The sequence below is a fragment of the Schistocerca gregaria genome, chromosome 6 (assembly GCF_023897955.1).
Source record: "Schistocerca gregaria isolate iqSchGreg1 chromosome 6, iqSchGreg1.2, whole genome shotgun sequence".
NCBI lineage: Eukaryota > Metazoa > Arthropoda > Insecta > Orthoptera > Acrididae > Schistocerca > Schistocerca gregaria.
The window spans coordinates 143,933,495-144,221,852 of NC_064925.1; the positions used below are offsets into that span (position 1 = coordinate 143,933,495).

At 42.2% G+C, this 288,358-nt stretch overlaps 1 protein-coding gene and 1 non-coding gene across 2 annotated transcripts; one reads left to right on the plus strand and one right to left on the minus strand.

The window, feature by feature from the left end:
• Positions 1-16,467: 16,467 nt before the first annotated feature.
• LOC126278775 (serine/threonine-protein phosphatase 2A 65 kDa regulatory subunit A alpha isoform-like) lies at positions 16,468-147,182 on the minus strand. Its single transcript, XM_049979052.1, has 9 exons — positions 147,035-147,182; positions 133,275-133,432; positions 133,028-133,186; positions 132,564-132,670; positions 18,522-18,657; positions 17,544-17,679; positions 17,205-17,362; positions 16,958-17,116; positions 16,468-16,575 (listed from the first exon to the last, which is right to left on the minus strand). The coding sequence occupies exons 1-9, from the start codon at positions 147,180-147,182 to the stop codon at positions 16,468-16,470; spliced, it is 1,269 nt and encodes a 422-aa protein (XP_049835009.1).
• A 69,166-nt stretch (positions 147,183-216,348) lies between these two features.
• Positions 216,349-216,425, plus strand: Trnas-cga (transfer RNA serine (anticodon CGA)). The gene has a single exon. It is a non-coding gene; the product is annotated as a tRNA-Ser (tRNA).
• Positions 216,426-288,358: the final 71,933 nt, after the last annotated feature.

The window sequence follows — 288,358 nt, forward strand, 5'->3', positions numbered from 1 at the left end:
CGGGAATGACTGAGTTTCATCAGCTTGTTTCACCGCGTTCAAAACATTAAGCATCATACAATCGTTCCATCTTCTGTGACGTTTATTACCTTATCCAAAATAGCTTCACTAAATCATTGTTAAACTAGCAGCAGTGCGCCGCTGTAGTTCGATATTTTGTCTACATTAATGGTTTGACCGTAATTATTATTTTGTGTACTGTTGCAATGGAGGGTGTTTAAATGACACGGAAGAACGGGTGGGAGCCATACACAGGCAGTCTTATTCAGGCGTGTTCTCTTCTCTTTAACTGCTTTAATGCCGTCTCGTTGTCTCTTTAGAGCTGTACCATGGGAAGCAAGCAGAGGAGGCTGGTTGGTGGCCGTTACCTCGTTCTATAACAAACTCCATGCAATTAATAACTACGTTCTTTATTCATAAAGAAAGAGCTGCTTAACTTAAGTTTCCATGTGCAGTGGTACAAGCTCTCTTCTGTATAGTCCACGTAACCACAATGCTGTTGAAGTCCACTGTGTTCGCAATAAGATTACTATGTGCTGCCTGTCTCTGTGCTAGTGGCTAAGTCTGCGGCTCCATCTGGGTGACACGGCGTACAGACTCGAATTGATTGACGTAACAGGCTCGAACTAACTGGCTAAAGTGGCACTTCGGTCGGCGTAGGCGATCCTAAATACCGGCGGCTGAGAGGGCGTCGGCTGCGCGTTTGCAGCGAGCCATGTCGTTGCCGCAATCGATACTCTTGTGCCTCTATCGCGAATGCTGTGCTGGCACCAGCGTGCTCCAGCTAAAGGCATGACGTAGGTAGCTAAGGCGATGATGCCATCCTCGCGTCCGAAGTAAACTTGTAGCTCAGTATCTGTGTGTATGGCAATGGGGCTGTAAGGGGCACAACAAATGAAGGTCAGTTTCGAACCTTACATAAAAGTTTTATACATTTTAATGGGAAGGTGAGTTACTTCGGTAGTGATAAGCATATCTGCTTATAAGTACATAATGCAAAAGAAATGATACTCAATCGACAATATTAACACACTGCTCCTATATAATGCATGTCAATGAGCAGAAGGTGAAACAAGCAGCGAGAGGAAACGTTTTGTGTGGCAACAGGCGCGGGCAGAAGCAGAGGCAACACCAGAGAAGGCACCATGAGAAGGTCTTAGGGGGCGTGCTGGGGAGCAAGTAACGGGCCACCAGAAGTAGGACAGAAAGAAGCTTTAGAAAAGCGTGTTTCTAAATTCCAAGTGGATGCAGACAAAACCAGTGACGCAGTTGAATATGTCGACAACCAATTGTACATATGTGATGTACCCATGTAACTTTTAGGCGTCTGGAGCAGGCACAAAATGTCCTTTCGCTACAGCTTAATGGTAGAGTCATTGAAATCGGCAGAGAGAGTTTCCACAAAAATAATAGGAGAACTCCTAGTGGTCGGAAAAGCATCGGCATGGAGAACGAAAGAACCCAGGTGGGGAGACAGTTTGGCTACGAGAAAGACAAGAGCGTAATTTTCGAGGACTCTTCTCGGAACTGGCATAAAGTGCAGAACGGGGTGCATAATACTATATACGATGCAGAGGAAAAATTTCTGTGAACGCTGTGTTCACTTGAGCTCCAACTGTGGAGAAATGAACCAGCCAGTTAGTTAATTGTTCTTGTGAGGAGTGAGAGGGCACTTAATGTGCACACTGGTCCAGCCATGCGCTTGCATACCGCCATATGCCAAGACTAGGGATGAGTACATGTTTTCTCTCATCACAAGGAACATAGTGAGGGTTTCTGGTGAAAAGTCATCAGAGGCTTAATTAGGTTTTGTAGGAATTTCAGTGGGCAAGCTCAGCCATGCAAACGACAGTGCATCAAAGCTAATTTAAATACCGCGAACAGAGGCGTAAATTTGTTGGTTCACCAGCTTTTGTCCACTGTAAACTCGAGCAACCTCGGGTAATCTTTTGCTCGACTTGTCACAAAACTAACCATCCTTCATAGACTCGATTGTCATCCTAAAATGTACCGAACTTTGAGCTGGAATCTGATGATTTATCATAGTGCTGGCCAACATCATGATGTAGCCATAAGAATAATTTCGTAAATAAACTCCTAGTTAAAATTTACCATTGTTGGGTTTAGGTTTATTTCACTTTGTGAGGACAAGATGTGTTCGTTTGACAACTGTCGTAACATTGTCACATTGTAAACTGTGTAAATGCATGTTTTTCTGTGATAATATTGCAACATTAAACAAAAAATTATTAATAGCTTACACAGTTAATGTAGTGACCTCTCAAACCTTACACGGTTGTGGAGTGTAAATTGTGTAGTTCTCTGCGGCCCAGGCTTAAAGGTGTTATTTGATGAAAATTTACCACCTTGAAATTTGTGTTCTTAACAGATCTCACTGTATTTGACAGTGTTTCAGTCCAGTAGCCTGTTTCACTGCCTCCTCAGAGCTAGTCATTTAAGACGTGTTTCCAGATTGTCGAGACTACCTTAAATATACTGGAAGTTAGCTTATTATTACTACATAAGCTACTGTTTGTAATTTGTTTCTTAAAGTTTTTACTGCAGCTAACATAAACCTATTGCTTAGTTACGGTGAGTGAAGTTGCATTTGTAATGTTGGCAGCTGTTCTCCAACAATTCCCACAAATAGCATAAACGGAAGTCGTTTTAAGGCGGGTTACACAGTCTCGTTAGGTGCATCTGCTGCTTTGCGTGAGGGAAGTATTTTGTCGAATACAGTGAACTTTTATTGTGAATGCTTTTGAGGGAAAATTAAATTACCATTTTTTTTCTATATTTGTCACAGTGAGCGTCAGTGCCTGTACAAAGCTACCAACAACGCTGTAGTAGAGATGTATGACAGTAGTTTTAGGCCTCCCGCGACAGTACGTTCGAGACGGCACCCTGTCTGACCTTCCGCACAAACACGGTGAAGACGCTTTTCCACATCAGGAGCAACCAGACGATAGCATTTATCATTAGCTTCAGGTGTTTTCTCCAACCTTTAATTTAACAAATCACAATCAAATTAACTTCATTAGAATTAGTGTCCAGCCCTAAACCACAATCATACGACCGTAACCTTGTTCATTACTTCCAAACAAACAAGAAGGCAAATGCTCAAGTGGCTTGGAGGGTCGGGTCGTCGAAGACGGTTGCTTCTGTGGTGATGAGTCTACAATGTATGAATGTATACGGTGCATCATACGTGAATTTACAAAAATGAATGATCGATAAACGTGAATGAGAGCAAAGACGAATCAGTTCTCCCTCTCCCCCACCCCTCTCCCAACCAGGTCTCTCCTTCCCCCTCCCTCTCCCTCATCCTCTCACATACAGAGACGCACGCAGATAGATAGTCTTTTCCGACTTTCCATGACGCCTGGTCCCACTTCGCCCCGTACTTTTTTCAGCATACTTTCCAGGTTGATATCCATCACTTAATCGATTCCTCCTATCTTTTGTCACCCTCTCTTCATAGGTAGGTCCATCGACCTTCCCTAGTGCTGAAGTATTTTCAATCGAATCGTGTTTTCTCAGATTGTATTGAAAGTTTGTCAGTTCTTGTTACAGTATTATAACTTCCAAAGAACAATCTGGATTTGTTATCATCCTGACATACTCGATTTCTCTGCGGTCCATGCAACTTTAAAGAATTTCCAGCAACACAACAATTCAAAGGTACCTAATCCATGCCGCTCGCCTTTTATTATTGTCCAGGTATCACATTACCGCATCAAAAGAGGAAACGCCATAGCCTTTGCTATACTGATCTTTCTGATCTCTCTACCCTGTAAAATATTGTCAGCGTTAGGCATTGTTTTTCTGCCAAGTAAAGAGCGTTCCTGGATTTCGTGGCTGCCGTCCTCATCGTAAAAATCTGAGTGTTTCGTAAGACTGCTTTGCTTCTTTCCGCACGTCTCGAAGATGGTAAGTATAATAAAATGCATAAAAGTAGCGTTTTTAGTAAAGGCGCTGTATCCTGAAGGACAAATTTCGGAGTTAATAATTTATTAACTAGGTTTTAGGACGTTTATAGGAAATAGTAAGGCCTTGTGCGATTAGAAATGGTGGCAATGCTCTGTTTGTGAGGCAAAACAGGACGCTGATGGTGATATTCCGGGATCCTGCACTGACATATCTTATTTAGTCTGCTGGACTAGCATTCTCGTCTTGATTCCTTCAATTCGTATGAGAACAAGCAAGACACGAATATCAGAGGATTAGCTGTGATCTGTAAGTTGAACGCGGCTATTGCATCACGATGAGGTAACTGTCATGGTACTTAAACTGGCAGCACATACTACGCTTTTTTACCGTAGCTCGCTTGAGAAAGACAATTTTCTGCTTCAAGAAATGTCAGCAGCTAAATAAACATAAATATATGCCTGTAATTCTGACATTGCCGTGTTGCAAATTATCTACGTTCACGGATTACGCTTGTTTCGGAGAGCGTTAAAAATCACCATGAATCTCACCATGAACTACAAGGTGACGTGGACAATCGTAGCCAAGTTTCTTGGACGTCCGGAAGATGTTCGATACAGCTCCTTACTCTCGTCTAGTCACAGGAATACGAGATTATAGAGACGAAGACCAAAATTGTGACTGGCCTCAAAACTTCGTAGCTGAAACAATTCAACATGTCCTCCTCGTAACCAAATGGAAAGATGTAAAATTTCTTTTGGATATATCTGAAAAAAGCGTTGTAGGCAGTAGGCACATATGTTTTTGTATTACTTTTAAAAACTCTATTACGGAAGGTTAAAGGTTCACTGACGGTGAAGGACTGGCAGTAGGGCACGAATGTAAATCATTGTGAAATATTACGCACAGACGGACGAAGATATCAAAGACTGTTCGATTGTTTTATGGCTGTGTGTGTCATTGGTTATAGTTATAACGGCAAAACACCTGTAACCAACCGTCCGGAGGGATCTAAAGTGGAACGAAAGAATAAAAATAATCTCTGGAACAAAAAATTCCACGTTGAGATTCAGTGGATGCATTTCAAGGAAAATAAATTCGCCGATGAAATACGAAAATATGTCTGTTTCACTGGGTAACGAAAAGCTTAGTCTTCAGATCGATATACCCCTGCCAGTGTTGCTAAGAAATATAAGAAATGTTTATTGTCTTAAAAAACTGTGGATGAAAGGACCTCTGATCCTTACTAATGTATGCTTTCAATATTCGTTATTCATGACACACATACACACACACACACACACACACACACACACACACACACACACACACACACACAGAGAGAGAGAGAGAGAGAGAGAGAGAGAGAGAGAGAGAGAGAGAGAGAGAGAGACAGCGAGAGAGAGAGAGGCAAGAGAGAGACAGAGGCATAGTGAAAATCTTCTGCTGTAAGACATATTTCGTAGTGTAGTTATTTGTGGGTCAGTGTCCACTCATATGTCTCAAAGAATCAGTAGTCAGTTCTGCATACGCTAGGGTAGTTTATTTTCAAGTAAACACTGTGAGTATATGGAGTATGAAGTAGCCTGAACATTGACGGGAGCTTGCCAGTAGGTGAGATGGGCGGCGGAATCGGTTGAAGTGGAAGTAATGGCAGTGGAGAAATAGATGCTCCCTGCTTCCGCGCGTTTCTGCGATGTTCTGCTTACTTGTTTAGTTCACACTCTCTGTCTTGTGAGATTGAAATGGATAGTTTTAAGCGACTTCGTTATGTATTATGGTGAGGTTGTTGATGGCCTGCTCTCTATTTTCGTCATTGGGTGTTTCGTGTTTTTCAGATTAAGTCACGTTACCTTCGTGTGTGTGTGTGTGTGTGTGTGGAGAGACTGAATATGATGCATTCACCCAATATGAAATTTTTATTTTAAATGCTGTTTTCAGGTATGGAAGTAACTCCGTGATACGTGATTCCAGAGACGGAGCCATTGAGATGAAGTTTTAGTACCAGTCTAGCTCATATCTTTCCCATTTCCTAGTTGTTGTAAGATGCAGACAACAGACAAGTGTACATCACACAAGTTGCCTTTGAGATGAATTTTATACAGAAATATAATGAACAGCTGCTCGTGATTTGTTGTAAGATTAATGTTTTCAGTTTTGTCTTGGTTTAGCTTTTGTTAAAGTCTATTTAACTATACCGCTGCTCTACAGTAATATATAAAATTAAAATCTAGGCGAGTGGTGTTCATCTCATATCGGTCAGTTTAAATATAAATTGGTAATGTTCCTCGGCAGTGAAAACCTCTTTATAGTCGCTTTTGATCTTGTGATGATCACACATTAATCTATTTCCTGTTTAATGACACCACTAATCTAAAAATTCACTTACTTCATTGTGCCTCTACTATTGTCCTACATGACGCAATCTTTCAGTAGTTTTGGTATCTACCTTGGCAAAAGGTTAATGAAAGATCCAGTATAGTGTGACTTCTCCTATTTCTGCCACCTGGCACTTCCATCATCATCGGAAGTGTTAGGTCCTTTTTCTGTGCCCAGCCAGTATTCTTCACCTCGGCGAGATACGTCAAGGCGAGGCGACAAAACACTGTCTGTTATTACGGCCAATATTTGTCGATTATGTCCGCTCTTTGCACTAATTTGAGTCGGAGTCATCCGTCAATAAGCTTAGATTCACATTTTTACTAAGGGGTAGCTGCGGCGTTAAGCGGTTCTCGCCAAAGATGCTCATTCACAGTTACTAGGCGCCCGATTCGCGTGTCAAAATAAATCGATATCTTTAATTTGCGTAGCACATGTACACCTAATTAATTCCTTCAAATGTAACATGGTTCATATAACACAGCACTGTAATTTATTCATTGCAAATTATTCACTTTAATGTTAATGTAGACTAAACTATTAGTGTTATTATTGTCCAGAGATAATACAATACATGATTCACATCTCGTTATACTCTGTTCGAAATCGTAGGACAATACAGTTTTTCCTTAATTCGGTTTTTATTAACTCAGTTTGTCTTATATGATTCACTACTGTGAATGGTCACACTTTAGCCCGATAATAAATGCCCAAACAGGGTCTAAATCGAAGTCGAGTCGCTACGCGATGATGAATAGTAGCTATGGCAACAACTGAACTTCTTAAATTGGAATTAATGACATAGATCTTTTATCGATTGAGATATTCGCTAGATGTTTGCGTTTTCTCAGCTCTATTAGTTCTCCTTTTCGACAATAAACTAAACGAACAAAAAATTACTTTCGTTAGCCCGGCTCCCAAAGAAGTTTGCTATTTCACGCTGTGGCGCATGAACTGAGGAGACGAGAACACTCAGGACTCAAACGTTAAAAGCTCGGACACAAAAATCTCGACCACAAGGACTCCCAGACGCTAAAGACGTTAACAATACATGCGTTGGGTTTATGTAGTAGTTGCGAAACAAAATAAACGTTCGTTAGAAACTCTCTGAGTAAAGCCCCCTTACTACGTTGCATATAATACTGTATTCCATCGTCTCTTATTATCCTTTTATTTAATTTTCTCTACTTTAAAAAGGGAATTCGTTTTTTATATGAAATATAGGAATTATTCATGGCCAGGTGGAATAAATTTTAGTTTCAAAAAGACCAGGTACGTAACGATGGGTTAAATAGCTCCCAAATGATGTCGGCTATATTTTAGTCAAATTGCCAACGTTTCAGATAACCGCGAGAAATGCTGACATTACGCCTATTCGAATTTTCTTTTAGAGGTTGGGGTTCCTCTTTAATTACGTTTTACTTTGACTAGCTTCTTATTTACGGTCCCCTTGCCTGTTGTTTTGCTCGACGAGGCCTGCGACGTCCAGTCACCTTGTAGCCCCTGTGCTACGCGCAGGGTGATCTTTTGGGTACTGTAGGCCATCGGTGCGGTAGCATCAGTGGGACAGAGAATATAAGTATTCTACGTCATCTTTTGTCGTGACGCCTCTTCAGTGGCTAAGCAATAACATTACCTGTCTCATATTGACTCTTCTTACAGTTCGCAAAATGACCATCGTAACAATGGATCTTCCCCCCCCCCCCCCCCCCACCCACCGTCTCCCTCCACCCCACACATCATAGCTTCTTGAATGATTACGAGTAACGACCGGTGATCATAGATTTACCATTTTCTTCAATTTCTATTCACCGATTCTTCATCTGTATTGTTAAGCTTCGTAATGCGTCCTTCGGAATGCCTACAGCTGTACTTCATTTATGCCCATATTTATTGTAGACCTACATGTTGTTCTTGACCAAGTTGACGATCATATTTCCGGTGGACATCAACGGACAGCTCGCTTCGTGTGTAATCACGTCGAGGATGAACTTCAGGCGAAAGATTCTTGTTTGCTCGTTCTCCCTCCGCCACTATTTTGTAAGGCGAGCGAACACCCAACTTCGACGCCCTCCGCCTACATCGTGGAACGTCTCGTAAAACGTAGTTACGGTTTCTGGATTCGTGCGGCCAAAAGGCGACTCGCCCATCATGACAGCAGCAGTCCCTTAAGCTGACTGGGCTGTGGCCTCCGCTACGGGTAGGATGTCTCCATACGTGGTCCAGGTGACGAACATAGAACATAAAGCACACATACAGACAAGACATGTATACAAAATGTCTATTAATGTCAGTCATTTTCTCACCAGTGTCAGACATTAACTGTTTTGCACATGTAGTATTTCATTGTTTCACAATTATTCTTAGTCCTCGAATCACCTTTACTTCCGCAGGTTATGCCGAGATCTGTCTATTTCTGCTCCAGACACTTCACCGCACAACCATCACCGAGACAATTTAATATGCAAATAAATTCGATAACTCATTGCCCTTGTTCTTAATTTAAGTCGTCTTTTCACTGATAGTTATATGTGAAGCACTAACAAAAATTACAGAACTAAGTATTACCAAATTACATTGTCATTAACTATTATACTATTTAATAAAGAATACATTTATATCCACTTAGATCAGAATGATATTACAAAAATAAATTGTAATACTACTAACCTATAAGAATTACTAAGGTAAAGCTTCTCATTCAGTGTTCCATTAATTGTCACTAAAGTTTTCGTCCATAAACTTTCTTAAAGTATTTATGAGGAAACAAACCCTTGGTTTGTTCCCCATTATCTCCATTAGCTAAAAACTAGGTTCACTCCCACGGACCGCGAATAATCCGGTAATGTCCCGCCTAAACATGCTGCCATTTCTTGTTTAACCTCTTAACAGCCGATCGCTTAGGGTGTTTTGTTAATAACACGTTATCAACTATGGTGAATGCCACAACTCAATCGTATAAATATCGCATTTGGCTTTCCTCACGCGTGTAGCATTGTTTAGTGACTCAGGCACGTCGTCCAACGTTCACTTCCTGTCGTTCTTTGGCTAGCCAAGATAGGTACAGGTTTAATCTATGCATTAGATTCTGGCGTGTTGTACATTATCTCCCTGGTGTATACCTGATGGATGAGTGCGGCATGTTATTTTGAATCTCGTAAGTAAGTACGTAAGTACACCTTATTGGGTACATTTTAACGTATTTTAAAAACAAGTCATGAAAGGGAACTACACATTTAATCTACCTCTTGCAGGGAAGTGGGCCATAGCATCACAAGATACTATCGCTGAAATTTCTCACGCAACTGTTGGTTGTAGTACTAACTTAGTGCCATAATTAACAGGTCTTAGCTTTTGACGTAGGGTGCCCACCTTAAGAATGAGGTGTGTGTGTGTGTGTGTATGTGTGTGGAAGGTTGTTTGTTGTTGTGGTCTTCAGTCCTGAGACTGGTTTGATGCAGCTCTCCATGCTACTCTATCCTGTGTAAGCTTCTTCATCTCCCAGTACCTACTGTGTCCTACATCTTTCTGAATCTGCTTGGTGTAGTCATCTCTTGGTCTCCCTCTACGATTTTTACCCTCCACGCTGCCATCCAATACTAAATTGGTGATTCCTGGCCTCAGAACATGTCCTACCAACCGATCCCTTCTTCTAGTCAAGTTGTTCCACAAACTCCTTTTCCCCCAAATTCAATTCAGTACCTCCTCATTAGTTATTTGATCTACCCATCTAATCTTCAGCATTCTTCTGTAACACCACATTTCTAAAGCTTCTATTCTCTTCTTGTCCAAACTATTTATCGTCCACGATTCACTTGCATACATAGCTACACTCCATAAAAATACTTTCAGAAATGACTTCCTTGCACTTAAATCGATACTCAATGTTAACAAATTTCTCTTCTTCATAAACGCTTTCCTTGCCATTGCCAGTCTACATTTTATATCCTCTCTACTTCGACCATCATCAGTTATTTTGCTCCCCAAATAGCAAAACTCCTTTACTACATTAAGTGTCTCACTTCTTAATCTAATATCCTCAGCATCAACCGAATTAATTCGACAACATTCCATTATCCTCGTTTTGCATTTGTTGATGGTCATCTTATATCCTCCTTTCAAGACACTATCCATTCCGTTCAACTGCTCTTCCAAGTCCTTTGCTGTCTCTGTCAGAATTACAATGTTACCGGCGAACCTCAAAGTTTTTTTTTTTTTCTCCATGGACTTTAATACCTACTCCGAATTTTTATTTTGTTTCCTTCACTGCTTGCTCAATATACCGATTGAATAACATCGGGGAGACACTACAGCCCTGTCTCACCCCCTTCCCAAACACTGCTTCCCTTTCATGTCCCTCAACTCTTATAACAGCCACCTGGTTTCTGTACAAATTGTAAATAGCCTTTCGCTCCCTGTATTTTACCCCTGCCACATATAGTATTAGAAAGAGAGTATTCCAGTCAGCATTATCAAAAGCTTTCTCTAAGTCTACAAATGCTAGAAACGTAGGTTTCCCCTTCCGTAATCTAGATTCTAAGATAAGTCGTAGGGTCAGTATTGCCTCACGTGTTCCAACATTTCTACGGAATCCAAACTGATCTTCCCCGAGGTCGGCTTCTACTAGTTTTTCCATTCGTCTGTAAAGAGTTCGCGTTAGTATTTGGCAGCTGTGACTTATTAAACTGATAGTTCGGTAATTTTCACATCTGTCAACACCTGCTTTCTTTGGTATTGGAATTATTATATTCTTCTTGAAGTCTGAGGGTATTTCGCCTGTCTCATACATCTTGCTCACCAGATGGTAGAGTTTTGTCACGACTGGCTCTCCCAAGACCGTCAGTAGTTCCAATGGAATGTTGTCTACTCCGGGGGCCTTGTTTCTACTCAGGTCTTTCAGCGCTCTGTCAAACTCTTCACGCAGTATCGTATCTCCCATTTCATCTTCATCTACATCCTCTTCCATTTCCATAATATTGTCCTCAAGTACATCGCCCTTGTATAGACCCTCTATATACTACTCCCACCTTTCTGCTTTCCCTTCTTTGCTTAGAACTAGGTTTCCATCTGAGCTCTTGATATTCATACAAGTGGCTCTCTTTTCTCCAAAGGTCTCTTTAATTTTCCTGTAGGCATTATCTATCTTACCCCTAGTGAGATAAGCCTCTACATCCTTACATTTGTCTCTAGCCATCCCTGCTTAGTCATTTTGCACTTCCTGTCGATTTCATTTATGAGACGTTTGTATTCCTTTTTGCCTGCTTCATTTACAGCATTGTATATTTTCTCCTTTCATCAATTAAATTCAATATTTCTTCTGTTACCCAAGGACTTTTACTAGCCCTCGTCTTTTTACCTACTTGATCCTCTGCTGCCTTCACTACTTCATTCCTCAAAGCTACCCAATCTTCTTCTATTGTATTTCTTTCCCCATTCCTGTCAATTGTTCCCTTATGCTCTCCCTGAAACTCTGTACAACCTCTGGTACTTTCAGTTTATCCAGGTCCCATCTCCTTAAATTCCCACCTTGCAGTTTCTTCAGTTTTTATCTACAGGTCATAACCAATAGATTGTGGTCAGAGTCCACATCTGCCCCTGGAAATGTCTTACAATTTAAAACCTGGTTCCTAAATCTGTGTCTTACCATTATATAATCTATCTCAAACCTGTCATTATCTCCAGGATTCTTCCATGTATACAACCTTCTTTTATGATTCTTGAACCAAGTGTTAGCTATGATTAATTTATGCTCTGTGGAAAATTCTACCAGACGGCTTTCTCTTTCATTCCTTAGCCCCAATCCATATTCACCTACTATGTTTCCTTCTCTCACTTTCCCTACTGTCGAATTCCAGTCACACATGACTATTAAATTTTCGTCTCCTTTCACTATCTGAATAATTTCTTTTATCTCATCTTACGTTTCTTCAATTTCCTCGTCATCTGCAGAGCTAGTTGTCATATAAACTTGTACTACTGTAGTAGGCATGTGCTTCGTATCTATCTTTGCCACAATAATGCTTTCACTTTGCTGTTTGTAGTAGCTTACCCGCGCTCCTATTTTTTTATTCATTATTAAACCTACTCCTGAATTACCCCTATTTGATTTTGTATTTATAACCCTGTATTCACCTTACCAGAAGTCTTGTTCCTCCTGCCACCGAACTTCACTATTTCTCACTATATCTAACTTTAAAATATTAATTTCCCTTTTTAAATTTTCTAACCTACCTGCCCGATTAATGGATCTGACATTCCACGCTCCGATCCGTAGAATGCCAGTTTTCTTCCTCCTGATAATTACGTCCTCTTGAGTAGTCCCCGCCCGGAGATCCGAATAGGGGACTATTTTACCTCCGGAATATTTTACCCAAGAGGACGCCATCATCATTTAATCATACAGTAAAGCTGTATGTCCTCGGGAAAAATTACGGCTGTAGTTTCCCCTTGCTTTCAGCTGTTCGCAGTACCAGCACAGCAAGGCTGTTTTGGTTATTGTTACAATGCCTCTCAATAGATACCCCTCCGTTGTGGTTGCACCTACGGTACGGCTATCTGTATCGCTGAGGCACGCAATCCTCCCCACCAACGGCAAGGTCCATGGTTCACGGGGGGTTGGGGGGGGGGGGGTGGAAGGTATGTATAAGAAATATAAGAAACCATTACTTATTGCTAACCACTCATATATTTTATTTATGTATAATAACCATCATTCATTCAGGAATGAAACCAGTGAGAAGTAAGAAAAGGCTAAACAACTATTCTTGGAGGACCGATGCAAAGAGGTGATAGAAATGATCAAGACAGGATAGCTGGAGTCTGCCTACAAATCAGTTAACCATTTCTTTCGAAACAGACGGATAAATTGCAGTGTAATATATTATTATATGAGCAGAGAGATATGGTAGAAATATGTAAAAATATCTTGAATAACTGAAAACCTGGAACTGGAGAATTTTGAGGAAATTGATTTGGAAGAAGTGGGAGACTACATCTTGCGCTGTGAGTTCAAACTTGCAATCATGCAGCTAAAACCTGGGAAAGCCATTGGAGTTGGTGATCTACCAGCAGAACTCATGGAGGCTGCTGGAGAACAGCTACTTAAAGGACTGTTCCACGTCAAGCAAGCTGTATACGAAAGCAGGGAGCAACTAACAGACTTAAGAAAATGTATTGCAGTACCAATACAAATGAAAGCAACTGCAAAGATATGGGAGCAATATATGACCCTCAGTTTGCCTCGAAGATCTTCATCTCTATCATTTTCACACAGAGATGACCAATTTGCCTCTAGAAGAAGCAGAATACCCAGCTCATGATGAACTCTTGAGAACAAACTAAAGAAGGGCCGAAACACACAAATTGCCATCATCCAACCGAAAAGGCATTCTACAGAGTAGACTGGCAACAGGTTTTAAGATGCTGAGAGAGACTGGCATAAAGTAGAAGGGCGAAAGAGTAATGCAGCGTGTGTATAGAAAGGAGGTGACTGCGATCAGGTATGGAGAACATCAAGAGGAAACTATTTTTAAGCATGGCGTATGACAAGACTACTCGCACTCTCCTGTCCTCTTCAATGGATACATTCATAGGAGAATGGGTGGTCATGGACTGTGCGGCTGGTCCCGGCGGAGGTTCGAGACCTCCCTCAGCCATGGGTGTGTGCGTTTGCCCTTAGGATAATTGAGGTTAAGTAGTGTCTAAACTTAGCGTTTGAAGACCTTAGCAGTTAAGTCCAATAAGATTTGACACACATTTGAACATTTTGAACCTAACACAGCTGAAGCCAAGATCTTCAGACGTAGAGAATGTAATTCGATAAGACTCATGTAAAACTGTATGACTCATATTCATTTAATAAATGCTGCTTTATAACTATTCTGACCAAACGCTCATCAAGAATTCTCCAAAATTTGAGATATTTTTCTGATTTCCTTTTGTAACTGGTGGTGCAAAATATAGTATTCTTTATCATTTTCTCCCCGCAATAATTACAACAAGAAATCGCCAACACAAATTTGAGAAATGTGCCACAACTTGCACGAACTGCCGACTATTGAGCTGAAGGACACATGCGCGAAGAGCCGTTAGCGTCCACGCTCGAGTAAAATACCTGTATTGAGATGAGACATTCCTTTCAAAATGAAAAAAACAGTTTCGTCATGTTAGCTGCATTTATTACACTGCAACACTTCTCCAAAAATGAACCAAACGTAAAATAGGCAGAGAGCACGTTTTTCACTACAAAAATGTCAATCTTTATGCTGCTGTACCAGAAACCTATGTATCACAGTAGCTAAAATGAATGTGGAAAAACATACCTCATCGTCGAGTTGTGATACGAAACAATAAGATACGAAAGAAATGAATTATGTGTCCCATTTACTTTCTTCAGAATCTAATGTGTGGTCGAATATACAGCTATGAAACAAACGTGCCATTGCGGAACAAGTTGTTTTTATTTATAAAGATTGAACCGGCGAGTAAATATTTGTACTAGGAGAGGAACTGAACCCAGGTCTCCCACGTACGAAGCCACCTTAACACAGCAGTTGGCATAACAACACGGATTACACTGGCATGCCTCCATTCTGGATCCGAATACCTTGCAGCTGTGCGAATCACTGTGCCCAGCGGCTTAGTCGCCTGCGCACGCGCCTGTTAATCAGGAAACCAGAGTTCGAACCGTGACCTTGGTACAAATCGTTTTACTCACCGCTTCAGTCCATATACAGATAACAGTATGTGTATGAGACCAGTAACGACTCTGAAATCATCTCATTTCATTCGAGTATATGGGATACAATTTTTTGAAGCAAAAGGGGATGTGATGTACTCGTAGTTTTGCTTCATTCACATGAAGCGTTTATTACATTTCAGTGGGTTCTGTTATTTACAGCTACAAAATCGTAAAACTCTGTTCACTCATGTACTGTGAGCTGCTTTGTAGGAACCGCTCGTCACCTTGCTGTGTGGTCTTCTTTCTTACTACTACTCGTTAAATATATCTAATTTTTATGGTACATCAAACAACTGTGTTCTTGCTCAATTATAAAAATGGACAGAATGTATCCTTTTGCCTTTGGCTTCAAACACATGTGTTTACTCGGTTTTGCATATATGCACTAAATTTTGGCTCATGGAGTGCAGCCGAATTTCCATTCTCCCCTTTTTGCTGTGTCTTGGCGGCTGCCTGGAAGTTGTTTGATGACAATCTGAAAGAGTATTTTCCACAAAAATGAGTAAAACTATTTTTGCGCACTTGCACTCCATGGCATATTATTTGAAAAGTATATTCCATAATTTGGCCCTCCACAGCTGCAGTATGTTTCACGAAAGATATATTTATATAGTTACATCGTCAGCGGCAGTCAAAAATTTAATTGTATTGGTACTACTTTCGTGCAATATGTGAACACCATCCTGGTATTGCATTTTATAGCATTTAACTCTTTCCTGTCTTCTCATTATGTTTTGTATTAGTAATATGTAATACCAACAATACACAAGCTTTTGTGTATATTCTCTGTCTTGATTCATAATTTAGAAACTCTTCCACAGCAGCTGACGGCGAAGCTGTATTAATATGTATCACATAAATGGAAATGCTGATGCCAGTACTTGCATATTTTTTTCATTTTTTACCTTTTATGTCATGGTAGAAACATCTAATAGTTGCCAGACTTTCCGTGTGTGTGTGTGTGTGTGTGTGTGTGTGTGTGTGTGTGTGTGTGTGTATGTGTGTTTGGTTATTTGGCTGGTTTATGTGTAGCCGTTGTTTTTGAAATGGAAGAAAAAAGTGGATGTAATTCGTATTGGAAATGTATCAGTGCAATTGACCTAAAATAAAATAATTTTTCAAAAGTGCTGATAATTAAATGAACAGGAGAATTTTGTCTAACATGTTATCAATCATAGATTGGCAACTGCTGCTACATTCTAAAATAAAACATTGTTCTGTAGATCTTTAAAATGGATTTTATTGCCGAAAAGGTGCAGAATAATGAATTTGAATTGTTCACTTGTAGTTTAGTAAAATGGGCCCAAAAATAAAGGCTCTGATGTGACATTAACTCGGAAACATCACAGAGTGTGCCAATATGAAGTTTAGGGCATCTACACCTCACTTGATGTCGCCAAAAATTTGAAACATCCTTGATACTAGCGATCTGCTGCAGATCGCACTCGTGTCTCTGGGTCCGTTGAGAACTTCAGCATCAGTGAGAAGCAGCTTGATTTCAAGGTAAGTGAATTCACAGAGTTGTGAATCTATAAAAAAAGAAAAACAATATTATAGTAACCACGTAATTTTTATAAACGGATTATTTACGAGCTAACGAGATAAACTGTGAGAACAAAATTGTAATATGTTCTGTGTATCAGGTATATTGCCAAAATGTCAATTCATATACAAACTACTCCAGATACGCAGATAACCCTGCTCACAAATGGAAAGAAGTACGCTTCCTTCTTTCAACTATCACAACTTCACTCCGTGCACTACGTATCTAAGAAGGTTTACCTGCACTGAATTTGAATATTTGTAACGTAACAATTCGGTTACGAGTGTCTCTTAGTGATACTAAGAAATATTATATAAACGATGAGTACGTATCCAACACTAATAAAATCGCATATTTAACATACTTACATCATTAATGCTGTTGGCAATTAAGAACCGAACGTGCCAATATGGATCCTCTGCGTATTTATACAGAACTGGCAGAAGATGCCTGTGTACATCATCAGATAATTTCTTAGATTTAAACAAAGCGATTAAAGCCTGTGTCGCCTCCAAGTGAAGACCAATCTGTAAAAATAAACGAAAGTTGTAAAAACTGATTTGCTGCGTATATTACATAAAGAGCGTAAGTGGATAAGAAATTGCCTTTATGTACCTTATCTTCCAGGGCCTTCTCGAAAATGGGTACTACATGAGAGGCATAAAACTGGACATCAGCGTCTTCAGCTATAGCAGGCAACATGGACAGTGCCAGTCTTCGCACTAGCATATCTTCATCCTCACACAGACGATGAAACAGTTCACCTAGGTACTCTGCAATCAAACAAAATACGAACATCAACTTCGTTCCTGTATGATAGTTGGCTGCAGATGTTTCTTTTCCAATAAGCATCAAGTATGCAGTTCAGTAGATTGGATTAATTACCTTTTACTGTGGGAGTAACTCGTCCATAAATGGCGCATAGATTCTTGCACGCTAACAGCCGTGACGTACTCTTTTCTTCTGCCATTCGCTTTTCTATATTCGCAATTGTGTCCCGATAGTCCGGATGTGTTACGTCAGCACCGTAACTGGGGGTTGATTTGTGCTCGTATACTTCTCCAAGAGTACACTCATACCAAGTGGGAGCCTGAAAAAGAAACGGGACGTTAAGAAAAAGGAACACTCAAAAACGAACGTTTGGCAACATCTATAAGTAATCCTGGTAAATCCCAGACTCTCGTAAAATGCTGTCATTTACAAAGCAAACCAACGTGGTCTTTAGAACACCAAATTCAGTACCGAGTTTAGTGAGAATTTGTTCTAATGTTAGTTTTGGTAGGCCTCAACGTGTTCCACAACGTGTTTATAGACTGTTTCCGAAGGGTTACGAAAGTATATGTGCTAAGAGCATGTTGACCTAAATCATTGTTGTTAATGGGAATGAGCTGTTTGGCACATTTATGCATTATCATGATCCCAGATGCCTACTGGATTTCAGAATTTCTGTTACTGTATTCAGACAGTCATGATTCTTTGTTACATTTCGTTGTAAATTGCTCCATTATCTTACAAATTTCTAAATATGTGATTCAGGTATTTCTGTAATTCCCATGGACTCTCTCATAAAGTAACGGTGAGAGATCACCTGGTTCTAAGAAATCGAAGTGAAGACATTTAACTATCGTGTGTGATCTTTCTATGACAATTATTCTGGACGTCCGCCCTACCGTTTATTAGGAACTCTAAGATGTGGGGCTGTGTGAGGACTGTACCATGGCCCACATTTTCGGAATATTCAAATATGAGAGTATAATGCGAGATATATTTTTGGCAAATATTTACTTGTGAATTTAATTTTAATTTCTGATTTAAAAATACGATTACGACAGACAATAGACTGCGTCTTACAGCAAACGTGATCTTAATGCAATGTGTGATTGACGACGGTAATCTCAGAATGACCGTGGTTGCGCTAGTGGTGTGACATACCTCTTCAGGGAGCGAGGCACCGCACCAATGCGACATGGCGATGTTCATTCCCGGGTCGCAGACCATCTCGTCATCGTCATCCTCATAGAAGGGCTGCCTACGCCTGAGGAACACCCAGAGGCAGCACCCTCCTTTTCTGCACAGCAAACTCCGGAACAAGCTCCGAAACATCTGTTAAACACAAAGGACGGTGTCACCTAATGTCTAACGGTGCGCGACTCGTAGATATCGGTAGTGAAGCAAGAGTATTTGAGATACTGGAAGAGGACAAATCTCGAAGCTGTTGTGATTAATTTGTGATTATTTTTTGTCATTCATCGTTATTAGTAACTTGGGTAAATAAAGCGATTCAGAATATTTTTTCCAAGTTCTGCCCTTTTCGTCGACTATTTATTTAGTCAGCGTAAACAGAGTGACAACCGTAATGCACAGACTTCAGTGGATTGTGATTCAAGCAAAGCACTGCTCGCCACAGACAGCTTTACTTTTAATTAAGACACTGCAGTGCCTGTGTTATTCCCATTACGAAGCATTACTGCTTCGAGTACGCCCTTTATGAAATAGATTAAATGTATTTGCAATTGCGAATGATAACAACCATCAGCTGTAGAACAAATGACTACAATGAGAATTTGTGCTGGACCGAGACTCGAACCAAGATTTCCCACCTGTCACGAGCGTTCGCCTTACCATTTGGCATTGCAAGATCGTGATACTATGCCGATACGGGTCAAGCGACTTTCAAAGTACAACGTCTGACCAGTGTGGGAATATACAAAATACATGTAGGACTCCAGGTCGTTGACACGTGGTTAATGACATCTGGAAGTTTGGATATGGCCGTGAGTCGTACACGAATAGCCCAATGTAAAGCGACCTCTCGCGATAAACGAGAAATTCGTTTCGAATCCTAGTCCGGCATAGATTTTCGTTGACTTCATATTCTATATTCTATAGCTGAAGGTTGTCATCATCGCAACTGGAAATACGTGTCATATATTACTTTTAATTGTCGGTCTAAGCTTTTAACATTACCAATCATGTCATATATAAGTTCTATTTCAAGTGCCACGGGATACCAAATCTTCTAGACTTCAGAGACGTGAGCCCTGGTATCAGCCAGTTTCGTCGAAGTTGTACAAGACGAATAGGTCTGGTGTCATATACCCGTTGCTTTATTCTATACAGGCATTTGTTATGTCATAGGAACATTCTAGATAATGGAATTTGTATTTTTTTGCTACCGGGTATACAGTAACAACAGTGCCTCGCAGCTCTTTTAGTTCCTTTCAGTATTTTCTCCTGTTACGAAATATTTTTCCCGTGTCATTTAATTCCTTCTTGGATATAAACTGCAATATTTGGGGTGAGGATTTCCCATACTCAAAGTAGTATAGCAGTCTCGTATCGGTACTTTCTCCGTAATTTAGTTGCTGTCATTCCGCTTACAACCAAAAGAGACAACTAGATCACAATTATAATTACTAAATCGAGGTCTAGTAATTAAATTATTTGCCTTGAGTTTCCTCCCGTAAGGAGATGAGAAATCAATGTATTTTTATATAGACACAGCCTTGTGTTTTGACGTTGCTACAAAGCTACTAATTTCTTATTTTTCTGTTTGTTGTAAAACAATTTGCTCTTTCGCTTTTTTATTGCAAGGTTCGACCAAGACTCTGTACGGTTTAAAAAATGATTATTTCGCTTCTAGGTTTCCACCATTCATTTCCACTTCCTCTACGCAGGTAATACACGGGACGATGAACGTAGCCAATGTCTTCAGTACAACTTTTTTGTTAAAATTGAATCCTGGTTTAGTAAAGTATTTCCTTGGAACCTATAAGCCAGTGGATCCAGGTCCAACCTTGGAATACGCGACGTTCACAACGAGTTGCTAACTGGCTTTAGAGCACTTGGGTTTGCTTTGTATGGGACAATATGCTTTTCTTGTAGGCGCACTCGTAAATGTATACTACATTTTTTCATTATTAATGTGGTTGCAAACGAAAGCAAAATTTGGATAATGGTATGCAGTGGAATTAAATCAGGTGATGCTGAGGGAATTAGATTTGGAGATGAAACACTTAAAGTAGTAAATGAGTCTCGCTCTTTGGGAAGCGAAATTAATGATGATCGCCGACGTAGAGATACAATGTAGACTGGCGATTGCAAGGAAAGCGTTTCTGAAGATGAGAAAAAAGTTGTTAAGAATTATGTAGATTGCAGAGATGAATAAGCTTGCACACGACAGAGTAGCATGGAGAGCTTCATCCAACCAGTCTCTGGACTGAAGACCACAACAACACCAAAAATAGCTCTGACTGCGTTAGATTTTGCTCCTCTTCGAAGATACAGTCGTATTATTGTAGCATATCCGTAATCATACAGGTTTTCAGTTCGTTCCTGGAAGTGAGTTCGATTCATCAACAAAACAATTACTTCTTGAACACATCGAATCGAAGTAATATAATGAAATGCTTATAAAATATAAATAATATGCGATTATCCCTGGACAGCTGTTTCAAGTTTTACTTTCACATTTCACTTTTCGCAGGTGCAATAATATTGCAGTAGTGAGGGTTACATTTTTCATCAGTCTCCGTAAAATATTACAGCTACCATAATACTATAAGAGACAGTTAGATATGTTTATTTGTTTTTCTATTTTACATAAAATACTAGTACACTGCACGGGAAGACTCTGAAGCAATGTCTGCGAGAATTTTAGTCCACCGATACAGCTTTGTTGTACTGCGTAACGTTTATTTCAGTCGTAAAATTCAGTTTTCATGTATTCTATTTAGAATTATTATAATTTTAGGACATGATTAGATGCGAATGTTTACATCGAAGCAGACACCTGGTGAGAAAAAAAATTGTGCAAGTACTTACTAACGTGGATAAAATGCAAAGACGTGATAATGAAGAGATACTAAATGGCATACGTGCGTATAGTACATAAAAATTAAGAAAATAAAGAGGGAGATGTAATACACTTAGAAAAACTTTACACAGATATGTATCACAGACTTTATTCTGACGGAAGACAGCTTCCATCGACGACAGTAAAGGAGTCTCTCGTGATCATGAAAACAGAGGAATCGTACTACTTGCTGGGTGCTGCGAAATGAAGATTATCTGTCACTCTGTAATGGAGTTACGGCGTCACGATATTCTTTTAAACATGCGCACATAGAATGGAAGGGAACACTACCTCAACAACTGCCTCCTCAACCACAAAGCACGATGATATTTTCATATCGTGTTTCCAAACAATATCTAGAATGGGACCAATACAGTTCAGTACAAGTTAGTACATCTTACGATAGACGCGTTCGCATCTACGTGAGGGAGGGTGTTTACAAAGGCTTCGTCTTGGCTACCGCATCTCTGTACTCCTTTGCTTAGTGAACGGCTCAAATCATGCTGACTGCCGACACTAAACCTAAAACGTATCGCAAGTCGCAACATACGACGGGAATTATCATTCAGTACTATTTTAAATAGTAGGTACGCAATAGTTAAATTTTCACTGATCCATATACTTCTGCTTTGTACCTGCTTCGTCTGAATTATATCGTAAACTATGTACATGCGATCTGAAAAAGTGTATTCAGAACTACGTGTCTTGCGTTTCCAATTTAGGACTGACGTCATCTGGTCGCCTGCTATCAGACTGTATTATACTTCCCATCTGACAGTTTAAGCAGACAATGAAACGAGGAACGTTGATGTTTACCTCGCACCAGAAGATACTTCACGGGCAAGGCAAGAAGAAATTTGCTACGAGCAAACCGCTTTCTTCTTTATCAAACCTCACTCTATTTCTAGGTACCGACACGTCGTTTCTTACCAGTGCCTATTGCTTGGGTCTTCGATCGTCAACGATGGTTATCAAACGGACAGAGACGGTCGCTTTAAATAAGATATAAAAATTTAGTCGAAATATTCGAACGAAAATTGTAACACTTTTTAGCACTGTGCAGTCAGTAAGTCGCCTCTCCAATTACTCAGTAGCTACGTGCGTAAGGTGCAGACAGTGTAACAAACCATAGTCTGCCACCATCTCTACTAAATGTACAACTCGTCTCACACCAAGACCGTCGGAGTGCAAAAAAATAATTTCTTGCATGAGGTCTCTGGTGACAAGGTGAGAACAAACATCTTTATTTTGCTGATAGATGCTGAGAATTAGAAGCACTCCGGTCCGAACCGAGACAGTTGATGACCGATGGTAAGCACTGTTCAGAAGTGAGGCCGATCGAGTGAGACTCTTGATAGCAGATTTACCATGACTAGTTTTGTGGGAGGCTACTTGGGCAATAACATCGACTTTCAAAACGGTTTAGATTATTCTCCCAATGTGTTTGGGAAAATAAATTTAAAACCACTGGTATCGGAATCACATCGCTAGATTTAAAGGAAATTTTAAGGGAAATATGACATGTAGTCGTATTATCAGAAGCACAGCGGAAACACAAACACCTATCTAAACCCATGTACTGAGATGTGTTTTGGATCATGCAAATAGTGAAATTACGTCGTTTACTTTATTATGAAACCATTGTGAATATTGGATGATTATCAAACAAAACACTGTTCGGTGATAAGGATTCATATTAATATACGACAGTAATCACACTCTGTATAGCAAATGCACATTCTGAAGTCGGTCATAAGTCTTCCGCATGGTTATGTTTATGTCGTCGTAGATGAACATTACGTTTCACTGGGTTCATCGTTAGAAAGTCGACGTTTATGTCCTCTGTACACAAGCTTTATAGTGGGGTCTGTTAGTTAGGGATTCCTCAATTCACTCAAATATCACTATCGCTGTTACGACGGCCATTGATCGGCTCAGTTGTACTTCGAATATTTTCCGGTAGCTGAGATCTAGATGATCAACACGAACTCCTATATTTAAAAGATACAAATAACGGTATCTAACAATGTAGACGCTTTTCACTGGCTTCAAATCCGTCGACACCCTCGAATGACATGTTACAGAATTTGAAGGAAATGTGTAGTGTTGTACTTGCAGAGCCTGGGACCACTATAAAATTTTTCACCTTGGACATTTGTGTTGTCAATTGTACCGAAGAATCTCGTTTCAACGGAGACCCACACGCAAATGAAATACAATTTTTTGTATCCGTCCTGTGAATTGGGTGGCGTCTCATTTCACTTCGATGGTTTCTTCCTTTAAGCTAGTTCACTTCATGACCACAAAACTAGTTTTTGATCTTATCAAATCAGCGTAAAATACGAAAGTTCTTTCTGATTTTGAAAAATAAACAGCTTACTTTTCAAAACTACGAGTAATTTGCTATTACTTTTTTATTGAATGTTCAGAAGCTGCAATAACAATGCAGCACTGTGAGATACATTCTTCTATTCCTGATTGTTAGTTTGCCCAAAATACTAGTACAATACACAGGTAGAAACACTGAGTAACTGTTTTCAAGAAGTAGTGCAAGTATAATATGTCACGACCATAGGTACTGCGTCACTTATATGATTATCCCAAAACGGAATTTCATTTTATTCCTATATTATTCTAATTTTATGTGATAAGAGTAGGAATGTTTACAGTGGTCCAGCTTGTCTGATACAAAAATTGCGAAAGTAGGGTTTCAAGTGAATAAAAAGTTGTGGCGAGATGATTAAGGTAAACTAAATAACATACATACGTACATATAGAAATACTAGGAAAACTAAGGTATCAAATGTAATGTACTTGTGCAAAGTTATATAGTTATACCTCGGAAACGAAACCCCGGTGGAAATAAAACTTCCAAATACGCCCATAAAGGAGGCTCATGTCGTCAAGAGATCCCTGAAATCGCTCTTCTTCATGAGATCTGGTAGTAGCTGTTGAAGCTTATCTACCACACTTCAAAGTAGTAATAACTCAAGATATTCTCTTAAACATGTGCAGTCGGATATAAACAAATCACTCCGTCAACACCTGCCTCTGCTGCCACAAAGCGTGACTACGTCTTTTCACAGCGTACCCGAAAAGAATATAGTGTGTCACTAACGCAGTGCGCTTAACGATTGACGTGATCGCAATGATGCGAGAGGGAACGTCAGGATTAGCTTCGACTCTGCTACCACATCTGTTTACTCCATTTCTTAGTCCAGAGCTAAAGTCTTGCTAACTGATGTCACTATACATCCATTGCGTCGTAAGCCGAGACATGTGACGGGAATGCGTGGTGTGCCCTATGAATCTTACTCCACGCAGAACCATAACATTGCACTGAATTGTCACCGAATACTATTTTAAGAGGTAAGTAAGTAATAGTAAATTTTGCACTGATCTATGTACGCCTGCTTTGCAGCTATTTCCTGAGAATTGCATTAAAATTAACTACATGCGATCTACAGAAGAATATACTGCGTATCGTGCGTAATCGATTTCGGACTGATGACTCTTGTATCTGAGATGCAATAGTGAAAACTGCTATCGACAACTTAGGAAGACAATGAAACTAGAAGTATTTGACGCTTACCGTGCGCAACAAGAGTCTTCACCGGCAAGGCAAGAAGAAAATTTGCTACGAGCAAATCGCTTTCTTCGTTAGCAAGCCTCAGACTGTTTCTAGGCAACGTCGCAGGTCGTTTCCTGTCAATGCATATTGTTGGTGCTTTCGCTTCTCTGATCGGGAATAGAGGGATTGTCTTTTTAGTTCAGATGTTACAGACCATTAACCGTCGTTACTGTTTGGGACAGCAATGTAGATCGCAACAAGAAGTTAGATCGTCAAAGGCAATTTCCAACACATTCGTATTTCCGAAGCAATTTTGCACATATTTGCAGACAAAGTGAATGCACTTAATGCGATCACATTCAGTGACACGTCAGTCTATTAAGTTATCCCCATTGGTAGCCAATACATTGGTTTCAAATTTCAGGCTTAGCGTCCATATCATCTTTTTTCATCTAATGCTGTAGACACAATATTCCTGAAACACACGGGAAAATGGCCCATAAAATAGATGAACGAAATGAATTAGAAAGCTGATTGTCGTATTTCACGAAAGTCAGTAGCTCACGAAACATAGTACTCTACGACGTCAATAGCAGACGCTCCCTACAGAGTTCACTCTGTGTTCTCAGCCATAATAGAAGTACAGTTTACGTGGCTTTGCGGACAATGTTTAAACGAAAATACTAACAATTTTTAGCGGTAAGTACCTCATACTCACCGGATATCTCACAGGTCACCAAGAACATCTACAGTCGCCTCTTACGAATTTGTTTTGTCTTCAAATATAACACCTTTTTTTCGTCTTCGTGACATATGCCTTTATTTTTTTTATGCGCTTCGCTACACTATGTGCTCAAGAGGGCAGTGGAAATAAACGTGCAAACAAGTTTCTCAGCATATTAATTCCTAATGTATAGAAAGCAACTGAGAAAACACGTAAGAAATCTACGTGTCTGACATTGTGAAAGAAATAGATTAATCGGGGAAAGGGGGAGTGATATCCATTTAAACCTCGCGAAACACATACTCACATAATGATTCGTTCTAGGTAACTGATTAGTAAGCCTAGAAATAACTGAAATTATGTACGGTGTAAGTGAGTGGAAGGTTCAGGTTCAAGTTGGTTTAATTCTTTTCTTCAAAATACGACATAGCTCGTTGGTCATTTTCAAAAACTGCCTTTAAAGGAAATGAAGGATATTCGTCTCTTCAGCTTCCTCAATAATTACAAATGCAACTACAGTAGTTTATGGACGCAGCGATAATAATAAAAATTCAATAAAACAAATTTATAATTCCTTCATTACTTATGTTTAAAAAAATACTGCTGTGACATGTATGGAACTAAGCATTGTTACAACTTCTTCCAAAAGTGTGCAACCAGAAAGACTGTAGTCACCGCATTCATCAACCTAAGAGAGCCAGCTTCCCTGTGTCCAACCACATTAACGGTTTCTGAATGACAAATAGGGCAGTTGATCACAAATCACTTTCTCAGCACTTCCATGCACGCATCTGAGTACACCAGGGTTCATAACCCCAAGCAGGCGGTAATTAGCCACATGTGTCACTCTATGTTAGGCACCACTGTGGACAATGCGGGGGCAGCAAAAACAAATATGTCTAAAGAGGACATCTACGGCGTGACGTCCGCAGATTGCCGCTTCTCGTTCTAAGCTGGTGGTGGAAGGGAACTCGTGTTGTCACTCCACAGCAGACAGCAGGCTGCTTCGTGTAGGAGGATGGGGACGTAGCTGGAGTTCCAATACATCGGAACATTGGCGACTTCTGTGTCAGGTCCCCTACATCGCCTAAAGTTTAAGCGGTTATGGTGAGGGTAGAGAGAGATTACCCTACGCAAACTGCTGTCCCCAGAATTCAGAATAATCAGAAAACATTAATCAACATATTTTACTGATTTATTTTTTCGGGTAATGGTTTTGGAGAATACGATAACTTCCGTCTTGCTTATTGGTGTTTATTTTTCATTGCTCCCTAGAGTTCCATTATCCCTCGAAAGTGTCGTTCCTTTTCTTTCTGCATCAACTTTCTTTCTTTTTCAGACATCGGTCTTTCCTGAAATCCTGCGTTTGTGTTGATTCTCTTAAAAGTATTCTGTTATTTATTGTGTCATTTCTAATTTCTGTGTTTTTCATGTCTTTCCCAGTTTACGTGAACCATATGGGATTGTATTCGTTGTTATTTAGTAAGTTGGTAAAGGTATTTAAAACAGATAGTTTTATATATTATGTTGTTAAGGATTATGAGATTTGGACGGACTTCATTGATATTTGTTATGAAATGAATATTTTCAAACGATGTTTTCGACCTATGGTGTCTCCTTGTTTCTGTAGTTTATGTGTTACGTTCTTTGCCACTATCCAGTGAGTCAACAATTAGTGTCATACCATCTGAAAACTGTAGAGTGTCTACGGTGATTATACTTGGTATTCTTCCTAGTTGTACACCCTTAGCAACACGAATGCCTTCATTCTTTCACATCTTCTCTAACGCACAGTTAAAAACTAACGGTGGTAAAAAATCCCCTTGCATTAAACTTCTTTTTATTGCAAAAGGTTTTGAAAGTTCCCCCTCAAATATTACTTGTGTGTTTCTGCTTGTTAAAGTCCTTTAAATATTTCTGTTGTTTTATTGTTGACTCCATTTACCGTTATAAAATTGGGTAGTACATTTGTATCATTTGAGTCACATCCCTTTTTAAAATCTGCAACAATTATCAAGTTTCTCATTTGCCTCATTTCTTTTATCTTCTCTATACATAGTATTTGTAGATAATTCCTGAATCCTGCTCGATGTTCTCCTATCTTTGGGTCGGATATTCTTTCAGCCACCTGTAAAAGTTCCATAGACAAGAGGTTACATGTCAATCACAAGAGGGAGATACCACTATAAGTTCTCTCCATTTGTATGTAGTGGCAGTATTAATGCCGATGTCCATTCTGATGGTAAGCTGTTTATCAAAATTTCATTACTGATTTCTGTTAGGCATAGAATTATGTTGTCACTGGAGTTTAACCATAATTCAGCAACTATACTGATTCCTCCCGATGTTTTGGTATTTTCTAATTGATTTAAAATGATTGTTCAAAGATTTTGATATCAAAACGAAATCTCCTTTCACTGGATCGCGTTTGGGTAATTCTATGAAGTAGTCAGCAAGTATTCTGCCATTCTCAGTGTCATTATATATGCAGTTTCCTGTGTTTTCGTATCTGTGAACTGTAAACGTGGTGGTGTGTACTTCTTTAAATTGCTTTTCAATATTTTATAAAAATTCGTTTTGTTGTTCTGCTTAACCCTGCAGTAGGTGTGTGCTGTACCGTTACGTGGTCAGGCGTGTGGGGGACTCCTGTCGTCATTTGTGTTTCTTAATTACGCACTGAAATGATTATCAAATGTTCTTTAGCTCCTTTTTCTACGTTTGTATATGTAAAGGTATGGAAATAGAACACAAATTTCAAAAGAAAAAAAATACTTCAATAATTTATTTCAGAGAGGTAAACACATCGACCATTTACATTTATGAGACCGTTTTCTAGTTCACCTGTCTTTCTGCCTTCCAAACTTGTAGCAACGTCCTTTGGAGCCTTCTCTGGAATTGTCTTGTGGTGTAACTGTTGAGTTAATGTCCAGTAGAACACGTGCACGCCGACGTAGTTGAATGGGAATTTGAGGGTTAGAAGATCTGTACTGAATATTTGAGGGTTCATTATTTCCCAGACCAACTTCAGCAGAAACTCCGTTCTTTTCAATGACTGATGTGTTGTAGTATTGTCTCGGTATATGCAGAGTGCGTTCATGGCAGAAACACTAAGTAAATTATAGAAAACAAGGATAGGGTACCTACGAGTGTTTCGCGACATCATTTTTTTGAATTAGTTTATCTAGTAAATAAACTCCAATCCTTGCCATACTGTAAAAAGTTACAATTACTGGTTTCAGTGAATCTCTTGTATCTTTATTAATGGTATCATCATGATGTAATGTAGATATCAAGAGAACAGCTTGACTAATTATAGGGCAGTATGAAACTAGCGTACAATTCTCTTGGAAGCGAGGGAAAGAAGAATACTGAGGTCTTTGCTTACTAGGTAAAAATTCCTTGCGGAATTCCTTCTTGTTTTCTGGGAACGTTCCTACATACGTCAGTCCCTAGTCTTCTAGTAGCTTCTTAGCCATTGGTATACTGTCCAAGCAGTTGTCACCAGTAACGTTAGGGTGGGTCGTGCTGACAGGTTCCACTAATCTCATTACTACGTCTGTAGGAGAATTACTGTGTTTGAAAGGACCCTCTGGCTGAGTACCAGCATATATTTCTAAGTTGAAAGTATGGGCAGTTTTAGCATCTACCAAAGCAAATGTCTTAATGCCATATTTTGTGGGCTTTTTGGGAAGATACTGTCGGAATTGGCAGTTTCCTAAAAAAGCAAGTAACTGTTCGTCTACAGTCAAATATTCACTTGAAACAAAGTGTTCTGAAAAATTATGAACGACAGTCTAAAAAATGTCTCTAACTGGGGATAAGTTATCAATTTATTTTCGAATGCTTCTGTCCCTTACGTCATCAAAACGTAAATATCTCAGAAGCTACGCAACAGAATTCTCAGCCGTTTCCTCTAGAGTTGTCCCAGAGCATAGTATTGTTTATTTTCTAGAACTTCTTAGGGTTCCTATATGGTAGAGTATGCTGTAAAGTGTTCTTATTTCGCCAGCCGGAGTGGCCGTGCGGTTCTAGGCGCTACAGTCTTGAACCGAGCGACTGCTACGGTCGCAGGTTCGAATGCTGACTCGGAAATGGACTTGTGTGATGTCCTTATGTTAGTTAGGCTTAATTAGTTCTAAGTTCTAGGAACTGATGACATCAGAAGTTAAGTCGCATAGTGCTCAGAGCCATTTGAACCATTTTACACCTTTTTCAGTCTCATCAGTGAGTCTAGCATATGTATGTCTCTGAAATTTGCTTTTCAAAATTCTTTCATAAATATTTGTACAGTTAACTATAATTTTGTATGCTTTGATGTCTAAGAAAACATTTAATAACTTATCTTCAGAAAGTATTGCTGATGCTTGCATCTAGGGGCCAGGTAGATGAGTTATTATATACTCTGTCCTTGTTCTCACGTTACTTTTAGGAAAATACTTGGACCATTTTGTTTTACTGTTGAGTACTTAGATCCGCCTAGTCAGAGAATACACAACTTTCCCACTAGAGCGCGCCCCGCTAAGCACAACAGCGCAGGCGCAGCGCTCGTCCGTCTCCGCAGTACGAGATGACGCTGCCATAGAGACGGACCAAATTCTGCTTCCGCCGACCCGCGTATTAATATGTAATGCAGCCAATGAGACTGCTGCTAACATACAACCTTTTCTCCTGGCGGATCACAGTCGCGCAGTGATACATGAACGCGCCAGGTATTATAACGAGTGCACAGACCCCGATTAGTCAGTATGCATTAGTCTGTACCAGTCTGCACGAGTTCTACATTTGTCTGTACCAGTCTATAGTCAAGTTTCAGTCTGCGCCTGATTAGATTACCATATTCCTGTACATATCCATGAAGAGAAATGTATAGACACTGCTGTCAAGTAACAGAGATATGTGAGGATAAGATTAATTTACCAAGACCAAAGGAACTTCAGATTGTCAATTGTAAATAGCATCCAGAACCAAGTTAAGTAATGTTTATGCCTGTTATTACTTTAATAAATGTGTGTCAAAATTAATCAAGTTCTGTTTAAAGTTGGTCACCTTCAATCTGCTACTCTAAGCGTGCGAGTGGAATTTCTATCGTCTGAGCTAAAGGTAGAGGATAAATACGCCACGATAAGACCTTCAGACACATAGCTCACACTCGCCTACTTCGTTAGAGCGACAAGTGAAATAATCAGATGGTATGTGTACCAAAGGTCTTACAGTACACACACCACATTTACTGTCCTTCTCAAGATACTAGGAAATATAAGACTCACCGTTCTCATTACTCTATTCACCAGCAGATTGTTCAGTTTCAGTATCATGATCGCTGTCCATTAGTTGATCATCTTCATTTGAATCAGATTCTTCAGAATCAAATTCGTCATTTTCATCACTCTCTGCATCTTCTTCGAGCCACCTCATCCACTCTTCTTTTCTTCGGATCTAACATCACTAAAATAAAAACATGTTTGTGAGTAACAGTTTCTGTACATTATAGTACATGTTGAAGACTGCATAAATGATCACTTCAGTCAACATAGTTATTTTATTCACATTAAGAAAAGATTTAAATACTACACTTACAACAAATTTAGTATGAAAAATGTCTAAAAAAGACAAAAAACCTACCTTAAGAAATTGTTACGTAGATAGGCCCGTGTTGGGCAGTTGTAGCCTAACTCACTTCACCGTCCCGCTGTTCTTCGTTTAGCTGTCCAACTGACGTTAGCTATGCGCCCATAGAAAGGTACTGAGCGTGGAAACGCTGCAACGTTAAGCGTAACGGTAATAATCGCAATGCAAAACCGATGGCTGACAGTTGCACCACACCCTCCCACTCCACAGAAGTGTGACTCTGTTGATGTTAGATGATCTTTTTTATGTTGTGCTGTGATTTTTTTGAGACCTTATAATGCATGTTTCCATGCTTATATGTAATTTTTCCGGTTCCTTTCACTTTTATTTAAGTTCCAGACATTCAAAGCTTGTTGTCTGATTATAGTTAACGTCTCACTATCATCATACCAAGAAGTATGTATCCATTTCGTTAATAAGGGATAACGTCTTATGCAGCCTCAATAATGTCTTTTGTGGAGTTGTTCCAAAAATTTATGTATTCTTTTCCCCAACTGCATTTAGCAATAATCTTCTCAGGTAACTTCTGTATGCACAAACTTAAATATTCAGCTTCCAAAATTTAAAATATAACGCTCTTAGTACTTGGGCTTAACCTTAACACTACGTAGCTACTAAAAGTGTGGGAGGAATTCATATTACCACTGAGTAAATTACGAAGGCATTGGAGTTAGGTTTATAGAGTGACAATACTTATTGAACTGCATTGCATTGAACCTGTGTACTATTTTTGTTTGGGAAATTATCTACAAACAAGGTGAATGGAGTCCTAAGCGTAGAATCTAAGCATGCCCTAAACGTTTGGGCACCTCAACTTACCTCGCCACGCCACAATTGTTTACCCAATGCGAATCCCCTGGTTTCAATGTGATTGGTCTCCTCCCAGCAATACAACGCAGCTCCATCCTTTCACGAGCTACGTGCAAATTATTTTGGATGAGGTTCCAATCAGCACAGTTCCGTGCAGCGTCCCTCTGATCCGCAAGTACGCCAGTTAACGACCATAAATGCCTGATGTTTAAAGGTAATCACAAGACTACCAGGTGTTGTCTCGAGCTCTTCGTGCACCACACTATTAATTGCATACCCCAACCACAAAAAAGGACTGTTCAATATAGTAAAGTCGCTATGATGAAACACAATCAAAACAACTCCAAAGCTGTATTTTCAACACCATCATTTCAAAAGAGAAACTGCAAAATACATTGAATCTAAACTTCTCTGCATTATGGGAAATGAAAGCGCGAAAGGGCTCTAGATCCCAAATATCCCTTACGAGCAAGTGATTCACCCTTGCGAGGTAATATTTCTTGTATGTATCAACCAGCAGAAGCGTGTATAAGCATATACGCAGCGAACTACGTACCAGTTATTATTTTCATCACGGCAACGACAACAGCAACGGTTACGAAATTGTCGTAAAGAGCCATGAAATGCTTTTTTGTTAACGGTGACGTAAGTTAAGACAAATATGTTAATGAGCTTTTTCCATCTTTTACCATGTTATCTACTCATGTACTAGTGTGCTAGTCGTAGAAATAAAGTCAATTATTGTTAGTGTGACTATGTACAACGACTACGGGCGGTTGGTGGAAGTAGCCCTATAAGCTATTAGAGTGTATAACGTAAGCTGAAGTTATATTTGCATATGAAAGTCTCGTTTCTGAATCATTTATCAAATAGCGATACTAAAAACTTTGTTATATAAACTTGTTAGTCTTCTACGACTCTAATGATCGTATGCAACAGTTGGACATTGGAATGAATAGTATATGGTCCGTCATTGGCACATGTAGGATTGTTATTAAATTATTATAGTACATATTGTATGGTTTCCTGATAAACGGTGCGACGTATCTCGCAGTGGTGAGAGCCACTTTTGTTGCGCGGGGTGCAGGAGATTCGACAAACGTGCGCCCAATATAGCAGTGGTAGTGGCAGAGGACATACGGTGCCTTCTGTAATTTTTCTCATTTTCGAAACAGGCTTATGTCTGTTAAAGTTATTTTATTGGTCTTGATCCAGCCGCTAGGCTAAGGCATTTTTCATGTGTTGGTGTGTATGTAAGTAATATGTAATCACTTACATATTTTGAAGTTTATGTGTAGATTGTATCACTGGTCTAGATGTTATGTTGGTCATATTTTAGGACATATGAAGAAGGCTATATTATTATAGGAGAAACTATGTTCAAGTTGTAAAATAAAGATAATTTACTGCAACCGTGGGCTGTTTTTCATTCGAGACGTACCAGTTACCCTCTCTGGAGCGTGGCAATTTCTGCATATGCTCGTTAACCATATCAGACGACACAACTTTTGCAGCGTATTCAGTGCAGGTGTGCTGGTAAAGTAAATTCTACACCACAGTACCAATAACTTAATCTGTGACTCCATCCCGTTTCAAATGAAATTCTCTCCAATCTTAATCCGCGTTTTGAATACGCCCACTGGAGTTTCATTATAATATTTCAATACTAAGGAAACACAGTCAGCCCACAGTACGACCTTATCACCACGGGATCCCGCCACTCACCCGACACAATACGTTTCCCTTCAAGCGATAGGTTTAACTGTCTCCCTATTTGTTACCCTTCCCTTAACCGAAACTTTGTCATTGTTACAAGATGCTGCGCCGCTATATCTTTAAAGAGAAGTAGAAAACCACTAAGAATAACACAGTTTTGATTAAATCATTGTTTTGATGAGTCCTTTCCCTGGAAGATACAATATCGCTCATTGTTTGTCTTCTTTCCCGCGCAGTCAACCACGGCAGGACTGCTCCCTGTCGCTCGTTGTTTGACCAGACATCGCGGTTGGCCGAGTTTCAGTCTCAGTATCTTCGCTCAGAGCCCAACTAGGGTGGCGCGACGTCGAAGGAGTTTTCCGGCGCCACCGAGTGCTCTTGACGTCTTTGGAATGTAGCTCCGCCAACGCAGTTTCGCTAAAGATTATGATTTGTGTGTTGTCGTTCACGGCTGGTGCCCTTTTGCGTGTCACAGGGGCTTAATCAGTATTGAGTAACTGTAGTATGTATTTGATTAGATATAGTTTCTGATGGTATATATTGTTATGGGACACCTATTTTTACACAGAGATTATTGCAGAATGGAGTACTGTGGATGTCTTGTTACTGTGAACATTTCTGGTCGTGTCACTGTGTTTGTGTCTAACATATCTTATTCAGGTCCACGCCTGGACAACCACAGGACCTAGTCTCTGTCCACCCAAAACGTATGGGGCAGTAACTTCACGAAGTTCAGAAATAAATCAGCACCATAGGCTTGTTGCTTACAATTTTATAAATGTCGGTATACATTTTCCATCAAATTTTACAGTATATTCATAAGGGCTTGTTCGTTGTGCCAGTCTTCATTTTTTGTTATTACTTTCATTCGAATGAAAATTTCGAATTTCGAATTTCGAATGAAAATTTCCCTAGGTGCAGCATTCAGCAGAATTCGACGAAAGTATGTTAGTGTATTTGTTGGAAAGAGTGTGCGTAGACCACCGTTACCTAGTTGCTACATGACTTTGCTACAGTGCCTTTTCCTTAACTCGTGAAATTCGACCATTACACTTATAAGGAATGTGTAATACATAGGCAGAGGTGCCCTCTACTGAATATTCGCCAATTAGGGTACCCCAGTTCCCACTGCCCCCGTCAAACCTGCATGTTGGTGGCGTCCCTTTCTGTGCACTCGGGTCCAGACAACGTATACATGACTTTCGGAAATTCCCGTTACAGACTTCTAGGACCTGTCGACAGGAATGAGTACATAATACTTTGAATGTGAACCTATGTCCGGAAACCAGAAAACGTACTGTTTACCTGCAACAGCAATCTGAAGACATGTATGCAAGGTAGGTAGGCAACAGGTTACACATTTTGGGGACTGGTTACGTCTGATCGGAGAGTGTCACTTGTCGTCTATCTTAGCCCTGTGACGTGGTTTTACATCATTCACATTTCTGTGGGTGTTAGAACGACGTGGTGGAGTACATGTTCACAGGATACACCGGCATCATCCTTCTGAACGGCGAAGCTCAGAGTAATGGAAGCGTCGTCTTTTTCGTCTATATAGTTCTTCATAGTACACGAGCCCATCGCATAACACTTTCGCCACAATTAGGCAAGGGCTTCGAAATAGGGTACCTTCACTGTCAGCAGACGTTACTGTCGTGTGCCAAGGAGATGCTGCACGCCCGAATTGGAAGAGGCCGCACTGCATCATATCGAAGATAACCCATCACGAGTATACAAGCAATTTCTTTGCATCAACATCTTCATCTACACCGACAATCTGTAAGTTACACTTTAGTGCCTGGAGAGGTTTCATCTTACCACCTTACAGTGACTTCTTATTATTCTATTCTCAAACAACGAGGTGTTATTTTATATATTTTATTATGATGATCGTTTCGCCCTATACAAGCTGGCGTCAGCAAACTAGTGTCGCATTCTGAGGAGAAAGTTGATAACATATATTTCGTGAGAAGATCCCACCGCATCGAAAAATAGCTAAGCTCTAATGATTACCACGTAAAATCATATACCATGTCCGTGACACTCCCGTCCCAAACTTTAGATAAAACAAAACGCCCTGAACTCGATCGAACTTGTTCTATGCACTCCGTTAATCCTATGTGGAAGGGATCCAAAACGGTGCAGCAGCACTCTCAAAGAGGATGGACAAGCGTAGTATAGGAATCTTCATTAATAGATCGGTAACATCTTCTAAGTGTTTTCCACAATAAATCGCACTCTTTGGATCGTCCTCTCCACAACGTTTCCTACGTACTTTTTCCAATCAAAATTATTATTAAATGTAATTGCATCGTGTTTAGTTGATTTCGCGGTCTTCAATTACGATTGATTTCTCGTGTAACCGTAGTCTAGCAGATTCCTTCGCACTTATCGTTATTTAGGGTCAGCTTTCAATTTTTTCACCATACAGATGCCTTAATTAAATCGATTTGCAACTGGTTTTGATCATCTGATGACTTTAATAGACGGTAAACGACAGCATCACCTTTAAACAACCTAAGACGGTTACTCAGATTGTCTCCTAAACCGTTTACACATATAAGGAACATCAGAGGTCCTGCAACACTACTTTGCGAAACGGCAGAAACTGCTTTCGTTATACTCGATGACTTTCCGTCAGTTACTAATAACTATGACTTCTGTGATAGGAAATCACCAATCAAGTAGCATATCTTGAACGATATTCCATAAGCACGCAATTTGATTACAAGCCCCTTGTGAGATACAGTGTGAAAAACCTTCCGGAAATCTAGTAATACGGAATCAGTACGAAATCCCTTGCCAATAGAACTCAAAACTTTGTATGAGTGAAGAGATCGTTGTGTTTTAAAGGAAGATATTTTCTAAATCAGTGTTGACTGTTTGCCAATAGACCATTACCCTCGTGGCAATTCATAATGGTCGAACGCAATATAAGTTCCAAAATCCTGCTGCATATCGACGTTAATGATATGGGCCTTTAGTCGATTACTCCAAATGCCTTACTCGAATATTCGCGTGAACTGTGAAACTTTCCAGTCTTTACGTACGGATCTTCGTCGAGCGAGCGGTTGTATATGATTGAGCTTCACTTCTCCGAGGACATCTACTTCTCAGTTACTCTTGTTGTCAGATGTCTTGATTCGAATTCTGGAATATTCACTTCTTCATCTTTTGGAAAGAATTTCAGATGGCTGTGTTTAGTAGCTCTACTTTAGCATCTCAGTCATCCATAGTATTTCCATTACTGTCGCGCAGAGAAGAAATTGGTTGTGTATTGCCGCCAGCATACTTTACATGCCACAAGAATATTCTTGGCTATTAGTGAGCAAGTGATGTACCGGGTCACGGATAATCAATAACGTGTAAAAGTGGTCGCGTTACCAACGTGTCTTCAAATGGTTGTAGCACGGAAAAGGGGCAAGCCTAAAGTTTGTAACGGAATTTCCGAGCACCCTATATAAGTGAAACCGGCTAGAAGAGCCACGATTGCTAAATACTCTGGTATATATGTGCTGAAATATTGCTAGAATATGCTCACGACGCCTTAGTGTGTGTCGCCGAGCCGAGCCGAGCCGAGCGGTTCTAGGCAATACAGTGTAGAACCGCGTGACAGCTACGGTTGCAGGTTCGAATCCTGCCTCGGGGGTGGATGTGTGTGATGTCCTTAGGTTAGTTAAGTTTAAGTAGTTCTACGTCTAGGTGATTGACGACCTCAGAAGTTAAGTCCCAAAGAGATCAGAGTCATAAGAACAATTTTGTGTGGCCGATAGCACTGCTGGCGGTTTGTTATACTGATAGTGGTTCCTCTGAAGAGTGAAATTGAGAGTCACATGACGTTTTCTTCGTCTGAAACTGAGGAAGCTTTGATTCTTGATAAATGTTTCCCTTTGAGATATCAGGAGATGAAGATTTGTTTTCATGTTCTCTGACATCATCGACCATAAGAAAGAGACAGACATAACGTATACCAAGAAGACGTGATTGCACCGAACCGAACCGTGTGATAAAAATTCGAGTCACAGCTTTGCAAGCAAACTTATAGTAGACTTAATGAGACACAATTTTAGTTAATTTAGTATAATTTTCGAAAAGTAAAAATTAATCTCCATTTTAGTAAAAAATTTATATATCTTAAGAAAATGGTAGGTTAGTCGTCTCAACGTATAATAGACTTCATGAGAGATAATTTTAGTTAATTTCAGTATAATTTTCATAAAGTAAGAATTAATCTCCATTTCGATAAAAAATGTATATATCTTAAGAAAATAATAGGTTAGTCGTCGTAAACGATGCCTTACCTTGAGTTGCCATGGTCAGAATATAGCCCACGGTTTATGTCATTAAATCCATTCTTCCTATCAGACAAATACAGACGTGTTCCCATACACGTAAATTAAAGTCACTTCTTCGCAAACTTGCGGACGTGCAGGCTTACCTCAGGAACTGATGTAAGGATTAGTATCGGTTGTTAAATAAGAGACATCGATAAAAGCGAAATGTTATTGTAAATAATTGGCTAGATCTTGGGAGGAACTGATCGAATAATGATGAATAAAATTCAACTTGAGAATACGATGCCAGTGCCATCTAACGCACAACTGCCGTAGCTCGAGAGAGCAGCAGTGCACTTGGGTAGCAGAAAGTATGACCACATTCGTATGTGAAGTGATGGCCTAGTGACAGCTCCACATTGCGGGCCAAGCGAGTAGGTAGTTGCTTACATATCTACTCCACTCCAGCTTCCCAACTGTTTCTAGGTTCAGAGGTGTATGTGCCTCTGTGTCTGTGATGTCGCAGTTGTCTCGTCTTGTCCTTAGTTGGGCGTGAGTCTGACAGCGTCCAAATCCACTCCTGTTTGCTTCTCATGGCGTCCAAGAGTATTCCACGTAAAGGTACTGTGAGCCCATCATTTGATCAGTCAACACGTACGGGGCAGCCCGGATCTCTAGAAATCCATGACTGGTCGATAGTTCTTATGTATGTCTGTTCGTTGTGAATTTCGAAGGTTCTTTTGAAGTAGACAAATTCCTACTAAAGCATCGTAATATTTTCTCTTCCGACGTAGAAGTGGTTTGGTACGTATGGTGCTTCTTGCGAATTGGGACACCGAGTATACCTATGTCTGAATATTCCATTTATATATTACTGCTGTGGAAACACATTGTTCCTGCAAGTACTTTTATGCATCCCTTTTCCTCTTCCTTCATTTCGAACAGAGGCACTGAGTTCCGTACACCAACAGCATCGACATCAAGTACGGTGTCGCCGCTCTTGCATTAGTTCTCCTAATGCAGGCGACGGGTGGCAGCTGACAGCGCAAGCTGACGTAGTTGATGCTTTGTATCGGTATTAAGTGTCTCTTTAAGATGTGGATACACCTAGCTACTTTCCTTTCGATCCGCCTTTTGGACCACAGGTACACAACTCACGTTCGGGTAAATCACCGAACCTTTGACCGACACTGGAAGAGTTGGCGTGTTGATGTTTTTGTTACTTCCCCTTTTACGTCAGTTTTTCGCAGCTCTTGCGCGTCACATTTACATATATCTCGAACGACGTGATAAGGGTAGTAGCTGTGCCCGCTAGGTGAGAAAAGTTGTGTTGGTATCTAAAAATCCTGGTCGTAATACGGTTGATAATTTTCGCTCTCCCACTCCACTGCATTAGAATTCTGAGCAGTGGCGAGGGCGGTAAACGGTAAGATAACTGCCTTGTTGACGACTGTTTTCGCCCAGAGGCACACTAGCCTTCTTTATTGCTTTGTTCTTCCCCTGTGGCCGAATACCGTGATGTGGTCCGCCTACATAGCTTGGCGGTAGCTGGGCATAGCTGGGTGTTCGCCTCTCATGCAAGTTTGCCCGGGTTCCATTCCCGGCCGTGTTGGAGATTTCCTCCACTCGGGGACTGGGTGTTGTGTTGTCCTCATCATCACTTCATCTTCATTACCGGTGAGCAAGTCGCCCAATGTCTCGTCGACTAAAATAAGACTTACACTTGGTGGCCGAACTTCCCCGGATAGGGGCCTTCCGGAAACGATGCCATAAGCTCATCGTTTCGTTTACCGTGACGTTCCGTCGACGCAGGTATGTACGTCTGTTGAATGCAATCATTAATGATTAGTGCCGTATCTTCGGCGCGCGGCTTAACGAGGGCGAAAGTAAGCTTCTTTATTTACTGGGTTTCGGTGGAACAGTAATCTTGTGGGCGACTGCTGTGGGTTGACATACTCGTACATCCCTCGAAGTTGTTATTGATCCTTGCCCGCTCAAACCCACGACTATCAATTAAAAGTCGGTTAGTGATAAGATCCAGGGGAAGTTACTGAAACAGGAGTGAAGCGCCCTTACTATAATCAGGATGTGCGATTTATGGATACGTATGTGTCGTGCAACGCATATTAACACAGCACAACTTCTCCCACTGAGAAACTACTGCTGTTGTCCGGTCGTTATTTTGTGGAAACGTCATATCTTCAAGTTGTGACATTAGATGGTGACGAAGCTATGTTCCGTCGATGGATTTGTCTTTTTTGACATTTGGGCGGAAGGCGTCCGTCTCTACATCTACATCTACATCCATACTCCGCAAGCCACCTGACGATCTGTGGCGTAGTACCTCTATCGGTTCTCCCTTCTATTCCAGTCTCGTATTGTTCGTGGAAAGAATGCCTCTGCGTGGGGTCTAATCTCTCTGCCTTTATCCTCACGGTCTGTTCGCGAGATATACTTAGGAAGGAGCAATATACTGCTTCGGTGAAGGTATGTTCTCGAAACTTCAACAAAAGCCCGTCCCCAGCTACTGAGCGTCTTTCTTGCAGAGCCTTCCACTGGAGTTTATCTATCGTCTCCGTAACGCTTTCGCGATTACTTAATGATCCTGTAACGAAGCGCGCTGCTCTCCGTGGGATTTTCTCCATCTCTTCTATCTACTCTATCTGGTACGGATCCCACACCGGGGAGCAGTATTCAAGCAGTGGGCGAACAAGTGTAGTGCGACCTACTTCCTTTGTTTTCGGACTGCATTTCCTTAGGATTCTTCCCATGAATCTCAGTCTGATATCAGCTTTACCGACTTTTAATTTTATATGGTCATTCCGTTCTAGATCCCTCCTAATGCCTACTCCCAGATAATTTATGGGATTGACTGCTTCCAGTTGCTGACCGTCTTATGTGTTCGGCGCAGCATCATGCAGTCACTCGTTACTCACATTCCTTTACGTGTCGAATTTTCACCATAGTGCGTCCAGCGAGCCTTGATCCCCCTCTTGACGCTGGTCGTCTGAAGTTTACACTGAAACACATTCGTAGCGTTCCTGATAGACTTATGGGACTCTTGGGATTAGTCTGGAGCGAGTAATGAGTTAAAGGGCAAATATCTATTAGGAACACTACGAATCCAGGTTGTGGACAGTTGGGAATGTGGGTCTCACGGAAAGCGTGCAAGGGATGAGTCCGTGCAGTCGCACTGTCGTCTGTGCCCTCGGATTCTCAGATGGATAGAGCGTCTGCCATGTGAGCAGGAAATCCCGGGTTCGAGTCCCGGTCGGTCCCCATTGACATATATCAACAACACCTGTCGGCAGCTAAGGGTTTCGATTTAATTATCATTTCATTCTAGAGAAGCTGCACGGTCATCAATGGTATCTGTTCTGTCGGGAACAGATACCATCTCCATACATTGTAGAGATCAGCCTATTCGTGAGCATTTTGGGGGCTGACATATTGCAGCAGACGGTGCACACGACCAAGAATTTGTTTGCCGGCTGGGAAGATATCCCTGTCCCAATCCCGTTGGAAACCACCGCGAATATTCAGAAAAATTATATGGACCAGTTTCGGCCTAACGGTTTTATCAATGGCAGAAGCCTCCTGCTGCTACAGGGTGGTCAACAATTTGATTTCCATCAACAGGCATCTATGTCCTATCGGGATTAGTGAGACCGACAAATGCTGTAGGTGTGCGTCCATAGATACTCTGCTTCACCGGTTTAATAGTCGTCGTCACCTAGCAAATGGCTCCGACTCAAGTAGAAACAGACTTTCTCAATTCGCTCTTTTCAAGCTTCGTACCGCACGGACACATTTCTTTGGCTGTAAACCTTCTTTTTTCCAGGACTTAAAAATCCTCACAATTACAAAGTGCTCCGTACTGTTTGAAGAGAGTGGCAAACATGTCCAGCCATAACTCCATTGGGGTGGACTCCGCCGATGGTCGCTGCCAGTTCCAAGCTGGTCGTCTTGCCACTCCGCATGAAACGGTAGGCAGATTCTTATAGGAGGCACTATAGTCACACTGCCCCGCTACGGTCGTAGGTTCGAATCCTGCCTCAGGCATGGATGAGTGTGAAGTCCTGAGGTTAGTTAAGTTTCAATAGTTCTACGTTCTAGGGGACTGATGACCTCAGATGTTAAGTCTCATGGTGCTCAGAGCCATTTGAACCATAGTCCCACTCACACAGCGCCGCCAGATAGTACTAGCGGAAGGGGCGCACCAAGCAGTTCCAATGCACTGGAACAGTGGCGACTTTCGTGTCGCACAAAACTGACTGTACAAACCCACAATAACATGCACTCACTTTTACCCGAGTGACTTTGTTAGGAGATATTACTTGGACCACATTCCAGACAGAATATTAAAGTAGTAGACAACAAAGTACGAATTCAATACAATGTTTTCCAAAATAGTTTACCAAGTATTTTGAGACACAGCTCAAAACATCTGAGAACATCATAGGCCTTAGCGCAATGTTCGTATTTCGTACTTGACTGTCTGTCAAACTCTCCAATATATCGCACTAATTTGCAATTTAGGATATATCATTTTCATATATATTACTGACCATTCCAAAAAGGGCCAGAGCAGGGACATATTTTAAAATCAAGATAATTCTGTGTGTCTCAGCAACCTTGCACCTCACATACTTTTCCGTCTATCGCGTTCAGAACTTTTACTCTTGCTACATCGCAGTTGGCAACGTCACTCGTTATTCTGTTCTAGTGCGTCATTAAATAAATCAATATTTGATAGATGAAGGAAACTTCCATGACGGGTATTGAATTCAGGTGCTGAGAGTAACAGATGTCTCAGTTTCCACATCTACGTCGGTACATTAAACGTATTTGAAATCCGGTAGTTTGTTTTTATGTCCTTTAAGTTCCTTGAAGCTTCCTACGAAACCTGCATCTGCCACTGACGCAAGTGCCGGAACGTGCAACAGCGAATGCCCTACCTGAGGTCCACTGAGGTGACAAAAGTTAAGGGACACCTCGTAAAGTGGTGTCAGGATTCATTTTGCCTGGCGTACTGCAGCATCTCGACGTGACACGAACTCAGAAAGTCATTCGAAGACCCCTGCAGGATTATCGAGCCATGCTGTCTCTGCATACAGCCATAGTTGCCAAAATGTTTCCAATGGAGGATTTTGATCACGAACTGACATGTCGATTATGTCCCCTAATTGTACGATGGGATTCATGTCGTGAGATCTGTGTGGCCCTATCATTCTCACGACCTGTCCAGAATTTTTTACAAACCAATAGCGAACAGCTGATGCCCGACCACACGACACGTTGTTATCCATAATAATTCCATCGTTGTCTGGGAACGTTAAGTCCATAAATGACTGCAAATTGTTTCCAAGTAGCCAAATACAACGATTTCCAGTCAGTAATCTGTTCACTTGGACCAGAGGACCCAGATCGTTCCTTACAATGTTTTATTTATATGTTAAGTTTCATACATTAATATTTTCAGTGTTCGTAGCTGTTTCACTGACACACTTTTACTGTGTCTCTTGCAGCAGCGAAGAAACAGCAAAGTTCGTAATTCTGAGACACGACGTTGGCAACTGAATCTTTACATTCGAGTAACGTTTGTGACTCCTCAAAAGACGAGGACGGAAAAACCAGCACTAAAACCAAATCCAATCCATACATTCACTTCAACAAGCTGTTAGAACACACAAGGCAATAGTTTGAATGCTCTGTTTTATGGGGAGGTAATTTCGATAACCTGTTCAACGATTTACAATATAAACAGCGTAAATCTGCTGTAATTTGGTCTAAATGACCTACTGGTCTTCCACAAGGTCCAACTCACAGCTAAACAGCAATATCTTTATCACGTCCCTGCTGGTACGTCCCTGATAGTACACAATCAGGACACGAACTAACTTCCCGTGTCTCAGAATTTGACTATTGTAAGAACTCAGGGCCGTTTCGAGACGGCTGTGAACATTTTGGTGCAGTGGTTAGCACTCTTCACGAGTCACTCAAATCCATACAGGCAATCAGTGGCCGACACAAAAAGTGTCTGGTTGTTAAAGGTCTTTCCAATATGTCGATTCCCTGCAATGGTGGTATTGCGATGCTGAAAGAGGAATATTGTGAGTAACGTACTTACCGTTTTCGGTCAATGGTTATTTTTAATCCTGCTTCATAATAGAAGACTTTTTGCTATTTAGGCAACACAATGGCTCTTTAAAAAGATACTGTTTCTACGCTGTTTGTTTAGGAACACATAGTTTACAGCACCGTTATCCGAACGTACATCAGTGAGGAAGATTGTGAAAAGAAAATGCGAAGCAACCAACACCTAACAATACCTGAGACAGGTAAGGTCTTTCAGAGAAATAGACTGTGAAAGAGACGAAGTTCTTTACTTTATTGTAAAGGTGGTAAACTGAAACTCTGTTATGGATGTTGAAGAACCATCAGTCAAAAGAACTGTTCGTTGCAGTATATTGATATCAATTCTTGGCAGTAACCAAATTCTGCAGAGTTGATGCAAGTTACGAAATTTGTTATCTGCCTTCACCATTACTGTGTCCGCCCCCCGCAGCTGAGAGGTCAACGCGACCGAATGTCAATTCTAAGGGCTCAGGTTCGATACCCGGCGGGGTCGGAGATTTTCTCCGCTCAGGGTCTGGGTGTTGTGTTGTCCTAATCACCATCATTTCATCCCCATCGACGCGCAAGTCACTGAAGTGGCGTCAAATCGAAAGACTTGCACACGGCGAACGGTCTACTCGACGGGAGGCCCTAGTCACACGAAATTTTATTTACCATTGCTGAGTTTACGCTGTCATCGCTGCATTTTAAATTTCACTCGACAAATTATTAGAAATAGTTGACGCTTCTGTTTTCTACATAAGGCCACCGAACACGTAGTTGTGTCAGTTCATTGCACTTGATTACATGCATTACTCTAGATGGGTACGCTGTTAGTTATTACACCAACTCCTGTTAGTCAGCAGTCTTTGTGTCACTTTGAATCAATATTTATGTTTACTGACGATTTATCGACATTGCACACAATTTCTATGACATTCTGACAGTCGTGAGTAGCCGAAATAAGTAAACATCATATACTGTCTTTCGTTAGGAAATGTTCGGTTTAATCGCATACCAATACTGGTATTACACTAATGGGCCAAAATATTATGACCACTTGTGTAATAGCTTGTTCGTCAGTATTTGGAACGAAATACAAAACTGATTCTGGGTATCAGGGATCCCACAGTTAGTTGGTAGTTTTGTGGTAATATGTGGCGTTAGGTGTCTAAAAGCGTGTCATGGAATTCTAGTAAATAACGTTCCACTGATTTGTGTATGCGGTGATGCGCCTGATTGTTCCCAGGTGGGTCCACAGTATCTACATCAGGCGAATTTGGTTGTTGAGACAGCAACGTGAGTTCACTATAATTCTCCTCAAACTATCGCTGCACTCCAGAATGAGATTTTCATTCTGCAGCGGAGTGGGGGCTGATATGAAACTTCCTGGCAGATTAAAACTGTGTGCCCGACCGAGACTCGAACACGGGACCTTTGCCTTTCGCGGGCAAATGCTCTACCATCTGAGCTACCGAAGCACGACTCACGCCCGCGAAAGGCGAAGGTCCCGTGTTCGACACTCGGTCGGGCGCACAGTTTTAATCGGCCAGGAAGTATCGCTGCACTGTTCAGGCTTAGAGACACGGACAGTTATAGTGGTAAATGATGACATCGCCGTAAGGGAAGACATCAAGAAGGAAGGAGTCCAAGTGGTTCGCAAATGTCAATGTGTCTTCGATTACTGCCACAGGTCTCTCACAGCATAATACTGCTACCGCCAGCCTGTGTCCGTGGCGCGCCACACATTTCAAGCCACCGTTTACCTCGATGACGGCATTTGTGGAGACGACCATCGACCTAGTGTAGAAAAATGTGATACAGCTGAAGAGCGGACGGTCGAATCCCTATGGTCCCGTGCCCATTGCATTCGTAATTTTCAATGTAGTTTAGTCAACATGTACACACGTATGGGTGGTCTTGCCGCATAACTCCATATTCAACAGTGTACGATATGCGGCGTGCTCCGAAACGACTGTGTGTGCACCAGCATGATATTCTTTCGGTAGATACGCCACAGACAGTGCAGACAAGCCTCCAAACCTCGCGTTTTGCGAAAAGTCGTGGACATCCAACCATTTAGGTACTAGTTGTAGTTTCACTGTCATTCTACCTCTTTCCGTAGATGATCACGACAGTAATACAAACACTTGGCCAGCTTCACAGCTTTCGAGGTACTCATTTACAGGCTCTGCGTAATAATAATTTGGTTAAAACAACAGTCGAGATTGCAATAAAAGTTGTTTCTTATGACCGGTTTCGGCTTATGTTAAAGCCAGCCGCAAATCTTTTTGGGGCCCCAATTGGCGGCTCCCCAGTTTTTCAAGTAATACAATCGTGACATCACATGCAAAAACCGAGGAGCCGCCAGCATAAGCCATAGGGGGCCCGAAAGATCTGGGCATGGCTTTAACATAAGCTGAAACCGGGTCTTAGTAAATAAATATTGTTGTGATCTCGGTTGTTATTGTAACCGAAGTATAGCACCAGATAGCTGCGTTCCTCGGACAACGCTGTCTAAATTTGCGATCTGCGTAATAATAATCTGCCCTTTGCCAGAGCCGCTTATCTTAGTGGATTTCCCCATTTGCAGTCCATGTCTTCACTAGGGTGATTCTCCGTCCGTGTCTGCTCCGCTTACAGAATTTTGTTATCATCTCACGTGGCCGTAACACCAGGAGGCTGCATTCAACGTCCCGGTGGTAATAATGTTTTGGCATACCAGCGAACTACGGTCACTGCTTCTCCCACTCTTCGTTGATTCGGGAGTACACTGGATATTGTGGCGAGAAACTGAATTGCACAGCGCCGTTGTCTTCCTTCCCGTCCAGCCGGCTGTGGCAGCTATTGTCTGTCACTTAGTTTGGAGAGGGGTGACGTTGGCGTCGTCTGGGCTGCAGCAGCGGCGCTCCGAGTTTGGCTAGGACGATTCGAAATGGAAGGAGTTAGCAGGCTACAATGGCAAGGGGAAGGCCTCAGACACGGCCAACCGATTCGACTCAAGTTTGGCAGGTCGCTTGTGTGCAACCTAAAACGAAGGAATCTAAGATATTTTGGGTCAACACTCCCGCAATTTTGAGAAAATCATCCCTAAAGGTTATGACGGGCAATCGACTCAAAATTGGAGAGATCGATAGATAATTGTAAATAGAGCATTTTTCTTCATCAGGTACGTAGTCCGCTAACGCAAACTTTTCCAGGAATCGAGCTGAGAAACTTTTACAACTGCTGTTTCTGTAGCCACATGGTAAACACTTTTCGCCGACAGCACCTATAGCGCAATGGCCAAGGTAACTGGCTGGGAGTCGGAAACCCGGGTTCGAAACTCGAAGAGACCTAGCCGATGTTATTATTTTGGTTTGTATTTTTCCCTATCTCAATTGATAGGAATAGGAGGGTTAATAAGGTAAGTAAATTAGTAAGGAATTATAATAATATGACACGCAGACTAATTCCCCAAACGCCGTGAGTTATTAAAGTATTAAAATTTAAGCCTTGTCACATGAAAGCAACTCAGAGTAAAAGTGCTGCGAATTCCTCACGAGGGATCACAGATAGCCAACCGCACGACGCTTGTTTACAGCGAGGAATAGGACAGAACGCACGCGGGGAGAGTTATGTTGTCCGGGTTGCCACTTCGTCATATCATAGTTTTGAACCTGGTAGAGTGAAGGTGTCCAGCACGAGTCTTATAGAAGTCTACCGGATAGAGTTGTTTTGCGTCATTAGGCTGCCGCGGATCTCGCGGATACATGTAGTGATTTTTCAATCGTTAACGCGCCGAATGAAATACGTATTGTGAATGAATACACTGTTCTTCCGTAAGTAACATGTGACGACTACTGTATGTAGTTTGTAGTAATAATGGAGCATGTGGACCCTTCGACTAACCCTATAATATACAGGGTGTTACGACCAAACTTTCATGAAACATTCCTCACACACAAAGAAAGAAAGTATGTTATGAGGACATGTGTCCGGAAACGCTTACTTTCCATGTTAGAGCTCATTTTATTACTTCTCTTTAAATAACATTAATCATGGAATGGAAACACACAGAAACAGAACGTACCAGTGTGACTTAAAACACTTTGGTGCAGGAAATGTTGAAAATGTCCTCCGTTAGCGATGATACATGCATCCACCCTCCGTCGCATGGAATCCCTGATGCGCTGATGCAGCCCTGGAGAATGGCGTATTCTATCACAGCCGTCCACAATACGAACACGAAGTGTCCTACATTTGGTACGGGGGTTGCGTAGACAAGAGCTTTCAAATGGCCCCATAAATGAAAGTCAAGAGGGTTGAGGTCAGGAGAGCGTGGAGACCATGGAAATGATCCGCCTCTACCAATCCATCGGTCACCGAATCTGTTGTTGAGAAGCGTACGAACACTTCGACTGAAATGTGCAGGAGCTGCATCGTGCATGAACCACATGTTAGAGAACATTTGCACTGAGTTGAGGATTGACACATTATTGGATGAACCATTCGCAGAAGTGTACCCGTGGAGGCCAATCAGCTGCCGATAGTGCCTGCACACGCTGTACATGGTACGGAAACAACTGGTTCTTCAGTAGCACTCTCCATACTGTGACGTCCTCAAAGTAACATTGTACCGCAGTAACTCCTCTGACGCTGACGTTAGGGTTATCGTCAACTGCACGAAGAATTGCCTAGTCTATTTCAGGTGCCCGCGTCGTTCTAGGTCTTCCCCAGTCGCGAGCCATAGGCTGGAAATTTCCGTGCTCCCTAAGACGCCGATCAATTGCTTCGAACGTCTTCCTGTTGGGACACCTTCGTTCTGGAAATCTGTCTCGATACAAACGTACCGCGCCACGGCTATTGCCCCGTGCTAACCCATACATAAAATGGGCATCTGCCAACTCCGCATTTGTAAACATTGCACTGACTCCAAAACCACGTTGGTGATGAACACTAAGCTGTTGATGCTACGTACTATTGTGCTTGATGCTAATACTGTAGAGCAATGAGTCGCATGTCAACACAAGCACCGAAGACAACACTACCTTCCTTCAATTGGGCCAACTGGTGGTGAATCGAGGAAGTACAGTACATACTGACGAAACTATAATGAGCTCTAACATGGAAATTAAGCGTTTCCGGACACATGTCCACATAACATCTTTGCTTTATCTGTGTATGAGGATGTTTCCTGAAAGTTTGGCCGTACCTTTTTGTAACACCCTATATAGTTGGGAGCCTGTCACAGACGATGGCAAGCGGTAAGTTACCCCACGTCACTAAATACGTCTCTCATAAGGCGGTACAAAATATAGAGGGTATACAGAAAGTGACAGCTCTTTTCACCACGCAAACGGCGTCACTGATGACCAGTTTTAAGAATGATTACGTATCAACACCGATCAAACAGGATGCGAGTATCTGGTGAACATTCGATTCACGTTGTCGCATAAGGGAGAAAAACGAACCCTTGTCGCAGTTGGTAGTAAAAACAAACTAACACATTTGTACACGGCGCAAGGTGCCATCACAGCCTCTGGAAAAGTTTTGACTAGGGTTTTCCTGTGTTTACAAGAAACGAATGTTACATTTGCTCCTCGGGTTATAGCAGAGGTCAATCCTTTAACCGACTCGTTGAAAAATGTTTACATTACCTGCTTCAAATCCGGGAACCTGACGAATGCGATTTACAGAACATTTCTTGAGAATGTTTTAATACCATATTCTTCTGATAATACGTTTTGTCTAATATTGGATTTCTGGGGTGGACAAATTAATACTACAATATTTGACACAATGTGTATAGACGGCGAGGGTCAGCCGACGCGCACAGCAAACGTAATACCGCCAAACTGCACACCTGTGTGCCAGCCGTGTGATGTTTATTTCTATCGCCAAGTTAGAAACTCTATTTCTAGGCTTCAGAATTGCAGTGTGCTTCTGGAAATCCGGAGGAATTTGCACAAGTGCAAGGATGCAATAATTATTCAGAGCATAATTCATAACCAACTGCCTGTATCTCGTGGTCGTGCGGTAGCGTTCTCGCTTCCCACGCCCGCGTTCCCAGGTTCGATTCCCGGCGGGGTCAGGGATTTTCTCTACCTCGTGATGGCTGGGTGTTGTGTGATGACCTAAGATGTTAAGTCCAATAATGCTCAGAACCATTTGAATCATAACCAACTTTCAGCATCGATTTTTCAGGCAATGATATCGTATGCGTGGTACGCCTCAAAATTAATTCGCGAAAACGACATATTTTTAAATGTGAACCAAGTTTGTTTTCCTCCCACTCCTCGGAAGGAACAGTGTAGCTGTCGAAAGAATGCAATCATTAGATATTCTTGGTGCCGTGAGTGTATTTGTTTCGAATGTCTATATGACAAGTATCATCCATGTAGTTGTTTGAAGAAAAGAGAGGACACGTAACACTGACTGGAAGAGCCCTTGTAAAGTGACCTGGAGTAACATTTTAGTTGTTTACTAATAGAAAAGATTTGAGAAATTTATTTGACTCCCTTATTATTATCATTCTTATTGATTTACTTACATTACTAACCCTCCTATCCCTATCAATTGAGATAGGGAAAAATACAAACGAAATGAGTAACATCCGCTAGGTTTCTTCTAGATTCGAACCCGGGTTCCTCTATTCCCAGTCAGTTACTTTTTTTTGTTTTGTTTTTGTTTCTTTTCGCTCTATCCATCCTTTTTTACAACATGTTTTTTTTTCATTTTTAACTTAATTTGTACTATTTTTTTACTTATATTTTCTTTTGGAACCGCCACTTTTTATCCTATGACAAAAACAAAGAATCTGGTCCACTTCAGGCGTTGGCTCCTGACTAAACCTACTCCAGAGAGCTGCCTATATACCAGGGGAAAAATGGTAAATCAAGGTTAGGGCTATCCTTACAAACAAAACAAAATTTTACTTTTTCTGAGATTTTGTATTTTTATTTTTTTAAATTTTTTCTTTTCCTTTTTTTTCTTTTTTTTCTTTTTGTTGTCTAATTGATCAGAGGATTACTTTGGCCGTTGCGCTATCGGTGCTGTCGGCGAAAATCGTTTACCATGTAGTTACAGAAGCGGCAGTTGTAAAAGTTTCTTACCTCGATTTCTGGAAAAGTATGCGTTTGCGGACCCCATACCTGATGAGGAAAAATGCTCTATTTACAATTATCTATCGATCCCATAAATTTTCAGTTGATTGCCCGTTATAACCTTTACGGATGATTTTCTCAAAAACGCGAGGGTGTTGACCCAAAATACCTTAGATTCTTTCGTGTTTGGTTGTACACAAGCGACCTGCCCAATTTGAGTCGAATCGGTTGGCCGTGTCTGTGGCCTTCCCCTCGTGAGAGGTAATGACAGCATCGTCTGGAGTTCAGTGCCAGCACTACAGTCGAAACAGCGGACAAGCTTACAGCGTGGTGGGTGTTGTTTGGCGAGATGCAGCGACTACAACTTATGCCACTGCCGGAAATCGCAGCAGCTTGTGGCGGACGAGTAATGAATCTGCGTCGATCCTCTGATGGGGCGCTGCCTGGACTTGTTTTCGGTGCTGTGTTGTGTTCACAAATTGTCACCATGAGCCACAGTTGGAACAAAGCAATGACTTTGTTGGTGGCCAGAAACCTAGGTGGAATTCTCAGATTACTACGTAGTGTACTGTGGAGTCACCAGCAAGCTCAGTGATAACCGTCAGCTGGGGGTGTGGACAAGTTGTTGCGGACCTCTCCTACCTGCAAGGCTGATGACTTCTCTTCGCGGTAGCCAGATGAAACAGCCACATGTGGGAAACAACGGAGATTTATTGTTGCTGTACTGCACGGAGTATTTTGAGGTGCTGTTGTGGTCCACAGCTATTTGTGGCCAGTTGAAAAGTTGTCAGGCTGATGGTACTGAGCGGTATGGCTGAGCAAAATGAAGGCAGCCATTAGTGTGCGTTTGACTACAAAGCATCCACTACAAGTGAGGTATTGTGTGTCGTGGCTATGAGATCGCAAGATTGTGCATAATGTGTTGTGTTTCTCTTTTCTTCCTGAGGGGGTGTTCCGTTTTGAGAATAAGAGATACTTGTATATGCCCTATTGGAGCCACGATCATCTATTATCCATAGCTGTGGGTCACCTGAATTCGATGTTATGTTGTTTCTGTAACCAGTCCTGTTGTCTGTAGCACTAGTGTGCCACAGCTGGAGGCTATTGGTACAAGAGGTAGCCGCTGTTGCGAGTTCATTCATTCATTACACTGTGTTACTATAATTGCCTGTTTATAACGTACTATGGTTCAAATTGCAATGTTTGTAATTTATTCGCTGTTGATCTTGGCAGGTTTTCAGTTAATGAGATTTTAGATGTACATACTTCATATTTGCTTAGGATACGTTAGTGATGGTTATTTATTATTTCACATAGGAAATATTTCTGGGTAAAATTCTGTTGATTTCTTATTGCTGTCGAAGATTTATGTTTATGTCATTGTGTTTGGGTGCCAATATATGTATTCAAATATATGCTGTTGTAAAATAAGCCCTCGTTTACAGAACTTCCAAACCAAGTCTCATTCCACACAAAACAATCGGTGCAGTATCTACAGGAAATAGAGTAGTTCAGCACCTAAAGCTTACAATATTATGAATACGTTTATCTTATATAAAAAAATTTTCATCAACTTTTCGAGTGAATTTATACTGAATTGTTTGTTGTGTCAGCCTACTTTTTTTTATTTTACTTTCACTTCGCAAGTAGTCCTTTCGGAACGACACTCACCAGAATCTGATTAAAATGTAGGATATCTGGTGGACAGAGTGTCCACTGACAGGAGTTGTCTAGATGCTGCACGATTGTGACGCAGTGTCCTTTCCGTCACACTTGATATTTGACCATTACACATGCAAGATCAGTGTACACGCCTAGGCGCTGGGTACCTTCTACTGAATATCCATCCACCAGTGTACTGCAAGTCTCGCTGGACCCGTTAACCATTTACATACTAGTCACGTATGTATCAGTGCACAATCTGAGCGCCATTTGCGCTAATAACGTATATAAGTCAAAGCGATTGAGCAGGGGGGGAGTGCTGAGTACTTGGGTATATTAGAACGCTGGAAAAAATTGAGTCAACTCTAGAGGAATCATGACGTGTGTAATTTAATATCACGTAATTCCGTGATAACCGCCTGGATCGGTTTAGGAAATGAGTCCACAAGATTGCGCAGGTAAGTCGCATCCAGGTTTAGCCAGTGGCTAAGGGCTTTATTGGGCCATTTCAGTAAATTGCTGGGTGCTCGTGTCAGCATTTACCTGGTGTTACAACTAGTGTCACAGATTTTCTGTCGTGTTCAAGTCAGGTGCCTTTTCAGGCTATTTGAGATGTAATAGGACCGGGTAGTGTTGTGAAAAACAGTCGCACATTCTCCCAGCCCCATGAACTGCTGTCATCTCTATGTCCCTGAGCAATAGCCTCTTGACAGCTGTTAATTGCTGGTAGTTGCCATCGCAGTGTTCTCTCGCTAACAGTCTGGGATGGATTTTCATTCACAGCCTGCAGCAAATACTGTCGAATCTGTAAGCGATTCTGATTCAGAAGCCTTGAAAATAGTCGCCGACAATTTTGACGCCGTTTCTCCTGGCCACGTGCGCTACTCCACTGTTTTTAGACGCGTTGAACAGTCCGCTGTAGAACACCAACAGTTCAAACAACTTCACACAGCGTATGGCCATGGGCGCGGAAAAAAAGAAAAAATGCTCCTTTTTGTTACTCTTTCACGGCGTTATATTATCCGTGTTTAGATACAATGTCCGCTTGAATCATAAATATTCTTACTGGAGACAGCGTGAGTGATGTTGAGGAGGTGACTCAATCGTCGTGCCATCTATAAAGGCTTAGCGATTCATCTGTGCGTGCACACTGGAGTGACCAATTTTTTGTCCAGTCTGCTTTTGTATTGTACTATAGTTAGACTATGCTTAGTATGTCTTCATGTCACCAGTGGCACTCCTAGCGTTTTTTACACTAATAATGGTTCCCCTAATCTATTAACGGATAGTCGACACGATATTCCGAAGCGTCACTTGTCAACTGCTTATATTGTCTTCAACTTTGCTCTTTAACTTGGAAGATGCGTAAGGCACGGACATTTCCGAGGGATTAGAAAGCAGTCATCGGAAAAGTGATACTGAAAGTGTGCTGTGTTTTTCTTCATCTGGGCGTGACGACAATTTGCTCCTTTACAGTTCTTTTTCTTCTAGCTTCCAGGAGAAAGAATGTGTTCCTCTCTCTGTCCACCATTGCCTTCTGTAAGGCAGACGATGAACGTGGCGTGCTTCCACTCAGCTGAAGACTGAAAAAAAGCTGTCACATTGCAGACACCAAGCATATAGTGGATGTAATTGTTCTGCCGTACGAATTAACACTCGTCGGGACAGTAGTGGGTTCTTAATTTTAGTCCTGGAGGAGGCCAACGTGATACTGCAACACGTAAAATATTAAATTCTTCATTTAAATTCTTCATTTGTGTGATCATATTGTCTGTAGTCGCTTTACAGTTCCTAAGGGTATTTCCATTCTTTCGTCGAACTACTAGAAAATGTATGTTTTTTTTTCAACTGATGCGTTTCTTTTTATTGAGGTAAGGCGTCATCGCGGTCTGTAATTATATATAATTACTATTTGATTTGTTTTTAGTATCGGAAAACAGTTAGTCAAAGTGGTGTTGCTTTTTACGTGGATTGATTTCCGCTTGGTTTCTCGCCTACATCGGGAAATGCCGTATGGTACCACATATTTGGTGTTCCCCTTCATTATACAATGTTATCAAAGTCTAATTTCTATTGCTCTGCAGAGCTATGCATTTCTTGAGTTTTACGCCGTACTCTTTTGCGCATACCAGTGTTTTATTCTAAGTATATATTGTGGTTAGTGTTTTGCAAAAGATGGCTGCTGTGTGAAACATAAGAAATGCATAGCTCTGCAGAGAAACTGAAAATTACACTTCAAGTATCAGTGTATGATGGAAAAAAAAAACACCAAAGATTTGCTATCAGACGACATCTCTCAACGTCGGCTAGGAAACAAGTGGGAATCACCGAAGGTAAAGCCATCATGAATATTTATTACCGTTACTGAACATTAATCAATTACTTAATACAGAACAAGGTATTGGTCTCTTCTCACAGGGCACACTTGATGATAAATCTAAATGCAGCCTTCTGTCTAGTACAGCTATCGCTCTGTTAGCTCTGTAGAGTGACGATGACTTCGTCTTCGGCCATGATTACCGACTGAAGCTGAGCGGCTGTGCGCTCAGACGTAAGCAAGCGCGCAGATGCAGTGGCATCCGGAAATACGTTCATTCGTGGTTAAGTCTGGAAGCGACTGTGCTTACTTGTGGTTTCGTCGTGAGGTACCAACCTTGCCTTACAAACTTTGCTCTCCAGATGACACCACAGTTTGAGAAGTAATTATAGTTTGTTTCGATATCATTATCTAAAAGGAAGTTTTAATCTTCATTTCATTGAGAAATGTGTGTATCTTAAGAAAATAATAGCTTCCACACAGTAAAGACTGACAAAATCATTTATCAAATTAGTTGTTATATTTTTTTGATGCACTGTAATATTGACCTATTAATGAAGTATATTTCAAGAATTGTTTTAGTGGAATGATGTACCATGCCTGAGTGCAACAAAAGGTCTTCAGAGAAGCCATAGATCACAAAAAGTCATATAGGTTTGTTGGAAATATGTTTGAAACGTCGAGGTGCCAGGTTCTACTTACCTGTCTGGCATACAGTTTTATTTTATCAGGAAGTCTCTAAAAACCTCTACATCTGCAAACATAAAGATTCACTCTTAAATTTCTGCAGTTTTACAAAGGCATTGACTTAGCGGACATATGGTTTACAGTATTTCACCCACAATGAAGAGATGAAATCAAGCGAATATATAGGGTTAGATTAAGGCAAAAAAATGTTCAAATGTGTGTGAAATGTTATGGGACTTAACTGATAAGGTTATCAGTCCCTAAGCTTACACACTACTCAACCTAAATTATCCTAAGGACAGACTCACACACCCATGCCCGAGGGAGGACTCTAACCTCCGCCGGGACCAGCCGCACAGTCCACGCGCAGCACCTGAGACCGCTCGGCTAACAGATTAAGGCGGTAAAAATCTAACAGGTAGCACTGAAATATAAATGTCTCTGTGTTCTTTTACTAAGTTTGATCAACTGAAAGAGTCAGCCACAGCGATGCGGGATACACTGTTCGTGAGCTGGCAGCAAGGATACTAGAATCCATTCGACGCAATGAGAGTGAAAGAGTATACCCGCGTTAAAAAAATAACTGACATTATTGTCTTTTGCTATGAAGTTTGTTTACAAGTCTATATGAATCTTAGACCTCTCAAACTATTCTGAATTACATATTGTAAAAATCATTATTTTTAATCCGAGAAAGTCTTCTGGAACTCAGTGTTTGAGATGGCATTTTCTGCCCTATGCTTACAAAAACGACGGACTTCTAAAGTTTTGCTTTTGTTTTCGGAAACCTGAAAGATCACAGTGCGCCGTGTCTGGAGAATGTAGAGGTTGAGGTGTCTATACAGTATTACTGTTGGCCCCAAAGCAACGCACAAGAAACTAAGTTTGAGCAGGGTCATTCTTGTGTTACAGAAGAATGAATTCTTTCTGTATAAATCCGGGCTATTTTTTCGGATTGCATCACATAAAAATCACTGAAATTGTAATTTGCATTCTGTATCGCACGTTCGACATTCCGTCCAGAACTCATGGACCACTATGGTCTTACATACTACGAACGCAGTATGCATAACCTACACATTGTACCACACCTGCCGAGACTTTTCGTCACGGTGACCCCGTGGGCATTACTGGGACTTTTGAGCCCTGTTTCACACATCGTGTTCATGAACATTCATTTCATCATATGATGTGACACATTTCAGCAGTTTTGCATCATTACTGACTTCCTCTTGTGATTCCTGCGCAACATGAATTCGCCGATCCGATGTTTTTATACAAATTTCTGCAATTTAGGAACAAACTTTCCTTTCATTCAGTTCACTCCTAAAGTATCAAAAATAAATTAAGACGGTGATATGACGAAAATACCAGAAATTTTTTCTTTCGAATTTCGCGATCGTTACGATAATTTCTTTCACTTTTTGTATGATTTCATTTGCTCATTTTCAGTCTTGTTAAAGCCTCCTTCGAAGCTCTTATACCACCTGTAAACCCTTGTTTTACTCAAGGCAGACACATAAAAAATATTCACAACTTGGTTAATCGTTATTCTGTTCTTGTGGCAAAATTTAATTCAAATTCTGTGATGAATTTTTATACAAGAAATAATCGCAGGTAGCACTAAAGCGTGTGTAACTTTTTCAGGAGCTCTTAGCAGACTAAACATCCTATATGGTTCGAACTGAACTGGTACTTTTTAAAGCAAATGAACTAACATCACAACAACGAAATCGGGCAAATCTGGCTAAGACAGCTCGTGACATTCCTAAAACGACATTTCTCTTTAATGTACATCGTATATAATTCGTTAGTCTTCCCATGAAAACTGTCTGTATACACTGGGTATCGCTGGGAATTTTTTCCAAATCAGGGAACACCAAGACAAATATGTGTGCTATAATTCATCATGGAATTCAGAAATGAGTCCCTTTTGTATTAGGTATACGCTTTATATAAATGGATGCACGATTTAGCACCTCGGATCTTCCGTGTGAGCCTCCAACCAGAGCATGCTAACGAAAGGCAGCTCACACAATCGGTCCTCAAACATTGAAAAGTGTTTCATAATGTTCTTAGTAACAGACTCGGTAACGTCTACCGATACGGAATTCTGCAGTCTCACGTCATGCTGGTCCCAGAAATGCAATGATTAGACGAAGATATCATCATTCATTGATACCAGAAAACACGCATACAATGATGTACTTAATGATGTGTCAAGACAAATCATAAGACAGGTTTGTTACACCAGACCGGTAATGAAAATTACTGTCCGGAATGATACCGTAAGATTGTCTTTGAAGGCAATTTTATGAAAACTCTTCTCAATGAACCTCCACACAAATTTCACCCCAGCATTATTTTCAAATATCTATATTAAACCTGACATTAATTATACTCCCGTAATTTTCGTGTCCTTGACTGGATTTATCGCACTGACTGCACTGCACTGATGCCTTCACAGGCTACTGTTATCAGCCAGCGATCAGACAAGTACTAATTTCTGCTTTGCTTCCAACACATATGATGAGTTTCAAATGTCTGAAAATGAGATTTACATAAATATAATCTCACGTGTAACTGAATTATTTATATACAAAAAGGTGACCATTTCACCTGCTGTCGAAGAAAGTGATATTCACAACTTTGCTTAAGTCCAAATTTGTTCTGATCGCTCACCTTGCAATCACTTAGCCTGACGTGAAAACCTTCAATAACGATTAACACTCTTTGACTGTGCAGCCAACATAATGTAAGAAATTGTGGAAGTCAGTGGCAAAATGTCGAACTCACCACTTTGGATCGTTCTTGAATTATTAGCAAAACTGCAAACACATCACGCACAAACCTTAACCTTAAGTACCCTATAAAGCAGATGGTAGCCTCTCCATGCAGTTACACTCTCCTGAAAGCAGGGAGAAAGACCAAATAAAGTAAATTAAGAAAATCAAATAATTCCACTTGCAAGAATACTTAAATATTGCCAATCTTCACTCTATTATAAGTAGAAGAAGAATTCAATGCATCAAATAGCCCTCTCTTCGTTACAATGTCTGTGACCACTTGGATGCCTGTCAGACAATGGTTAACCTTCATATCACAAAGAAGAAAACGTTAAAGAATCTGCAAAAATGAAAATCAATAAACGAAAGCTGACTGTAATAAATACACTCCTGGAAATTGAAATAAGAACACCGTGAATTCATTGTCCCAGGAAGGGGAAACTTTATTGACACATTCCTGGGGTCAGATACATCACATGATCACACTGACAGAACCACAGGCAATTAGACACAGGCAACAGAGCATGCACAATGTCGCCACTAGTACAGTGTATATCCACCTTTCGCAGCAATGCAGGCTGCTATTCTCCCATGGAGACGATCGTAGAGATGCTGGGTGTAGTCCTGTGGAACGGCTTGCCATGCCATTTCCACCTGGCGCCTCAGTTGGACCAGCGTTCGTGCTGGACGTGCAGACCGCGTGAGACGACGCTTCATCCAGTCCCAAACATGCTCAATGGGGGACAGATCCGGAGATCTTGCTGGCCAGGGTAGTTGACTTACACCTTCTAGAGCACGTTGGGTGGCACGGGATACATGCGGACGTGCATTGTCCTGTTGGAATAGCAAGTTCCCTTGCCGGTCTGGGAATGGTAGAACGATGGGTTCGATGACGGTTTGGATGTACCGTGCACTATTCAGTGTCCCCTCGACGATCACCAGAGGTGTACGGCCAGTGTAGGAGATCGCTCCCCACACGATGATGCCGGGTGTTGGCCCTGTGTGCCTCGGTCGTATGCAGTCCTGATTGTGGCGCTCACCTGTACGGCGCCAAACACGCACCAAGGCAGAAGCGACTCTCATCGCTGAAGACGACACGTCTCCATTCGTCCCTCCATTCACGCCTGTCGCGACACCACTGGAGGCGGGCTGCACGATGTTGGGGCGTGAGCGGAAGACGGCCTAACGGTGTGCGGGACCATAGCCCAGCTTCATGGAGACGGTTGAGAATGGTCCTCGCCGATACCCCAGGAGCAACAGTGTCCCTAATTTGCTGGGAAGTGGCGGTGCGGTCCCCTACGGCACTGCGTAGGATCCTATGGTCATGGCGTGCATCCGTGCGTCGCTGCGGTCCGTTCCCAGGTCGACGGGCACGTGCACCTTCCGCCGACCACTGGCGACAACATCGATGTACTGTGGAGATCTCACGCCCCACGTGTTGAGCAATTCGGCGGTACGTCCACCCGGCCTCCCGCATGCCCACTATACGCCCTCGCTCAAAGTCCGTCAACTGCACATACGGTTCACGTCCACGCTGTCGCGGCATGCTACCAGTGTTAAAGACTGCGATGGAGCTCCGTATGCCACGGCAAACTGGCTGACACTGACGGCGGCGGTGCACAAATGCTGCGCAGCTAGCCTCATTCGACGGCCAACACCGCGGTTCCTGGGGTTCCTGGTGTGTCCCCTGTGCCGTGCGTGTGATCATTGCTTGTACAGTCCTCTCGCAGTGTCCGGAGCAAGTATGGTGGGTCTGACACACCGGTGTCAATGTGTTCTTTTTTCCATTTCCAGGACTGTATTCGCCGCACACTGAATGGGTCGAACCCACCATTTGATTATTTTTATTCTGGATTTAAATGGGAGAAATACGTGCTCCCAACAAATGAATAAACTTAAAAATTATAACAAAAGCTGGTCGTTAGGTGATCCCAACTACAAAACGCGTGTAAATCTAGGAATTATTTATTCATTGTATCTACGATATTCCTAATAATCAGAATTTGTTTGTGCTTGCGACACAACAAATTGTAGAGTCCGTCTATTCTCTAAGCCAATCTGAAACCGAGAGCTGAAAATGGCGTACAGTCGCCCAACGGTCACTCTAAGCTTCCTTGAGAAGGATGGTAAATGGCTATACAAACCCTAAAGACATCCCCAACATGTGTATCGTTGAACGTTCACTAGGATATTAAGCCCACAACAAAGCTCAAGTGAGATATATATCTTAGAACTATAGCAGCTCTATTCCTGAAACATAATAACATAAGTGATAGCAACATATTATGGATAGGAAAAATGGATGTGCATCATGAAGCAAATAAACACAGTGATGAGCATCCCTTTGGCAAAGGTTTTCGCTGCACAAACAAAATATGACAATGACCAGTGTGCCACATTGGCAGCATGGTTTGATGCTCCATGTGACGTATTGTGCACCCCCCCCCCCCCCCGGCCTTTCCAAGGTTCGAGTCCTCCGTCGGGCATCGGTGTGTGTGTTGTTTTCAGTATAAGTAAGTTTAAGTAGTTTTTACGTCTACGGACGGATGCCCTCAGTACATTGGTCCCGTAGGCATTCACACACATTTAAACAATTTTTTAACACAGGGTAAGGTACTAACAGCATGCCGCAGTCTACCTCTACGTAACGCAAATGTCGTTTTCTGCCAATACCAATTGTTGGAGTCTCCGCTCGTCGCCGATAGTTAGGTATGCAGGCATATATACAGACCTTAAGACAGTGCTTGATCGTTGCTTTTTGGAACAGTAAGGTAGATAACAAAAACCGTCAGTCCACGAAGCAAATTGTTTTCATGCTTTTGGTATGGTAACTGGTATCAGTCGTACATAGACCATCATCAGACTATTAGTGTCTGTACTGGTGGTGCGTGGAGACGATCGTTGAGAGGGAAAAGGCACGTGGCGACAACTGCTGTACATACACATATAACAAAAGTTTTGCGTCAACCGGATCACTGAATTCCAGAAGACAGACTTTGACTGTGGATATTAATCACAGACACACTCCCTTTGACTGTTCAGATATATCACTAAACCCGCCCGTAGATGTAAAAACCCAGGCATGAGCAGCGCCTATTAGAAGGAGGAGGTCCGACAGCCGATCAGTTCCATTCATTCCACCAGGAAGGAGGTACATGGCTCGTGTTGGCTGTAATTCAACGATGCCCAGACGGTCAATACTGCGGTTCGATTGCGTCCGCATTGTTACTTTATGCCAGGAAGGGCTCTCAATAAGGGAAGTGTCCAGGCGTCCCGGAGTGGACCAAAGCGATGTTGTTCGGAGATGGATGAGATACAGAGAGACAGGAACTGTCAATGACAACCCTTGCTCGGGCCGCTCAAGAGCTACTACTGCAGTGGGTGACCGCTACCTACGGATTATGGCTCGGAGGAACCCTGACAGCAACGCCACCATGTTGAATAATGATCTTCGTGCAGTCATAGGACGTAGTGTTTGGACTCAAACTGTGCACGATAGGCTGCAACTTCACTCCCGACGTCTATGGCGAGGTCCAACTTTGCAGCCAAGACGCCATGCATCGCAGTACAGATGGGCCCAACAACATGCCGAATGGACCGCTCGGGACTGGCATTGCGTTCTCTTCACCGATGAGTGTCGGAGCCTTCAAACAGACAATCGTCGGAGACATGTTTGGAGGCAACCCGGTCAGGCTGAACGCCCTAGACACACTGTCCAGCGAGAGCAGTTTTGGGGGCGATGTACGTTGCTGGTGGGCAGACTCCGTAACGGCTGTACGATACGTGAATGCTATCCTTCGACAGTCAGTGCTACCATATCGGCAGCATATTGGAGAGGCACTCGCCTTCATGGACGAAATTTCGCGTCCCTGTAGTGCACATCTTGTGAATGACTTCCTTCAAAATAACAATATTGCTCGACTAGAGTGAGTAGCATGTTATGCATACATGAACCCTATCTAACATGCCTAGGATAGACTGAAAAGAGCTGTTTATGGGCGACGTGATCCACCAACCACTCTGAGGGATCCATGCCGAATCGCCATTGAGAAATGAGGCACCACGACGAATACAGGCATGCATGAGTGCAAGAGAACGTGCTACAGGGTATTAGAGGTAACGATGTGCGCACCAATCTGGACCTTCAATCCTGAAGGTCTCGCTGTGTGGTTGTACAACATGCAATGTGTTATTTTCATGAGGGATTAAGTTTATGTTGATCTCTATTCCAATTATCAGTACACGCTCCGGGACTCTCGAATTCGAAGTGATGTACTTCAATCGAAATTATGTTTTTTGAGCCATATTCCACCTGCAAGAAGATACCAGGCACAACGGTCAGTACATGACGCCGCTAGAGGAGGAAGAAGGGAGGCTGTGATACCTGGGAAGGACTTGGACAACGTTCAGGAGGAGCAGCACGAATTGATCATCTCTAACCGATTGTGTCTCTCGTAAACTATCAAAATTTATGGCATGAGAAACTGATTAAATAACACATCAAGTCAATGAGATACACACGTTTTTCAAATGCACTCAAAAATGTTATTATATAGCCTGCAAAATTCATCTGCTTTATAAATTGTAATTAAAGCAGGTAGAAGGTATACTGCATTGTGAAAAGAAATCAAAATAGAAACAGTGAGCAGTCCATAATCAACGAGTGCAATATAGAGCTGCCGTAAAGAAAAATGGCGGCGTGATTAAGTGGTTACGATTTGGGCTGCTGAGTGTAAGCCTTTTTCAAACGTCACACTTGCTATTTTTTTTTCTCTGTTCGGTTTATTCATATTTGTGTCTGCGTCGTGATATGATGCACATTTGCAAGAGCGAAGTGTAAGGTGGGGACCTATAACGACAGCTGATGATGCACTGTTGCTGTATAAGCAGCCGAAAGGAAGTGACTTTTTAATGGGAACCGTTAAATTCGATGACGAGGCGACAAGCCAACCGAATGCTCCAACGAAAAACCCCTCTGGTGCGTCTTATACGGCATTAGTGACAGTACATGTGTCATATCACAAGAATTTCTTATCGACGCACCTAATTTGTACGATTGGTAAGTAAGTGAGATATCCGTGCTTGCCCTATGTACATGTTCGTATGAATGTGCTTATGATCGCTCCCAAGGAAATGATGAATACGTAATAGTTTGTCACATAGGGTGCCGCAAATCAAAGCAACAGTTTCATAAACACAAAGTTTCTTTTCGCTCTGTCAAAGATTTGTTTTTAACATTTTTAAAGTTGCGTTCCGTTTTGTAAGTCTTGACCCTTGAATTCTTTTGTTGCAAAATAGTTCACAGCCATTTATTTGTTGTTTTCATTTCTGTGAGACGTCTATGTGGCATCTCACCTGCTCTGGCTATTCATCACATTTACTTGCTGTGGTAACGTATTCTTACCTCATGTCTCATGCTCTATAACCAGTGTATAGTAAGACAAGTTCCAGGACTACAGAAAGACAACAAACATTTCAGTGACCGGACGTACTTTCATAATGTTGTGGAAAAGAAAACGAGGGCTTCAACTTTAATAGTGGCAACTATTTATTTACAGCTCGTACAAAATACACTCCTGGAAATGGAAAAAAGAACACATTGACACCGGTGTGTCAGACCCACCATACTTGCTCCGGACACTGCGAAAGGGCTGTACAAGCAATGATCACAAGCACGGCACAGCGGACACACCAGGAACGGCGGTGTTGGCCGTCGAATGGCGCTAGCTGCACAGCATTTGTGCACCGCCGCCGTCAGTGTCAGCCAGTTTGCCGTGGCATACGGAGCTCCATCGCAGTCTTTAACACTGGTAGCATGCCGCGACAGCGTGGACGTGCACCGTATGTGCAGTTGACGGACTTTGAGCGAGGGCGTATAGTGGGCATGCGGGAGGCCGGGTGGACTACCGCCGAATCGCTCAACACGTGGGGCGTGAGGTCTCCACAGTACATCGATGTTGTCGCCAGTGGTCGGCGGAAGGTGCACATGCCCGTCGACCTGGGACCGGACCGCAGCGACGCACTGATGCACGCCAAGACCGTAGGATCCTACGCAGTGCCGTAGGGGACCGCACCGCCACTTCCCAGCAAATTAGGGACACTGTTGCTCCTGGGGTATCGGCGAGGACCATTCGCAACCGTCTCCATGAAGCTGGGCTACGGTCCCGCACACCGTTAGGCCGTCTTCCGCTCACGCCCCAACATCGTGCAGCCCGCCTCCAGTGGTGTCGCGACAGGCGTGAATGGAGGGACGAATGGAGACGTGTCGTCTTCAGCGATGAGAGTCGCTTCTGCCTTGGTGCCAATGATGGTCGTATGCGTGTTTGGCGCCGTACAGGTGAGCGCCACAATCAGGACTGCATACGACCGAGGCACACAGGGCCAACACCCGGCATCATGGTGTGGGGAGCGATCTCCTCCACTGGCCGTACACCTCTGGTGATCGTCGACTGGACACTGAATAGTGCACGGTACAACCAAACCGTCATCGAACCCATCATTCTACCATTCCAACAGGACAATGCACGTCCGCGTGTATCCCGTTCCACCCAACGTGCTCTATAAGGTGTAAGTCAACTACCCTGGCCAGCAAGATCTCCGGATCTGTCCCCCATTGAGCATGTTTGGGACTGGATGAAGCGTCGTCTCACGCGGTCTACACGCCCAGCACGAACACTGGTCCAACTGAGGCGCCAGGTGGAAATGGCATGGCAAGCCGTTCCACAGGACTACACCCAGCATCTCTACGATCGTCTCCATGGGAGAATAGCAGCCTGCATTGCTGCGAAAGGTGGATATAGACTGTACTAGTGGCGACATTGTGCATGCTCTGTTGCCTGTGTCTATGTGCTTGTGGTTCTGTCAGTGTGATCATGTGATGTATCTGACCCCAGGAATGTGTCAATAAAGTTTCCCCTTCCTGGGACAATGAATTCACGGTGTTCTTATTTCAATTTCCAGGAGTGTATATATGTGTTTCAAAGTTTTACTTACCTTCAAAGTTGTCACCAGCATTGTGTATAACCCGTAACCAGTTCTGTTGACAGTTTGCATTTGTAGCAGTTCTGAAGCGAATGCCGTGAAGTGTTTCCTTCAGTTTAGAAATCGAGTTGAACTTACGAGGGCTAAAGTCAGGGGAATGCAGTAGGTAGTAGGTGGATAGCACATCAGTCAAACAAATCAGAAACATCTTGCATTGTACGTACTTGAGCATTGTCGTGCAAAATGTTGGGCAGGTCCTGCAGAATGTGTCATCACTTCTGTCTCTATGCTATTAATTTTTGGAACACAATGTACAACCATGAGCAGTGCAGCCATCTGTTGGTGGTACTAAGTAGCTCACTGCACTAAGAACAAACTACTGGCGTTTCCATTAGTGCAACAATCTGTAGGTGACAATGAGCCTCTGAGACATAAAGCAGCAATTTATTAAATTTTGTGTTTCATAGTGTTTGAGGAATATCATTTCAAGTAAACTTACGTGTGACCACAAAATGTCCCTAAAAGACTTTTTGGAGATCAGTAATGGAAATGTAGTTCCTTATTTTTTATGCAATTTCGGTATTTTATGAATATGTTTGGGGAGAGGAGAGGTATGTGTGTGATGTATTTTGTTAACCACACTTAAGGTCTGTTGATGGATAAATAAATACTTTGTGATCTGTCTTCTTCCGAATGTACTTGTGATTGGATGCAGGCGCTGGATCCTGTTGATAATGCTTCATAGTAATCCCTTAACCATGACATACAGTCCGCGAAAGAACGGCAGCTGGATGTTGGCCGAGCATTAGAATAATAACAACATTATTTTTATTATTATTATTATTATTATTATTATTATTATTATTATTATTATTAAACTTACTTGCAACTTACTTGCAAATCCATCACGTCGTCTTCTGCTTTTCATTCTAGCAAGAGCTGGTCACCGGTCACTACAGATAGCGCTTCACCGTAAGCCTTTAAATATGCCATACTAACCAGAATGAGTGGCATTTGAGTTTCATTATAAAGCTTGATAAAGGATGGAACTTGTTTCGTATTGGCTGCTTAGATGGTCGATTGGTTGGTAGATTTGGGGGAGGGGACCTTTATTACTGGCAGATTTTCTGAGAGAAAGTAGAGACTCAAAGCTATTGGTCGAGAGCATGATAAAGTTGTCGTAAGACTGGGCAAGAGCTATATAGAGGCAGGAGTGGTGATAGGGAGGTGGGAAGCAAAAGAAAGGGAGGCAAGGGTGAGGGAAGGGGTGCAGAATAAGGGTTTGGACACTGGAGGTGTTGATCTTGCTTTTGTCTGGGCAGAAGCTATCCCGCTACCCTACTTCAGAATACGTAAAATGCTTTGATTACTGCATAGACATCTTCCACCAAAGCGTCGTATCAAATAATTGACACTACAGATGGTACAAACTGCAGGGAATATATGCAACTAAAGAAACGAACAATTTTCGAGTTTAATATATACTTTCTCGAACTCTGATAATAAGAGTCGTATATACACATCAAGACCTACCATGAACATTTAACTACATTAGCAGCAATTCGCAGAAGATAGATGCACAGCTATTGAATATACGATTCTGATACTGGGGAAAGAATCTCAGTACTGTACTGAGAAATATGACAATGTAAATGAGAAACAAAGTGAGCCATCATGTATACCGTGACACCCTCCGCTGTAAAGAATTTTTTCATCCTATACAGTACTTTATACAGTACTTCATCCTAGTGCGACATGCGGAGTTCACGGAGATAAACGTCCAAGCATTGCCGAGGCTCAGGTGCGATCGTCGATAGACAATCGCTGATTTATCGTCTTAAGTATAGTCAAAACTGTTGATCTGACGAACGATCATCAGACCAGATCCACTCCATTCTTCGTTCTCTTTGGTCTTAATTAGACTTCCTCACAATTTTAAAATGCATGTTGTACTTGGTCCTACGTTCTATTTTACATGAACATCGGCTTTAAATTGTACTTTTATACGTATGGCCATTCAAAGTTTATTTCATAAGTCTTTCGATATGTTTCACGAATTTTGGCGACAAATTTTGCGACAGACTGAGATGGCACACTGGTATGACACTGTACTTGTATCACGGAAGGCTGCACATTACGGCGAAGCCCGGTACTTTTGGTGTTAAATGTCAGCCCAGTAACACTGATTTCCATTTACCTAAATCGCTTAAGGCACATGCAGGGACAGATTCACTTCCCCAATTGCAGTTTATGATGTGAGGCGAGACGTAATGTCCTAATCATCGTTCCTTCCTTCTCCTTTCCTATGAACGCCGCTAAGTTGTTTACAACTTTCGCGTGAGGTTCACGAAACTCTTGGAGCGTGAGAGGCAGCGTGGAAATAACATTTCTAATTCCCTCCTTCAAATTGAGACAAACTTTGTTGGTGGGAAGTTCCACGCAAAATGCGTCACTCCGAACGCTATTGCAAACTCCAGACAAGTATCTGCGATCCTCTGTTTTATTGTAAGTTGGGAATACATTCCGTTTCACCACAACATATCGCTGTAAAATCATTATATATTTATTTGACTGCATTTTATTGGCTGAAAGATCTAATCGTAACATTAGTCTTTGATGCTTCAGAATGAGAGGGACATTCCTGTTTAAAAAACACTACTGGCCATTAAAATTACTACACCATGAAGATGACGTGCTACAGACACGAAATTTAACCGACAGGAAGAAGATGCTGTGATATGCAAATGATTAGCTTTTCAGAACATTCAAACAAGTTTGGCACGGTGGCGACACCTACAACGTGCTGACATGAGGAAGGATTCCGAACGATTTCTCATACACAAACAGCAGTTGACCGATGTTGCCTTGTGAAACGTTGTTGAGATGCCTCGTGTAAGGAGGAGAAATGCGTACCATCACGATTCCGACTTTGATAAAGATCGGATTGTAGCCTATCGCGACTGCGGTTTATCCTATCCCGACATTGCTGCTCGCGTTGGTCGAGATCCAATGACTGCTAGCAGAATATGGAATCGGTGGCTTTAGGGAGGTAATACGGAACGCCGTGCTGGATCCCAACGGCCTCGTATCACTAGCAGTCGAGATCACAGGCATCTTATCTGCATGGCTGTAACGGAACGTCCAGCCACGTCTCGATTCCTGAGTCAACAGATGGGGACGTTTGCAAGACAACAAACATCTGCACGAACAGTTCGACGACGTTTGCAGCAGCATGAACTATCAGCTCGGAGACCATGGCTGCGGTTACCTTTGACGCTGCATCACCGACAAGAGTGCCTGCGATGGTGTATTCAACGATGAACCTGGGTGCACGAATGGCAAAACGTTATTTTTTCGGATGAATGCAGGTTCTGTTTACAGCATCAAGATGGTCGCATCCGTGTTTGGCGACATCGGGGTGAACACACATTAGAAGTGTGTATTCGTCGTCGCCATACTGTCGTATCACCCGGCGTGATGGTATGGGGTGCTATTGGTTACACGTCTCCGTGACCTCTTGTTCGCTCTGAACAGTGGACGTTACATTTCAGATGTGTTACGACCCGCGGCTCTACCCTTCATTCGATCCCTGTGAAACCCTACGTTTCAGCAGGATAATGCACGACCGCATGTTGCAGGTCCAGTACGGGCCTTTCTGGATACAAAAAATGTTCGACTGCTGCCCTGGCCAGCACATTCTCGAGATCTCTCACCAACTGAAAACGTCTGGTCAATGGTGGCCTGGCAACTGTCTCTTCACAATACGCCAGTCACCACTCTTGATGAACTGTGGTATCGTGTTGAAGCTGCATGGGCAACTGTACCTGTACACGCCATCCAAGCTCTGTTTGACTCAATTCCCAGGCGTATCAAGGAAGTGATTACGGCCAGAGGTGGTTGTTCTGGCTACTGGTTTCTCAGGATGTATGCACCCAAATTGCGTGAAAATGTAATCACATGTCAGTTCTAGTATAACACATTTTTCCAATGAATACCCGTTTATCATCTGCATTTCTTCTTGTGTGTAGCAATTTCAATGGCTAGTAGTGTACTTACGGCCTTTGAACTACTTTGCCATAGACTCAGACAAAGTAGTTGCATTTTATAGTCGAGGCCTCAGCAGTTGTCTGATCTTCTGACAGCTCCGAAATATGGTTTATATTATTCGTCGTCGTTGCACCTTGCCCACGCGGTCGCAGACGCTTCTCATTTAAGGTAAGCGAGTCACATCGAGCTGTTCTCCTGTACCTTTATTTCATATGTCGTCGCTACAGCTCAGATATCATTGATTGTGTTCTGGAGTAACCGCAAGCCCCACAACGAAGATGCGAAAGAAAACACCAGAGAATGCACTGAAGAAACGGCGGCTAATGGTGCGAGGAGACAGACCGCGCCGCTCTAGGCACGCCCCCTGCAACAGCTGCATTTAAACGCAGCTCCTGCCTGCCTTGGCCGAACAATATAGGCCCGAGTCTGCAAAGTGATTAGGGCTACGCTGTCGGTATCAAGTGTTTCCTTGGACTATGTGTGTAACAAGAACTGTACTGTTTTAAAGTCGCCTCTTGGTAGCGACATTTGCTATAGTCAAGATAAGTATTGGCAGTTTGCTTTCTGGAAATAAAGTTATTAATGTTGTTTGTTTGAAACTGTTGTATGTCATTCAGAGAACTTGGCATCCCTTAGGCAACCTATTAGCGACGAGTGGGCAAGACCACACAGCGTGTTTTAAATCTCTCTCTATTCTTGCGTAACTCGTTTACTTCTTATTCGAGTTTGTCAGCAACGCTTATTATCCGACCAGCTCGGGATGTCGGTGTAAGTAACGAAGAGTTACCTTATTCTGGAAGATTGTGAGACTCTGTACGCCAGTATCTATTCTTGGCTGAAGGTTCGCCTTACAACGTTCAGGCTACGCCACGTTCCATCACATCCCAGATGTGTCCCATCGGAGTTCACGTCCGGCACGTTGGGGTTCCAGAACATCGCCACAGTGTTCCTCCACCACACTCCTGGTCATGTAATGTAGCGCTTTATTTTGTTGAAAAATGCCTCTGCCGTCAGGAACATGATCGTCATGGAGGGTTGTCTGCAACCAATGTATGATACTTCTTGGACGTCGTAGTACCTTTCACGAGCTCCACTGGACCTATGGAACCCCATGTAAATTGTGAATTCGTCAGTCATACGGCCACTGACAGATCGATCCTCCTGATGCGATTCTCTCGATAAACGGAACAGAAGAACGTCTGTGTTAGACAAAGAGTACACAGCCAGTAGCAGTACTTATGCGAGTAAGGCAGTTGTGCCAGTCTACAGTTCGTAGCCGCGCTCAGAGGTCAGCCAGCGCCGATGTTAGTCATCGTTTGCAACTCCGTCATTGCTGACATCAAGTCTCTGTAGCTCAGTTGTAAAGTTCCGCAATAGTTCTACAGTAAAGTCAATAGTACTGAGTTGTCATGTCGGCAAACAAGTTAGTCTTCATAATCACCGGATTCGACATTCAAGATAACGAGAGATTAATTCGTCACTGCAAGATTTGTGATTTGTAAATTACGTCATTGTACTGACGCTTAGTCTAGTTGCAGCTTCTATAATTATCAACCAACAGATCACGGACTACAACAAAGTTAAGTAATAAATACTTTCTTGTTTTTTACTCCTGCTAATTAATTGTGTTTTCCTGTTGTAGCTACCAAGCAGTCTTGGCGTAGTAGACCCCACGTTTCCACCTCCTTGGTTGTCATATTTGCAAGCTCATGTTGATGGACTCGGTTATGGAGGAAGATGGAGAGCCATCATAAATGTTCCCCAGAACGTAATAGAACCGCTCCAGTTTATCTCCGTTCGCATTACATGTTTCAAGGAGCTGTTGCCCTGGAAGATGACAGATTCGAGCCTTCTCATCTCCATAATGAAGAAGGTATCGGGAATCATCTGACAATGCAATACTCTGCCACTGCGCCAACGTCCAATGCCCATCGTCACTTGCCCATTTCAAACGTTGTTGCCGAATGTCGTGGTGTTAAGATTCGCAAATGCATAGGTCGTCGCATACGGAAGCCCATATTTAGAAGTGTTCGGTGCATTGTGTGATCAGACACACATGTACTTTGTCCTGTATAAAAGTCTGACGTTAGCCCCGACACCGTTCGTCACCTGTCCTGTTTCACCAGTCTGCCCAGCACACGACGTACGACATCTGTAATGAGGAGTCGCCAGCCAACCCCACCACTCGACGAGGTTTATTCTGGTTTCGCCTCGTGTTGAAGACACTCACCGCAGTACTCCTTGAACACTCGACTTGTCGTGCAGTTTTCGAAACGCTCGTACCGAGCCTGCGGACCCTCACAGCCTGCCCCCGGTGAAACTCAGACAGATCGCACGTCTTTTCCGTTCCACGCATGGACAGCACGCTGACTGATACGGCATGTGTCGTGCGTGTGTCGGACCAGGAGTCATTCCCCACCAGGTGACGCTGCTGCCGCCCGTACGGGTTTATATCGATAGTACGTCGGTGGTCATAATGTTATGGCTGATCAGCGTACGTGTTCACATTGAGGTAACGATTTACTAATTTGTTTACCAGAGTCGTATCTGCGCTGGCTTGTTGCAAAGCAAAGCACAACATAAATCTACCGTATTGCGTGAGAAGTAAATGAGTATAAGCTTCCGAATTGTATCATTACTGGTAAACAGCACATCAATATACTTAACATCTATTTGCCGCAGAATCCTCGAACATATTCTCAGTTAGAATATAATAAAGTTTCTTGACACTGGGAAGCTAAAGTCCAAGATTCAAGATGATTTTAGAAAGCACCGCTGTTGCGAAATTCAGCTTGCCATTTTCTCACATTTTATACAGAGAAATATGGATGAAGTTCAACGGGCTGAATCCGTGTTTTTAGATTTCCAGAAAGCAATTGACACGGTGACCCATTGCACGCTGTTAACGAAGGTACGAGCATATTGAATAAATTCACAGATATGTGTGTGTCTCGAGGACTTCTTAGATAATAGATCACAGTATGTTGTCCTCGACGGCGAGTCTTCATCATAGACAAAGGTATCGTCATTAGTGCCCCAGGGAAGTGCGATAGATACATAAATGATTTGGCAGCCAGGGTGGGCAGCTACCTGCGGTTGTTCGCTAATGATGCCGAAGTGTACGATAAGGTATTGAAGTCGAGTGACTGTGGAAAGATAAAAGACGATTTAAACAAGATTATTCAGTGTTATGAATGACAGCTAGCCCGAAATGTAGAAAAATGTCAGTTATTACGGATGATTAGGAAGATCGAGTATGTGTTAACTGTTGTAGGAAAGGCGAATTGCGGCGAGGGATTAGCCAAGCGGTCTACGCCGGCACGGTAACTCAGCGTGTTCGGTCAGAGGGTTGCGCGCCCTCTGTAATAAAAAAAAATTGAGTTAATCGATCATCAACGGACTTAAACGGATGTCTTACGACGTCCGCCCCGAGCAGACCCAACGATCAAAAGCGAACAAAATGAATTAAAAAAAAAAAAAAGACGCTGCAGTCACGGACTATGCGGCTGGTCCCGGCGGAGGTTCGATTCTTACCTCGGGCATGGGTGTGTGTGTGTTTGTCCTTAGGATAATTTAGGTTAAGTAGTGTGTAAGCATAGGGACTGATGACCTTAGCAGTTAAGTCCCATAACGTTTCACACACATTTGAACTTTTTTTTTTTTTGAAGGCCAATGATCGACTTCTGTTAACTGAGAAAATTTTAGGAAACCATGATTCACCTGTGATGGAGACTGCATATAGGAGACTGATGCAACCTGTCCTTGAGTACAGCTCGAGAGTTTGGGATCCGGACCACGTTGGATTGAAGGAAAACATCGAAGCAGTTCAAAGGCGGGCTTCTAGATTTGTTACCAGTAGGTTCGAACAAAACGTAAGTGTTACGAAGATGGTTCAGGAACTCAAATGGTGATGCCTGGAGGGAAGACGACATTCTTTCTAAAAACGCTATTCAAAAAATCAAGGAAACTGGCATCTGAAAGTTTGTGCCGAACGATTATACTGCCGCCACATACCTTGCGTATAAGAATCACGAAAATGAGATAAGAAAAATTAGTGCTCATATGGAAGCATATAGACAGTAGTTTTTCCCTCGCAGTATTTGCAAGTGGAATAGGAAAGCAAATGACTAGTTGCGTTACAGGATAACCCTCCGCCACGCACCGTACGTTGGCTTGCGGAGTATCTTTGTAGATGTAGATGTAGAATGACGTATGTTTCCTTAACTAAAAAATGTTTGTAAACAATAGACGAAGAAACAAAGGCAATGTGTAAGTAGGCTGTTTAAGTTTTTTTATTGGTAACGCCGCCGCCACGTAGCGCTCTGTATGAAAATCACTGGCTGTGCCGTGTGCAGTCTGTGGCTGGTTGGCATTGTTGTAATACTCGCCATTGTAGTGTTGGGCAGCGGCAGCTGGATGCTAACAGCGCGTAGCGGTATGCAGTTGGAGGTGAGCCGCCAGCAGTGGTGGACATGGGGAGAGAGATGGCGGAGTTTTGAAATTTGTAAGAATTGGTGTCACGAACTGATATATATATATTATGACTATTAAGGTAAATACATTGTTTCTTCTGTATTAAAATCTTTCATTTGCTAACCATGCCTATCAGTAGTTAGTGCCTTCAGTAGTTTGAATCTTTTATTTAGCTGGCAGTAGTGGCGCTCGCTGTATTGCAGTAGCTTGAGTAACGAAGATTTTTGTGAGGTAAGTGATTTGTGAAACGTATAGGTTATTGTTAGTCAGGGCCATTCTTTCGTAGGGATTTTTGAAAGTCAGATTGCGTTGCGCTAAAAAATATTGTGTGTCGGTTTAAGCACAGTCTTGTAAAAATTTTTCTAAGGGGACGTTTCAAATGAAACACAACATAAGAACAGCTTCGCTTGATTATAGCGAGGACAATAATTTTGTAACTTCTGCGTCTGCAACCTATCACATTTACAAAAGGTGTTCGAAGTTTGTACCGGCTGAGTGAATGCAAGTACTGCGTCGCTCAACCACTGCTTAAACACGCGCTGCAAAATAACTTCCGTGTTTTGCATGTGAGGTCACATGTTCAGCGTTTCTCATCCACTATTGGGATATATCTCAATATTCGCGACCACTTCTGCCTTATATTACTTGTCTCAGCATCATTTAAGTCACTTCAGGGATTCTGAAACGTTAATACGAATTGCCCTTTATAGCACTCTAGCCGCCTATTGAATATGTTTAAAACAAAGTATATTGCCTCAGTAAAAACTGCGTACTAGCTTCAAATCTCGGCTTACAGACGGGTGGGATCATTAAACACGGAACAAATTATATGCCCCTCTGTGCACAAAAATTTGCAAAAAATGGCTCTGAGCGCTATGGGACTATCTTTGGCATCAGTCCCCTAGAACTTAGAACTACGTAAACCTAACTAACCTAAGGACATCACACAACACCCAGGCATTACGAGGCAGAGAACAAAACTTTGCAGAAAATTTCGTTTCGATATCTTGAACCGTCCACGAAATAAATGCGGTGTTAACTTCTCTGGACTTGCGTTGTACAACGTAAACGGTTCACTAAATGTATAGTATATTAAATCTTACGTGTCTCCTGCTGTAGAAAAATGTTAGAAAATCAAGTAAGGATTCATCATGATTGGAACAGACACTAATCCTGGCAACTATACAAGAATACTGCTAGTACTGTGGCGATTGCTTTTCTCTCCGGCATTTTTAAATCGCGCCGTAGCCCCCGATTGAATACTTACAAGTCGTTCAAATGGCTCTGAACACTATGGGACTTAACATCAGTCCCCTAGAACTTAGAACTACATGAACCTAACTAACCTAAGGGAATCACCCACATCCATGCCCAAGGCAGGATTCGAACCTAAGGCCGTAGCAGTCGCGCCGTTCTGAACTGAAGCTCCTAGAATCGCTCGGCAGGCGAATACTTCCTGTGTGTACTTCGCGTACGTTCGTCAGCGTTGTTCCTCGCTGCTGCCGGGTGCGCAGACGACGTCCGGAATGGTCACGAAGCATGTAGTACCGCCTTGGCGGTTCTCAGTAGTCTGCTGTCGACCACTGCAGTAACAGCCTTCTCTAGGGGCTCTGCTGTGGCGATGCTGAGTTTGGATGGTTCTCTGGATCCCCAATAGATGGTCACATTTCTGTAGCCTGGACTTCGGTAAACGGTTTTATTGCGTGTATTGCTTAACCACCCGTCTTTACAGGTTAGTCACCAGGGCACAGTAAAGCTACAGGCCAATGCAATCCGTCCTTGAATGGTGCTGCGTTGCGAGCGGTCGCTGGTGTGTTTGTAGCTTGTCACACTGTCAGTGGTGTTTTTAATTTACTGTTCCGATTCAGACAACGTTTACTTTCATTTACAAGAAGGGAATCGCCGGCAGGCACACCTCCGTGAAGTATTACTTTGCTTTTGAGGTCTGATTGTAATGACGAGGCTAATTGGCTTTAAATGGATTCGCTTCTTACGTGGTGTTGAATAACGCTTAGTTAACGTAGCTGAGCACTCGAACCGAGTGTACTGTCGTGGTAACACCTTGAGGATGAAAAGGCATTGTGCTCTTTCCGCCATCAATCCGGAAGTACTCCGTAATTGTTTGTTTAACTAAGTCTGGTAAATTGTAATTACTTGATCTCGGGTTAGTTACTATCCAGCGGACCTTGTAGCGTGGAAGGGTTGATGTGAATCTGACTTATATGTCGAATGCTGAGACGGTTTCGGGAATGATTAAGCTTCACTAACTTGTTTCACCGACTTCAAAGCATTAACATCGTACAACCGTTCCATCGTCTATGGCATTTATTCCATTATAAAAACTAGCTGTGCTAAACCATGGCTAATATTGTAGGGGTGCGCCGCTGTACTTAGATATTTTGTCTACATTAATGGTTTGACCGTAATTATTGTTCTGTGTACTATCGCAATGGAGGGTGTTTAACGGCAAGGAAGAACGGATGGTAGCCATACACAGGCAATCTTATTCAGGCGTGTTCTACTCTCTTTAGCTGCTTTAATGCCTTCTGGTTGTCTCTTTAGAGCTGTACCAAGGGATGCAAGGAGAGTAGGCTGGTTGGTTGCCATTACCCTCGTTCTATAACAAACTCCACGCTATTAATAACTATGTTCTTTATTCATAAAGAAAAAGCTGCTTAACTGAAGTTTCCATGTGCAGTGGTACAAGCTCTCTTCTCTATAGTCCAAGTAGCCTCAATACTGTTGAAGTAGAAGTCCGCTGTGTTCACAATAATATTACTACGTACTGCCTGTCCCTGTGCTAGTGGCTACGTCTGCGGCTCCACCTCGGTGACAGGGCGTACAGACTCGAACTAACTGACGTAACAGGCTCGAACTAACTGGCTAAACAGGCACTTCGGTCTGCTGAGGCGATCCTAAATACTGGCGTCTGAGAGAGCGTAGGCGGCGCGTTGCCAGCGAGCCTTGTCGTTGCCACAATCGATACTCTGTATTGCAGTGGGGTTGTAAGGTGGCAGAATAAATGAAGGTCAATTTCGAACCTTACATAAGAGTTTTATAACATTTCAGTGGGAAGGTGAGTAGGACACCTAATTTACATCTGCAGTGATGAGCAGATCTGCTTACAAGTATATAATGCAAAAGGGATGGTACTCAATCGATGGTATTAGCAGACCGCTCCTATATAATGGATGCCAATGAGCAGAAGGTGGAACAAGCAGTGAGAGAAAACATTTTGCGTGGAAACAGGCGCGGGAAGAAGCAGAGGCTGCACCATGGGAAGCACCACGAAAAGCTCTTAGGGAGCGTCCCGCGGCAGGGGTCAGTGACCGGACAGCTGACGCCTACTGCAGAGCAAGTAATGGGCCACCAGAAGTAGGACAGAAAGAAGCTTTAGAAAACTGTGTTTCGGAATTCCAAGTGGTTGCGACAAAACCAGTGACGCAGTTGAACACGTCAACAAAGAATTGTACGCAAGTGGTGTATGCATGTAGCTTTTAGGCGTCTGGATCAGGCACAAAATTTCCAACGGGCGGAATCGAACTAGGAAGGAGTAAAGTGCCAAGATTTCGACTCAGTTTAATGGTAGAGCCCTTGCGATTCTTAGAGAGAGTTGCCACAAAAGTAAGAGAAACACTAATGTTAGTTGGAAAAAGCCGCGACATGGAGAACGAACGAAACCAGGTGGGGAGACAGTTCGGCTACGAGAAAGACAAGAGCGAAATGTTCGAGGACTCTTCTTTGAACTGGCGTCTGGTGCAGAACGGGGTGCATAACACTTTGTATGATGCAGAGGAAAAATTTGTGTGAACACTGCATTCACTAAGGCAGACATTCTTCTAGACATTAGCTGAAGTGTCGTTGAACTCCAACTGTGGAGAAACGAACCAGCCAGTTAGTTAATTGTTCTTGTGAGACCTGAGAGGGCATTTAATATGCATGCTGCTCCAGCCATGCGCGTGGATATCGCCATAGTCCAAGACTAGGGATGAGTACATGTTTTCTCGCATCCCGAGAAACATAGGGAGAGTTTCCGATGAAAAAATCAGCCAAGGCCTTAATTAGGCTTTATAGGAACTTGAGAGGGCAAGCGCAGCCATGCACACGACAGCTCATGACAGCTAACGTAAACACCACGAGCAGAGGCGTAAACTTGTTAGTTCAACAGCTTTTGTCCACTGTAAACTCGAGCGACCTTGGGTAATCTTTTGCTCAACTTGTCACAAAACTAACCATATTCCATAGACATGATTGTCATCCTAAAAAGTACCGAACTTTGAACTGGAATCTGATGATTTAATGTGGTACTGGCCAACATCATGATGTAGTCAAAAGAATAATTTTGTAAAGAAACTTCTAGTTAAGATTTACCATTGTAGTTTTAGGATTATTTCACTTTCTGAGGACGAGATGCGTTCGTTTGACAACTGTCGTAACATTGTCCCATTATTGTGTAAATGTACGTATTTCCATGACAAGATTGTAACATTAAACCAAAAATTAGTTACAGCTTACTCAGTTAATGTACTGACCTCTCAAAACCTTATAGGGCTGTGGAGTATAAGTTGTGTATTTCTTTGCGGCTCAGACTTAAAGGTGTTACTTGACGAAAATTTATCACCTTGAGATTTATGTTCTTAATAGAACTCACTGTATTTGAATATTGTTTCAGTGCAGTAGCCTGTTTCACTGCCTCCTCAGAGCTGGTCATTTGAGACGTGTTGCCAGGTTGTCTAGACGAGATATTATGGAAGTTTGATTATTATTACCAGCTAAGCTACTCTTTGTAATTTGTTTGTTAACGTTATTATTGCAGCTAAGTTAAACTTATTGCTGAATTATGGTGGGTGAAGTTGCATTTGTAATTTTGGAAGATGTTCTTCAGCAAGACTCACAAATATAGTAATTAGTAGTTGTAAGGCGATTTACAATCTCGTTAGGTGTATGTGCTGTTTTGTGTGAGGGAAGTATTTTGTTGAATACAGTGAACTTTTATTGTGAGTGCGTTTGATGGCAAATTAGATTACCATTTTTCGTTTTATATATTTGTCACTGTTAGCGTCCGGGCCTGTACAAAGCTACCGACAACGCTGCAGATTTGATTTGTGATAGTAGTTTAGTAGTTTCAGGCCTCCCGCGACAGTACGTTGGATATCGCACCCTGTCTGACCTTCCGCATAAACACGATGAAGAGGCTTTTCCACATCAGGAGCAACAAGAGGACAGCATGTCCCATTAGTCTTCCAGAGCTTCACTATTTTGTCCAACCTTTAATTTAACAATTCATAATCAAATTTACTTCATTAGAATTAATATCCAGCCCTAAACCACAATGTATGATCGTAACCTCGTTCACTACTCTCAGACAAAGAAAAAGGTCCAATACTCAAGTGACTTGTAGAGAGTCGGCTCGTCGAAGACGGTTGCTTCAGTGGTGATGAGTCTTCAATGCATAAGGTGCATCATAAGTTAATTTACAAACATGAATCATGGGTAAACGTGAATTAGATCAAAGACTAATCAATTTTTCCTCGCCGTCTGCCACCTCCCCCTCTCACCATTCTCTGTCTCCCCTTCCCTCTCCCACTTTCTTCCACACACTGAGACGCGTTCAACATATATAGATATATTGTCGGTTTCGACTTTCCGAGGGCCCTCTGAGATAAGGCAGGCAAATTTTCTTCTGCCCTGTACTTTCTTTAGCAGATTTTCCAGGTTGACAGCCATTACTTCATCGATTCGTCTTGCCCATTGCCGTCATCTCCTTCATTGGTCCTTCGATCTTCCCTAGTGCTAACATATTTTCAAGCGAATCTGGTTTTCTCAGATGGTACTGAAAGTGGGTCAGTTCTTAGAGTTCCTAGATAACAGAAAGTAGCACGTCATTCTCAATGGAGAGAAGTCTTCCGAAGTAAGGGTGATTTCAGGTGTGACGCAGGGGAATGTCGTAGGACTGTTGCTATTCACAATATACACTCCTGGAAATGGAAAAAAGAACACATTGACACCGGTGTGTCAGACCCACCATACTTGCTCCGGACACTGCGAGAGGGCCGTACAAGCAATGATCACACGCACGGCACAGCGGACACACCAGGAACCGCGGTGTTGGCCGTCGAATGGCGCTAGCTGCGCAGCACTTGTGCACAGCAGCCGTCAGTGTCAGCCAGTTTGCCGTGGCATACGGAGCTCCATCGCAGACTTTAACACTGGTAGCATGCCGCGACAGCGTGGACGTGAACAGTATGTGCAGTTGACGGACTTTGAGCGAGGGCGTATAGTGGGCATGCGGGAGGCCGGGTGGACGTACCGCCGAATTGCTCAACACGTGGGGCGTGAGGTCTCCACAGTACATCGATGTTGTCGCCAGTGGTCGGCGGAAGGTGCACGTGCCCGTCGACCTGGGACCGGACCGCAGCGACGCACGGATGCACGCCAAGACCGTAGGATCCTACGCAGTGCCGTAGGGGACCGCACCGCCACTTCCCAGCAAATTAGGGACACTGTTGCTCCTGGGGTATCGGTGAGGACCATTCGCAACCGTCTCCATGAAGCTGGGCTACGGTCCCGCACACCGTTAGGCCGTCTTCCGCTCACGCCCCAACATCGTGCAGCCCGCCTCCAGTGGTGTCGCGACAGGTGTGAATGGAGGGACGAATGGAGACGTGTCGTCTTCAGCAATGAGAGTCGCTTCTGCCTTGGTGCCAATGATGGTCGTATGCGTGTTTGGCGCAGTGCAGGTGAGTGCCACAATCAGGACTGCATACGACCGAGGCACACAGGGCCAACACCCGGCATCATGGTGTGGGGAGCGATCTCCTACACTGGCCGTACACCTCTGGTGATCGTCGAGGGGACACTGAATAGTGCACGGTACATCCAAACCGTCATCGAACCCATCGTTCTACCATTCCTAGACCGGCAAGGGAACTTGCTGTTCCAACAGGCAATGCAAGTCCGCATGTATCCCGTGCCACCCAACGTGCTCTAGAAGGTGTAAGTCAACTATCCTGGCCAGCAAGATCTCCGGATCTGTCCCCCATTGAGCATGTTTGGGACTGGATGAAGCGTCGTCTCACACGGTCTGCACGTCCAGCACGAACGCTGGTCCAACTGAGGCGCCAGGTGGAAATGGCATGGCAAGCCGTTCCACAGGACTACATCCAGCATCTGTACGATCGTCTCCATGGGAGAATAGCAGCCTGCATTGCTGCGAAAGGTGGATATACACTGTACTAGTGTCGACATTGTGCATGCAATGTTGCCTGTGTCTACGTGCCTGTGGTTCTGTCAGTGTGATCATGTGATGTAACTGACCCCAGGAATGTGTCAATAAAGTTTCCCCTTCCTGAGACAATGAATTCACGGTGTTCTTATTTCAATTTCCAGGAGTGTATATAAGTGACCTTGTGGTTCAAGTCCCATAGAACTTAGAACCACTTAAACCTAACTAACCTAAGGGCATCACACACATCCATGCCCGAGGCAGGATTTGAACCTGCGACCATAGCGGGCGCGCGGTTCCAGATTGTAGCGTCTAGAACCGCTCGGCCACCCCGGCCGGCAAGTGACCTTGTGGATAACATCTGAAGTTCACTGAGGTTTTTTGCGGATGATGCTGTAGTATATCGAGAGGTTGTAACAATGGAAAATTGTACTGAAACGCAGGAGGATCTGGAACGAACTGAAGCATGGTGCAGTCAATAGCAATTGAATCTCAATGTAGACAAGTGTAATGTGCTGCGGATACATGGAAAAAAAGATCCTTTATCATTTAGCTACAATATAGCAGGTCAGAAACTGGAAACAGTTAATTCCATATATTATTTGGGAGTAGGTATTAGGCTTGATTTAAAATGGAATGAACATGTAAAATTAATCGTCAGTAACGCAGGTGCGAGATTGAGATACATTGGAAGAATCCTAAGGAAATGCAGTCCGAAAACAAAGGTAGTAGGTAACAGTACAGTTGTTCGTCCACTGCTTGAATACTGCTCACCTGTGTGGGATCCGTGCCATATAGGCTTGGAAAGATCATTCTCTGTTTCGAGAAATAGCGGAAGCTAAATAAACATAGACATACAACTGTAATGTTGACGTTACTGTGTTTCAAAATTATCTACGTTCACGGATTACACTTGCCTTGGCGAATGGTAAAAATTACAATGAATCTCACAATGAGCTACAAGGTGACATGGATAGTCGTGACCCGGTTTCTTGGACTTACGGAAATGCTCGATGCAGCTCCTCACTCTCGTCTAGTCACAGGAACACGAGCTTATAGAGAATCAGACTAAAATATTGACTGACCTAAAAACTTCGTATCCGAAACAACTCAGCATTTCCTCCTCTTAAGCAAATGGAAAGATGGAAAATTTCTTTCGAGTGTACCTGAAATAAGCGTTGTAGGCATATATTTTTTATAATACTTTTAAAAATTCTATTGCGGAAGATTAAAGGTTCACTCGCCGTGAAGGACATGAAGTATGGCACGAATGTAAATCAGTGTGAAATATTGCGCACAGACGGACGAAGATATCAAAGACTCTTCGATTGTTTTATGGCTGTGTGTGTCATCGGTTATAGTTATAAGGGCAAAACACCTGTAACGAACTGTCTGTAGGGCACTAAAGTGAAAAGGAAGCATAAAAAAAATCTCTGGAACAAAACATTCCACAGTGAGATTCAGTGGATGCATTTCAAGGAAAAGACATTCGCCAATGAAATAAGAAAATATGCCTCTCTTTCACTGGGTAACGAAAAGCTTAGTCTTCAAAACGCATGCAACAATGTCAGTGTTGCTAAGAAATAAAAGAAATGACTATTATCTTAAAAAAAAGTATATGTAAGCATCTCTGATCCTTACTAATCTATACTATAAATATTCGTGACACAAACACACACACACACACACACACACACACACACACACACACACAGAAAGAGAGAGAGAGAGAGAGAGAGAGAGAGAGAGAGAGAGAGAGAGAGAGAGAGAGAGAGGGGGGGGGCGGGCGGGGGGGAGGGAGAGGCATAGTGGAAATCTTCTGCTGTTAGACATATTTCCTAGTGTGTAGTTAAATGTGAGTGTCAGTGTCCACTCATATGTCTCAAAAAATCAGTAGTCAGTTCTGCATATTGCTAGGGTAGTTTATTTTCAGGTAAACACTGTGAGTATATGGAGTATGAAGTAGCCTGAACATTGACGGGAGCTTGCCAATAGGTGAGATGTGCGACAGATTCGGTTAAAATAGATGCAAGGGCAGCGGACAAATAGACGCTACCTGCTTCCGCGCGCTGCTGCCAGGTTCTGCTTACTTGTGTGGTTCAGACGCTCTGTCTTGTGAGATTGAAATGGATAGTTTTACCCGACTTCGTTATGTATTATGGTGAGGTCGTTGCTGGCCTGCTCTCTATTTTCGTAATTGGGAATTTCGTGTTTTTCAGATTAAGTCACGTTACCTTCGTGTATGTGTGTGCGTGTGTGTGTGTGTGTGTGTGTGTGTGTGTGTGTGTGTGTGTGTGGAGAGAGACTGAATGTGATGCATTTATCCATGATGAAATTTTTATTTTAAATGCTGCTCTCACGTACGGAGGTAACTCCATTATACGTGATGCCACAGACGGAACCATCGAGATGAAGTGTTACTATCGATCTAGCTCATATCTTTCCCATTTCCTAGTTGTTGTAAGATGCAGGCAACACACAAGTGTGCATCACACAAGTTGCCTTTGAGATGAGCTTTATACAGAAATATAATGAACAGCTGCTAGTGATTTGTTGTAAGACTGATGTTTTCAGTTTTGTCTTGGTTTAGCTTTTGTTAAAGTCTATTTAACTATACCGCTGCGCTACAGTAATATATAAAATTAAAATCTAGGCGAGTTGTGTTCATCTCATATCAGACAGGTTAAATATAAATTGGTAATGTTTCTCGGCAGTGAAAACCTCTTTATAGTCGCTTTTGATTTGGTGATGATCACACATGAATCTATTTCCTGTTTCATGACACTACTAATCAAAAATTCACTTACTTCACAGTGCCTCTAGTATTGTCCTACATTACGCAATCTTTCGGTAATTTTGGTATCTACCTTGGCAAAAGGTTAATGAAAGATCCAGTATAGTGTGACTTCTCCTATTTCTGCCATCGGGCACTTCCATCACCATCGAAAGTGTTAGGTCCTTTTTCAGTGCCCAGCCAGTATTCTTCACCTCGGCGGGATACGTCAAGGCGAGCCGACAAAACACTGTCTGTTATTACGGCTAATATTTGTCGATTATGTCCGCTCTTTGCACTAATTGGAGTCAGAGTCATTCATTAATAAGCTTAGATTCACATTTTACTAAGCTGCCGTGTTAAGCGGTTCCCGCCAAAGATGCTGATTCACAGTTACTAGGCGGCCGATTCGCGTATCAAAATAAATAGATATCTTTAATTTGCGTAGCACATGAACACCGTATTAATTCCTTCAAAAGTAACATGGTTCATATAACACAGCACCGTGATTTATTCATTGAAAATTATTCACTTTAATATTAATGTGGAATAAACTATTACAATTATTATTGTCCAGAGATTATACAATACACGATTCACATCTCGTTACACTCTGTTCGAAATCGTAGGACAATACAGTTTTTCCTTAATTCGGTTTTTATTAACTCAGATTGTCTTATATGATTCACTACTGTGAATGGTCACACTTTAGCCCGATAATAAATGCCCAAACAGGGTCTAAATCGAAGTCGAGTCGCTACGCGATGATGAATAGTAGCTATGGCAACAACTAAACTTCTTAAATTGGAATTAATGATATAGATCTTTTATCGATTGAGATATTCGCTAGATGTTTGCGTTTTCTCAGCTCTATTAGTTATACTTTTCGACAATAAACTAAACGAACAGAAAATTACTTTCGTTAGCCCGGCTCCCAGAGAAGTAAGCTGTTTCACGCTGTGGCGCATGAACTGAGGAGACGAGAACACTCAGGACTCAAACGTTAAAAGCTCGGACACAAAAATCTCGACCACTAGGACTCCCAGACGCTAAAGACGTTAACAGTACATGCATTGGGTTTATGTAGTAGTTGCGAAACAAAATAAACGTTCGTTAGAAACTCTCTGAGTAAAGCCCCCTTACTACGTTGCATATAATACTGTATTCCATCTTCTCCTTTTATTCTTTTATTTAATTTTCTCTACTTTAAAAAGGGAATTTGTTTTTTATATGAAATATAGGAATTATTCATGGCCAGGTGGAATAAATTTTAGTTTCAAAAAGACCAGGTATGTAACGATGGGTTAAATAGCTCCCCAATGATGTCGGCTTTATTTTAGTCAAGTTGCCAACGTTTCAGATAACCGCGTGATATGCTGACATTACGCCTATTCGAATTTTCTTTTAGAGGTTGGGGTTCCTCTTTAATTACGTTTTACTTTGACTAGCTTCTTTTTTACGGTCCCCTTGCCTGTTGTTTTGCTCGACGAGGCCTGCGACGTCCAGTCACCTTGTAGCCCCTGTGCTACCGCGCAGGGTGATCTTTTGGGTACTGTAGGCCATCGGTGCGGTAGCATCAGTGGGACAGAGAATATGAGTATTCTACGTCATCTTTTGTCGTGACGCCTCTTCAGTGGCTAAGCAATAACATTACCTGTCTCATATTGACTCTTCTTACAGTTCGCAAAATGACCATCGTAACAATGGATCTTCCCCCCCCCACCCCCTCCCTCCACACCACACATCATAGCTTCTTGAATGATTACGACTAACGACGGGTGACTATAGATTTACCATTTTCTTCAATTTCTATTCACCGATTCTTCGTCTGTATTGTTAAGCTTCGTAATGAGTCCTTCGGAATGCCTACAGCTGCCGATCTTTTCGGAAACGGCTTCTTTTTCTTCAAAGTCTTTATTTGATTTGTGCCCATATTTATTGTAGACCTACATGTTGTTCTTGACTAAGCTGACGATCATATTTCCGGTTGACATCAACGGACAGCTCGCTTCGTGTTTAATGTCTTCGAGGATGAACTTCAGGCGAAAGATTCTTGTTTGCTCGTTCTCCCTCCGCCAGTATTTTGCAAGGCGAGCGAACACCCAACTTCGACGCCCTCCGCCTACATCGTGGAACGTCTCGTAAAACATAGTTACGGTTTCTGGATTCGTGCGGCCAAAAGGCGACTCGCCCATCATGACAGCAGCAGTCCCTTAAGCTGACTGGGCTGTGGCCTCCGCTACGGGTAGGATGTCTCCATACGTGGTCCAGGTGATGATCATAGAACATAAAGCACACATACAGACAAGACATGTATACAAAATGTCTATTAATGTCAGTCATTTTCTCACCAGTGTCAGACATGAACTGTTTTGCACATGTAGTATTTCATTGTTTCACAATTATTCTTAGTCCTCGAATTACCTTTACTTCCGCAGGTTATGCCGAGATCTGTCTATTTCTGCTCCAGATACTTCACCGCGCAACAATCAGCGAGACTATTTAATATGCAAATAAATTCGATAACTCATTGCCCTTGTTCTTAAATTAAGTCGTCTCTTCACTGATAGTTATATGTGAAGCACTCACAAAAATTACAGAACTAAGTATTACCAAATTACATTGTCATTAACTATTATACTATTTAATAAAGAATACATTTATATCCACTTAGATCAGAATGATATTACAAAAATAAATTGTAATACTACTAACCTATAAGAATTACTAAGGTAAAGCTTCTCATTCAGTGTTCCATTAATTGTCACTAAAGTTTCCGTCCATAAACTTTCTTAAAGTATTTATGAGGAAACAAACCCTTGGTTTGCTCCCCATTATCTCCATTAGCTAAAAACTAGGTTCACTCCTACGGACCGCGAATAATCCGGTAACGTCCCGTTTAAACATGTTGCCATTTCTTGTTTAACCTCTTAACAGCCGATCGCTTAGGGTGTTTTGTTAATAACACGTTATCAACTATGGTGAATGCCACAACTCAATCGTATAAATATCGAATTTGGCTTTCCTCACGCGTGTAGCATTGTTTAGTGACTCACGCACGTCGTCCAACGTTCACTTCCTGTCCTTCTTTGGCTAGCCAAGATAGGTAAAGGTTTAATCTATGCATTAGATTCTGGCGTGTTGTACATTATCTCCCTGGTGTATACCCGATGGATGAGTGCGGCATGTTATTTTGAATCTCTTCAAAGACCGACAAGTACTCTACCCACTTATGTTGTTGCCATGCAGCATACGTCTGAATAAATCTGTTAATACCTATATGTTCAACTCTCTACGCTTTTGCATGATATCGTGATATCAAGATATTCTTTACGTCTGATTTCAACATACACACTTTCCAAGCCTTGCTGGTATAATGTGATTCATTATCTAGTAGAATAGCACTCTCCTTACCAACGTTCTGTATGCAGTCTCTAATTAATTGGTTCATCACAGTCTTAACGTAAGTACACCTTATTGGGTACATTTAACGTATTTTAAAAGCAAGTCATGAAAGGGAACAACACATTTAATCTACCTCTTGCATGGAAGTGGGCCATAACATCACAAGATACTGTCGCTGAAATTTCTCACGCAACTGTTGGTTGTAGTACTAACTTAGTGCCATAATTAACAGGTCTTAGCTTTTGACGTAGGGTGCCCACCTGAAGAATGAGGTGTGTGTGTATGTGTGTGTGTATGTGTGTGGAAGGTTGTTTGTTGTTGTGGTCTTCAGTCCTGAGACTGGTTTGATGCAGCTCTCCATGCTACTCTATCCTGTGTAAGCTTCTTCATCTCCCAGTACCTACTGTATCCTACATCCTTCTGAATCTGCTTAGTGTAGTCATCTCTTGGTCTCCCTCTACGACTTTTACCATCCACGCTGCCCTCCAATACTAAATTGATGATTCCTAGAAGCCTCAGAACATGTCCTACCAACCGATCCCTTCTTCTAGTCAAGTTGTTCCACAAACTCCTTTTCCCTCCAATTCAATTCAGTACCTCCTCATTAGTTATTTGATCTACCCATCTAATCTTCAGCATTCTTCTGTAACACCACACTTCTAAAGCTTCTATTCTCTTCTTGTCCAAACTATTTATCGTCTATGATTCACTTCCATACATAGCTACACTCCATAAAAATACTTTCAGAAATGATTTCCTTACACTTAAATCAATACTCAATGTTAACAAATTTCTCTTCTTTAGAAACGCTTTCCTTGCCATTGCCAGTCTACATTTTGTATCCTCTCTACTTCGACCATCATCAGTTATTTTGCTCCCCAAATAGCAAAACTCCTTTACTACATTAAGTGTCTCACTTCTTAATCTAAAATCCTCAGCATCAACCGAATTAATTTGACAACATTCCATTATCCTCGTTTTGCTTTTGTTGATGATCATCTTATATCCTCCTTTCAAGACACTATCCATTCCGTTCAACTGCTCTTCCAAGTCCTTTGCTGTCTCTGACAGAATTACAATGTTACCGGCGAACCTCAAAGTTTTTTTTTTTTCTCCATGGACTTTAATACCTACTCCGAATTTTTCTTTTGTTTCCTTCACTGCTTGCTCAATATACCGATTGAATAACATCGGGGAGAGACTACAGCCCTGTCTCACTCCCTTCCCAACCACTGCTTCCCTTTCATGTCCCTCAACTCTTATAACAGCCATCTGGTTTCTGTACAAATTGTAAATAGCCTTTCGCTCCCTGTATTTTACCCCTGCCACATATAGTATTAGAAAGAGAGTATTCCAGTCAGCATTATCAAAAGCTTTCTCTAAGTCTACAAATGCTAGAAACGTAGTTTTGCCTTTCCTTTATCTTTCTTCTAAGATAAGTCGTGAAGTCAGTATTGCCCCACTTGTTCCAATATTTCTACAGAATCCAAACTGAACTTCCCTGATGTCGGTTTCTATCAGTTTTTCCATTCGTTTGTAAAGAATTCGTGTTAGTATTTTGCAGATGTGACTTATTAAACTTATAGTTCGGTAATTTTCACATCTGTCAACACCTGCTTTCTTTGGTATTGGAATTATTATATTCTTCTTGAAGTCTGAGGGTATTTCGCCTGTCTCATACATCTTGCTCACCAGATGGTAGAGTTTTGTCAAGACTGGCTCTCCCAAGGCCGTCAGTAGTTCCAATGGAATGTTGTCTACTCCGCGGGCCTTGTTTTTACTCAGGTCTTTCAGCGCTCTGTCAAACTTTTCACGCAGTATCGTATCTCCCATTTCATCTTCATCTACATCCTCTTCCATTTCCATAATATTGTCCTCAAGTACATCGCCCTTGTATAGACCCTCTATATACTCCTTCCACCTTTCTGCTTTCCCTTGTTTGCTTAGAACTGGGTTTCCATCTGAACTCTTGATATTCATACAAGTGGCTATCTTTTCTCCAAAGGTCTCTTTAATTTTCCTGTAGGCAGTATCTATCTTACCCCTAGTGAGATAAGCCTCTACTTCCTTACATTTGTCCTCTAGCCATCCCTGCTTAGTCATTTTGTACTTCCTGTCGATCTCATTTTTGAGACGTTTGTATTCCTTTTTGCCTGCTTCATTTACAGCATTTGTATATTTTCTCCTTTCATGAATTAAATTCAATATTTCTTCTGTTACCCAAGCATTTCTACTAGCCCTCGTCATTTTACCTACTAGATCCTCTGCTGCCTTCACTACTTCATTCCTCAAAGCTACCCGTTCTTCTTCTATTGTATTTCTTTTCCCCAGTCCTGTCAATTGCTCCCTTATGCTCTCCTTGAAACTCTGTACAACCTCTGGTTCTTTCAGTTTATCCAGGTCCCATGTCCTTAAATTCCCACCTTGCAGTTTCTTCAGTTTTAATCTACAGGTCATAACCAATAGATTGTGGTCAGAGCCCACATCTGCCCCTGGAAATGTCTTACAATTTAAAACCTGGTTCCTAAATCTCTGTCTTACCATTATATAACCTATCTCAAACCTGTCATTATCTCCAGGATTCTTCCATGTATACAACCTTCTTTTATGATTCTTGAACCAAGTGTTAGCTATGATTAATTTATGCTGTGTGGAAAATTCTACCAGACGGCTTTCTCTTTCATTCCTTAGCCCCAATCCATATTCACCTACTATGTTTCCTTCTCTCACTTTCCCTACTGTCGAATTCCAGTCACACATGACTATTACATTTTCGTCTCCTTTCACTATCTGAATAATTTCTTTTATCTCATCATACGTTTCTTCAATTTCCTCGTCATCTGCATAGCTAGTTGGCATATAAACTTGTACTACTGTAGTAGGCATGTGCTTCGTATCTATCTTTGCCACAATAATGCTTTCACTTTGCTGTTTGTAGTAGCTTACCCGCACTCCTATTTTTTTATTCATTATTAAACCTACTCCTGAATTACCCCTATTTGATTTTGTATTTATAACCCTGTATTCACCTTACCAGAAGTCTTGTTCCTCCTGCCACCGAACTTCACTAATTCTCACTATATCAAACTTTAAAATATTCATTTCCCTTTTTAAATTTTCTAACCTACCTGCCCGATTAAGGGATCTGACATTCCACGCTCCGATCCGTAGAATGCCAGTTTTCTTCCTCCTGATAATTACGTCCTCTTGAGTAGTCCCCGCCCGGAGATCCGAATAGGGGACTATTTTACCTCCGGAATATTTTACCCAAGAGGACGCCATCATCATTTAATCATACAGTAAAGCTGTATGTCCTCGGGAAAAATTACGGCTGTAGTTTCCCCTTGCTTTCAGCCGTTCGCAGTACCAGCACAGCAAGGCTGTTTTGGTTATTGTTACAATGCCTCTCAATAGATACCCCTCCGTTGTGGTTGCACCTACGGTACGGCTATCTGTATCGCTGAGGCACGCAATCCTCCCCAACAACGGCAAGGTCCATGGTTCACGGGGGGTTGGGGGGGGGGGGGGTGGAAGGTATGTATAAGAAATATAAGAAACCATTACTTATTGCTAACCACTCATATATTTTATTTATGTATAATAACCATCATTCATTCAGGAATGAAACCAGTGAGAAGTAAGAAAAGGCTAAACAACTATTCTTGGAGGACCGATGCAAAGAGGTGATAGAAATGATCAAGACAGGATAGCTGGAGTCTGCCTACAAATCGGTTAACCATTTCTTTGGAAACAGACGGATAAATTGCAGTGGAGTATATTATTATATGAGCAGAGAGATATGGTAGAAATATGTAAAAATATCTTGAATAACTGAAAACCTGGAACTGGAGAATTTTGAGGAAATTGATTTGGAAGAAGTGGGAGACTACATCTTGCGCTGTGAGTTCAAACTTGCAATCATGCAGCTAAAAACTGGGAAAGCCATTGGAGTTAGTGATCTACCAGCAGAACTCATGGAGGCTGCTGGAGAACAGCTACTTAAAGGACTGTTCCATCTCAAGCAAGCTTTATACGAAAGCAGGGAGCAACTAACAGACTTAAGAAAATGTATTGCAGTACCAATACAAATGAAAGCAACTGCAAAGACATGGGAGCAATATATGACCCTCAGTTTGCCTCGAAGATCTTCATCTCTATCATTTTCACACAGAGATGACCAATTTGCCTTTAGAAGAAGCAGAATACCCAGCTCATGATGAACTCTTGAGAACAAACTAAAGAAGGGCCGAAACACACAAATTGCCATCATCCAACCGAAAAGGCATTCTACAGAGTAGACTGGCAACAGGTTTTAAGATGCTGAGAGAGACTGGCATAAAGTAGAAGGGCGAAAGAGTAATGCAGCGTGTGTATAGAAAGGAGGTGACTGCGATCAGGTATGGAGAACATCAAGAAGAAACTATTTTTAAGCATGGCGTATGACAATACTACTCGCACTCTCCTGTCCTCTTCAATGGATACATTCATAGGAGAATGGGTGGTCATGGACTGTGCGGCTGGTCCCGGCGGAGGTTCGAGACCTCCCTCGGCCATGGGTGTGTGCGTTTCCCCTTATGATAATTTAGGTTAAGTAGTGTCTAAACTTAGCGTTTGAAGACCTTAGCAGTTATATCCAATAAGATTTGACACACATTTGAACATTTTGAACCTAACACAGCTGAAGCCAAGATCTTCAGGCGTAGAGAATGTAATTCGATAAGACTCATGTAAAACTGTATGACTCATATTCATTTAATAAATGCTGCTTTATAACTATTCTGACCAAACGCTCATCATGAATTCTCCCAAATTTGAGATATTTTTCTGATTTCCTTTTGTAACTGGTGGTGCAAAATATAGTATTCTTTATCATATTTTCTCCCCGCAATAATTACAACAATCAATCGCCAACACAAATTTGAGAAATGTGCCACAACTGGCACGAACTGCCGACTATTGAGCTGAAGGATACATGCGCGAAGAGCCGTTAGCGTCCACGCTCGAGTAAAATACCTGTATTGAGATGAGACTTTCCTTTCAAATTGAAAAAACAGTTTCGTCGTGTTAGCTGCATTTATTACACTGCAACACTTCTCCAAAAATGAACCAAACGTAAAAGAGGCAGAGAGCACGTTTTTCACTACAAAAATGTCTATCTTTATGCTGCTGTACCAGAAAGCTATGTATCACAGTAGCTAAAACCAATGTGGAAAAACATATTTCATCGTCGAGTTGTGATACGAAACAATAAGATACGAAAGAAATGAATTATGTGTCCCATTTACTTTCTTCAGAATCGAATGTGTGGTCGTATATACAGCTATGAAACAAACGTGCAATTGCGGAACAAGTTGTTTTTATTTATAAAGATTGAACCGGCGAGTAAATATTTGTACTAGGAGAGGAACTGAACCCAGGTCTCCCACGTACGAAGCCACCTTGACACAGCAGTTGGCATAACAGCACGGATTACACTGGCATGCCTCCATTCTGGATCCGAATACCTTGCAGCTGTGCGAATCACTGTGCCCAGCGGCTTAGTCGCCTGCGCACGCGCCTGTTAATCAGGAAACCAGAGTTCGAACCGTGACCTTGGTACAAATCTTTTTACTCACCGCTTCAGTCCATATACAGATAACAGTATGTGTATGAGACCAGTAACGACTCTGAAATCATCTCATTTCATTCGAGTATATGGGATACAATTTTTTGAAGCAAAAGGGGATGTGATGTACTCGTAGCTTTGCTTCATTCACATGAAGCGTTTATTACATTTCAGTGGGTTCAGTTATTTACAGCTACAAAATCGTAAAACTCTGTTCACTCATGTACTGTGAGCTGCTTTGTAGGAACCGCTCGTCACCTTGCTGTGTGGTCTTCTTTCTTACTACTACTCGTTAAATATATCTAATTTTTATGGTACATCAAACAACTGTGTTCTTGCTCAATTATAAAAATGGACAGAACGTATCCTTTTGCCTTTGGCTTCAAACACGTGTTTACTCGGTTTTGCATATATGCACTAAATTTTGGCTCATGGAGTGCAGCCGAATTTCCATTCTTCCCCTTTTGCTATGTCTAGGCGGCTGCCTGGAAGTTGTTTGATGACAATCTGAAAGAGGATTTTCCACAAAAATGAGTAAAAGTATTTTTGCGCACTTGCGCTCCATGGCATATTATTTGAAAAGTATGCTCGTTTTGCTTTGTAACGAAGACAAGGCACTGTTTGTCTTTTACACTTATGATGTGTCTCCGGTCACAAGAACTCTGAATTTGGAACCTCTTGATGTATAAACCTAAGAATATTTTCATAATTTGGCCCTCCACAGCTGCAGTATGTTTCACGAAAGATATATTTATATAGTTACATCGTCAGCGGCTGTCAAAAATTTAATTGTATTGGTACTACTTTCGTGCAATATGTGAACACCATCCTGGTATTGCATTTTATAGCATTTAAATCTTTCCTGTCTTCTCATTATATTTTGTATTAGTAATATGTAATAACAACAATACACAAGCTTTTGTGTATATTCTCTGTCTTGATTCATAATTTAGAAACTCTTCCATAGCAGCTGACGGCGAAGCTGTATTAATATGTATCACATAAATGAAAATGCTGATGCCAGTACTTGCATATTTTTCCATTTTTTACCTTTTATGTCATGGTAGAAACATCTAATAGTTGCCAGACTTTCCGTGTGTGTGTGTGTGTGTGTGTGTGTGTGTGTGTGTGTGTGTGTGTTTGGTTATTTGGCTAGTTTATGTGTAGCCGTTGTTTTTGAAATGGAAGAAAAATGTGGATGTAATTCGTATTGGAAATGTATCAGTGCAATTGACCTAAAATAAAATAATTTTTCAAAAGTGCTGATAATTAAATGAACAGGAGAATTTTGTCTAACATGTTATCAATCATAGATTGGCAACTGCTGCTACATTCTAAAATAAAACATTGTTCTGAAGATCTTTAAAATGGATTTTATTGCCGAAAAGGTGCAGAATAATGAATTTGAATTGTTCACTTGTAGTTTAGTAAAATGGGCCCAGAAATAAAGGCTCTGATGTGACATTAACTCGGAAACATCACAGAGTGTGCCAATATGAAGTTTAGGGCATCTACACCTCACTTGATGTCGCCAAAAAGTTGAAACATCCTTGATACTAGCGATCTGCTGCAGATTGTGCTCGTGTCTCTGCGTCCGTTGAGAACTTCAGCATCAGTGAGAAGCAGCTTGATTTCAAGATAAGTGAATTCACAGAGTTGCGAATCTATAAAAAAAGAAAAACAATATTGTAGTAAACAAGTAATTCGATAAACGGATCATTTACGAGCTAACGAGATAAACTGTGAGAACAAAATTGTAATATGTTCTGTGAATCAGGTATATTGCCAAAATGTCAGTTCATATACAAACTACTCCAGATACGCAGATATCCCTGCTCACAAATGGAAAGAAATACGCTTCCTTCTTTCAACTATCACAACTTCACTCCGTGCACTACGTATCTAAGACGGTTTACCTGCACTGAATTTGAATATTTGTAACGTAACAATTCGGTTGCGAGTGTCTCTTAGTAATACTAAGAAATATTATATAAACGATGAGTACGTATCCAACACTAATAAAATCGCATATTTAACATACTTACATCATTAATGCTGTTGGCAATTAAGAACCGAACTTGCCAATATGGATCCTCTGCGTATTTATACAGAACTGGCAGAAGATGCCTGTGTACATCATCAGATAATTTCTTAGATTTAAACAAAGCGATTAAAGCCTGTGTCGCCTCCAAGTGAAGACCAATCTGTAAAAATAAACGAAAGTTGTAAAAACTGATTTGCTGCGTATATTACATAAAGAGCGTAAGTGGATAAGAAATTCTCTCTATGTACCTTATCTTCCAGGGCCTTCTCGAAAATGGGTACTACATGAGAGGCATAAAATGGACATCAGCGTCTTCAGCTATAGCAGGCAACATGGACAGTGCCAGTCTTCGCACTAGCATATCTTCATCCTCACACAGACGATGAAACAGTTCACCTAGATACTCTGCAATCAAACAAAATACGAACATCAACTTCGTTCCTGTATGATAGTTGGCTGCAGATGTTTCTTTTCCAATAAGCATCAAGTATGCAGTTCAGTAGATTGGATTAATTACCTTTTACTGTGGGAGTAACTCGTCCATAAATGTCGCATAGATTTTGCACGCCAACAGCCGTGACGTACTCCTTTCTTCTGCCATTAGCTTTTCTATATTCGCAACTGTGTCCCGATAGTCCGGATGTGTTGCGTCAGCACCGTAACTGGTGGTTGATTTGTGCTCGTATACTTCTCCAAGAGCACACTCATACCAAGTGGGAGCCTGAAAAGAAACGGGACGTTAAGAAAAAGGAACACTGAAAAACAGAACGTTTGGCAACTTCTATAAGTAATCCTGATAAATCCCAGACTCTCGTAAAATGCTGTCATTTACAAAGCAAACCAACGTGGTCTTTAGAACACCAAATTCAGTACCGAGTTTAGTGAGAATTTGTTCTAATGTTAGTTTTGGTAGTCCTTAACGTGTTCCATAACGTGTTTATAGACTGTTTCCGAAGGGTTACGAAAGTATATGTGCTAAGAGCATGTTGACCTAAATCATTGTTGTTAATGGGAATGAGCTGTTTGGCACATTTATGCATTATCATGATCCCAGATGCCTACTGGATTTCCGAATTTCTGTTACTGTATTCAGACACTCATGATTCTTTGTTACATTTCGTTGTAAATTGCTCCATTATCTTACAAATTTCTAAATATGTGATTCAGGGAGCTCTGTAATTCCCATGGACTCTCTCATAAAGTAACGGTGAGAGATCACCTGGTTCTAAGAAATCGTAGTGAAGACATTTAATTATCGTGTGTGATCTTTCTATGACAATTATTCTGGACGTCCGCCCTACCGTTTATTAGGAACTCTAAGATGTGGGGCTGTGTGAGGACTGTACCATGGCCCACATTTTCGGAATATTCAAATATGAGACTATAATGCGAGATATATTTTTAGCAAATATTTACTTCTGAAATTAATTTTAATTTCTGATTTAAAAATACGAATACGACAGACAATAGACTGCGTCTTACAGCAAACGTGATCTTAATGCAATGTGTGATTGACGGCGGTAATCTCAGAATGACCGTGGTTGCGCTAGTGGTGTGTCATACCTCTTCAGGGAGCGAGGCACCGTACCAATGCGACATGGCGATGTTCATTCCCGGGTCGCAGACCATCTCGTCATCGTCATCCTCATAGAAGGGCTGCCTACGCCTGAGGAACACCCAGAGGCAGCACCCTCCTTTTCTGCACAGCAAACTCCGGAACAAGCTCCGAAACATCTGTTAAACACAAAGGACTGTGTCACCTAATGTCTAACGGTGCGCGACTCGTAGATATCGGTAGTGAAGCAAGAGTATTTGAGGTACTGGAAGAGGACAAATTCCGAAGCTGTTGTGATTAATTTGTGATTATTTTTTGTCATTCGGCGTTATTAGTAACTTGGGTAAAAAAAAGCGATTCAGAATATTTTTTCGAAGTTCAGCCCTTTTCGTCGACTATTTATTTAGTCAGCGTAAACAGAGTGACAACCGTAATGCACAGACTTCAGTGGATTGTGTTTCAAGGAAAGCACTGCTCGCCACAGACAGCTTTACTTTTAATTAAGATACTGCAGTGCCTGTGTTATTCCGATTACGAAACATTACTGCTTCGACTACGCCCTTTATGAAATATATTAAATGTATTTCCAATTTCGAATGTTAACAACCATCAGCTGTAGAACAAATGACTACAATAAGAATTTGTGCTGGACCGAGACTCGAACCGAGATTTCCCGCCTGTCACGAGCAGTCGCCTTACCATTTGGCTATCCGTGAACGACACAGGCATTGCAAGATCGTGTTACTATGCCGATACGGGGCAAGCGACTTTCAAAGTACAACGTCTGACCAGTGTGGGAATATACAAAATACATGTAGGACTCCAGGTCGTTGACACGTGGTTGATGACATCTGGAAGTTTGGATATGGCCGTGAGTCGTACACGGATAGCCCAATGTAAAGCGACCTCTCGCGATAAACGAGAAATTCGGTTCGAATCCTGGTCCGGCATAGATTTTCGTTGACTTCATATTCTATATTCTATAGCTGAAGGTTGTCATCATCGCAACTGGAAATAGGTGTCATATATTACTTTTAATTGTCGGTCTAGGCTTTTAACATTACCAATCATGACATATATAGCTTCTATTTCAAGTGCCACTGGATACCAAATCTTCTAGACTTCAGAGACGAGAGCCCTGGTATCAGCCAGTTTCGTCGAAGTTGTACAAGACGAATAGGTCTGGTGTCATATACCCGTTGCTTCAATCTATACAGGGATTTGTTATGTCATAGGAACATTCTAGATAATGGAATTTGTATTTTTTTGCTACCAGGTATACAGTAACAACAGTGCCTCGCAGCTCTTTTAGTTCCTTTCAGTATTTTCTCCTGTTACGAAATATTTTTCCCGTGTCATTTAATTCCAGCTTGGATATAAACTGCAATATTTGGGGTGAGGATTTCCCATACTTAAAGTAGTATAGCAGTCTCGTATCGGTACTTTCTCCGTAATTTAGTTGCTGTCATTCCGCTTACAACCAAAAGAGACAACTAGCTCACAATTATAATTATTAAATCGAGGTCTAGTAATTAAATTTTTTTGCTTGACTTTCCTCCCATAAGGAGATGAGAAATCAATGTATTTTTATATAGACCCAGCTTTGTGTTTTGACGTTGCTACAAAGCTACTAATTTCTTATTTTTCTGTTTGTTGTAAAACAATGTGCTTTTTCGCTTTTTTAGTGCAAGGTTTGTCCAACAATCTGTACGGTTTCAAAAATGATTATTTTGCGTCTGGCTTTCCTCCATTCATTTCCACTTCCTCTACGCAGGTAATACACTGGACGATGAACGTAGCCAATGAGATAAATATCTTCAGTACAACGTTTTTTGCTGAAATTAAAGTTGAATTTAGTATAGTAGTTCCTTGTACCTATAAGCCAGTGAATCCAAGTTGTAATGGTACTGGAATTACCTCACCTGAACCTCTCGATACCAGCTATATTCTACTGTGTTTCTGCAGAGTAGTTGACATATTTCTGAGACAACATTCCAATTTGATTTCATCTGCGATACATCGATATGTTTATATTGCGATGATAGTATAACAGGTGTAGGATTCGTTATGAATAGGAAGGTAGGGCAGAGGGTGTGTTACTGTGAACATATCATTGACGGGTTGTTCTAATCAGAATCGACAGCAGACCAACACCGACAACAATAGTTCAGGTATACATGCCGACGTCGCAAGCTGAGGATGAACAGATAGAGGAAGTGTATGAGGATAATGAAAGGGTAATGCAGTATGATGTAAAGGGGGACGAAAATCTAATAGTCATGGGCGACTGGAATGCAGTTGTAGGGGAAGGAGTAGAAGAAAAGGTTACAGGAGAATATGGGCTTGGGACAAGAAATGAAAGAGGAGAAAGACTAATTGAGTTCTGTAACAAGTTTCAGCTAGTAATAGCGAATACCCTGTTCAAGAATCACAAGAGGAAGAGGTATACTTGGAAAAAGCCGGGAGATACGGAAAGATTTCAATTAGATTAGATCATGGTCAGACAGAGATTCCGAAATCAGATACTGGATTATAAGGCGTACCCAGGAGCAGATATAGACTCAGATCACAATATAGTAGTGACGAAGAGTAGGCTGAAGTTCAAGGCATTGGGCAGGAAGAATCAATACGCAAAGAAGTGTGATACGGAAGTTCTAAGGAATGACGAGATACGTTTGCAGTTCTCTAACGCTGTAGATACAGCAATAAGGAATAGCGCAGAGGGCAACACAGTTGAAGAGGAATGGACGTCTCTAAAAAGGGCCATCACAGAAGTTGGGAAGGAAAACATAGGTACAAAGAAGGTAGCTGCGAAGAAACCGTGGGTAACAGAAGAAATACTTCAGTTGATTGAAGATAGGAGGAAGTACAAACATGTTCCGGCAAAATCAGGAATACAGAAATACAAGTCGCTGAGGAATGAAATAAATAGGAAGTGCAGGGAAGCTAAGACGAAATAGCTGTAGCTGCAGGAAAAATGTGAAGACATCGAAAAAGATATAATTGTCGGAAGGGCAGACTCAGCATACAGGAAAGTCAAAACAACCTTTGGTGACATTAAAAGCAACGGTGGTAACATTAAGAGTGCAACTGGAATTCCACTGTTAAATGCAGAGGAGAGAGCACATAGGTGGGAAGAATACATTGAAAGCCTCTATGAGGGTGAAGATTTGTCTGAAGAAACAGGAGTCGATTTAGAAGAGATAAGGGAACCAGTATTAGAATCGGAATTTGAAAGAGCTTTGGAGGACTTACGGTCAAAAAAGGCAGAAGGGATAGATAACATTCCATCAGAATTTCTTAAATCATTAGGGGAAGCGGCAACAAAACGACTATTCACGTTGGTGTGTAGAATATATGAGTCTGGCGACATACCATCTGACATTCGGAAAGCATCATCCTCACAATTCCGAAGACGGCAAGAGCTGACAAGTGCGAGAATTATCGCACAATCAGCGTTACAGCTCATGCATCGATGCTGCTTACAAGAATAATATACAGAAGAATGGAAAAGAAAATTGAGAATGCGCAAGGTGACGATCAGTTTGGATTTAGGAAAAGTAAAGGCACGAGAGAGGCAATTCTGACGTCACGGCTAATAATGGAAGCAAGGCTAAAGAAAAATCAAGACACGTTCATAGGATTTGTCGACCTGGAAAAAGCGTTCGACAATATAAAATGGTGCAAACTGTTCAAGATTCTGAACAAAGTAGGGGTAAGATATAGGGAGAGACGGGTCATATACCATATGTACAACAACCAAGAGGGCATAATAAGAGTGGGCGATCAAGAACGAAGTGCTCGTATTTAGAACGGTGTAAGACAAGGTTGTAGCCTTTTCCCCCTACTCTTCAATCTGTACATAGAGTAAACTATGATGGAAATAAAAGAAAGGTTCAGGAGTGGAATTAAAATACAAGGTGAAAGGATATTAATGATACGATTTGCTGATGACATTGCTATCTTGAGTGAATGTGAAGAAGAATTAAATGATCTGCTGAACGGAATGAACAGTCTAATGAGTACACTGTATGGTTCGAGAGTAAATCGGAGAAAGACGAAGGTACTGAGAAGTAGTAGAAATGAGAACAGCGAGAAACTTAACATCAGGATTGATGGTCACGAAGTCAATGAAGTTAATGAATTCTGCTACCTAGGCAGTAAAATATCCAATGAAGGATGGAGTAAGGAGGACATCAAAAGCAGACTCGCTATGGCAAAAAATGCGTTTCTGACCAAGAGAAGTCTACAAATATCAAATACCGGTCTTAATTTGAGGAAGAAATTTCTGAGGATATACACTCCTGGAAATGGAAAAAAGAACACATTGACATCGGTGTGTCAGACCCACCATACTTGCTCCGGACACTGCGAGAGGGCTGTACAAGCAATGATCACACGCACGGCACAGCGGACACACCAGGAACCGCGGTGTTGGCCGTCGAATGGCGCTAGCTGCGCAGCATTTGTGCACCTCCGCCGTCAGTGTCAGCCAGTTTGCCGTGGCATACGGAGCTCCATCGCAGTCTTTAACACTGGTAGCATGCCGCGACAGCGTGGACATGAACCGTATGTGCAGTTGACGGACTTTGAGCGAGGACGTATAGTGGGCATGCGGGAGGTCGGGTGGACGTACCGCCGAATTGCTCAACATGTGGGGCGTGAGGTCTCCACATTACATCGATGTTGTCGCCAGTGGTCGGCGGAAAGTGCACGTGCCCGTCGACTTGGGACCGGACCGCAGCGACGCACAGATGCACGTCAAGACCGTAGGATCCTACGCAGTGCCGTAGGGGACCGCACCGCCACTTCCCAGCAAATTAGGGACACTGTTGCTCCTGGGGTATCGGTGAGGACCATTCGCAACCGTCTCCATGAAGCTGGGCTACGGTCCCGCACAACGTTAGGCCGTCTTCCGCTCACGCCCCAACATCGTGCAGCCCGCCTCCAGTGGTGTCGCGACAGGCGTGAATGGAGGGACGAATGGAGACGTTCCAACAGGACAATGCACGTCCGCATGTATCCCGTGCCACCCAACGTGCTCTAGAAGGTGTAAGTCAACTACCCTGTCCCCCATTAAGCATGGTTGGGACTGGATGAAGCGTCGTCTCACGCGGTCTGCACGTCCAGCACGAACGCTGGTCCAAAGGCGCCAGGTGGAAATGGCATGGCAAGCCGTTCCACAGGACTACATCCAGCATCTCTACGATCGTCTACATGGGACAATAGCAGCCTGCATTGCTGCGAAAGGTGGATATACACTGTACTAGTGCCAACATTGTGCATGCTCTGTTGCCTCTGTCTATGTGCCTGTGGTTCTGTCAGTGTGATCATGTGATGTACCTGACCCCAGGAATGTGTCAATAAAGTTTCCCCTTCCTGGGACAATGGATTCACGGTGTTCTTATTTCAATTTCCAGGAGTGTACGTCTGGAGTACAGCATTGTATGGTAGTGAAACATGGACTGTGGGAAAACCGGAACAGAAGAGAATCGAAGCATTTGAAATGTGGTGCTATAGACGAATGTTGAAAATTAGGTGGACTGATAAGGTAAGAAATGAGGTGGTTCTACGCAGAATCGGAGTGGAAAGGAATATGTGGAAAACAGTGATAAGGAGAAGGGACATGATGATAGGACATCTGCTAAGACATGAGGGAATGACTTCCATGGTACTAGAGGGAGCTGTAGAGGCAAAAACTGTAGTGGAAGTCAGAGATTGGGATACGTCATGCAAGATACTTCACATCTGGAAATGAATACAATGTCGACAGTTTAAGTAGACATACGAGAAATGTTGATGTTTACCTCGCACCAGAAGGGACTTCACTGGCAATACAAGGAGAAATTTGCTAAGAGCAAACGGGTTTCTTCTTTATCAAGCCTCACACTATTTCTAGGCAACGACTCACATCGTTTCCTACCAGTGCCTGCTCCTAGGGTCTTCGATCGTCAATGATTTTTATCAATGGAGAGACACTGTCCCTTAAAATAAATTTAAAAGTTTATGGGAACCCTTCGAACGAGCGTCAGGTGCAGACAGTCTACCACCATCTCTCCTAAATGTACAACTCGTCTCACACCAAGACCGTCTGAGTGCAAACAAATAATTTCTTGCATCAGATCTCTGGTGACAAGGAATGAACAAACACCCTTATTTTGCTGATAGATGCTGAGAATTAGAAGCACTACGGCTCAGACTGAGACAGCGCTGATCATTGGTGACCGATGGTAAGCAGTGTTGAAAAGTGAGACCGATCGAGTGAGACTCTTGATAGCAGATTTACCAGGACTAGTTTTGTGGGAGTCTACTTTTCATCTAATGCTGTAGACACAATGTTCCTGAAACACGCGAGAAAATGGCCCAGAAAATAGATGAACTAAATTTATTAGAAAGCTGATTGTTGTATTTCACGAACGTCAGTATCTCACGTAACATAGTCAAAAAATGGTTCAAATGGCTCTGAGCACTATGGGACTTAAGATCGGTGGTCATCAGTCCCCTAAAACTTAGAACTACTTAATCCTAACTGACCTAAGGACATCACACAAATGCATGCCCGAGGCAGGAGTCGAACCTACGCCCGTAGCGGTCGTGCGGTTCCAGACTGAGGCGACCAGTACCGCACGGCTACACCAGCCCGCGTAACAAGGTCCTCCACGACTTCAATAGCAGACGCTCCCAACAGAGACTACTCGGTGATCTCATAAGCCATGATAGAAGTATAGTGTACGTGGCTTTACGGTCAATCGCTAAACGAAAATACTAACAATTTTTAGCGGTAAGTACCTCATACTAACCAGATATCGCACAGGTCACCAAGAACATCTACAGTCGCCTCTTTTGAACTTGTTGTTTTCTCTTCGAATATAACACCTTCTTTCGTCTTCGTAAAATATGCCTTTATTTTGTTTATGAGCTTCGCTATACTATGTGCTCAACAGGGTAGTGGAAATAAACGTGCAAACCAGTTTCGGAGCATATCAATGCCTAATGTATAGAAAGCAACTGCGAAACTCGTAAGAATGTACTTGTCTGACATTGTGAAAAAAAAGATGAATCGGGGAAGGTGGAGGTAATATCCATCTACCCTTCGCGAAACACATACTCACATAATGACCCTTTCTAAGGAACTGATCAGTAAGCTTGGCAATAATTGTAAATGTGATACGGTGTAAGTGAGTAGAAGATTCAGGTTCAAGGGGGTTAAATTCCTTTCTTCAAAATACTACATAACTCCTTTACTTCAAAAACTGCCTTTAAAGGAAATGAAGGATATTCGTCTTTTCAGTTTCCTCAGTAATTAAACATGCAACTACAGTAATTTAAGGAAGACACTATAATAATACAATTTCAATAAAAGAAATTTATATGTCCTAATTACTGATGTTTCAAAAACTACTGCTGTGACATGTATGGAATTAAGCCTTGTTACAACTCTTTCCAAAAGTGTGCAACAACATAAACTGAAGTCAACGCAGTCGTCAACCTAAGAGAGCCAGCCTCCTTTTGGCCAGCCACATCAGCGGTTTCTGAATGACAAATAGGGCAGTTGATCACAAATCATTTTCTCAGCACTTCCGTGCACTGATGGAATTACACCAAGGTTCACAACCCCAAGCAGGCGACCATTAACAAGTTGGGTAACTCGATGTTAGGCACCGCTGTTGCCAATGAGGAGGTAGCAAAAACAAATATGTCTAAAGAGGACATCTACAGCGTGACGTCCGCAGATGGGCGCTGTTGGTTCCAAGCTGGTGGTGGAAGAGAACTCGTGTTGTCGCTCCACAGCAGACGGCAGGAAATTTCATCTAGGAGGATGGGGACGTAGCTGGAGTTCCAATGAATCGGAACATTGGCGACTTCTGTGTATGGATCCCCTACATCGACTAATCTGTAAGCGGTGGTGGTGAGGGTAGAGAGGAAGTACTCTATGCAAGTTGCTGTCCCCACTGTTCAGGACGAACAAAAAACATTAATCAACAGATTATATTGATTTATTTTTTCGGGTAACGTTTTTGGAATATATGATAAATCAACTTCGGTCTTGCTTATTTGTGTTTATTGGTAATTGCTCTCCAGAGTTCCATTATCTCTCGAAAGTGTCGTTCCTTTTCTTTCTTGGTCTACTTTCTTTCATTGTTGGACCTCATTCTTTCCTGAAATCCGCATTTGTGTAGCTTCTCTTAAGGTTATTCTGTTATTTACTGTATCATTTATAATTTTTGTGTTTTTCATGTCTATCACAGTTTCGGGGAAACATATGGGTTTGGATTTGCAGTTATTTAGTAAGTTGAAACTCTGCTTTGTTAATTTGTTACTATACATTCGGTACATATGTTCATATGTGCATCTGTACATGAAAGGTCTCAGTAGTTCCCTTATAATATTTCTTCCAACTTGCTCCAGTTATTCGAGAGCCCCAAATCTTATTAGTTCAAGGGCTTTTGTTCCATGCAGTGCTTCACGCTTTACCACTGTTTCGTAGTGACTTAGTTTGCGCTTTCAGGAACAATTATTTGTTTTGTATTTTTTCTTTTATGTCGTTTGCAATGCCTTTCCCGTTTTATGTACTCTGTTTTCTATGACTACCTTGTCCTTTGCGTTGCTTGTTATACATTCTCCAAGGTATTTAAAACAGTTAGTTTTAGATATTTTGTTGTTAAGGATTTTAAGATTTGGAGGGACTTCATTGATATTTGTTATGAAATGAGTGTTTTCAAACGATGTTTTCGACATATTGTGTCTCCTTGTTTCTGTAGTTTTCTGTAGTTCTCTGCCACTATCCAATGAGTCAGCAATTAGTGTCATATCATCTGCAAAATATAAATACGATGATTACACTTGGGGTTCTTCCTAGTTGAACACGCTTAGTAAGATGAATGCCTTCATTCTATTACAGCTCCTCTAAGGCGCAACCGGCCTCTGTGGCCGAGCGGTTCTATGCCTGCTACGGTCGCAAGTTCAAATCCTGTCTCGGGGATGGATGTGTCCTTACGTTAGTTTGGTTTAAGTAGTTCTACGTTCTAGGGGACTGATGACCTGAGATGTTAAGTCCCATAGCGCTGAGAGCCATTTGAACTATTTTTTCTAACGCGAAGTTAAAAGGGAACAATGGTAAACCATCCCAATGTCCTAATCTTGATTTTGTTTGAAAAGGTTTTTAAAGTTCCCCCATAAACTTTACTTGTGTGATTTTGTATGTTAAAGTTCTTTAAACATTCTTGTTGTTTTATTGTTGAATTCATATTGCATTATAACTTTTGGTAGTACATTTCTATCATTTAAGTCACATCCCTTTATAAACTCTGCAAGAATTATCAAGTATTTCAGGTTTCTCATTTGCCTCATTCCTTTTATCTTTTCGAGACATAGTATTTGTAGATAATTCCTGAATCCTGCTCGATGTTCTCCAAGCTTTGTGTTGGTTTTTCTTTCAGTACCCTTCAAAAGTTCCATAGCCAAGATATTATACGTCACTGTCAAGGCAGAGATACCTCTATAAAAGTTACGAATAGTTTTCTTTCCATTAATATGGAGTGGCAGTATTAATATCTATGTCCAGTCTCATGGTAAGATGTTTATCAAAATTTCATTATTGATTTCTGTTAGGCATAGAATAATGCTGTCACTGGAGCTTAACCATAATTCAACAACTATACTGCTTCCTCTCGGTGTTTTGTTAATTTTAAATTGCTTTTATGATTTCTCCGATCTCCTCTAATGTAGCATCGAGTATGATTGCTCTACGATTATATTATCAAAACGAAATTGTTCTTTCATTGAATCGTAGTTCTTTGAAGTAGTCTGCAAGTATTCTGCCTTTCTCAGTGTCATTATACAGGCAGTTCTGTGTGTTGTTGTACCTGTAAACTGTAAACGTGGTGGTGTGTACATATTTAAATAGCTTTTCAATGTTTTATAAAAATTCGTTTTGTTGTTCTGCTTAACCCTACAGTAGGAGCGTGCTGTACCGTTACTGGGTCAGGCATTTTTGGAACAACTGTCGCCATTTGTGTTTCTTTATTACTGCTCTAAATGATTATCAAATGTCCATTAGTTGTTTTTTCTACGTTTATGTATGCATAGGGATGGAAATAAAACACAAATATCAAAAAAAGTATTTCAATAACTTATTTCAGAGAAAGTTAACACATACGGTCTAATAGTGAGGCAAACACATCCATCTTTTACATTTATGTCACCATTTTCCAGTTGACTTGCTTTTCTGCGTTCCACACTCGTAGCAACGTCCTTTGGAGCCTTCTCTGTAACTGTCTTCTGGCGTAACTGTTGAATTCATGCCCAGTAGAAGACGTGCACGCCGACGTAATTCAACGGGAATATGAGGGACAAAAGATCTATATTAAATTTGAGGTTTCATTATTTCTCAGGCCAACTTTCAGAGGGAGCTCCTTTCTTTTCACTGATTGAGGTGTTGTAGTAATTGCTCGGTACATGCACAATGCGTTCATGAAGAAAGATTAAGTATATTATAAAAAACAAACATAGGACAACTACGAGTGTTTCGTGACACATCAGTGTTTTGAATTAGTTGATCGAGTAAATCAAGTCCAATCTTCGTCATATTGTAAAACGTTACGATTACTGGTATCGGTGAATCTCTTGTACCTTTATTAATGGTATCATCATGATATAATATAGATATTAAGGGAACAGCTTGATTAACGTTAGGGCAGTATGAAACTAGCGTACAGTTCTCTTAAAAGGCAAACAAAGAAGAATATTGAGGTCTTTGCTTATTACGTAAAAACGCCTTGGCAATTTCCTTCTTGTTTTCCCATAGTGACCCAACATGTGTCAGTCCCCAGTCTTTTGGTAGCTTCTTAGCTACCAGTCGTCACCAGTAACGTTATGGTGAGTCGCGCGGACTGGTTCCACTAATCTCATTACTTCACCTGAAGAGAAATTACTGTGCTTGAAAGGACCCTCTGGCTGAGTGCCAGCATAAGTCTCTAATTTGGAAGTATGGGCAGTTTTAGCATCTACCAAAGCAAATATCTTAATGCCGTATTTGGCGGGCCTTTTAGGAGGATACTGTCTGCATTGGCATTTCCTCGAAAAGAAAGTTTGTGTACGTCGACAGTCAAATATTCACTTGGAACAAAGTGTTATGAAAAATTATGAACGACCGTCTAAAAAATGTCTCTAATTGAGGCTAATTTATCAATTTCTTTTCGAGCGCTTCTGTCCCTTACGTCATCAAAACGTAAACATCTCAGAAGAAATTTAAATCTTTTTTTCAGACATGGATAGGCAACAGGATTTTAAGCCGTTACCTCTAGAGTTATCCCAGAGCATATGCGTGTATTTTCAAGAAATTCTTAGTGTTCCTATTAGGTTGAGCATGCCGAAAAGTGCTCTTATTTCAGTCTCATCAGTGAGTCTAGCATTTGTATGTCTGTGAAATTTGCTTTTCAAACTTCTTACATAAATATTTGTACAGTTAACTACAAATTTGTAAACATTACTGTCTAAGGAAAGATCTAACAAATAATCTTCAGATAGTATTGCTGACGCTTGCATCTTGGTGCCAGGTAGATGAGTTATTATATTCTCTGACCTTGTCCTCATTTGTCTTTCAGGAAAAGACTTATACCATTTTCTCTTACTGTCCTTCTAAAGATACTAGGAAATACTAGACTCACCGCTGTCATTACCATATTCACCAGCAGATTGTTCAGTTACAGTGTCATGATCGCTTTCCATTAGTTGATCATCTTCATTTGTATCAGATTCTTCAGGATCAAATTCGTCATTTTCATCATTCCCTGTATCTTCTTCGAGCCAACTCATCCACACTTCAGGGTCGGAAGACACGTCCACTCTTCTTTTCTTCGGATCTTACATCACTAAAATAAAAACATGTTTATGAGTAACAGTTTCTGTAAATTATAGCACATGCTGAAGACTGCATAAATCATCACTTTAGTTAACATAGTTATTTTATTCAGATTAATAAAAGATTTAAATATTGTACTTACAACGAATTTAGTATGAAAAATGTCTAAAAAAAGAAAAAAAACCTACCTTAAGAAATTGTTACGTAGATAGGCGCGTGTTGGGCAGTGGCACCCTAACTCACTTCACCGTCCTGCTGTTCTTCGTTTAGCTGTCCAACTGACGTTAGCTGCAAACGAATGTTGAACAATTCGCCCATAGAAAGGTGCTGATAGGGAAACGCTGCAACTTTAAGCGTAACGGAAATAATCGCAATGTAAAAGCGATGGCTGACAGTTGCACCCCAACTTCCCTCTCCACAGAAGTACGACTCTGTTGATTTTAAATAACCTGTGTACTATTTTTGTTTGGGGAATTATCTACAAACTAGGTGAATGGAGTCCTAAGCGTAGAATCTAAGCATGCCCTAAAAGCCTGGGCACCTCAACTTCGCACGCCACACCACAATTGTTTACCCAATGCTAATCCCCTGGTTTCAATGTGAGTGGTCTTCTCCCAGCAATGCAACGCAGTTCCATCCTTTCACGAATTACTAGTAAATTAGTTTGGATGAGTCTAACTCGCGAGTAAACCAAGTAACGACCGTAAACGCCTGATGGGGAAGTTGGGTTTAAAGGTAATCACAATAATAATAGGTGTTTTCTTGTGCTCTTCGTGCACCACACTATTAATGGCATACTCCAACCACAAAAAAAGACTATCCAATATAGCAAAGTAGCTATGATGGAACACAATCAGAACAACTCCCAAGTTGTATTTCTAACACCAACACTTCAAAACAGAAACTGCGAAATGCATTGGATACAAACGCCTCTTCACAATGGGAAATGAAAGCGCACAAGTGCTATAGATCCCAAACATCCCTTACGAGCAGGTGGTTCACCCTTGCGAGGCAATATTGCTGGTACATATCAACCAGCAGAAGCGCGTGTACGTATATGCGCACCGAAAGACGGACCAGTTATTATTTTTATAATGGCAACGATAACGGCAACCGATAAGAAATTGTCGTAAAGACACATGAGCTCCTTTTATATGAACAGTGGTTTATGTTGACTGAGATGTGTTAATGTGTCTTTTGACATCTTGTACCATGTTACCGCACTCATGCACTAGGGTTGCTAGTCGTAGAAATAATGTCAACCATTGAAAGTGTGGCTATGTCCAACGACTACGGTTGGATGGTAGAATTAGTCCTGTAAGATGTTAGAGCGTATAATGTAAGCTGAAGTTATATTTGCATATGAGAGTCTTGTTACATGCATCAAATAGTGATATGACAGAATTTTGTTATATGAAATTTTTAAGGTTTTCGCACTCTAATGATCGTATGCAACAGTATTTCATCTGTTGGACGTTCATATTAATGGTATACGGTCCGTCATTTGAAAATGTAGGCTTATTATTATTTTATTGTCGTACATATTGACTGGTTGAGTGATAAACGGTGCGAAGTATATCACTGTGGTGAGCGCCACCTACGGTGCGCGGGGTACAGCAAATTTGACAACCGTTTGCCCGATGCTAGTGGCGGAGTATATACGGTGCCATATATAATTTTACTGATGTTAGAAACAGGCTTATGTCTGTTGAAGATATTTTATTGGTCTTGACGCCGCCGCTGGGCTAAGATATTTTTCAATTATTTGTGTGTAGGTATGTAGTATGTTGTCAGTTACATAATTTTGAACTTTATGTGTAGATTGTATTACTGGTCTAGATGTCATTGTGGTCATTCTAGGACTTCTGGATAAGGCTATATTAATATAGAGGAAACCTTGGTCAAAGTTTAAAATATATGTATTTTAGTGCAACTGTGGACTGTTTTTCATTCGAGACGTAACAGTTACCCTCTCTGGAGCGTGGCAATTTCTGCAAATGCTCGTTAACCGTATCAGACGACACATCGTTTGCAGCGTATTCAATGCAGGTGTGCTAATAAAGTAAATTCTATACCACAGTACCAATGACTTAATCTGTGACTCCATACCATTTGAAATGAAATGCTCTCCAATCTTAATCCGCGTTTTGAATACACCTATTGGATTTTCATGATAATATTTCAATACTATGGAAACACAATTAGCCCTCAGTATGTTCTTATCACCTCGGATCCCGCCACTCACCCGACACAATACGTTTCCCTTCAAACAATAGGCTTAACTGTCTCCACATTCGTTACCCTTTCCTTAACGGAAGTTTACTCACGGTCTACAGGATGCTGCTCCGCAACATCTTTAAAGAGAAGTAAAAAACCACTAAGAATAACACAGCTTTGATTAAATGATTGCTCTGGTGATCCCTTTCCCTGGAAGATATAATATCGCTCACTGTTTGTCTTCTTTCTCACGCAGCCATCCATGCAGGACTGCTCTCTGTTTCTCGTAGTTTGGCCAGAGATCGTGGTTGGACGAGTTTTAGTCTCAGCAGCGCCGCTCAGAACCCAGCTAGGGTGGAGCGACGTCGAAGGAGCTTGTCGGCTGCACCGAGTGCTCCTGCCGTCTTTGGAGTGGAGCACCGCCACCGCAGTTTTGGTAAACATTATGATTTGTATGTTGCTGTTCGCGGTTGGTGCCCTTTTGTGTGTCACAGGGGCTTAATCAGTGTTGAGTGATTCTAGTATGTATTTGATTAGGTACAGTTTCTGCTGGTATTTATTGTTACTGGACACCAATTTTTGAACAGAGATTATTGCTGAACAAAATACTGTCGATTTCTTATTACTGTGAACGTTTGTGGTCATGTCATTGTGTCCGTGTCTAATATACCTTACTCAAATAAATATTTTATTAAAGTAAGTCCACGCCTGCACAACCACAGTACCTAGTCTCACTCCATCCAAAACATGCGACGAGGTACAGAAATAAATCAGCACCATAGTGCTTACAATATTCTGAATACCGGTATAGATTCCCCATCAAATTTTACAATATATTCATAAGATCTTGTCTTCAGTTTTTGTTATTACTGTCATTTCAGCCGGCCGCGGTGGTCTCGCGGTTCTAGGCGCGCAGTCCGGAACCGTGCGACTGCTACGGTCGCAGGTTCGAATCCTGCCTCGGGCATGGATGTGTGTGATGTCCTTAGGTTAGTTAGGTTTAAGTAGTTCTAAGTTCTAGGGGACTAATGACCACAGCAGTTGAGTCCCATAGTGCTCAGAGCCATTTGAACCATTTTTGAACTGTCATTTCGAATACAGCTCTCTAGAACCCGCACTGAGCAGAATTGCACTGCTCGTCACCGATGGTTAGCCGATCAGTTCCAGTCATTCCACCAGCAAGGAGGTACACGGCTCGTGTTGTCTGTAGTTCAACCATGCATAGACGGTCAATACAACAGTTCGATCGAGTCCGCAATGTTACTTTGTGGCAGGAAGGGCTCTCGACGAGGGTAGTGTCCAGGTGTCTCGGAGTGAACCAAAGCGATGTTGTTCAGACATGGAGGAGATACAGAGAGACAGGAACTGTCGATGAAAGCCTTGCTCAGGCCGCTCAAGGGATGCTGCTGCAGAGGGTGACAACTACGTACGGGTTATGGCTCGGAGGAACACTGACAGAAACGCCAACATGTTGCATAATGCTTTTCGTGCCGCCACAGGACGTCGTGGTATGACTCAAACTGTGCACAATAGGCTGTTTGATGTGCAACATCACTCCCGACGTCTATGGCGAGGTCCATCTTTGCAACCAAGACGCCATGCAGCTCGGTACAGATGGGCCCAACAAAATGCCGAATGGACCACCCGGGATTGGCATAACATTCTCTTCACCGATGAGTGTCGCATATGTCTTCAATCAGACAACCATCGGACTCATGTTTAGGGCTAACCATGGCAGGCTGAACGCCTTAGACAGACTCTCCAGGGAGTGCAGCAAGGTGGAGATTCCCTGCTTTTTTGCGGTAACATTCTGTGGGGGCGACGTCCGTCGCTGGTGATCGCGGAAGACTCCATTACAGCTGTACGATACGTGACTGCCATCCTCCGACCGTTAGTGCAACCATATCGTCTTCATGGACGACAATTCGCCTGCCTATAATGCACATCTTGTAAATGACTTCCTTCAGGATAACGACATGGCTCGATTACAGTGGGCATCATGTACTCAATACATGAATCCTATCGAACATGCCTGGGGTGGATTGGAAAGAGCTGTTTATGGACGACGTGGCCCACCAATGACTCTGAGGGATCCACGCCGAATCGCCGTTGAGAAATTGGACAGTATGTACCAATAGTGCCTAGTGAGCTTGTGGATAGTATGCCATGACGAATACAGGCATGCATCAATGTAAGAGGACGTGCTACTGGGTATTAGAGGTACGGGTGTGTGTACAGAAATCTAGACCACCAATCCTTAGGGTCTCGCTGTATCGTGGTACAGCATGCAATGTGTTATTTTCATGAGCAATAAAAAGGGCGCAAATAATGTTTACGTTGATCTCTATTCCTATTTTCTGCACAGGTTCCGGATCTCTCGAAACCATGGTGATAGAAAACATTTTTGATTTGTGTAGTACAAGTGTATATCTGGTAAGGAATTATGACTGCGGAACATGAATTAGGATTATATTTTTAAGATATATTCCAGCTGTAAGAAGATACCAGGCCCCACGGTCAGTACATGACGCCCATAGAATAGGAAGAATGAAGGCTATGATACTTGGAAAGGACTTGGACAGCGTCCAGGAGGAGCACCAAGAATAACTAATCTCTAACCGAAGGTGTCACTCGTAAACCCCAAAATTTATGGCATGAGAAACAGATTAAATAACACCTCACGTAAATGCGATAAACACGTTTTTCAACTGCATCCAAGAATGTTATTGTATTGCCCGTAAAATTCCTCTACTTTGTAAAGTAAACTCCCATAGCGCAACCCCCTCCCCCCCCCCCCCCCCCAGATTTACTGGTAATACGCCCGAGCAGATATCCGTAAAAACTGAAAACAGATCAAGCATGAAAGCACGAAGGTGTACTGGACTTTGAACATAAAGCAAAATAGAAACAGTGAATTTTCCAAAATCAACGAGTGCTGTATAGAGATGCCGTAAAGAAAAACGGCATAGTGATTAAGTGGTTACGGTGTTGGACTGCCGAGTGCGAGCCGTGTTCAAACGTCACACTTGCTAAGTTTTCTTCTCTGTTTGCTTTATTCGTATTTGTGTCTGTGTCGTGATGTAACGCTCATTTGCGAGAGCGATGTGTAAGGTGGGGACCTATAATAATTGCTGATACTGCTCAGTTACTGTATAAGCAGCCGAAAGGAAGTGGCTGTCTAATAGGAACCGTAAAGTTCGATGACAAGGTGACAAGCCAACCGAATGCTCCACGGGAAAACACATCTGATGTGACATATACGGCATTAGTGGCAGTGCATGTGTCATATCACAGGAATTTGTTATCGACGCACCTACTTGGTACGACTGGTAAATGAGTGAAGTATCCGTACTTGTCCCATATACACTACTGGCCATTAAAATTGCTACACCAAGAAGAAATGCAGATGATAAATGGGTGTTCATTAGACAAGTATATTATACTAGAACTAACGCGTGATTTCATTATCACGCAATTTCAGTGCATATACCAGAACAATCATCTCTGGAAGCTGTTTGTGTATGGGAAATCGGTTGGAAACTTTCCTTATGTCAGCGCGTTGGAGGTATCGCCACCGGCGCCAACCTTGTGTGAATGCTCTGAAAAGCTAATCATTTGCATATCACAGCATCTTCCTCCTGTCGGTTAAATGTCGCGTCTGTAGCACGTCATCTTCGTGATGTAGCAATTGTCTTGTCCAGTAGTGTAGATGATCGGTTGAATGTGAATATGTTTGCTCCCAGAAAAATGATGAAAACACAATAGTTGTCATGTGAGGTTCAATAAATCAATGCAACAGTTTCATAATCATAACGTTCCTCTGCGCTCTGTGAAAACATATGTTTTTAACATATCTGAAGTTGCGTTCCGTTTTGTAAGTCGTGACCCTTGAATTCTTTTGTTGCAAAATAGTTCACAGCCATTTATTTGTTGTTTTCAGTTCTGTGAGAGGTCTATGTAGCATCTCACCTGTTCTGACTATTTATCACATTTAACTGCTGTGTTAACGTATTCTTACCTCATGTCTCATATTCTATAATCAGATTATAGTACGACAAGTGTTAGGACTACAGAAAGACAACAAACATTTCAGTGACTGGGCGGACATTCATAATGTTGTGGAAAAAAATACGGGGGCTAGAACTTTAATAGTGGCAACTATTTATTTACAGCTCGTACAAAATATATACGTGTTTCAAAGTTTTACTGACCTTCAGAGTAGTCACCAGCATTGTGTATAACCCGTTGCCATAGATGTGGAAGTCGTAGGATTCTCTTGACAGTGCCAGTTTTGTTGACGGTTCAAGAGGCGCTGCCTACTGCCCGACGAATTTGTAGCAGTCCTGAAGCGAATGTCGAGGAGTGTTTCCTTCTGTTTAAAATCGAGTTGAATTTACAAGGGCTTAAGTCAGGAGAGTGCAATAGGTGGTACAGCATTTAGCAGCAACATCAGTCAAACAAATCAGAAACAGCTTGCACTATAAGTGCTTGAGCATTGTCCTGAAAAATGATGGTCAGGTCCTGCAGAAAGTGTCATCACTTCTGTCTCATGGTGTTAATTTTTGGAACACAATCTACGACCAGGAACAGTGCAACCATCTGTTGGTGACACTAAGGAGCTCATAGTACAAAGAACAAACTACAAATGTTTCCATTAGTGGTTCAAATGGTTCTGAGCACTATGAGACTTAACTTCTAAGGTCATCAGTCCCCTAGAACTTAGAACTACCTAAACCTAACTAACATAAGGACATCACACACATCCATACCTGAGGCAGGATTCGAGCCTGCGACCGTAGCGGTCTAGCGGTTCCTGACTGCAGCGCCTAGAACCGCTCGGCCACACCGGCTGGCTTCCATTAGTGCATCAATCTGTATGTGACAATGAGCATCTGAGACATTAAGCAACAATTTATTACATTTTGTGTTTCATTGTGTTTGAGGAACATCATTTCAAGTAAACTTACGTCTGACCACAGAATGTACCAATGAGACTGTTGAAACAGTCCCTAAAAGACTTCTTGGAGGTCAGTAACGCAAATGTAGTTCCTTACTTCTTATGGAATTTCGATATTTTATGAATATGTTTGGGGAGAGGATAGGCATGTGTGTGATGTATTTTGTTACTTATATTTAAGGTCGTTGATAGATAAATAAATACTTTCTGATCTAACTGTCTTCTTCCAAATGTCTTTCTGATTGGAAGGAAACGGCGGATCCTGTTGATAATGTTTCATGGTGACCCCTAACTATGACACACAGTCCCCGAATTAACAACATCTGGGACAAAAACGTACTTGCAAATCCATCAAGTCGACTTCTGCTCTTCCTTCTAGTAAGAGGGGGTCACTGGTTAATGCAGATAGCATTTCACGGTAAGTCTTTAAATATGCCATACTGAGCAGAGTGAGTAGCAATTGACTTTTATCATAAAGAATGGCAAGGGATGGAACTTGTTTCCTATTGGTTGGTTGGTAGATTTGGGGGAGGGTACCTTTACTGCTGGCAGATTGGCTGAGAGAAAGTACGGACTCAAAGCTATTGGCCGAGAGCATGATAAAGTTGTAAGGATGGGCAAGAGCTATGTAGTGGCCGGAGTACTTACAGGCAGGTGGGATGCAAGAGAGAGAGAGGCAAGGGTGAGGGAAGGGGTGCAGAATGTCGGATTGGACACTGGAGGTGCGGATCTTGCGTTTTTCTGGGCGGAACCTATCTTGCTACACTACCACAGAATACGTAAAACGCTTTCATTACTTCATAGACATCTTTCACCAAAGTGTTGCATCAAACAATTGACACTACGGATTGTTCAAACTGTAGGACATATATGAAACTAAAGAACAGAACAATGCTCAAGTTTAATATATACTTTTTCGAACTCTGATAATATACAATCAAGACCTACAATGAACATTTAACCACAATAGCAGCAATTCGCTGAAGATAGATGCACAGATATTGAATATACGACCCTTATGCTGGGGAAAGAATCTCAGTACTGCACTGATATATATGAAAATGTAAATGAGTAACAAAATGAGCCACCACATTATAAGCTGATACGCTCCACTGCATAGCATTTTTTCATCCTACTGCGACGTGCAGATTTCACGGAGATAAGCATCCCTGCATTGACGAGGCTCAGGTGCAATCGTCGATAAACAGTCGCCGATTTACCGTCGTAAGTGTCTGTAGACAAAACTGTTCATCTGACCAACGAACATTAGACCAGATCTTCTCCATTCTTCGTTCTCTTTGGTCTTAGTTAGACATACTCACAATTTTAATTTTAATATTGTTGTAGTTGGTACTACATTCCATTCCACATGAACAGCAGCTTTAAATCACACTTGTATTCGTATGGTCAATCAAAGTTTATTTGAAGAGCCTTAGATGCGTTTAACGAATTATTGCCACAAACCTTACGACAGAGTGAGATGGCACACTGGTAAGACAAAGAAGAGACAAAGGGAAAGAAACGCAAAATAAGAAAACCTTCCGCTTGATTACAGCGAGGACAATAATTCTGTAACTTCTGCGTATGCAACCGATCGCACTTCAAAAAGGTGTTCGAAATTTGTACCGACTGCTTGAATGCAAGTATTGCGTCGCTCATTCACTGCTTAAACACACTTGCAAAATACCCTCCATGTTTTGCATGTGACGTCACATGTTCAGCGTTTCTCATCCACTTTTGGGATATATCCCAACATTTGCGACCTCTTGTGTCTTATATTACTTGTTTCAGCGTCATTTAAGTCACTTCAGCTATTTTTAAACATTAATGAGAATCGTTCTGTATAGCAGTCTAGTCCTGTAGAATATTTTTAAAACAAAGTACAGTTCCTCAATAAAAACTGCCTACTAGCTTCAAATCTCGGCTTACAGACGGAATGGGGTGATTAAACATTGAAAAATTATATGCTGCTTTGCGCACATAAATTTGTAGAAATCCTCGCTTCGATATCTTGAACCGTTCACGAAATAAATGCGGTGTTAGCGTCTCTGGACTTACCTTGTACAACGTAAGCGGTTCACTAAATGTATCGTATGTTAAAGCTTACGTGACTCATGCTGTAGCAAAAGAGTTAGAAGCGCAAATAAGGATTCATCATGATTGGAACAAACACTAATCCTGGCAGCTATACGAGAATACTGCTAGTATTGTGGCGATTGCTTTTCTCTCCGGCACTTTTGAAATTGCGCGTAGCCGCGTATGGAATACTCCCTCTGTCTGCGTCGTGTCCGTTCGTCAGCTTTCTTCTGCGCTGCTGCCGGGTGGCGCAGTCGACGTCCTGAGTGGTCATGAAGAATGAGGTACCGCCTTGGCGGTTCTCAGTAGTCTGCTGTCGACGACTGCAAGGACAGCGTTGTCTGGGAGCTCTGCTGTAGCGATGCTGATTTTGGCTGGTTTTCTGGGTCCCGAAGGAGTGGTCACAGTTCGGTAGCTTGGAATTCGGTAAACGGTTTTATTGCGTGTATTGCTTAACCGCCGCGTCTTGACGGGTTAGTCACCAGGTCACAGTAAAGCTACAGGCCAGTGCAATCCGTCCTTGAATGGTGCTGGCGATGCCTGTGGTCGCTGGTGTGTCTGTAGCTTGTCACACTGTGTTTTCAATTTACTATTCCGACTCAGACAACGTTTACATTCAAGAAGACAAGCGCCGGCAGGCACACCGCAGTGAAGTAAAGCTTTGCATATAAAGTCTGATTGTAATAACAAGGCTAGGTGGTGATTAAATGGTTTCGCTTGTGACAGTGTGTTGATTAACGCTTAGCTGACGTACCTGAGCTCTGGAGCCGAGTGTACTGGCGTGGTAACACTTTGGGGATGAAACGGCATTGTGCTCTTTCCGCCGTCAATCCGATCGTATTCCGTAATTCTTTATTGAACTAAGTCTGGTAAAGTGTAATAACTTGATTTCGGGTTAGTTACGATCCAGCGGACCTTGTAGTGTGGAAGGGTTGATGTGAATCTGACTTATGATTCGAATGCTGAGACGGTTTCGGGAATGACTGAGTTTCATCAGCTTGTTTCACCGCGTTCAAAACATTAAGCATCATACAATCGTTCCATCTTCTGTGACGTTTATTACCTTATCCAAAATAGCTTCACTAAATCATTGTTAAACTAGCAGCAGTGCGCCGCTGTAGTTCGATATTTTGTCTACATTAATGGTTTGACCGTAATTATTATTTTGTGTACTGTTGCAATGGAGGGTGTTGAAATGACACGGAAGAACGGGTGGGAGCCATACACAGGCAGTCTTATTCAGGCGTGTTCTCTTCTCTTTAACTGCTTTAATGCCGTCTCGTTGTCTCTTTAGAGCTGTACCATGGGAAGCAAGGAGAGGAGGCTGGTTGGTGGCCGTTACCTCGTTCTATAAGAAACTCCATGCAATTAATAACTACGTTCTTTATTCATAAAGAAAGAGCGGCTTAACAGAAGTTTCCATGTGCAGTGGTACAAGCTCTCTTCTGTATAGTCCACGTAGCCTCAATACTGTTGAAGTCCGCTGTGTTCGCAATAAGATTACTATGTGCTGCCTGTCTCTGTACTAGTGGCTAAGTCCGCGGCTCCATCTGGGTGACACGGCGTACAGACTCGAATTGACTGACGTAACAGGCTCGAACTAACTGGCTAAAGTGGCACTTCGGTCGGCGTAGGCGATCCTCAATACCAGCGGCTGAGAGGGCGTCGGCGGCCCATTTCCAGCTAGCCATGTCGTTGCCGCAATCGATACTCTTGTGCCTCTATCGCGAATGCTGTGCTGGCACCAGCGTACTCCAGCAAAAGGCATGACGTAGGTAGCTAAGGCGATGATGCCATCCTCGCGTCCGAAGTAAACTTGTAGCTCAGTATCTGTGTGTATGGCAATGGGGCTGTAAGGGGCACAACAAATGAAGGTCAGTTTCGAACCTTACATAAAAGTTTTATACATTTTAATGGGAAGGTGAGTTACTTCGGTAGTGATGAGCATATCTGCTTATAAGTACATAATGCAAAAGGGATGATACTCAGTCGACAATATTAACACACTGCTCCTATATAATGCATGTCAATGAGCAGAAGGTGAAACAAGCAGCGAGAGGAAACGTTTTGTGTGGCAACAGGCGCGGGCAGAAGCAGAGGCAACACCACGGAAGGCACCATAAAAAGGTCTTAGGGGGCGTACTGGGGAGCAAGTAACGGGCCACCAGAAATAGGACAGAAAGAAGCTTTAGAAAAGCGTGTTTCTAAATTCCAAGTGGTTGCACACGAAACCAGTGACGCAGTTAATATGTCAACAACCAATTGTACGCATGTGATGTACGCATGTAACTTTTAGGCGTCTGGAGCAGGCACAAAACGTCCTATCGCTACAGGTTAATGGTAGAGCCATTGAAATCGGCAGAGAGAGTTTTCACAAAAATAAGAGGAACACTCCTAGTGGTCGGAAAAGCATCGGCATGGAGAACGAAAGAACCCAGGTGGGGAGACAGTTTGGCTACGAGAAAGACAAGAGCGTAATTTTCGACCACTCTTCTCTGAACTGGCATAAAGTGCAGAACGGGGTGCATAATACTATATACGATACAGAGGAAAAATTTCTGTGCACGCTGTGTTCACTTGAGCTCCAACTGTGGAGAAATGAACCAGCCAGTTAGTTAATTGTTCTTGTGAAGAGTGAGAGGGCACTTAATGTGCACACTGGTCCAGCCATGCGCTTGCATACCGCCATATGCCAAGACTAGGGATGAGTACATGTTTTCTCTCATCACAAGAAACACAGTGAGGGTTTCTGGTGAAAAAGTCATCAGCGGCTTAATTAGGTTTTGTAGGAATTTCAGTGGGAAAGCGCAGCCATGCAGACGACCGCTCATCAAAGCTAAGCTAAATACCGCGAACAGAGGCGTAAATTTGTTGATTCACCAGCTTTTGTCCATTGTAAACTCGAGCAACCTCGTGGTAATCTTTTGCTCGACTTGTCACAAAACTAACCATCCTTCATAGACTCGATTGTCATCCTAAAAGGCCAACATCATGATGTAGTCATAAGAATAATTTCGTAAACAAACTCCTAGTTAAAATTTACCATTGTTGTGTTTAGGTTTATTTCATTTTCTGATGACAAGATGTGTTCGTCACATTGTCACATTGTAAACTGTGTAAATGCATGTTTTTCTGTGATAAGATTGCAACATTAAACAAAAAATTATTAACAGCTTACACAGTTAATGTACTGACCTCTCAAACCTTACACGGTTGTGGAGTGTAAATTGTGTAGTTCTCTGCAGCCCAGGCTTAAAGGTGTTATTTGATGAAAATTAATTGAGATTTATGTTCTTAACAGATCTCACTGTATTTAACAGTGTTTCAGTCCAGTAGCTTGTTTCACTGCCTCCTCAGAGCTAGTCATTTAAGACGTGTTGCCAGATTGTCGAGACTACCCTAGATATACTGGAAGTTAGCTTATTATTACTAGCTAAGCTACTGTTTATAATTTGTTTGTTAAAGTTTTTACTGCAGCTAACATAAACCTATTGCTTAGTTAGGGTTGCATTTGTAATTTTGGAAGCTGTTCTCCAACAATTCCCACAAATAGCATAAACGGAAGTCGTTTTAAGGCGGGTTACACAGTCTCGTTAGGTGCATCTGCTGCTTTGCGTGAGGGAAGTATTTTGTCGAATACAGTGAACTTTTATTGTGAATGCGTTTGAGGGAAAATTAAATTACCATTTTTCCTTTTCTATATTTGTCACAGTGAGCGTCAGGGCCTGTACAAAGCTACCAACAACGCTGTAGTAGAGATGTATGACAGTAGTTTTAGGCCTCCCGCGACAGTACGTTCGAGACGGCACCCTGTCTGACCTCCCGCACAAACAAGGTGAAGACGCTTTTCCACATCAGGAGCAACAAGAAGATAGCATTTATAATTAGCTTCAGCTATTTTCTCCAACCTTTAATTTAACAAATCACAATCAAATTAACTTCATTACAATTAATGTCCAGCCCTAAACCACAATCATATGACCGTAACCTTGTTCATTACTTCCAAACAAACAAAAAGTCAAATGCTCAAGTGGCTTGGAGGGTCGGGTCGTCGAAGACGGTTGCTTCTGTGGTGATGAGACTACAATGTATGAATGTATACGATGCATCATACGTGAATTTACAAAAATGAATGATCGATAAACGTGAACGAGATCAAAGACGAATCAGTTCTCCCTCTCCCCCCCACCCCTCTCCCAACCAGGTCTCTCCTTCCCCCTCCCTCTCCCTCATTCTCTCACATACAGAGACGCACGCAGATAGATAGTCTTTTCCGACTTTCCATGACGCCCGGTCCCACTTCTGCCCCGTACTTTTTTCAGCATACTTTCCAGGTTGATATCCATCACTTAATCGATTCCTCTTATCTTTTGTCGCCCTCTCTTCATAGGTAGGTCCATCGACCTTCCCTAGTGCTGAAGTATTTTCAATCGAATCGTGTTTCTCAGATTGTATTGAAAGTGTGTCAGTTCTTGTTACAGTATTATAACTTCCAAAGAACAATCTGGATTTGTTATCATCCTGACATACTCGATTTCTCTGCGGTCCATGGAACTTTAAAGAATTTCCAGCAACACAACAATTCAAAGGTACCTAATGTATGCCGCTCGCCTTTTATTATTGTCCAGGTATCACATCCCCGCATCAAAAGAGGAAACGCCATAGCCTTTGCTATACTGATCTTTCTGATCTCTCTACCCTGTAAAATATTGTCAGCGTTAGGCATTGTTTTTATGCCAAGTAACAAGCGTTCCTGGATTTCGTGGCTGCCGTCCTCATCTTAAAAATCTGAGTGTTTCGTAAGACTGCTTTGCTTCTTTCCGCATGTCTCGAAGATGGTAAGTATAATAAACTGCATAAAAGTAGCGTTTTTAGTAAAGGCGCTGTATCCTGAAGGACAAATTTCGGAGTTAATAATTTATTAACTAGGTTTTAGGACGTTTATGGGAAATAGTAAGGCCTTGTGCGATTAGAAATGGTGGCAATGCTCTGTTTGTGAGGCAAAACAGGACGCTGATGGTGATATTCCGGGATCCTGCACTGACATATCTTATTTAGTCAGCTGGAGTAGCATTCTCGTCTTGATTCCTTCAATTCGTATGAGAACAAGCAAGACACGAATATCAGAGGATTAGCTGTGATCTGTAAGTTGAACGCGGCTATTGCATAACGATGAGGTAACTGTTATGGTACTTAAACTGGCAGCACATACTACGCTTTTTTACCGTAGCTCGCTTGAGAAAGACAAATTTCTGCTTCAAGAAATGTCAGCAGCTAAATAAACATAAATATATGCCTGTAATTCAGACATAGCCGTGTTGCATATTATCTACGTTCACGGATTACGCTTGTTTCGGAGAGCGTTAAAAAATCACCATGAATCTCACCATGAACTACAAGGTGACGTGGACAGTCGTAGCCAAGTTTCTTGGACGTCCGGAAGATGTTCGATACAGCTCCTTACTCTCGTCTAGTCACAGGAATACGAGATTATAGAGAGGAAGACCAAAATTGTGACTGGCCTCAAAACTTCGTAGCTGAAACAATTCAACATGTCCTCCTCGTAACCAAATGGAAAGATGTAAAATTTCTTTCGGATATATCTGAAAAAAGCGTTGTAGTCACATATGTTTTTGTATTACTTTTAAAAACTCTATTACGGAAGGTTAAAAGTTCACTGACGGTGAAGGACTGGCAGTAGGGCACGAATGTAAATCATTGTGAAATATTACGCACAGACGGACGAAGATATCAAAGACTGTTCGATTGTTTTATGGTTGTGTGTGTCATTGGATATAGCTATAACGGCAAAACACCTGTAACCAACCGTCTGGAGGGCACTAAAGTGGAACGAAAGAATAAAAATAATCTCTGGAACAAAAAATTCCACGTTGAGATTCAGTGGATGCATTTCAAGGAAAAGAAATTCGCCGATGAAATACGAAAATATGTCTGTTTCACTGGGTAACGAAAAGCTTAGTCTTCAGATCGATATACCCCTGCCAGTGTTGCTAAGAAATATAAGAAATGTTTATTGTCTTAAAAAACTGTGGATGAAAGGACCTCTGATCCTTACTAATGTATGCTTTCAAATATTCGTTATTCATCACACACACACACACACACACACACACACACACACACAAACACATACACAAACACACACACACACAGAGAGAGAGAGAGAGAGAGAGAGAGAGAGAGAGAGAGAGAGAGAGAGAGAGAGAGAGAGAGACAGGGAGAGTGAGAGAGAGAGAGGCAAGAGAGAGACAGAGGCATAGTGAAAATCTTCTGCTGTAAGACATATTTCGTAGTGTAGTTATTTGTGGGTCAGTGTCCACTCATATGTCTCAAAGAATCAGTAGTCAGTTCTGCATACGCTAGGGTAGTTTATTTTCAAGTAAACACTGTGAGTATATGGAGTATGAAGTAGCCTGAACATTGACGGGAGCTTGCCAATAGGTGAGATGGGCGGCGGAATCGGTTGAAGTGGAAGTAAGGGCAGTGGAGAAATAGATGCTCCCTGCTTCCGCGCGTTTCTGCGATGTTCTGCTTACTTGTTTAGTTCACACTCTCTGTCTTGTGAGATTGAAATGGATAGTTTTAAGCGACTTCGTTATGTATTATGGTGAGGTTGTTGATGGCCTGCTCTCTATTTTCGTCATTGGGTGTTTCGTGTTTTTCAGATTAAGTCACGTTACCTTCGTGTGTGTGTGTGTGTGTGTGTGTGTGTGTGTGTGTGTGTGTGTGGAGAGACTGAATATGATGCATTCACCCAATATGAAATTTTTATTTTAAATGCTGTTTTCAGGTACGGAAGTAACTCCGTGATACGTGATTCCAGAGACGGAGCCATTGAGATGAAGTTTTAGTACCAGGCTAGCTCATATCTTTCCAATTTCCTAGTTGTTGTAAGATGCAGACAATACACAAGTGTGCATCACACAAGTTGCCTTTGAGATGAATTTTATACAGAAATATAATGAACAGCTGCTCGTGATTTGTTGTAAGATTAATGTTTTCAGTTTTGGCTTGGTTTAGCTTTTGTTAAAGTCTATTTAACTATACCGCTGCTCTACAGTAATATATAAAATTAAAATCTAGGCGAGTGGTGTTCATCTCATATCGGTCAGTTTAAATATAAATTGGTAATGTTCCTCGGCAGTGAAAACCTCTTTATAGTCGCTTTTGATCTTGTGATGACCACACATGAATCTATTTCCTGTTTAATGACACCACTAATCTAAAAATTCATTTACTTCACAGTGCCTCTACTATTGTCCTACATGACGCAATCTTTCGGTAGTTTTGGTATCTACCTTGGCAAAAGGTTAATGAAAGATCCAGTATAGTGTGACTTCTCCTATTTCTGCCACCTGGCACTTCCATCATCATCGGAAGTGTTAGGTCCTTTTTCTGTGCCCAGCCAGTATTCTTCACCTCGTTGGGATACGTGAAGGCGAGGCGACAAAATACTGTCTGTTATTACGGCCAATACATGTCGATTATGTCCGCTCTTTGCACTAATTTGAGTCAGAGTCATTCATTGGTTGTAGTACTAACTTAGTGCCATAATTAACAGGACTTAGCATTTGACGTAGGGTGCCCACCTGAAGAATGAGGGGTGTGTGTGTGTGTGTGTGTGTGTGTGTGTGTGTGTGTGTGTGTGTGTGTGTGTGTGGAAGGTTGTTTGTTGTTGTGGTCTTCAGTCCTGAGACTGGTTTGATGCAGCTCTCCATGCTACTCTATCCTGTGTAAGCTTCTTCATCTCCCAGTACCTACTGTATCCTACTTCCTTCTGAATCTGCTTAGTGTAGTCATCTCTTGGTCTCCCTCTACGATTTTTACCCTCCACGCTGCCCTCCAATACTAAATTGGTGATTCCTAGATGCCTCAGAACATGTCCTACCAACCGATCCCTTCTTCTAGTCAAGTTGTTCCACAAACTCCTTTCCCCCCATTTAATTCAGTACCTCCTCATTAGTTATTTGATCTACCCGTCTAATCTTCAGCATTCTTCTGTAACACCACATTTCTGAAGCTTCTATTCTCTTCTTGTCCAAATTATTTATCGTCCACGATTCACTTGCGTACATAGCTACACTCCATAAAAATACTTTCAGAAATGACTTCCTTACACTTAAAAAGATACTCAATGTTAACAAATTTCTCTTCTTCAGAAACGCTTTCCTTGCCATTGCCAGTCTACATTTTATATCCTCTCTACTTTGACCATCATCAGTTAATTTGCTCCCCAAATGGCAAAACTCCTTTACTACATTAAGTGTCTCACTTCTTAATTTAATATCCTCAGCATCAACCGAATTAATTCGACAACATTCCATTATCCTCGTTTTGCTTTTGTTGATGATCATCTTATATCCTCCTTTCAAGACACTATCCATTCCGTTCAACTGCTCTTCCAAGTCCTTTGCTGTCTCTGTCAGAATTACAATGTTACCGGCGAACCTCAAAGTTTTTATTTCTTCTCCATGGGCTTTAATACCTACTACGAATATTTCTTTTGTTTCCTTCACTGCTTGCTCAATATACCGATTGAATAACATAGGGGAGAGACTACAGCCCTGTCTCACTCCCTTCCCAAACACTGCTTCCCTTTCATGTCCCTCAACTCTTATAACAGCCATCTGGTTTCTGTAGAAATTGTAAATAGCCTTTCGCTCCCTGTATTTTACCCCTGCCACATATAGTATTAGAAAGAGAGTATTCCAGTCAGCATTATCAAAAGCTTTCTCTAAGTCTACAAATGCTAGAAACGTAGGTTTGCCCTTCCGTAATCTAGCTTCTAAGATACGTCGTAGGGTCAGTATTGCCTCACGTGTTCCAACATTTCTATGGAATCCAAACTGATCTTCCCCGAGGTCGGCTTCTACTAGTTTTTCCATTCGTCTGTATAGAGTTCGCGTTAGTATTTGGCAGCTGTGACTTATTAAACTGATAGTTCGGTAATTTTCACATCTGTCAACACCTGCTTTCTTTGGTATTGGAATTATTATATTATTCTTGAAGTCTGAGGGTATTTCGCCTGTCTCATACATCTTGCTCACCAGCTGGTAGAGTTTTGTCAAGACTGGCTCTCCCAAGGCCGTCAGTAGTTCCAATGGAATGTTGTCTACTCCGGGGGCCTTGTTTCTACTCAGGTCTTTCAGCGCTCTGTCAAACTCTTCACGCAGTATTGTATCTCCCATTTCATCTTCATCTACATCCTCTTCCATTTCCATAATATTCTCCTGAAGTACATCGCCCTTGTAAAGACCCTCTATATCCTTCCACCTTTCTGCTTTCCCTTCTTTGCTTAGAACTAGGTTTCCATCTGAGCTCTTGATATTCATACAAGTGGCTATCTTTTCTCCAAAGGTCTCTTTAATTTTCCTGCACGCAGTATCTATCTTACCCCTACTGAGATAAGCCTCTACTTCCTTACATTTGTCCTGTAGGCATCCCTGCTTAGTCATTTTGCACTTCCCTGTCGATCTCATTTTTGAGACGTTTGTATTCCTTTTTGCCTGCTTCATTTACAGCATTTGTATATTTTCTCCTTTCATGAATTAAATTCAATATTTCTTCTGTTACCCAAGCATTTCTACTAGCCCTCGTCTTTTTACCTACTAGATCCTCTGCTGCCTTCACTACTTCATTCCTCAAAGCTACCCGTTCTTCTTCTATTGTATTTCTTTCCCCCATTCCTGTCAATTGCTCCCTTATGCTCTCCTTGAAACTCTGTACAACCTCTGGTTCTTTCAGTTTATCCAGGTCCCATGTCCTTAAATTCCCACCTTGCAGTTTCTTCAGTTTTAATCTACAGGTCATAACCAATAGATTGTGGTCAGAGTCCACATCTGCCCCTGGAAATGTCTTACAATTTAAAACCTGGTTCCTAAATCTCTGTCTTACCATTATATAATCTATCTCAAACCTGTCATTATCTCCAGGATTCTTCCATGTATACAACCTTCTTTTATGATTCTTGAACCAAGTGTTAGCTATGATTAATTTATGCTGTGTGGAAAATTCTACCAGACGGCTTTCTCTTTCATTCCTTAACCCCAATCCATATTCACCTACTATGTTTCCTTCTCTCACTTTCCCTACAGTCGAATTCCAGTTACCCATGACTATTACATTTTCGTCTCCTTTCACTATCTGAATAATTTCTTTTATCTCATCATACGTTTCTTCAATTTCCTCGTCATCTGCATAGCTAGTTGGCATATAAACTTGTACTGCTGTAGTAGGCATGTGCTTTGTATCTATCTTTGCCACAATAATGCTTTCACTTTGCTGTTTGTAGTAGCTTACCCTCACTCCTATTTTTTTATTCATTATTAAACCTACTCCTGAATTACCCCTATTTGATTTTGTATTTATAACCCTGTATTCACCTTACCAGAAGTCTTGTTCCTCCTGCCACCGAACTTCACTAATTCTCACTATATCAAACTTTAAAATATTCATTTCCCTTTTTAAATTTTCTAACCTACCTGCCCGATTAAGGGATCTGACATTCCACGCTCCGATCCGTAGAATGCCAGTTTTCTTCCTCCTGATAATTACGTCCTCTTGAGTAGTCCCCGCCCGGAGATCCGAATAGGGGACTATTTTACCTCCGGAATATTTTACCTAAGAGGACGCCATCATCATTTAATCACACAGTAAAGGTGTATGTTCTCTGGAAAAATTACGGCTGTAGTTTCCCTTTGCTTTCAGCTGTTCGCAGTACCAGCACAGCAAGGCTGTTTTGGTTATTGTTACAATGCCTCTCAATAGATACCCCTCCGTTGTGGTTGCACCTACGGTACGGCTATCTGTATCGCTGAGGCACGCAATCCTCCCCAACAACGGCAAGGTCCATGGTTCACGGGGGGTTGGGGGGGGGGGGGGGGTGGAAGGTATGTATAAGAATATATTTTATTTATGTATAATAACCATCATTCATTCAGGAATGAAACCAGTGAGAAGTAAGAAAAGGCTAAACAACTATTCTTGGAGGACCGATGCAAAGAGGTGATAGAAATGATCAAGACAGGATAGCTGGAGTCTGCCTACAAATCAGTTAACCATTTCTTTGGAAACAGACGGATAAATTGCAGTGTAATATATTATTATATGAGCAGAGAGATATGGTAAAAATATGTAAAAATATCTTGAATAACTGAAAACCTGGAACTGGAGAATTTTGAGGAAATTGATTTGGAAGAAGTGGGAGACTACATCTTGCGCTGTGAGTTCAAACTTGCAATCATGCAGCTAAAACCTGGGAAAGCCATTGGAGTTGGTGATCTACCAGCAGAACTCATGGAGGCTGCTGGAGAACAGCTACTTAAAGAACTGTTCCATCTCAAGCAAGCTGTATACGAAAGCAGGGAGCAACTAACAGACTTAAGAAAATGTATTGCAGTACCAATACAAATGAAAGCAACTGCAAAGACATGGGAGCAATATATGACCCTCAGTTTGCCTCGAAGATCTTCATCTCTATCATTTTCACACAGAGATGACCTATTTGCCTTTAGAAGAAGCAGAATACCCAGCTCATGATGAACTCTTGAGAACAAACTAAAGAAGGGCCGAAACACACAAATTGCCATCATCCAACCGAAAAGGCATTCTACAGAGTAGACTGGCAACAGGTTTTAAGATGCTGAGAGAGAGACTGGCATAAAGTAGAAGGGCGAAAGAGTAATGCAGCGTGTGTATAGAAAGGAGGTGACTGCGATCAGGTATGGAGAACATCAAGAGGAAACTATTTTTAAGCATGGCGTATGACAAGACTACTCGCACGCTCCTGTAACTTCGATGGATACATTCATAGGAGAATGGGTGGTCATGGACTGTGCGGATGGTCCCGGCGGAGGTTCGAGACCTCCCTCAGCCATGGGTGTGTGCGTTTGCCCTTAGGATAATTGAGGTTAAGTAGTGTCTAAACTTAGCGTTTGAAGACCTTAGCAGTTAAGTCCAATAAGATTTGACACACATTTGAACATTTTGAACCTAACACAGCTGAAGCCAAGATCTTCAGACGTAGAGAATGTAATTCGATAAGACTGATGTAAAACTGTATGACTCATATTCATTTAATAAATGCTGCTTTATAACTATTCTGACCAAACGCTCATCAAGAATTCTCCCAAATTTGAGATATTTTTCTGATTTCCTTTTGTAACTGGTGGTGCAAAATATAGTATTCTTTATCATTTTCTCCCCGCAATAATTACAACAATAAATCGCTAACACAAATTTGAGAAATGTGCCACAACTTGCACGAACTGCCGACTATTGAGCTGAAGGATACATGCGCGAAGAGCCGTTAGCGTCCACGATCGAGTAAAATACCTGTATTGAGATGAGACTTTCAAATTGAAAAAACAGTTTCGTCGCGTTAGCTGCATTTATTACACTGCAACACTTCTCCAAAAATGAACCAAACGTAAAACAGGCAGAGAGCACGTTTTTCACTAAAAAGTGTCAATCTTTATGCTGCTGCACCAGAAAGATATGTATCACAGTAGCTAAAACCAATGTGGAAAAACATATTTCATCGTCGAGTTGTGATACGAAACAATATGTTACGAAAGAAATGAATTATGTGTCCCATTTACTTTCTTCAGAATCGAATGTGTAGTCGTATATACAGCTATGAAACAAACGTGCAATTGGGGAACAAGTTGTTTTTATTTATAAAGATTGAACCGGCGAGTAAATATTTGTACCTAGGAGAGGAACTGATCCCAGGTCTCCCACGTACGAAGGCACGTTGACACAGCAGTTGGCATAACAGCACGGATTACACTGGCATGCCTCCATTCTCGATCCGAATACCTTGCAGCTGTGCGAATCACTGTGCCCAGCGGCTTAGTCGCCTGCGCACGCGCCTGTTAATCAGGAAACCAGAGTTCGAACCGTGACCTTGGTACAAATCTTTTTACTCACCGCTTCAGTCCATATACAGATAACAGTATGTGTATGAGACCAGTAACGACTCTGAAATCATCTCATTTCATTCGAGTATATGGGATACAATTTTATGAAGCAAAAGGGGATGTGATGTACTCGTAACTTTGCTTCATTCACATGAAGCGTTTATTACATTTCAGTGGGTTCTGTTATTTACAGCTACAACATCGTAAAACTCGGTTCAGTCATGTACTGTGAGTTGCTTTGTAAGAACCGCTCGTCACTTTCCTGTGTGGTCTTCTTTCTTACTACTTCTCGTTAAATATGTCTAATTTTTACAGTACATCAAACAACTGTGTTCTTGCTCAATTATAAAAACGGACAGAACGTATCCTTTTGCCTTTGGCTTCCAACAGATGTGTTTACTCGGTTTAGCATATATGCACTAAATTTTGGCTCGTGGAGTGCAGCCGACTTTCCATTCTTCCCTTTTTGCTGTGTCTAGGCAGCTGCCTGGAAGTTGTTTGATGACAATCTGAAAGAGGATTTTCCACAAAAATGAGTAAAAGTATTTTTGCGCACTTGCACTCCATGGCATATTATTTGAAAAGTATGCTCGTCTTGCTTTGTTACGAAGACCAGGCACCATTTGTCTTTTACACATATTATGTGTCTGCGGTCACGAGAACTCTGAATTTTGTACCTCATGATGTATAAACCTAAGAATATTTTCATACTTTGGCCCTCCACAGCTGCAATATGTTTCAAGAAAGATATATTTATATAGTTACATCGTCAGCGGCTGTCAAAAATTTAATTGTATTGGTACTACTTTCGTGCAATATGTGAACACCATCCTGGTATTGCATTTTATAGCATTTAACTCTTTCCTGTCTTCTCATCATATTTTGTATTAGTGATATGTAATACCAACAATACACAAGCTTTTGTGTATATTCTCTGTCTTGATTCATAATTTAGAAACGTTCCACAGCAGCTGACGGCGAAGCTGTATTAATATGTATCACATAAATGGAAATGCTGATGCCAGTACTTGCATATTTTTTCATCTTTTACCTTTTATGTCATGGTAGAAACATCTAATAGTTGCCAGACATTTTGTGTGTGTGTGTGTGTGTGTGTGTGTGTGTGTGTGTGTGTGTGTGTGTGTGTGTGTATGTATGTGTGTTTGGTTATTTGGCTGGTTTATGTGTAGCCGTTGTTTTTGAAATGGAAGAAAAATTTAGATGTAATTCGTATTGGAAATGTATCAGTGCAATTGACCTAAAATAAAATAATTTTTCAAAAGTGCTGATAATTAAATGAACAGGAGAATTTTGTCTCACATGTTATCAATCATGGATTGGCAACTGCTGCTACATTCTAAAATAAAACATTGTTATGAAGATCTTTAAAACGGATTTTATTGCCGAAAAGGTGCAGAATAAAGAATTTGAATTGTTCACTTGTAGTTTAGTAAAATGGGCCCAGAAATAAAGGCTCTGATGTGACATTAACTAGGAAACATCACAGAGTGTGCCAATATGAAGTTTAGGGCATCTACACCTCACTTGATGTCGTCAAATAGTTGAAACATCCTTGATACCTGCGATCTGCTGCAGATCGCACTCGTGTCTCTGGGTCCGTTGAGAACTTCAGCATCAGTGAGAAGCAGCTTGATTTCAAGATAAGTGAATTCACAGAGTTGTGAATCTATAAAAAAAGAAAAACAATATTATAGTAATCACGTAATTTGATAAACGGATCATTTACGAGCTAACGAGATAAACGGTGATAACAAAATTGTAATATGTTCTGTGTATCAGGTATATTTCCAAAATGTCAGTTCATATACAAACTACTCCAAATGGAAAGAAATACGCTTCCTTCTTTCAACTATCACAACTTCACTCCGTGCACTACGTATCTGAGAAGGTCTACCTGCACTGAATTTGAATATTTGTAAGGTAACAATTCGGTTACGAGTGTCTCTTAGTAATACTAAGAAATATTATATAAACGATGAGTACGTATCCAACACTAATAAAATCGCATATTTAACATACTTACATCATTAATGGTGTTGGCAATTAAGAACCGAACTTGCCAATATTGATCCTCAGCGTATTTATACAGAACTGGCAGAAGATGCCTGTGTGCAGCATCAGATAATTTCTTAGATTTAAACAAAGCGATTAAAGCCTGTGTCGCCTCCAAGTGAAGACCAATCTGTAAAAATAAACGAAAGTTGTAAAAACTGATTTGCTGCGTATATTACATAAAGAGCGTAAGTGGATAAGAAATTCTCTCTATGTACCTTATCTTCCAGGGCCTTCTCGAAAATGGGTACTACATGAGAGGCATAAAACTGGACATCAGCTTCTTCAGCTATAGCAGGCAACATGGACAGTGCCAGTCTTCGCACTAGCATATCTTCATCCTCACACAGACGATGAAACAGTTCACCTAGGTACTCTGCAATCAAACAAAACACGAACATCAACTTCGTTCCTGTATGATAGTTGGCTGCAGATGTTTCTTTTCCAATAAGCATCAAGTATGCAGTTCAGTAGATTTGATTAATTACCTTTTACTGTGGGAGTAACTTGTCCATAAATGGCGCATAGATTCGTGCACGCCAACAGCCGTGACGTACTCCTTTCTTCTGCCATTAGCTTTTCTATATTCGCAACTGTGTCCCGATAGTCCGGATGAGTTACGTCAGCACCGTAACTGGTGGTTGATTTGTGCTCGTATACTTCTCCAAGAGCACACTCATAACAAGTGGGAGCCTGAAAAAGAAACGGGACGTTAAGAAAAAGGAACACTGAAAAACAGAACGTTTGGCAACATCTATAAGTAATCCTGGTAAATTTCAGACTCTCGTAAAATGCTGTCATTTACAAAGCAAACCAACGTGGTCTTTAGAACACCAAATTGAGTACCGAGTTTAGTGAGAATTTGTTCTAATGTTAGTTTTGGTAGGCCTTAACGTGTTCCACAACGTGTTTATAGACTGTTTCCGAAGGGTTACGAAAGTATATGTGCTAAGAGCATGTTGACCTAAATCATTGTTGTTAAAGGGAATGAGCTGTTTGGCACATTTATGCATTATCATGGTCCCAGATGCCTACTGGATTTCCGAAATTCTGTTACTGTATTCAGACAGTCATGATTCTTTGTTACATTTCGATGTAAATTGCTCCATTATCTTACAAATTTCTAAATATGTGAGTCAGGGAGCTCTGTAATTCCCATGGACTCTCTCATAAAGTAACGGTGAGAGATCACCTGGTTCTAAGAAATCGTAGTGAAGACATTTAATTATCGTGTGTGATCTTTCTATGACAATTATTGTGGACGTCCGCCCTACCGTTTATCAGGAACTCTAAGATGTGGGGCAGTGTGAGGACTGTACCATGGCCCACATTTTCGGAATATTCAAATATGAGAGTATAATGCGAGATATATTTTAGCAAATACTTACTTCTGAATTTAATTTTAATTTCTGATTTAAAAATACGAATACGACAGACAATAGACTGCCTCTTACAGCAAACGTGATCTTAATGTAATGTGTGACTGACGACGGTAATTGCAGTGTGACTGTGGTTGCGCTAGTGGTGTGACGTACCTCTTGAGGGAGCGAGGCACCGCACCAATGCGACATCGCGATGTTCATTCCCGGGTCGCAGATGATCTCGTCATCGTCATCCTCATAGAAGGGCTGCCTACGCCTGAGGAACACCCAGAGGCAGCACCCTCCTTTTCTGCACAGCAAACTCCGGAACAAGCTCCGAAACATCTGTTAAACGCAAAGGACATTGTCACCTACTTTCTAACGGTGCGCGACTCGTAGATACTGGTAGCAAAGCAAGAGTATCTGAGATACTGGAAGAGGACCATTTCCGAAGCTGTTGTGATTAATTTTTGATTACTTTTGTCATTCGGCGTTATTCGTAACTTGTAGTAAATGAAGCAATTCAGAATATATTTTCGAAGTTCTGCCGTTTTCGTCGACTATTTATTTAGTCAGCGTAAACAGAGTGACAACCGTAATGCACAGACTTCAGTGGATCGTGTTTCAAGCAAAGCGCTGTTCATCACAGACAGCTTTACTTTTAATTAAGATATTGCATGCCTGTGTCATTCCGACTACGCCCTTTATGAAATATATTAAATGTATTTGCAATTGCGAATGATAACAACCGTCAGCTGTAGAACAAATGACTACAATGAGAATTTCTGCAGGACCGAGACTCGAACCGAGATTTCCCGCCTGTGACAAGCGGTCGCCTTACCATTTGGCTATCCGTGAACGACACAGGCTTTGCAAGTTCGTGTTACTATGCTGATACGGGACAAGCGACTTTCAAAGTACAACTTCTGACCAGTGTGGGAATATACAAAATACATGTAGGACTCCAGGTCGTTAACACGTGGTTGATGACATCTGGAAGTTTGGATATGGCCGTGAGTCGTACACGGATAGCCCAATGTAAGGCGACCTCTCACGATAAACGAGAAATTCGGTTCGAATCCTGGTCCGGCATAGACTTTCGTTGACTTCATACTCTATATTCTATAGCTGAAGGTTGTCATCATCGCAACTGGAAATACGTGTCATATATTACTTTTATTTGTCGGTCTAGGCTTTTAACATTACCAATCATGACATATATAGCTTCTATTTCAAGAGCCACTGGATACCAAATCTTCTAGAATTCAGAGACGAAAGCCCTGGTATCAGCCAGTTTCATCGAAGTTGTACAAGACAAATAGGTCTGGTGTCATATACCCGTTGCTTCATTCTCATACAGGGATTTGTTATGTCATAGGAACATTCTAGATAATGGAATTTGTATTTCTTTGCTACCAGGTATACACTAACAACAGTGCCTCGCAGCTCTTTTAGTTCCTTTCAGTATTTTCTCCTGTTGCGAAATATTTTTCCCGTGTCATTTAATTCATTCTTGGATATAAACTGCAATATTTGGGGTGAGGATTTCCCATACTCAAAGTAGTATAGCAGTCTCGTATCGGTACTTTCTCCGTAATTTAGTTGCTGTCATTCCGTTTACATCCAAAAGAGACAACTAGATCACAATTATAATTATTTAGTCGAGGTCTAGTAATTAAATTATTTTGCTTGAGTTTCCTCCCGTAAGGAGATGAGAAATCAATGTATTTTTATATAGACAGAGCTCTCTGTTTTGACGTTGCTTCAAAGCTACTAATCTCTTATTCTTCTGTTTGTTGTAAAACAATGTGCTTTTTCGCTTTTTTTATTGAAAGGTTCGACCAAGACTCTGTACGGTTTAAAAAATGATTATTTCGCTTCTCGGTTTCCACCATTCATTTCCACTTCCTCTACGCAAGTAATACACAGGACGGTGAACATAGTCGATGAGATAAATGTCTTCAGTACAGTTTGTTTGCTCAAATCAAAGTCGGGTTTAGTAAAGTATTTCTTTGGAACCTATAAGCCAGCGGATCCAGGTCCAACCCTGAAACACGCGACGTTCACAACGAGTTGCTAACTCGCTATAGAGCACTTGGGTTTGCTTTGTATGGGACAACATTATTTTCTTGTAGGCGTACTCGTAAAGGTAAACTACAATTTTTCATTATTAATGTGATGCAAACCAAAGCAAAAATTGGATAATGGTATGTAGTGGAATTAAATCAGGTGATGCTGAGGGAATTAGATTTGGAAATGAAACACTTAAAGTAGTAAATGAGTCTCGCTCTTTGGGAAGCGAAATTAATGATGATCGTCGACGTAGAGATACAATGTAGACTGGTGATGGCAAGGAAAGCGTTTCTGAAGATGAGAAAAAAGTTGTTAAGAATTATGTAGATTGCAGTAGTTACTCGGAGATGAAGAAGCTTGCACACGACAGAGTAGCATGGAGAGCTGCATCCAACCAGTCTCTGGACTGAAGACCACAACAACACCAAAAATTTGCTCCTCTTCGAAGGTACAGTAGTATTATTGTAGCACATCCGTAATCATACAGGTTTTCAATTCGTTCCTGGAAGTGAGTTCGATTCATCAACAAAACAATTACTTCTTGAACACATCGAATCGAAGTAATGTAATGAAATGCTTACAAAATATAAATAATATGCGCTTAACCCTGGACAGCTGTTTCAAGTTTTACTTTCACATTTCACTTTTCGCAGGTGCAATAATATTACAGTAGTGAGAGTTACATTTTTCATCAGTCTCCGTAAAATATTACAGCTACCATAATACTATAAGAGACAGATATGTAAGTTTTTTTTTATTTTACATAAAACAGTAGTACACTGCACGGGAAGACTCTGAAGCAATGTCTGCGAGAATTTTAGTCCACCGATACAGCTTTGTTGTACTGCGTAACGTTTATTTCAGTCGTAAAATTCAGTTTTCATGTATTCTAATTAGAGCTATTAAAATTTTACCACATGATTAGATGCGAATGTTCACATCGAAGCAGACACCTAGTGAGAAAAAAAATTATGCAAGTCTTACTAACGTGGATAAAATGCAAAGACGTGATGATGAAGAGATACTAAATGGCATACGTGCGTAACGTACACAAAAATTAAGAAAATAAAGAGGGAGATGTAATACACTTAGAAAAACTTTACACAGCTATGTATCACAGACTATATTCTGACGGAAGACAGTTTCCATCGACGACAGTAAAGGAGTCTCTCGTGATCACGAAAACAGAGGAATCGTACTACTTGCTGGGTGCTGCGAAATGAAGATTATCTGTCACTCTGTAATGGCGTTACGGTCTCACGATATTCTTTTAAATATGCGCATTTAGAAGGGAAGGAAACACTACCTCAACAACCTTCTCCTCAACCACAAAGCACGATGATATTTTCATATCGTGTTTCCAAACAATATCTAGAATAGGACCAATAAAGTTCAGTACAAGTTAGTAGATCTTACGATAGACGCGTTCGCATCTACGTCAGGGAGGGTGTCTACAAAGGCTTCGTCTTGGCTACCGCATCTCTGTACTACTTTGCCTAGTCAACGGCATCTCTTCACTCCTTTGCCTAGTCAACGGCTCAAATCATGCTGACTGGCGTCACTAAGCCTAAAACGTATCGCATGTCGCAACATACGACGGGAATTATCATTCAGTACTATTTTAAATAGTGGTTACCAATAGTTAAATTTTCACTGACCGATACACTTCTGCTTTGTACCTGCATCGTCTGAATTATATCGTAAACTATCTACATGCGTTCTGAAGAAGCGTATTCAGAACTACGTGTCTTTCGTTTCCAATTTAGGACTGTCGTCATCTGGTCGCGTGCTATCAGACTGTATTATACTTCGCATCTGACAGTTTAAGTAGACAATGAAACGAGGAACGTTGATGTTTACCTCGCACCAGAAGATACTTCACGGGAAAGGCAAGAAGAAATTTGCTACGAGCAAACCGGTTTCTTCTTATCAAGCCTCACACTATTTCTAGGTACCGACATGTCGTTTCTTACTAGTGCCTATTTGCTTGGGTCTTCGATCGTCAACGATGGTTTTCAAACGGACAGAGACTGTCGCTTTAAATAAGATATAAAAATTTAGTCGAACTATTCGAACGAAAATTGTAACTCTTTTTAGCACTGCGCAGTCAGGAACGCGCCTGACCAATTACTCAGTGGCTACGTGCGTAAAGTGCAGACAGCGTAGCAAACCATACTCTGCCACCATCTCTATTACACGTACAACTCGTCTCACACCAAGACCGTCTGAGTGCAAACAAATAATTTCTTGCATGAGGTCTCTGATGACAAGGTGTGAACAAACATCCTTATTTTGCAGATAGATGCTGAGAATTAGAAGCACTCCGGTCCGGACCGAGACAGTGCTGTACGTTGACGACCGATGGTAAGCACTGCTCAGAAGCGAGGCCGATCGAGTGAGACTCTTGATAGCAGATTTACCATGACTAGTCTTGTGGGAGGCTACTTGGGCAATAACATGGACTTTCAAAATGGTGTAGCTTATTCTTCCCTTGTGTTTGGAAAAATAAATTTAAGAGCGCTGGCACCGGAATCACATCGCTAGATTTTGTTGGGAAAAATTAATTTAAGTGAGCTAGTACCAAAATCACACAGCTAGGTTTAAAAGAAATTTTACGGGAAATATGACATATAGTCGTATTATAAGAAGCACAGCGGAAACACAAACACCAATCTAAACCCATGTACTGAGATGTGTTTTCGATCATGCAAATAGTGAAATTACGTCGTTTACTTTATTATGAAACCATTGTGGATATTGGATGGTTATCAAACAAAAGCACTGTTCGGTGCTCAGAATTCATATTAATATACGACAATAATCACACTCTGAATAGCAAATGCACATTCCGAAGTCGGTCATAAGTCTTCCGCATGGTTATGTTTATGCCGTCGTAGATTACGTTTCACTGGGTTCATCGTTAGAAAGTCGACGTTTATGTCCTCTGTACACAGACAAATAGATATATAGTATATACAAGCTTTATAGTGCCATCTGTTAGTTAGGGATTCCTCAATTCATTCAAATATCACTATCGCTGTAACGACGGCCATTGTTCGGCTCAGTTGTACTTCGAATATTTTCCGGTAGCTGAGATCTAGATCATCAACACCTACTCCTATATTTACAAGATACAAATAACGGTATTTCACAATGTAGACGCTTTTCACTGACTTCAAATCCGTCGACACCCTCGAATGACATGTTACAGAATTTGAAGGAAATGTGTAGTGTTGCACTTGCAGAGCCTGGGACCACTATAAAATTTTTCACCTTGGGCATTTGTGTTGTTAATTGTACCGAAGAATCTCGTTTCAACGGAGACCCACACGCAAATGAAATGCAATTGTTTGTATCCTTCCTGTGAATTGGGTGGCGTGTCATTTAACTTCGATGGTTTCTTCCTTTAAGCGAGTTCGCTTCATGACCACAAAACTAGTTTTTCATGTTATCAAATCAGCGTAAAATACGAAAGTTCTTTCCGATTTTGGAAAATAAACAGCTTACTTTTCAAAAGTACGAGTAATTTGCTGTTACTTTTTTACTGAATGTTCAGAAGCTGCAATAACAATGCAACACTGTGAGATATATTCTTCTATTCCTGTTTGTTAGTTTGCCCAAAATACTAGTACAATACACAGGAAAAAACACTGAGTAACTGTTTTCAAGAAGTAGTGCAAGTATAATATGTCACGACCATAGGTACTACCTCATTTATATGATTGTCCCAAAACGCAATTTCATTTTATTCCTATAATATTCTAATTTGATGTGATAAGCGTAGGAATGTTTAGAGTGATGCAGCTTGTCTGATACAAAAATTGCGAAAGTAGGGTTTCAAGTGAATAAAAAGTTGTGGCGAGATGATTAAGGTAAACTAAATAACATACATACATAACAAACAGAAATACTCAGAAAAGTAAGGTAGCAAATGTAATGTACTTGTGCAAAATTATATATTTATATCTCGGAGACGAAAGCCCGGTGGAAATACCACTTACAAATGCGCCCATAAATGAGGCTCCTGTCATCAACAGAACCCTGAAGCCGCCCTTCTTCGTGAGATCTGGTCGCAGCTGTTGTAACTTATTGACCACACTTCATAGTAGTAATAGCTCAAGATGTTCTTTTAAACATGTGCAGTCGAAAATAAACAAATCACTCCGTCAACAACTGCCTCTGCTGCCACAAAGCGTGACTACGACTTTTCACAGCGTACCCGAAAACAATATAGAGTGCCACTAACGCAGTGCTCTTAACGATTGACGTGATCGCAATGATGCGAGAGGGAACGTCAGGATTAGCTTCGACTCTGCTACCACATCTGTTTACTCCATTTCTTAGTCCAGAGCTAAAGTCTTGCTAACTGATGTCACTATACACCCATTGCGTCGTAAGCCGAGACATGTGACGGGAATGCGTGGTGTGCCCTATGAATCTTACTCCACGCAGAACCATAACATTGCACTGAATTGTCACCGAATACTATTTTAAGAGGTAAGTAAGTAATAGTAAAATTTGCACTTATCTATGTACGTCTCGTAGTAGCTATTTCCTGAGAATTGTATTAAAATTAACTACATGCTATCTACAGAAGAATATACTGCGTATCGTGCGTCATCGATATCGGACTGATGACTCGTGTATCTGAGATGCAATAGTGAAAACAGCTATCGACAACTTACGAAGACAATGAAACTAGAAGTATTTGATGCTTACCTTGCGCAACAAGAGTCTTCACCGGCAAGGCAAGAAGAAAATTTGCTACGTGCAAATCGCTTTCTTCGTTAGCAAGCCTCAGACTGTTTCTAGGCAACGTCGCAGGTCGTTTCCTGCCAATGCATATTGTTGGTGCCTTCGCTTCTCTGATCGGGAATGGAGGGATTGTGTTTTTAGTTCAGTTGTTACAGACCATTCACCGTCGTTACTGTTTGGGACAGCAATGTAGATCGCAACAAGAAGTTAGATCGTCAAAAGGCAATTTCCACCGCATTCGTATTTCCAAAGCATTTTTGCACCTATTTACAGACATAGTGAATGCACTTAATGCGATCACATTAACTGACACGTCAAGCTTGGAAGTTTTCTCCATTCGTAGCAAGTACATTGGTTTCAGATTTCGGGCTTAGCGTTAGTATCATCTTCTTTCATCTAATGCTGTAGAAATTTAGGTTCCTGAAACACACGGGACAATGGCCCAGAAAATAGATGAACTAAATTTATTAGAAAGTGATTGTTGTATTTCACGAACGTCAGTATCTTACGTAACACAGTCAAAAAATGGTTCAAATGGCTCTGAGCACTATGGGACTTAAGATCGGTGGTCATCAGTCCCTTAGAACTTAGAACTAATGAAACCTAACTAACCTAAGGACATCACATACATCCATGCCCGAGGCAGGATTCGCACCTGCGAACGTAGCGGTCGTGCGGTTCCAGACTGAGGTGACCAGTACCGCACGGCCACACCGGCAGCCGTAAGATAGTCCTCCACGACTTCAATAGCAGACGCTCCCAACAGTGTTCACTCGGTGTTCTCATCAGCCATGATAGAAGTACAGTTTACGTGGCTTTACGGACAATGGTTAAACGAAAATACTAACAATTAGCGGTAAGTACCTCAGACTAACCAAATGTCGCACAGATCACCAAGAATATCAACAGTCGCCTCTTACGAACTTGTCGTTTTATCTTGGAATATAACACCTATTTTCGTGTTCGTAACATATGCCTTTATTTTGTTTATGAGCTTCGCTATACTATGTGCTGAAGAGGGTAGTGGAAATAAACGTGCAACCATTTTCTGAGCATATTAATGCCCAATGTATAGAAAGCAACTGCGAATACACGTAAGAAATCTACGTGTCTGACATTGTGAAAGAAAAAGATGAATCGGGGAAGGTGGAGGTAATATCCATCTACCCCTCGCGAAACACATACTGACATAACAACCCTTTCTAAGGAACTGATCAGTAAGCTTAGCAATAATTGTAAATTTGATACGGTGTAAGTGAGTAGAAGGTTCAGATTCAAGTGGGTTCAATTCCTTTCTTCAAAATACTACATAACTCTTTTATTTCAAAAACTGCCTTTAAAGTAAATGAAGGATATTCGTCTCTTCAGTTTCGTCAGTAATCAAAAATGCAATTACAGTAATTTAAGGAAGGCACTGTAATAATACAATTTCAAAAAAATAATTTATATGTCCTTCATTACTGATGTTTCAAAAAATATTGATGTGACATGTATGGAATTAAGCCTTGTTACAACTTCTTCCAAAAGTGTGCAACAACATAGGCTGAAGTCAACGCAGTCATCAACCTATGAGAGCTAACCTTCCTTTGGCCAGCCACATCAGCGGTTTCTGAATGACAAATAGGGCACTTGATCACAAATTATTTTTTCAGCACTTCCGTGCACTGATGGAAGTGCACGAGGGTTCACAACCCCAAGCAGGACACCATTAACAAGCTGGGTCACTCGATGTTAGGCACTGCTGTTGCCAATGAGGAGGCAACAAAAACAAATATGTCTAAAGAGGACATCTACGGCTTAACGTCCGCAGATGGGCGCTATTCATTCCAAGCTGGGGTGGAAGAGAACTCGTGTTGTCTCTCCACAGCAGACGGCAGGCAATTTCATCTAGGACGGTGGAGACGTAGCTGGAGTTCCAATTAATCGGAACATTGGCGACTTCTGTGTAGGGATCCCCTATATCGACTAATCTGTAAGCGGTGGTGGTGGGGGTAGAGAGTTGCTGTCCCCACCGTTCAGAAGAAACAAAAAACATTAATCAACATTTTTTATTGATTTATTTTTTCGGGTAACGTTTTTGGAAGATATGATAAATCGACTTCGGTCTTGCTTATTGGTGTTTATTTTTAATTGCTCTCTAGAGTTCCATCATCTCTCGAAAGTGTCGTTCCTTTTCTTTCTTCATATACTTTCATTCTCTGTCGGACCTCATTCTTTCCTGAAATCCTGGTTTTGTGTTGCTTATCTTAAAGGTATTCTGTTATTTATTGTGTAATTTCTAATTTGTATGTCTTTCACATCTTTCACAGTTTCGGCGAAACATATGGGTTTGGATTTGCAGTTATTTAGTAAGTTGAAACTCTGCTTTGTTAATTTGTTACTATCCATTCGGTACATATCTACATATGTACATAAAAGGTCTCATTAGTTCCCTTATAATATTTCTTCCAACTTGCTCCTTTTATTCGAGAGCCCCAAATATTATTAGTTCAGGTTTTTTTTTTTTTTTTTTTTTTTTGCATGCAGTGCTTCACGCCTTACCACTGTTTCGTAGTGACTTAGATTGCACTTCCAGGAACAATTATTTGTTTTCTATTTTTTCTTTATTTTGTCGTTTGGAATGTCTTTCGCGTTTTATGTACTCTGATTTCTATGACTACCTTGTCGTTTGCGTTGCTTGTTACAGATTCTCCAAGGTATTTAAAACAGTTAGTTTTAGATATTGTCTTGGTAAGGATTTTAAGATTTGGAGGGACTTCATTGATATTTGTTATGAAATGAGTATTTTCAAACGATGTTTTCGACCTATTGTGTCTCCTTGTTTCTGTAGTTTGTGTGATACGTTCTTTGCCACTATCCAGTGAGTCAGCAATTAGTGTCATATCATCTACAAAATATAGAGTTACTACGGTGATTATACTTGGGGTTCTTCCTAGTTGAACACGTTTGGTAAGACGAATGCCTTCATTCTTATACAGCTCCTCTAAGGCACAGCCGGCCGTTGTGGCCGAGCGATTCTAGGCGCTTCAGTTCCGGAACCGCGCAACTGCTACGGTCGCATGTTCAAATCCTGCCTCGGGCATGGATGTGTGTGATGTCCTTACGTTAGTTAGGTTTAAGTAGTTCTAAGTTCTAAGGGACTGATGACCTCAGATGTTAAGTCCCATAGCGCTCAGTGCCATTTCAAATATTTTTTCTAACGTGCAGTTAAAAAGGAGCAGTGGTAAACCATCCTCCTCTACTAATCTTGATTTTATTTCCAAAGGTTTTGAAAGTCCCCCCACAAATCTTACTTGTCTGATTTTGTTTGTTAATGTTCCTTTAAACATTTCTGTTGTTTTATTATTGAATTCATATTTCATTATACCTTTGGGTAGTACATTTCTGTCATTTGAGTCACATCCCTTAATAAAATATGCAAGAATTATCAAGTATTTCAGGTTTCTCATTTGCCTCATTTCTTTTATCTTCTATAGACATAGTATTTGTAGATGATTTTTGAATCCTGCTCTATGTTCTCCTAGCTTTGTGTCGGATATTCTTTCAGTATCCTTTAAAAGTTCCATAGCCAAGAAATTATACGTCACTGGCAAGGGGGAGATACCTCTATAAAAGTTACGAACAGTTTTCTTTCCCTTTTTGTGCAGTGGCAGTATTAATATCGATGTCCAGTCTCATGGTAAGCTGTTTATGAAATTTTCATTACTGATTTCTGTTTGGCATAGAATAATGACTTCACTGGAGCTTTACCATAGTTCAACAAATATACTCCTTCCTCCCGGTGTTTTGTTATTTTTAAATTGCTTTTATGATTTCTCCGCTCTCCTCTAATGTAGCATCTAGTCTGAGTGTTCTACAATTATATTATCATAACGAAAATGTCCTTTCGTTGGGCCTTAGTTTTTTGAAGTAGTCTGCAAGTATTCTGCCTTTCTCAGTGTCATTATACAGGCAGTTTTGTGTGTTTTTGTATCAGTAAACTGTAAACGTGTTGGTGTGTACATATTTAAATAGCTTTTCAATGTTTTATAAAAATCCGTTTTGTTGTTCTGCTTAGCCCTGCAGCAGGAGCGTGCTGTATCGTTACGGGGTCAGGCGTTTTTGGAACAACTGTCGCCATTTGTGTTTCTTTATTACTCCTTGAAATGATTATCAAATGTACTTTAGTTGCTTTTTGTGCGTTTCTGTATGTATAGGAATGGATATAAAACACAAATTTCCAAAAAAAGTATTTCAATAACTTATTTCAGAGACATTTAACACATACGGTATGATAGGAAGGCAAACACATCCACCTTTTAGATTTATGACACCATTTTCCAGTTGACTTGTCTTTCTGCGTTCCACACTCGTAGCAACGTCCTTTGAGCCTTCTCTGGAACTGTCTTGTGGCGTAACTATTGAATTCATGCCCAGTAGAAGACGTGCACGCCGACGTAATTCAATGGGAATATGAGGGACAGCAGAACTGTATTAAATTTGAGGTTTCATTATTTCTCTGGCCAACTTCCGCAGAAACTCCGTTCTTTTCAGTGACTGAGGTGTTGAAGTAATTGTTCGGTATATACACAGTGCGTTCATGGCAGAGAGTTTAAGTATATTATAAAAAACAAACATAGGCCAGCTACGCGTGTTTCGTGACACATCATTTTTTTAAATTAGTTGATCGAGTAAATCAAGTCCAATCGTCGTCATATTGTAAAACGTTGCGATTACTGGTTTCAGTAAATCTCTTGTATCTTTATTAATGGTATCATGATGTAATATAGATAATAAGGGAAGAGCTTGATTAATTTTAGGGCGGTATGAAACTAGCGTACAGTTCTCTTAAAAGCCAAACAAAGAAGAATATAGAGGTCATGCTTATTAGGTAAAAACTCCTTGGGGATTTGCTTCTTGTTTTCCCATAGCGTCCCAACATGTGTCAGTCCCTAGTCTTTTAGTACCTTCTTAGCCAGTGGTATACTGCTGAACCAGTCGTCACCAGTATCGACATGGTGAGTCGCCCTGACAGGATCCACTAATCTCATTACTACATCGGTAGGAGAATTACAGTGTTGGAAAGGACCCTCTGGCTGAGTGCCAGCATAAATTTCTAAGTGGAAAGTATGAGCAGTTTTAGCATCTACCAAAGAAAATGTCTTAATGCCATATTTTGTGGGATTTTTAGAAAGATACTGTCTGAATTGGCATTTTCCTCGAAAAGATAGTATCAGTTCGTCGTCAGTCAAATATTCACTTGGAACAAAGTGTGCAGAAAAATTATGAACGACAGTCTAAAAAATGTCTCTAATTGGGGCTAATTTGCCAATTTCTTTTCGAACGCTTCTGTCCCTTACGTCATCAAAACGGAAACAACTCAGAAGCAATTTAAATCTTTTTTCACACATGGATAGGCAACAGGATTTTAAGCCGTTTGCTCTATAGTTATCCCAGAGCATATTCGTTTTTTTTTCCTGAAATTCTTAGTGTTCCTATTACGCAGAGTATGCCGAAAAGTTCTCTTATTTCATTCTCATCAGTGAGTCTAGCATATGTATGTCTCTGAAATTTGCTTTTCAAATTTCTTACATAAATATTTGTACAGCCAACTACAATTATGTATACATTACTGTCTAAGAAAAGCTCTAACAAATAACCTTGAGATAGTATTGCTGACGCGTTCATCTTGGGGCCAGGTAGATGAGTTATTGTATTCTCTGACCTTGTCCTCACGTGTCTTTTAGGAAAAGACTTAGGCCATTTTGTTTTACTGTCCTTCTCAAGATATTAGGAAATACTAGACTCACCGTTCTCATTAGCGTATCCACCAGCAGATTGTTCAGTTACAGTGTCATGATCGCTTTCCATTAGTTGATCATCTTCATTTGTATCAGATTCTTCAGAATCAAATACGTCATTTCCATCATTCCCTGTATCTTCTTCGAGCCACCTCATCCATACTTCAGGGTCGGAAAACACATCCACTCTTCTTTTCTTCGGATTTGACATCACTAAAATAAAAACATGTTGATGAGTAACAGTTTCTGTAAATTATAGTACATGTTGAAGACTGCATAAATGATCACTTCAGTTAACATAGTTATTTTATTCAGATTGATAATAAATTTAAATATTGTACTTACAACGAATTTAGTATGAAAAAAGTCTAAAAAATGAAAAAAACTACCTTAAGAAATTGTTACGTACATAGGCGCGTGTTGGGCAGTTGCACCTCAACTCACTTCACCGTCCTGCTGTTCTTCGTTCAGCTGTCCAACTGACGTTAGCTGCAAACGAATGTTGACCAATTCACCATTTGAAACGTACTGATCGTGGAAACGCTGCAATTTTAAGCGTAACGGAAATAATCGCAATATAAAACCGATGGCTGATAGTTGCACTCCAAACTCCCAATCCACAGAAGTGTGACTTTGTTGATGTTACATGATATTTTTAATGTTGTGCTGTCATCTTTTTGAGACCTTATGATGCATGTTTCCATGCTTATATGTAATTTTTCCGGTTCCTATCACTTTTATTTACGTTCCAGACATTCAAAGCTTGTTGTCAGTTTATAGTTAACGTCTCACTATCATCATACCAAGAATTATGTATCCATTTCTTTAATAAGGGATAACGTCTTATGCAGCATGAATAATGTCTTTTGTGGAGTTGTTCCCAAAGTTTCGGTATTCTTTTCCCCAACTGCATTTAGCAATAATCTTCTGAGGTAACTTCAGTATGCATATACTTAAATATTCAGCTTCAAAAATTTAAAATATAACGCTCTAAGTACTTGGGCTTAACCTTAAAACTACCTAGCTACTAAAAGTGTGGGAGGAATTCATATTACCACTGAGTAATATACGAAGGCATTGGAGGTAGGTTTATAGAGTGACAATACATATTGAACTGCATTGCATTGAACCTGTGTATTATTTTTGTTTGGGGAATTATCTACAAACAAGGTGAATGGAGTCTTAAGCGTAGAATCCAAGCATGCCCTAAATGTCTGGGCAAGAGCTTTCCCATAACGTTATCGTCACCTCATCTTACCATGCCACAATTGTTTACCCAAGACGAATCCCCTGGTTTCAATGTGATTGGTCTTCTCCCAGCACTGGAACGCAGCTCCATCCTTTCACGAATTACTAGTAAATTAGTTTGGACGAGCTTCCAGTCAGCACAGATCCGTTCAGCGTCCCTCTAATCCGCGAGTAAACCAAGTAACGACCGTTAACGCCTGATGGGGAGTTGGGTTTAAAGGTAATCATAAGACTACCAGGTGTTGTCTTGAGCTCTTCGTGCACCGCACTATTAATGGCATACCCCAACCACAAAAAAGGACTATCCAATATAGTAAAGTCGCTATGATGGCACACAATCAAAACAAGTCCCAAGTTGTATTTCCAACACCATCATTTCAAAAGAGAAACTGCGAAATACATTGCATCTAAACTTCTCTGCATTATGGGAAATGAAAGAGCACAAGGGCTATAAATCCCAAATATCACTTACGAGCAAGTGATTCACCCTTGCGAGGTAATATTTCTTGTATGTATCAACCAGCAGAAGCGTGTATAAGCATATACGCAGCGAACTACGTACCAGTTATTATTTTCATCACGGCAACGACAACAGCAACGGTTACGAAATTGTCATCAAGAGTCATGAACTGCTTTTTTATTAACAGTGACTTATGTTAAGTCAAATATGTTAATGTGCTCTTTGCCATCTTGTACCATGTTATCGTATTCATGCACTAGCGTGCTAGTCGTAGAAATAAAGTCAATCATTGTTAGTGTGACTGTACAACGACTACGGGCGGTTGGTGGAATTAGCCCTATAAGCTCTTATAGCGTATAATGTAAGCTGAAGTTATATTTGCATATGAAAGTCCCGTTTCTGAATCATTTATCAAATAGTCAAACTACAAACTTTGTTATATGAAATTGTTAATGTTCTACCACTCTGATGTTTGTTTGCAACAGTATTTCATCTGTTGGACAATGGTAATAATAGTATACGTTCCGTCATTTGCGCATGTAGGCTTGTTATTAAATTATTATCGTACATATTGACTGGTCTCCTGATAAACGGGGCGACGTATCTCACTGTGGTGAGCGCAACTTTTGGTGCGCCGGGTGCAGGAGATTCGACAAACGTGCGCCCAGTATAACAGTGGTAGTGGCGGAGGACATACGGTGCCATCTGTAATTTTACTTATTTTCGAAACAGGCTTATGCCTGTTAAAGTTATTTTATTGGTCTTAACCCAGCCGCTGGGCTAAGACATTTTTCATGTGTTGGTGTGTATGTAAGGAATATGTTATCACTTACATATTTTGAAGTTTATGTGTAGATGGAATCACTGGTCTATATGTTATTTTGGTTATTTTTAGGATTTCTTTAGAAGGCTACATTATTATAGGAGAAACCATGTTCAAGGTTTAAAATAAACATAATTTACTGCAACCGTGGGCTGTTTTTCATTCGAGACGTACCAGTTACGCTCTCTGGAGCGTGGCAGTTTCTGAATATGCTCGAAAACCATATCACACAACACATCGTTTGCTGCGTATTCAATGCAGGTGTGCTAATAAAGTAAATTCTGCATCACAGTACCAATGACTTAATCTGTGACTCCATCAAGTTTCAAATGAAATTCTCCCCAGTCTTAATCCGCGTTTTGAATACGCCCACTGGAGTATCATTATAATATTTCAATACCAAGGAAACACAGTCAGTCCACACTCCGACCTTATCACCACGGGATCCCGCCACCCTCTCGACACAATACGTTTCCCTTCAAACATCTGGTTTAACTGTCTCCCTATTTGTTACTCTCCACTTAAACGAAATTTTCTCATGGTCTACAAGATGTTGCCCCGCAATATCTTTAAAGATAAGTAGAAAACCACTAAGAATAACACAGTTTTGATTATATCATTGTTCTGATGATCCCATTCCCTGGAAGATGTAATATCGCTCACTGTTTGTCTTCTTTAACACGCAGCCAACCACGGCAGGACTGCTTTCTGTCGCTTGTAGTTTGGCCAGAGATCGCGGTTAGCCGAGTTTCAGTCTCATCAGCGCCTCTCAGAACCCAGCTAGGGCGGACCGACATCGAAGGAGCTTGCCGGCTGCACCGAGTGCTCATGACATCATTGGAGTGTAGCACCGCCACCGCAGTTTCGGCAAAGATTATGATTTGTATGTTGCCTTTCACGGTTGGTGCCCGTTTGTGTGTCCTAGGGGTTTACTCAGTATTCAGTAACTCTATTGAGTATTTGATTAGATATAGTTTCTGATGTTATTTATTGTTACTGGACACACATTTTTACACATAGATTATTGCTGAACAAATTACTGTGGATTTCTTATTACTGTGAACTTTTCTGGTCATATCATTGTGTTCGTGTCTAATATATCTTATTCAAATAAATACTTTATTAATATAAGTCCACACCTGCACAACCACAGGAGCAAGTTTCACTCCACCCAAAACATGCCACGCAGTATCTTCAGGAGGTACTGAAGTAAATCAGCGTCATAGGCTTTTTGCTTACAATATTCTGAATATCGGTATAGATTTTCCAAAAAATTTGACAATATATTCTTAAGATCTTGTTCGTTGTGTCAGTCTTCGTTTTTCTTAATTACTTTCATTTCGAATGTAGCTGCCTAGGAGCAACGGTGTGGACATGGTGAGGAGTGGTTACGTCTGACCGGATGATGTCACTTGTCGTCTATTAGACCTCTCTGAAGTGGTTCGGACATCATTCACTTACCTGTGGATGTTTGAATGACGTGGTGGAGTACATGTTCGCAAAATATACCGGCATCATTCTTCTGATCGGCGAAGCTCACATTAGTGTAAGAGCTGATTGTCGTTTACGTCAATATAGTTCTTCACAGCACACGACTCCATCGCCACAATTACGCAAGGGCTTCGAGAAAGGGTAACTTCACTGTCAGAAGACGTGACTGTTGCGCGCCAAGGAGATGCTGCACGCCTGAATTGGAAGAGGCAGTACTGCGTCACATTGAAGAGAACCCATAACGAGTATACAGGCAATTTCTTTGCATCTACATCTTCATCTACACCGACAATCGGCAACTCACACTTTAGAGCCTGCAGATGTTTCATCCAACGACCTTCACAGTGACTTCTTATTCTTTTCTCAAACAGCGAGATGTTATTTCCCATATTTTATTATGATGATTGTTTCATGCTATACAGGCCGACGTCAGAAAAATAGGAGAAAGGTGGTAAGAAATATTTCGTGAGAACATCCCGCCGCATCGACAAACAGCTTTAATGATTAGCACCCAAAATTATACACCATGTCCGTGACACTCCATCCCCAAGTTTCCGATAGTACAAAAGGTCCTGAACTCGATTAAACTTTTCCGATGTACTCCGTTAATCCTACGCGGTAGGGATCCCATACGACACAGCAGCGCTCCCAAAGAGGATGGGCAAGCGTAGCAGAGGAATTAATAGATCCGTTGCATCTTGTAAGTGTTTTGCACAATAAATCGGACTCTTTGGTTCGTCTACACCACAAAGTTCTCTACGTGTTTTTTCCAACCAAAATTATTATTAATTTTTAATCCAAGGTAAATACCTTCGTGGCCTTCAGATATGACTGAGTTAACGTGTAACCGTAGTCTAGCAGATACCTTCATATTTTTCGTTATTTAGGGTCCGCTGCCATTTTTCGCACCATACACATACGCTATTTAAATCGATTTACAATTCGTTTTGATCTTGTGATGACTTTCCTAGACGCTAAACGACAGCATCACCTGCAAACAACGTAAGACGGCTGCTCAGATTCTCTCTTAAACCGTTTACACATATAAAGAACAGCAGAGGTCATGCAACACAACTTTACGGAACGCCAGACACAGAATTCGTTAAACTCTATCACTTTCCGTCAGTTACTAAGAACTGTGACTTCTGCGATAGGAAATCACGAATCCAGTAGCATATCTGGAACGATATTCCATAAGTACGCAATTTGATTAGAAGCCCCTTGTAAGACACGGCGTCAAAAGCCTTCTGGAAATTTTGAAATACGGCATCAGTTCGAAATCCCTTGTCAAAAGCGCTCAAAACTTCGTGTAAGTGAAGAGATCGTTGTGTTTTAGAGGAAGATATTTTCCAAATCAGTGTTTGACCGCTGCGGTCCGAGGTTCGAATGCTGCCTCGGGCATGGATGTGTGTGATATCCTTAGGATAATTAGGTTGAAGTAGTTCTAAGTTCTGGGGGACTGATGGCCACAACAATTAAGTCCCATAGTGCTCAGATCCATTTGAGCCATTTTACTATATGGCGTGCTTGCACTAAACTGATCCATGTGATAAAAATTCCAGTCACAGTGCCAAAAGCAAACTTCCAGTAGATTTAATTAGAGATAATGTTAGTTAATTTCAACGTTATTTTCGAAAGGTAAGAATTAATCACCTTTTCATTAAAATATGTATATATCTTAAGTAACTGATAGGTTTGTCTTCGCAAAGAATAATAAACTTAATGAGAGATAATTTTCGATAAGTAAGAATTAATCTCCATTTTAATGAAAAATATGTATATCTTTAGAAAATAATAGGTTAGTCGTTGTAAAGAATGAGGAAATCACTTACTACATTACTATTTGCTGTACCTTGCGTTGCCGTGGTCAGAATACAGTGCACATTTTATGTCATGAAATCCCTTCTCCCTATCAGACAAATATAGACGTGTTTCCATACACGTATATTAAAGTCATTTCCTCGCATCCTTTAAGATGTGCAGGCTTACCTCAGGAACTGATGTAGGTTTTTGTATTTTGTTTTCACTAGGAGACATTGATAAAAAAGGAATGTTTTTGTATATAACTGATTAGTTCTTGGGAGAAACTGATGGAATTTTGACGAATGAAATTCACCTTGTGAATACGATGCCACCGCCATCTAACGAACAACTGCCATAACTCGAGAGAGCAGCAGTGCACTGGGGCAGCACTAAGTGTGACCACATTCGTAAGTGAAGTGATGGTCTAGTGGCAGCTCCGCATTGCGACCCGAGCGAATAGGTAATTGCTTACATTTCTACTCCGCTGCAGCTTCGCAACTGTTTGGGAGTTTCTCAGTTCAGAGGTGTTTGTTCCTCTGTGTCTGTGACATCGTAGTTGTCTCGTCTTGTCCTTAGTTGGGCGAGAGTCTGACAGCGTCCAAATCCACTCCCATTTGCTTCTCATGGCGTCCAAGAGTATTCCACGTAAAGGAACTGTGAGTCCATCATTTAATAAGTAAACACGTAGGGAGCAGCCCGGATCTCTAGAAATCCATGACTGGTTAGTCGACAGTTTTCATGTAGATCTGTTCTTCGTAAATTTCGAAGGTTCCCATGAAGTAGACAAATTCCTACTAAATCATCGTAATCATGTTCCCTTCCGACGTAGGGATAGTTTGGTCAGTACGGTGCTGCTTGCGCATATGAGAACAAGGGGCGTTTGAAAAGTAGGTGCAAAAATAGAAACTACTTGCGTGTTTGGGGTAAACCTTTTTATTTTTCGACATAGCGTCCTTTTAGACTTATACATTTCGTCAAACGCTGTTCTAACTTGTTGATCGCTTCCGAATAATAGGAATTGTCCAAATCTGGAAAATAGCCATTAGTTGCTGCAGTCACCTTCTCGTTTGAATACAGTCTTTGTCCTGCCAGCCATTTCTTCAAATTGGGGAACAAACAGTAGTCCGAGGGAGCCAAGTCTGGAGAAAAGGGGGTATGGGAAACGAGTTCGAATCATGTTTCCATTAATTTTGCGACCACAACTGCTGAGGTGTGTGCTTGTGTATTGTCGTGATGGATAAGGACATTTTTGTGGTACAATCGCCGGCGTTTTTCTTGCATCTCTGTTTTCAAACGGTCCAATAACGATGAATAATATGCACCCGTAATAGTTTTACCCTTTTCTATATAGTCGATGACGATTATCCCTTGCGAATCCCAAAAGACAAGCAATATAACCTTTCCGGCCGAAGGAATTGTCTTCGCCTTTTTTTGGTGCAGATTCTCCCTTGGTAGCCCATTGTTTAAATTGTTCTTTGGTCTAAGGAGTGTAGTAATGTATCCGTGTTTCATCCACAGTGACGAAACGACGCTTGAAATCCTGCTGATTCTTCGTGAACAGCTGCAAAATCAACCTTTCAACACTTCACACTATTCCGTTTTTGGTGAAGCGTGGGCAATCGTTAACCCATCTTGCGGATAGCTTTCTCATGTCCAAATGTGTATGCAAAATATTATGTACCCCTTCATTCGAGATGCCCACAGCACTAGCAATATCACGCACCATAACTCATCTGTTATCAATCACCAAATCATGGATTTTATCAATGATTTCTGGAGTCGTAACCTCGACAGGGCGTCCGGAACGTTCAGCATCACTTGTGCCCATGTTTTGAAACCACTTTTAAACTGTTGTAATCGAAGGTGCAGAGTCACCGTAATGTTTATCGAGCTTCTCTTCAGTCTTCTGAGACGTTTTGACTTTCATAAAGCAATGTTTAATCATGACACGAAATTATTTTTCGTCCATTTTTTGACAATCACACGACTTCCTTTATTCACGCCAATTCCAAACAAAGAAATACACCAATATGGCTGAAAGTTGGTGTGTGTTCTTTCCAAAGACTCTACTAACTAAACATGACCACGATACGGGCCGGTGGCGCCATCCCTCTGACTTTGCATCCACTTGTCAAACGCCGGCCGCGGTGGTCTCGCGGTTCTAGGCGCGCAGTCCGGAACCGTGCGATTGCTACGGTCGCAGGTTCGAATCCTGCCTCGGGCATGGATGTGTGTGATGTCCTTAGGTTAGTTAGGTTTAAGTAGTTCTAAGTTCTAGGGGACTAATAACCACAGCAGTTGAGTCCCATAGTGCTCAGAGCCATTTGAACCATTTGAACTTGTCAAACGACCCTCATATACCTATGTCTGAATAATCAATTTATATATTACTGCTTTGGGGACATATTGATCCTGCAAGTACTTTTATGTATCCCTTTCGATCTTCCTGCATTTCGAACAGACAGAGGCACTGAGTTCAATGCACCAAAAACATTGACATCAAGTACGGCGTCGCCGCTCTTGCATTAGATCTCCTACTGTACGTTACGGGCGGCAGCTGACGGCGCAAACTGACATAGTTGATGCTTTGCATAGGTAGTGAGTGTCTCTTTAAGCCGTGGATACACTTAGCGAATTTCCTTTCGACCCACCTTTGGGACCACAGCTAGACAACTCACGCTTGTGTAAATCACCGAACACTCGAAGAGTGGCATGCATGATTTTATTGTTACTTCTTCTTCTATGTTAGCTTTTCTCCACTCTTGGGCGTTACATTTAAATACATCTCGAACGACGTGATAAGATGAGTAGTTGTGCCCGTACCATTGTAGGTGAGGGATGTTGTGTTGAGACAAACGTCCAGATCGTAATACTGTTGATAATTTTCACTTTTCCACTTTGCTGAATTTGGATTCTGAGCAGTGGCCAGGGCGGTAAATAGTAAGATATTTGTCTTGCTGACGACTATTTTCGGAGAGATGCAGACTAGCCTACTTCATTGCTTTCTTCTTTCCCCTGCGGCCGAATACCGCGACGTGGTCCGCCTACATAGCTTTGCGGTAACGTGTTCGGCTCTCATGCAAGTGGGCCTGGGTTCCATTCCCGGCTGGAGATTTTCTCCACTCGGGGACTGGATGTTGTGTTGTCCTCATTATCATTTCGTCCTCATCACCGCTAAGTAAGTCGCCCAATGTGGCGTCGAGTGAAATAAGACTTGCACTTGGCGGCCGAACTTCCCCGGATTTATTTACCGTGATATGCCGTCGACGTACGGACATACCTCTGTTGCATGGGATCATTGATGATTAGTGCCGTATCTCGGGAGCGCGGCTTAACGAGGGCAAAAGTAAACTTCTTTATTTACTGGGTTTCGGTGGAGCAGTTATCTTGTGGGCGATTGCTGTGGGTCGACGTAAGTCACTCGGAGTTGTTATTGATCCTTGTCCATTCAAAACCACGACTCTCAATTGAAAATCGGTTCGAGATAAGATGTATGGGATATTACTGAAACAGGATTGACGCACCCTTACTTTAATCAGGATGTGCGAATTATGGATACGTATGTATCGTGCAAGGCATATTAACACAGCACAACTTCTCCCACTCAGAAACTACAGCTCTCGTACGGTCGTTATTTTGTGGAAGCGTCATATATTCAAGTTGTGGCAATAGATTGCGACGAAGCTACGTTCCGTCGATGGATTTGTCTTCTCTGACATTAACAAGAAGGCTTCCGTCTTATGTGTTCGGCGCAGTATGACGACGATCACCATTACTCACATTCCTTTACCTTTCGGATTTTCAACATAGTGCGTCCAGCGAGTCTTCATCCCCCCATTGACGCTGGTTGTCTGAATTGTAAACTGAAACACATTCTGGAGTTCTACCTATTCGTGAGATATTTCGGGGATACATATTACAGCAGACGGTGCTCAAGACCAAGAATTTGTCTGTCGGCTGAGAAGAGATCCCTGCCCCAATCCCGTTGAACAATAATCACAGCGAATATTCTGAAAAATTGCATGGACCACTATCGGCGTAACGGTTCTCTCAATGGCAGAAGCCTCCTCCTGCTACAGGGTGGTCAACAATTTGATTTCCATCAAAGACCGTCAATGCCCTATCGGTATTAGTGAGACAGACAAATGCTGTAGGTGTGCGTCCATAGATACTCTGCTGCACCAATTGAACAGTCGTCGTCACCTACTAACTGGTTCCAGCGTAAGCAGAAATGACTCTCCCCACTTGCAATTTTCAGGCTTCATACCCCACTGATGCGTTACCGTGGCTGTATACCTTCTTTTATCCGGCACTTAAAAATCCCCACATTTACAGAGTGCTCCGTACAGTTTGAAGACAGTGATAAACATGTCCAGCCGTAACTCCACTGGAGCAAACTGCCGGCAGCTTCTTACAGGAGGCGCTATAGTCGCAGAGCCACAGCGTCGCCAAACAGTACTAGCGGCAGGGGCGCACCCAGCAGTTCCAATCCAGTGGCGACTTTTGTGTCGCACAAAACTGACTGTACAAGCCCGGAGAAACATGCATACACTTTTACCTGAGCGGCTTTGTTATGAGATATTACTTGGACCAGATTCCAGACAGAATATTTAAGAAGAAGACAACAATGTATGAATTCAACACAATATTTTTCGAAATAGTTTACCAAGTATTTTGAGACACAGCTCAATACAACAGCTGAGAACATGATAGGCCTTAGCGGAATGTTCGTATTTGGTTCTTGACTGTCTGTCAAACTCTACAATATATCGCAGTAATTTGCATTTTAAGATACATCATTTTCATATATATTACTGACCATTCCAATAAGGGCCAGAGCAGGAACATTTTTGAAACGAAGATAATGCTGTAGATCTCAGCTATATTCCACCTCACATACTTTTCCCTGTATAGTGACCAAAATTTTAGTCTCACTTCAACGTTTTTGGCCACGTCACTCATTATTCTGTTCTAATGTGTCATTAAATAAATTAACATGTGATAGATGAAGGTTTCTTTCGTGGCGGTTATTGAATTCAGATGACTCAGTTTCCACAACTGCGTCGGGAGATTAAACGTATTACGAAATGAGGTAGTTTATTTTTATCACCTTAAAATTCCTTGAAATTTCCTAGGACACCTGCATCTGCCACTGAAGCAAGTGTCGGAACGTGCAACAACGAATGCACTACTTGAGGTACACCGAGGTGACAAAAGCTAAGGGACACCTCGTATAGTAGTGTCTGGCTTCACTTTGCGTGGCATAAACTCAGAAAGTCTTTCGAAGACCTCTGCAGGATTGTCGAACCATGCTGTCTCTGCAGACAACTACAGTTGCCAAAATGTTTCCGATGGAGGATATTGTGCAGGAACTGACGTCTCGATTATGTCTCCTAATTGTACGATGGGATTCATGGCGAGAGATCTGTGTGACCTGTCCAGAATTTTCTTCAAACCAATAGCGAACTGATGCCCGACCACGTGGCATGTTGTTATCCATAGCAATTTCATCGTTGTTTGGTAACATGAAGTCCATAAATCGCTACTAATTCTTTCCAAGCAGCCAAATACAACGATTACCAGTCAGTAATCGGTTCACTTGTACCAGAGGACCCAGATCATTCCTTACGATGTTCTATTTATATGTTTAGTTGCATCAGTTTTTAACATACATTAATATTTTCAGTGTTCGTAGAAGTTACTCTGGCACGGTTTTTCTGAGTCTCTTGCAGCAGTCGAAGAAACAGCAAAGTTCATAATTCTTGGCAGATTAAAACTGTGCCGGACCGAGACTCGAACTCGGGGCATTTGCCTTTCGCGGGCAAGTGCTCTACCAACTGAGCTACCCAAGCACGACTCACGCTCCGTCCTCACAGATTTACTTCTGCCAGTACCTCGTCTCCTGCCTTCCAAACTTTACAGAAGCTCTCCTGCGAAACTTGCAGAACCAGTACTCCTGAAAGAAAGTTTCATATCAGCGCACACTCCGCTACAGAGTGAAAATCACATTCAGGAAACATCCCCCAGGCTGTGGCTAAGCCATGTCTCCGCAATATCCTTTCTTTCAGGACTGCTAGTTCTGCAAGGTTCGCAGGAGAGCTTCTGTAAAGTTTGAAAGGTAGGAGACGAAGTACTGGCAGAAGTAAAGCTGTGAGTACCGCGCGTGAGTCGTGCTTGGGTGGCTCAGTTGTTAGAGCACTTGCCCGCGAAAGCAAACGTCCAGAGTTCGAGTCTCGGTCCGCACACAGTTTTAATCTACCAGGAAGTTTCTGAGACAAGACGTTGGCAACTGAATCTTTACATTCGAGTAACGTTTGTGACTCGTCAAAAGAGAACGACGGGAAAACCTACATTGAAACCAAATCCAATCCATACATTCATTTCAACAAGCTGTTAGAACATACAAGACAAAAGTTTGAATACTTTGCTTTATAGGCAAGTAATTTCGATAACCTGTTCAACGATTTACACTGCAGACGGCATAAATCTGCAACCATTTGGTGTAGATGTACTATTGTCCCTCCACAAATTCCGACTGAATGCTAAATAACAATATCTGTATTAAGTCCCTGCTGGTACGTCCCTGATGGTACACAATCAAGACACAAAGTAACTTTCCGTGTCCCAGAATTTGACTACTGTAAGAACTCAGGGCCATTTCGAGGCAAATGTGAACATTTTGGTCCAGTAGTTAGCAATGTTTACGAGCCACTCAAATCCGTACAGGCCATCGATGGCAGACATAAAAAGTGTCTGATTGTTAAAGGTCTTTCCAATACGTAAGTTCCATGCAGTGGTGGTATTCCGATCGTGAAGGAAGAATATCGTGAGTAACGTACTTAGCGTTTTCGGTCAATGGTAGACACTAGAACCTGGTATTTTGGATCCTGATTCGGAATACACGACTTTTTGCTAACTAGGCAACACAATGGCTCTTTAAAAAGATACTGTTTCTATGCTGCTTGTTTAGGTACACATAGTTCACAGCACCGGTCTCCGAAGGTACATCAGTGATGAACATTGTGAAAAGAAAGAGGGAAGAAACCAACAACTAACAAAACCGGAGACAGGTATGGTCTTTCACAGAAATAGATTGTGAAAGAGATGAAGTTCTTTACCGTATTGTCAACTTAGTAAACAAACTCTGTTGTGGATGTTGAAATGCCATCAGTCAAAAGAACTGTTCGCTGCGGAATATTGATATCAATTCTTGGCAGTAAGCACATTCTGTTGAGTTGATGTAAGTTACGAAATTTTTTATATGCCTTCACCTATTCTGGGCCAATGGCCTTGCAGCAGTGGTAACACCGGTTCCAGTCAGATTGCCAAAGTTACGAGCTGTCGGGCTGGGCTAGCACTTGGATGGCTGACCATCCGGTCTGCCGAGCGCTGTTGGCAAGTGGGGTGCACTCAGCCCTTGTGAGGCATACTGAGGAGCCTAATGATTGATAATTAGCGGCTCCGGTCTCGAAATCTAACACACGGCCGGGTGAGCGGTGTGCTGACCACAAGCCCCTCCACATCCGCATCCAGTGACGCCTCTAGGTTGAGGATGACACGGCGGCCGGTCAGTACCGTTGGACCTTCATGGCCCGTTCAGGAGGAGTTTAGTTTTAGTTCACCATTGCCTTGTTTACGTTGTCATCGCTGGACTTTAATCCTTTCAGACCTGAATTTTATTCGGGAGAAAAGAAAATTTTTCGTTATGTGGTAACGCTGTTAGGTAATTTTCTAACGATTTTAGAAGCAACATTTATTCAAAAATATGTTCCCGTTTTCTAAAGATACTTTATACACTTGGCTTGATTTTATGGACTAAAATAACTAATTAAGAATTATTCTCGATTGTATTAAATAGTAAAATGAACTTGAAGTAATTAACATGCAAAAACAATAACTGTATTCAGATACACAATGGAACACAGCGAATCAAAGCATGCGTGTATTATGGCGGTCGCGAGCTGCTGCGCACTGCTGCGTTGACTTGCTGATATTTTCATAGTGATGCCCAACGGTTGGCAACACTTGAACCTGATGAGAAGGATAAGCATTCTCATATGTGTACTTCAAGTATTCATTGGAAAAAATACTTACGATGTAGCTAAGACACAGTAAAATTTAGTGTACACAATTGTAGCCATACGGTGTGTTAGAATTAAATTTCACTGGACCCATTCTTTGAAATACTTGACGCTTCTGTTTTCTACAAATGGCCAACGAACACGTAGTTGTGCCAGTTCCTTGTACTTGATTACATGCATTACTCTAGATGGGTCGGCTGTGAGCCATTACACCAACTCCTGATAGTCAGCAGTCTTTCTCTCACTTTGAACCAATTTCTCTGTTTACTGAGTATTTGTCGTCCCTACACAGAGTCCCATGACTTTCTGACAGTCTTAGACAGCTAAAATAAGTAAACATCATATGCTGTCCTCTGTTAGGAAATGTTCAATTTAATCTCCTACCAATACTGGTATTACATCGATGAGCCAAAATATTATGACAAACTGCGTGTAACTTATACAAACTGCTCTACTTATCAGGGATACGATAGTTTGTTGGTAGTTCTGTGTAGATATGTGGCGATAGATGTCTACACACGGGTCATGTAAATCGCGTAAATAACGTTCCGCTGATTTGCGTCCCAGATGGGTTCACAGGATTTGCATCAGGCGGATTTTGTTGTTGAGACCCCAACGTGGGTTCACTATAATGCTCCTCAAACTACTTTAGCGCTGTTCATACTCAGAGACAGGACAGTTATTGTGCTAAATGATGACATCGCCGGCGGGGAAGACATCAAGAAGCAAGAAATCCAAGTGGTTCACAGATGTCAATGTGTCTTCGATTACTACCACAGATCTCTCACAGCATAATACTGGTCCTGCCAGCCTGTGTCTGTGGCGCGCTACGTATTTCGAGCCATCGTTTACCTCGATGACCGCATTTGTGAAGACAATCAGCGACCTAGTGTAGAAAAATGTGTTTCTGCCGAAGAGCGGGCGGTCGAATTCCTATGTTCCCTTGCCCATGCTATCGTAATTCTCGATATACACTCCTGGAAATGGAAAAAAGAACACATTGACACCGGTGTGTCAGACCCACCATACTTGCTCCGGACACTGCGAGAGGGCTGTACAAGCAATGATCACACGCACGGCACAGCGGACACACCAGGAACCGCGGTGTTGGCCGTCGAATGGCGCTAGCTGCGCAGCATTTTTGCACCGCCGCCGTCAGTGTCAGCCAGTTTGCCGTGGCATACGGAGCTCCATCGCAGTCTTTAACACTGGTAGCATGCCGCGACAGCGTGGACGTGAACCGTATGTGCAGTTGACGGACTTTGAGCGAGGGCGTATAGTGGGCATGCTGGAGACCGGGTGGACGTACCGCCGAATTGCTCAACACGTGGGGCGTGAGGTCTCCACAGTACATCGATGTTGTCGCCAGTGGTCGACGGAAAGTGCACGTGCCCGTCGACTTGGGACCGGACAGCAGCGACGCACAGATGCACGCCAAGACCGTAGGATCCTACGCAGTGCCATAGGGGACCGCACCGCCACTTCCCAGCAAATTAGGGACACTGTTGCTCCTGGGGTATCGGTGAGGACCATTCGCAACCGTCTCCATGAAGCTGGGCTACGGCCCCTCACACCGTTAGGCCGTCTTCCGCTCACGCCCCAACATCGTGCAGCCCGCCTCCAGTGGTGTCGCGACAGGCGTGAATGGAGGGGCGAATGGAGACGTGTCGTCTTCGGCGATGAGAGTCGCTTCTGCCTTGGTGCCAATGATGGTCGTATGCGTGCAGGTGAGCGCCACAATCAGGACTGCATACGACCGAGGCACACAGGGCCAACACCCGGCATCATGGCGTGGGGAGCGATCTCCTACACTGGCCGTACACCTCTGGTGATCGTCGAGGGGACACTGAATAGTGCACGGTACATCCAAACCGTCATCGAACCCATCGTTCTATCATTCCTAGACCGGAAAGGGAACTTGCTGTTCCAACAGGACAATGCACGTCTGCATGTATCCCGTGCCACCCAACGTGCTCTAGAAGGTGTAAGTCAACTACCCTGGCCAGCAAGATCTCCGGATCTGTCCCCCATTGAGCATGTTTGGGACTGGATGAATCGTCGTCTCACGCGGTCTGCACGTCCAGCAAGAACGCTGGTCCAACTGAGGCGCCAGGTGGAAATGGCATGGCAAGCCGTTCCACAGGACTACATCCAGCATCTCTACGATCATCTCCATGGGAGAATAGCAGCTTGCATTGCTGCGAAAGGTGGATATAGACTGTACTAGTGCCGACATTGTGCATGCTCTGTTGCCTGTGTCTATGTGCCTGTGGTTCTGTCAGTGTGATCATGTGATGTATCTGACGCCAGGAATGTGTCAATAAAGTTTCCCCTTCCTGGGACAATGAATTCACAGTGTTCTTATTTCAATTTCCAGGAGTGTAGTTGGGTCAGCATGTAAACACGTAGGGGTGGTCTCTGCTGCGTACCTCCGAATTCAACAACGTAGGATAAGCAGCGTGCTCCGAAACGATTGTGCGTGCACTAGCATAACGTTCTTTCGGTAGAGATGCCACAGATCACTATCTACCCTACTTTACAGTGCTGCTGCACGGAAGTGAGACATGGGCACACAGAGAAGCAGAAAAACATACAATAACAGCCCTCGAGTTATGGTACTGTCTCAGAATTCTCAAGGTTTTCTGGATAGACAAGATATCATACAAAGAGAAGTCTTTTTCCCTGAAGAATGGACACATGCATCGGCTTTCTACTGAGACGTCCCAGTCAGTACTAGTGAACGTGTCATTGCAGGGAAAGTACAAGAGAAAATACAAGACGCAGACGAGACTATAATACATCAACCACATCATGGAGGATTTCAGCTGTACCACCTACACCCCTCTCCAGAGTAAGGCTACAGACAGTAATGAATGACGAATTGATGCTAACCAACCTATGGTTGAAGAACTGCGAAGAAAGAAACATCTTCCCAGCATTGATAACTGACGTACTTCGTCCCCTTGCTGTCTCCTTGTAACCGACAACAAACTCACGTAATGAGTTTTCTGTTAAACGAGCAGTAACGGAAACTCACGAGGCAAATCCCCGAGCATACGGAGACGGTGAATTCTGAGATTACGTCATAGTGCCTGCTGGTTAGTTTAATTAGAGGATACGGAGCTCATTTACGATCTCTACTAGATAGCCTCCATGCATGAATAACACAAATAAATCTCAGAGAGCCACCTCGGCAGAACGAAAAACATTAATATTTCGGTTTTTGACAAACTCTGGTAACATTCCGCCTGGTTTACTTGCTTGCTGTAGGCGCCTATCAAACAACGAGGGCATATAATGATTGCCTGCTGTATTTGTGAACACAGCGCTGGCCATCGACTCTCCTCAGGCACAGAAGGAAACAAGAAGACCTTAGAGGATGATACAGCAGCACGTTCGAATTGAGAATTTCGCTGAAAAACGTTGAGGGGAAAATGACGCAGCTTGTAGCGCCTCGCGTTTCTAATACATGTCTTTGACAAAATTTGTAACTCATCTTGTAACTTTCTTCAGTTTGCTACAAAGTCTGACCCGTGTAAGTCGCCACCAATAGAGATCAAAATGAAAATCTGTTGAAATTATTAATTTCCAAACCAAAAAACAACGCATCTGACTGAGACAATAATTTGCAGCCGCTCCGGTAGTGAGTGAGCTCCAGTGAACGTCAACAGCTAAAACATTTGATACATTAATGTCAGTAACTACTAATAAAAACTGCACACAGTAAATGCATTTAAATAACTACTAATAAATTCTGCACCCTGCACTCAACTGGTAACTTTTCGGAAGTAAATGCAAATGAAACAAGTTGTGATAAATATTTAGTTAAATATGATCACATAATGTTTTAAATTCATTACTGTTGGCTTAGGCAAGCTACGAACTGCAAATGCTGTTAGTGTCACACGACTGTGAAGCACCTTTCTTTTGAAAATATTGGATCCTTGTTTGAAACAGTTTCATTTTGCTTCTTAGTTTTTCTTTTCTGTGACTTTGAGCTGATACATCAACTTCACTTCTAACAGATAGGCTACATCTGTTGTGGGACACTCTACATCATGTTCAGTGTCAGTTTCAGTTTCAGGTTGAAAAATGAATGAAAATTCCAGCACTGGCACAAACACATAGGTATTATTTATTTGCATGTCTTGATGAACAGTCATTAATGACGATTGACAGTGGCCTGAAAGAAATTGGAAATAAATTGGCATGTATAAATAGCCAAGGTGGCTAATGCTGCCGCTAATTATAAGCGGGAAATCCAGGTCCGAATCCCAGTCTATCACAAATTTTGAAATTTCACTAATAGGTAATACATCTATAACGCAGCTGAAGCAAATATCTTCGCACTTACAGCATTTAATTCAATGACCCACTCATGGGCTACTATATTAATCATATTCATTTAATGCTTGATGAGAGTTCCAAGGAAACGTTCGTCAAGATTTCTCCCAATGAGATATATGTTTCAGGCTTCCAATTTGTAGCTGGTGGTGTGATATATATTCTTCGTTTTCCTGTTATTCCAGCAGTAAGTACAACAATAAATCACGATCACAATTTGAGAAAAGTTCGTCAACTTACAACAGTTCACTACTGCACGGGAGAATTCTTTCAGGGACCACGCGCAAATATTATACTGTAACTTTAAAAAAAAACTCGTTATGTTAGCTACCCTTATTGTACAGCAGCATCTCGTCTAAAATGAACCAAGCGTAAAACAGCCAGCGACAACCTTTCTCACTGCAAAGCTTTCACATTTTCTATTGCAGTGCGCTATAAAGGTAAGTACCAAAGTAGCTGTGACCAATATGAGGAAATTTGTACTGCGTCATCGACTTGTGATACGGGAGAAATTTATATTGTGTCCCGTTTACTTTCATCAAAATCGAATGAATGGTTATAAACACGCTGTGAAGAAAACGTGCAAATGTGGAACTAGCAGTTTTTAAGTATATAGTCTCAAATTGTACGAAGGAGAGGAATGAAACCTGGGTCTACTGTTTACTAGGCAGGTGGGCTCGCCTCTAAGCCATCATGGCGCAGCAGTTGGCACAACCGCACGGATTACACTGGCATGACCCCCTACTCTATCCAAATTCTTTTGGTTTTTAAGGGCGAATTTAATGTAGACGAGAATTCGGATCGAGGACACAGGTATGGCAGGATAATGCATACACTTGTCCGAACTGTTGTGCCAAGGTGGCTTAGTAGGTAGCGCATCTGCCTAAAAAGCAGGAGATCAGGGTTCAATCCGTGGGCTCGGTACAAATTTTGCACTCACTCCTTCAGTCTATACCAATAAATTAATGTCCGTGTGAGGCCAGTAATGTTACTGAAATCATGTCAGTTCTTTTGCGTATGTAGGATCAATTTTTTGAAGAAAAATGTGTATTGTAGCTTTGCTTCATTCAAATAAAACATTTTTTACAGTTTAGTGAGTTTTGTTATTTACAGGAAGAAAATCGGAAAACGCGTCTTAGTAACGCAGTATCAGCTGCAATGTAGGAACCTCTCGCCACTTTCCTGTGTGGTCTTCTTTTGTTGTAATGCCCGTTTGATATGTCTAATTTTTACAGTACATCGAAGAACTATATACTTGCAGTCCGCCTTTAGCCGCGGAGCAGCTCGGACTTGTTTACGTCCCGGCTGCGAACGTTCGCGGAAGAAGCGGTGTTTACACCGTCGTCACTCGCGTGTGTTACTATTTGAATCGAACGCCATGGCACATAATTTCCGAAAAACCACGATACAGTTCACGTTCTGTAACGAGTATTCACGACCGAAGGCTTTCGAAATCGAACGTTTCTTGAGGGACGAAGTGCAACGGAGATTGGAATTCATTTATCAGTCGTGAGCAGCACTCTTTACGTAAAGATGATTGACGACGCAGCATGCGATAGGATCATTGAAGCCGCCAAACGAGGATTCCAGTTCAGACACTCCGATGGTCATATTGGCGAAGTTTTAGTTGCTCATTCGGGCCTGGGCGTGCGTACGATTCGAGTCTTTGAGCTGCCTTTCGAGGTACCAGAATCATTGGTCACTGAATCGCTTCAGCCATATGGCAGAGATATCAGTCATACGGCCGAACGTTGGGCAAGTTTTAGCACGTATCCAGTGCTCAATGGTGTCCGACAGGTGCGAATTGCCCTTACGAAACATGTGCCATCGTACATCAACATCGGCGGCTGTAGAGCTATTGTCATCTATGATGGACAGCCCCGGACATGCTCCGGGTGTGGTGGTGAAGGACATCTTCGATCTGCGTGTATGCAGAGGAGACTCGTGCAACTCCCCAGCGGAGACCTCCAGAATCCGACTACACCAACGTCACTACCGATGACTTAAGTGGCGGCGCTTCGCGGGGAGGTGACGCCGAGGTCGGAACGCACTATCGAACCGACGCCGCAGTTGATTGAGGCGCCTTCGGACCCCACTGACGAAGGAATGGCTCCGACCAACATCCAATCCAAGACATTACAGGTGGTGCAAAAAGAGGTTGACAGCATCACAACAGGCATGGAAGCTGAAGTGGAACGGCCCCAGGGCGTTGTGGCGACGGCGAGACTGCAGGAGATACAAGATTCACCGACACCAGAGGCCGAGGTTAGGGCCCGCAAACAACGCTCGCCAAAGCGCCGCAAGAAGCGCCGAGTAAACTCTGCGGAGACGCTATCTTCTCTTCTTGGGAGCCCAGAGGAGACTAACACTATGGACCTGTCTAACTTGGAACCACAAGCTTCGGATGTCGCAGACCATATGAATTCGGACAGTGAAAAGATGTCATGTCGCTCAGACGACGCATCCGCTCAGGGGCCTGCTACCCCTTCTGCGGTGGAGTCTAAAGCTGCGAAAGAACAACAGACGTCACTCGTCAATGGTGCACAGGCAAATTTGGAGCACCGCAATGATATCAGCTGGTATGAGCAGGACGACGAAATCACTGATGCGGACCATTCTACTGGTGGGGACCCGCATCCGTCCGCATCTCAAGAAATCTAATACCGCAGGGACACGTCCGTCGGGCTGCCCTCTGCGGATGTGCAAAGGGACTGTCGATACGGTGAAACTTTAACATCATGTGGAGATGACAGCTACTCGACCCCAGGCATACAGAATAGGGACAGTGAATGTAAATACCATTAGATCGCCCGTGAAACAGCAGTTGTTTAGGGAAATGATATACGCGTCGGATGTGGATATACTGATGGTGCAGGAAATCTACATTCCTGAGTTCCAGGAAGTCCTTGGATACATCTCCTACACCTCGCCGCACTCGAACAACGACAGTGGAACGGCGATATTGGTCCGGGACGGGATTCCGGTTCGCGACCTGGCTTATCTACCTTCGGCACGAGGACTGGCGATATCTGTTAATGGAATTCGCATTCTCAATGTTTATGCCCCTTCCGGCACCGACAACAGACGGGCGCCTGCGAGATATTATTCGGAAGAGATCGTGCCCTCATTTACCGGCAGATTCGATCATTTCATTATAGGTGGTGACTTTAATTGTGTTGTAGCCCAAAAAGACCAGACTCCACATTACAATACCTCTCGTGAATTGCATGTGCTATGCCGGGATCTGGAGTTAAGCGACACCTGGGACATGATTCATAGGAACCGTGAGAGATATACTTTTTATACCAGTCACTCGGCGAGCAGACTCAATCGAATATGTTTCGGTTGGCCTACAGGGTAAGGTGATCGACGCGGAACGATGGCCTGCAGCATTTACTGATCATCTGGCTTACATTTGTACCATATCACTCCCTAGGCAAAGTGTGTGGAGAAGCCGCGGGACATGGAAGCTCAATTCGTCACTTTTGGCAGACCCCGAATGTCGTCAGAGAGTCGAGGAGGTATGGACCACATGTCAACGCCGTCTACCAACATATACCTCCGTGCTTCAATGGTGGCTGGAGTGTACTAAGCCGGCAATAAGAAGAGCGCTCATACAGAATGGTCGGGATAAGACGAGATGGCAAAGAGACACTCATGATTATTATTACACCATGCTTCGTGAGCTGTCCTTCCAGGTGCCGTCTCCAGAACATCAAGCGGAAGTTCATCGTGTCAAGGCCCAAATCCTATCGATCACGCGACGACGACTGGGTGGCATCCCAATACGGGCACGATGTCTCGACACCATTACTGGGGAACGTACCTCGATGCACGATGTATCGCGGGAACATAAACGTTACCGCCGGGCAATGGTAACAGTGCTCCAGGGTTTAGATGGCCGTCAACTGACAACACAACAGGACATAGCAAATGAATTTTTAGAGCATTTCCGCCACCTCTATGCCGGTACACCGATGGACCGTCTCGTGGGGGAAGAGATACTGCAACATCTGCAAACGACACTGACAGAGACGGATAAGGCAGCGCTTATGGAGCCACTCACAGAAGACGATATACAGGTGGCACTCACAAAAGGAGTGGCCCATAAATCACCAGGACCAGATGGGATTACGCTAGAGTTTTATCGAGAATTCGTGGACATGATGATGCCACAGTTGGTGTCGATGTACAATGAGGCGATGCGTCCGGACATGCGCCTACCGTCGGATTTTGTGACGGGCTTTCTTCTTCCCATCCCGAAGATGGCGGGGAGTCGCAATGTTAATCAATATCGGCCTCTCACTATGCTAAACACCGATTATAAAATCTTTTTAAGACTACTAGCGTCTCGTCTCAAGCTGGCGATATCCAGGACAATATCCCCTGATCAGGCTTGCCTAGGCGTGCGAAGCAACATCTCCTCGGCGTTAAGTGAATACCGTGACGTTATCGCCCTTGCGGAAACGTGTAAAATGCGAGCAGCGATGATATCTGAGGACTTCAATCGTGCTTTCGATAGGATAAACCATGACTTCTTGGCGTCAGTCATGAGCCGAATGGCGATTCCACCTGTTTTCATTTCCATCGTTATGAGGGTAATACGAGGGGCTACATCGAAGGTGATTGTAAACGGCCGGGAAGCGGGCTCGATTCCCATTAACAGCTCAGTCCGACAAGGGTGCCCACTCTCCATGATGCTGTTTGCGATAGCGCTTGAGCCGCTGATGTGTGTTATGAGGCGCTCACTTATTGGGATAGCACTTAATGAGAACTCTTTCGTTTGCCGCGCTTATGCGGACGACATGATCCTCTTTGTCAGATCAGGACATGAAGTGCGTCAGGCTGTTGAACATCTAGACTCTTACGGGACGGCGGCAGGCAGTGTCGTTAACATGACGAAATCCAAAATTATGCACATTGGACGGGGTCTGGAAGACGTACCGGGACAGTTTCAGACGGTGGAATCGCTGAGATGTCTGGGGATTACATTAACCCGTTCACTACGGCGGTCAGCGGCGGCGACTTCTCAGCGGCTTCTGCAGAATGTTCGTCTGACGATACGCAACAACTCACTGAGAGCCTTTGACATGATCCAACGTGTGGCATACACCAACGTTCACATAGCGTCACGACTGCCCCAATTAGCGCAGATCCTACCAATACCGAAGGGTATTGCAGATCGCCTCATGGCTGCCTTTGGTTACTATGTTAGTACTGGGATGTTATTTAAGATAAAGTGTGATACGTTAACGCTACAGTTCCGGAACGGTGGCCTCAACCTCACAAACGTGAGAAACAAAGCTCTGGCGCTTTACATGCTAGCGATGATACGAAATTGGCAACAAAGAAAGCATACCATAACGTCAGCTCTGATAGAAGTACTTGTTCCGCCTTCGTACGAACCCCCTATTGCGATGGGTAATATTTCGCCTTCTCTTGCACACATTGCCTCATTTCTTGTTGATTACAGTTATGTTCGTCTGAAAGTACCTTCGACGAGAATACCCACGACTCGGGAGATCTATAGATGCTTGATGGATCACCATGGCCGCAATATAATGGAATTCAAATACCCGTCGAGAACGTGGAACCACATTTGGTGTGCAGTGCATACTCCATTACTGTCAACAGGAGAGAGATCGATGTGGTATATTCTTATAAACCGTAAACTTGTGACCAGGAGTCGATTACATACAATTCATATGGTCGATTCTCCTCTTTGCACAAACTGTGGACTGTTAGCAACGGAGGACGTCTGGATGCTGACTCGTCGAATACTGGCCTTCCTTCAGCGCACTAACTACACAGAAATCACATCGGATGTACTTTTTCTACCGGACAAGACCTTTTTTCCCAAACAAAAGACATATGCGGTCAATCGGATCGCTGGACATGCGACGAAATATTTGTATTCGTACGATATTAAGTCCGTGATGGATTATTGGATGTATTTACAAGAACAACACGAGCTCATACGGAGTCAAACGAAATACAGGACTTTTCCAATTTTTTAGGAAGTGTTTTTCAAAATCCTCCCGATAGCTGGGGTGTCCGCCCGTGACTAGGATTGTCATTTACTTTATTTCTGTTACAAGAAAAAAAAAAAAAGAGGGCGGCCTTTGTGTTGATTTTTTTGGTTTCCAAATTGTTTTTGCTGTCTCGATACTTTTCTTATCCCTAGGACAGCACAATTGTACGAATAAAGATTGTTTGTTTACCCTGCCTTCCTGTTCAAAATTAAAAACAAAAATTTTTCTAGGCGGAAAAAAAGGTGGCTTAGTAGGTAGCGCATCTGCCTAATAAGCAGGAGATCAGGGTTCAATCCCTGGCCTTGGTACAAATTTTGCACTCACTCCTTCAGTCTATACCCATAAATTAATGTCCGTGTGAGGCCAGTAATGTTACTGAAATCATGTCAGTTCTTTTGCGTATGTAGGATCAATTTTTTGAAGAAAAATGTGTATTGTAGCTTTCTTCATTCAAATAAAACATTTTTTACAGTTTAGTGAGTTTTGTTATTTACAGGAAGAAAATCGGAAAACGCGTCTTAGTAACGCAGTATCAGCTGCAATGTAGGAACCGCTCGCCACTTTCCTGTGTGGTCTTCTTTTGTTGTAATGCCCGTTTGATATGTCTAATTTTTACAGTAGATCGAAGAACTATATACCTGTAGGTACGTCCAGCAACTAAAATGCACAATGACTGAAATAGACAAAACTTGTCTATTTGTCTTTAGTTTCAGACCCATCTGTTCACTCTGTTTCGCATATACGCACTAAATTTTACAGCAAGGAGTGCAGCCAGCTTCCCATTCTGTCCTCTATGCTGTGTCTTGGCGTCTGCTTGGAAGTCCTTTGATGACGATCTGAAAGAGGATTTTCCACAAATATTAATAAAAGGATTTTTTCTCACTTGCGGGCTTTAAGGTAACCGAAATTAATGTTTTCCCTAAGTTATGTTTGAAATTCATATTTCACTGAGGATTTTTAATCAAGTATAACTGGATCATTAATAGTTTTAGTATCGAAAATATTTTACTTTCGTTGTCTAAAGCCTGTGCAGTTTTACACCAAAGAGCCAAAGAAACTGGTAGACCTGCCTTATATCATATGGAGGCTCCACAAGCACGCAGAACACGACATGGCATAGACCTGACTAATGTGTGAAGTAATGCTGGAAGGAATATACACCATGTAAACTGCAGGGCTATCAATAAAAGAGGAGTACTAGGGCTGGAGATCTCCTCTGAACAACACGTTGCAAACTATCCCAGATATGCTCAATAATGTTTATGTCTGGGGACCCATGGACCCATGGTGGCCAGCGGAAGCTTTTAAACTCAGAAGAATGTTTTTGGAGTCCTCTGTAGCAATTCTGGTCGTGGTGGGTGGCTTATTGTCCTGCTTGATTTCCCAAGTCCGTCGAAATGTACAATGGACATGAAACGTATGTAAGCATCCTGTCTGATCACCTGCACCCATTCATCTGTCAGAGTCGTATCTAGACGTATCAGGGTTCCCATATTACGACAACTGCACACGCTCTACACAAGTGCATCCACTAGTTTCAACAGTACCCTGGTGACATGCAGGACCCATGGACCCATGACATTGTCTCAATACCCGTACACGACCATCCGCACGACGGAATTTGAAACAAGACTCGTCCGACCACGCAAGGTGTTTCCAATCATCAACAGTTCAATGTCTGTGTTGACGGGCCTAGGCGATGGGTAAGGTTTTGAGTCGTGCAGTCATCAAGGATACTCGTGTGGGCCTTCGCCTCCGAAAGCCCATATCAATGATGTTTAATTGTTTTCACGCTGACAGTTGTTGATGACCCAGCACTGAAATCTGCTGCAATTTGCGAAAGGGTTGCCTGTTAACATATCTCTGTATTTGAGTACACATACCAATACCAGTTTCTTTGGCGCTTCAGCGTATGAATTTCATTCAGAGTAATGAAACGGTGGTAAATTTAAACAGTCCTACGAAAAAATATATCTGGATGTTCGCTCCTTGAGGAAAAGGTACCATAGGCTCTGTTATTCACTGGGGGCTTAAGCTCGATTACAGACAACACGGGTTAGAATACAATATGCATCACATTAAAATACCACTTGATGAAAGGCGTTGGTCTCATGCACTACAAACGGGTCTCATGTGCCAGAGGGCAAATGACATGAGTATCCTCGAATATGGAGTTGGTAAGTGTGACTGCCAGAAAGAAGTGGCATACGAGCGCCTCACTCACTGTACACAAACTGCACTTGGTATGTCCCTAGTAGCCAGATCTGCAGCACCACAAAGGAAAATAAGATATAGTTTCTTAACAATCCACAGGTAAAGCTACATTCACTCTGCGGGTACTTCGTACAACCTATGTGTTGCCAATTAACACAATGACATAATAAAAATGATTGGAAGTAATAAGGAATCTTCAGTGTTTTGCCTACAAATGTTTCTCAAGTTAAAAGTGAGTCATACAACAATAAATAAAAAATAAGGAACTTAGATAAAATTCGTAAAATTCGAATCTGATTACACCCCTGTGTCACACAAACGGAAACCAACGAAATCAACAGCACAGAAATTACAAACATCAGCATAGCACGTTATAATCGGGAGATCATAATTGCACAGTATGCAAATGAATAAAATTGCTTTTAGAATTACCTCTGCTACCAGCAGCCTCCAGCAGTAACTCACTAGTGCTGCAGACAACAGGACCACACCGCTGTATCCAGTCTACTGGTCTACAGAGAAATACATCAACATGAAATTCAGAAAACATCTCACCATGTACAACAGTTGAACTTTGAGTCAATGTTTTTACAAAATACTATATAGAACTATCCCTTGTACAAAACTAAACAGCCGCTTAGCATGAGAAATAAACGAAATACAGTACACAAACTCTAGTGATCCCAAGGTCACAATATACCACATTTTACTTCTAACGGATGCGCTACAGTCTCTCTCTCTCTCTCTCTCTCTCTCTCTCTCTCTCTCTCTCTCTCTCACACACACACACACACACACACACACACACACACACACTAGCCGTCTGCTGCCTTCGTTGTGCTCAGTACTATCACACAGTTTCCTCAGCCTCACAACCTGTCAGCTGCCCATCAATCACTGTGGACAACCAAATACCTATTAGTGCGCTGATCAACAAGTTTCCAGTTATCCCGCTCTCTCTTCTCTTCGAGGGAATGTACGTGTCCTTCGAAAACAGTACATGTAGCATACTCTTTGGTGAACGTTTCGGCAGTTGCTTCAAAGAGAAATGTAAGAAGCCGTCAAGCTATTTAGGAGACCATAAAGTAAAATACTTGATTCCATAATACATTTCCTTTACAAACTAAGATATGCGAGTTCAGTGATCTGTTTCTTTCTGCATCTGAAATGAACGTCTGTGCTGTAAGTACCTTGATTCTATCACATATTAATACATTTAACGACGTCCTCGCGTGTAGTAACGTAGAGGATTGTTACCAACTATGATGATCAGCCAAGACGGAAAATTTTGAACGCAATACAGTGTAACTAGTGCTACACTTCACGTATGACATTTAGAGCTAGATCCTGATTTCGAAATATATTTTTTTTTTTACACCACCTACTGATATGCTTCAAAGCATACACTGATGTAACGAATGTCATCCAATTTGTCCTAATATAATGTCAGGCCACCTCCTGCAATGTGTGGTGCGTTATCTATACGTGGCATGAACTCAACAAGTCGTCGGAAATCGCCTGCAGACGTTTTGAGCCCAGCCGTCCATAATATCGAATGTCCTGTCTGTGCAGGGTCTTGTACACGAACTGACCTCTTTGTTCTGTCCCATAAATTTCGATGGGATGCGTGTCGCATGATGTCGGTAGCCGAATCATTCATTCGAATTCTTCAGAATCCTCTTCGAACCAATTTCAAACAAACTGTGGCACGGTACCACGACATCAATGATTTGAGCCTGAAATTCATGAATGTCTGCAAACGGCTTCCAGGTAGCCGAAAATAACCATTTACAGTCATGACCAGTTTAGCTGGACCAGAGGTTCCAGGCAACTCCATGTAAACACAGCCCACGGAATTATGGAGCCACCTGCACCTTTCACATTGCACTGCGGTCACCTGGGTTCATGTCTTCATGACACTCGAAACCCACAATCAGCTCTTACCAACTGAATTCCGGCTCGTATGACCAGAACACGGTATTTCACACCTCTATGTCCCAACCGACATGGTCACGAGACAAGAAGAGGTTCAGCAGGCGATATCGTGCTGGCAGCAAATGCAAAAGCGTCAGTAGTCTACTGTCAGAGGCCAATACTCCAAATTTCACCGCACTGTCCTAACACATGCGTTCGTCGTACGTCCCCCATGATATCTACGGTTCTTCTGCGCAGTGTTGCTTTGTCTGTTAGCAGAGACAATACTACGCAAAAGATGCTGCTGTCGGTCGTTAAGTGTAAACTGACTGCCACTGTGTCGTCCTTGGTGAGAGATAATAACGGAAATCTGGTACTGTTAGCACACACTTGACACTGTGGATCTCGAAATATTGAATACCCTAACGATTTCCGAAGTGAAGTCTTTTCGTCGAGGACCGACTGCCATTTCAAGTTCGATAATTCACGTCGTGCAGGCATAACCACGTCGGAAACCTTTCATATGAGTTAGCTAAAGACAAATGACAGCTTCGCCAATGCACTGCTGTTTGTACCTTTACTACGTCATTCTACCGCCATCTGTTGCTATCCAACGGCATTCGTCGCCACGGTTATCACACGTTTCTTCCACACGCCGGCCGGGGTGGCCGAGAGGTTCCAGGCGCTACAGTCTGGAACCGCGCGACCGTCACGGTCGCAGGTTCGAATCCTGCCTCGGGCATTGGTGTGTGTGATGTCGTTAGGTTAGTTAGGTTTAAGTAATTCTAAGTTCTAGGGGCCTGATAACTTCAGAAATTAAGTCCCATAGTGCTCAGAGCCATTTGAACCATTTTTGTTTCCTCTGTCTGGTACCGTGAGTTTGTGCTTACTGTTTAATGTAAACGCTTTGCCTTCTAAAAATGAAGTAGGTTTATTCCGGGCAAAGCGCATTTGTCTTGTATTATGATGAGATGGCTGCTGACTTGCATGCTCGCTCTCTTTTTTTTCGTAGTAGTACTTTTGGTGTTATAAGATCACATTACATTAGATTTCTTTCGACAGGGTGAATGTACACGGAGACGTAAAAGCTGTCGGTTGATGTTCAACGTGGAAACCTTCAGCTCTTTGCTCGTTTTCAAAACTTCGTTAGAACACCTGGGAATAACTATAACATTTTTATTTAGGCATCGGAGCTCTCTAGCCGAGGTGAAGTGAAGAAGAATCGGATCTGTACGTGGAAATTGAGATTTTGTCTTAGATTACGAAGTATGGTAAGATTGCTTATGATTAGAGGTTTTACGAAGTTGTTTTCACTTAATAACTACGTTCTCGATTACATTGCATTCACTTACACTAAATTTAAAGTAGGGAGGGAACGAGGTACCCTCAGCTGTGATGAAACTTTTATTTTAACTGAAATTTTCAGTTCTGGGTGTAACGTCATGATACATGCTTGCAGAGAAGCAACTGCTATCGAACTGAATGTGATCCCTTCCATTTTGTTCGGACAAGTCCGGAGAAAGAAACATCTCCCTTTCGTATAACTGAATTGCCACTATGGACAGTGAATCCACATCCTTCAGTGCGGATCCACACTTGCTTTCGACCGCCAGTGGGAATCTAAAATTACCAGCATGGATGACATGGACGGGGACTGTGGATAGTTGGCCCTAGGTGGGACAATGGTTTGGCCGGGGTGCGTGCAGACATAGTCGCCACGAGTGCAATACTGTGTCCAGGCGCTGCTGTAGTTAACGTGTCAGCCTAATAAGCGGAAGATTCCGGGTTCGAGTCCCATTCTGCTGCTGATTCCGCATAAAGTATCAATACAGCTTGTATCACCAGTTCCTTCCATTTGCTTTACTTTCTCCTCCTCCACTTCCAATTTTCATAATATGAAAGATAGGTGTAAAACTTACGTTTCAGTTTATTTTGGTTTAGCATTCGTTAAAGTCCACTTATCCCTTACCGTGAACAGAAACATCTCACAACCGTACGATCCTGGTATTTAAAAGTAAAATCTATTCGAATCGCCATAATGACACGGGTCAGATTGCAATATGAATTGGTAATATTTAAGGCCATCAAAACCGTTTTACAGTCTTTTTTAACTTGCGACAGTTACGCCGTCCTGCACCGTTCGCCAAATACATCCATTTTGGTTATTACCGATATACACTCCTGTAAATGGAAAAAAGAACACATTGACACCGGTGTGTCAGACCCACCATACTTGCTCCGGACACTGCGAGAGGGCTGTACAAGCAATGATCACACGCACGGCACAGCGGACACACCAGGAACCACGGTGTTGGACGTCGAATGGCGCTAGCTGCGCAGCATTTGTGCACCGCCGCCGTCAATGTCAGCCAGTTTGCCGTGGCATTCCGAGTTCCATCGCAGTCTTTAACACTGTTAGCACGCCGCGACAACGTGGACGTGAACCGTATGTGCAGTTGACGGACTTTGAGCGAGGGCGTATAGTGGGCATGCGGGAGGCCGGAAGGACATACCGCCGAATTGCTCAACACGTGGGGCGTGAGGTCTCCACAGTACATCGATGTTGTCGCCAGTGGTCGGAGGAAGGTGCACGTGCCCGTCGACCTGGGACCGGACCGCAGCGACGCACGGATGCACGCCAAGACCGTACGATCCTACGCAGTGCCGTAGGGGACCGCACCGCCAACTCCCAGCAAATTAGGGACACTGTTGCTCCTGGGGTATCTGCAAAGACCATTCGCAACCGTCTCCATGAAGCTGGGCTACGGTCCCGCACACCGTCAGGCCGTCTTCGGCTCACGCTCCAACACCGTGCAGCCCGCCTCCAGTAGTGTTGCGACAGGCGTGAATGGAGGGACTAATGGAGACGTGTCGTCTTCAGCGATGAGAGTCGCTTCTGCCTTGGTGCCAATGATGGTCGTATGCGTGTTTGGCGCCGTGCAGGTGAGCGCCACAATCAGGACTGCATACGACCGAGGCACACAGGGCCAACACCTGGCATCATGGTGTGTGGAGCGATCTCCTACACTGGCCGTACACCTCTGGTGATCCTCGAGGGGACACTGAATAGTGCACGGTACATCCAAACCGTCATCGAACCCATCGTTCTACCATTCCTAGACCGGCAAGGGAACTTGCTGTTCCAACAGGACAATGCACGTTCGCATGTATCCCGTGCCACCCAACGTGCTCTAGAAGGTGTAAGTCAACTACCCTGGCGAGCAAGATCTCCGGATCTGTCCCCCATTGAGCATGTTTGGGACTGGATGAAGCGTCGTCTCACGCGGTCTGCACGTCCAGCACGAACGCTGGTCCAACTGAGGCGCCAGGTGGAAATGGCATGGCAAGCCGTTCCACAGGACTACATCCAGCATCTCTACGATCGTCTCCATGGGAGAATAGCAGGCTGCATTGCTGCGAAAGGTGGATATACACTGTACTAGTGGCGACATTGTGCATGCTCTGTTGCCTGTGTCTATGTGCCTGTGGTTCTGTCAGTGTGATCATGTGATGTATCTGACCCCAGGAATGTGTCAATAAAGTTTCCCCTTCCTGGGACAATGAATTCACGGTGTTCTTATTTCAATTTCCAGGAGTGTAGCTACAGGCCGGAATAGCTGCGCCAGATTACCGATGCGAGAGGAGGGGACGATTGGCAGAGAAAGAAGACGCTAAGTTTGGCTCCGCCGGCCGAATGACGGTGGGTAGAGTGCGATTCGAGGTACGCTGTGAGTATAAACATGCGTCCCAACGGGTGACAGCTGGTTTAAGGCCGGTGACGGCAGCCAAGACTGACAACTGAGCTGTTGTGGCGCTTATGTTTGATTTAAGGACCCTTAAGTGGACATGCTGTGGACTCATTCACGACTGCACCATCTCGTGAATGACGGACCTATGGATTTAGTCGACGTCTAACAACTGAGCATCCAACAGGTATCGTTATTGCGTACACTGAATAGATAAGAAGCGCTTCAGAAATTATTAATTTATCTCCGCGTTACAATATGCTCATATTTATCTTAAACAGAGGGTTGCAAAGAGTCGATCTCAAGGACTGAAACAGTGAAGGGAGCAGTGACTGACGCACGATCTACGAAAGCCCACCAATTGGATGGTGTTCTTCAAATAATGGATATAACTAGACACGCGCAATACGTTATAGTTCTATACTTCTGAAACGGAAGTTGTAACTTGCATACACTACAGAGACGTTAAATGAAACTAAAGGACTCCATAAGGCTAAATTTCAAATGAAATGGATTTAATCAGGACAACAGGTGATAGTCAGGCGTCGGAAAACATTACAAGTCGAGGGGCCCAAATCTTTCATACAATTTCCTGCGCCTGTTTGCACTTTCACACAATACACCAGGAGTGGAGTGCAAAACAATGAAACGCAAACACGGGTGCTGACATTTGGTTTTTAAGTTAGACCCATTCAGCTGTTATTAGGGAGTTGCCACATATTCCCCTGCAAAGAAATAGGTCATTTCTTTCCCGTGAGGAGTAACAGCAAACAATGCAACTGCCAAACCATGTGTTCAGTCTTGAGATACTCCTAAGTGGTCAACTGTAATGGGGATAACTTCGCCACAGTGACATCATTCAGATTGTGGCCTTGAACGAGAATTGCTATATATTTAGTTTTATTCAGCAAATACCGTTACAAGAAGATCCGTGTTTGGAAGACTGATATTCATATTCATCTGCCAGTGGAAATATCCACTCCCACCGTTACCACCTGCTGGCAAATTCTATATGCTGATGCCAGTAACAGTACCCACAAATACTGCATGGCATACTACTTGAAACGAATGCTAATTTTTCTTAGTACCACGGATGAGGCATTGTTTGTCTCTTACGCATGTGATGTGTCTACGGCCACGAGAACGTACAATCTTAGCAACATGATACATAAACCTATGAATCTTTCGCAATTTGCCTCTCCACATATAATATAATAAAATGATAATATAATAGGATAGGGAATGAATGACAATAAAATGTTGGAATGTGTGGCTTTTTTAAAATGGATGAATTAGAGAGATTAATTCTTTGGCATGAAGGACAAGCACAATAAGCTAGGCATTGCCTGTAATGGGAAAGTAATCATTTTAGTGTATATTTATATAAACAAATCGTCTTCATAGTATTTTATCCGTACCAATTATTAATATTATGTCCGATCGCCGTCTCCTTGACTGTGGCCGTGTTGTTATATTCGGATCTTCGTAAATTTTCCGAAGTACACAGGTGGGCTTCCGTTCTTATTGCATTACTTCTTGAAATAATAATAACTCTCACAAATATTCTGTTAATAAAACACTACTATATTTCTGTTCGATGCACATAGAAAATACACACAATGGCGGTCTGCAATTACTCGCTAAAAAATGGCTGTTCTCACTCGTTCACTCACTGAGCGAAACCTTCCTTCCCACAACTCGTACAAAAACAAAAACTGCTCTGTCTTTTAACATCTGAAAGTCAAAAATACCTGACGGTAGGCACAGGCTCTACGCTGGGCTACTACCACCTTATCTTTTCTCTTTGCTTTTAAAGAGGATGAAAACATAAAAGTACGAAATGCAAAAGGTATATCACACACAGCTTCAGTATGTTTCACGGAAGATATATTTATATAGTTATATTGTCAGCGGCTGTCAAAAATTTAATTGAATTATTACTACTCTTGGCCAATATGTGAACATCATCCTGGCACTGTATGTTACAATATTTCGCTGTTTTCTGTCTTGGCATTAGGTTTTGTATTAGTGATATGTAATACCAACAAAACCGAAGATTTCTGCTCATTCCTTAACTGGTTGCATAATTTAGAAAGTCTTCCACAGTAGCTGACGGTGGGGCTACAGTAACATGTATCACATAAATGAAAATGCCGATGCAAGTACTTCCGTTAATATATATTTTTTCCATTTTATACCTTTTATATCATGACAAAAACCATCTAATTTTTGGCAGAATTTGTGTGTGTGTGTGTGGGTTTGTGTATGTGTATGTGTGTGGTTTGTTAGTTGGCTGGTTTTTATGCAACCATTGTTTGGAATGGAAGAAAGATGTCAATAAGATTCATGTTGGAAAAGTAGTAGTGCAATTATTGCCACTGGCGTAAAATTATATTTCCAAAGTGCCGATAATTAACAGAACAGGAGAATTATGTTTAACATGTTATCAACCATGGATTGGAAATTGCTGCTACATTCTACAATAAAACATTGCTCTAAAGGTTCTTAAAATGGATTTTATTGCCGAAAAGATGCAGAATAAAGTATTATGAATTGTTCACTTCTCCTTTAGTAAAATGAGCCCAACAATAAAGGCTCTGATGTGGCATTAACTCGGAAACATCACGATGTGTGCCAATATGAAGTTTAGGGCACATGCACCTCACTTTATGCCGCCAAACAGTTGAAATACCTTTAAACTGGCGAGTTGCTGCTGACCGCACTTTTGTTTCAGTGTCCCTTGAAAACTTCTGCATCAGTGAGAAGGAGCTTAATTTCGAACTTCGTGAATCCACAGATTTGTGAATCTCAAAAAAAAAAGAACAACAAGACAGTAATAATCACCGAATTTCATCAACGTATCATTTACGTGCTAACGAGATAAATTGTTAGAAGGTGATTGTAAAAATGTTCTATTGTATCAGGTACACTGCAAGATGTCAGATCATGTAGAATCTATACCAGCTACGCAGGTATCCCTGCTCACGAACGGAAATACACTTCCATCTTTCCATAATCATAACTTAAATCCTTGCACTGTTTCTATGAAGGTTTACCTGAACTGAATTTGAATATTGGTACTTAACAATGTGGTAATGAGTGCCTCTTAGTAATACTCAGAAGTATTATAAAGCAAATACTAAGAAAAACAAATATTTAACTTACATCATTAATGCTGTTGGCAATTGAGAATCGAACTTGCCAATATGGATCTTCTGCATATTTATATAGAACTGGCAGAAGCTGTCTGTGTACATCACCGGATAGTTTCTTAGCTTTAAACAAGGCCATTAAAGCCTGTGTTGCCTCCAAGTGAAGTCCGATCTGTAAAAATGAACGGAAGCTGTAGAAATGTATTTACTATGTGTACTAGATAAAGAAGTACTTGGGTAACAGAAGAAATATTGGATTTAATTGATGAAAGGAGAAAATATAAAAATGCAGTAAATGAAGCAGGCAAAAAGGAATACAAACGTCTCAAAAATGAGATCGACAGGAAGTGCAAAATGGCTAAACAGGGATGGCTGGAGGACAAATGTAAGGATGTAGAAGCTTATCTCACTAGGGGTAAGATAGATACTGCCTACAGGAAAATTAGAGAGACCTTTGGAGAGAAGAGAACCACGTGTATGAATATCAAGAGCTCAGATGGCAGCCCAGTTCTAAGCAAAGAAGGGAAGGCAGAAAGGTGGAAGGAGTATATAGAAGGCTTATACAAGGGCGATGTACTTGAGGACAATATTATGGAAATAGAAGAGGATGTAGATGAAGACGAAATGGGAGATACGATACTGCGTGAAGAGTTTGACAGAGCACTGAAAGACCTGAGTCGAAACAAGGCCCCCGGAGTAGACAACATTCCATTAGAACTACTGACGGCCTTGGGAGAGCCAGTCATGACAAAACTCTACCAGCTGGTGAGCAAGATGTATGAGACAGGCGAAATACCCTCAGACTTCAAGAAGAATATAATTATTCCAATCCCAATGAAAGCAGGTGCTGACAGATGTGAAAATTACCGAACTATCAGTTTAATAAGCCACGGCTGCAAAATACTAACGCGAATTCTTTACAGACGAATGGAAAAACTGGTAGATGCAGACCTCGGGGAGGATCAGTTTGGATTCCGTCGAAATGTTGGAACACGTGAGGCAATACTGACCTTACGACTTATCTTAGAAGAAAGATTAAGAAAAGGCAAACCTACGTTTCTAGCATTTGTAGACTTAGAGAAAGCTTTTGACAATGTTGACTGGAATACTCTTTTTCAAATTCTAAAGGTGGCAGGGGTAAAATACAGGGAGCGAAAGGCTATTTATAATTTGTACAGAAACCAGATGGCAGTAATAAGAGTCGAGGGGCATGAAAGGGAAGCAGTGGTTGGGAAAGGAGTGAGACAGGGTTGTAGCCTCTCCCCAATGTTATTCAATCTGTATATTGAGCAAGCAGTAAAGGAAACAAAAGAAAAATTTGGAGTAGGTATTAAAATTCATGGAGACGAAGTAAAAACTTTGAGGTTCGCCGATGACATTGTAATTCTGTCAGAGACGGCAAAGGACTTGGAAGAGCAGTTGAACGGAATGGACAGTGTCTTGAAAGGAGGATATAAGATGAACATTAACAAAAGCAAAACGAGGATAATGGAATGTAGTCAAATTAAATCGGGTGATGCTGAGGGAATTAGATTAGGAAATGAGACACTTGAAGTAGTAAAGGAGTTTTGCTATTTAGGAAGTAAAATAACTGATGATGGTCGAAGTAGAGAGGATATAAAATGTAGACTGGCAATGGCAAGGAAAGCGTTTCTGAAGAAGAGAAATTTGTTAACATCGAATATAGATTTATGTATCAGGAAGTCGTTTCTGAAAGTATTTGCTTGGAGTGTAGCCATGTATGGAAGTGAAACATGGACGATAACTAGTTTGGACAAGAAGAGAATAGAAGCTTTCGAAATGTGGTGCTACAGAAGAATACTGAAGATAAGGTGGATAGATCACGTAACTAATGAGGAGGTATTGAATAGGATTGGGGAGAAGAGAAGTTTGTGGCACAACTTGACTAGAAGAAGGGATCGGCTGGTAGGACATGTTTTGAGGCATCAAGGGATCACAAATTTAGCATTGGAGGGCAGCGTGGAGGGTAAAAATCGTAGAGGGAGACCGAGAGATGAGTACACTAAGCAGATTCAGAAGGATGTAGGTTGCAGTAGGTACTGGGAGATGAAGCAGCTTGCACAGGATAGAGTAGCATGGAGAGCTGCTTCAAACCAGTCTCAGGACTGAAGACAACAACAACAACAACTAGATAAAGAGCGTATGTGGATAAGAAATGATCTTTATGTACCTTATTTTCCAGGGACTTCTCGAAAATTGGTACTCCGTGAGAAACAAAACTGGACATCAGCGTCTCCAGCTCCAGCAGCCAACATGAACAGTACCATTCTTCGCACTACCATATCTTCATCCTCACACAGACGATGAAACAGTTCACCTAGGTACTCTGCAATCAAACAAAATACCAATATCAACTTCATTTCAGTATGATAGTTGCGTTCAGAGGTTTCTTACCCGATGAGATCCAATATTTCGTTTCATCAAAATTAATTACCTTTTACTGTGGAAGTAACTCGTCCATAAATGGCGCATAAACTCCTCCACGCCCATAGCCGAGACGTACTCCTTTCTTCTGCCACTAACTTCTATATATTTTTAACTGTGTCACGATAGTTCCGATGCATTACGTCACCACCGTAACTGATGGTTGATTTGTGCTCGTATACTTCTCCAAGAACACATTCATACCAAGTGGGAGCCTGAAAAAGAGACGGGACTTTAAAAAAAAAAAAAACACTGAAAAACAGAAGGTTCGTCAACATTTATATATAACTGTGAAAATCCCGCTAAATACTAAACTCTCCAACAAATGCTGACTGCCATTTACAGTGCAAACCAGATTGGTCATTAGAACACCGAATTCTGTACCGAGTTTAGTGACGAATAAATACGTGTCCAGATCACAGAGAATTTGCTCTAATTTTAGTTTTGGTAGTCCGTAACGTGTTCCACGACGTGCTTATAGAATGTTCCCAAAAAGCTCCGTAAATTAATCTGCTAAGAGAATGTCGGTCCTACTTCAATATTGTTAATGGTTATGAGCTATTTGGAAAATATATTCTTTATGATCCAAGATGCCAAATGATATTGTTTTAATTCCGCGTCTCTATTACTGTATTCATACACTCAAGATTCATTCTTACCCATCGTAGTGTATTGTTCCATTATTTCATAAATTTCTAAATATGCGATTCAGGTATCTCTGTAATTCCCATGGACTATCTGATAAAATTACGGAGATCACCTGCTTCAAAGCAGTCGTAGTGAAGATCTTTAATCATTGTGTACGATCTTCCTATGACAATTACCCTGGAAGATCGCCACGCCGTTTATTAGAGGCTCTAGGAAGTGCGGCTATATGGGGAGTGCATCATGGCCTACACTTTCGGAATATTCGACTGTGAGAGTGTAACTTCGGAATTTAATTTTATTTTTTGGTTTAAAAATACGACTATGAGAGAGAGTTGAATGCGTCGTACAGCAAAATTGATCTTAATGTAATATTTAATTAACGACCTTAATCTCAGGATGACCGTTGTTGCGCTAATGGTGTGACCTACCTCTTCATGTAGCGAGGCACCACAACAATGCGACATCGCGATGTTCATGCCCGGGTCGCAGATCATCTCGTCATCGTCATCCTCATAGAAGGGCTGCCTACGCCTGAGGAACACCGAGAGGCAGCATCCTCCTTTCTTGCACAGCAAACTCCGGAACAAGCTCCGAAACATCTGTGAAACGCAAAGGCCTTTGTCAACTATTGGGTAACGGCGCATGACTTGAAGATATCTGAAACAAAACAGGAGTATTTGAGATACTTGGAAAGGACAATTTCCAAAGCTGTTGCGATTAATCTGAGACTACTTTTTGTTATTGACCATTATTAGTAGCATGGTTAAGTGAGGCGATTGAGAATATTTTTTCGAAGTTCTGCCCCTGATGTTCAACGATTTATTCAGTCAGCGTAACGAGTGCGACAACCGTAATGCACAGACTACAGTGGAACGTGCTTCAAGAAAAGCACTGTTCATCACGGACAGCTTTGCCTTTAACTAAGATTTTGCAGTAGCTGATTACGATGCATTACTGCGGCGACTACACCAGTTATGAAATACATTAAATGTATTTGCAATTGCCAATGATAACAACCATCAGCAGTATAAAAGATGGCGACAGTGCAAACTTGTACTGGACCGAGGCTCGAACCCAGATTTCCCGCATATCAAGAGCGGTCACCTTACCATTAGGCTATCCGTGCACGGAACAGTAATTGCAAGATGATATCACTATGCCGATACCGGGCAAACGAATTTCGAAGTACAACGTCTGACCACTGCGGGAATATGAATAATACACGTACGAATCCAGTTCGTAGACGCGTGGTTGACGACATGTGGAGGTTTGGGTTGGGCTGCGAGTCGTGGACGTATAGCCCACTGATAGGCGGCGACCTCTCGCGATAGACGAGAAATTCGGTTCGAATCCTGGTCCGGTACAGATTTTTATTGACTTCATATTCTATAGTCGATGGTTGTCATCATTAACATCTGGGAATACATTTCATATATTACTTTTAATTACCCTTCTAGGCACTTAACATTATCAATCATGACATATATAGCTTTTACTTCAAATGGCACTGGATGCCAACTCTTCTAGACTCTAGAGACGAAAACCCCTGGTATCAGAATTTCATCGTAGTTGTACCAGACGAATAGGTCTGGTGACATATCATTTGCTTGATTCTGATACATAGAGGAAAGTTGATGTGCTCTGTCACAGTGACATTCTAGATAATAGAACTTACATTTTTTTTTGCTACTAGTATACACTAACAACAGTGCCTCGCATATCTTTTCGTTTCTTTAAATATTTCTCCTGCTACCACCAGTTTCTCCCGTGTAACTTAATCCTTTCTTGAATATAAACTGCAATATTTGGGGAGAGGCGTTCCTGTACTCAAATTACTATAGTAGTATCGTATCGTACTTTCTATTGTGATTATTGAATAATGATCAAGTAACTAAAATTATTTTCTACGAGTTTTCTCCCGTAAGGAGATAAAAGATCTGTAGATTTCGATATAGTAACAGCTTTCCGTTTTGATGTCGCTACAAAGCTACTAATTTCTTATTTTTATGTTTCTCGTAAAACCATATGCTTTATAGCTTTTTTATTGCATGCTTCGTCAAAGTCTCTGTACGCTTTGAAAAATTATTATTTGGGTTCTAGGTTTCTACCATTCATTTCCACTTCCTTTACGCTAGCAATGTACGCGGGGCGATGAAAGTAGCCACTGAGATGAATGTTTTCACTGCAACTTTTTGCTAAAATTAAAGTTAGGTTTAGCATACTATTTCCTTGCAACCTACTGGTCAGCGGATCAAGCTCCATCCTAGGAACAAGCGACGTTCACAACGAATTGCTAACTGGATTTAGAGCAATTGGGTTGTACTTTGTGTGGGACAATATGATTTTCTTGTAGGCGTAATTGTAAAAGTGAACTATAATTTTTCATTATTGCTATGACTGCAGATGAACATCAACGAAAGCAAAACGAGGATAATGGAATTAGTCTAATTAAATCAGGTAACGCTGAGGTAATCAGATTGGGAAATGAGACTCAAAGTGGATGATGGGGTTTGCTATTTGGGAGAAAAATAACTGATGATGGTCGGAGAAGAGATACAATGTAGACTGGCAATGGCAAGGGAAGTGTTTCTGAAGAAGAGAAACTTGTTAACATCGAGTATAGATTTAAGAATCAGTAAGTCTCTTCCGAAAGTATTTGTACGGAGTGTAGCCATGTATGGAAGTGAAACACGGACGATAAATAATGTAGACAAGAAGAGAATAGAAGCTTTCGAAACGTGGTGCTACAGAAGAATGCTGAAGATTAGATGGGTAGATCACTTAACTAATGAGGAAGTACCGAACAGAAAAAGGGGGGGGGGGGAAGACAGGAATTTGTGGAAGTAGAAGAAGGCATCGGTTGGTAGGACACTGTCCGAGGCATAAAGGTATAATCAGTTTGGTACTGAAGGGAAGAACGGAGGGTTCAATCGTAGAGGGAGACCAAGGCGTAAATACAGTAAACAGATTCAGAACAATGTAGGTTGCAGCAGTTACTCGGAAATGGAGCTTGCACAGGAGAGAGTAGCATGGAGAGCTGCACCAAACCAGTCTCTTGACTAAAGACAACAACAACAACAACGACCACAACTGTCACTGCGTGAGATTTCATTTCTCTTCGAAGATTCAGTCTTATTGTAGCATATCCGTAATCATACAAAATTTAGGTTTTTTCGCAAAAGTGAGTTCGATTCACTAACAAAATAATTGCTGCTCGAACATATCGAATTGAACTTATCTACGGAAATGCTAACAAAAATTTAGAAACAAGCGGGTCACTTGTGACAGCTGTTTCGAGTTTTACTTTCTCATCTCAATTTTAGCAGGTGCCATAAAAACACATCAAAAAAGCTTGGCATCACCTTGGTTCTGAGAGTTCCGCAACCTGTACCAAAAATTGGAACAGAGAGCATTATAAACATCATTTACGTCCTTTTTATTGCTCACGAAAGTAACACATTGCATGTTGAACCACCATACAGCGAGACCTTCAGAGGTTGTGGTCCAGACTGCTGTACACGCCACCTCTAATAGCCAGTACACGTACCCCTGCATTGATGCATGCCTGTGTTCGTGGTGGCATACTACCCACAAGTTTATCAAAGCTGGTACAGATTGTCCCACTCCTCAACGGCAAGTCGGCGTAGATCATTCACAATGGCTGGTGGGTCACGTCGTCCAGAAACAGCACTTTTCAATCAATCCAAGGTATGTTCGGTATGGTTCAAGTATGGAGATCATGCTGGCCCCTTTCGCCGAGCGATGTCGTTGACCTGAAGGGAGTCATTCAGAAGATGACGATGGAGGCTCGAACTGTCGTCCATGAAGACGAATGCATCGCCAATACACTGCCAATATGATTGCGCTATCGGTCGGAGGTTGTCATTCACATATCGCAACGGCGCCTTCCATGACTACCAGCGGCGTACGTCGGCCCCACATAAGGCCACACCAAAACAGCAGGGAACGTCCACCTTGCTGCACTCGCTGGACAGTGTGTCTTAGGCGTTCAGCCTGACCGGGATGCCTCCAAACACAACTCCGTCGATTGTCTGGTTGAAGGCATATGCGACACTCATCAGTGAAAGGAACGTGTTACCAACCCTGAGCAGTCTATTCGGCATGTTGTTGGGCCCGTCTGTGCCACTCTGCATGTGGTTGCAAAGATGTATCTCGCCAAGGACACCGGGAGTGAAGTTGCGCATCATGTAGCCTATTGCTCACAGTGTTACTCTTAACACAATTTCCTGCGGCTGCACGAAAAGCATACTATACGGTGGCATTGGAGTCAGGCTTCCTCCGAGCCATAATCCGTGGGCAGCAGTCATCCACTACAGCAGTATCCCTTGGGCGGCCTGAGCGAGGCACGTCATCTACAGTTCCTGTCCCTGTATCTCCTTGATGTCCGAACAACATCGCTGTGGTTCACTTAGAGACGCCTGGACGCTTCCCTTATTGAGAGCCCTTCCTGGCACGAAGTAACCATGTGGACGCGATCGAACCCCGCTACTGCCCGTCTAGGCATGGTTGAACTACAGACAACACGATCCGTGTACTTCCTTCCTGGAGGAATGACTGGAACTGATCCGCTGTCGGACCCCTACTTCTAATAGGCTGTGCTCTTGCATGGTAGTTCACATCTTTTGGTGCCTCTAGTGACATCTGCGAACAGCCAATGGGTGTGTCTGTGATACAATATCCACAGTCAACTTCTATCTTCAGGAGCTCTGGAAACAGATGTGATGGAAACTTTTTTGATGTGTGTATTAGAAAAGCGAGAGTTACATTTTCCATTAGTCTGCTTAAAATATGACAGCTGCCATAATATTAGAAGAGAGAGAGTTAGCAATATTCATTATTTTATTTAGTTTTCTTAAATTACTACTACGCTGCAAGGGAAAAGATCTGAAGCACTGTCGTCGAGAATTTAGGGCACCGATACAGATTTATTGTACTGCATAAAGTATATTGTTGTCATAAATTAATTTTTCATTTATTTTTTTCATAACTTACTATAATTTTACGACATGATAAGATGCGAATGTTCACATCGAAGCAGACCCCTGGTGAGAAACAATTGCGCAAGTAGTTACTAACGTGCGTAAAATGCTTAGACGTCATGATGAAGGGAAACGGAATGGGATACCTGCATAACGGACATATATGTTAAGAAAAATTTGAAGGGAAATGTAATATACTTTACAAAGCTGTATCTTATAGACTACATCCTGACGGAAAAGCAGCTTCCATCTATGCCCGTGAAGGAGTCTCTCGTGATCACAAAAACGCGACAATCGTCCTACTTGCTATGACCTGGTCGTAGAAATTTAAGATTATCTATCACTCTGTAATGTCATTACAGCATCACGATATTCTTCTAAACATGCGCATTTATAAAGGAACGAAACACTACCTCAGCAACAGCCTCTGCTACCACAAACCACGGTGTCATTTTCACATCGCGTTTCCGACCAAAATCTAGAATGCGACGAATACAGTTCAATACAAGTTCGTACATCTTACGATACACGCGTTCGCATCTACATGAGAGAGGGTAACGGGATTTGCTTCGTCTTGGCTACAGCATCTCTTTACTAAAAAAATGGTTCAAATGGCTCTGAGAACTATGGAACTTAACATCTGAGGTCATCAGTCCCTAGAACTTAGAACTACGTAAAGCTAACTAACGTAAGGACATCACACACATCCATGCCCGAGGCAGGATTCGAACCTGCGACCGTAGCGGTCGCACGGTTGCAGACTAAAGCGCCTAGAACCGCTAGGCCACAACGGCCGGCAACTCTTTACTCCTTTGCTTAGTCAACGGCTCAAATTATGCTGGCTGGTGTCACTAAACCTAAAACGTATCGCAAGTCGCAACATACGACGGGTATTATCACTCAGTACTACTTTAAATAGTAGGTACGCAATAGTTAAACTTTCACTGATCCATATACTCCTGCTTTGTTCTTGTTTCGTCAGAATTATATCTTAAATTATCTACATGTGATCTAAAGAAGCGTATTCAGAACTATGTATCGTGCGTTACCAATTTAGGACTGACGTCATCTGGTCGCCTGCTATCAAACGGTATTATATTACACATCTGACAACGAATACACTGTCGACAGTTTAAGCAGACAACGAAACGAGAAATGATGTTTATTTCTCACCAGACGAGCCTTCACGAGCGTTCTTCTTTATCAAGCCTCACTATATTTCTAGTCAACAACACGTCGTTTCCTACCACTGCCTATTGCTCGGGTCTTCGATCGTCAACGATGGTTAGCAAATAGGGAGAGATTGTCGCATTAAATAAGATATAAATGTTTAGCCGAACTATTCGAACGAAACATTAAACACTTTTCAGCACTGCGCAGTCAGTAAGTCGCCTGTCCGATAATTTAGAAGCTACATGCGTATGGTGCAGACAGAGTAACAACCCAAAGACTTCCACGATCTGTACTATATGTGCAACTCGCCTCACACCAAGACCGTCTGAACGCAAAAAAAATTCTGCATTCGGTCTCTTGACAAGGAATGAACAGACATCCTTATTTTGCTGATAGATGCTGAGAATTAGAAGCTCTCCGGCCCAGACCGAGACAGAGGTGACCTATGGTAAGCACTGTTCGGAAGTCCGACTGAAATCGCTTGTTATCACACTGAGCTGTATCTCAGACGCAACAGTGAAAATTGGTTTCGACACCTTAGGCAGACAATGAAACGAGAAGTATTTGATGCTTACCTTGCGCTACAAGAGTCTTCACCGGCAAGGCACGAAGAAAATTGTTACGAGCAAATCGCTTTCTTCGTTAGCAGGCCTCAGACTGTTTCTAGGCAACGTCACAGGCCGCTTTCTGCCAATGCATATCGTTGGTACCTTTTTTGATTAGGGATGGAGGGACTGTATTTTTAATTACTATGTTAACAGATTATTCTAAATCTTTGCTGTTTGTGGCAAATATGTAGATCGCAACAAGAAATTAGATCGTAAAAGGCAATTTCCGCCATTTTCGAATTTCCGAAGTAGATTTGCCCCTGTTTAGACACATTATCGTGAACATACATCATGCGACCATGTTAACAGCCACGTCAGGTTTCAATGTTTTCCCCATTGGTAGCCAATACAATGGTTTCAAACCTGAGGCTTAGCGCCCACTTCATCTGTTGTTCATGTAATGAAGTAGAGCCGCGCAGGAGAGCCACGCTGCCTAAGGGGGCCTCGTTAGTCCCACACGGCTGCCCCCGTCGAGGTTCGGTCCTCCATCGGGCATGGGTGTGTGATGTCCTTAGCGTAAGTTACACTCCTGGAAATTGAAATAAGAACACCGTGAATTCATTGTCCCAGGAAGGGGAAACTTTATTGACACATTCCTGGGGCCAGATACATCACATGATCACACTGACAGAACCACAGGCACATAGACACAGGCAACAGAGCATGCACAATGTCGCCACTAGTACAGTGTATATCCACCTTTCGCAGCAATGCAGCCTGCTATTCTCCCATGGAGACGATCGTAGAGATCCTGGATGTAGTCCTGTGGAACGGCTTGCCATGCCATTTCCACCTGGCGCCTCAGTTGGACCAGCGTTCGTGCTGGACGTGCAGACCGCGTGAGACGACGCTTCATCCAGTCCCAAACATGCTCAATGGGGACAGATCCGGAGATCTTGCTGGCCAGGGTAGTTGACTTACACCTTCTAGAGCACCTAGGGTGGCACAGGATACATGCGGACGTGCATTATCCTGTTGGAACAGCAACTTTCCTTGCCGGTCTAGGAATGGTAGAACGATGGGTTCGATGACGGTTTGGATGTACCGTGCACTATTCAGTGTCCCCTCGACGATCACCAGAGGTGTACGGCCAGCGTAGGAGATTGCTCCCCACACCATGATGTCTGGTGTTAGCCCTGTGTGCCTCGGTCGTATGCAGTCCTGATTGTGGCGCTCACCTGCACGGCGCCAAACACGCATACGACCATCATTGGCACCAAGGCAGATGCGACCCTCATCGCTGAAGACGACACGTCTCCATTCGTCCCTCCATTCACGCCTGTCGCAACACTACTGGAGGCGGGCTGCACGATGTTGGGGCGTGAGCCGAAGACGGCCTGACGGTGTGCGGGACCGTAGCCCAGCTTCATGGAGACGGTTGCGAATGGTCCTTGCAGATACCCCAGGAGCAACAGTGTCCCTAATTTGCTGGGAAGTGGCGGTGCGGTCCCCTACGGCACTGCGTAGGATCCTACGGTCTTGGCGTGCATCCGTGCGTCGCTGCGGTCCGGTCCCAGGTCGACGGGCACGTGCACCTTCCGCCGACCACTGGCGACAACATCGATGTACTGTGGAGACCTCACGCCCCACGTGTTGAGCAGTTCGGCTGTACGTCCACCCGGCCTCCCGCATGCCCACTATACGCCCTCGCTCAAAGTCCGTCAACTGCACATACGGTTCACGTCCACGCTGTCGCGGCATGCTACCAGTGTTAAAGACTGCGATGGAGCTCCGTATGCCACGGCAAACTGGCTGACACTGACGGCGGCGGTGCAAAAATGCTGCGCAGCTAGCGCCATTCGACGGCCAACACCGCGGTTCCTGGTGTGTCCGCTGTGCCGTGAGTGTGATCATTGCTTGTACAGCCCTCTCGCAGTGTCCGGAGCAAGTATGGTGGGTCTGACACACCAGTGTCAATGTGTTCTTTTTTCCATTTCCAGGAGTGTAGTTTTCATTAGATAATGTAGTGTGTAAGCTTAGGGGCCGATGACCTTAGCTGTTTGGTCCCATAGGCTCTTACCACAAATATCTGAAAGAAATTGACATTTTTGTTACTGAAACACACTTGAAAGTATCCCAGAAAATAAATGAACTAAACTTATTAGAAAACTGATTGTTGTATCTCATGAACGTTAGTATCTTGTTTAACATAGTATTCCACGACTTCAATATCAGACGCTCGCAACAGATTTCATTCGGTGTTCTGAACCGTAACAGAAGTACAATTTACGTGGTTTTGCGGACAATGGACAAACGAAAATAACAATTCCAGCCTATGTAACTCCTACTTACCAGCTAGCTCATAGATTCATCAAGAATATCTCCAGTCGCCCCCTTACGAACTTGCCGTTTTCTCTAAATGAAACACGATGCTATACCGTCTTTTCCTCTTCGTAACATATACTTTTATCTTGTTTATGCGCTTCGCTATACTAAAGAACAAACCAGTTCTTTCGCATATTTATGAGTAATGTATAGAAAGCAACTGCGAATACACGAAAGAAATCTACGTGTCTGAAATTGTGAACGAAGAAAATGAATTGGGGAAGGTAGAGGTAACATGCACCTCCACCCGGCAAAACAGATACTAATGTAGTGACCAACGTTTAGGGAATTGAGCAGTAAACCTAGCTATAATTATTGATTTCTTACGGTGTGAGTGAGTGGAAGGTTCAAATTCTGTTCTTCCAACCACGTAGTTCTTACTTGTAAAAGTATCTTTGAAGGAAAAGGATATTCATCACTTCTACTGCCTCAGTAATTACAAAATGCAACTATAGTAATCTATGGACGACGCTATAATACTACAAACTCATTAAAAACAATTTACAAATCCCCGATTATCGATGCATCGAGAAATACTGCTGTGATGTGTATGGTATTAAGTCTCAATAAAATAAAAGCATTTTTTCCTTTTACGCAAACTGCTATCCAAAGCAAAGAACGTGGTTTATGAAAAATGTTACCATTTCTTCCAAACCTAGGCAACCAAAAAGTCTGTATCAACCTCAGTCATCAACCTAAAACAGACAACTTGCCTTTGGCAAGCAGCACCAATGGTTTCCGAATGAGAAAGGGAAGTAGATCAAAAATTATTTTCGCAGCTCCTCCGTGCACACCTCGAAGTACAGCAGGGTTCACGTTCTTAAGTAAACCATCATTAGCAAGCAGGGTCACTCGATGTTAGTCACCGCCGGCCGAAGTGGCCGAGCGGTTCCAGGCACTACAGTCTGTTACCGCGCGACCGCTACGGTCGCAGGTTCGATTTCTGCCTCGGGCATGGGTGAGTGTGTTGTCCTTAGGTTAGTTAGGTTTAAGTAGTTCTAAGTTGTAGGGGACTGATAACCACAGCAGTTAAGTCCCATAGTTCTCAGAGCCATTTGAACCATTTTCTGTCTTTTTTTCGAATTGTCCCTGCTGAACTGGCCAGTTTGCAAGACTCAACGTTGCCTCACGTTTATGGGAGTTTACACCCCTCATAATAAGAGGGCAAGAATTTGCGGTATCGAGAAAGGCACTAACGGATTCCTTGTATGTAGTCAAATATGCAAACGTACTCGGCCACTAGGAATAGCAACAATACTGAAAAATGGCATTCGTGATCCCCTTAATATGCCGGCACCTACGGCTAGAGCTTCCCTGTCTTGTACAGTCCCTTTCTATGTGTTCACACACTTTACACTTGAACATTTTATTACTGAAGGATGCGGCTCCGGTTTTTATTATCTGAAACTGTCTTTGATTCCCTTAATACACAATTGTAACAGTATGGCTGTATGGTCTCGCAATCGTGTGAATTCATAAAATCCTCCTTGGCTTCCAGGTACCTAAATTTTCGAACTTATTTAGACTGGAACAGAGCACTAGTGACGTCACAGTTGGCAGCGCAGCTATTTAACGGTGAGGCCCAGGCGATACACCAGTTATTTATAACCTGACAATGACCGAGGGTAGCTACGTCAAAGGCTCGTAGCAGTCGGACGACCTGACGTCGTTGGATGTCCAAGAAGAATACATTAAGGCCATTCTAACTGTTCTCCATGTCGTTGCACGACGAAATATACCTTGCCGATTAGCTCATGTCGAGCTCGATAGTGTAGATTATTTTGACAAATTAGCTACCAGAATTCATTAAAGATGATTTCTACTGAACGGTCTGAGGTAAAGCGTGCCTTAATCTCCGATCCATCTATAAACTAAGCAGCTGTTGACAATCTTCAATGCTCAAGTCAAGTAATTCACCTACATCCTTCAATTCCAAAATAATAATAAGCCCTCTCCACTTCCTTGGTAGGGTCTACCGACAATATACCACCGAGGTGCAACTAGCTATGGGGTTTGGTATTTTTGCCAACAGAGTCAGCAATACCTGTAGAGTGGAACACATGATGAACATCTGTTACCTTAAGCGTTTCCTTAATATCAGTTTGGGCAAATTCCCCACATGAGCTAATATACCCTGGGTTAATATGAGTAAATTAACCAGCCATTCAGACAGTAATTTGCACACGCAGTCGGACTGATACTGCAGAGATCCAGAGCACTGATATCATTATCAATAATGCGGGCTCTAATTGTATTAACTTCGAATGTGTACTCCTCTCAAAGTTAGCGAACAAAATCTGCTAAGGCCGTCTTAATGCTGGAGATGGCATTACTCACCACTGCTTCCTGCAAGTCTGGATGCACCATGAGAAGTTCAACAACACCACAGGGACAGCTACCACCTCGGGCACATAGCCCAACATGTCATTGCCATGAATCTTTCACATGTTAAATGAACTCCTCTCTCCACAACTCTTCGACACTGGGCACCTCCCTGCCTTCCATGCTGAAACAGAGCAGTATCAAGGAATTTACGCTATATGAAACAAATGTAAATAGCCTATATCAAACAGAAAAATAATTACTGCTTCCCCATGATCCAATAATTCTGTAATACCGCACACACCATGACATTCTCTTGCATACACTGCTACCACAGTGTTATGAAAGAAGTGAGTGGAAGGGCTAGGCTGAGGTTTACGTGATAGTTTTCTCCAAAACGTTGTACGGTTTTATTTCAAAACTACCATTAAACAACCACATCCATATCCGGATCGTTCTCAGGAATTGCTAATGCAATTACGGTAATTTATGAAATATTTTTTAATACAATGAACGCAAGAGAAATAATTCATAATTACTCATTTATACACGAATGGCAATATACTGTTGTGACACGAATGAGACTAAGCGTCATTAAGGGAAAAAAATTCCTTTACGTATAACGCTCCGCATTTATGAACGCAGCTTATAAAACCTACTATGGCTTTTTGAATGAAATTTCTGCCATTTGACTGTCTAGTCACAATGGAGATTGAAAAAGATGGCACTTTACCATTTCTAGACGTGCTAGTATGCCGTAAAAATGATGGGTCATTAGGACATTCTGTGTACAGGAAACCGACTCACACAGATCTGTATCTCCAGGCGTCAAGCTGCCACCACCCAGCACAAACAGCCGGTGTTCTCAGTACCTTAATACATCGAGCGCATGTAATATCGGACGATGAAAACCTCCACGCAGAATTAGAACACTTGGAGAAGGTTTTTAAAGAGAATGGCTACACTTCACGCCAAATAAGAAAGGCCATGCGCAACTGTCATAACAACAAGCAGCGCACTGAGGACGCTGATGACGACTTTAAATCAACTGCGTTTCTTCCATACGCCGGGAATGTGTCGTCGAAAATAGGCCGACTACTGAAGAAGAATAAAATCAAGGTTATCTTCCGTCCACCAGCAAAGAACCGGGCCCTGGTTGGATCCGTTAAAGACGATTTACAACTGAAGAAAGCAGGCGTCTGCAAAATTCCCTGTGAATGTGGCTCTGCATATATTGGCCAGACGACAAGAACTGTCCATGAACGATGTACAGAACATGAAAGATACACCCGTCTGCGGCAACCGTCAAAATCGGCAGTAGCAGAGCACTGTATTTCATTGGGACATTCAATGGAATACAATGGAACAAAAATTTTAGCTCCGGTTTCCGGATTTTGGGATTCCGTAATCAAGGAATCAGTGGAAATACGTCTTGCCGATAATCTTATAAATCGTGACAACGGCTTTCAACTGGATAAAACTTGGAATCCTGTTATTAAAATTATACATTCACAGCGGAATAGACAGCGTCATTCGATACTCAATGACTAGATCTTTTACTTTCACCACCGACGGCAGCACGTACAACTCGGCTATGCCGCGCATGTCAACACGTGCGCGAGAATCGGTATAAATACCGCGACTGCACCTGGGCTCTTCAGTAGTTGTGTACTCACCTGATGATGGCCGGACGTCTCTGGGCCGAAATATCGTGGCAGAATGTCGACGGGATCCGGCTGCATACCCGGAAATTATTAGAAGAATGGTTTAACATACATTAACGATGATATGGTTTGTAAAAGTTCCATTATGACCAACATTGTAGAACTTGAGACTGGCCAAAGACGTCAGTCATGACTTTACAGTAGCATAAACGATCTATACAATCAAATGGCGCAACTTTCGTTTAAAACCACTGCGATGCCATATCATGATAAAATTATTACTGCTCGCCCCAAAACTGAGCTACTATTAAATACAGCAACCAATATGACTAAAGACAGTGCAGTCATAAGCTTAACACAGCAGACTTGTCTACGGCCAACGACAAGAACCGTTTCCTAACTATCGTCCAAAGAATTTCTGGACATCAAATAAACCACCCAGGACTTTTGCACATGCAACAAAGTACACTAGCCGGCCGGATTGGCCGAGCGGTTCGAGGCACTACAGTCTGGAACTGCGCGACCGCTATGGTCGCAGATTCGAATCCTCCCTAGGGCATGGATGTGTGCGATGTCCTTAGGTTAGTTAGGTTTAAGTAATTCTAAATTCTAGGGGACTGATGACCTCAGAAATTAAATCACATAGTGCTAAGAGCCATTTGAACCAAAAGTACACTAGGAGATTCAGTCTTATGCAGGCGACCATTAGCATATTAGATCACCCAGTAAAAACAAACCTGTTCAGCCAGGGTACCAGCGATTTGTGCTGCAGGTTCCAGGCTGGTGGCGGAAGAGAACTCGTTATGTCACTCCGCAGCTGACGCGGGGTGCCTAGTTTACGAGGCGCTACAGTCGCACTGCCCACAGCACCATCCAAGATCGCTAGTAGCAACGGACATATGCAAGTGTTCGAATGCATCTGAATGGTTGCAAATTTTCTCTGGACAAAAAAAATTGACATTTACAACACTAGAAAAACATACATTTACGGTTATTTGACCGACTTTATTGTGAGGTAATGCTTGTACTAGCTTATTATATTAAACAACAAAGAAAAGACTGTGGAATGAGCTCGTTTGTATCCATGTCAATGTCTCTGAGAGCCAAATTTGTATGTGGCGAGCCCTCTTTGAAGACACATTTGGTGAACTCACAGTCGGAGTGTAACAACACAGTTACCGTTAACATATACCTATATGATAATTTTAGGGTATTTGCTAATTTCGACAGATACATTACGGAGCAAAGTTTTATATACAGCAAACTTCAGCTTGGTGCAGTGTGTAATATGCGATGCTATTACCCTAGTGGTGTGATATTTCTCATTAAGTAATGAGGGGCTACTTACCTGCTCACCCCAATGTTCACTTTCTAGTCGCAGAGTATCTCGTCCTCGTCACCCTCATAGAAGGGTTACCTGCGCCTGGGAAACAGAGGCAGCATCATCTTTTCTTCTAACGCCAACTCCGGAACATACTCGAGAACATCTGAGAAAGGAAAAGACCACTGTAATGAGGTATCTAATGGCACAAAAACCTAGCAGCTTGCCGCGTGTCGTCTCCACACTATCAGATAAAATGCAGCACCAGTCAGGACTAGCTATACTACTTTGTTTTCAACCGAGTTTTCCTAGAGGTTTTGCTAATTACGGTATACATGCAAGCGGTGTTTACTCTGATACGTCAGACAGACATTTTAAAAAGAGAAAGCTTTAATTTATAAATCCGGAGAGGTTGCAAGCTTGGTACCTTACATACAACACAACGAATGACCTATTTTAGAGATACAGAATGGTCATCTACTTTCATGGCACATCTCTTTCTGTCTCCGTCTTTGGTCGTCTCACATAGCACGTCGTTCTGTAGTTTAAGTGATATATTGTAATAAAAAAACCCCTTTGCTTCCCAAAATCGATCCCTTCTTCCTTCCTAAAATTGCCTCCTCCTCTGTTTCTTCTTTTTCTCCTTCCCTCCTTCCAAATATGCTGTTTCGTATAGCATTGTTTATTGTAATAAATACAACCTATAAAGCTTTCGGAGAGTTTGGTTCATTTGTTACGCTGGGAAACTTTCTCGCCGGCCACTGTGGCCGAGCCATTCTAGGCGCTTCAGTCCGCAACTGCGCTGCTGCCTTTGGCATGGAAGTGTGTGTTGTCCTTAGGGTAGTTATGTTTATGTAGTTCTGAGTCAAGGGGACTGGTGACCTCAGATGTTAAGTCCCATAGGGCTTAGAGTTATTTGATCATATTCGTCGAAAGGTATTGTACCCAACCTCTAGTAAGCCTTGTACTATCGTAGCCTATCGATAGCGCCCGGTCGGAGCCTCGACGATTCCACTCGGTGCCACTTACGGCACTTTGAGCATCACCGTCAATGAAAAACCTCCAGGCCGGCGACAAAGACTTCAACGACGGTGTCACAAGCGGCGGCCACTTGGGCACCAGTCTTTTATTCGAGGTTACTTCCGTGTCACTATTTTGTGCCCAACATTGCAGTTAGCTCTAACGCTGGTTGATGACACACTCGGTGAGAGCAATGATAATTTCACTGCCTCTGATACCATGAAGCCGCTTTACCCACAATTGGGTGAAAGTCTCCTTACAAGGTTTTACGGTCTGTGATCTGGTACATCAAATAGTTACTGTTATTATTAATAGCATGATTGGGTACGAGCAGCTGTACTGATAGTGAGTTTTTCGGAATAAAGACCGTCTTTACTTAAGCTGTCAGCATACACTCCTGGAAAATGAAATAAGAACACCATGAACTCATTGTCCCAGGAAGGGGAAACTTTATTGACACATTCCTGGGGTCAGATACATCACATGATCACACTGACAGAACCACAGGCACATAGACACAGGCAACAGAGCATGCACAATGTCGCCACTAGTACAGTGTATATCCACCTTTCGCAGCAATGCAGCCTGCTATTCTCCCATGGAGACGATCGTAGAGATGCTGGATGTAGTTATGTGGAACGGCTTGCCATGCCATTTCCACCTGGCGCCTCAGTTGGATCAGCGTTCGTGCTGGACGTGCAGACCGCGTGAGACGACGCTTCATCCAGTCCCAAACATGCTCAATGGGGGACAGATCCGGAGATCTTGCTGGCCAGGGTAGTTCACTTACACCTTCTAGAGCACCTAGGGTGGCACAGGATACATGCGGACGTGCATTGTCCTGTTGGAACAGCAAGTTCCCTTGCCGGTCTAGGAATGGTAGAACAATGGGTTCGATGACGGTTTGGATGAACCGCGCACTGTTCAGTGTCCCCTCAACGATCACCAGAGGTGTACGGCCAGTGTAGGAGATCGCTCCCCACACCATGTGTGCCTCGGTCGTATGCAGTCCTGATTGTGGCGCTCACCTGCATGGCGCCAAACACACATACGACCATCATTGGCACCAAGGCAGAAGCGACTCTCATCGCAGAAGACGACACGTCTCCATTCGTCCCTCCATTCACGCCTGTCGCGACACCACAGGATGCGGGCTGCACGATGTTGGGGCGTGAGCGGAAGACGGCCTAACGGTGTGCGGGACGTAGCCCAGCTTCATGGAGACGGTTGCGAATGGTCCTCGCCGATACCCCAGGAGCAACAGTGTCCCTAATTTGCTGGGAAGTGGCGGTGCGGTCCCCTACGGCATTGCGTAGGATCCTACGGTCTTGGCGTGCATCCGTGCGTCGCTGCGGTCCGGTCCCAGGTCGACGGGCACGTGCACCTTCCGCCGACCACTGGCGACAACGTCGTTGTACTGTGGAGACCTCACGCCCCACGTGTTGAGCAGTTCGGCGGTACATCCACCCGGCCTCCCGCATGCCCACTATACGCCCTCGCTCAAAGTCCGTCAACTGCACGTACGGTTCACGTCCACGCTGTCGCGGCATGCTACCAGTGTTAAAGACTGCGATGGAGCTCCGTATGCCACGGCAAACTGGCTGACACTGACGGCGGCGGTGCACAAATGCTGCGCAGCTAGCGCCATTCGACGGCCAACACCGCGGTTCCTGGTGTGTCCGCTGTGCCGTGCGTGTGATCATTGCTTGTACAGCCCTCTCGCAGTGTCCGGAGCAAGTATGGTGGGTCTGACACACCGGTGTCATTGTGTTGTTTTTTCCATTTCCAGGAGTGTATTTAAGTCCTTCTAGTAATGCAGTGAGTCCTGAAATAAGTACTGAGGTTCATAGAGGCTGCTGGAATTAGCCACCATGGCGTGTCTATTAATCATAAAATGCGCTTGCAACGCCAGGAGAAGTACAGGGTGTTTATAAATGAATATCGGGGCTTTAGCGTTTTACAATATTTATTGTAATAAACTTATTTATAAATGATACGTGAAGTCAAAGAGCAACTAAGGCAGTTGTGATTGGCACCAGTGCGCTTCCGCAGCGCTCAATGTTTCCGCCGCAACTGGTTGAACTTCACTATAGCCAAGCGCTGGATAGGCCACAAGAGGCCCAATGACAGGCCTAACTTTGCATGGCCTCCACGATCGCCCGACCCAACGGAATGCGATTTTTTCCTTTGGGGCTTCGTGTGTACGTGCCTCCGCTACCAGCAGACCTCAATGAATTAAGAAACCGGATAGAGACAGCTCTTGCTACAATCACTGAAGACACACTTATCAACTTTTGCGAAGAACTCTGCTATAGACTATGTGTGCCATGTGGCAAATGGTGCTCACATTGTTCATTTATACGGTTCTTGGTAAAACTGAGTTGCTCTCCCATTTAACATGTCATTTATAACTAAGTTTAGTAGAATAAATATTATAAACTGTTAAAAACCCGATGTTCATCTATGAACACCATTTATGTAACCTATGTGTGTAGAAACTGAAGCGCATTTTCCCATCCGCATAGAAAGTTCTGTAACAGTTGCTGGCCCATATTAGATTCCATGTATGATGCGTCCGTTCAAATACCTGAATCATTTGTCGTGTTCCCGTAATCTTTCATGAAACACTGATGGTGCGAAGCTTTTATAACTAAGTGGGGAAAACTAGTGGTGGAATTTTCTTTGTTAACCAGTATATACTAAAAACTATTTCCCTGCCAAAATCTGAATCCCCAAAACAACGGGTCTTACACAAATTATGTCAATGTGCTTCATTCTGAGTTCGTGTGAAGGTTCATTCGCTTCTTAAAGATGCGCATTTATGGAGGTGGATCTGAGAAAAATGCACGTTTGGTAAAAAAAGTTAATCATCCAGAAAACGTCTTGCAACCGAATTGTATCTTCACGCGTTGAGTCGGTGCGAGGGTGCGAGACTATTTCATTGATTTCAGCATAGTGGTACGGGCCAACTTATGGTTACGACGTGACATCCACTCTGACGTAGATATGTAAACTGATTCTGGTGGTAAGGGTGTGAAAGGCGTTGTATCGTCTCTAGAGGCAAGCTACGCTACAACTCTTGCAAATGGTTTTTATATCCTGTAAACTGACATTGGGTTGAATGTGGTGTTCTACTTGGTCCCGCAAATGTTCTCTCAGGGACAAAAACATCACGTACACAGTTTATAGAGCCACGTGTGATGTATGGGTGAGTATTGTGCTGTTGAAAACTGGCACCAAAATACTGTGGAATGAGAGGTAACACATGACCGTGGATGTCCCCCAATCACTGCCCGAGTCCTGAAGCCATACCAGATGTCTCCCCCCCACATCATGATGCCAGTAGTAATATCGCTGTGCCTCTCCAAAACACTGGAAGAACGGGACCTCTCATCAGATAGACTCCGTTTGAATCGGTTGTGGTGCTCTGGGGTAGTGCATAACTGCGATCCATCACTGAACGCAATGCGACACCATTCGTCAGCAGCCCATGCTTCCCAGTCACGGCACCTCTCATGGTGCACCTGTTTGTGTTGTTTTAACGACAGCCTACCCTTGGAAGCGTATTTCTCTAGCCCAGCTTCCGCTCATCTCTGATTAATGGTATGAAATGCCCCAGAATGTGCATGCATACATATGAAGACATCACGATGTGCTTGGTCCACAGTACGGCAATGCTCTCTCGTCGTCAGACGTGGGCGGTGGGATACTTGGCGATGAGTAACCCTGTTCTCACGTATCAATTAAGTTCAACATCAAGCCACTGTAGCATCGGAATCCCCAGAAGACTGAATACTGCGTATTTGACCACATAGCCAAACGGAGACCCAGAATTAGGCCAGTTTCAATATCTGTCAAGCGCTGATGACGCTGTCTCACGTAAGTACGCGCCACCTCCATACGCTTCACAGCGATCTCCCATTATATGACGCGTTTCACGTCCTCGTGTACCTTAGCGGGCCTGTTAACAACATTAAACATAAACAACATTAATACGTTTACTTGTTATGGATAACAGCCGAGCGGTCTAAAGTACTGCAGTCATGGACTCTGCGGCTGGTCCCGGCCGTGGTTCGAGTTCTCCCTCGGGCATAGCTGTGTGTGTGTGTGTGTGTGTGTGTGTGTGTGTGTGTGTGTGTGTGTGTGTGTGTGTGTGTGTGTGTGGATAATTTATGTTAAGTAGTGTGTAAGCTTAGGGACTGATGACCTTAGCAGTTAAGTCCCATAAGATTTCACACACATATGAACATTTTTTTTGAACGGAAAATCTGAACACTTTCCATTTACATACCCCACAGTACTATGTACATGTACAAAGTTACAACATCCCGGGATGTTATCTGGATACTTCACTCTTTTTGTTAGGCAGTGTATATTTGCAGACACGGTAATGCTTGATTAAGTGACCAATGGACAAACACTTAAAGCCGTCACAATCGTCACGTATCGTGGAGTGACTGTACGAAACGAATTAAGACTGAAGCACTAGATTAATATGGATGCGGTGAAGGCAGATACCAGATGATTTACTAGAAGAGGCTTATGTAGTTTCATTCGTTCTACGATCCTTGAGTGACTTTAATGGATGTGAGACTCCTAACGCCTTGGATTATCGGAAATGTTAGCAAGGATTCAGCTAAGAGCAGTGCCATTCTTCATGGGTTTCTTTAGCCAGCGGTAGAGCTCTACTTAGCATTCAGCCGCCTCCAGCGGAAGACGACGCGTGCAGGACGGTGTGCACCACCCAAAAGGCTTCCTTTCTAAATCCCAGGAGCCGATGTTCCATTACGAAATACGTTGCTTCCTCTATGGCACACCTAAGTTCCTGATGAGATTCGATCTTATATAGTGGTTATCGTCATTCTTTTCTCTTTAATACAAGAAGGGCCGGCCGCGGTGGTTTAGCGGTTCTAAGCGTGCAGTCCGGTACCGGGCGACTGCTACGGTCGCAGGTTCGAATCCTGCCTCGGGCATGGACGTGTGTGATGTCCTTAGGTTAGTTAGGTTTAAGTACTTTTAAGTTCTAAGGGACTGATGACAACAATGATACTGATGAGGCACAAAATGATACTGATTCAGCTAACCAACGAGTATAAATGTAGATATAATTGTAGACATTCTGCTCACCTCATGAAAACATTCAGAGTGGAAGGTATGCCACATTCCAAAGTCAGAAAAATGACAGTAGTTCATTTACTCAACATCGCCCCAGAGAAACTGTTCCTAAAAGGATTGTTAAACCTGTAGAAATGAAAATGCTACTATGTGCATTATTGTCCATTTTTTAAATGACGTTTTCGATACACATTTTCGTGTACCGTTTAAAATTTTTCGGATTTAATTTAATATTCTTTAATAACGTCAAACAATCACTCTTATAGACCATCTTACTACGCATTTTTGAGCATTTATTTGAATTATCAAGACCAGGGAATTAGTAAATGAACCTTTTTCTGGCTATACGTGGCAATTTCTGTTTGCAGAGGATCCGAAGCTATTTTTTGTCATGCATTCTCAGGCATCTCTCTCTCTCTCTCTCTCTCTCTCTCTCTCTCTCTCTCTCTCTATCCCCGCCTCTCTCTCTACCACCCCCTCTCTTGCTCTCTCTCTATCCCCCCCTCCCTCTCTCTCTCTCTCTCTCTCTATCCCCCCCTCCCTCTCTCTCTATCCCCCCTCCCTCTCTCACTATCCCCCCTCTATATCCCCCCTCCCTCTCTCACTATCCCCTCTCTCTATCCCCCCTCTCTATCCCCCCCCCCCTCTCTCTCTCTCTCTCTCTCTCTCTCTCTCTCTCTCTCTCTGTCTCTCTCCCCACCCTCTCTCTCTCTCTCCCCACCCTCTCTCTCTCTCTCCCCACCCTCTCTCTCTCTATCCCCACCCTCTCTCTCTCTATCCCCACCCTCTCTCTCTCTCTATCCCCACCCTCTCTCTCTCTCTATCCCCACCCTCTCTCTCTCTCTATCCCCACCCTCTCTCTCTCTCTATCCCCACCCTCTCTCTCTCTCTATCCCCACCCTCTCTCTCTCTCTATCCCCACCCTCTCTCTCTCTCTATCCCCACCCTCTCTCTCTCTCTATCCCCACCCTCTCTCTCTCTATCCCCACCCTCTCTCTCTCTCTATCCCCTCTCTCTCTCTCTCTCTCTCTCTCTATCCCCCCCCCTCTCTCTCTCCCTCTCTCCCTCCACACACCGAACGAGGTGGCGTAGTGGTTAGACACTGGACTCGCATTCGGGAGGACAACGGTTGAATCCCGTGTCCGGCTCCAGGCAAATGCCAGGATGGTTCCTTTCAAAGGGCACAGCCGACTTTCTTCCCCGTCCTTCCCTAATCCGATGAGACCGATGACCTTGCTGTCTGGTCTCCTTCCCCGACACAACCAACCAACCATCTTCACACACACACACACACACACACACTACGTCGCCGTACCACTACCGACGCCTAACGGCACCTTATGACACATACTTGCTGCACCGCACAGTCTCAAGATCATTAGTACTAGAATGGAGTAAAAAAAAGGCCTATATATGCTAGGCAGAGTAAAGGACTTATAAGGAAAGAACTAGCTCTTTGCTTCTCTGGCAGCATCGAAAACATTTCAACCAACACCTCTTGGCATATTGATGATTTTCTTCTTGGTATCAGCACCCAAGTCATGTACTAGAATCCACTGTGTTAACTAAAGAAACATGATACATGATGTGATGTCATAACATGATATGTACTATCATGTCGTAAAACTTTCAATATGACACAATCGGTCTTGAAAGTTTACGATGCATGTATCTTGTTACTTCCTGTAATACACACATCAAAAAAGCTTCGTGTCACCCCGGTTCTCTGAACATCTCAAGACAGACGTTGACTATGGATATTGTAACACAGACACAGTCCCTTTGACTTTTCAGTGGTGTCCTTGCTGTTCGAGTTGGTCGAGATACTTTGACTTTTAGCAAAATATGTAATCGGTGGGTTTAGTAGGCTAATACGGAATGCCGTGTTGGATCCCAACGGCCTCTTATCACTAGCAGTCGAGATGACAGGCATCTTATCCGCATGGCTGTAACGGATCGTGCAGCCACGTCTCGATCCCCCGAGTCAACATAGGGGGACGTCTGCAAGACGACAACCATCTGCACGAACAGTTCGACGACGTTTGCAGCAGCATGGACTATCAGGTTGGAGACCATGGCTGCGATTACCCTTGACGCTGCATCACAGACGAGAGCGCCTTCGATGGTGTACTCTACGACGAACCTGGGTGTACGAATGGCAGAACGTTTTTTCGGATGAACCCAGGTTCTGTTTACAGCATCATGGCCGAATCCGTGTTTGGTGTCATCGCGGCGAACGCACATTGGAAGCATGTATTTGTCATCGCCATACTGGCCTGTCACCCGGCGTGATGGTATGGGGTGCCATTGGTTACACGTCTGGTCACCACCTGTTCACATTGACGGCAATTTCAACAGTTGATGTTAAATTTCAGATGAGTTACGACCCGTGGCTCTACCCTTCATTCGATGCCTGAAAAACCCTACATTTGAGCAGGGTAATGCACGACCGCATGTTGCAGGTCCTGTACGGGCCTTTCTGAATACAGAAAAAGTTAGACTGCTGCCCTGGCCCACACGTTCTCCAGATCTCTCACCAAATGAATGGTGGCCGAGCAACTGGCTCTTCACAATACGCCAGTCACAACTCTTGATGAACTGTGGCATCGTGTTGACGCTGCATAGGCATGCCAGGTCTGTTTGAAACAATGCCCAGGTGTGTGAAGGCAGTTATTACGGCCAGAGGTGGTTGTTCTGGGTACTGATTTCTCAGGATCTATGCACACAAATTGCGTGAAAATGTAATCACATATCGATTCTAGTATAATATATTTGTCCAATGAACACCCGTTTATCATCTGCATTTCTTCTTGGTGTAACAATTTTAATGGCCAGTGGTGTTTATCGTGGACCACCCGCCCGCCTGCATCGGGTGCCGACAACGCCTTCGCCGAGCCTGGCGCCTCCCTGATCGTCCCACGCCGCAGAGAATTAAGTCATGTAACCTTTATACGGGCGTCTTCGTAATAATTGTAATATTCTTTATCTTCCCTTTTTAATAGAAATAATTTATTTCATGCTGTAATTAATATTAATTAATAGAGTTTCACATTGCTGGGTTAATGTCTTGGCGCGACAGTCGTTGCGCCGGCCGCGGTGGTTTAGCGGTTCTAGGCGACCAGTCCGGAACCGCGCGACTGCTACGGTCACAGGTTGGAATCCTGCCTTGGGCATGGATGTGTGTGATGTCCTTAGGTTAGTTAGGTTTAAATAGTTCTAAGTTCTAGGGGACTGATGACCTCAGATGTTAAGTCCCATAGTGCTCAGAGCCTTTTTTTTATTTTTATTTTTATTTTTTACCGTCGTTGCCTAGAACGCAGAGCCGTGATTGTCCGTTTCTCAATGTGTTAAATTTTTAAGGTTCTTATTATCTGGCACTGACCAAACTTTCTTAATAAAAAAGCTTTCAGATGTAGATAATATGCTATGGGCATTCATTTACAGTGTTTGTCCTTATTATCAATCATACTCTATATTTCATATTAATCGGGATCCTTTTCTAGATTTGAATTGTGTAAGAATGCAGAAGACCAGCATGTCCTATTTAACAGAATAACTATGCCGCACATACAGTTTTGTTCCTTTTCTCCCTAAATGTGTAAGTTCATAATTAGAGAAAATTTAATCACTGGTTATTCATGTTTTATTTGTGTGCTCTGTGGACCTGCTCTTAAATTATTGAAGAATTTTTGGGTTTCGTCGATTTTAAATTTATTTAGTGTCACTAGTCGTTAGGTGTATTCTGGAATTTTGCCTATTGTATGTTTGTACTTTATAAACTCTGACAATCATTTTTTACAAATGGTAAATAATGATTACCCATCTATCGCTCCAGTCATTCCATTTCATTTATCCTCATCGCCTGGGTGCCATTTGAACCTTCTTTTGCATCAGTAATTCTCCCCAGAACATATCCCCTCTTTTTTCTGCTACGGTAGGAAACGTTTTCATTCTGGTACCCAACATTTTACGCTTCCATAATTTTGACATTCGACCGCCATAGCTCGCCGACAGAGTTTTGACGGCTCACACGACGGTTGCACTATTTTAGGTTCTTCTTATCGTCTTTGGAAAAGCGTTGCTAGTATTGCGGGAACGACGAAGCTCTGAAAAAAAAAAGGACGTCCACTAATTACTTGTATTTGTTCACATTCTTACACAATTCGAACCCATTCCCCCAAGTCTAAAACAGAAGTAGTGCCCCTAAGCTGAAGCCATAGAAGATTTTTTTTTTATTGCGGATAATATCCGTATATAGATAGATTTTCGAGAGCGGGTTTCCAATTTTATAGTAAGATAGAATTTTTTATTTGACTTTCACTTTAAAACGCTTTGGCGCATTTAATTCCGGTAAGAACAAATTTTAAGTACAACATGTAGCTCGAATTTAAGTCATCGTATATCGACAGCCTATAAAGATTATTAGATATAAGACATTCGTTTTAAATTCATCCAATTAACTACCTCTCTGCAAACCTTGAATCAATTCTCACAAAGCTTAAAGTCTAGAAGTGACGTGCTTCTTAAGTTTCCCAGAATAACACATGTTTCGGAAATTGAAAAAATTTTGAAACGATTAAACCGTATCCTAGACTAAGGTACGACAACAGTGCACCAAATTTTAACCAGCAGTCTCGCTCCAGTCCAGAGCCATTTAAGGGCGACTGTTTTCGCACGTAAAATGTGAGGGGTTCACATAAAAATGGAGACATTTTGTGAACATGAATTGCCATCTAACAAAATTTTTTTTGTAGGGAATTAATCGACTCACAATTTTCTGGGGTCCACTGTGGTCCGCAGCTCAAACCTTGTTTAATGCACTGTAGCATAACTACAGTAAGAAATATGATACTTCCTGGCAGATTAAAACTGTGTGCCCGACCGAGACTCGAACTCGGGACCTTTGCCTTTCGCCGGCAAGTGCTCTACCAACTTTTTTTTCCTTTTATTATCAGATTGACTTGGTATATTTCACGAGAATTCAGACAACCATAGTCAAATCATCATTTAATATTAGCTGCAAAAAGAAAATCAACAAATTAGTTGTAACACAAATAAAACATTACTTCTGAAGGGGAAGACCAACCCGTTATCCCACCCGTATGAATTTTGGGTGTATATATATATACATGCAAAAGAGAAAAAAAATTACGAAAAAATACAACAAGGGTGGGGACTCAAGCTCAGGGAAGAAACAGGAATCACAGGGGAACTTAACCAACACCTTGACGGTTAAACACAAGAAAAAGCATATTCGCAAAAAGCGTACGGTATTGTGGTAACCGCTGCCATTTCCAATGCGCAGTTGACAAGTAATGGTGAAAAACTCGGGGATCTGGGTCATTACCGCCTTCAATGACGTAGTGGACATAGTAACCCAAGAGCCAGACAATCGTGCTCGTTTTCGTCTGAGGAAAATAAGAGATGTCCGGATGTAAGAAGATGTCGTCTGGGAATGCGGTTTCAGGCCCTCTAGTAAGAAAAGCTAATTGACGGCGGACCCAGAGCCAATGATCCCGTCCGCAAGCAACTAGCCTGTGAAGTAAGGTGTCAGTTTGATGACATTCCTCACACTGATCAGTCGGACGAAGGCCAATACGAAAAAGACGATCACCAGTAGGTATCAGACGGTAAATGACCTTATACCACGTTGAAACAATCTCCATCGGCAAAATGGGAAGACTAAGATGAGACCAGACCGTTTTCCATGACGTTGACGGGGAAGCAAGTTCAACAGAAGAAGGGAAACATGCTGTACCCCAACGGATTTGTAGCATGTTGGTAGTAATATGCGTCATAGAAAGTATATCAGCACCCAGAATACCGACAAGTACAAAGTATTCACGAATGTGCCACAATTTAGGATTAATCCGTCCAACATCAACAGGAGGGGGTCAGACTGGCCGGCCGGAGGCGGGAAAGTAAACGGGAGGTGACTGAATGCGGAGCCCGCGTACAGGTTAAAACATTGCGGCGGGCAAATAAGATGAACGTCTTCACTTTGATATCTGAAAGACCCAATCCTCCAAGCTTCCGAGGCCTGGCCACAACTTCATACCGGACACGGAAGACATGGCGGCGCCACAGAAATCGACTAGACAGCTGTTTCAGCCTGCGGGCCATCATCGCGGGAAGCGGGAAGACCTGCGCAACGTAGTATATTTCACTGAAGACATAGGTCTCTAAAACCCGTGCCTTGTGAAGGAGGCTAAGGGAACGGCGGTCATGTTCAAGGATCGCCCCGTGAACACGACTCGTAACCTCACTCCAATTTAGTGCCGCCATTTTGATCGGATTACGATCCACTATGATCCCCAAGGTCTTATGGCGATCGACAACCGTCGCCCAAGGAATGACGACATGATCAAAGCCTCTCAACGGCAGGAACGTGCATTTGCGATCATTAATGCGAGCACCAGCAAGACCACAAAATGAATCCAAGGTATCCTTAAGCCGCGGTATGTCCTCGGCATGTCGTACTAAAACCATGACGTCATCGGCGTATGCACGGACTGCAAAAATTTCCCCCAATATATTCCAGCCACGTAATTGCATGGTGAGATGGCGAAGTAAGGTCTCTAAGGATAGTGACATGGATAAGGGGCTTCCCTGGGGTAACCCCCGTCTGATCGATATCCGGGGGGGGGGGGGGGGGGGGGTAGGGTGACCGTTCACAATCACCGAGACACTGATTATTAAAGCCGACAGCGGTGAGCACTCTCGATAAAAAAATCATGGCTGACGCGATCGAACGCTTTTTGGAAATCAAGAAAAAGCAAAGCCCCTGGGATATTATCGGCAGCCGCCACCGAGATTACATCGCGACATTCGAGAACGGAAGTCAGTATCGTGCGTCCAGGCACACAGCTTTGGTGGGCGGCAATAATGGTATCGAACAGCTTAGAGAGACGGATATTAATTGCTCGAGCGACAAGTTTATAATCGAAGTTAAGGAGAGTAATAGGACGGAGGGAATAAATTGCAGGTCGACCTGTGGATTTCGGGAGGAGGACCATTCTGCCTTCCTGAAAAGGAGCAGGAAGTGAGACTCCCCGCATCACTTCATTTACCATTGACGTTAAGGTGTCACCAATGAGCGGCCAAAATTGAACATAGAACTCCTTAGGAATACCATCTAATCCAGGCGACTTGCGGGACTGCGATCCTGCAACAACATCATATATGTCATCCTTCTGAAAGGGACGCAGAAAGGCGTCGTTTAATTGAGGAGTGACGACGCGAGGCAGCAAGGAGGTAAAGTCGTCAAGAGAGGTTTCCGCCGGGACATGAGTACCGTACAGATCAGTAAAATAGGTGTAAACGAAGTCAGAAATGTCACGGTGAGAGGTGAACACGCGGCCGTCAGCGGTTGTGAGGGAGGCAAGGCACCCACGTTTCCGGCGCGACCGTAAACGGACTAGATGGTAGAGTGACGTCAGTTCGTCTTGTAGAAGGGAACTTGGTTGAGACCTCGTCCGCAGGCCCTCCATTTGAATGCGTTTGAGCTGCAGCAATTTGGCTTTGATGCGCTGTATATCAGTAACCCGTAGGGGAGCATGCGTAGCACTATCGTACAGTTGACGTAAGACAGAATAGTAAAATTCTTGCGTTCGTCTATCTTCTGCCACCTTCGCAGCCCCAAAACGCATGAGAGCCCTACGGATGTGTGGTTTTGCATACAGTGTCCACCATGCCACGATAGACGGGTACCGGTCCATAGTACGAGAACAACGAGTCCAAATGTCCTCCAGGACGATACCAAGGGAGGTATCTTGCAAATACGCGATATTGAGCATCCAAGGAGGACGAAACAATTTTACCGGTTGTCGCTCGTAATTAAACGTAACGGCTACAGCGCAATGATCAGTAAAACAGGCTGGTATCACATCAACAGCCAGAAGTTGCCCACACAAGGAATCGGAAAGGTAAAAGCGATCGAGGCGACTGCTAGACGTGGGAGTAAAGTAGTTATGTCGCACAAGTGTAGGATAGCGAGAAACCCACACGTCACGCAGGTGCAAGAAGCGCACAAGGTCGTCGAGTTCTTTACTGAAATTAAAATTAGGAGACTGATCTACCGGCCGTAGAACACAACTGAAGTCCCCACCTAAAATTATCTTTGTCGGGGATTTACGAAGCAGGTAAATGACTTCTTCTTTATAGAAACTCGAACGTGCGGTAGTACAACCCGAACGAGAAGGGGCATAAAGAAGGAGTAAACTGAGATCATAAAACGTGCACCCGATCCCCCTTCCACTGTCAACTACTTCAAAATTCATCAACGGAATGCCTTCTCTATAAAACAAGGCAGTGCCCGTAGAAAGTTCGGAAGCGGCATTAAAAAACGTCGAGAACCCAGGAATGGAAAACTGGTCGAATAGGACTTCCTGTAAAAAAAACAACATCTGCCCCAGACTGATAGATAAACTGTCGCAAAGCGGCGAGCCGAAGCTCAGAACATATTCTGTTAATATTCAGAGTAAGAAATGTATATGCTTGCATGGAACTTCAACCCAGAAAGAAGAACGAAGATCGGTAGAGAGCCGTCAGCTGACGGAGCAACATACAAGTAATCATACCAGAAACAAGCGCTGAACCACAGAGAGAAAAATTACGAAAGAGAACCCTCATCTTCCCACTGCTTTTTCTTCGGCCGTGACGCGGCTCTCTGTGGCTGTTTACGGATTCGACTGCGGCTCCGCGGTGCCGACGCTGCAGCGTTCGGCTGCGTGGGAGCATCATGTAGACATTCCGTGTCAGATTGCGGGAGAGAGGCCTCTACATCCCACTCGTCCGCAGACATGGGTTCACGGTGGGACAGTTGGTGAATAACAACGGGATCCACTGGCTCTGGAGAATCAATCAGTTGTTTGATGGGAGGAGGCTGTGATCCAGAGGGGGCGACAGAAATTCCAGAAGGGGGATGCGAAACAGAGTCAATAGGAGAAGTGTCAGAGAGAACCGGAGAAGACACGTGGCAACCAGAAGCAGGTTCCGTCACGGGCGTCTCCGAAGAGGCTGCCGCGGCAGCAGGAACAACGTCAGATAAGGTGTCAGGGAGCTTCTGCAAAGGCGTGATAGCACCTGTGGCGTCCTCATCCACGATTTCCGACTGAGAAAGAGAGTCCTTTACCGGAGGCCCATCGGAAGGGCGAGCCAATAAGGAAGATTCATCAGCCGCATCATCCTGTGTTCGCCGACGCTTGTTGTGAGAAATCAGCGCGGGAACATCGGAATTAAGGGCAGCAACATCCCTACGCAAGGACAACGGGGGAAAATCACGGCCGTTGTCGGGCAACGGATCACTGCGTCCCTCAGTAACAGTGAGCGATTCAGTCCGAGATCCTTGCGGGAGAAGATCAGCTAAAGTCAATTTTTTACGCTGTTCGTATGTAGGTTTCAATACCACCACACGCCGCGGACAATTAGTACGGAAATGACCAGATTCATTACAATAATAACATGTTCCTTCCTGGCCACTCTACGTGATATGGACCCTATAACCACATACCTGTAGGTGAGAAGGAATAGGTTTTTTGACCACCATTTCCACCGACCGAATACCACTATATACCTGTAAGCGGTGCTGAGCAGACCAGCGTTCCTTTCGAATATGGCGTACGTCCCCATAAGGAAGCAAAACGGACTTCAGAAAACAGTCGTCAACCTCGGGCGGAAGGTTAAATACCCGAACATTCGTATATATCACTTCTGCATTTGCCAAGAGAACCATACTAGTGGAACCATCAAGGTGCGTAAAGGGTACCTGAGAACCATGACGAGAAAGTAGCCTATCAACCTGGAGCGGGTCAAGAAACTTAACAAAAAACACATATAATTCGATGTCGAAATATGCGGTATGCACCTGATCAGTAGTGACCTTAACTGTATCGACTAACCAGTCATGTATCTCCAAAGAACCGGGCTGGACGTGACGCGTGGATGTGTCAAAGGTAAAACCGACTGTACCTGTACGCGGAACTTTCGTGGGAACCATGGTGGACATCACGGCGAGAGACGACGCCGCGACAGGAAGTGCCGCACGAACACCAAACACCAGCCGACAACCAGCGATGCGACGCGCACGGAGACCAACACGGCACTAAACTGACAGGAGGAAAACACGCTGCGCTACGGTAGAGGCGGAACTAAGAGCACAACCTAGTCGCCCGACGCGCGAAGCGAGAATCGAGAGCTACCGAAGCACGACTCACGACCGGTACTCACAGCTTTACTTCTGCCAGTATCCGTCTCCTACCTTCCAAACTTGACAGAAGCTCTTCTGCGAACCATGCAGAAGAGCTTCTGTAAAGTTTGGAAGGTAGGAGACGGATACTGGCAGAAGTAAAGCTGTGAGTACCGGTCGTGAGTCGTGCTTCGGTAGCTCAGTTGGTAGAGCACTTGCCCGCGAAAGGCAAAGGTCCCGAGTTCGAGTCTCGGTCGGGCACGCAGTTTTAATCTGCCAGGAAGTTTCATATCAGCGCACACTCCGCTGCAGAGTGAAAATCTCATTCTGGATACAGTAAGAAATATGTTTGAATGGCTATATGAGAGGCCGTTGCTCCAGGATAAGCCAAAAGCTTTCTACCCGATGTTTGTAGCTCAAATAAGAACCGAGTATTAAGACACTGGTCCTACTCCCTCCACCCCCACCCCCCCATCAACCACCCCCTCCCCCCGCTAACTCGACCCCACCCAAAAAATCCACTATTTTGCGTGCGATCTATTCATATGTACTTATTACAGCACCTCCGTGCTGTAACGATATAGTTGGTTACGAGTGCAGTAAATAGTTTGCCCACTACACTACCTCAAGTTGTTGTTGTGGTCTTCAGTCCAGAGACTTGTTTGATGGAGCTCTGCATGCTACTGTATCACGCGCAAGCTTCATTTCCCAGTACCTACTGCAACCTACATTCTTCTGAATCTGCTTAGTATATTCATCTCTTGATCTCCCTGTACTATTTTTACCCTCCAGGCTGCCGTCCAATGCCAAATTCGTGATCCCTTAATGCCTCAAAACTTTGCTACCAAAGGAAGGGGCCGCAACCGGTTCGTAACAAATACAAAATCTAAGAACACGATCGAAACTGTTTATACCTGATTTTTGCATTTATATTACTGTGTACCTGACCAATAGAAGAAGCATCCACCTAATATTGAGCCATGCACAACATATATATATATGTATATATATATAGCTTCATTGGGAGCCAGCGCTACCGGACTGCCTCCAGACGCCGCACATAGAACTCTTGTTAATTTAAATAAATCACCATGTTTGTAGAAATATTGTCTTCTAGAACCCATAGCAGAAAAATCTACAAGTTGAAACGGCTCTGTCATTAAAGTACTGAAATTGTTATTAGTAATAGTCAATGCTATAACCATCCTAAAATACGAATGACTGTCCGTAGCAATCCACACAGATCTCTAATGTGAAAACCAAAGCTGCCCTAAGCCAGAAGGTTGTTTGAACCTCAGAGAACACAGAATCTCCGAGTACATTTCTCTAGTTCCACACGTTATGAAATTTTTTTATTACGTATGATATCTTCGTGAACATTACAGTGATCCTGACATTTATGGAGGAAAAACTCAGTTTCCATTTGAATCTTCAAACGTGACGTATCTATCTCCCCAAATCTTGTTCCATTTAGGAGAAACAAGCTTTCAACTTTGAAGCATATCGTAAGGATCTATTTGAAGATCTCGGTCCGACAGTTATAACTAAGGTTTCACGTGCATCAGCTCAATGACTTGACACGAATGGCAGCTTCATTGATTTTGAATGAATAGTTTAGATTTCCTTCTCCGTATCTTTCAAGTTAGCTATTTTGCACTGTCTCTAATGGCATCGATGATCCATTATAACCTAATATTTTTTTCTTTTCTGTTGCCTACTCCTTAAGGAAACAGACCATAAGTATATGATACTGTGGGTCTACGAGGTGCATTCAAGTTCTAAGGCCTCCGATGTTTTTTCTCGGGACTGGAAAGAGATAGAAACATGCGCATTGTTTTAAAATGAGACCGCTTTCATTGTCAATACTTCCCAGAGATGGCAGCGCCGTACGGAAGATCGAATTTTACCACCAGCGGCTAGAATGAGAACTGTTTTAAATACTTAAAATGGCGACGTTTTCCTTACTTGAACAGCGTGCAATCATTCGTTTTCTGAATTTGCGTGGTGTGAAACCAATTGAAATTCATCGACAGTTGAAGGAGACATGTGGTGATGGAGTTATGGATGTGCCGAAAGTGCGTTCGTGGGTGCGACAGTTTAATGAAGGCAGAACATCGTGTGACAACAAACCGAAACAACCTCGGGCTCGTACAAGCCGGTCTGACGACATGATCGAGAAAGTGGAGAGAACTGTTTTGGGGGATCGTCGAATGACTGTTGAACAGATCGCCTTTAAAGTTGGCATTTCTGTGGGTTCTGTGCACACAATCCTGCATGACGACCTGAAAATGCGAAAAGTGTCATCCAGGTGGGTGCCACGAACGCTGACGTACGACCACATGGCTGCTCGTGTGGCATGTTGCCAAGCAAGGTTGACGCGCAACGACACATGAATGGGACTTTCTTTTCGTCGGTTGTGACAATGGATGAGACGTGGATGCCATTTTTCAATCCAGAAACAAAGCGCCAGTCAGCTCAATGGAAGCACACAGATTCACCGCCACCAAAAAAATTTCGGGTAACCGCCAATGCTGAAAAAATGATGGTGTCCATATTCTGGGACAGTGAGGGCGTAATCCTTACCCATTGCGTTCCAAAGAGCGCTACGGTAATAGGTGCATCCTACGAAAATGTTTTGAAGAACAAATTCCTTCCTGCACTGCAACAAAAAAGTCCGGGAAGGGCTGCGCGTGTGCCGTTTCACCAAGACAACGCACCCGCACATAGAGCTAACGTTACGCAACAGTTTCTTCGTGATATCTTTGAAGCGATTCCTCATGCTCCCTACTTACCTGACCTGGCTCCTAGTGACTTTTGGCTTTTCCTTCTATGAAAGCCTCCGTGGCCACACATTCACCAGCCGTGCTGCTATTGCCTCAGCGATTTTCCAGTGGTCAAAACAGACTCCTAAAGAAGCCTTCGCCGCTGCCGTGGAATCATGGCGTCAGCGTTGTGAAAAATGTTTACGTCTTCAGGGCAATTTCGTCGAGAAGTAACGCCAGTTTCATCGATTTCGGGTGACTAGTTAATTAGAAAAAAAATCGGAAGCCTCAGAACTTGAATGGACCTCGTATAACATAAAAATAGTGCTACAGTCTAGTAGGTACGGAAATAATGAGATTCAATAAGCTATCGGAAAGCGCTGAAAAAGTATAATTATATTGGCATATAAGTATATTGGGATAATTTCGTCACATGCATCTTTCTCTCTGTAGTTACCACTAGAGAAAGTCGTATTAACAGAATATTTACAATCGCAATACCGGAAATAATAACTGTATATAAATATATTTGTAATATTTGGTTCACAGGCAGCTGCTGAGGTGAGCTAAAACGTCACATGGCTCACAAACAATTCTGAAGATCTTTTAATAATAACTGTATATGTCTGGCGGGTAAACAATTTTTGACCACAAGTCTACGTCAAGTAAATTCTCTAAACAGAGTAATTTCTTGCAGATGACTACGCGCGACTGGGTATTTTATAAGTTTCATTGAAATCTTCTCGATTTGCAAGGTGCGTCATCTCGAATAAAACACTTGTTTCCGATAGCTTTCTCCACCATTTTCATTTGTTTTCTGATCACGATGATGGAGACAGCTACCGAAGGTTCAAGTGTTTTATTGGAAATAATAATAATAACATATGGAATTGGTGGCTGGGAGATCCCTCGCGGGGCGTTTCGGCCGCTGCTCCGCAAGTTCTTTAACGCCACTACGGCGACTTGCAAGTGAATGAGGATGAAATGATGATGAAACGCAACACCCAATCATCACGAGGCAGATAAAATCCCTGACTCCGCCGGGAATCGAACCCGGGACCCTTTGCGAGGGAAGCGAGAAGGCTACCGCAAGACCACGAGCTGCGGACTTATACGAAATGACGCGACATGTGAAGCGAGATTTTATTGAAGCATGACACCGCGAAAGAGTGAGAACACTTTTTAGAAATTACTTCTTAAAGCCTGGATACAAAATCAATGTAAACCAAACACGATATGCAATACCTGAATGAAATTTCATATTTTAGGAAGTAAAATATGAAATTTTACGAGCTCAATTTCTGAATTTTAAATGAGGGTATGATTAGACCACGTGAAGGACTGGAAAACAGGAATATTGAAAAACCTCAAAGAAATCAGTTATGCTCCTATGACCTTCATGGTTCTGACCTCCGTGGTACGTGATTATATATAATAAGAGAGAAAAGGTAAATCTCTTCGTATTAGTCCTCAGCTTGAGCCTAGTAGTAGACAAACAGATTCTCCAGGAACCGTTGCCCATATAAAGGGGCGGTTGCCACGCGTTAGTAAGTTCACTTCACGCATCTGGTATCAACTGGTTTTCCCTCTTCCCTGATTTTTATTAGAGTCAAGCGCAAGATGACCTTGTTCATTACAACAGAAACACCTGTAATCATTTCTCGAAAAAGCTTATTTCATCGTTTGACCTCAGCGCCATCACTTGCAAAATGTCCTTTTTCGACTACGTGGGAAACACCATTTCTAAATTCAGTGGTAGGCTGTTTTTGTTCACTTGAGGGAGCTTGTATTTGATTGTTACAGAGATTTATTTCCCCGGTTTTGCGTTTCGTTTCATTGAACCTAAACTGCTGAGTGTGCAAGACTAATTTATCTATTTCAACAAACTTCTGGTATTTCTGGAAAATATCGCCCTTGATCTGTCTTCTACCCGACCCTCAATTATATTTCCCACCGCATCACATTCTGATATTTCTATACACAGCGCTGACAGTGGTACTCTCATTTCCTCAAATATTTGGTTAAATCCTCCGAACTCCGTTGCACGCAATACACATGTGCATCTACAAGCTCACATCCTGCTCGCTGTGAGAGCATATTGCGCAGAGTTTTCCTTCTAAAATTACTTAGTGATAAATCTTCATTAATGGCTCCAATAACCATTCTTCAATTTCCCTACAACGCCAGGAAACAGCATCTGTCACCCTACCATGTCAGGCGCTTGCTACTGTGAACCATGGAAATTGCAATATTTGTTCATTATCATCTACTGCAAAATCTGATGCTGTTACAACCAGATCGGAAAAAGGGTTGAGTATTTATTACACATTTCCAAAACCCCTCTACGAAAACCCATTATTAGACACACTGACCATTTCACTCGCGGGACTAGAACCATGCAAGCCTTCCTTTTCCTTATTTATTTCCCGGTTATGCGAACTACTTTATAACTCCTATTACTTTATTACGTAAAACTTTAATAAGCGCTTACTGTTTTGAGTCAGCAACTAAATTTTCAAGATCTTGAAGACGATTGAACAACTGATTCGTTTGCGCTTGTGTTCGGATAACTTGTGTGCGGCTGGGAACACTACACTGCAATAACTCTACACAAGCCTTCACAGTTTGTTCGTGGCTAATTCATCACGCGCAGGTGTCACTCACCTGACGCACAGTTTCCGTGTTGACAACAAGGCAGCACTCCAGCACTCAACTTTTCCTTGACGAATGGCGAGCTCATATTGAAGTTGACTTTATGTTAAATATGATATCTCCACCACTTTTCTGGCTTCCATAGTAAATGCGGTGAACCCTGTAACGTAGGAAAGACTACATTAAAGCAATCACAGAAGTGTCAAACAATGTTGTGTCCTGCCTACTCGTCTCTTATACGGTGCCTAGGAAGCTGTTTTCTCATATAGCTGGAGAACATACAAACAAATCATATAATTGTAATTTATTACAGTAATTGAATTGACAATACTTAACGTGGATTTCAAACGAGTTGTTGCAAGCAATTGGCGACATGCAAGTAATCAATGTCCTTTGCTATATACAATATCCACGAAAATTAATCACACAAGATCATATGAGTTACAAGTCACGGCTCTTCTGGTGCTCTCTTCTTGTCAGGATCTACTACCGTCCAGCCGTGGCTGCCAGGATTGGCGCTTATATTCTCTTCGGATAGAGGCCGCTTCTGTCGTGGTGCTGTCCTAGTCAGCGAACTATTGGCTGACATGGTCTCACAGCCTTCTCTGCTCTTGCGTTCTTTATATTCGTGCCAGCGCTTGTCGTTACGCTGGAACACTTAAAACGGAAGCAAATCCTACCACGCGACAGGCTCAGAACCTTCCCACCTTCTTACTGCGCTCTGCTAATATTGGTATGGCAGCAGCTGTGAAGCTATGGTAAAGTACCGGGTAACATGTATGCAAACATCCTTTAAAACAAATGTATTAACAACTGTCAAAGCGTAAAGTCCAGCGCCGGCACGCCACTCGGGAACGATAGAGCAGAGACAGCTGAGAAGACATCAGCCAATCACACGCCGACCGAACCCTCTCCAGGCCGACTACGCGATAGCAGCGGTCTCTATTCGAAGAGGACACAGCCGTCGAGGCCGACTGGTCGAGGTCCAGTTGAACAGCAGCCTGAAGATTAGCCTCTTGCATAAAAGCGTCACAGCTCATTTCTTCACTTGAACTCTCTACGTATCAGACTTAGGAATTGTTGTAGTGAAGAAACTTGATTATTTCGTATGTCGCCCTTTGCTTGCGACAAATCTGTGTACGACAAAATTAAGTATTGTAATTGCTTATTTTGTAATAAAACTCATTAATGTGATTGTTTGAATGTTGTCTAGTAATCCGAGAAAGCAGGTTTTCTGGGCACCCCATATTCGACGACTAGGCAGGGCTTAACAACAAGAGTTCTTATACAACAGTTACCAGAAAATATTGTCCTTTTGCCAAAAGTAACTGCTACATTAATGAATAGCTTTAACTCAAGTTCGATAAGTCGGAGATAACAAGTTTAAAATGCTCAAGGCTATTTCAAAATGCATTTAGTATCCTTGAAACAAACTTACAATAACAAACTGACAGCAATTAAAATCTAAAAAAAGCATCCAGATAAATCCAATTTAAACAAAGCACTTGAAGTACAAAAGACATAACAGCGTGACCCACTAATCATAAGATTCGTACACGGCTTTTTTTGGGTGCCACAATTTAAAAGTTACCAATTCACTGTCAGGAGTACCGCACAATTTCAAACAAACAAACAAAGCTGTAGCATAAACATTTTGGGTCAACGGAAGAGGTAGAAAAAAAAATGGAAAGAACGGCTGCGCTGTTCGTAGTGGTTTTGGTTAGTCAGCGGGAGGAAGTCAAGCAGATGTCTAACAAACTGCAGTGGGGTGTCCTTCGAGAAAGGTACTGTTAATCGTGGAGAGCCGTATAAACAATATTTCTAGAACCACGGCCTAAAACCAGAGCAACAACACAGAAACAGACCAGTCTATTAAGGAGGGTGGAACGTCAAACGGGCCGACTTGGAGCAGGAGAGACACCACAGTACATTTTAATTTCCATTGTCTATAGATTTACAAATAGATTCATAAAATTTTGTCAGTAAGACCAAGAAGGATTCAGGGTTTACGGTCATAGCAGTGGAAGTCCTAAGGCATAATGAAATTAATTTTTTCTACATATGAAATTTCATCATTTTTTCACTTACTATTGGCTGCATTTGTTGCTATAGGTACACCTTTCTTCGTATATCAGAGAGATTCTTCTTTAAACTTTGCACAGCCTACAAACCATACTTACAGGTGTATGAAACTTCAGAATTATTCAAATCTAATAAAAACCTGATAAAAATTGAGATAATAGACTGTAAAATTTGAGCTTTTTCTAAACATGAAGTTCAAAGTGTAACAGCGCATTCATTTTTTTCATAAATTAAACAAATTGTCTAGTTCCATACAGTTCCAAGTATGGTTTGTAGGATGTGCAAAATACATCGAAGAATCCCTCTTACTTCTGAAGAAATGAGTACCTATAGCAACAAATGCAGCTAATAGTAAGTAAAAAAATAATGAAATTTCACATTAAAAAAATTATTTTGTTGTGTTTCTGAAATTCCACTGATATGAGTGTGAATCCTGAATCCTTCCTGGTATTGCTGACAAAGCCTTATGAATTTTTTTGTAAAAGTATAGACAGTGGGAACTAAACTGTCCTATAGTGCCTCTCCTGCTCCAAGTCGCCCCCCTTAAACATAACACACAGGACGAAATACAGAGGCCGGCCGTGGTGGCTGAGAAGTTCTAGGCGCTTCCGTCCGGAACCACGCGGCTGCTACGGTCGCAAGTTCGAATACTGCCTCGGGCATGGATGCGTGTGCTGTCCGTAGGTTAGTTACGTTTAAATGGTTCTAAGTTTACGGGACTGATGACCTCAGCTGGTAAGTCCCATAGTGCTTAGAGCCCTTTGAAAGAAATACAGGAAGTCCAGTGTAAATTAGACAGAATTTGTTGAAGAATGTAAGACATTTTCCATGTGCCTTATTCACTCTTGCAGAATCGCTGCTGGCACCGCTACTGAGCTTGTAGATTAGTCTGTATATAACAGTATAACATATGAATTGTCCTGAAAGAATCTTCACTGACTCACTGTTGACCATTAAAAGTTAAACTGCAGGTGGGATACCAAAACGCGAAATGTTACATACTTCTATTATAGACATCATTACAATGATTACATTATGAATTTTCATTTACTTTGAGGGTGTACAGGATGAGATATTATATTCAGAACGCTGCGGCACAGCAAATATGCTGTCACGGATTAACTTGTTGAAAGGTAACGTCATGGAGAACTCGAAGATAGAACACAGTTACCGACCGTAACAAATCAAAAATTTGACGCCTGCTATCCAGTGAGCTATGCAAACCTTAGGGACTGTATGTGGTCCTAATGACTCATTATGTCGGGCGCTGACCCTATACCACGCTGACGAATGATATCTCTCAACTTTCGTTCTCCTCAGAGCCTCCACAAATCGATAAGTCTGTCATGATGTTACATGCAGAACTGGAACTCATGTGAGCAACGTGGTTCAGTCCAGTCGAATATTGTCGTCGGCGTACCAGTGTCAACGGGTATCTCTTTGCAGCAGCATCAGGTGACAGCGGTCACCAGGAAGAAAATCTATTGTGCTCCAGACGTCGCCGTGCAGTTTCCTGACCCAAAGTACGTGCCGTTTCAGAAGTATAATGCACATCTCCTCTCGAGTACTAATCGCCTGCGGCCGCTGAAATTCTGTTAGCCCTCGATTTGGAAATTCCGAACCAATAGCTTCCAAGTGTGCGAGTCAACGGTGCAGCGGAACAAGATAAACCACAGCCACGGTAGAGCACGTTCCAGCCGCTTTTGAACTTTACACGTGCTGGTATATTCTTCCAGAAGACCTATTTCAGCAGGTGTTATGAAGTTCTGAGAGCACTTTCAGCAACGTGTAAGGTGTCAGGCAAATCCAACACCTTCCATGAAAACCCAGGCATGATAAGCAAATCCAGTAGTATGTCACATAGCTCTGAATAAATCGTGACATTAAATTAACCGAAGTAATACGAGTAACGAGTGAGCAAATGGAATACCACACACTAACACAAGAATGCCTAAATGCATGTCGTACCTCCCACCGTGAGACCGACACAGTTCCGAGGGGAGAAACGAGAACATAAGCCGAGAGCAGAACCGTGTTAAGCTAGAAGGCCCTACGATAAGGGACGGTCTGGACACTCACGCCGCCAGCCTACCTGTACGACTACCACCGGCACGTTTTAGCGTGAGACTTTTTCGCGTCTCAGGTACGTCAAGGACCACCCCCAGCCAATGTTAAAAGATAGAGCGCTCCAGAAGAACAGTAAACATCTTACGATAACGCTAAAAGGACCACACCAGCTGCAGGTTTTAGCGTGAGACTTTTTAGCGTCTCTGTTACGTTGCAAACTTTAAAAACATTGCCCCATCACGAAAAGTATAACGTTTCTCATTGGATAGACAGAGTTTTTGTAGGCGGAGCTTAAGGTTAACATTGAGACCCTGATTGGTCAGATGAAAACATAGCCAGATAGTTTTTTTAAACTAACTTCGGTAATTTGTAGTAAGGAGAAGTTAGAGGAGAGTGAGTTCCGAGACGGCGAGCTGGATGGCTGGTGCGCCGGCCGCCGCCCCCCTGACGAACACTGACAAGGTAATGAACGCACGCGATGCCGCATTTTTGAGCGCATAAGGCTTCACTCAGAACTGCAGAAGTCTCATCTGTTACACCCCCTTTTTGCGTAATACTAATGGTGATCGTTAATTAAAACTCGTGGTGTTCACATTTGCCACATGAAGAACAGATCTGAAACGCGATGATTTTTCTTTTATATAGTTATTGAGAAGCCACATCAGCCACTGTAATTTACGACAAGTTAGATAAGTAATTAAAGATAATTGAGGGTCACTGCAGACCATTTTGATAGTTTTCTCTTTTGTGAAACTTAAATTAAACCTAGATTATAGATGTGAACTGGCATAGGTCATCCTTCGATCGATTGTAGAACTTGGAAACCCATTCAGGGAATATTCGTTCACATTTTTGTTGAACGCAGTTGGTTTTTACCATCCTGTATTAAAACATTTCCTTTTATCAATAGTGCAATTTATAAACGATGTTTTGTGAGTAGAATAAAACTTCCAATGATAAATTTAACTGCTTTTTCGACGTTATTTTACCAGCTAACTAAAAATAGGAAAGCCTTGAACCCTTTCCACTAAATTTTGTTAGTATTAAGATTCTTTTACAGGGAGTGCAGTGGAGCTGACGCTGAGATCATTTAGTATTTGGTTATATCATCGCTAGTCTCACTGAACTCTTCTGAATTCTACATGTCATGTGTGGTCTGGCGTCTCCTTACCAGCAACAGGTCCCAGGTTCAAACTAGTTAATTCCCTAAAAAAAAAAACACGCTCAGAGCGTCGTTGCGCGAAAGTGGTAGGGAAACACGATATAGAACAAACAGACACCACCATGAATGTTTAGAAACGGACATTTATTAAAGCTGCTTCAAAGTCTTCCTGTTGTCTCTGTTATGTGGATGATATATTTGTTACACGGCCACACTGTGAAGAAGAGCTTCAAGAATTCCACAGTTTCTTAAGTGGTGTTCACCCAAAATTTACTTTACCTTGTAAGCTGCGAGAGAGATACGCGTGCAGTTGCTATATGTGTTGGTACATAGACCATTTGACAACACTCTAGGACAGTGGTCGGCAACTTGCGGCTCGCAAGCCACATGCGGACCTTCGGCCCCTTGAGTGTGGGTCTTGCACAAAAATACACAGTGAAAATGAATCTTCGTGGCCCAGGAACAGAAGTAGGTTTTCGAGTTGAGCGAGTCTGTTTTGAAAAAATGGCTTTAAACGGGGCTGCAGGTGACTCAGACGACGTGCATTCGCTGCCACCTACATCGCTCTTGCTTTTCACGAAATATCTTCGAAAGTGCGGGTGGACAGGGGGGGGAAGGTTGGGGGGGGGGGGGGGTAGGCTGGATTGGTCCGTCCCCGGTAGCTGAGTGGTCAGCGCTGCAGACCGTCAATCCTAAAGGCCCGGGTTCGATTCCCGGCTGCGTCGGAGATTTTCTCCTCTCAGGGACTGGGTGTTGTGTTGTCCTAATCATCATCATTTCATCCCCATCGACGCGCAAATCACCAAAGTGGCGTCAAATCGAAAGACTTGCACCACGCGAGCGGTCTACTCGACGAGAGGCAGTCGTCATACGCCATTACTATTAGCATAGTGTTCGGAAATAGGACGCATAAGATAATTTTTCAATGCGGCTAAGTTGACGAAAAGTGAAACAGTTGAGGATCTATTCCATTGAAGCGTGTGGAACAGTTTCTCGTGAAGTGTGGGAAGAAGCGTGCGACCCGGAGTAAGAATCAGGGCATTTAAGGAACTAACAAGCAATCAGTCTGAAAGCGATTTAATATTAATTGCCTGTCAGAAATAATCGAAACAGATGATTTTAGCGACAGAGAAATGTAAGCTTGTACGGCAACAAATAGTAATCCTTCTGGATATGACTGGATAACTTATTTCAATTTTTACATGCCTAGTTGGTTCGTAGTTATCTTTAGGCGAGAGCTCTTACGGGAAGATGGCGTTTTCTGTTCTTTCGTGGTATTCGTGCCGGCGATCAATTTGAAGCATGATGCTATCAAGTGTAAACTGAGACGTCGTCTTATTGCTGAGAACCTGATATCCTCAAAGAATATGCAAAGTTATTGTTCACGTTGCTTTTTGGCTATCTTTATCATGATTTCATTTCTGACATAAAGAATACCGTTTTATGTACTATAATACGTTGTTCAGCGCATCTTAAATTTAGGTAGGACTTAAACTATAAGTACAGTTTATTAAGTTAATTTGAGGGAGTATTGTGGAATGAAAGAAGATGTAATATCGATTATTTGAACAGCTCCGCTGAAATAGTTTGGACAGACAGACAGGATGCAGGAGAGGAGCGAGACGAAATAAGTATATAAGACGAGTGTTGATGGGACAGTGCAAAGGGGTCGACCTCAGCCAACGTAACTCGTTCAGTTCGATGCGTTCCCTAATTAAGTAAATAATGATCTACCTACCACATAGTTTAAGATTAAAAAATTGGCTCTTGGAAGATATTGCAATCGCTTGCCTGTTGATATTTGACTCTTTTCTCAAATGAGTTTGCGGATCAGTGCCTTAGGACACAGAGTACGTACAAATCCTACTAACACAATTAGGTACTCAGCTGCCACTTCCTGCAACCAGGCATCCCAATGGCAGTTAGTCCATAATAGGTAGCATCATGATTGATAACAGGGATTAGTGATCACAAGGTCGTTGTAGCTCGGCTCAATACCGTTTCTTTCAAATCCACCAGAAACAAACGCAAAATATTTTGATTTAAAAAAGATGATAAAGTGTCACTAGAAGCCTTCGTAAGAGACAATCTCCATTCCTTCTGAACTGACAATGCAAATGTAGACGAGATGTAGTTTAAATTCAAAGATATAGTAGCAACAGCAATTGAGAGATTTATACCTCATAAACTGGTAAGCCCCCCCCCCCCATGAACCATGGACCTTGCCGTTGGTGGGGAGGCTTGCGTGCCTCAGCGATACAGATGGCCGTACCGTAGGTGCAACCACAACGGAGGGGTATCTGTTGAGAGGCCAGACAAACCTGTGGTTCCTGAAGAGGGGCAGCAGCCTTTTCAGTAGTTGCAGGGGCAACAGTCTGGATGATTGACTGATCTGGCCTTGCAACATTAACCAAAACGGCCTTGCTGTGCTGGTACTGCGAACGGCTGAAAGCAAGGGGAAACTACAGCCGTAATTTTTCCCGAGGACATGCAGCTTTACTGTATGATTAAATGATGATGGCATCCTCTTGGGTAAAATATTCCGGAGGTAAAATAGTCCCCCATTCGGATCTCCGGGCGGGGACTACTCAGGAGGATGTCGTTATCAGGAGGAAGAAAACTGGCGTCCTACGGATCGGAGCGTGGAATGTCATATCCCTTAATCGGGCAGGTAGGTTAGAAAATTTGAAAAGGGAAATGGATAGGTTAAAGTTAGATATAGTGGGAATTAGTGAAGTTCGGTGGCAGGAGGAACAAGACTTCTGGTCAGGTGACTACAGGGTTATAAACACAAAATCAAATAGGGGTAATGCAGGAGTAGGTTTAATAATGAATAGCAAAATAGGAGTGCGGGTAAGCTACTACAAACAGCATAGTGAACGCATTATTGTGGCCAAGATAGATACGAAGCCCACACCTACTACAGTAGTACAAGTTTATATGCCAACTAGCTCTGCAGATGATGAAGAAATTGAAGAAATGTATGATGAAATAAAAGAAATTATTCAGATAGTGAAGGGAGACGAAAATTTAATAGTAATGGGTGACTGGAATTCGAGTGTAGGAAAAGGGAGAGAAGGAAACATAGTAGGTGAATATGGATTGGGGCTAAGAAATGAAAGAGGAAGCCGCCTAGTAGAATTTTGCACAGAGCACAACTTAATCATAGCTAACACTTGGTTTAAGAATCATGAAAGAAGGTTGTATACGTGGAAGAACCCTGGAGATACTAAAAGGTATCAAATAGATTATATAATGGTAAGACAGAGATTTAGGAACCAGGTTTTAAGTTGTAAGACATTTCCAGGGGCAGATGTGGACTCGGACCACAATCTATTGGTTATGACCTGTAGATTAAAACTGAAGAAACTGCATAAATGTGGGAAATTAAGGAGATGGGACCTGGATAAACTGAAAGAACCAGAGGTTGTACAGAGTTTCAGGGAGAGCATAAGGGAACAGTTGACAGGAATAGGGGAAAGAAATACAGTAGAAGACGAATGGGTAGCTCTGAGGGATGAAGTAGTGAAGGCAGCAGAGGGTAAAGTAGGTAAAAAGATGAGGGCTGCTAGAAATCCTTGGGTAACAGAAGAAATATTGAATTTAATTGATGAAAGGAGAAAATATAAAAATGCAGTAAATGAAGCAGGCAAAAAGGAATACAAACGTCTAAAAAATGAGATCAACAGGAAGTGCAAAATGGCTAAACAGGGATGGCTAGAGGACAAATGTAAGGATGTAGAAGCTTATCTCACTCGGGGTAAGATAGATACTGCCTACAGGAAAATTAAAGAGACCTTTGGAGAGAAGAGAACCACGTGTATGAATATCATGAGCTCAGATGGCAACCCAGTTCTAAGCAAAGAAGGGAAGGCAGAAAGGTGGAAGGAGTATATAGAAGGTTTATACAAGGGTGATGTACTTGAGGACAATATTATGGAAATGGAAGAGGATGTAGATGAAGACGAAATGGGAGATACGATACTGCGTGAAGAGTTTGACAGAGCACTGAAAGACCTGAGTCGAAACAAGGCCCCCGGAGTAGACAACATTCCATTAGAGCTACTGACGGCCTTGGGAGAACCAGTCATGACAAAACTCTATCAGCTGGTGAGCAAGATGTATGAGACAGGCGAAATACCCTCAGACTTCAAGAAGAATATAATAATTCCAATCCCAAAGAAGGCAGGTGCTGACAGATGTGAAAATTACCGAACTATCAGTTTAATAAGTCACAGCTGCAAAATACTAACGCGAATTCTTTACAGACGAATGGAAAAACTGGTAGATGCGGACCTCGGGGAGGATCAGTTTGGATTCCGTCGAAATGTTGGAACACGTGAGGCAATACTGACCTTACGACTTATCTTAGAAGAAAGATTAAGAAAAGGCAAACCTACGTTTCTAGCATTTGTAGACTTAGAGAAAGCTTTTGACAATGTTGACTGGAATACTCTTTTTCAAATTCTAAAGGTGGCAGGGGTAAAATACAGGGAGCGAAAGGCTATTTACAATTTGTACAGAAACCAGATGGCAGTCATAAGAGTCGAGGGGCATGAAAGGGAAGCAGTGGTTGGGAAAGGAGTGAGACAGGGTTGTAGCCTCTCCCCGATGTTATTCAATCTGTATATTGAGCAAGCAGTAAAGGAAACAAAAGAAAAATTTGGAGTAGGTATTAAAATTCATGGAGACGAAGTAAAAACTTTGAGGTTCGCCGATGACATTGTAATTCTGTCAGAGACGGCAAAGGACTTGGAAGAGCAGTTGAATGGAATGGACAGTGTCTTGAAAGGAGGATATAAGATGAACATTAACAAAAGCAAAACAAGGATAATGGAATGTAGTCGAATTAAATCGGGTGATGCTGAGGGAATTAGGTTAGGAAATGAGACACTTAAAGTAGTAAAGGAGTTTTGCTATTTAGGAAGTAAAATAACTGATGATGGTCGAAGTAGAGAGGATATAAAATGCAGACTGGCAATGGGAAGGAAAGCGTTTCTGAAGAAGAGAAATTTGTTAACATCGAATATAGATTTAAGTGTCAGGAAGTCATTTCTCAAAGTATTTGTATGGAGTGTAGCCATGTATGGAAGTGAAACATGGACGATAACTAGTTTGGACAAGAAGAGAATAGAAGCTTTCGAAATGTGGTGCTACAGAAGAATACTGAAGATAAGGTGGATAGATCACGTAACTATTGAGGAGGTATTGAATAGGATTGGGGAGAAGAGAAGTTTGTGGCACAACTTGACTAGAAGAAGGGATCGGTTGGTAGGACATGTTTTAAGGCATCAAGGGATCACAAATTTAGTGTTGGAGGGCAGCGTGGAGGGTAAAAATCGTAGAGGGAGACCGAGAGATGAGTACACTAAGCAGATTCAGAAAGATGTAGGTTGCAGTAGGTACTGGGAGATGAAGCAGCTTGCACAGGATAGAGTAGCATGGAGAGCTGCATCAAACCAGTCTCAGGACTGAAGACAACAACAACAACAAACTGGTAAGAGATGGAACTGATCCCCCATGGTACAGAAAACAGGCCGAACGCTGTTTCAGACGCAGCGGAAAAAGCATGCGAAGTTCAGAAGAATGCGTAATCCTGAAGATTGGCTAAAATTTACAGATGCGCGAAATTTGGCACGGACTTCAATGCGAGATGCCTTTAATATGTTCCACAACGAAACATTGTCTAGAAATTTGGTAGAAAATCTGAAGAAATTCTGGTCATATGTAAAGTACAGAAGCGGCAAGACGCAGTCAATACCTTCACTGCGCAGTGCCGATGGTACTGATACCGATGACTGTTGAACGCAGTTTTCAGATATTCCTTCACCAGGGAAGACGAATGGAATATTCCAGAATTTGAAACACGAACATCTGCTAGCATGAGTTTCTTAGAAGTAGATACTTTAGGGGTTGCGAAGCAACTCAAATCGCTTGATACGGACAAGTCTTCAGGCCCAGATAGTATACCGATTAGGTTCCTTTCAGATTACACTGATACAATAGATCCCTGCTTAGCAATCATACACAACCGCTCGCTCACCGATAGATCTGTACCTACTGATTGGAAAATGGCGCAGGTCGCACCAGTGTTTAAGAAGGGTAGTAGGAGTAATCCATCGAACTACAGACCTATATCATTGACGTCGGTTTGCAGTAGGGTTTTGGAGAATATACTGTATTCAAACATTATGAATCACCTCGAAGGGAACGATCTTTATTCGCACGAAGTAATGGCCGCTATCGACAGGGGATCTCAAGTTGGTTCCATATTTCTACATTTCCGGAAAGCTTTTGACACCGTTCCTCACAAGCGACTTCTAATCAGGCTGCGGGCCTGTGGGGTATCGTCTCAGTTGTGCGACTGGATTCGTGATTTCCTGTCAGGAAGGACGCAGTTCATAGTAATAGACTGCAAATCATCGAGTAAAACTGAAGTGATATCAGGTGTTCCCCAGGGAAGCGTCCTGGGACCTCTGCTGTTCCTGATCTATATAAATGACCTGGGTAAAAATCTGAGCAGTTCTCTTAGGTTGTTCGCAGATGATGCTGTAATTTACCGTCTTGTAAGGCCGAAGACAAGTATCAGTTGCAAAGCGATTTAGAAAAGATTTCTGTATGGTGTGGCAGGTGGCAGTTGACGCTAAATAACGAAAATTGTGAGGTAATCCACACAAGTTCCAAGAGAAATCAATTGGAATTCGATTACTCGATAAATAGTACAATTCTCAAGGCTGTCAATTCAACTAAGTACCTGGGTGTTAAAATTACGAACAACTTAAGTTGGAATGACCACACAGATAATATTGCTGGGAAGGTGAGCCAAAGGTTGCGTTTCGTTGGCAGGACACTTAGAAGATGCAACAAGTCCACTAAAGAGACAGCTTACACTGCACTCGTTCGTCCTCTGTTAGAATATTGCTGCGCGGTGTGGGATCCTGTAATGTCTCTTGCAGCGGTCTCTCCGCTATATTTTCAGAAATTTTATAAATCATATAACTCTGTACATATCGCGAAATATATCTTCTTATCTTACCGATTATCAGTGCAAAGTAGTTTCAAGGCCAATTATTCCTTGGAGCGTCCATTTACTCCATGGAATGGCTTCTCGGCTATCTATGTTTTCTCTTATGAAAAGAGTGAAAGGATTCTTGCCGAATAGTCGTGAAAGAAGAAGGATGTATATGTATGTGTTGTTGAGTTAGTCGCCATCTTGATGAGATTCTGTATGAGAAGGAATTTAATACATGAACTAAACTAAAGTAAGTGTGTTCGCGTATTATTCAACTGACTATTATTGACAGTGTCTGCTTACCACGCTGTGTTGCACGGGATCAGTGGGGAACGTCTGATTTACTTCAAATAAATAGGCTAACACGGTCTTACCAGCAGATCTCCGGTATTCCCCATATGATCACCCAAAGTTAATAATTATTACAAATGTTTTCAGGAGATGGACTGACAATTTTCGTCGCACCGAGACTTCGAAATTGCTTCACTGCCTTATGGAATTTAAGTTAAGCTCAATTTAATCAGGATAGAGCAGTATTGAACTGTGTGAATGTGATAAGCCTGCTTTGTGAATGAAAATTCGCTTAACATACGCATGTTTTACTATCCTAATCAGTGAAGCTAAATCAGGCCGGTGTGAGAGAGGTTTTTTAAATTTTAGATCCCACAGAAAAAAAGTATTACCATGTGATATTGACGGAAGATATCGAAAGGGTGAAAAAAAAGCTCAGCACGTTTTGTATTATCACGTAATAGGAGAGAGAGTGTGGCGGATATGATACGCGAGTTGGGATGGAAGTCATTAAAGCAAAGACGTTTCTTGTGGCGGCGAGATCTATTTACGAAATTTCAGTCACCAACTTTCTCTTCCGAATGCGAAAATATTTTGTTGAGCCCAACCTACATAGATAGGAATGATCATCAAAATAAAATAACAGAAATCAGAGCTCGAACAGAAAGGTTTAGGTGTTCGTTGTTCCCGCGCGCTGTTCAGGAGTGGAATGGTAGAGAGATAGTATGATTGTGGTTCGATGAACCCTCTGCCAACCACTTAAATGTGAAGTGCAGAGTAATCATGTAGATGTAGATGCAGTGCCCAACACTCTGCCTTCACGTGTCTTCATTATCATCGATGACAACTGCTTACCATCGGATTTGTATTTCTTATAGGGGACAATCAAGGCCAATGATTATGATACTTTGTCCACGGAAAGGGCTTTTAAGCGAATTATTAATTAGGACAACAGGACGAGAAACCGCCGTCTCCCTCCTCTTAGCTACCACTTGTTTCATGGAACAATGACTGCTTTGGCATAATTCTATGGAAAATGGTATTCAGACTTCTTGCTTCAGTTAAAACAAAATAAAAGAGATTTTTCGCCTCAAATATAAATACCCGCTACCTCCGCTCTTTAGGGCTCTCTTGAAATGACGGGCGGCTGAGGCAAGTTATATATAGGTCAAACGGGAAGGACAGTTAAATGAAGTGTTAACGAACACGAAAGCCACACGCGGCTAAAATACAATGCAAGCCAGGGAAGTTATCTCTGGGCGGTGCAGTAGGCTGAGTCCGTTGGCGGTCCCTCCGCAGTGCCGGGGCGTGTGTGGAGCAGTCCGATCACTACGAGCTTCGTGGTTCACCCAGCCAGGGCGTTAAAGTTGAGTACTGGTTTCAAGTACCCAAGCCACGTCCATTCATGTTGTGTAGTTAGTTTTGGAGGTTCGCTGTTGGGGAGGCTTTCCTGTGAGCAACACCGAGTGTTTCTATTGCTGAAATTTAGACGCCATGCGGTGCAATTAACCATATTGGTTGACTACAATTCGAGTGCACCAGCGGAATTTTCTGCCTTGTGGCAGTTACTGTTCCGGTTACTGCCCTGGTCACTAACGTAATTTCGGACAGCGTCCTTTCCTCACCTGTTGTCTCTGTCCAAAATGGTGTGTAGTTTTGACAGATAATACATATGTCATTGTAGATAATCACTTTCATATACTTTGTGTTTTAGTTCTCATGTACCGATTGGTGGAAAGCAAGTCGTTTTGTCGGTTGGTCCTTGGCTGTCCCCTGGTTAGGTTTCCGACGGATCAAATGTAGCTGAGTTTACCACTGTCTCGCCTAAGTGAACGAGGGCAGACTGACCTCCCTGGAGGCTTCTGAGTGCCGTTTTCTTTCTTGTCCTTCTCTCCGGTGTTTGATTGTCTGTTTATAATCTATCATAGCCAATGGTTTAACAAATTTTTTCTTTTACTGGGTTTGTGTATTTTTAAACTTTGGAAAATCAATTGCAGGCCTTAAGCCTTTGAAAGATTATGGTAATTTATTTTAAAATTTTCAAAACTTTGTTGTGGGCCTTCAGCAGTTTGTATTGCATCTTGTTTATGTTTGTCTATTAATCCTTGCTTTGGGGGTTCTCAGCCTCGCTGTGTATGTATACGTTAATTATTTTATTTGCAATATTAACTGCATGTTTTTACCACATGAGATTTATCTTTAGCATTTCTTGTTTGGAGGCCTTAAGCCGTGAAATAATTGACTTTCTGGAACTATGCCGTTTGGCTATGTGCATTTTGGGTTTAAAGGTGTTATTAAATTAGAATAAATTACAATTTTGAGAGGACCTGACCGACACCTTATTTGGCCCTTTCCACCATCCTAATCACCTGTTCTACCCAGCGGGTTTAGCGGACGTTTCACTCTGCTCCATATATATAGTGTCCTTACGCCTCAATTACTCGAAACTCCACCACATGGAATTCATTATTCCGGCGATCCAGTGATTACAATGCATTATCGTCGAGGACTTACAAATGGAAGTGCAGTGAGTGCCCAATCATCAGAATGTAGTCTAGAATTAGGTCAATCATTTTGGTTGACATTTACTGGGATACGCCAGTCAAGTGTGTCATTCTCTTGGAAGTCACCTCTCTATACACACCAAGCGCATCGTGAAGAACATGTGAGAGCTTCTTCTTACACTATTTTATAGATGCACACATATCACGAATACCAGCGAACCTGTTGACAAATCATTCCCGGCGGGGTCAGGGATCTTCTCTGCCTCGTGATGACTGGGTGCTGTGTGCTGTGCTTACGTTAGTTAGGTTTAAGTAGTTCTAAGTTCTAGGGGACTGATGGCCATAGATGTTAAGTCCCATAGTGTTGACAAATCCTGAGAACAATATAATGCTTCTTTCTCTTTTGAAGACTAATTTCATCTCGAAGTAGAGTACCACATTCCACTTGCATTCGGGAGGACGTCAGTTCAAACTCCTGTCCGGCCATCCTGATTGAGGTTTTCCATGATTTCTATATACTGCTTCAGGCAAATACCTGGATGGATCCTTTGCAGGGCACGCCCAGATCCTTCTCCATTCTTCCGTAATCTGATGGGACCGATGACCTCGCTGTTTGGTCCCTCACCCCAAACCAACCAACCTTCCACTTACACCCGTAATGAAAGCCTCAGTCAGCGCGCTCTTTCCGTGATATTCCATAGTACGGATGCTACCGAATATCAAGAAGCCTTATAGGCGCACCTTTCCCGTTATTCAATCATATTGAACTCTGTCAAGAGCTACTCGGAGATAAAGCAGCAAGGTGACTCTGCTAGCGATCACCAGGCTGCCTCTGGCATACGAGGCCCTGGAATATCAAAGTACCGTGATATCTAAGGGCACAGGAAACAGTACTGCAATAGCATTGATACCGGATTTTTTTCTGTAGATAAACATGCAACGTGTGTTCTTTTTCACGTTACAAACACCGTTAATCATATAAATATAAGGAAGCCTGTATGTCATCGTCTGAACTTGCGAATACATGTCGGTAAGTACTTCGATTAAATTACTATTCGCAGGAGATACAAGAGACCAAATCTACTCACACCGTCTGTAAAGTGACACGTTTCCTACAGTATAGTGCCAATCAATATGAGATAATAGGATCATGTGGTTGGCTAGCATCTTTGCTCCTCCTCCCCTTCATCTGCGTCATTTATGAGCCTCTTTTCAATAAAATGAATTAATTATAAAATGTTTTCGCTATTTTCTGTACTCTCACTTAGTTTTTGAACCAGAAACCATGACATGGATGAGCGTTTAAAGCATCTTCTACAGAGACAATTAGATCGGGAGCAACCTTTCTTAGCTGACGCATTGTTGCAGCTGCATATTATGCTGGGACACACGTCTAGACTGTGAAAGTATTTATCTACTTGCTTCGGAGTGGATCTATGACGCTTGAGCTCACCACAGAATGTAACTGACACACAGTGTGTGGACGCTCTTCTTAATATTAGTATCTTTGTGGTTTCATCGGGATTCCCACAAAATCGTCATTGCTTGTTGTCTGGTTCATTTCTTATTTCTTTCGTGTTATTAATTGTGATTGCTGTGAAGTGAATCATTGTCTTATAAAAGAGTTGCTAAATATGTTCTAAAAAGCTAGTAAAATACGGTAAGTAGTTACAAAGTATATAAAATATTTTCGTAGTTAACTAAAAACAACTGTAGTCTTCTTTTGAAACTGGATGAAAGTAAATATAGCCAATTCCATTTAAGAATACTACGGGCTCCGTAATTCAAAAACGTAGACCTACGAAAAGTAATTACGTACTTCTTTCTTTAACATTTCTTCTGAAGTCAATACAACATTGTTTTATAATAAATACACAGTCTTAAATGTGAATGAACCCAAAAACTGAAAACTGTTACGAGGACCGATCGATAACTAAATGATCTAGATGTAACAAGTAGTTTTGAACAGTTGGGAAAGGAACTAGTTATTTACACATTGACTGTAGTAAGACATCGCCTATTGGGAGGAGTTTGTTTTTTATAAAGGAATTCATGCCAAATTGGATATGTGTTCCATTCCGAAAAAATACTGAAACAGCCAAAAGAATAGTAATATAATATATAATACTATACATCCCTTTCAACAAGAAAGTTCTCTAAAGACATTTGTTTTTGCCGAATCTTTAAAATGTGTGTTCGCAGGAGAGGGCTAGTTGTATGAAACACCACTCTACGTGTTAGTTAATGAGCAACTTAATTGAATCCGTCTTGGTTAAGAACGACCAATCTAAAATAGAATTCATAGATAGGTTTTCCAAGACCATGAATTAACGTGAGTCGTGGAAGTTAGGAGAACTTGCAACATTGACACATAGAATCTGGAGCATCGTCGAGGAGGCCAGGTCGGAGGAACCGTAGGCAACAGTTGCAATGGGAGGAGTGTCGCCACAGTACAACTGAATACTGCATTGTCGCTGGCGACGTGATTTGTCGAGCTTCTAATGTACAAGGCAGAACGTCATACAACAGCGAATGACTTGTCCCACTGTAACACCTGAAGAGGTCTACATACATCAGAAGGTTGTTTTCGAAGTGGTTACCAAACACAGAGGGAAAAAAGGCACTGAACAGATTAGTTATACGAAACATTGCTCGCTAAGCTATTCAGCCTTATACACAATTACATCTTGTAATGCTAGTTGAATTACTCTTCATAGATGCTCCTTAAGCGAAGTTTGACTGCATTTCGTTCATCTTAAAAATAATATTGATGTAAACATTACGCTAATTATTCTTTTGTCTTTTCCGTTTTGTCATTTCATTCCCACGGACCATAAGCCATACCACCAAAAGTCAGTAACAATAATGGTACGATTCAGCGGTTATAGGAAAATGTACGGAGCTTTATCAGCACAACTGCAATTTAATGGTTCAAATGGCTCTGAGCACTATGGGACTTCACATTTGAGGTCATCAGTCCCCTAGGACCTAAAACTACCCCAACGACATCACACATATCCATGCCCGAGGCAGGATTCGAACCTGCAACCGTACCAGTCGCACAGTTCCAGACTGAAGCGCCTAGAAACACTTGGCCACATCGGCCGGCCAACTGCAATTTAATGATGAAGGGTTATGTCCCACATTTGTATTTTTTAAATTCATACTTGACACACGTCAGAATTTTATTGTTTTTAATCATTCACAGCGATGTAAGCCATGGGCATCACTTAGCCTGATAAAAATAAGCAGGGGTTATAGGTCTAACACTTCACTGAGAAGGCTATGTACCTGATTATTTATTAACAATTTGCGAAATCGTGGTTCTGTATTTGAGATACAAATAAATAAATGATTTTCTAATAGAAACCAATACCTCTTCCTCGCTTTTGCGTTACAACTGAAGAGAACGCTAATTCACGGTGGTAGTAAGTGGCGAATGGCACTAATGCTCATATCATGTGCTTGTACAGACGTATCCAAAAAGTGATATAGTAACCGTCTATGCACGTTCCAAGTTATTCAAGCTCTGTTTCATGTAATTAACATGAGAACTTCCTTCCATCGAATAACTTACTGTTATTTCTTCGACGGTCCTCTGAACTCAAGGGATAAGCTGAAACACTTTTTTTAGGTATTGACCACCAATGAATTTCTGCAAAGGATTCTTTGATGTAATGCTTAGCCTAAAAATGTTTTCTTCTCTCCACTGGAAGCTCGTTTTTTAAAATATTTAGGTGGTTAAAAAAATTTGCGACAAAAGCTAATTTTAACAGTCAAAAAATGTCACAAAAGTAATTCACTTATCTATATTCACAATCTTGTAAGAACGTTAACAGATCAGCTTTTATTTCCAGATCTCGTGCGAAAAGTGTCTCTCTCTCTCTTCTCTCTCTCTCTCTCTCTCTCTCTCTCTCTCTCTCTCTCTCTCTCTCACACTCTCTCTATTCGTTTAGTGGGTTCCGACTCTTCGTTACCCCATGAACCAAATCAAGTTACTTTTTCCTGCCTTGGACTTTCTCCCGTAGACCTTCCAGGTTGGAACACATTGCTTCTGTGACGCCATCGATCCATCTCATCCTCTGATGTCCTCTTCTTCTAGTTCCTTCAATCTTCCCCAACATTAATGTGTTTTACAGCGATGCAAGCCTTCGCATTGTATGTGCAAAGTAGGCCAACTTTTGTTTTAACATTACACTTTCCAGGGAGAAATCTGGTTTTATTTGCTCCAATATTTATCTGTTGGTTCTCTTTGCAGTCCATGGGACTCTAAGAAGTTTCCTTACACACCATAATTCAATGGAGTCAATTCTTCGCTGTACAGCCAGGTTTCAGTGAAAAGTGTCAGTTGACTCTAAATAACGAAAAATGTGTGGTCATCCACTTGAGTGCTAAAAGGGACTCGTTAAACTTCGATTACATGATAAATCAGGCTAATCTAAAAGCTGTAAATTCAGCTAAATACAACTACGAACAACTTAAATTGGAAGGAACACATAGAAAATGTGGGGAAGGCTAGCCAAAGACTGCGTTTTATTGGCAGGACACTTAGAAAATGTAACAGAAATACTAAGGAGACTTCCTACACTGCGCTTGTCCGTCCTCTTATAGAATACTGCTCCGCAGTTTGGGGTCCTTACCAGATATGACTGACGGAGTACATCGAAAAAATTCAAAGAATGGCAGCACGTTTTGTATTATTGAGAAATATCGGAGAGAGTGTCACAGAAATGATTCGGGATTTGGGCTGGAAATCAATAAAAGAAAGGCGTTTTTTGTTCCGGCAGAATCTTCTCACGAAATTCCAATCACCAACATTCTCCTCAAAATGCGAAAATATTTTGTAAACACCGATCTACAGAGGACTGAACGATCATCACGATAAAATAAGGGAAATCAGACCACGTACGGAAAGATAGAGGTGTTCGTTCTTTCCGCGCGCTATGCGAGTTTGGAATAATAGAGAATTGTGAAGGTGGCTCGATGAACCCTCTGCCAGTCACTTAAATGTGATTTGTAGAGTATCCATGTAGATGAAGATGTAGATTTCAATCAAAAGGTAAAACTGTGGCTGGCAGAGCTTGTCAACGGAGAAAGCAGTGTTGCCATGAAATATTTGAAATTATGCATTTTATTTTCCCAACGAGCACACATTTATTGTCAGTCACTGCTCTAGCCACATCGCTACAAACGGAGATGCATTCTATGCAGTCTAGGTCGTAGCTGCTAGTGCTTTCTAAAAATATATCATAAAACACTGGCCAGTGATGTTCGCTGGAGGTGGTTTGCGAAATAAAATGTCTTCCATCATACTTTCATTAAGCCCGCTCGGTTGGCCGTGCGGTCTAACGCACGGCTTTCCGGGCGGGAAGGAGCGCCTGGTCTCCGGCACGAATCAACCCGGCGGACTTGTGTCGAGGTCCGGTGAACTGGCCAGTCTGTGGATGGTTTTTAGGCGGTTTTCCATCTGCATCGGCGAATGCGGGCTGGTTTTCCTTATTCCGCCTCAGTTACACTATGTCGGGGGTTGCTGCGCAAACAAGTTCTCCACGTACTCGTATACCACCACTACTCTACCACGCAAAGATAGGGGTTACACTCGTCTGGTGTGAGGCTTCCCTTGGGGGTCCACCGGGGACCGAAAGGCACAATAGCCCTGGCTTCGGTGTTGGGCGGCGGAGGGGTGAAGTGGACTGCGGTAGTCGTCGTGGGGTTGTGGACCACTGCGGCTGCGGCGGGGACGGAGCCTCTCCGTCGTTTCTAGGTCCCTGGTTAACATACAATACTTTCATTGATTTCAAAGGGGGCAAATACACTGAAGAGCGAAAGAAACTGATACACGTGCCTAATAATCGTGTAGGGTCCCCGCGAGCACACATGACGTGGCATGGACTCGACTAATGGCTGAAGTACTGCTGGAGGGAACTGACACCATGAATCCTGCAGGGCTGTCCATAAATCCGTAAGAGTACGAAGGGATGGAGATCTCTTCTGAACAGCACGTGCAATGCTTCCCAGATACGCTCAATAATGTTCATGTCTGGGGAGATTGGTGGCCAGCGGAAGTGTTTAAACTCAGAAGAGTGTTCGTACAGCCACTCTGTAGCAATACTGAACCTGTGGGGTGTCGCATTGTCCTGCTGGAATTGCTCAACGGACATGAATGGATGCAGTTGATCAGACAGTGTGCTTACATACGCGTCAGATGCCAGAGTCGAATCTAGACGTATCAGGGGTCCATATCGCTCCAACTGCATGCGTCCCATAGCATTATAGAGCCTCCGCCACCCTCGACAGGCCCCTGCTGCCCTGCAGGTCCATGAATGCATGAGGTTGTCTCCATATCCGTAGCCGTCCATCCGCGCGATACAATTCCAAACGACCAGGCAACATGTTCCGAGTCATTAACAGTCCAATGTCGGTGTTGACGAGCTCAGGTGAGACGTTAGGTTTGTGTCGTACAGTCATCAATTGCACATGAGCGGAACTTTGGCTCCGGAAGCCCACATCGATGATGGTTCGTTGTATGGTTCTCGCGCTGACACTTGTTGATGACCCAGCACTGAAATCTGCAGCAATTTCCGGAAGAGTTGCACTTCTGTCACGTTCAACAATTCTCTTCAGTCGTCATTGGTCCCGTTGTCGCTGCAGTGTCGGAGATTTGATGTTTTACTGTATTCCTGATATTGATGATCTGCCGTTGTGGCAGCAGTGCCCGATCTAACAACTGCGCCAAACACCTGTTGTCTTATATAGGCGTTACCGACCGCAGCGCCGTATTCTGCTCGTTTACGTATCTCTATATTTGAAAACGCATTTCTATACCAATTTCTTTGGTGCTTCAGTGTGTTATGAATTGCACACAATCTGAAACATCAATAGCTTCATCAAACTGCAAAGCAAAATGTGGGCTGTAGTTTAATTTTTTTACTCATTGCTTTCGAAGGTCACCAAGTATATCGTATATTCTGCGTTCATTTGTGTTATGAGAAAGTGGTGTGCTATTAGGCTTGCGTGCCTCCTGCGTACCGAAGGTAATTTCACTTATATCAAAGTCTGCTGGAAAAATGAGATTCTCAGTATCTCAGTATCTCTGTTTTTGCGACTCACTATGGGACTTGGTCGTTCGGTAATAATGCTTCGTCGTTGTCAAATGGCTCTGAGCACTATGGGACTCAACTGCTGAGGTCATAAGTCCCCTAGAACTTAGAACTACTTAAACCAAACCAACCTAAGGACAACACACACATCCATGCCCGAGGCAGGATTCGAACCTGCGACCGTAGCGGTTGCGCGGTTGCAGAGTGCAGCGCCAGAACGGCTCGGCCACCAGCGGCCGGCTTCCTCGTTGTCAATGGAAGCTAAAATCAGATTAAGATAATGCCAAATCAGAAAAACAAATGAATAACCAGTAAGTTAAAATTATTTTTAATCAACAAATAGCAGTATTATGCCCGTACCTTAATCACAGATGTCTGATGTTGCTAAAGTGTTTTCAGTTTCCTTTCAAAGAATTCCAACGATTTATTAGCTTCCAGGAAGTGTGTAGTTGACAGGTGACGCATAATATTTGAAGGTTTCATACTTTCGTGTGACAATACTTCGCCGAAAATTACACATTGAGCTTTATTATTCACGACAGTAAAACTATATTTAGAATAATTGTCGTTATAAACTCTACTTCTTTCGATTTTGAATCGTTTCTGACGCTGCCACTTGGACCAGACGTGGATCTTTTGAGAAACTTCTCTATTTTATGTTCGCTCGGAGCGAGTCATAACGACACAAAAGCACCTCCGTACCCGGTAGCTTAATTGGACAACAGAGGGCGGGAGCGAGTTCGCGCCCCTGTGAGAACGCTCACCCTTCTCGCCAACACGTCTCCAATGCGGCAAAGAATATATTACTGCCTGCTGAGCTCTGCCACTACCGTGTCTAGTGCCCTTGATCTCTCCATCAGAACCACATTTTTTTTTTCTTTGAAAGGAATTGCTTGTTAAAAAACATTGAAAAACCCTTCTTTAAAGTATTGAGCATCTGATTTGTGTTACTCGTAAGGCTTCTGAGCTCTTCTAAGGGTGTCACTGGTAGCGTATAAGCTCCCAGACTTTCCTTCTAACTCGAATGAGTCATCTTCAGCAATTTTTGATCTACTACTGCTTGCAAACTTCTCCATTACCACGATCTTCAGCTTTTGGCATCCTAGTTTACCTTTCTTCTTTCTTAATATCGGCAGTTAATATTTCATGAGTTCGTCCACATCCCACCGATCGTCTCGCTGTGCATAGGGGCCACATGCATTTTAGTATAGTAATAGTCGTGTTTCGTTCTCAGACCCTGTCACTTACTTTATGCAGTTGAATTTCTGACCGTTCGTCTTATACAGAATGCCTAATACTCCTACCTCATTGGGCAACATTCAGTTTTTGAGTATCCTCTTATTTAGTAGCAAATGTTTCATATTCGTAACTTAATATACAGCTGTAATGGGCTTTGTGGTTAAGGGATTTATTCCTGATTAAGTCATCAAGTTTCCTCAATGAACCTCCAGCAAGTCTTACCTCGCCCCTCTTTTCCCCGTTTATTTTATAAGTCTTCATGAACTTAAATATCATTATTAATCTTAATTGTAAACGTTCATCAAATGTTTCTATAATTTCGTCCCTAAAATCTACCGTTTTACAATTGGTGCAGTGATCGCAGACCACTTTTCCTCACTGTTGTTTATCTTCAGGTTTTCAGACAGTCATTTGTACTCTGTTTTGTTCCATCATCCTTCGTTGAAAATTTTCTGGAACTGATGCAAAGAAAGAAATATCGTATAAACAAATCGAATGTGGTTCAGATAAGATTGTTTTATGTGTGCTGCTTCTCCTCTGCATTTCAATGGTTTAATGACATCTTTTGGGGTCACGGAAATATGGTCAACTTGCCTAAATCCGTAATGAAAACGGAGCTGTGATTTTGAGGTATATATTTTTCAACAAGTATAAAACGAGCACAGATTTTGTCCTCATAGGGCCTTTGTAATAGGATATAAACCTGATCTGAAGAAGTAACTAATATTCGTAGCTCCTTTTAATGATTAAATTTTTCTTGACATCCTGTAGATTGTCCGTTGTGTTTTACCCACTTCTAAAGCTGGCTTTTCAATGACTGAACTCTAAAGCTTGTTTCTAGACGATTCTCAAGACTCGTTTTACAAAAATAATGTTATTCCTCTGACATAAAATTAATTGGCCTATAGTATTCCAGACTTTCTGCGCTTCCTTTCTTGTTCCAAATATTTCATATAGTCCTCTTAAGCAGCGAAGTGCAAGTATTGCATTCACTTCCTCTACCTCTATTTTTATTAAGCTTTCTATAATATTATTGCTCCCAGGGAGATTTCTTCTTTCCAGGCGTAGAAATTCATTACATACTACTTCTGGTAGTACTTTAGGAGTGCACTTATTCTCAAAGCTACTGAGAGAAGCTACCTATGAGCACAAAATAAATAGGTCGTACCTGGACTTTGGTCAAAAGTTTTCATGGATATGAAATGTAATTATTAAACAGGCTCAATCGTAGATGACGACAGTGGAAAAGTTCGGTTTATTGGCCAGATACTTCGAAATGGCGGTAATTCTACAAAGAGGCAAAACGCACTAATGCGTTTCACCTCATAATATGGCTCAAATGTGTGGGTGTCATACTGAATAGGACTGATAAGAATAACACTTTACCTCATATATATCTCTCGAAGCTTGTCCATAACCAGGAAGAATTTCACGATGACATTGAAGAACTGTTATGTTATAATGCCATTGTGTTATTACCTAATTTTAAGGTGAGTAATTTTTGAAAATAAATGTTTCCGTAACGAACAACAGTGGTGAATCATGGAATGCGTGTTTCTCTGATTTCAGAGATGTGTTTTCGTTCTTCTGTGAGGTTATCACGCGGATCTCGCCCATAAAATTACAAACCCTGAGGATGTACTCCTCCTTTTTTAAATGTAAGTCTGTATCAGGACAACATTAACACTTCAGTGATGCATTATGAAGAGGAAGCAGACTAATGTTGGGGAAATTACAGGGCGAAAACAGAATAAATTTCAAGAAATTTCTCTTTTTATTTGAATGTATTATAGCGTTAGGTTGTTGTAAATTTGCGCAATCTTCTGCATAAGGATTTCTGGTTTGTGTTTGAGAGAGAAGAGAATATAAATGACTGAGTTACGTGTGCCAAAACACTCCTTAAAATTGTCCATATTTCACGAGTATTACGTGGTACTACAATTTGCAGTTATGCAATTCTAGATCTCACTTAACTCGTTTCAAAGAATGATACGGAATCAATCTCCGTGTCCTAGGCAACTAGTTACGTCCCACGCTACAATAAGGATTTTGGCCAGAAATAGGCCTGTGCTGCAGACAACATTTTGCCATTTCAGAAGTTATTGTTATTGAAAAATGGTTCAAATGGCTCTGAGCACTATGGGACTTAACATCTATGGTCATCAGTCCCCTAGAACTTAGAACTGCTTAAACCTAACTAACCTAAGGACATCACACAACACCCAGTCATCACGAGGCAGAGAAAATCCCCGACCCCGCCGGGAATCGAACCCGGGAACCCGGGTGCGGGAAGCGAGAACACTACCGCACGACCACGAGCTGCGGACATTGTTATTGAAACTCCGTGTCTTCCTTCTTTGACCTAATATGTATAGTAAATCACCTTCCTCGAGAGATCTAATCTTATTACTGCGGTTAATATGTACCTTCACCCATTGCAATCGCAAAGAATGCACGTGTTGACAGATGTGAAAAATACCGAACTATCACTTTAATAAGCAAAATACTAAGACGATTTTTTTACAGACGAATGGAAAAACTGGTAGAAGCCGACCTTGGGGGAGATCATTTTGGATTCCGTAGAAATAGTGGAACACGTGAGGCAATACTGACCTACGACTTATCTTAGAAAATAGATTAAGGAAAGGCAAATCTACGTTTCTAGCATTTGTAGACTTACAGAAAGCTTTTGACAATGTTGACTGGAATACTCTCTTTCAAATTCTGAGGGTGGCGTAAAATACAAGGAGCGAAAGGCTATTAACAATTTGTACAGAATCCAGATGGCAGTTATAAGAGTCGAGGGACATGCAAGGGAAGCAGTGATTGGGAAAGGAGTGACACAGAGTTGTAGTATATCCCCGATGTTATTCAATCTGTATATTGGGCAAGCAGTAAAAGAAACAAAAGAAAAATTCGGAGTAGGAATAAAAATCCATGGAGAAGAAATAAAAACTTTGAGGTTTGCCGATGACATTGTAATTCTGTCAGAGTCAGCAAAGGACCTGGAAGATCAGTTGAACGGAATGGAAAGTGTCCCGAAAGGAAGATATAAGATGAACATCAAACCAAGCAAAACGAGGATAATGGAATGTAGTCTAATTAAATCGGGTGCTGCTGCCGGAATTAGATTAGGAAGTTAGACACTTAATGTAGTAAACGATTTTTGCTATTTGGGGAGCAAAATAACTGATGATGCTCGAAGTAGAGAGGATATAAAATGTAGACTGGCAATGGCAAGGAAAGCGTTTTTGATGAAGAGAAATTTGTTACCATCGAGTATAGATTTAGATGTCAGGAAGTCATTTCTGAAAGTATTTGTATGGAGTGTAGCCATGTATGGGAGCGAAACATGGACGATAACTAGTTTGGACAAGAAAAGAATAGAAGCTTTCGAAATGTGGTGCTACAGCAGAATGCTGAAGATTAGATGGGTAGATCACATAACTAATGAGGAAGTATTGAATAAGATTGGGGAGAAGAGAAGTTTGTGGCACAACTTGAGCAGAAGAAGGGATCGGTTGGTAGGACATGTTCTGAGGCATCAAGGGATCACCAATTTAGTACTGGAGGGCAGCGTGGAGGGTAAAAATCGTAGAGGGAGACCAAGAGATGAATACACTAAGCAGATTCAGAAGGATGTATGTTTCAGTAGGTACTGGGAGATGAAGATGCTTGCACAGGAGAGAGTAGCATGGAGAGCTGCATCAAACCAGTCTCAGGACTGAAGACAACAACAACAACATCAACAATGTACATTCTGAGACATGTCGTAGGTGTATTGTTGCGTCTCGCGTGCTCACATTCCTCCGAAATCCAAGCTATCTTCCCCTAGGTCGGCTTCTAACAGTTTTTCCATTCCTCTGTAAGGAAAGCGTGTAGGTATTTTGCGACCATGAATTATTAAATTGATTGCTGGGAAATATTTACGCCAGTCAGCAGCAGTTTTTAAACTGATGGCTAGGTAATATTCACACCAGTCAGCAACTGCTGTCACTGGAATTGGAATTATTACATTTTTCTTGAAGTCAGAAGGTAATTCTCCTTTGTCATGTATTTTTAACACTAGATGGGAGTGTTTTGTCATGTCTGGCTCTTCCGAGGGTATTAGTAAATCTGACAGAACGATGTATACTACCGCGACCTTGTTCCAAATTACAGTAGGTCTTTCAGTGCTCTGTCAGACTATTCCCGCAGTATCATGTCTCCCATCTCATCTTCATTTAGTCCTTTCCAATTTCTATAACTCAGCCTAAAGTTCATCTCCCTTGTATAGACCCTCTATATAATCCTTCCATCTTAACAACTTTCCCTTTGCTTATGACTACAACACTAGTTTGGATACAAGGATTACGTCTATATTATGTCGAAACCAGTTACATGTGGGACGATAAAAAAGTCTGCGTTAGAATTCCACGTACAGTCCAGAAGCGGTATGGAAAAATAGCCGTGGACATTGATGTGATCATCACAACGATGCACCAGGTAAAACATACCCACTTGGTAATGCACTGAATCCTCCTTTATGAATAATTCAGAAGTGCCTTCTGCACATCCCTGGCCGACAGGTATTGTCGACCCTTCAAGGCCCATTTTAGGCGACCGAAGGTGTGACAATCTCATGGGAGACCATCGGGTCTATACGTCCGGTGTTTCAGTGTCTCCCAGTTTAGTTGGAGTCACTTCTGAATTGGGACACATGCGATATGGGGACGTTCGTTACAACGAAGCACCAGCACATCTTGACGCACAATTCCACAACAGGTGTTTCCGAGAGACAAGAAGCCCGATGCACATTTATTATTCCCCGGAGTTTGTGCCCTTAGGGATACGAGATAAAAACAGCAGCACGTTGCTCCTGTTCCGATATAGCTTGGTAATAACGTTGCCGTAGTTCATTTTTCCGCAATCACCGCACGCACGTGATCCCTTGCATACATTCCGGTGCTTATATACCTGCATTGGACACGACACCCTCAAACGAAAAATTTTTCATCCCCTATTTAAAAAAATCATACTGTATGACAAAGGTGGCGATTTTTTAAATTATGTATATTTCATTATAGTAAATCGAAAATGTGTCTCGAACTCAAAGCATAGTCAAAAAACTTATTATTTTCCTTTTATGTCGTCAGTTTGACATTATCGTGACAAGGAGCGGATAAAGTTTGCTATATGACGTGACATTTCCGGTAACTACTAAAACGGATGATATTCTAAAGAATTTGCACTTTCGAAAACAGCGGCGTTCGACTGAAGAAAATCAAGCATGACTCTCTTAGTGGATTGGACGGTGGAGTCCTTGGCTGGAACCAAAGGAGATGTCCTGTTACCATGAACTCTGAAGCCAGTTTACTCAGATGAAGGTGAAGAGGGGGGCAGCGGACGCAATGAATGCAGAAGAGCAAGAGTCCCTGAAGGAGGCGCTAACAGCAGTCGGATCTGTTCCACGGAGAAGTGCACTACAAACGCACCTCTTATGGCGAGAGGATTGCTCATCCCGGCTCCCGTGTTAAGCTAGGCGCAGGCACGGCGCCGGAGAAAGGCTTTTGTGCGAATAAATTGCAGCCCTTGTTCGGGAGTAATCAGAGGCTGCGGGGCTTCCCTGCAGCAACGTGAATCACGGCAGCAGGCTGCATTATAGGAGGCAGGGAGCGGCGCGCCATCCGCCTGCCTTCAGAGCGACCGTCGCCTGCTTCGCCGATCCCCCTTCATTGACCGACCCTGAACGTCTGCTGCGCGCAGGTGACGTCAGCTGTCGTTGTCTGACACGTGATTTTCCCAATATAAACAATAACAGTTTAGAAACTATGTAAAAATATCTTGTACGCTATAGTTCGTAGCACACTTTAACTTAACAAAAAGCACTCCTATCATTCTCCATTCATGATAAACAAATTGATATTGCTGTACACCGGGTGATCAAAAAGTCAGTATAAATTTGAAAACTTAATAAACCACGGAATAATTTAGATAGTGAGGTAAAAATTGACACACATGCTTGGAATGACATGGGGTTCTTTTTAGCACAAAAAAGTTCACAAAATGTCCGACAGATGGCGCTGGACAGCAAAACTGCTACCGTGACGGGTGAGAGGTACGCCGATATGTTACAGAATCGCATCAACCCCAGCCTGGCTGATCAACATCTTCTGCAGCGTTCGATGTTTATGCAGGATGGCGCTCCACCCCGTATTGCTAGACGCGTGAAAGATCTCTTGCGCGCGTCGTTTGGTGATGATCGTGTGCTCAGCCGCCACTTCCGTCATGCTTAACCTCCAAGGTCCCCAGACCTTAGTCCGTGCGATTATTGGCTTTGGGGTTACCTGAAGTGTATCAAGATAGACCGATAACTCTAGGGATGCTGAAAGACAACATCCGACACTGCTGCCTCACCATATCTCCAGACATGCTTTACAGTGCTGTTCACAACATTATTCCTCCATTACAGCTGTTGTTAAGGAATGATGGGGAACGTATTGAGAATTTCCTGTAAAGAACATCATATTTACTCTGTATTGCTTTGTTATGCTAATTATTGGTATTCTGATCAGATGAAGCGTCATCTGTAGGACATTTTTTGAACGTTTGCTTTTTTTGGTTCTAATAAAACCACATGTCATTCCAACCATGTGTGTCAATTTGTACATCTCTATCTACATTATTCCGTGATTTATTCAGTTCTCAAATTTATTCTGACTTTTTGATCACCCGGTATATCATAAAATAAAATGTAAAGAGAAACCTGAATGTTAAAAAAATACTTTTATTTAGATGACTGGGAACGGTCGAACAAAAATGTAATAACACGTTGAGCTGTGGCTCAATAATAATGCTACTGAAATTTTCACTATGTAGTTACGGCAGGCGAATTTTTTTAGTTTCTCAAATTTCAGTTACGAATCACAATAACCTACAGGTTGTTCAAAAAATGCGTCGAATGGTTTTAGAGATGGTAGTACTGATCGAAAGAAGAAAAGTATTTTCAATAAACATGGGTCCGGAAACGGATAAATTAAGAGATGGCGATGATGATGTTTGGGTTATGGGCGTTCAACTGCATGATCATCAGCGCCCGTACAAAGAACCAACTTTTACACAGTCCCAGTTTTGTTCACAGTCCAATTTAGCCACTGACACAAATGATGATGATGATGAAATGATGAGGACAACACAAACACCCAGTTCCGGGGCAGGGAAAATCGCCAACCCGGCCGGATTTTCAGAGATAAAAACTTGTTTATAGGGATGGCTCCGAGATTCTTGGTTCCGCAACCATTGGCACTCCGTCAAATGTATAAGCAGGGTATTATGATGTCGTGCTCACGGTACTCTACCTACCATTAGGTGATCTGCAGTCAGTTGTGTAATTCGAGTAGAGTTGTGGACTACGATAGTTGTCGTCGTGTTTGTGTGTCTTACTGCGCAAAAAAGTCACGCCTTGGTACGTATCATGGTGTTTTACCTTCTTCGAAAGGCGGATTCACTTGATGTTTACTATTTTGGTGTAGTACATTTACGTTTTCTCTCTTCCACCAGTTACAGCAATGGAAGCCTAGTATTGGACAAGTGAAATAGCGGATATGATTCCAGAATTAGATTTTCACTCTGTAGTGTAGTGTGCACTGATACGAAACATCCTGGCAGATCAAATCTCTCGGTCGGGCACACAGTTTTAATCTGCCAGGAAGTTTCATATCAGCGCACATTCCGCTGCAGAGTGAAAATCTCATTCTGGAAATATTCCCCAGGCTGTGGCTAAGCCATGTCTCTGCAATATCCTTTCTTTCAGGAGTGCTAGTTCTGCAAGGTTCGCAGTAGAGCTTCTGCAAAGTTTGGAAGGTAGGAGACGGATACTGGCAGAAGTAAAGCTGTGAGTAGCGGGCGTGAGTCGTGCTTCGGTAGCTCAGATGGTAGAGCACTTGCCCGCGAAAGGCAAAGGTCCCGAGTTCGAGTCTCGGTCGGGCACACAGTTTTAATCTGCCAGGAAGTTTCATATTAGCGCACTCTCCGCTGCAGAGTGAAAATGTCATTCTGGAAACATTCCCCAGGCTGTGGCTAATCCATGTCTCCGCAATATCCTTTCTTTCAGGAGTGCTAGTTCTGCAAGATTCGCAGGAGAGCTTCTGCAAAGTTTGGAAGGTAGGAGACGGATACTGGCAGAAGTAAAGCTGTGAGTACCGGGCGTGAGTCGTGCTTCGGTAGCCCAGATGGTAGAGCACTTGCCCGCGAAAGGCAAAGGTCCCGAGTTCGAGTCTCGGTCGGGCACACACTTTTAATCTGCCAGGAAGTTTCAAATTTGCTATTGATTCAAATCCCTTTGCTGATTCCTCCCAGATTTCCTTAGTGGGTGTTGGTATGCACTCACTTTGCAAAATTAGCCACAGAGCTTGACAGACCTTTTAACAATTAATCTTACTGTAGATATTCCAATTCTGCACGAATAATGGAGTGCGGTAAATGCCCAGCCAATGGCCAAGTACCTAAAAGTAAAAACATTTTAATGTCAATGCAACACATATATTACAGTTAACAAGTGGTACTTTTTCGAAATACTTCCTTATTTCGCCTTACTAATATTGTATTTTCAGGTAGAGAAGACATGAAAAGGTGGAAACACTTACATGATGCTTTTATCAAATCACAAAAAAGTACAAAGAATCAAAAGCAAGTGATTCACATGCCTCCAAGAAAAAGAAGGTACATATTCAAAAATGAAGTACAGCTTCTGCGAAAGACAAATGAAGAAAGAGAAACAGAAGAAAGCTATAACAAAGGAGATAAAGACTACGATAGTGAAGAGCTAAGTGTCCCACCAGTAGCTCCGGCAGTGACTGCAGTTGAAGAAACAGCCGAGACATTTGCTTCAAAAGGAAGACCACCTACAAGCAACATAAAAAAATGTATGAAGTCGACTTAAAAATTTTGCAGATATTACAGAGAAGAGAATATCAGAAGAAAAACGACAACTGTTATTCTTCGAAAGTTTGTTGACTCACGTAGACAAGTATGATGACACTCAGTGTCTTCAATGCCAAATGGAATTTCTTCATGTCATTTCAGAAATTAAAAATACATACTCCTCCATACCTCAAACCCATAATGTATACAACCAGTCTACTTCCCAGATCCAGAAGTTTAATCAACCATCAAATATTAAGTTTATACAACCTTTCAATGTTCCCCATATGCCCCAACAAGCATTCATCACAGTTTAAATGTACTCCAGTTCCATTACAACAAATGATCTGCTCTCCAATCACAGCTTTCAGCCAACTCCAAACGTACCTCAGCAGAAAAATTCTGCTGCGCAGCATTAAGAAAATTATTCTCAAATGATCAGGTATGATAATATCCAACCTCGCACCCCTTCAGTAACTTCACTATCTTCAACAAAAACTACTGATATTGCTGAATTGTAATTCCTAATGATCAAATATTGCCAAACATGTAATTAAATGCTGTGGCTTATTCAGTACAGGAATATAAGGTTTTGGGATCTAAAAATTGTGTGCTGAACTAGTACCCAACTCTCAATTTTACTTAACTTAAAGTTATTGACAGCATTTGCACCGGTTGAATACAATTGCTCTTACTAGTATTTTTCCGTTGTGTATGATTTTTTAGCAGGTTGTGCAGTTCGTCGAATGACGAGATTGACAACCTAAAACAATCGAAAAAACTTTTCCTCATCGTTTCTTAAATCAGGAAACAAAGTGTAGAAGGCTACAATTCCCTCTCTCCTTACTTTAATCGGATGAACCCAAATAAGTCTATTTTTTCGCTTCCTCTTCAATCGACGATATAATAATAATGCAAGAAGTTGTTCTCTATTCATGTTGTACGCAACACTATTTATAATATGATAAAACGACGGTGGTCAGTGATCGACTGATTTGGCGTCGGTATTTTAACCGCGCATTGTGTAAATGCTACATTAATGTTAGAGCGGCGACGGTAAAACTTCCAATCGGACAAAAACGCCAAATGTGTTCCCGGCCTTTGCCGTAGATCCACTGTTCACATGCAAGATTTTATGTATGCATGACACATGGATCCAAAGAGGTGGTACTGTGAATTTTCTTAACCATCATGGGCATATGTAAATCCCCAAGCAGTATGGGAAAGAAGGAATCGACAACGATTGTCAACCAACGTGTGGTCAAGACTACTTGGTGAAAGGTTAATAGGGCCGTACGTGCTACTACAAGAGTTAACTGGGACGCATTATCTGGAATTTCTCATTAATGTATTGCCTGTCTGGAGGCTTTTCCATTACAACAACGAATACAAACGTGATTCATGCATGATGGCGCACCTTGGACTGTCATTTCCAGAGGCTTTTCGTTATGGGGACACTTGAAGGAATTTTTCTACGCTAGGCCAATAACGATTCGCGGACACTACAGGTGCGTCTTCTGTGCGCCCCTACAGGTACAACAACAACTCCAAAGATAGCGTCATTCTTTATCCCGGAGGGCGGAGGGGTGGATTTCCATCAATGGATTCCACGTTGAACACCCTACAGCTGATTCAGTGTGTGAAGCGCGTGTTAAGCCAATAACCATATAAACTAAACAACGTGATTATTGCAGAAAGTATGCATTTCCGAACCCGTGTTTGGTCCGAGCACGGGGCTCACAACCCGAACCACACGCCACTGCTAAGCACGAATGAAGGACTGGGTCCCTTACTTCGATTCCACATAATTCATTAAGGTCAATCCAACACATTTATTTCAAATAACATAAAAGAAGTTACATTTGAATACGTCTAACTTTAAAGAGGAATAAAAAAATAATTTCAATATCAGCAGATTTAGTGTGTGAAGCGCGTTTTAAGCCAATAACCAAATAAACTAAACAATTTTCCGTAATTCAAAAGAAACAGAAAAATAAAATTGCATCAGTACACTCCACTGACAAATATCCGAAAACCTTACAATACTACTCAAAAGAATACACTGGAGTGGGGAGCTCTCATTCACCCGACAGAACACTGAAAATGAGTTCAATAACACAGCTGCGTGCCCCAGAAAACTGCAAGACATTAAATACACTTGATTTGACGAATAACCAATACTCATTAACATTACGCCACTCCTGTTAGAACTGCAGTGTCCCAAAGAAACCGGCGCTTATTCTGAAAGAACAATTTCTTTTATATGTTTAAATTACAGCATTAAAGAATTCCAAAAGATGTCCAATCGAACTTAACTCCGTTTCAGTTGAGACACAAATCTTTCCCCTTTCTAGGCGGAGGCTGAGCCAGAAACACAGAATGCCACAAAAACACAGTTTTGCTATGAAATCTTACAGGACACCCGGAAGCAGTGACAAACAACGGGGCGGCACACACAAATAACGCAGGCTAAGTGTCAGGCTGGGAGCACATCCTACGAAAACTTGTTCACACTATGGTCACCACAAATTGTAGACATTCCGGCCGAACATCCGCTTGCGGTGGCTGCTAGAAGGACGAAGCAACCAACAGGCGCACGCCGTGCTTCTCGCACAGGCACCTCAATTTGTACAAACATCTAGGCCAACACCAACCCCGGACTCCCTTCTCACTGCGAGGCTTGGCACAAGTTATATGAAATGCCTTCGAGGCAACCAGTAACCTCCGCAGGAGTTTCACGATTGGCAAACAGCCCCAGCGTAACAAACATCACACATGTGCTTACGCTGGAGCTACACCTCCGACAGTCTCACCGGCCGCCCCAAACGGACTGCCTCTCGCAGGTTCTAGGCGCTACAGTCTGGAACCGCGCGACCCCTACGGTCGCAGGTTCGAATCCTGTCTCGGGCATGGAAGTGTGTGATGTCCTTAGGTCAGTTACGTTTAAGTAGTTCTAAGTTCTAGGGGACTGATGACCTCAGAAGTTAAGTCCCATAGTGCTCAGAGCCATTTGAACCATTTTGAACCTCTCGCCGTCCCGCGCGCCTCAGCCGAAAACACAAAGATGCTCATGCCGGGGGACGCTTCAGAGATAACAAGCCGATCGCTGATGATCGACCAGCGATCTGGCTCAATGTTTACTGGACCTGTATTTATTGTTTCGATGGGTACGTAACTTCTCAACGTCTTAGACACGTTTTTTGAACACCCTAGTCGAATTAATGTGATCGCCGACGATGCGCGACGTCAGAGTGCTGTGCCCACTCACAGGCGACACTGGCTGCACTAGACGTGGAGGTTGTATTAAACGTCTTGGGAGACGCTGAAAGCACTGCAGTAGTTGTCGCAATGCGGAAACGGAGTGATATGTATGACGCGCAAAACGGCGTAACTATTGGCTTCCGGATCACGAATGGAAGCGTATCACAAACGGCTATGATCGTAAACAGTTTACGTGCTGCCGTGACGGAAGCATATACCGCGCATGGCAATATGGCGCTATCCTAAACCGTTGGCGAGGAAACTGGTGTGCACCACGAGCCACAGAAGACAGGCCTAAACTACAGTTGCAAATTGCGTATGGGTGAAAAGACGTGCAATTATCGAGGAGTTGACCACCCAGGTGAACCAAGAGCTAGCAATAGTGTCTCCTAAAAAACGGTACAGCGCAAGTTGTTGGGTATGGGCTTCAGCAGCTGGCGCGTGGTTCATAAATCCACGCTGACTGCTGGTCATCGACCAATAAGGCCGGAATTTGCACGCCATTACCGCAACTGGACGTCGCTTTTTAGTCCATCAGGCAGATGGGCTTTGGCATGTACGGTGTGAAACGTCTGAAAGCAGACTCCTTGCAACAGTCGTTGGAACGGTCTAGCCCGTACGAAGATGTATTATGGCCTGGGGAATGTTCTCGTGGCATTGGCTGGGTCATCTCGTTACCTGGAGGGCAAGGCAAGTATGCACGTATTCTCGCGTACCAATGTCCCCCCCCCCCCCCCCCCCCGTCTTCTACACGTTGTTGGTATTTTCATTTTCTTCGGCACGATGGTACCTATCAGCACGACTATGCAACGTGCCTCACGGATAGCTGTAAACATAAGAGGTTCAAGAAGAATCACGATGAATTTATCGTAATCCCTTGGCCAACAAGCTCCCAGGATTTAAACCCAGTTGAGAATCTGTGGGATCGCCACAGTCGGGCTGTACGGTACGTCCCATGAATCCTCATCACACAAACATAGCGCAGCCGGCGAAGACAGTGGAGCTGGCAGTGCTCCACGTCCCCGCCAGTACCATTTAGAACCTCAGTCACTCTCTTCCTGCACATTTTGCTGCGGTTTGCACTGCGAAAATGGCTGTTCAGGCTTTTGACAGGTGGTCATATTAATGTGACGGGTAACGTACAAGGTTAATGAGTCCAACCAGCAATGGCCATCATTATCAAAATGGTTCAAATAGCTCTGAGAAGTATGGGACTTAACATCTGAGGTCATCAGTCCCTTACAACTTAGAACTACTTAAACCTAACTAACCTAAGGATATCACACATGTCCATGCCCGAGGCAGGATTCGAACCTGCTACCTTACGGACTGAAGCGCCTGGAACCGCTCCGCCACTGCGGCCGGTCCATCATTATCAAGACATATGTTACTGAACAGTCCATTATATTTAAGGTTAGAGTCATCGTTTCTGTCACAATTGTGCAAGTGGTACTTACATTTTATTGGCTTACAACGAAGTCTGTTCATCTCAGTTTCGTGAATGTACTATTTTAACATACCCAACACCGTATCATTTACAAACTTCGTACACTTTATGTAGGTCTGTGGGTTTGAGGTTTAAGGGCGCTAAACAGCGTGGTCATCAGCGCCCAGACTTTATGTACTTAGACGTGAAGATGGTCATTACAGACGGAAATTACTAAACAAATGTATTTAAAAATTCTGTTCCACAGCTGAAGTAAATATTATATATGACGAATCAATGGTACAATTTTGTTGTTTTTATGTGCTAACTCGCTCAGACAACTTTCACGTTTTATTCTACAAACACGATGCGCTTTATTATACTATAGGAATTCATGTTCTGCACTGTAGTGTACCTGCCGTAAGAATCTAATTGTTCTATCGCTTGAAAGTTAATTATGACCTGGATGTGAATTTTATAATAAATAATTTGCAGGCTGTCATATTGGGTGTAATGTAGCACTCTGTAGCAACTGCTCTACCGTCTGCCCCTGGACACCTTTTCGTCAGCACCTTGAAACAAGGTACAGTGTGTTATGGCACATAGCTATGTCTGTATGTTTCCATTTAATTGAATTATGTCAACATGAAAATTTTCAGTATCTACCCAGTATACAGTAGACTGAAATATTCACCTTCTACGAACCGTTAACACAAAGTGGGCGGAAATACACGGATGAGGTGCTTCTAGTATTCATCATAAAACGTTGCAATGAAACCATTGCTTTCCCGGTCTCTGGCATTAATAACTATAATGGAGCCTCTTCCGAGAACGTGTGAAAGTGTACAGACAATGAACAGCATCTGAACTGCGCAAATATCAGTTAGTTCAGAAATTAAAATAAACAATAGTACACATAAAACGAATCGACAGTTTCATAGTCAAAATATGTCAATTTTTATAAGCAGGTGTGCAGCGTTGGGACATGTAAAAAACTTGCATGTATAAGATATCGCTCGTTGCCCGAATGACATTACAGCTGGTGTTGAACTGACTGATATAGCTAATGGTAACCCTCTTTATGCAAGATTAGTTTCGCTGCAGAGTCCGTCAGTGACACTGAAATATTTGCTTCAAAAATGTACGATATTCACACTCCTGGACTATTTCTAAGTCTGTCCTTCTTACATCCATTGTTCTCGTAAGGATTCCTATGATAACGTTTGCATAAAACAATGCATTTTTCTGAAAAAATAGAAAAACAGAACATGCTGTTCCATGTTCAATAAAAATTTTATTTTGATTGGCAGTTACTGTAATGTTGAGAAAAGGTCATATAACGTTTTGTCTCATAGAAACATTGCTGTTACAGAACACCTTCGTTTCTGCACAACACATTAGCTGATATGTCCTCCCAAAATTGCGTATCACATCTTATCCAGAGACAGGCTCATGCTCTGACAGTTACAATGATATCACTGTTGGTTTTTACTGTCGAAAAGTCAGTAGGTGCCGCTTTCAACTTTTTCCAGATTTTCCTTTCGTTATAGCAGAGCGACATTGTCAATGTATGGTTAAACACATACTCACTCCAGAACTCCGCTCTTTCAGTATTTATCCTCTGCCAGCAAACATGCGACTCGTATTCAGAATGAAATTTTCACTCTGCAGCGGAGTGTGCGCTGATATTAAACTTCCTGGCAGATTAAAGCTGTGTGCCAGACCGAGACTCGAACTGGGGACCTTTGCCTTTCGCAGGCAAGTGCTCTACCAACCGAGCTACCGAAGCACGACTCACGCCCCGTTCTCACAGCTTGAATTCCTCCAGCACCTCGCCTCATACATTCCAGACTTCGGAGAAGTTCTCCTGCATATCTTGCAGAACGAGCAATCCTCTTGGCCACGAAAGGCAAAGGTCCCGATTTCGAGCCTCGGCCCCGCACACAGTTTTAATCTGCCAGGAAGTTTCATGTGACTCGTAGTGTTATTACCGAACCGAAACCGGCCGCTGTGGCCGAGCAGGTCTAGGCCTAGGCACTTCAACCGGGAACATAAATGCTGCTACGGACGCACGCTTGAATCCTGCCTCGGGCATGGAAGTGTGTAATGTCCATATTGTGGTTAGGTTTAACTAGTTCCAAGCCTAGGGGACTGATGACCTCATGTGTCAAGTCCCATAGTGGCTAGAGCCATTATAATTATTGTTTTTAACCGAACCGAAGTCATTAAGTCTGGCAACTGAATTACTGGACAAGTAGCAACAATCTGCTTATTAATTTTTTACTACAGAAAATTAAATTCAGACACGATTTATTCATGTATATGTAATGAAGGTGTGTTAATGCTGTGTGCAGACGAAGTGCCGTGCTACTCTCGTTACTTAGTTAAAAATATTGAACTTTAATGCTTAGGTGGCATGATCAAATGTCCATATTCATGCAGAGACTCTGTTTCCACGTACTGATATACAGACGTAATATTAATTGAAAAAAAAGTACAAATATTTTTTCATAATATAAATGGAAAATAATTATATATACATTGATCAGCCAGAAAATTATGACTGCCGATCTACTATCGGTATAAACCTGTCCAGGTGATAGCAGCGTCGTTTTCCGAGGACTGACCTAGTTAGACACACGCACAGTGCATATAATACCAGTAAACGTGCTGTCCGTGTTTAGAATGTGGAAGGTGAGGGACTGTCTGAGTTTGACCAAGGGCAGATTGTGATGACGCGGATCCACGGCACGTATATTTTTGAAACTGCACGACTTGTCGGGTGTTCGAGGAGTGCTGTGGTGAGTGTCTGCAAGGAGTGGGGGCGGGGGGGGGGGGTGGGGGGGGGGTGAAACCACGTCCTGGCGTGGTGGGGATGGGCGGCCACCCTTCATTGCAGATGTCGGACGTCCTAGGCTGGGCCGGCTGCTACAACAGGACAGGCGGCGAACTGTAACGGAACTGAACGCACAGTGCACCGAAAGATGGGCCTCCGCAGCCGACGACCCTTGTACGTGCGCATGTCAACACCACGACATCAGCAATAACGACTGAAAAGGGCAACTCAACATCGGCGTTGGACGTTGGCGCAGGGGCAGAATTCCGATACCTTCTTCATCTCGCCCTTGGGAGGACGCGAATCCACGATCTTCCAGGACAACAGCTTCTTGACACCTGAACTGCGGGACAGAGACAAACTTGCCTCGGCTCCATTATGCTCTGGGGAACATAAACGTGGACTGTCATGAGTCTAGTGGAGCTCTTTGTAAGGCACCGTGACAGCCAAGGAGTATAGTACACTGACTGGAAATCATGTACACCTCTTCATGACAATCGTCTTTCCCGATGGCAGTTGCATTTTTCAACAAGCAAGTCACAAGATCAGGAGTGTCATGCAGTGGTTCGATTAACAAACTGGCGAGTTCCAGTTGATACGTTGACCCCCCCCCCCCCCCCCCCCAATCTTGCCAGATCTGTGCTCGATCGAACATATGTGCGATGTGACTCAACGCCGGGTCAGAGCTCATCGCTCCTATCCCAGTGTAATGCAAGAAAATAATTTTTATTATTTTGTGACTACTAGTGTAACGTCATAAAACAAAATATCAGCCGTTACTTCTATTAAAAAAATACGCATTAATGCAATGGCTCAGCATAAAAGAGAAATAACTAATGTAGGAATATTACTAAAAGTGTAATACGTTGTTTAATTTAGCCCGACGTGTATAAGCAGTCAGTAAGTAGCTTAGTTTTCAGGGTAGTTACGTAATCGTCGATAATTAATTGTCCTTTTCTTATTTCCCAACACTATGGATATTATTCCAGGTTCGTGAGAAGTCGTGTTCTTATTGCACCAGAAAATATTTGCCAAGTCTATTTGATGAACACTACAGTAAAACGAAACTTATCGTGGTTTCCTCTCGATTCCCCAACAAAGACAACAAGAGTAGCATCTACAAATGAAATCCTATTATGGAAATGGAATCCTGTGACCAGACCTTTTCTGTCTGGGCTGTTATCTCGTTATATAAAAAAATCTGTAAATAAAATTGTGAAATTATTACTAGCTTCCTCCGGTCTCGTGGGATCTGAAGTAAAGTTAACTGTCCTAACCGACGGCACGTCTCGCAGATGGCGCCTAACAATGAAAATTCTTTGTTAAGGCCCATATCTACTTAAGGCAGTCTAGGTATCAGACTCACAACAGATTGACCACATACACAAATTCTTTTGACAATATAACCATTATATTTTTCGGGTTTTAAGCACAACTTACGTTATCAGCTGGTACACCTTTACACAAGAACATACTCTTACCTTCGAATTCAAGCAGATAAGATAAGCTAGTGACAAAGCAAAGATAGTTCATTCATAGAAGTGCAGGAGTCCATGGAATAACATGTCCTTTGTAGTCTATCTCTTCTTCTTTGGCGTACTTGTCGATTATTTATAAAATTTATCGTATTACATAGTTTACATTTCTTTTAAACCCAAGTCCAACCAGGAGAAACAGTACACCGGGTATCAGGTAACGTATGTTGTGCAGGTGTCGTGCCAACTCCCTCCAGCAACCTACCAAGGCCACACTTTTCCAAGGCACTACGTGTCGCTGCTGTTATCCGTGCCAGAGGTGTACATTCCGGATATTAATTAGGTGGTCACAATAACCTGGCTGAACATTGTGTGTGTTTGTGTGTGTGTGTGTGTGGGTGAGTGAGAGAGAGAGAGAGAGAGAGAGAGAGAGAGAGAGAGAGAGAGAGATAGCATGGCATTAAATATGAACAGCGACTAGCAAATGTGGATTACATAGATTTACAATTATTTTCTTAAAAAGTAATTAATTTCATAATTTACAATTTAAAAAATAAGTTTATAAATTAATATATAATTTGTCGATCCATTCTAGGGCTGCCTCTGTCACTTCAAAGAAATCTTCCAAGTTGCCATAGTAGACTCTTCTGCTACAGCTTGTTACAATGTTACAATGGCCTGTGCGCATCCGATTAATTGTTTTCCAGGCACGTCGTGTTAGTTCCATACCGGCTAGCCTTGTGTCAGGTCTTTGGAGGGTCTGATGTTCCTCATGGGCAATAGTGTTCCACATATTCACCGAGTAACTCTGGCGGTGTCAGTGCAGTATCATCTCCAGCCTTAGTGAAGTGGTGCAGACAATTTGACTAAGGCCGCACAAACGCGGTGATGTTGAACGGGAAATAAGACTATCGACATCCATCGCAGGCGACAGTGTCCTGACAATCGACGAGGAACATCTGCGGGAATGAAATTTTCCAACAATGTCCTACACACTGGTTCTCGAATGGTTCCGGATTTCCATCGCCGAAGAACTGAACCATCAGTGCAACGTCCGAACAACTGTTTATAGAGACTTGTTGACTGTTAAGAAATAGTGTCCTGTATCTACGCCACTTTCATGTTTAGTGCAGCATACATGGTGTCCTATAGTAATATGTAGATTAATTTTAGATCCCCTCTCCTACGTAGTATACACTTGCTAGGTTTTCGGACGTGTGAAAATTTGTGCTGTTGGCAAAAAAGTTGCATTACGTACTTACAATTTTATTTTCGTATTACATTTACTTTAAAATAAAAGTTGTTCACTGTTCATCAAGAAAGCTGTATCATCGTGTTTATCAACACTGCAAAATGAATTTCACTCAACGTTAGTAAATTAGATGAAAATCTTATTTTGTCATTCTTTCGGATGGTTTACACTGGTTTCGCTATCATGTGTGCTACTGTAACAATTGCCTTGCAGTACGGCGACGAACAACCAGAGAATGGATGCTAGCAGAAGGAGAGTGGAGGGGAGGATGCAATGTTTATTGGCTGGAGGCTGAAGAATAATTGCGTCTGTATGTGTATGTGTGCGTACTTGCGTATGTGAGTGTGTGTGTGTGTCTGAATGAGAGAGAGGGAGAGAGAGTCCATTCTTTCATGTATTCATTGCACTCCGTACAACATGTGTTGCAGGAGAACCTTCATCGCTATTGAGCCAGTAAATTACGTATTAAGAAACTGTAGGTGGCCAAGATGAAAAAAGGTGAATCAAGGCTAATCATCTCACATAGCTCAGAGAACGTCCAAGCGCACTGAAACAACAGTGAAATACTGCATTAACTATTTACCTGTGGCGGAGTAGTGTAGGCACTATTAGAGAAACGAAATTTTATTTAAAAGGAAAATAATAGAAACAGTATGATTTATTCTACAGTGTCGTTAGCCAGAAGAGAAATTCCTTATTTGAGGTGAGCGTAAGTAATGTTGCACAGAATGGTTCAATATCATCGTATCCGGCTACGTCCTTCTCACTAACATTTACACCTGCATCTACATGATTACTCTCCAATTCACAGGTAAGCGTCCGGTAGAGGTTTCATCGGATCATCTTTAAGCTGCTTCTCTACCGTTTCACTCTCGAACACCGCCCGGAAAAAACGCCCACCTAAATCTTTCCGTGCGAGTTCTGATTTATCTTATTTGATTACGACGATCATTTATCCCTACGTAGACGGGTGCCAATAGAATATTTTCACTCTGTGACCAGAAATTTGGGATTGAAATTTCTTGAGAAAGTCCTGTGCACCGAAAAACGCATTTGTTTTAATGACTGCCATCCCAATTCGTGTATAGTATCGTAGCAGTGTCGCCTGTTCTTCACGGTAATACAAAACCAGCTGACTTCTTTAGACTATTTTGACGTCCTCCGTCAATCCTGTCTGATGCGGATCGCACATCACAGAGCATATTCGACAAGACGGCGCATAAGTGTGCTATAAGCAGTACCTTTAGTAGACATGTCACATTTTCTAAGTGTACTGAAATAAATCACAATATTTGGTATGCTTTCTAAACAACATTATCTGTGCGACTTTTCCAGTTTAAGTTGTTCGTAATTGTAATCCTTAAGTATTTACTTGAGTTTACAGCGTTTAGATTTGTGTGTTTCATCGTGAAACTGAAATTTGGTGGAATCCATCTAAGAATTCATGTGGATGATTTCACTTTTTCATTATTTGGAGTCAGCTGCCAGTTTTTTGCGCAATACAGATAGTTTTCTAATTTACTAGGAAACGTATTGACGACAACAGGTATAATGTAACATGTAGATTTTTTCGTCTTAGATGTTCAGTGCGCACACATTTTCCAAGGTGATAGATCATGCATAGCATCGAACTAGATTAATTTGCTTTGAACTTGTGTAATGGATGTAAGTGGCCAACAATGAAAAATCATTTTAATGACCTTGGCTATTCATTGTGGTCTCCGGTCTTCAGAATCCTAATATGAAAACAAAACGAAACATCCTATCCACAACTTTAGAATTAGTTACGGTAACGTAATTCAGTTGAAATACGATTTCAATTAATAAGATTTTGTGAGTTCACTAATCTTGTTATTTTAGTGCCAGAACCTCACAGATACTAGGAATATAGCTTCACCTCTACACTATGAACTGGTCTTCATAAAACAGTTCGTGAATGGCTTAGGGGTCGTTGTAACCGAAATTAGATCCCGATTCCAACTCTGAATCAAACGTGAGTGTGAGGGAGGCCTGGTTACCTGTAAAGGAGATTGTTCAGAAATTCTTAGGTGGCAAAGACGACTCACGTTATATTTTTGTTCTAGGAAACATGGTGAAAAAGTACTGTAAGTTTGGCTTTCTTAAAGACTCTAGATTCCGTTTGGGAATAGCCATCTCGATCATTTCCCTGAGAATATGGATTATGTAAGAGAGGAACTTCGAGAGCCGTCTCATCAAGGCAAGAGAAAGACGTAAAGAAAATAACAGGGCTGCTCGAGCGCCAAAATGGTGGAACATTATAGTTAGGCCTTTCATCAGGCAATTCACAGAACAAAAATCTGTATCATAGGCTTAAAGGAAAACACAGAAAGGAAATAATAGGTAATGCATGCATATTCCCCTCCGGTGAAGAGGTGTTTGGTAGCCAGACTTCAGTAAACCATTAGTTCGTATTTAGAAATGCTTTTATTTTTCATTGTAATTACGGGTATGTAGCTATTTTTGTAATTTACAACTTTTGGTCAAAACCTGTATGTGATGCTAAAAAAGCTAATGTCATATGAGATTTCAGTAATTATAACTCTACGCGATTAAGATATTACTTAACAAAAAATAATTGAAAATAATTTTTTTCTATGGTCTCTTTAATGTACTTTCGTTTCTCATCTTGCCTTTCTTTTTCCCGAAACATCAGGAATAGAGCGAGGTCACTGGCCTCGTCCTAGGAGGAGATGTAACGTCGCGAGTTAATGCGCGATAACATTCGTTTTCACATAGCCCGCTGTATTAGAGCTTAGGAAGTTGCATACGAGAGCCCTACCAATGAGTCATGTGCACCTGTTGCTACTGCAGCGTGAGAATGGCTCCCGTGTCACTTCAATCGACTGTATATTCATGCCACCTATGAACCCAAATAAACGATGTTAAATACACTCCTGGAAATGGAAAACAGAACACATTGACACCGGTGTGTCAGACACACCATACTTGCTCCGGACACTGCGAGAGGGCTGTACAAGCAATGATCACACGCACGGCACAGCGGACACACCAGGAACCGCGGTGTTGGCCGTCGAATGGCGCTAGCTGCGCAGCATTTGTGCACCGCCGCCGTCAGTGTCAGCATTTCCTAATCTAATTCCCTCAGCATCACCCGATTTAATTTGACTACATTCCATTATCCTCGTTTTGCTTTTGTTAATGTTCATCTTATATCCTCCTTTCAAGACACTGTCCATTCCGTTCAACTGCTCTTCCAAGATGAGCAATAACATAATGAGCAATAACATAACATCAAAGATGTTATGCAATAGAAACATCTTCATATATTGTTATTTATAAGCATTCATCTGATGCTTTGAGAAGAACTTTACTTCATACTCACTAAAAAGATCCACATGATTACTGTACATCTGTTGTCATAACTAAATAAGTCAAAAGCTGCTAATGAATCCTCTCTGGGTGAGGACACTGGGTACGTAGGAAGGAGGTCTGTTGCAGAGCGACACAGGCACGCGGGAAGTTGGCAGCGCTTTGCTACCAACATACGGGCGGCGCCTGCGGCTGAATTTCCAGTGAGACAATGAAGGGGCAGGCGTTTTGTTATCATCTGGACAGTGGTCAGCTGCCACTGCTGCCGAGGGCAGCAGACGACAGCGCAACTTTCGCAGTTTTGTAGAGGAGTGCCCGTTAGAATGCGGATGCATGATGTATTCCAGTCCAGGACGCGGAATGCTTTTCAGTGTCATCAGTTCTCTCTCTCCCTCTCTCTCTCTCTCTCTCTCTCTTTCTCCCTCTCTTGAGGAAACACTGTTGCTAGCCGTTTGGTTCATCTGGATTTTAGTTGCTCAACTGTTGCACTTCTGTTCACCCTTACACATCTCTGCAGCTGTCGCTCACCCCTTGTGCACCCGAGGGTGCAGAGCAGTTGACTCGGAGCCGATTTTGCATAGAACGATTTTGCCATGCACAGTATATTTTAACCGCAGCGGCATGTCAACAGTTTACAGACTTAATCGTGTGGGAAATTCTCTTACGTTAGCCATAAAGCCGATGTTAATGCTCTTTTGGACGTCAGATAAGTCGCATCGTTTCGACATTGCGACGAAGATTGCAGATTTTTGCGCATCCCCTACAAGTTTTATATACCCTCCACTCCTAGCGCTGCCACGTGCTGTTTGTGAGAGGTTATTGCTCTTTTAAGTCGGTCAGGGGCGGTGGCTACGTTAATGTGGTGGACAGTATATGTGCCTGTTTGATTTGAAAGATTACTGTGACGGCTAGTGGCATAGGAAGTACCAGTAATTCAATAACAGAATCCTGTCAGAGTCGAACAATGTTTTAAGGAAAACTTGTTTTCACCCAACTCAATATTTATGACGTCATACCTCCTCAGTTACGTGTCGCCTACATCGCTATTCGGGGGATATATGTGGATACTGTCTGCAAAATTTGTTACGAGACTAGTTTGTAGTAAGAAGTAATAAATTGAAACGTCAAGACCGATGCCGATCTTGCACTGCATTAAGAGAAAAAATTTAGTAAATGATAAAATTTCTTTCTTTTATTATTATGGAGGGTGCAGCGAGAAAAAGTGTCTAAATTGTTGAAATTATATGCGAAATTCCTTGTAAGACGCCAATTATCCTCAGACGAAAATACTGGTTGAATACAGTCTGGAACATTCCCATTTTACGAGCCACCTTATACTGCCTCGAGACACTTATACATTTTCTGGCGTCAGTACACTGTACGACAAAGAAAAAAACTCGTCACGAAAGAATTGTCCGAATGGGACGGAAATTGGTAGCTGTGATGGACATGTACAGAAAATAAATGATTACAATTTCAGAAAAAATAGAAAATTATTCAAGAGAGAAAGCTTTACAAACTGAGCAAGTCTATAACCAGGTGATCCACTTTTGGCCCTCATACAAGCAGTTCCTCAGCTTGGTATTGATTGAAAAAGTTTTTGGCCGGCCGGGGTGGCCGAGCGATTCTAGGCGCTTCAGTCTGGAACCACGCGACCGCTACGGTCGCAGGTTCGAATCCTGCCTCGAGCATGGATGTGTGTGATGCCATTAGGTTAGTTAGGTTTAATTAGTTCTAGGGGACTGATGACCTCAGATGTTAAGTCCCATAGTCCTCAGAGCAATTTGAACAATTTGATAAAGTTGTTGAATGACCTGCAGAGAGACATTGTGTCAAATTCTGTCCAAGTGAATCGTCAGATAGTCAAAATTCCGAGCTACTTGCAGGACTCTGCCCGTAATGCTCCAAACGTTCTCATGTCAAGAGAGATCCGGCGATCTTGATGGACAAAGCAGGCTTTGGCAAGCGCGACGACCAGCAGTAGAAATCCTCGAAGCATGTGACTGGGTATTACCTTGCTGAGATGGAAGAGCAGGATGGTTGGCCATGGAGAGCAATAAAACGGTACGTAGATTTCATAAAGCTGTGGTTTTATTGTGCCGTGCATGACAATCAAAGGTGTCCTGCTGTGAAAAGAAATGTCACCCCAGACCACCACTCGCGGCTGCCGAGCCGTATGGCAATCGACAGAAAGGTTGTTATACACCTACACCCCCCCCCCCCCCCCCCCGCCACCTCCTATTGTCCACAGCGTCTCCAGGCATATCTCATATCTTCAGCCTGTAATCTTATTAACTAGAGTAGAACTGTCTTCATTGATGAGTGCCACTTCAAAATGAGAACTGATTACCAATGACTCCCCGGACAGACATCGGACATCAACCTGACTGCCCCTTTCCTTGCGGCCAACAGCCAGGAGAGATGGTCTCAGGTGTCATTTCATTTCATACTAGGACTCGTCTCCTAGTCATCCGTTGGCCGGCCGCTGTGGCCCAGCAGTTCTAGCCACTTCAGTCCGGAACCGCGTAGCTTCTACAGTCGCAGGCTCGAATCCTGCCTCGGGCATGGATGTGTCTGTTGTTTCTAGGTTAGTTAGGTTTAAGTAGTTCTAAGATCTAGGGGACCTCAGATGTTAATTCTCATAGTGCTCAGAGCCATTTGAACCATTTTTGTCATCCGCGGCGTCCTTAGAGCACTGAGGCACGTCTGAGATATTCCACGGCCCGTTTTGTTGTCCTTCATGACAAACCGTCATGGGCTTACAGTATGCAAGCTAATGCCTGCCCGCACGCGGCGTGAGTTTCTAGTGCTTGTCTTCGAACTTGCGAAATCCTACCTTAGCTAGCCAGAATTTGAGCGCCATCGATACGGAGGACATCCAAGAACTCCATTAATCAATGTCAAGCCGAATAACTGATTGCATTAGGGCCACAGGTGGATCATCGCGTCATTCATTTAATCAATTTGTGAAGTTCCTTCTGTTGAATACATGACACAGTTTTTTGGAATTTTAATCATCCGTTCATCTGCATATGTATGTCACATCTACCGAGTTCCATAACAGTCGCATAATTCCTTCATGGTGAGCCATTTTTGTGCTGTAATGTGACTGAAGTTTGTGTTAAGTTGTTAACTTTAAGCAGTAATTCCTTATTAGTGATGACATATTTATTATGTTCGCTCAATGACTATATGAGAATTTGGTAATCAAATTTTTGTAGCTCTTGGCAATCTGCAACTAGAACTGTGCAATGTGCACCGTTTCACCTGTGTTGTAATATGGGTAACATTAACGAATTTCCCCATTTCCCATAGGGAATTTTGACACACTGGAGAAGAACATATTAAAACGTTAGTGGATGACGCTTTAGTTAAGCAGCTGAAGAGCGAGACGTCGAATGTCTTAATGAAGGAGAATTTAAATTTCGTGAGGAATAAAAATAATAAAAAGTTTAAAAAATCAGTAAGGTAAATTCGATGCTAATTCAAAATATGTAGGTAACCTTCTTAAGTCCAAAGCACATTGAGGGATTCGTTTCGATTTGTCAGCTTAATTATGTGGTAAGAGTGTTTAATAGAGATCAAAATTTATGATCTAGTGCAAAACTGAAATATGCAGCAGATATTAGTGAACGTACAGTGTGTAGCTACGTTGTAAATCTGGAAATATTCTTACGACATAGAATGAAGTGAATTACCAAATCAGGTGATTTAAAAGTTTCAGTGAAATAATTTAAAAAATCCAACAAATAAGTGAGTGAATGATAAAGACGTCGATCTTAGTACGTGGTTGTAAACTACTCTTCAAACAAAAATACACATCCGGGGATTGAGTATGTTGAACTAGTGTTGACATCAGGACGAGATCATGTGGCATAGAGTCTTGAGAACTGTGGTAGGAACCCAGCATTAATGTCTTAGTAATTTAGTCACTTATTATGAGAGTGAAGAATGGCGAACAGGGTAATCTAGTGGTATTTTCTTGGGTTTGCTAGAACTGCATTCGTAAAGCAGCTCTCGCAGTTAGTTTTTCCAAGCGATATAATAGAGTTCTTCACAAGATCCATGAAACGAAACATCCAACGTATTTAATAGACTAATACCACGGATATTTGCAACATCAAGTTGGCTCAATATGTCTGAAACAAGCTCTGTATAGCATACAGTGTGAAGCATATGTTGTAGTCAAAGAACGTAAATGTTGTATTGCAAACTGTGAGAAAGTCTGGATATATTTCTGTGTGAATGTCCAGCGTTGGGACTGTGTTCTCCACAGACCCGAGGCCAGATTTGTGAAACTGCTGAAGTAAACAACATTTGAGGAGTTGATTCACAGCACTGTTGGTACACTCATTCATGATTTTTTTTTTTTTTTGTACGTTGTTGAAAGCCATTTGACACGAGATTGCTAAGGACAAAAGATGACAAACACATCAAAAAATTACAGTATTTTAGTTTACCAACGTAACACAAACTCCTATTTATGCTATAAAGTAAATAATATTCTAGCCCTTGTCTTAATACTACCTTTTGTTATCGATACGAAATGGTAACGTACAATTCTATAACGAGGAAAATGACAGTAAAAGTTATGAAACTGAAAAAATTAGAAACCATTTATATTGTATTACTTAAGAAACTTCTCAAAACAGTTCCTTCCTGAAGTAAGCAAAAGAACAAATTCGGTACACCTCACGTATGTCAGGCCTAAATAATCCAGTTCCCTGAAAATTGATCTGTTCTTGTTTTCATTAGCCAATTTTGGTATGCGCAAGGCGCATTTATATCATTTCAGCCGGCTGTGGTAGAGGTCCTTGAATCGACGTGAACTTGGCTTTAGTCCGTTACTCTGTTCCGTCACCTCCCTCGTCTTTACTCTATACCTTCCGTCAAACGTTTTCCTTTTTTCGGCGATATCTACCTTCAAGCTATAATATTACATTGTTTCTTTTTTTTCGTTAGTTCTCTTCAAGTGCGACATACTTATACAAAATCTGTGGTGCAACGGTGGTAAAATATAAGTCAATATGGTCTGGTAATTCTGTTCCTAACTCACTCTGATTGTAGGAACTACCAAGAAGTAAAACAACTATTAAATTAGACAGTTACATCCTAGGAACAATGAACTGTTTTTGCTATGTGGAATGAAAAAGAAAAAGGAAATGATAACGAATCTTGCTTGTTTGTGTGTTTATGGAAAGAAGTCATGGAGATCCTACGCACCAAACAGCTTCCATCTAAATCATGACTTTGAGGAATTAATATCAACTTCGTTTTATTTGGTAGAAACTGTCACAGGTGTATTTCTATTGCTCTCTTAAGATAAAAGTGAATCATCAAACCTGCCACTTCCCTAAATCAACAAAATTGCCATTTACTTGGTGAGCTATTACTCGGTTGTTAAGAAAAAAACTACAGTAAGTTATCTTGACCCAAACTTGTTATTCTGAGGATGAAAAATACCTGAGATGCTCGATCGAATAAGATACAGACGACGTTCACACTAAAAACAGCGAACTTCAGGGTCGCTGCTATGTGTGCTGTTATTGTAAAGAACGATGTGGTTTTTACCAAGCTGTTTGTTTAAACGGGTTCATTATTAACAACACTACTAGCTACTTTCGAGCATGTGTCCACTCGCAGGTACTTCTACAACCTTAAAGAGAGTTGATAAGACTTTACGTATAATCTAAATTTTAATATTTGCTTTGGTAATATGATCTACATTTTATATTTAGGTAAGAATTTATTGCTGATTTAGAACTAGCTGCCATCTACATTCGCACACATTCATACATAAATGTGTGCGTAAATTTGTGCTGTCTATATAATAATCATGTGTATAATCTGCAGCACTACCTATATGCCCATCTTCATATTGTTATACATTTCACTTCTATGTTACATGCTTCTAATTCATTTTAATAATTTTATTTAGTTTGCGTTGTACAGATTTTTGTTACTCCTCCTTAGTTAACAAAATATTTTACAATTGCTTTCGTGCTTATTTTCTGATGTACTAAAATGTATTCTGGTGTTGCTATACCCCTTCACTCAATGTTTCAAGACAGTTTTATGGTCTATACTAGAGACGTACATATGGATTCACTTAAACAGGATGATTTAGCTCCCATTAGCGTTCCGATTTAAGTAACCCATGCTACGTCTGTAACACGTACAGTACCCAAACAGGCGACAGCCATGTAGTTGAAACTTCAGAGCTTTGCCGATAGCGAACAGAATCATATTGAAACACATTCAGGTGAATATTTTCCACGAATTACACGGTATATTTGGACCATGATGTATCTTACTTCTACCATTCATATCCAAGTGTCTCCAATCTTTCTTTGTGTAATTATTCGTATAGTCATACAAATTTAGAATATTATTCTCTATATAGCACTTTATCTTTCATAAATGCATCAGAAATTTTGTGTTATGAAGTGTGTTTCACCATCGGAAACAACGAAATTAACAGGAGATATAAAAATGAGAGCCATGGAAGTAATAAACTCCAATTTATTTAAAAAAAAAGTTGTGGGTGACTCAGCTGCCCCTAAAGATGTCTTTTTTGCTACCTCTCACTACAGGACAATGAAACGGGCCATTTCACTCTACAAATATGGAGCAAATTGTCATAATGTTGCAGAATAACTCATCAATTATACGAAGACGTTTCAGACTTATTTTACAAATTTTGTTTATGAAACTAGTTTAGCTCATCACTTTGGATTATATACCGGTATTTGTTACTTCCACGCTCCCCATTTTAATATCTCCTGTTAATTTAGTTGTTTCCGATGGTGAAACACACTTTACAAGGCAACAATTTCCAACCATTTACGAAAGTTTAAGTACTACAAATGGAATATACAGAGACTTATAAAACTTAACTGTCTGCACCGCAAGTAACACAAAATAAGATTTGAGGCACTTGGATACATACGGCAGAAATACAGTGTCAAAAAATACCGCGCAACAGACGGCCAGTGTTCACCTGTGTATTTTACAGTATTATTCCGTTCGTAACAGTCACCCAAAGCGAACTTACATCGATTGTGTGGCTGTGTCCTATCTGGATACCGTTCCTGATATTGACTGGCAGGTTGCATAAAACAGGTCGGTATGGGTAGCTAAATCAAACACTATTTCACTATGAGTTATGTTGTTACTAGTCACAAGATGAGATTCTATTTAAGTCGAGACCATTATAATTGCACACAATGCATTATTAACATATTGGATTATGTTGAACATCCACCATTAAGAAAGTATGCAATCGGTTTATTGAGTTTATTCTTTAGATTGTGAGACAGGCAATGTACATGACAGTAAAACTTGAATATTTGTATATTTTATGTCTGTGGCAATGAGAAACTAACAACCAGCTTCGTACTGTTGTGGCATGCTGTCGGCAGAAGTTTAAAGTAAGAGTAAATCGTTGTACACCGCACTCTGTTACTATTGTGTAGATTGTTTCCCAAACAGAAGTTTAAACACAATTTCTTAATACTCTCATGCACAGTATTAAGACAGGGATGTCTATTCAAAATTCATAGTAATAGGTTGTATCTGCCCCCTTGTCTAACATTTGCAGATGACGATTTACTATGAATGTTATGTATATATCTTCGTTGCTCACATCTATCTTTAAATTTTTATTTAACTGTATTTACTGACTTCGAATCTGAAACGCAGGAGGACACTGTTAGATGGCTTGCATTGTTTTAATTTTACCCCCCACCCCATCTTCTCTTGTCAGTAACGTTCCTCTTAGCACAAAGCTCAAATGATTTATAAAATTATATTCCTGTTTCAAACGTCAATATTTTATATTGCCTACGAGTTTCATGAATATTAAAAATTAATCTATCTGAACTTTATGTTCCTCTGACGACTGTCTCCATCTAGATGGTAGGCGTTACCTCCCTCGGCTTTCTCTCTCTTATTGTGTAACACAATACCTTCCTCTTTCCTCGTCAGAGCAGCGGTACTTTCCTCCCTCACTTTCTTTGACATAAAACACCCCTTTGACGTACTATATATTCCTGAGTTATTAGGCGCTGCTAATCTCATTGGCAGCCGCCAAAGTTTGTGCTGAAAGGTATAATTTTGTCATGGAGAGAACGCGGGTAATAACTTCCCTACAGCTGAAATTCTAGCTATGGTGCATAATACGAGACAGTAATATAGCAAAATGAGGCTGAAGTAGTAGGTCCAGCAGAAAGAAAACCGTCGTAGGAACGCCATGCCCGCTCTAGCACAGTCTTCATCACCATACATTGTCACGTGATGGGAAACGTGAACGCATGTGTCGGACACTCGAGAAATTCTCGATGCGTTTCTGGTAAAGCAAGCTTCAGGAGATTTACGGGAATATAAACACGCTTCTGACGTCTCTACTGCACGGACGTCTGAGAGCCTGAGGGCAACAGGCAGGGACGAAGTGCAATTTGTGGGAAAAAACGCTGAACCGTAAACGGAGGCGTGGCCTTCTACGCACAGGAATTGTTCTATATGACATCTGCTCTGTTTGCAGTTCCTTGTGAGAAAACGCATGAGAAAATTACATTTGCGTTATACCTTTCGTTTGGCTTGAGTGAACAAGAGCATTACTTGTAGTGTATACTCAAATAAAAGAAGACGAAGTTACGGACATTGGAATATTACCCGTGTGTCACAAAAATGTTCTTTTACGTTTATTTTCTAAAGCATGGGCATGATACACTTTTGAAACATGACATATTCCAAGACAGACGGAATTACGTAATTAATAGCTCCTCTTCTTTGTAGGTTAATGGCGTATGCGCGAATAATAGTAGGGTGCCTGAGTCTGAAATATTTTTTTCATTTCTTAGTTCGTTTTGTATAAAAGCTTTTGAATGTGTCACCGTAAGCTAGGTATGCATTATCCTACGCAAATACTTCGCAACTTATCTATCTCTGCTGGTAACGTATACGTACACTGTTTCTAAGGCTTGGTAATTAAAAATTGAAAATAATATATCTTTATAAAATTGGAACATAATTTATTTCTGGTGTTTTTGCAACTTTTTACGTTTTCCGAAGTTCTATTTTTCACTGTTGTTGTAGGAGGTGGAAATCAAATATCTCTAGTTGCACATGTCCTTTAATTGCAGTACCCTTCAGACGGAAAAGGCAATAATAATTAATAAAGTACTTGCTGTGCCACCTATTTCTTGTTGAATACATGCGTGCCCCCGCACAGGTCGACCAGCCAGTCTAATTATTATTTCGAAGTTCAAAGTGGTTCAAATGGCTCTGAGCACTATGGGACTTAACTTCTGAGGTCATCAGTCCCCGCTAATTTAGGACTACTTAAACCTAAGTAACCTAAGGACATCAAACACATCCATGCCTGAGGCAGGACTCGAACCTGCGACCTTAGTGGTCGCTCAGTTCCAGACTGTAGCGCCTAGAACCACTCGGCCAACCCGGCCGGCTATGTTATTTCGAAGTCTTTATTGTATTGTGCAACTATAATTCAGTATGTAATTGAGAATCGTAAAAGTTACGGATACTTCTTGAATGCTCGTACATGTAGGCGGGATTAGATTGTTTTTGAGATTGAATAACTGCTATCTATTATGACGCAGTAATACGATCTTCTGACTTCAAATATCACGGCATTAGAATTCGAACGGAGGACTTTTACCTACTAGAATAAAGTGAACTTTTAACTAGATAATTGAATTAAACATTACTTAGACAGTGATTTAGGCAACGAACACTGACAGACAATTTTCATTCATAATAGCCAGTGGTTTATGGAACTGCAGTGCTAGGTCCGAAGCGTATAATTTAAATCCCCCCAACACCTGGGTAAGTTTTCTTCTCAAGGCTCGGTTAGGAAGTGACTGATATTGTGCAATAAAACACCCTCTCGTGCCAAGTGGTGCATTTGTGATTTAAAAATCTATCAAATTGCTGACATGAAACTCCCGAGTAATATTTACGCCCAGCGATAATATTTGGCCGGCCGTGGTGGCCGAGCGGTTCTAGGCGCTTCAGTCGGGAATCGCGCGACTGCTACGGTCGCAGGTTCGAATCCTGCCTCGGGCATGGATGTGTGTGATGTCCTTAGGTTAGTTGGGTTTTAGTAGTTCTAAGTTCTAGGGGACTGATGACCTCCGATGTTAAGTCCCATAGTGCTCAGAGACTTTTGAACCATTTTTTAAATAATATTTCACTGTAGCGCTCGGCGCTTGTGTAGAAATTTTGACTCAAATAACAAACCCACTGTTACGAATTACGACCAGCTTGTATGGAATTCGTTGTGGATGTGACTGTATTGGTTTTATTATTAATATTTCATCATTAATCAGTTAAACATCGATTGCGAACGATTAATTACAATTTTTGATGAAGTAAATATCCACGCACGTCAACATATCAGTTCAGCAATATTATTTTGTGTAACGTCGTCTTCGTAACTTGAAACGATTTCAACACTCTACGTACTGTCACCGAGTTTTAGCCGAAGCCAAGTACAAATCAAACCAAATCATCAAGAAGAAGAGGCGTTATAATGGACAAAGGACGAAGGTCATTAAGTCGGATGAATCTTGTTTCACACTATCTGTCACTTCTGGCCGAGGTTACATCCCAATAGTGTAACGTGCCAGGGTTTCGGTGATGATTTGGGTAGCTATATGATGTTATTTCTACGTCCGTATGAGTACTGATCAAAGGCGCCCTACAACTAATGATGTGCCCATTTCGGCTGATAAGCTCGACCCCATGGTACAACGTTTGTTCTACTATGTTGATGTTGTTTTTCAAGGCGGCAGGGTACCTGTTGCCACAGCTCACATCACGCGGAATGGATCTGTGAGCACCACGATAAGTTGTCTCGTATCAGCTGGCCACAATAGTCACGACGTACAGGGTGACAATTATTGAGCTATATGGAATAAAATCGTCGTAACTCCTGAAAGGTTTGCGTTGTTATTGTTGTCGTCTTCAGTCCTGAGACTGGTTTGATGCAGCTCTCCATGCTGCTCTATCTTGTGCAGGCTTCTTCATCTCCCAGTACCTACTGCAACCTACATCCTTCTGTATCTCTTTAGTGTATTCATCTCTTGGTCTCCCTATACGATTTTTACCCTCCACGCTGCCCTCCAATACAAAATTGGTGATTCCTAGATGCCTCAGAACATGTCCTACCAACCGATCCCTTCTTCTAGTGAAGTTGTGCCACGAACTCCTTTTCCCTCCAATTCAATTCAATACCTCCTCATTAGTTATGTGATCTACCCATCTAATCTTCAGCATTCTTCTGTAGCACCACATTTCGAAAGCTTCTATTCTCTACTTGTCCAAACTAGTTATAGTCCATGTTTCACTTCCATACATGGGTATACTCTATACAAATACTTTCAGAAACGACTTCCTGACACTTAAATCTATACTCGATATTAACAAATTTATCTTCTTCAGAAACGCTTTCGTTGCCATTGCCAGTCTACATTTTATATCCCCTCTACTCCCACTATCATCAGTTATTTTGCACCCCAAATAGCAAAACTCCTTTACTACTTTAAGTGGCTCACTTTCTAATCTAATTCCCTCAGCATAACCCGATTTAATTCGACTACATTCCATTATCCTCGTTTTGCTTTTGTTGATGTTCATCTTACCTTCCTTTCAAGACACTATCTTTTCCGTTCAACTGCTCTTCTAAGTGCTTTGCTGTCTCTGACAGAATTACAATGTCATCGGCGAACCTCAAAGTTTTTATTTCTTCTCCATGGATTTTAGTAACTACACCGAATTTTTATTTTTTGCGGTAGGACTTTCAAACTGCACGGTTGTCACGGGGCATGATGGAAATTAGTATGATACGTTTGTTTGTGTACCCATCTTCCGCAGCAGCTGTTAACAACAGTTATTATAGATTATCTGTCTTGAGCTGATTGCAATGTTTTTAAAAGAATGGCACCATACGTGTTTCGCTTTTATTTACAAAGCATCTTCTGTAGCATTTTGTAAATTAGATGTATAGCTTTGTACATTTATTTTTTGGTTCTTTTAGGTTAAAAACAGCGTTTCTCTTATGAAGTTGGTCTGTAAGGTACTTATGGTATTTCTTTACATTGCCTACTACTTCCCCTCTTGATAGCGGTGGTTGCTGTCGACAGCCTTCATTTCAGATCTGCAGTTTTTGGCATTTTGCGTTATTTCCTGCGCTGCTCTGTTTCTTCCATCACCGCTACATTGTTCTACAGTGTTTATGTCTAGTCGTCTGTTTTCGTTCAAGTTGTCATTGTTGCCAACCTATGAAACGATTTGTGTGTGTGTGTGTGTGTGTGAGAGAGAGAGAGAGAGAGAGAGAGAGAGAGACAGAGAGAGACAGAGAAAGTGAAACTGTCGTGTGTGTAGATAGAGACGTGAGAATGGTGGTGAATTTTTTGTTTCTTTTTTTTCAATGAGGGGTGGAGGAACGACTAGGTTGGCCTGGACAGTGATCATGGGATTGATCTGGGAGAAAAAGGTAGTGGTAAATTGAGCCTGTGGTTTTATTTGTGCTTTTAATGTTATATTAAATGGTCCATCAGTTTAAAGAATCTGTGGTTTGCCAAGTTGACATGGTCATTTATGAGTTGTTTCTTTTCTGTTATGGTTTTTTGGATGTGGTAGTTTTCTTGTAAGGTGAGGAGGTGTTTTTTGTTGTTGTTTATCCTTATGATTTCCACGTCCGTGTCTCTGGTTGTAATTTTATGTTGGGGTTGGTGTAAGAGTTCTGCAAAAGTTGAGTGATTTTTCCTATGCTTCCATGCTCTTATATGTTCTTCGTATCTGGTGTCTAATGTCCTGGTTTGACCTATATACCTGCCACCACACGTACTGCATTTCAGTTGGTATATTCCTGGTTTCTAATGCAGATCAGTTTTTCCTATTGTTTTGGCGAAGTATTTCTGAATTGAATTGTTGGTTTGTATCAGAAATCAGGAATATACCAACTGAAATGCAAATGTGATGGAAGTTGCTTAGGTTACTTGCAGTAGTGGCGAGGATTTTGTTTCTTTGTTTTACTTTATGTAGTTTACTACATTATCACTTCCCTTTCCCTCTCATTTGGAATATGAAAATGACTGATCAATTACCCACGTTACTAAACGGCCAAACTGGTGCACTGCAGAGAGTCCCAGTTGCGGTTTGCCTATCTAATTAACTTCCTTGGATGATAAAATTTGATTTTCATTATTGCTTATAAATATCGACCGAATTGAAATACTGAAAATTCTGTCATTGTCTTCATATTAAGAGGTGTAATCGTAACTTAAAGGTTTAACATAGTGAGACCAGTACTACAGTTGGAAACTGCGTATATGTCTTCAAGCAGTGTGGCTCAATGCGCGCAAATTACCCAGACTATATTCATCCAGTAGACGAGCTAGAGCTCTTAGGGACTTCCAACAGTACTTAAACATAGTTTCAAACATCTATGAAACGTTTTCTCCTTAACACTCCCCATGAAAGTAAAAAAAGTTTATCGCTTACAACGTTTTTGGTGATTACACAGTAGATTATCTCCACCATCAGGTAAGACATATGAGCTTATAACTTCTTTACTCTAACTCTATTCGCAATACCTTCTACAGACACAATCTAAAAATATCGCGGAATGCAGCTACCAAATTATATCATTGTACGACTCACGGGTCAGGAGATTTGACGTCATAAATATTGAGGATCCGTTAGAAACTAGATTCAGAAACGAACTGTAAGTCTCACTCACAGTGTGAGGTGCGACTGTCGCAATATTGAGAGTTAGTATCGGTAAATGTTACTCTTTCACAAAACTCTTTGGGGTAACCACGGAAATTAATTGTGCATCTTATCTAAAAATCACGTTATACAATTTATCTTTCCAGAATTTATCTTTGTTGACAGGCCCAAACGTTTTACCACGCAAAAAAATTCTGGGCAAATATTGAAGTGTCTCTTTCCAATTTCCCTCCCTGCGGAAGTAATTTAACACGCTCTCTTTCGCGGTGCGTGGCAAAAAGGAAATATTTGTTATGATACAATCAACTTTTCCGGAGCGCCCTCGGTTGCAGTGCGGTCGTCATAAGAGCAAATTGAGCGCCGGCAGGCGCCCAGATGTGGGAAATTACATCTGCGCGAGCCGGCCGCAGGCGCTAGCTGTGTGTGCGCGCTGTGCAGTTTCATCACTGCGCTCTCTGTGGTCCAGAACGACGATTTGGTACTGGTGGCGTTCTAATGATACTCTCATTATACGCCTAACATATACATATTATAAAACTGGATGTTTGTATGGATACGAGCGTGTGTGTGCCTGTTCCACATCTCCCACAACGATATGTCTGCTTAAGCAGAAGAAACTCACGATTAAAGTCCGAAAACTATTTATTGGACTGTTCAATTAACCAAAACAATTTCTCCAAGTATAACTCCAAGAAAAAAAACTGTGAACCGTCTTCTAATCACAACTACAGACAAGAATAAGTTAGAAAACAACTGAAAAAATGTCCTACTAGTTTCCACCTGAGACTTTTCCGATATACCAAGCCTAAACCAGATATCAGCGAGAAGATCCAAGCCGGGCTGCTGGGGCGGCAGCTATCCAAGTCTGCTGGCGGTCGATGGACTGCCGATGTGCGGCCGACAGCCGGCCTTTATTGCGCTTCGGAGTATGAGTACCTCGGAACTATTTTCCATCACGTGGTTTGACGTGTGGAAACAGTTCCAAGATCTGAAGCGACCTCTTCCTTATGTTTGTGTGGGCCAGTAGTGGCCCCTGGTGGCCGCTGGTGTCTTTACTGTGTTGTTGTTGTTGTGGTTGTTGCTGTGGCCGTTCATCAATATTGCCTGTCGGTTGTGTAGTGCTTCGGTGTGCCTGCAATGTGGCCAACCCGCGGCTGCAGACTGTCAGTTTGGTTGCTGATACCCTAGGCGCCGTGATGGCTGGTGGAGAAGGCCGCAGCACCCAAGACCACTGAAGCGATTTCAAACAAACTTAGTAAACTTATCTACATCTACGCAATTACTGTGCTAATCACAATAAAGGGCCTGGTAGAGGGTTCAGTAAACCACATTCAAGCTATCTGTCTACCGTTCCACTCTCGTATGGTGCTCGGGAAAAACGAGCACTTAAATTTTCCTGTGCGAGACCTGATTTCTCTTATTTTATCATGATGATCATTTCTCCATATGTAGGTGGTTGCCAATAGAATGTTTTCGCAATCGGAGGAGAAAATTGCTGATTGAAATTTAATGAGAAGATCTAGTCGCAACGAAAAAAGCCTTTGTTTTAATGATTACCACTCCAATTCACATGTCATGGCTGAGGCACTATCTCCCCCATTTCTCGATAATACAAAATGAGCGGCCCTTCTTTGAAGTTTTTAAATATCTTCCGTCAGTCCCACATGCTACGCCAGCCCAGTGGCCGAACGGTTCTAGACGCTTCAGTCTGGAACCGCGCGACCGCTACGGTCGCAAGTTCGAATCCTGCCTCGAGCATGGATGTGTGTGATGTCCTTAGGTTGGTTTGGTTTCAGTAGTTCTAAGTTCTAGGGGACTGAGGACCTCAGCAGTTAAGACCCATAGTTCTCAGATGGTTCAGATGGCTCTGAGCACTATGGGACTTAACATCTGTGGTCATCAGTCCCCTAGAACATAGAACTACTTCAGCCTAACTAACCTAAGGACATCACACACATCCATGCCCGAGGCAGGATTCGAACCTGCGACCGTAGCAGTTTGCTCTACCCAAAACGTTATGTGTGTGATCCTTCCAATTTAGATTATTTGTAATTGTAATCCTTAAATGGTTCAAATGGCTCTGAGCACTATGGGAGTCAACTGCTGTGGTCATCAGTCCCCTAGAACGTAGAATTACTTAAACCTAACTAACCTAAGGACATCACACACATCCATGCCCGAGGCAGGATTCGAACCTGCGATCGTAGCAGTCGCACGGTTCATGTAATCCCTAAGTATTTAGTCGAATTTATAGCGGTATATTGATAATTTTTACTTATGGAACGTCGGAATTTATGGCCTTCAGGTTTGTGTGACTTATCGCGTAATCGAAATTTAGCGGATTTCTTTTAGTACTCATGTGAATAACTTCACACTTTTCTTTATTCAGGGTCAACTGCCACTTTTCGCACCACACAGTTATCTTATCTAAATCATTTTGCAATTCGTTTTGGTCATCTGATGACTATACATGACTGTAAATGACAGCACCATCTGCAGATAATCTAAGAGGGCTACTCAAATTGTCTCCTATGTCATTAATAAAGGTCAGGAACAAAAGAGGGCCTATAACACATCCTTGGGGAACACCGGATATTACTTCTGTTTTACTCGATGACTTTCCATCTATTGCTACGTACTGTGACTTTTGTGACTGGAAATCACGAAACCAGTCGCACAAATGAGGCGTTAATCCAATGGCACAGTGTTTGGTTAGAAGACGCTTGTGAGGATCGGTGCTCAAAGCCTTCTGGAAATCTAAAAATATGGAGTCAATTTGACATCACCTGTAGACAGCACTCATTACTTCATGACTATAATGAGCTAGTTGTGTCCACAAGAACGATATTTTATGAATCCGTGCCGACTATGTGACAGTAAATGGTTTTCTTCGAGGTACTTCATAACGTTGGAATACAGTATATGTTCCCCAACCCTACTGCAAATCAACGTTACTGATATGGACCTGTAATTCAGCGGATTACTCCTATTTCCCTTTTTGGGCATTGGTGTGACTTGAGCAACCATCCAATGTTTAGGTACGGAACTTTCTGTGCGCGAGCGGTTGTTTATAATTGCTAAATATGGAGCTACTGCATCTGCATCTGCATGCTCTGAGAGGAACCTGACTGGTATAAAATCTGGACCAGAGGCCTTACCTTTATTAAGTGATTTACGCTGCTTTACGACACAAAGAATATCTACTTCTATGTTCCTCATCTTCGGAGTTGTTCTTGATTAGAATTCGAGAATATTTACTTCGTGTTCTTTGGTGAAGGAGCTTCGGAAAATCGTGTTTAATTACTATGGCACCACTGTCATCAGTGAATTCACCGTTGTTATCGCGCAGTGAATGTATTGACTGCGTCTTGCCACTGGTGTGCTTTATACATGACAAGAATCTCTTTGGGTTTTCTGCCAGATTCGTTGTGGAAATTATTAAAAGCATTTCGCATTGAAGCACACGCTGTATTTTGAACTTTTGCGTTCTTTTAAATTTGGCATGCTTTTTTCGTTCCTTCTGCAACAGCAAATCTGACCCGTTTTGTGTACCGTGGGGGATCAGTAGCATCATGTATTAATTTATATAGAACATATCTCTCAATAACCGTCGATGATATTTCTCTGAAATCATTCCACATTTTTTCTACGCTTACGTGATTAGATCGGAAGGAGTGGAGACTGTCTCTTAAAAAGGCGCTAAGATCATTTTATCTGTTTTTTTTTTTTTTTTAAATAGATGTACTTCGCGTTTCTTTCTGATGGGTGTGGGTGTTACGGTATTCAGCCTAGCAGCAACTGTCTTGTGTTCGCTAATCCCTGTATTCGTGATGCTACGCCCTATTTGTCTAGGATTTTTTGTTGCTAAGAGGTCAAGAATGCTTTCGCAACCATGTACGCTTCGAGTAGGCTCATGAACTAATTGTTCAAAATATTTTTCTTAGAAAGCATTCAGTACAATTTCGGATGACGTTTTATATCTTCCGCCGGCTTTAAACGTATAATTTTTCGAGCATATCGAGTGTAGATTGAAGTCGCCACCGACTATAATTGTATGAGTGGCGGTACCTATTTGAAATGAGACTCAAGTTTTCTTTGAACTTTTCAGCAACTATATCTTCTGAGTCGGGGGGTTGGTAAAACGATGCAATTAATAGTTTAGTCAGATTGACAACTATTTCGCAGGAACTATCTACTTCAATTTTATTACAAGGCAAACTACTTCTGACAGCAATAAATACTCCACCACCAACTGTATTTAATCTATCCTTTCTGAACACTGTTATATCGTTTGAAAAAGTTGCAGCTGAACACATTTCCAACTTTAGCCAGCTTTCTGTACCTATACTATTTGAGATTCTGTGCTTTCTATTAGGGCTTCGAGCTCTGGTTCTTTCCCGACACAAATACGACAATTTACAACTACAATACCGATCGATTTTACAACTATCCTTCAGTATCAGGCTTCAATTGCTGTGCAGGTGAGATCCATGTACACTGTGTGATCAAAAGTATCCGGACACATGGCTGAAAATGACTTACAATTTCGTGGCGCCCACCATCGGTACTGCTGGAATCAGTGTGGTGTTAACCCACCCTTATCCTGCTCTCTCACGGTGTCTAATGACTACTGAGGTTGCTGATATGGAGTAGTTGGCAATAGGTGGCAGCAAAATGCACCTAATACAAAAATGTATATTTTCGGGGGTGTCCGGATACTTATGATTACATAATGTACCTAACACGAGATATGACATCATAAACAATGTGATGCGTCAAGAACTGCTGCATCAATCATGACGTTACAATGTATTACTTTTCTGTTATTAACTGTATTTAAAATACATTTCGCAGACAGTATCAACATATGCCGCTAAGTACACAGGTATACGTGATACCTCGCATAATTCTCGAGACATGGCGTTATAAACACTGAGATGCATGAAAAATTGCCTCATATTCTTTTTCGCTTAAATTTTTTACTTCTTTCTCACCAATTCTACTCTCAACAGATTTTGCAGGCAGTACCATAATATGTCACTGAATTTCTCTGTATCGTTGTACGACAAATAGATCGTCAGTTACGATGTCATAAACACTGACATGCATGAAAAACTGCAGCATCATCCTTGAAGTTTTGATACGTTTATTCTTTACTGCTAAGAAACTTGTACAGCCCAGTCCAATTAAGGTAATCCATGACACCTGGCAGATGCGCAACTGTTTGTACTGATTTAAAATCTCACATTCAAATTGATCGCTAAACTGCACATGAGGATAACCCATTGCTGACTTGGCACGCTATTTCAGTTATTCAAGAGTAATCTGGATTAATTTTTAAGCTTCCTACCAGACCTGACTGGTAGGTAGTCAGAGAGCGCACAGGATAAGGTTAAGGTTGTGGATGAGGCCATAAACATTTATTGTCACTTGCACAATCAAACACATAACTTTATTTACACGTTGGGTTCAGGATCACAATTGAATAATATGGCTGAAGGCCTAGTTAAATACAACTTAAGATGCTTTCGGGGCTGAAGGCTCAAAACCGCACAGTAAACACAAGAACGGCTGAATGCCGGACTTAGAAATCAAAAGCAATTACAAATAGAAGGTAATATTTTTTTAAAAAAGCTGACGGCCTGCACTATACGTCTGAAGCACAACTATAATTAAGGAACATTAATAAACTCTTTTTAAGCAGGAAAACTCCTTTTTAAACGTACAACCGAATGGTCGAAGCATCATTATTTTATGGTATGGTTGAAGGCCACAAACAAATTTGAAACAACAAGTCAGATAAATAATTTAGAATAAAGACAATGGTTGAAGGCCTTTATGTAACATTTATAAAACTGAATTAATACATGGGCAAAGGCCACACCCAATACTTCAATTAAAATAAAAATCACAACGTAAAACACACAGAACAATTGGTGCTCAGGAGCGTTCCAAGGGTCGGCCTGGGAAGGTAGCTCAAACGTAAGATGAGGTAAGACAGGCAGCCAAGAGTTAAAGTTAGTTAATCGGATGCCAACCCAAACTAGGGACGGTCCAAGGACCGACCAAGAATTTAACCAATTCCCTTCTTTACAACCAGTGGCACAACAATGGTGAATATCGGCCGAGGAGGAGAACTCACTCCATACAGCGCACAGACAGCATTAAAATAACTGTTCACTGAAAACCACACAAGATACACACGCTTCCTCGAAACACTTCCGCAAACAACTCGAACAATACTAAAACCAGTCACTGTGGAACAACAAGGACGAATCACAAGTCGACACACACCGAGAACCCATTAGCGGTCGGCGACCAAATACGTACAAGTCGCCCAATGACACGACCGACAGAACGACCAACCATGGTCATCCAAACTCAAGTCATGTGTGTCGGAAACGATCGGACGAGTCATGGCTGTCCGGACCTCACGGCTGCTCCGTCCCGAATCCCTTCGGACGGGCGGCGACTGGGAGAGACTGGCTCGGACAGAACCATGCAGAGGGAACACGGGCCCACAGCCCCCCTGACATCTTTGCACAAGGAAGGAACCGACACAAATCTCGCAAGATGACCAACTGAAATAACCCAGAAACGTCGAAAGACCAACTGCACGTCGCTCGATGAGACGACCGACCGAACGACGATCCAACGGTCGTCCCCACTCAAGTCTCCTTCCATCGGACAGAGCATGTGTGTCGCCAGCGGTTGGGCGAGTCCTGTCTGTCCAGACCTCACTGACGCTCAATCACGACTCAAGTTCCGACTGAAATGACCGAAAATCACGACCCAGAAATACTAGCAGTCGCTCCAATAATAGTACAACAGTGCTCTTATCGATAGCGCTGCTTCTGACACTCACGGGCGGGCAGGCCAGAAACGTAGTGACGCCAGTAAATCGAATAAGATACGGGACGGCGGTACCGTAAAGACAAGATGTCAAGTTCAAAAGGTTCACATGGCTCTGAGCACTATGGGACTTAACTTCTAAGGTCATCAGTCCCCTAGAACTTAGAAATACTTGAACCTAACTAACCTAAGGACATCACACACATCCATGCGCGAGG

What these genes read in the sequence shown, in the direction of transcription:
- LOC126278775 (XM_049979052.1), bottom strand. Translation starts at nt 147,182, where the DNA reads ATGAGGTGGCTCGAAGAAGATACAGGGAATGATGGAAATGACGTATTT. An exon ending in AGAAGGCCCTGGAAGATAAG is followed by an intron (nt 133,187 to 133,274) that starts GTACATAGAGAG and finishes TTATTTTTACAG; the next exon opens with ATTGGTCTTCACTTGGAGGC. An exon ending in GCGAATGGCAGAAGAAAAGA is followed by an intron (nt 17,363 to 17,543) that starts GTACGTCACGGC and finishes GTTTGATTGCAG; the next exon opens with AGTACCTAGGTGAACTGTTT.